Genomic DNA, 288358 nt, shown 5'->3' on the forward strand with positions numbered 1-288358 from the left:
GACTCAACTAATGTGGGTGGGGGCGATCCAGAGTAGACCTAAAGTTGGTGCAAGAAAGCTCTCCAAAATATAGGTTGCTACCCTTGTCTCCATTCCTGGAGTGTTGGTGTCTCAGTTTTCTTCCATTTCAACAGTATCGGGAGCTTGGCCATCTATGAGTGCCAAAGACGTAAGGGAAATCCACTTGCCACATCGTTCCCCGAATTCTGTCTGAACTACTTTTCGGAAAGGGGAGATTTTAGGACGTGTAAGCCAGAAATGTGAAGATGGCACCCAAATGTGAAGCAATGTATGGTCTATTTACTAGGGGTACTTGGAGGATGGGCACCCAGTAACATTGTATGTAGAGGGACAAAGGAAGTCTGACACAATCTAATAAAATTTTGGCTGAGCCTCCACTTCTTGCCCTCCACTAACTTCCTAAACAGCACCGACCTGTAATCCGTACCTTTATTTAGCCGATGATGTCTTTGATTTTCTTCTTTTTGAAGCGACATCCTGAATATGCATGTGTATCTCCATTTCATGTAATCCTAGAGAATGCTATTTATATCAAAGACTTCGCGTCGAAATTCTCCACCGATGTTAATAACTAGAAAGCGATATTTCAGACTCTGCAATTATCTTGACCAGCAAAAGCCCAATTAATATGGAGCGGCTCGAAACTAAAAAAACCCCCTAACAATGGTTGATTCTCGGAAACAACGTTATGGTAATTCCTTAATTAGTTGTGATTTCTTTGTGTCTTTTCTAGGCCAATACAGGCTAATCTTCCGAGAGAAGAAGTTAAACATGAAAGAGGTTATTTCATAAATGGAGCCGTAACATCTCCTAGTGTTTCATTTAATGGTTTAACAAAGAGCTTTTGTAGGAAGGAAATGTATGCACTGAACCAAAAAGATGGTGGGAATAATCAGCACCCCTCCCCCATATTTAGAGCAAAGAGTAACCGAAACCTGGCATCATACTGTACGTGCTGGGTTGGTTGCCAATTTACCAAGACGCAACGAGCTTGGGGGCGCAGAAATACTAACAGCTGGTGCTGCAGTCAGACATAGCTATGACCTCTAAGGTCCACCTGCTACCCAACGTCATGTATAGTCTTCAATCCCCATCATCAACGTCGTCAAGAATCTTCATATTGACTCAACGACTCAACTATAGTTTGGATATGCAATAGCGCTATAAATATATGTACAACTAGCTACCCCCAACTACCCTACTGCTGTTTCCCCGGTCCCTCCTAAGCGTGCCCTCTGCCCCCCCTTACCTCCCACCCCCACCCCTCCCCCCCTTTAGAGCCTACAGTCGCCTTGCACATTGCCAGCCCTGCGCCTACCACCACCCACCTTTGACACCAGTGATCCTCCCACCCCCCCATTTAACCTGTGGAATTCCTCACAACTCACCCTCGGCTCTCTGCTCCCAACCCCCCTCCCCATTCAACACTTGAACCCCCTCACCTCCCCCCACCCAACACACCAACTGTTGAACCCCCAACCCACCCTAAGGAACATGCCGTTGACAGAAGTCGGAGCACTCACCTTGTAGATGCTGGTGAGGTCTGCGTATGGTGACCGCAACATGAGCCGGCAGCAGCGGGGACTTTGGCAAGATGTGTATGTTGTGGTCCGCACAGTACGTGGGTAGGGGTGGCTCAGGGCTGGAGGCGTGTTCGCGCTGCTGCTGTATGTTATGCCGGCATGGAGGGAGTGTGTGGCCGGCCGGCATGTCAGCGCTGGGAAGACCATGTACGGGTGGCTGTGTGGTGGAGGTGCCACCATGTTGAGTGAAGTGTCTGTGCGTGCTGGCCGTGCCCACATATCGGCGTCAACCTATGGGGCTGCTGACCTGTCTCCCTATCCCGCCCACACACTGGCCTCCACCAATAGGAGCTGCATGTAACAACCTGCGTTGACGTCATGGCAGGGGCGTCGTGGAGCCAGAGACAACTTTTGAGGGTTGCGGTGGCGTTTTGGGGTGAGTGGCACACTTTTAAAGTAGCCTATGTCCTCTTCCTGGCCAATATGTAGGTGTGTGTGAAATTTCTAAGAAATCCAATCAGCCGTTCGGGTGTGATTGAGTAACAAACATCCAAACACACAAACTCACAAACGTTCACTTTATAATATTAATAGGATGTATCACCAGTCAACAAATGCGTATAAAGCATCAATGAGTTCCATGTCATGTCTAATGTGCCTATGAGAATAGACCCTTGGACCAGTTGTAGGACCCTCAGCCATCTCTGCCTCCAACCCGATCATTGGTCCAAGAGTCCAATTCCTAAGGCGACATTTGTATAGTTCTACTCCTGAGCCTAAACGACACCATCTCCATCGTCATCGGAAAATTTGATGTTTACTTTCTGAACATAAGCTGCACGATCTCCATTGTCATCTCAATGTTCTTTCCTTCCATTATCCACCTCTAGGTGTGAAGGACGACCGATCCTATTAGATATTGTAATAGGTTGTTTTCAATAAAACTGTCCTTTGAAGTGCCAAAAAAATACAAACAGGGCGTAGAATTGTCAACCCATTAAATCGGTTTGTGCCATCCCTGGAGCCCAGGATTTTGGTGCCAGGAATGTCACGGCCGCTTAATATTGCTAAAGAATTTACAAATTCTTGCAGCGGGTGAATGAGAATTGTCGTGCACATAATGCACGTGTATGGATGGGAGTGAATGCACGGATGACAATGTGCTGTACCGCTACTGGTGGAGTAAACAACATGGTTATACGAGGTGATCGCTTTACAGATCAAGGTCTTCAGATGCATATAAATGAGGATTGTATCTTGGTGAATGCACCGAACATGTCAATCAATATAATGAAAGATGTCGGAGGAGGAGAAAACAGATGGAGATATTGTCATATAGTTTGTGTATGAAAATCTGATCTGAAAATACAGAATGATTTCGGAAATCTTTTTGATACAAGTGTCTTTTAGTAATATGGACTCACTGCCATCAAAGATAATATCTGGAGGAACCCGACCAAGGCTGTTCTACCATAGTGTCCACCCATACCAAGTCCCTTGTGGTGGTGGCTTCATACCCAACTGGATCTTCTGGGGGTTAAACCTTAATGCTCCTCCTACATTGAGCTTTGACGTCTGCCATGTCTGTTTTTGGGTCCAGACAGAAAGGATGGAGAACTTTGCCCATTGTCGAGAACCGTTCCGACTTTGATGTAAAGGAGGCAGTGGCCGGCCAAGTGAATAGAGGAGGAGGGGTAATGTTATGTACTACATCAGATCTTCATCCCCTAAGGACAATCTATAAGGAGCATTGTTATAGTAATAGAGACATCCCTGGTCAGGACTTAAATTGGGCCGGAACGCACTGGAATTCAGTTCCAGCATAAATGCAAAATGTCTTTCAACGTTTCGGTATAAAAGTGTCTGAAGCAGAACATTAAAAACAGTTACTTACCTGTCCTAGCTCCGGAAGGTTTCAGACCTACTTGGTGAGATCCCAGACGTCACATGGCCTGGGGCTTGCGTCCTTATGCATCGCGATGCAAGCCCCTGATCACGTGACGTCCCATACATCATTGTAGATGGCTGACATCAGCGGGGAGTGGGCCAGTGCCAGGAAGATGTAAGTAACAGTGTTTTTCATGTTTGTATCCTCCTCTGGGTCTCCAATTATTATACTCTGAGGTCTTAAAAGACCCCAGAGTATAATAATTGTTAATAGGTTTCCACAATGGGACATAATACTGTCTGCAGGGGCCACTATGGGGTATAATACTGTGTGCAGGGGCCACTATGGGGTATAATACTGTGTGCAGGGGCCACTATGGGGTATAATACCGTGTGCAGGGGCCACTATAGGACATACTACTGTGTGCAGGGGCCACTATGGGGTATAATACTGTGTGCAGGGGCCACTATGGGACATAATACTGTGTGCAGGAGCCACTATGGGACATAATACTGTGTGCAGGGTCCACTATAGGACATAATACTGTGTGTAGGGGCCACTATGGGATATAATACTGTGTGCAGGGGCCACTATGGGACATAATACTGTGTGCAGGGGCCACTATGGTACATAATACTGTGTGCAGGGGCCACTATGGGACATAATACTGTGTGCAGGGGCCACTATGGGGTATAATACTGTGTGCAGGGGCCACTATGGTACATAATACTGTGTGCAGGGGCCACTATGGGACATAATACTGTGTGCAGGGGCCACTATGGGGTATAATACTGTGTGCAGGGGCCACTATGGGACATAATACTGTGTGCAGGGGCCACTATGGGACATAATACTGTGTGCAGGGGCCACTATGGGGGATAATACTGTGTGCAGGGGCCACTATGGGGTATAATACTGTGTTCAAGGGCCACTATGGGACATAATACTGTGTGCAAGGGCCACTATGGTGCATAATACTTTATGCAGGGGCCACTATGGGGCATAAAACTGTGTGCAGGGGCCACTTTGGGGATGCAGGAGGAAGGGGGGTCGTTGGTTGGTCTGTCAGGGTCTTGAGGAGGCCATTATTCCAGATTTGGCTTCAATCCCAGAGCACAGCTGCATCATCAGTAGCCATTCTCATCCCTTCTTTTCCCCCATGGGCAGTTGAAGATCAGCATACAGTGCGCAGGATATTTGGCGCAGCACTCAGTGACATCAGGGCCTCATGACACTGATCTACCACTGACCACTGCCCAGGATGCAAAGATGGGAGTGGTTACTGATGATGTGGCTGTGCTCTGGGATCGAAGACAACGCAACGCCAGCACTAAGAGGGGCATAGTTAGGTGGAATTTCCAGTGATATATGCCATTGTAGTTTTGTGATTTACTTTAAGGATTTGGGGTTTACTCTTATACACCTTAGTAGTGATGGATTAACCTCACGAGAGTCATTTCCTAAATATTCCCGAGGTTCACCAGCAAAGGTAAGTGGAATGTCAGGGCAAAGCGATCCTTATACTCAGGGGCCTCACAGAGGACACTGTATGGAATATTAAATGGTGCCATTAGGAAGTAAAACTTGTCCCACAGAAAACAAGCCCTCATATGGCTATATGAATCGGAAAATTACAAATTCTTGCCTTTGGAAGGAAGAACTTGAAAATTTACCCTATCAGGAAGTGGTTAAAATCTCAATGTTTCTCTTCTCCGTTCCTATTATGAGGCGAATGCAATCCATACAGTTATTATTCATTGTAATCATCAGAGCATTTACCCAATTACAAAACATTTTTTTTCTCAATTTTAATTATTTCTTACATCTTGTAATTAGATTTATTTTTAGGATTCGCTCCTCCATGCTCCGCTTGCTGGGGAGAAATTCTGAAGCAAAGCGCTAACAGTTGGCAAGTGAGAAACATACAGACTGCTCGTATAATAGACGATTATTACAAAATAATCCGAATATCCAGATACGGCTGGAAAAAAACTGGGGAAATAAGAAAAATTAGGCTCATAATAGTCGGGGATAATTACGTAATAAATATCAAATTTCTCATTTTAATTTAGAAATCACTGTATCTTCTAGTCGATAGGATATGGACGAGGCGGGGACGACGCTCATTACTCGTGAGATGGAAACATTTAGGGAATTTATTTAGGGAAAAAAAATTAATATGGAATTATAACATTTTTGTTACTTTTTAAAAAAAAAAATGATTTAAAAGGAACCAAATGTTACAATGTATCGAAATTATAAAATAATCCAGAGCGAAGAGTAAGGACAGGAAAAGAGGTAGACTGGTCAACAAGGGTCCAGGTCACCAATATTTGACCATGGCCACTTTCAGACACGCTATTTTTTGTCAATTTTGAAGATGACATTTTCTAATTTGGGTGTTTTTTGAGTCTTTTTTCAGGCATTATTTTATACAATTTTTAAAAAAATTTATTTAATATCCAAAAAATTTTAGAAAAAAAATGGAAAAGTGCATTTTTGTCTTTCCTATAGCTTTTGGATATGATTTGGGTGGACATGACCTTAGACCCAACCCCCGTCAAAAATGATCATTATATAGTTTTTAGGATTCAGAAATTTTTAGTCCAGATTTCCCAATGACTACTTGGACTCCAGTCCTGGCATTCGCTGATAATTTTTTGGTGAAATATTGAATCATGTGAATAGGTGCAGAATCGTCTTGATCAATGTTCTCTGTAGTAGAGGTTATCTGTAACTATCAGCCTTGACCTGATAACCTGGTGAGATAACCCGAAATTCTATATTACTAGAATTTCACTCCTCTCAAATACCCTCGTTGGCCACCTCTAGCCCGGATACGAGTTATGGTTGAGCATGGAGGCAAAAAGGTACAGTATGGTTTCCCGGACACAGATGTTACAGTTGACCTGCAGTCCTTCCAAACTCATAGGTTGCTGAAGCAGTTGACCCAGATGGTGCTATGAATGCTCAATTGGTGACTGGACAAGCCAAGGAAGTGTTACTATCTGGTGGAGACATTAAGTTTCCTTCTGCTAAGTGCCAGGAAATGGCCTTGGCAAAGACAAGGGGTGTAATGAAGGTGTGAGATGTGTCTAGATGGTGGACAAGGAAACTGTGGGATCTACTTGTACTTGTTCACAGATCAAACAATCCTCTCTACTGGTGGTCTGTCTGGGTCTAAAGACTATTTGCTTCCAATAGCTCCGAACAGGTAGGTCATTGTGATTGAAATGGTAGACAATTTGTCAAAATGGACATACTACTTCTCTCAATCCAGTGATGTGAGTCTATAGAGCACCCTGTACCATTTAAGGAGAACCTTATAGCCTCCAATTACCATGGTATCATTGAGTATGCCATGTCTCTTCAACACTTCAGATCCAACTCCCTTCGCATTTTTCTTTCACATCACAGATGGGACATGATGGGAAGTTTTGCCTCCGGCATGGTCAAATGGGAGTATAATGAGGGTACTGTCCCATACATGGATCTTGTCCAACAGATCCCTTCCAGAAGAGTCTCCTACATCATTGTCATATATTATGTGTTCTTTGTCACAAAGACATCCTTGAACGTTAAATTTGGATGTTCTTTTCAGCCTGCCTATCCTAGTCCTTCAACATTCGAGGAAGTCACAGACAACCACTTGTGGACTTCATGACCACTTGACCTCCCTATAGGTTAGCCTCCATATACCCAGCTTTGTCGGGTGCCGATGACAATCCTGCTACAGTTGCTCTTTACAATTGCATTACCTTTTTGTAGCATGCCCTGATCTAATTGATCTCAACAGGTGGTTATTGTCTTTACCGATGATGTAGAAGACTGCTCCACCATTGGCCCTGGTCCCACCGCTCAACGATGGAGGAAGAATTTTACACATAGAAGTGTCCATCATGTTCCAATATTTTTTGTAACCAATTTGGACATTCTTCTGATCCTTCAACTTTTGAGGATGTGACAGTCAACCACTTGTAGATGACATGACCACACGGCTTTCCCATCCACAAGAAACCTTCCTTCATCTGTAGTGGATTTGATCTCCTCCGCTTTTTTTTTTATATGAAATAATTTAGCTTAAATTTAAGAATCATGTAAAGCCGCCACAAATTTATCTCAGCCCATGGTTAATTGAATTCTCAACCCTATCTAATCTCCACAGGCTCATCATTAGGTAAACATTGAAATAATAAGGACATTAGCTGTACCTTCAAACAGGAAGCTTCCTTAATGATGAGGCAATAATCCGCGCGCTGCCCAAGGGCCAGAAATGCTTTGTAAACCAATTTGTTTTATATCATGTAATACTTGGTTGCAGATTAATTTTTGTAGGGTTTTTTTCTGTTCTTTTTTTTCTAAAATCTTTCTAAAAGTTTAAGCTTACAAAGTGGCATGACCGTAGAGAATTCGCAACACTGTGGCAATGGGCTTTACATCGAAATCATCTGTCCCTGGAGAGTTGGGAAACCAACATACACATTAGAGAGTGACCGGTCCCTTGGAAATTGGCAGGTTTGACCTTTATCAATAGTCAAGGAAGACTCAAGACTTGATGAGACAACCCCAAGGACAACCCCAAAGCGTCTACAATAAGAAGATCGTGGTAGTGGTAGAGCATGGAGATGCTTTGTTCTATAGGAATATCTAACAGATCTGACAGAAGTAATTCTGCTGTCAACCAGGAAGACGTCCGACATTTGAAGCTCAGGCGTATTGAATTATTTAGTAAGACGATGATACAAAGTATAAGAGCGAGCTCGACAGGAACGACATCACGATTCTGGAATGGCTTCGTCCAAAGATGGCCATAGACTTTAGATACAAAAGTTGTGACCAGAATGCTTCTTCCAATGGTTATCCCTACGGGCAATTCCATACACATGCGTGCTCAGGTGATCATTAGGGTTGAGCGATCGGGATCGGGAAAGATCAGATCCCGATTGACGATTGAGCAAATTTCAGGATTGGGATCGGCTGGAAAATGATCGAATATCAGATTTTGAAATCTCAAGATTGGCTCAACCCTACTGTATATATAATATACAATTAGGATTGAGCGATTGGGATTGGGAAAGATCGGAGCAAATTTCATGATTGCGATCGGGATCGGCTGGAAAATGATCGAAAATCGGATTTCGAAATCTCAAGATTGGCTCAACGCCACTGTATGTATAATAGACAATTAGGGTTGAGCGATCGGGATCAGGAAAGATTAGATCCTGATCGGTGATCGAGCAAATTTCATGATCGGGATTGGCTGGAAAATGATCAAAAATCGGATTTTGAAATCTCAAGATCGGCTCTACCCTACTGTATATATAATATACAATTAGGGTTGAGCAATTGGGAGTGGTAAAGATCGGATCCAGATCGGCAATCGAGCAAATTTCACGATCGGGATCGAGATCGGCTGGAAAATGATCGGATATTGGATTTTAAAATCGATCCTGAAATTCAAGATCGGCTCAACCCTACTCACCATATGTTCTGAATGAGGAGAGAGGAGAGAACCAGTCCATTCACTTGGAGTTACAAGGTAACCGCGTTCATATGATAGTTGGTAAACTTGTCTTTGCATTGAATTTTTTGTTGCCATATATATACAATTCTCCATAACAAATACAGTATACAGAAATCTGTCAGGGGGGCAGATACTTTCGCATACAATGACGAGGATCCCCCCAGGTTCCAGCAGACGTCACATACACCGTGGTTGCTCCTTTGATGCCGCTTGCATCATCCAATAACTGTATTGACTGTTCTAATATTTACACTGAGTGACGCACATCAAATAGATTTCTGGAAAGTCTTTGATCTCACCATTTCATGTTATCTTCTGCATTTTTAGAAGAAATAAATTATTAAAATGGTCTAAACGAGTAAGAAATTCTGCAGTGAGAAAAACTCTCGTCTGCTCAGACCCGGCCGATGTTCGCAGCTGTCTGTAACCAACATGAAAACACACATGGCTTCAACGACTGGATGTAAAAGCAAAGACGCTTTAGGGAAGACGCAAGGAATTCAGAGAGACTTCAGAAATGTACACAGCTTTAATGGAAAGCCTTTCCCAGAGCTTTGAGTTGTAAGAAATGAGGTTAAAAGAGTAAAGTCGGCAAATGTAATGACATATTTGGTTTTGTGGTTGTTAAACGAGAAGTTATTTCTTGTAGAAGTTTGAATACAATGTATCAAAGTGAATGTATGTCCTGCTACTTATATAGTGGTAATAGCGCCATACAGATCGGCATACAGAGCGACATATAGAGCGACATACAGAGTGCCATACAGAGCACCATACAGAGCACTATACAGAGCGCCATATAGAGTGCCATACAGAGTGGCATACAGAGCAGCATACAGAGCGCCATGCAGAGTGCCATATAGAGGGCCATATAGAGCGACATATAGAGCACCACATCGAGCGCCATACAGAGTGCCATATAGAGGGCCATACAGAGTGGCATACAGAGCAGCATACAGAGCGCCATGCAGAGTGCCATATAGAGGGCCATATAGAGCGACATATAGAGCACCACATCGAGCGCCATACAGAGTGCCATATAGAGGGCCATACAGAGTGACATACAGAGCAGCATGCAGAGTGCCATATACAGTAGATTGCCATACAAAGCGCCACATAGCTCGCCATACAGAGCACCATATAGAGCACCATATAGGATGCCACATAGAGTGCCATATAGCTTGCCATACAGAGCGCAATATAGAGCACTATACAGAGCACCATACAGAGCGGCATGCAGAGCAGCATACAGAGCGCCATATAGGATGCCACATAGAGTGCCATATAGCTCGCCATACAGAGCGCCATATAGAGCACTATACAGAGCACTATACAGAGCGCCATACAGAGCACCATACAGCACACCATATAGAGCGCCATATAGATCACCATACAGAGCGCCATATAGAGCACCATACAGCACACCATAAAGAGCGCCATACAGAGCACCATATAGGCTGCCATATAGAGTGCCATACAGAGAGCCTACAGAGCGCTATATAGAACGCCATATAGAGCGCCATACAGAGTTCCATATAGAGCGTCATACAGAGTGCCATTCAGAGCGCCATACAGACTGGCCTTACACTGTAGATGTCAACTATTTGATTCCAGTCTACATATGAATGGGATGATGGAAAAGGAAGATGGCAGACACCCTGGTGACATCTGCAGACAGTGGTTTCGAGGTTATTACCCCTTATCAGTGTGAGGCACCTTCTATTCCAGTAACCTACAAGTTTGATAAGACAAAAGAGTTTTTTCCCTCAAGGTAACATGGCCGATGATCTTCCACTCTTTGAAACCATTGCTCCCTGCTTATAGCCACTGACTCTGCAGGGAGCCTTGAAGTCCTGAGCTTGATGATGTCACCACTCGCAATCCAAGAACCATGTCGCTCACTTGCTGTACAAACTAGTGGCGGGTGTTGGTACTGCAGCCCTGCCCCTATTCTTGCCTACTCTATGGCTTATTGTAGCCTATCTGCCAACAATGGACATCTATTCCGACCATCGCAACAATCTAACCACCAACATTCTTACCTTGTTGCTTGGATTCAGGGTGAAGAATGGGGCAAAAATGAATGAAGATCTGAGTATCCTCCATCCATAGCAATACGCAGGGTACGGTTATCAGCCTATAAATGAATAAGAATATACCGAACAAGAAACATTTCACATGTAGAGATATGAACTGGGAACAAAACAGTATAAAGAAGGATTTATCCCCGAAGCAATCTGCAACGATTCTGCTAAATCCTCTCTCTTCACAGCTCATCATTGGCAGCCATTAGACTTCCACTGTGAAATTCATGAAAGATTAATTCTTAGTTTCTTCCATGGGCTTAAAAGTCAAGAACAAGTCTCAGAAAAAAATTATCAGATGTTAAAAAGTTTCTACAGAGGGCAAAAAGAAGCGCGAGATAAAAAAAGGACCTATGGCAAAATGAATGTCAAGCGCCTTGAACCAAAAAGCAAAAAGATTTCTTGTCTAAGAGACGGGCGATCGGCACATTAATATTAATGGGTTTTAAGTAGCTGAAGAGCCTGAAAATTCAAGATTTCCAACATTTCAAAGCAGTTTGTAGTGGTTGTTATACAGGTTATCCACAATGTAATTGTAATGACCTATCCTGATGAAAGGGCATTGATATAAGATTTGGTGGAGTCTCACACCAGGCACCCCAAGGGTCAAATTTTCTCTATGGTGTTCTCTATGGTGCGGTGGCCATGCTGTGCAAATGTTGCTCAACTCCCATTGAAATCGATACTAAGTTGCAATACCAAGAACAGCCACTATGCAATGTACTTGGTATGCCATGAAGAGGCCACAGTGCTTTGCTCTTCTTCTTGAGGGTTTTGGGATCTGGACCCTACCCATCCTATGGATGGGTTAACATCATCAGTGGTCCACCACCAGGACCAATGAGACAGTGTGCAATATGGTGCCCAGGTAGACATGACCAGTGGTGAGGTCTCCAGTAGCCAATGTGGTGTTTGTCTGGTCAGCCCTCTAAGAGCATCCACCCAGTCACTGCTGCCTTGTAGCCTACCAGACTGCACCAGGACTTTACTGCAGAGTTCTTTGCTGGGTTGATAGTTTTTGGTATCTGGACCCTACCCATCCTATGGTTGGCTCAACATCATCAGTGGTCCACCACCAGGACCAATGAGACAGTATGCAATATGACGCTCAGCTAGACATGACCAGTGGTGAGGTCTCCAGTAGCCGATGTGCTGCTTGCCCAGTCAGCCCTCTAAGAGCAGCCACCCGGTCACATTGCTGCCTTGCATGTAGCCTACCAGGCTGCACCAGGACTTTACTGCAGAGTTCTTTGCTGGGTTGGTAATATTTACAACACAGCAAACAATATATTACCGCAGCTGGACAGTAGAAGGTAGAAGTCAACCAGTTAGAAATTCTGCAGCCCCTGAGCTTCATGTAGCATGAGAGATGCAATGACTCAATCCTGTGTCACTGCTACATAGATCATTGATGGTGGCCAAGTTCCCAAACCATGATGATGCCTCAATGATAGCCGAGAAGCCTCTTCCGTCAATCTCACCCAGCCTTCAATCCAGGCTTTCAAGTAGCGAGCCACCACATCTCTCAAACAATCTCTATGAACTCCTCCTCCACCTCCTACTCCCTTGCCTTTAAATAATAAGCCCCATAGGTAGACCAGGCAACCATAATGGGTGGCACCATGGGAGTCCAACACGTTACTTCGGTATAACGCTCTTCGGGAGTCTTCGTTCCACCTCTAAGGAACCATTGCATGACCCGGCTTCCAGAAAGTGGCAATAGCCGCGTATTGACCTTGACCTGCACCAGCCAGAGTGTCACGTACTAACTAATACATTATATAATGCAAGTCATATGCAAATACAACCGGACCTGAGATACAATGTTGCTAAAGACAACTTGCAATAAGTCAACCTATGTCATGGTGTGCCAAAAAATACACCTACCTCACCCCGGAAAATGGTGCATGCTATGTGGAGCCGGCGATAGCTATCTGTTGCTCTAAGTATGAAATCCCCCATATAATGTGTCTTGGACAGATTTGTGTTTTATTATTGCGAATATACGGTATAACTTTTTCTATGGATGATTCTTATCCTATCAATAAAACAACAATAGCGATGATGTTTTATGAGGCTTTTTTGTTTTTTCATGTCTTTGTTGTCTCCATGTTGTCTTCGCTACATATTTCATCTTCGCTGTCAGAATCCGGCTCTTCCTCTTCTGTCCATCTTCCCGGTGAAATACTTCAAGGAAGATAAAACATTATGGTTCTTTTATGTCGAAAACAAGACAATGTTAGTCGGGTTGAGCGGCACGTAGGACTGTTCTAGAAAGACTGTCAAGAAAAATAGGCATTGTAGTGTTTTCTATACACAAACCTCCGAACCGAAAAATTCAAAGAACTATTTCCTTATTAGTGCGTATAAGGCAACAAAGAGATGGATACAATGTTACGCCAGCGGCGTTCTCATGCAAAGTAGTACAAAGGAAACATATACGAAACCGTTATCTCAGCGACTACCTACATACCGAAGTACGTATGGATGTCTATGGGTACCATAATATGGCTCTTTGTAACCATGAACTTGTAAGACTTCATAAAATGGTTGCAATCTGTCACCAGAACCAAAGATAGGTTAGGGTCACCTGAATCAAACCCCTTGTGAATCATGACCTCCATTGCTCTCCATTACCCTCCCGACCTTCCATCAGTATTTGGTGTGACCTTTGCTCTTTGGGGGAGGAGTCCTGGAAGTGATGATCCGGCCCCTGCAGAGCCCTGATCTCAACATCATCCAGTCTGGCTGGGATGACTCTGCTGCTTTGTATACAAACAAGCTCTTTGCAGCAATCAGGGTGCTGGCATTGCTCCAAAGATTGACCTGAAGCAAAGCAGACAGGTGAACCCAGGACCAGTCCCTAAAAGAGAAACAGCTACAGAACCTGACTACAAAGGAAATGATTTGTAGTCAGGGCCCACGAGTTAACCATAGAATTCTTTGCAACAAGAATGAACTTGTACTTTCACATCTGCATTCGGTATTCCGTTCAGGGAGTCCAATTGGGGAAAAAATGCATTAAAAAGCGGTCAGCGAAGAAACCACACGGACCCCATAGACTATAATGGGGTCCGTGTGTCTTCCGCAAATCATGCAGAAGAAAAAGTGGGGCTTGCATGAATTTTCTCTCCATATGGTTAATGAGAACACCATGTGGAAGCCACACGGACCCCATTATAGTCTATGGGGTCCATGTGGTTTCTTTGCTAACCACTTTTTAATGTGTTCACCAAGTGGGCCCCCCGAGTGGAATACCGAACACTGATGTGAACCAAGTAATTGAAACAAAGTAGACAGGTGAACCCAGGATCAGTCACTGAAAAGAATAGTCTTTGTGCTAAAGGGAAGCATCTAGAGAACCTGACTACGGAGGAGACGATTTGTAGTCAGGGCCCACTAGAATTCTTTGCAACAACTTTCACTACTTTAAGTCATTTACTTAGCTGCAGGTAATGGTTGACTTAGAATAGAAATGTCCTATCTCATTCCCACATCTCTAGACGAGAAGTGTCCTATACGCAAAGATATGAAATTATCGGCTAAATGTAAAGATGAATTGAATGTAAGAGTAAAGAAAATGAAAGAAAGTCCAGGGAAACCATTAGAATCCGGTGATTTATCATCTGGCCTATTTCACTCTGTGAAGGTGATTAATCCTATTAAGTGTACACAATGAGATTAAATTGCAGCATTACGCAGGCGATCGCGCTCCGAGGAGATTAAAAATTTCTTCTGTGCCAGGTCACACAGGTAATCATTTGTCATAAAGCAGGTGATTTCATAAATGAGACTTTTTCCCCCCCTATTAAAATATCACTATGTATTGTACTTAAAGTCATAGAACAGGAACTTCCATCCTAGATGGCCAAAATATGGGGTGACCCCCCCCCCTTAGTTAGAGGTTGGAGTTTGGGTCGTATAGGGAAGGCAGGAGCGGTGTATTACCCTCCCGACCTTCCATCAGTATTTGGTGTAACCTTTGCTCTTGGGGGGAGGAGTCCTGGAAGTGATGATCCGGCCCCTGCAGAGCCCAGCCTGTCTGGGATGACATGAAGAGCCAGACGGATTGGAGCAAGCAACATCTACAGAAGATCCATGCGTAGTTCTCCCTGTCTGCAAGTACTGAGAAGAACTGATGGAAGGCAGAGGGCAAAGGCCACCCCAAATATTGATGCGATTTACATTTCTCTTTCCCCTTCTATTTCTGCGTTTTCTTTCCACGACTGCCTACAATTTTTGCACCGTACTGTCTCCAAATATCTATTTTTGGCAGAACCCGACATCAAATCCATGGCATCAGGGAATAATCCGCTGCTCGGCAGGAACAATAGACAAGTAAAGAGAGCGAGGAAGACATCACATCCGGGCGTTTGTGTCGTTAATTGGATCCTTTGTGAGAAATGAATGAAAAACAATTAGAGACAAGTCATTAATAGAAACCTCCAGCCGAGCGACTTACGGATAAGCAGAGATGATGCCTGATGGAGTAATGCCTTGTATTATTGATGTTCCGGGCCACATGACCTCATTAGCCTGAGACAACAATGCCATTGTTACTATGGGGGCCCCGGAATACAATGTATCCGGCCATAGAATGGGACAACGTCCTGGAAAGGATACGGCAGGAGAATTCGTTGGAGGTAAGGAAAGGCGACACAGTTGGTCGTTTGCATTGAAGAAACGCAAAATATTCATCAGCAATTAAAAATGTATGCGCGTCATAGAGCGCCGGTAATTATTCATATCACAGAGAAGCGCGCTGAATGCCATATATGCCAACATGAAAAATGGAACGCACGAGGATCACTAAATAAGGTTTCCCTGCTTTACTGTAACAGGATGGATGGATCTGTAATGGGAATCGTCCTCAGGTCATAGTATTTTTGTGATATTACCTTTCCATCATTATTACATCAGACCCAACAGATGATGGCCAACATGGGGACCCTCGCAGATCAGCTGTACCGAGACAGCTGGGATTTTTTACATTACTGGAGCCATATAAACTGTAGGTACAGCATCGCTATCAATAGACTTCAATAGAGCAGCACGGCAGTACCAAAGCCCACTGCTATAGTTTGTCTCAGTTGAGCTGATCTGCAACGGTTCCAAGTGTGGAACTCAAAGATATAATATTGACAGCCTTTCCTAAAAACGCTTTCCAGAACTTTTACCTTTATGACCTATCTCAAGGATAGGACACTGGCTGAAGATTCATGAACCCCTGCAGATCAGCCTTTTGAAGCAACATTTCATGGTCTGATTGCAGACCAGTCCCATTCAAGTGAATGGGCTGAAATGCAATACTAGACACAGCCACAGTACAAATGCAAAGCACTGTGCTTGGTAAGTACTAAAGAGGCTTGCATGAGCATAGCAGCCTCTTCACACAGCTGGTTGGCCGGGTGCCTGGGGGTCTCACCCTTGCTGATCTTTAATTGATAACCTATCCTAAGGATAGGTCATCATTAGTTTTGCCTGGAGAACCCCATTAAGGACACCTGTTTGACTATGATCAGCCACTGTACGGAACCATGCCATCAAATGCTGCCAGCGTTGCTGACTACTGGATACAAAGTTACAGGAGGAACTCGGGATTGGGACAGACTCCAGGTTGGCCTGGTGCAGATATAGGGGCAATAGAACTTTCTGACCCCAAATGGAGTTTTAATACTGATGACCTATCCACAAGCAGGTCATCAGTTTTTGATGTGTGGGGGACCAACACCTAGCCCCCGCACAGATCAGCTGTTGCAGCAGCTTCCAAACCCTATAAGCTGGTGGAGTGGACACGGAGTGAGTCATAGGAATATTACAGACCACCACTATGCCGTGGACAAGGCTTAGGGATAGGTCATCAGTCGGGTCCGGAAAACCCCTTTAATATTGCTGTAGGTGAGATTTGCAGTCCTTTAAAGAGGTGACCAATCAGATTGTGAGCCTTACAAATACACGGATCGATTAAAGGATCAGACTACACGAAGCATTTGTCTGTAGTCTGTAACCAAGGAGACACATTGATCTTTACAGGGGCTGGAGATACAAAATGGTGATATTTTTAATCATTATTTTTTGCAAATTTTTTTTGTCTATTTTTTGTTTTCTGTGCCCTGTGATTGGAGAAATAACAATTGCCCCAACTGGTTGTACTTGATCTCACCTGTTCTACAGCTTTCTCCACACCGTATTCTCCCGGCACGTATAGCAGCCTGACATTACTTTCCCGCACAGTCTTTATAGTTTTTCATTTCCTGAGATGTTTGAGCAGCCAGCAAGGTGGACGGGCAAGATGTCATCATTACGGCTGAGCCGCTCTGACAAGCCATGCCACTCTTGTTTAATGTCTGAGGTGTCACAGAAGTCGCACAACCCAGCACAATCGCGGTCAATTAAACCAGGCTTCAATTCCCCCTGATTAATATTGAGGCGACACTTTTTCAGGCTCCGCCGCTGCAATATTCAGCGCTAGAATATCCTGTGAAGGTAAATGTGCAAGTGGAAACGAACTGTCAAAGAACACAAGTGGCAAAAATGTATCAATGTTTAGAACATAGAATATAGAAGTAACTGTGAAGATACAACAATGCTGAGTGTGGTGACCGGAGACAAAAGAAATATTACTATACAGAAGGCTTATTCAGAATATTCCCACCCATGGTATAGTTTATACAGGTTGGTCCAAAGGTATGGACACACTGGGCTGGTGCAAAGGTACAGAGACAGCGGGGTAGGGAAAGGTATGGACACACCAAGGTGGACTAAAGGTATGGATACACAAGGATATTCCAAAGTTATGGACATACCAGGGTGGTCAAAGATATGGACACACTAGGATGGTTCAAAGTATGCAGGCACCAGGGAGGTCCAAAGGTATGGAGAAACCAGGGTGGTGAAAGGTATGGGCACACCAGGGTGGTCCAAAGATATGGAGACACTAGGAGGTTCCAAAGGTATGGACACATCAGGGTGGTCCATTGGTATGGATTCATCATTGTGACCCAAAGGTATGGACACACCAAGATGGTTCAAAGGTATGGAGACACCAGGGTGGTGAAAGGTATGGACACATCAGGGTGGTCCAAAGATATGGAGGCCCCAGGGGGTTCCAAAGGTATGAATATATCAGAGAGGTCAAAGGTATGGAAAAACCAGGGTGGTCAAAGATATGAACAAATTAGGATGGTCCAGAGGTATAGAGGCACCATGGAGGTCCAAAGCTATGGAAAGGTGATCCAAGGGTATGGACACACCCAAGTAGTCCATAGGTATGGACACATCAGGGCAGTCCAAAGGTATGGAGACACCAGGATGGTCCAAAGGGAATGTGATCCTGTGTGTGCCATGTTGCTAGGGTTATGTATTTGAATGTATCAGATGCATACAGTCCTATGAAAAAGTTTGGGCACCCCTATTAATCTTAATCATTTTTAGTTCTAAATATTTTGGTGTTTGCAGCAGCCATTTCAGTTTGATATATCTAATAACTGATGGACACAGTAATATTTCAGGATTGAAATGAGGTTTATTGTACTAACAGAAAATGCGCAATATGCATTAAACCAAAATTTGACCGGTGCAAAAATATGGGCACCTCAACAGAAAAGTGACATTAATATTTAGTAGATCCTCCTTTTGCAAAGATAACAGCCTCTAGTCGCTTCCTGTAGCTTTTAATCAGTTCCTGGATCCTGGATGAAGGGATTTTGGACCATTTCTTTCTACAAAACAATTCAAGTTCAGTTAAGTTTGATGGTCGCCGAACATGGACAGCCCGCTCTCAAATGATCTGAAAACAAAGATTGTTCAACATAGTTGTTCAGCGGAAGGATACAAAATGTTGTCTCAGAGATTTAACCTGTCAGTTTCCACTGTGAGGAACATAGTAAGGAAATGGAAGACCACAGGGACAGTTCTTGTTAAGCCCAGAAGTGGCAGGCCAAGAAAAATATCAGAAAGGCAGAGAAGAAGAATGGTGAGAAGAGTCAAGGACAATCCACAGACCACCTCCAAAGAGCTGCAGCATCATCTTGCTGCAGATGGTGTCACTGTGCATCGGTCAACTATACAGCGCACTTTGCACAAGGAGAAGCTGTATGGGAGAGTGATGAGAAAGAAGCCGTTTCTGCACGTACGCCACAAACAGAGTCACCTGAGGTATGCAAAAGCACATTTGGAGAAGCCAACTTCATTTTGGAAACAAAGATTGAGTTGTTTGGTTATAAAAAAAAGGCGTAATGCATGGCGTCTAAAAAGAAACAGCATTCCAAGAAAAACACATGCTACCCACTGTAAAATTTGGTGGAGGTTCCATCATGCTTTGGGGCTGTGTGGCCAATGGAATCTTGTTAAAGTTGAGAGTCGCATGGATTCCACTCAGTATCAGCAGATTCTTGAGAATAATGTTCAAGAATCAGTGACGAAGTTGAAGTTACGCCAGGGATCGATATTTCAGCAAGACAATGATCCAAAACACCGCTCCAAATCCTCAGGCATTCATGCAGAGGAACAATTACAATGTTCTGGAATGGCCATCCCAGTCCCCAGACCTGAATATCATTGGACATCTGTGGGATGATCTGAAGCGGGCTGTCCATGCTCGGCGACCATCTAACTTAACTGAACTTGAATTGTTTGTCCAAAATACCTTTATCCAGGATCCAGGAACTGATTAAAAGCTACAGGAAGCGACTAGAGGCTGTTATCTTTGCAAAAGGAGGATCTACTAAATATTAATGTCACTTTTCTGTTGAGGTGCCCATACTTTTGCACCGGTCAAATTTCGGTTTAATGCATATTGCACATTTTCTGTTAGTACAATAAACCTCATTTCAATCCTGAAATATTACTGTGTCCATCAGTTATTAGATATATCAAACTGAAATGGCTGTTGCAAATACCAAAATATTTAGAACTAAAAATGATTAAGATTAATAGGGGTGCCCAAACTTTTTCATAGGACTGTATATCACATGCACTCTTTCCCATTGACTTGGTTCCAACATGGCAGCTTTCAAAATGACCACCCTCTTGGACATTGTCCTATGCAGATTTCCCTTCCCCTTAGCCACATACAGAAGGACCTTCCTAACTCCTATTTTCCATTTCTTGAGGTGTCTCCATACCTTTTGGACCACCCTGTATACTTTATGGGTGCAGTTAGTGTTTTTTTTTTTCTTTTGGTTGAGGACTATAACGTCCAGGTGATATCGGTGTGTATTGTCTAACCTATCAGGAGATCTGGACACCAACATGTAGAGAACCAATTAAAGGGGTTTTGCAGGCTTAAAAATGGACCAATCCTTAAGATAAGTCAGACCCCCAAGAAATATCAACGTTGTGGGGACATCTTGGAATATGTTGAGCCATAAAGAAGAAGGACAGATCTATAGACTTAAATGCTCTGCATCCCTGTTTTTAGAATTGGTGGGTTCTCAGTGGTCTTCTACCCCCTTTAAATATAAACTACTGATGTATTGCAAGCCATTCTTTAATCATACGTTAACCACAATAAGCTACAGTCCGCTCCATCTGTATACATATGTATTACAGTGTGTGCAGACTCCATTGCTATAATTCATGGCGTAGCTTTGATTGAATATAATGCCAGGCCGGGGTATTACTGACAAGCTTGGAAGGAAAACCGGGTTGCAGATGGTCCAAAGCTTCTTGATGAGAAGCAACATATAGTTACATAGTTACATAGTAGATGAGGTTGAATGAAGACATCAGTCCATCAAGTCCAACCTATAACCCTACAGTCCCTACAGTGTTAATCCAGGGGAAGGCAAAAAACCCATGAGGCTCATGCCAATTGCCAACGAGCTTTGCCCATTTCTCATGGATCATCCTCGGCACATAAAAAATGAGACATATCAGGTCTTCAATGGAAAATGGGAATCAAGTTTTAACTTTGTTGCAATTTGTCTCTTATGCAACAGTTTAGGGTTACTCCTATGACGGAGGCGCGGGGCTTGGGGGTTACAGATGTTCTCCCAATCACACAACTGACTTATGGTTACAATAATCTCACAATGTTGCCAGGTACTAGAGATGGGCAAAACTCACAAGATTTGTTGCCAAAATTTGCAAAATTAGATCTGGAGATGCAGGAAAAGTTGATTGTTATAGTTTGGAGTCTCTTAAGGCGCCATAGTCGGAGGTGAGGGAAGGCATGTAAAAAAAAAATCAAACACTTACCTGAACCTTGAGAGGATCCAGCAGCCTCCATAGTTGAGCTCATGGTGTCACTTCCAGGTCCCCTTATAATTCTAGAGCCCGTTTCGCTCGGGGCTGGTGGAATCTCGGCTTCTTTGTTATCCATGCAGCGACATCCTAAACAAGGCGTTCATGTGATCAGAGGTGTTAATGCAACTGGCATCACACTGTGGTGAGGAGCACAGCATGTCACAGCAAAACCCGTCAGTACATACAGTGCTGTGCAAAAGTTTTAGGCAGGTGTGGAAAACAATACCTGGAGGTAAGAATAGTTTCAGAAATAGAAGTGTTAATAGATTATTTTTTTAATGTAAGAAAATGAAGAGAATGTAGATCCCATCAATATTCGGTGTGACCTTTGCCCTTTGCCTTCCATCAGATCTCAGTACTTGCAGACAGTTTTTGGCAGAACTGGTCAGGGGGGTTCTCGTCGCCATCTTGGAGAACCAAGCCCAGATCTTCTTGCTCCAATCCGTCTCTCTCTTCATGTCATCCCAGACAGACTGGATGATGTTGAGATCAGGGGCTGGTCATCACCTCCATATCATGACCCCAATTCCCCCCCTACAGATAAACCACTAAAAGTTTCCTCTCTAACCCTTACAGACTGTGATATTTTCCGTTTTACAATTCGGCATAACAAATAGTTTTCATCAACTCGGAGAGTCTTCGAAGACAACTTTCACAGCTTCGGGACTACATTGAAAAACTACTAACTAAACATGGAAGTAAATTGGAGCCCAAGTGATTGGAAAAGCTTTGCAAAGTGTGATTTAGTGTGTTTACCTAGAACAAATCATTGCACGGACACCAGAGACAATAGAGGCGGAAAGAAGCCAACCTAAATGATACTAAAGGGAGGCGAGTAATAGGCGGCTGCCGGTGATTAAATGTGAGACTTCACCGTCTCCAGCACTCAGAATTAATATGATGAAGGAGTCGGCGTTCCAGCCTTCAATACTGTATCTATGGAGTCCTCGGATATAAAGCATTCTGCAAAATGAGCAAACACCTCGGGGTCGATCCTGCTGAAATAATGGCATCGGAAATCACAATACGTTCTTGTTTAGTCGTGTGTTATAAGTCTGTGCCGTCAGTTATTTATTAAAGGGGTCCTGCTAAGTTTTATACTTAGCACTCGAGATGGGAGAATTTAGTTTGTACAAGACAAATCCTCAATTGTTATATTTTTTTTTTTAAAACAATGTAACAATTTGGATTATTTCGGTCAAACCCCTCTCGCACCAAAGTGGCTAGTCCAATAATGATAGCGTTTTGAGCTCAGTGGGTCAAAATTTGCAACCCCTTGTTTTTTTTTTACCCCCTCCAGCATCTGATCCCCCTATTTTTGGCCCCACACAGTTTATGACACCTTTTATACCACCTTTTTAAAGCCCACCCACAGTACATGACCCCCTTTTTTCCCTCCAATAATTTTTACTTACCTGTCCACGCTCCAGTCATGGCCGCCCTCTGCTACCATCTCCAGGGACGATTTACGTAGCACCTGGTGTTCTTCTGCGCCTTGACTTAAGTGTAGCGCCACCTAGAGGAGGCAGTGGAGGACGGCCAGGACAGGAGATTGGACAAGCGAGTAAAAATGATGAGCAGCTGCCTATTCCAATAACACATTAAGAAAGACACAAAGAAGATGCCGCCCCCCCAGTTTATTCCATGAGGCGCCGCTTGTGGTCATCGCCATAGGTAGCCATATGGAAGGTGGAGGCTACTTGGTTTGGACAATGTGCTTGACCCAAAATGTCTTGGCGTGTCACCTTAGATGTTTGTATCATAGGTCCCCCATGACTGGGTTAGCCCATCTCTGCTTATCACCTATTCACAGGGTTGGATGGTGCAGTTCTGGGACCAGAACCCCCAACAATCACTAGAACTGGGGCTCTACGTCCCCTTGTCCTCACTGTCACTCTATACATCTCAATGGGACTACCAAAGAGAAGCCAATTGGAGAACTTGACTATCTTTGACAGCCCAGTAGAAATGAATGGGGTCTGCACAGGGTTGACCAGGATCCCATTCATACTGGGAGACACGGGGCCCCTCTTTGATACTACGAGGTCATAGCAGCCCTTGTATTATTTTTCCACTTATATTCTGTATGGATGAAGAGTCAGCCCTTAAGAAAGGCAAGGAAAGGTGGGGATGAGTTTTTTTAAAATTTTTTTACATTTTTCATTATCTCCCCAGAGAAACCCCAAAATCTTGAGTTTAGCTGAGCTGCAATTTTTGGTAAATTTGTAACAAACCTCATTCATAATGAACCGGTTCTCTCATTATTCTGGGTGTACTCATGACTAGGGTTGAGCAATCGAGATTGGGAAAGATCGGCTCCCGATCGGCGATCGAGCAAATTTCACGACTGCCATCGGGATCGGGATCAGCTGGAAAATGATCGAAGATTAGATTTTAAAAACGATACTGAAATCTCAAGATCAGCTCAACCCTACCTATGACTTATTGCATTTAGGGTTGAGCGGTCGGGATCGGGAAAGATTGGATCTCTATCGGCGATTGAATAAATTTCACGATCGGGATCGGCTGGAAAAGGATAGAAAATCGGATTTTAAAAATGATCCTGAAATCTTAAAATTGGCTCAACCCTACTCATGACCTCTCTTGCTAACTGCAATCCAAATCTGTAAGGTGTTGTTTTTCCTTCTGGCATGACCATACCACGACAGCAGATCTATGCGGAGGATCTACCCAGTGGGTCTAGCTGGATGGGATTTCACTCTTCCATATGGACACATGAATATTACAAATGACACACGGTCCTTGGCAGGATGGGTCCTCTAACATATTGGCCCCTCCATTATTGGTCACGTCTGGTGCCCACTTACCATTCTACAGGTGGTTTCCATCAGTATTCCCCGTGTTAATAACAATGGTCGCTTTGATACATCACATCTGAGGTTCCTCAGCATTTACAGCCCTGTACATCCAGACAAATACATTTACTAGACTCTCATCATTGCATTTTAATGGAACTGAAATCCAGTTAAAGCCCAAGAATCCTCTTCAGTAGTAAACAGAGATGGGGCATCCAAGGCTACGATAATGGAGGCACAATGTAAAATTAAGCCTCTAAGCCTTCACATCTGTTCTCCAATCTAATTTTAAATGTACAAAGAGAAGATAATTCATAATAGCGCTGCATCGGGGCATGATAATTCACGTATGTATTCCCATCTATATTCCAGGCAGGATCCATCCACTTTATGTTATTGCTTTGTAACAATTACTGTTATTTGATATCGGTGAAGAATGAACATGACGTGGCGGGGAGATTTGTGTATTTGCTCTGCGTAGACATCTTGGTTTATCTCCTCTGGAGGGAAGGGGCTTATATATTACTGCATTACATAGAACTTTTGGTGTCTAGTACGTTTAGACACAGATATAGTGGAGGTTAATGCAGGGACAAGAGCTGGGTGACAATTAAAGGGATACTCCGGCTGTTACTATTTATCAGTTATTTGTTGAGCGTGCTTGGTTAATCCCATCTCCCAAAGAAATGGTCAAACACTAGTGGGCATGCTTTGCCACTAGAGATGAGCGAGTAGTATTCGATGGAATACCTCACTGGCACAGGAATGCGTGTCATCGGCCGAACACCAAGGGGTTAAACGCTTCAAATATTCGAACCCCCCTTGGTGTTCTGCCGATGACACGCATTCCTATGCCAGTGAGGTATTCCATCGAATACTACTCGCTCATCTCTAGTGGCAAAGCATGCCCACTAGTGTTTGACCATTTCTTTGGGAGATGGGATTAACCAAGCACGCTTGTTGAGGGTTGAGCACCAGCTCTAGAGATCAGCAGGGTTACAATATTTGGGCCCATTCACTTTACGGCTTCATTCACATCTGGTGTCCATCCGACGCAGAATTAGTCTGAAATCCTGGACAAAAAGAAACCTGCACAACTTTTTTTTTATCTGGTTATAGCAGGGAAAAACAAGGGACACCTGGATAAGAAGCTTCTGCCAATTGGTTCGCGGGATCATCTACTGTATATGTGAGATGGTGCTTAGTACTGGTGAACACAAGATGGCGCATCAGGTTCTTGAGGAGCCTGAAGATGACATCTGGAATTGCTATAGTTACTTGTTTGATTGATTGCTACAGATCTTGACCTTGGCCTGGTTCTTGGATATTGCCCCTGTCTTTTCCTTGGATTAACCTTTTCTACAGCTGGCTATGACCCTCACCCTTGTTACTGGCCATGCCCAGGTTCTGATCTGATAGATTTTGACTAATCTTTTGGTGATGAATCTAGACTTTGCTCCAGACTGCAAATCCTTCTACTGCAAAGTTCATATCTCCTCAAAGAGGGTTGAGGGTGATGCATTATACCAGGGAAGACAACTGCTATAACAATCTGCAGATTTCTAGGACTCTATATCAACTGTGGATCACAACCCCCTTGAGGGCTTGTATAAAGAACGGTGAGGAATCATGAGTGATCATCAATATCTTGGCCATGGTTCTGCAGTCCTGGTATGGTCTTTGGTGAAGGGTCATCTAACCCAACCATTCATCAATGGCCTTCAGTGCTGGTGGGGAAGTGTCCACTGTATACATTGGGAGTATTTCGTCACTGCATCATATACTTCTATTTTTGGTCAGTCTTTGGATGGTATCCACTGGTTTTGTGTAAACTCTAAATTTTACCGGAACCCAGTAGTGGTGGGTCTCAATCAAAAGTCTTGCCCAAAACTGGGTCTTGCCTCCAGAAGGTTTGGGAACCATTACCCTAGAGCAGGGGTGCCCATTACGTCGATCGTGATCTACCGGTCAATCGCAATGGACATTTGGGTCGATCACGGGAGGCAGCCAGGGATCCCCGGTGTCTGCTTGTTCACAGCGAAGGCTGAAAGTCATCTCCAGACACTTGCAGGCGGGGCCGCCGCAGCCCTGACTGCGAACGAGTGCAAGGCCTTTGCACCCCGGCTGCTCCCTCCATCCCTAAGAGCGCGTCATCCCCCGGAACTGCTGCTGCCCGGCCTGCAAGTGTGCGAAGTGCTTGTTTACAGCGCAGGCTGAGAGTCATCTGGAGGTGACTCTCAGCCTGTGCTGCGAACAAGCAGACAACAGGGATCCCTGGGCAGCCGCCTTGCTTCCGTGTTGTGTTGTGCCTCCTGCTCTCACGCTCCACCACCCCGGCACTGCCCACCAGGCCCGCCTGGCCCCGCCCACAGGCCCCGCCCACAAGAAGTGGGTAGTAGATCTTTCGACTTGGTCATATAATAAAGTAGCTCACATGCTGACAAAGTGTGAGCACCCCTGCCATAGAGGATATAGTAACTATCTGAGTCTGCAAGTGGTCCCTAGATCACCAGTTGGTTAGAGATGGGCAAACCTCACAAGATTAGTTTCGATGACTATTTCTGTGTTTGTTTGCTTGGTTCATTTTGGAGAGGCGAGGAAAGTTGAGTATCAGTGTTTATCATGTTCTGCACCTCTCCTGGACCTCCAATATATCTTGGGTCGGAAGAGTATAATAGTTTGTTGTGGGTAAATACCCCCAAAGGTTCAGGTCCCCTCCACACATTGACAACATCGAGTCGTCATCTTGGTAAATACAATGTAACTAATTCTTCCACGTTGCTCTTTCAATAAATTTTGATAATGAATTATATTAGCGATTTCTGCGTTCTCCATAATGAAAAACATATGAAAATTTATAAGACACAGTCATTGTCGTCAGTAAATTGAATTGTCCTATATATTTTAATCATTTCGGGGGGGAAAAAAAAAGAAGCCGTTTCTCCCCTTAGGGCGTTAATATTTACATAATTGTAATTTATGGCTTAAAGTAGTCGCCCATGCAAAAGACAAACATCAAAGTATTTCAGTTCATTAAATCACTGATTTATCCGGGTTTCTGTCGAGCTGTGAGAATGTTAAATGTGCAATTCTGTTGGCAGGAATAAATTAGAGGAGATTTATAAAACAAGTTGGTTTTGTGTAGGATCGGGATTAGGCAGAACAGGCAGCTGCCATGGGAGTCCTCTGAAGGCTCGGGGCATCAATGGAAACATTGTATTCAGCATTAGAATCGGTCTCGGGAACACAACACCAACCTCGTTGGCAAGCATTGGAGATTTCTGCAGAGCATAATCTTGGATGGTCAAAGGTATATTGTAGAGATGAGGCCAATGGTTCGTAATGAGCCTGATTTGTATACACCAAGCTCGAAACGCATGATACTTCTGAGTGTCTTCAGACTCCAGAGTATAAGCAGAAGAGGCCGAGGGGAGGTGCGGAAATATAATAAACACTGATACCTTCCATCATCACTTTTGGGCTCCCTTCTGGTCCTCCTTAGTCATCTTCTGGTCCTCCTCAGTCATCTTCTGGCCTCCGACATCATGGCACTATAGAACAGGCGTCCTTATGTCTGCATGCTACACGTGACCTCTGAGACCCGATCACAGGCATCATCAGTCATCTGGGGCCCATGATGTCACTGTGGCCTCAGTGATTACGTGCTGCAAATTTGGGATACTAGACCACAAGCATGATCGATCTTCTAGTCCCCTGCTGGTCTCTACAGAGATGATGTCCTGACATGGACATGCAACCACAGTGGTACAGTCAGTCATAGGTCCACCATGTCTGGAGGACAGGCAGGGATCAATATGATGATTACGACCCTTTGTAAGAGTATAAGACCCTTTGGTTCCCAAACCTTCTGGAGGCAAGACCCAGTTTTGGGCAAGACTTTTGATTGAGACCCACCACTACTGGGTTCCTGTAAAATTTAGAACCCTGGAAATTTTACACAAAACCATATAATATAATTATATAATATATTATAATATCCTACTAGATGATTTTTCAAAGAGATGTTCTTTAGCTGGACGAACCCTTTAAGTAAATGTGTAACATATCCGGATCTCCACAGGGGATGGAGTTCTTTTCGCGCCACTTTTTGAGGACGTTTCTAAGCAATTGCTTAGACATCGTTGCACACTAGCTTGGGTGTTTTCTCATCTCATCAACCTATGTCTAGATAAGTTGCAGATACGGTTGAGCGATCGGTATCGTAAAAGATCGGATTCCGATCGGTGATCGAGTAAATTTCACGATCACGATCGGAATTCCGATCCGGATCTTTTTTCCAGTGGGATTGAGGTCAGAGGTTATCTCAAGATTGGCTTTTCCCATAGAGAAGCATTGACTAGGGTTGAGCGATCGGGATTGGAAAAGATCAGATTCCGATCGGCGATCGAGCAAATTTCACGACTGGAAAATGATCGGAAATTGGATTTTAAAATCGATCCTGAGATCTCAACCCTAGTTGCAGATCAATGGGGGTCCGATCACTGGGAACCCTACTGACCATGAGAAGGGGCTGTATGGAGTGGTGGTCGGACAGGTGTACCCCGGCTCCATTCCCTTCACCTGTAACCAAATTTGTATTTCGTCTATCTCCCAATAAAAAGAATAGAGTGGGGGAATGGGGAATAAAACAACCCCAATTTTATGATCGGTGGGGTTCTTAGCAGTTGAACCGTCACCGATCAGCTAGTTATGGATGGATTTTGGAAAAGATGCTTTTAAGAAATGGCATCTTATTCCTTATGGAGTGAAGGACTCCCTATTTCCTTTGGTGTTTCCCTTTAACTTGAGAGTTTCGAAGATTCTATAGGGCAAACAAGTGCCCCGACCGGGCGCTACTGTATCCACCTGCCAAACTCGGCTTCATACAGATAGAAGCAACTTTGTTTTTTTCTCTTTTTTTTTTTTCTCTCGGCCTATTGCAAAGATCCTGTTGCCATGGATTCAGCGAACCGAAGCTGTGAAGCAAATTGAATGATCCCGGATTTAAGTAACAGAATAATAGATGAACACTGTATTTAGGTGGAACACGGGGTTTAATGTTAATGATTATGTACAGCATGGAGATAGCAGATACTCATTTCCGAGGCGCTCAGTGAGTGATGGTCCGCACGTTCGCTTTCTAGGAAGGTGTTGCAGGAATGCAAATGTCTCCATAATTATGTTAATATGTCGGATTCGGGAACATCTTCGCTTTTTAACCAGGTTATTACGGATACAGATCCGGGCTTGCCAAAGATTCTTTAAGTGCTGAGCATTAGACATGTGAAATTGAAATACGGAGATGGCGCCGGGCGTCGGTGGAGGTGATAATTGCATTTCTTTATCTTTTCATTTACGTTATGTATGGAGGATACGCCGGGCTTTACAAACACGATTCATTCCTGCCGTCCGATGGTGCATTTTAAAGGGATAGCCCTTTTTTTTACAAAAATTTGACCGAAATTTGAAGATACCGAGAGGATTGTAGGGTTGTAGGTTGGACTTGATGGACTGATGTCTTCATCCAACCTCATCTACTATGTAACTATGTAACTATGTAAAGAACAAACGTTTGTGGACACATCATTCTGATTGGTGGGGTCATCATTGATCCTGAAAACAAGGACACCTTGGCCAAAATCCTATCGTGCAGGGAAAGTAATAGAAGGATCCACCATGCATGACTAATGCTTCATGTATTGGGGGTCCGAGCAGTTGGACAGCCATGAATTAGGAAGTGATGGTCCCTTTAAGAGGTGAATGTTGCAAATAGAAGACAACCTTCTATAGTTACATTGTTACATAGTAGTTGAGGTTGGATGAAGACATCAGTCCATGAAGTCCAACCTATAACCCTACAATCCCCTATAGGATTTTTATCTACCCTAACCCCCTACTCCATATGTCAAGCATTATATAACATGGTCAATGGATATACTATAAATACGATAGTGTCCCACCCCTCCTCCTCTCTTCGTTGCAAATATCTATACGAGTAGCTTGGAATAATACGCCGTGTAATGAGAAGACCTGGCTTTGGCCCACGAGGCGGGTCTAATGAGCATTCCCATAAGGACGGCCATTGTCTGCTCCAGTCTCCGTGGTTCTACTGTCGATTGGCCAGGGACGACGTGCACAAAGATGGAGAATACAAAATTCCTGTTGTTTCCAAGCAACAAGAAGTGTCTTTCTATACCCAATGCCATTATTCTGTTTGATTTTTTGACTAGACTCTAGAGATTTATTCTAGAATTTTATATCATGCCTTTTGCATTAAAAAGGATTTGACAGACCCAGAGGCCATGTCCTTAAGCTGAGCAGAAGAGAGACTTGCTGGATATTTTGGTGCCAAGTGTCTGAGATGGAAAGAAAGGGGAGTCGAATGAAACCTGAATAACTTATCAGGGTAAACATGTATATATCGGCGTAGTATATAGTGTTGGCATTACCTGGCGGGTGAACCTAGTCTTCCAATGGAATGAGAGAATCGGAGAATGATGGCCCAGAGGGGGTTATTGGCATACTCTGTTTTAAAGAGGTTTTATATGTTTTTTTTTTTTCTGGAAACAATGCTAATATTATCCTCTGGCTGTGTTCGGGATTGCAGTGCCATTGCAATGTAAGAAAGTTGCAATACCAGACTTGGTCCATGGACAGGAATAGAACTATTTTTGTGCTAAATTGCAATTTTATTGTCAACCTGTATTATGCAAAGATGCAATTCAGTGCTCTTGGAGCAGCCTTGTACCCTAGGATTGCTGCACATTGGAACCTATCAATCTGGGTGGCAATAAGCTCCTTACAGGATTCCAAGCTAAGGTGACCTCCGATGATTCCTAGTATTGATCCACCTTGACCTCTGATCACGTCCCCTGTCTGATCTACAACACACTTTGTACACCGTTGTTACTTGCGCTGCCTGCCCTGACCCTGGCTTCTCTAATCTCTGGACAAACTCCACCAGCCCTGAGCTTTGCATGTTTGATTTCTATTCTTGCCTGTTGTCCTTGTACCATGTCATCTGGTAGTCCTAACAGAGACTATTCCTGAGGCCAAGTGACCCAAGAATTCTCTACAACAACACCTAGAACCCTTTACAGGGATTAAAGACTGATTGATCTGGATGCCCATATGGCTTTGATCAGCAAAGAAACTGGAACAAATCTGATCAGAACTGGTGTGGACCCAATGGTAGGGTTGCAATGGATTTGGCTTTGGACCCGAAGCCAAATCCGTTGCAACCCTACCAACGGGTCCACACCAGTTCTGATCAAACTTGTTCCAATTTCTTTGCTGAACAAAGCCATATGTGCATCCAGATCAGCCTATTCTCCTCCTAGGATAATCTAGGAAAAGCAAAAGCTGACTAGTGATTTGTAAAGTAGTCGGAAAAGAATAAATAATACAAAAATCACGGAATGTACGTACATCAATAGAGGTCCTGTTACGTCCATAAGGTGCGCATGGTTACATTCAGTAGGCAGTAAATATTGTTGGTGTATAGTAAAGATGAGCAAACTGGTATGGGTCAAAACAGATTTGACCCAAATTTTCCAAAGTTTCAGGTTTGACCTAAACCTGAAATTTTGGAGGTCCATCACCTGCAAACTAAACTTCAAACCCTAGAATATCATAAGCTGGGGAAGTCTAAAAAATAACAAACGTTTATAGTTACCTTGCCTGGCCTCTCCTGGGCATCCTCTAGCCCAGGGGTAGGGAACGTGCGGCTCCCCAGCTGTTGCAAAACTACAACTCCCAGCATGCATATTTGCTCTGCTGTTCTTGGAACTCCCATGGAAGTGAATGGAGCATGTTGGGAGTTGTAGTTTCCCAGCAGCTGGAGAGTCCAAGGTTCCCTATCCCTGCTCTAGGTCCTTCAGACTGCTAGGTTCTGCCATGATGTTGTTGTGCCCATACGATTGGGTCTCAGCAGTGACCCGATGGTGCATGATGTCACCCAAGGACCAGAAGAAGACCCAGGGGGAACACCAGACACCATGAAGATGGCTAGACGAGGTGAAGGAAGGTGAGTTAAGGGTTAATTATCTTTCTCACTTCCCTTGGTCCTCCACCTGTGGAGGAGACCAGAGTATAATCATTTCACTTCCAGATTGTGATGAATTTATTCGATCCCGAAACAAATCTTGAGTGGGTCGGCCATCTTTAGTGGATAGTAAGCACTAGATTTAGGCTACATTGTGTCTATGTTAAAATGTAACTTTTTTAAAATTTTTAGTTTTTGAATTGTTTTTGAACTTTTTTTTTTTAAAGGTTACACCTTTATCATAGAATTTTACAGCACAGAAAGGTCTTTACACTTCTAATGGATAAAATAAGCCCACGACCCTCTTATCACCGGGTTCAAGGAACTATATTTTAAGCCAGGTTGAAATGATCAAGGAAACTCGGTATTCGAACACCTGATCCCCGGCAGTGGAATCTAATTTTCATTTTCTGTTCTGGCAGTACATAATATTTTCCTTTCAGCCTCTTTCAAGGTTAACAACACTGAATGTATGATGCTTTGTCTCTCTCTATTTTGTATATGACAATAATGTACTAGATGGCGATTCGTCTGAAATCCCTAGAAGCCGAGGCTTTCTATTCCGAATGATGAACATGGGGAGCAGGTGAGTCTTTTCTATCAGATTTTCCCCGGCTTCTTCACAATTCCTTTGTTCTTTCTTCAATGGACATGGTTGGCTCTCTCGCTCTTTTGAAAACGTTTCTGAATTTTTGGTACAAAGAGTCTTCTTGTACATGGAGCAACAATGTTTCGAAAGGAAAAAGATAAAATTAAATGTAAAATTTAAGCATTTATTGGAAAATTCTACTCAATTTAGAGAAGAGGAATTACGTTACGGTTTGGTGTCGGGATCCCTTGGTTGGGGGTTCGTAGGTCTCCCAATTCTTCCCTAGTGGCTCATGCTGGGGGAGAAAAGGATCAGGTTGTTGGATTTCCACATATCCGATTCTTTTGTTGCTAAGTAGTGGATGAACTTTACAAGATTTGTTAGATGAATATTCACGAGGTTCAGTCCTCTGGTTCATTTCGTGGTGGAAGAGCCATCATTATGCTCGGGGTCTCCATGGTATATTGGAGATCCAACAGAGGTAACAAACAATAACAAACTGTTATACTCACCTCTCCTGGGTATCCTTGGTGTCCTCCTCAGGCCTCTTCCTGCCTGTGGATGATGTCACCTGGGGTCACTGCTGTTGCCTGTGATTGGACCCCAGTGGTCATGTGGGGTAAGCCAACGTCTTGACACTTTAACCAAGCATTTTGATTGGGCCACAGGGTGCACAACATCATCCACAGGTAGGAAGAGGCCTGATAAGGACAACAAGGACTACCGGATGCTGGTGGTTCATGCCATCAGACAGAAACCCGAAGAGGATGCCAGGGAACCAATGGACACCCAGAAGAGATGAGACAATTTTAGTATAACAGTTTATTATTTTTACTCACCTCCCCAGGTCTCCATTTATTATACTCAGGGACCCAACCCACAACATAACCCACTAGCAGGAAGAGGACTGAAGAGGACACCAAGTACCTCCGGATGCCAGTGGTCCATGACCTCAGACAGAAACCTGAAGAGGATGACAAAGAACTGCTGGACACCCAGAAGAGATGAGACAAGTTGAGTATAACAGTTTATTATTTTTACTCACCTCCCCCGGTCTCCATTTATTATACTCAGGGACCAAAGCCACAACATAATCCACAGGCAGGAAGAGGCCTGAAGAGGACACCAAAGACCTCCAGATGGCAGTGGTCCATGACCTCGGACAGAAACCTGAAGAGGATGCCGTGGAACCGATGGACACCCAGAAGAGATAAGTTGAGTATAACAGTTTATTATTTTTACTCACCTCCCTAGGTCTCCATTTATTATACTTGGGGACCCAACCCACAACATAATCCACAGGCAGGAAGAGGCCTGAAGAGGACACCAAGGACCTCCGGATGCCACTGGTCCATGACCTCAGACAGAAACCTGAAGAGGATGACAAGGAACTGCTGGACACCCCGAAGAGACGAGACAAGTTGAGTTTAACAGTTTATTATTTTTACTCACCTCCCCAGGTCTCCATTTATTATACTCGGGGACCCAACCCACAACATAATCCACAGGCAGGAAGAGGCCTGAAGAGGACACCAAGAACCTCTGGATGCCAGTGGTCCATGACCTCAGACAGAAACCTGAAGAGGATGACAAGGAACCAATGGACACCCAGAAGAGATGAGACAAGTTGAGTATAACAGTTTATTATTTTTACTCACCTCCCCCGGTCTACATTTATTATACTCAGGGACCGAACCCACAACATGATCCATAGGCAGGAAGAGGACTGAAGAGGACACCAAGGACCTCCGGATGGCAGTGGTCCATGACCTCAGACAGAAACCTGAAGAGGATGCCGTGGAACCGATGGACACCCAGAAGAGATGAGATAAGTTGAGTATAACAGTTTATTATTTTTACTCACCTCCCCAGGTCTCCATTTATTATACTCAGGGACCGAACCCACAACATGATCCATAGGCAGGAAGAGGACTGAAGAGGACGCCAAGGACCTCCGGATGGCAGTGGTCCATGACCTCAGACAGAAACCTGAAGAGGATGCCGTGGAACCGATGGACACCCAGAAGAGATGAGATAAGTTGAGTATAACAGTTTATTATTTTTACTCACCTCCCCAGGTCTCCATTTATTATACTCAAGGACCCAACCCGAACTTCAGTTTGAATCTGGTTGTCACTCATTCCTATTCCTTATCCATTGACACGTATTTTCCACCCAACAAACAAATGTGCCTATGAATTGGAAAACATAAACTAAGCATCTCCTGAATTACTATAGCATATGCTCGGCAGGGGGCCCCTCGCAGTGAGATGGAGCAGTAGGCGACAACTTTACCCAAATCTTATTTGCAATTTCTAAATATTTTCGGTTACGCAAATAACACAAGAACGCGAGGCAAAGCTTTAAATCAATACGGGAATAATAATATGCAAAGATAACATCTCCGATACCCGTTGTGAAATATCCTCGAACATATAAATATTTTAAATAGCCCCATTTTTGTCGCAGGGGCGAGTCAGTTCACTCAGCTTGATTTCATTATAGATCATAATCCCACTGTTATTGTAGGATAAAGAAAAATGTACCGCGATGGCAGTCAAGCGAGAAGATGAATAATGAAAGCCAAAAAAGAGAAGTTCAACAAAGAAATGCGAAAAAAAGGAGCATTCTGGGGGAAAAAAAAGTCCCATATATCTCAAAAATGTGACGCTTTATGCTTTTCTTAAATGAAGTTTGATCTGCCAGAGGCTGCCGATGTGATACACATAAAATATTAACACGGCAAAGAGGATAAAGGAGATTGTGAGTCACAAAGTGACACATGTACAGGACCCGCCACCAATCACAGGCTGAGAGAAGGCTGCGGATCTAAGAGTGTTGACCATGGTTGGGCTGAGTTATTCAGTATCAGTCTTGACGTGAATCTCCACCTAGTATCACGATATCATCCTAATATCGAGATATACACCCACAGACAAAAAACAATAACAATGTAACAAGCTAAGAATTTGTTGTTGTCCTGGTGAAGCTTTCAATCAATGGAAATGGATACAATATTACAACTGTATTGAGCGAAGGCTCTAGAACCCTGATGGCAGCTGTAGACTGGATACAAGGTGAGAAATGGTTGGACATGGAGGTATACAGGTTGTGTATGGTATCCTACAGCACATTTGCCCATAGATGTTTGATTCTGAACACTCGTAGGTTGTCAGAGATGTCGTCCATGCTGGTCCCATAAATACTGGATTGGTGATATATTTGCATCCCTCTTTTATAGTGGTCCATTGGTTTATTTGATTGGTTTTGGTACAGCAACCAAAACCAAAAGTGTCATCTCCTGCAACCTCATAGCTATAAATGGAGGGCCAGTGATGCAAGTGCACAAGAAGGCTATGGGGGGACTTTCAATCCCATGTCCTTGTGATCACTGGCGGTCAGACTCCCAGCAATTTGTTGGAGATGTTTCTGGGAAAACCTTGTTGTGCATGGGGTGAGCATTATCCTGCTGAATAATTCTGATTGTCCGTCTTGTCATGAGGCACAACAAATATGGCCACAGGATGTCCTGAGCTGTTAGTGTCCCTCCTATCAGTACTAGGGGTGATCTGTATTGTAAAATATTAAACACTTGCAGCATAATATTTAATAGCACTAGAGTCACGTGGTGCCTCAGAGGTCTTCTAGTACTTGTGATGTCAGAGGAGGCTGCAAGAGAACTGAAAAAGATGGTTAACATGTATCATTGTCCATTTGCTAGGGGTCCGACCGCTGGGAACAGTGGTCAGAAGGGCAGGGGATTGAAAGTCCCCCCTTAGCATGCTTATGCACTTGCATGATCGGTACTCCAATTTTTCCTACAAGGCTGCAGGAGATTTTAGTAGACTCCGGTGATCTGACACTTTTAATTTGAGCTGCCAAAAAAACCTTGACCAATGGAAGGATGGAAGGCTACTGCCCCATTCAGAGTGTATAAACACCCTGTTCTCGATAAATGCCCCATTCTTGGATTCCCACCAATTTGCAATGTTCCATGTGTAAGGGATGAGTTGCTTTAATGAATATCTTATGGTATATGGGTTCTTTCGCTACTGGCCCAATGCCCCAATGATCCGTCAGTCGGATGTAGAACCGAGGACTTATATCTGTATCCGGTGAATTATCTCCGCGCCCCCAGCCCCGGCTGCATCTTGTTTACCTGTCTGGAAGATAAGTGGATGTAACTGATAAATGCGCAGTCTAAGCAGAACAGTCCTGTCTCTTAAAAGTCTTTAAGTAGATGCCCCGATAGTCTTGGTCTTCTCTTTATTTTGCGTGGAATGAATAATAGAGCTGACAAGAACTTCTTCATTGTATGAGTAATACATATGCAGAGATGCCAAAGGGATTTACTTCTGTGTCCCCAAATACAATTTATGACCTAATTTCCATTGTAGGAGACAGGTTAGAGTCAGAAAGAAGAAAAGAAACAGAGCCTTGCACTTACCCTAATCTAATCCAGCAACGTTTGTGTAGCAGTCTCCAAGACAAACACTTAGAATGTTCTGGATACACAATCCTTGGATACAACTGAGGAGGCTGGGTATATACTTGCAAGTTGTAGGCCTTGATCAAATGATTCCTTGGCATGTGTCCCCTTGTTATGATCCCTGGCGATCAGCAGGAATCTCTGGGGAAACCTTACAAAAAGTTTTCAGTATCTCTATAGCGCCACCACAGGGGAACAGAAGTATAACATAGTGTCCATTCTATTCAATCGGTCGTCTATGTAATGCAGGATTGGATATAAGCCAATGTAACCATCCACTCAATGAGGATCCCAAACAGGGGGCACCTTCTATTTACAGAGCTTTCACTAATGTGGACACCTTTAAACTTAGGGGTCCACAGTCCCCACAGTAGACTACGATTAAAGGGATTCTACCATTAAAACATGTTTTTTTCTAATGTCCACGTCGGAATAGCCTTAAGAAAGGTTATTCATCTCCTACCTTTTGATGTGGTCTCCGCCGCGCCGGTCATCCGAAATACCGGTTTCCCCCGATATGCTAATGAGTGTCCGGCAGCAATGAGGACGGGCCCCAGCGCTCAAACGCCGATGGAGGCGTCCCCACTGCTGCCGGAACTGGGCAATCCAGCCACGCCTTCTTCCTGATCTGCCTCCTCCCCTTCTGTGTCCTCTTCTTTCGTCGTCATAGGTGACGCATGCGCAGTCGGCTCTAGCAGCGAGACCCTGTTAGAGCTGACTGCTCATGCCGGCCAGCAGCCATATTTGCGAGGCCGCAATTGCGTGCATGCGCAGTATGCTCCGCAAAGTATTTGCTGAACAGAGTGTACTGCGCATGCTCAGTAAGGTCCGTACAGCCCTACGACACGCGAGTGAACTCATCCAGGCGTCGGAGGGCTATACGGACCTTACTGAGCATGCGCAGTACACTCTGTTTGGCAAATACTTCGCGGAGTGTACTGTGCATGCGCGCAATTGCGGCCTCGCAAATATGGCCGCCGGCCGGCATGCGCAGTCGGCTCTAACAGGGTCTCGCTGCCAGAGCCGACTGCGCATGCGTCACCCATGACGACGAAAGAAGAGGACACAGAATTCTATTTGGAATTCAGGCAGGCGTTAGGTCCCAATAAAACCCGCAGCCCAATATGTTCCATTTACCTAAGTTATAGGTAACTCTTCCCACATCATCTGAGATCATTATAAGGAGATACAATGGCCGCCGCTCGAGCTGAGCACAGGAGAGCAGACATTTTCTTGTGATTTTCTTCTGCGTTCCGAACACAGATTGTTTCATAAATGTGTCCATCTGTTCTCACTTAACAAGGACCTGAAGTAGCAAATGAGATTTTTAGCAGATCCATGAAGTGCTTTTGTGTTTATCCTCCCAAATATGTGTATTTTATGTTCAGCTTCGAGTCGACTCCCCCGACTCAGACTAAATCTGTTCAATAAAGCCGTGTTATTCACACAACAGAGCTGTTACATTCATTGGGTCTGCGCAGTCTTTCTGCTCGTTGTGTGGGGTATATGAGTCACGTATCCATTGCCGGCTTCATGGCAGATGGCCGAAATATCACTAACTATGATCAACAGGATAGAGAATGACAATGTGGTGTTATGGGCTGTTCCTCCAGCATGTCCTCCTCTCAGATACACAACCATGGCACTAGACGGTTTCTTTTGTGTAGCTCAACTTTGTAATAACTTATCAGGAACATTCAGATTCTTCAACGCAAATTTTCAGTTTTTTTGGACGAAAGTGAACACTTTGGATGAACTAAAATGGCCACTGCAACTTTCATTGTGGTTACATTATGCACCCGGGGTCACTGGTGACTGGAGTAAGCCAAGCCTTGCCACACCGAGCCTCGATTAAACAGGATGAACAGCCCCTTGCCGAGCTCTATGAATATTGTACAGGCTAAGAGGAAGAGGAACCAACTTACTAAAGATCGAATATTTATCCAACTCCTGAAACCCTCACCAATCTTGAGAACGGGGGGATGGGGTGTTGGAGCGGGATTTCTTGGGCACAACAGTTATAATGATTTTGAAGGACACACCCTAGGAAATAAACCATAATATCCTTCAGATTTGGATGTCTTCTGCTGGACCATTATTGTTTTAGAGCCCGGACTAGAGATGGGAAAACCTCTCAAGGTTCATTTTTGGTACAGGTGGTTCAGGACTAACATTCGTTTTGGGTTGAACAATTTTGGTACAGACTAGAGATGAGCGAACGGCGTTCGATTGAATTGATATTCAATCGAATATCAGACCATTCGAGGTGTTCGATTCCAATTGAACACCAGGTGGCAAACTCACTAAAAATTCGATTCCCCTCCCACCTTCCCTGGAGCGTTTTTTGCACCAATAACTGCGCAGGGGAGGTGGGACAGGAACTACGACAATGTAGGCAGTGAAAAAAAATCGGAATTGGCGGCTGGAAACAGATAACCTCCAATTTAGACGAATGGTGGATTTACCATTCGACTAATTTGGGACTGTGAACTATGTGACTGTGACACAGGGACAGATCTACAGGCAGGGTTAGCTAGGGATTACCTTTATTTATGTGTGATACTGTGTGCTGAGCTGTGTATCTAATCCTCTGATGTGTGATACTGTGTGCTGAGCTGTGTATCTAATCCTCTGTGTGCCGAGCTGTGTATCTAACCCTCTGATGTGTGATACTGTGTGCTGAGCTGTGTATCTAATTCTCTGATTTGTGATGTTGTATGCTGAGCTGTGTATCTAATCCTCTGATGTATGATACTGTGTGCTGAGCTGTGTATCTAATCCTCTGATGTGTGATACTGTGTGCTGAGCTGTGTATCTAATCCTCTGATGTGTGATACTGTGTGCTGAGCTGTGTATCTAATCCTCTGATGTGTGATACTGTGTGCTGAGCTGTGTATCTAATCTTCTGATGTGTGATACTGTGTGCTGAGCTGTGTATCTAATCCTCTGAAGCATAATACTGTGTGCTGAGTTGTGTATCTAATCCTTGATGTGTGCTGAACTGTGTATATAATAATCTGATGTGTGATACTGTGTGCTGAGCTGTGTATCTAATCCTCTGATGTGTGATAGTGTACACTGACCTGTGTATCTAATCCTCTGATGTGTGATATTGTGAGAGAGCTGTGTATCTAATCCTCTGATGTGTGATGGTGTACGCTGACCTGTGTATCTAATCCTCTGATGTGTGATATTGTGAGAGAGCTGTTTATCTAATCCTCTGATGTGTGATACTGTATACTGAGCTGTGTATCTAATCCTCTGATGTGTGTATCTCACTTTGGATATCAGTTTGGATATCAGTATTAGATACACCTGGAGTAATGCTGTGCATGTGGAGTGACCATGTGACTTAAAGGTTTGTATTGGCTAATGCAGGTCATTGTTTTGGGAATACTGTATCTCAGGAACCTTACATCCGAGAGAGTTGAGACCCGGTCTAAAAACTTTCCGGACACCAGAGGTATCTGTATGCCAAATTTGGTGAAGATCGGTCCAGTTGTTTGGTTGTGCATAAAGAACAGACAGACAGACTCACTTCTATATATACTGTATATATCAATCGAGGATGTATTTTTACATCTACTGATGACATTGGAGCTTTCCCGTCATCCAATCCTCACCCCGCTGAGCAGATCAAATCTGATTTTTCCAGAGAGGGGAGACGTTAAAAGCCGGCTCAGGAAGCCGGACAGCGGCGTCGCCTGTAAATAAAACCTCATTCTACAAAACGATAAGGGACGGGGGAAGCGAAAATCGGGGGGGAGACCATGAGCTTGAGAGCGGAGTCTGCCGGGCCCTTGTTTGATTGATGGCGCGAGGCTTCATTATACATTCACTGCTATATGTACAGATGTGGCCTTGTAAGCGTTCTGCCAATACTGTACATGCAACCTGCCGGGATCCTATAAATAGGCTTCGAGTTTAACCCATTCACCGAGGACAAGATACAGGAATCACTCGGCAGGCAGAGGAGGCACAAAATCTGGGCTTCTGTCCCTGAAATAATAACCGGCGGCGACGTCAGCAGATCGAGAAATCTCTGACTCAAATGGTTTATTTTATCCCAGATGTCATTCATGGCGTCAACCCCAGAATCGCATCTCTGCCGTCTAGACCGGTGTGACAGCTTTTAATGAGTAGGCTGCAAACTGATTGGTGGCACCGCCATCTAATTACGAGCGGTCCTGACACATGCGCCGCGCTCCTTTATTTGTAGTACAGCATATTGGAGAATAGTCGTTTTTGTCAATTTATTATTGGAAATACATTCGCTGCCTGTATAATGCTCGGCTGACGAGGGTGAGCGGAGGCCGGAGCCGACGCTACGTACAAAGTAACCCCTTAAGTGGGAGGCCAGGTTTGCAATTTTGTTTCCATCTTTTTAACTGTTGCGCTCATTACTTCAGTTACGTTGCTTAACGATCCATCCTTAACCCGACACCCCCACTGATCAGATGTCTAAAGAGACTGCAGCATTAGAGTCACCGAAAACCAAGCATGGCTCCATGTATTAGTGGTTGTGATTGGTATTGCAGCTCATCCCCGCTTACTTGAATGAGACTGAGCTGTAAACGGGCCATATCATCAATGAACGTGACATCATGTCATATGGATGTGGCGCTCAGATAGCTGATCTGCAGGGATAGGTCATCAATTGGAAAGTCTTCAACAATCCCTTTAATTTTTGCAGGGTGAGATGTATTTTTTAATGGAATTAAAGCAAACAACACCCCATTACATTTGCCACATGGGTAGATGTGTCTGTTTGGGGGTAACTGTATCAAGTATCTAAGTGTATAATAAGTACATGAAGTATCTAAATGTTACAGCGGGACACAATGTATATAACAATGTATATAAACATCTAATAAAGGGACATTAGAGCCAGTGCAGACACAGAGCACGTCCACATTGGGCCCCTCCTGGATCACCTCTGCTAGGTCCATATAGTGAGATTATCCAGTCCTTGTCACACACTGCACCCTGGTGGTGGTCGCGGGGATTACAATGTGGTCATTACTGACACTCACTGCTTGTGAATGGAAAACTTTCAATTAGAAAGAAGAGAAGAAATGTCACAGCCAATATGTCCAGTAACCGAAGGGATAGATAGGAGATAGATAGATAGATAGATAGATAGATAGATAGGAGATAGATAGATAGATAGATAGATAGATAGATGATAGATAGATAGATAGATAGATAGATAGATAGATAGATAGATAGGAGATAGATAGATAGATAGATAGATAGGAGATAGATAGATAGATAGATAGATAGATAGATAGATAGGAGATAGGTAGATAGATAGATAGATAGATAGATAGATAGATAGAAGATAGATAGATAGATGATAGATAGATAGATAGATAGATAGATAGATAGATAGATAGATAGATAGGAGATAGATAGATAGGAGATAGATAGATAGATAGATAGATAGATAGATAGGAGATAGATAGATAGATAGGAGATAAATAGATAGATAGATAGGAGATGGATAGATAGATAGATAGATAGATAGATAGATAGATAGATAGATAGATAGATAGGAGATAGATAGATAGGAGATAGATAGATAGATAGGAGATAGATAGATAGATAGGAGATGGATAGATAGATAGATAGATAGATAGATAGATAGATAGATAGATAGATAGATAGATAGGAGATAGATAGATAGATAGATAGATAGATAGGAGATAGATAGATAGATAGATAGATAGATAGGAGATAGATAGATAGATAGATAGATGATAGATAGATAGATAGGAGATAGATAGATAGATAGATAGATAGATAGATAGATAGATAGATAGATAGGAGATGGATAGATAGATAGATAGATAGATAGATAGGAGATAGATAGATAGATAGATAGATAGATAGATAGATAGGAGATAGATAGATAGATAGATAGATAGATAGATGATAGATAGATAGGAGATAGATAGATAGATAGATAGATAGATAGATAGATAGATAGGAGATAGATAGATAGATAGATAGGAGATAGATAGATAGATAGGAGATAGATAGATAGATAGATAGATAGATAGGAGATGGATAGATAGATAGATAGATAGATAGATAGATAGGAGATAGATAGATAGATAGATAGATAGATAGCTAGGAGATAGATAGATAGATAGATAGATAGGTAGATAGATAGATAGGAGATAGATAGATAGATAGATAGATAGATAGATGATAGATAGATAGATAGATAGATAGATAGGAGACAGATAGATAGATAGATAGATAGATAGATAGATAGATAAGAGATAGATAGATAGATAGATAGATAGATAGATAGATAGGAGATAGATAGATAGATAGATAGATAGATAGATAAGAGATAGATAGATAGATAGATAGATAGATAGATAGATAGATAGGAGATAGATAGATAGATAGATAGATAGGAGATAGATATATAGATAGATAGATAGATAGATAGATAGATAGATAGATAGATAGGAGATAGATAGATAGATAGATAGGAGATAGATAGATAGATAGATAGATAGATAGATAGATAGAAGATAGATAGATAGATAGATAGATAGATAGATAGGAGATAGATAGATAGATAGATAGATAGATAGATAGATAGATAGATAAGAGATAGATAGGAGATAGATAGATAGAAGTAGATAGATAGATAGATAGATAGATAGATAGATAGATAGATAGGAGATAGATAGATAGATAGATAGATAGATAGATAGATAGATAGGAGATAGATAGATAGATAGATAGATAGATAGATAGATACCCAGTTCATGGTGATTTTGGACATGTTAAGTATAAATTGTTCATATTTTAGTTTTTACTGCCATCTAGTGGTAGAAATTCAGAATACAATGAATACTATCTGGAGTATGAAAAAATTGAAATTCGGCAGAGGCGGTTCTATATACCACTAGAAAGCTGACAGTACGTTGAATTCAGCGCACTGTCGGCTTTCCTGTTCTGTGCCCCTGCTGAAGAGCTATTGGTGCTGTCACAACGCCCTTCCTAACAGCAGCGTCTATAGCACTGTACTGTGAGACTGGGGAGGAGCGCCCCCTCCCCTCCTGGTAGTGCTCTCACTGTACAGCGCTATAGGTGCTGCTGTGAGGAAGGGCATGCTGACTGACTGTCAGGAATGCCCTTCTGATGGTGAAGGGCTACGGTAGCGGCATCGATGACTCTTCAGCGGGGGCACAGAACAGGACAGTGCGCTGAATTCAATGCACTGTCAGCTTTCTAGTGGTATATAGAACCGCCTGTGCCCCAACTCATGAAAGGTCCTCTTTAATGTTACTGGAAGGGCAGGAAGCAGACTGGTATTAAGCTCGGAGGTCTTTCTGCTCTGGAACGTCTGTGCTACCAGTGCGGGCCCATGTGAGCAGAGCACAACCCCTCTGATAGCAGTGTAATGATGTCAGTACCCCTTCTCCTGCACAGGAACACGCCTTACCTGGGGCCACAGAGAAGACACCTGAGAATGAAGAGCAGATGCTGACAAAGAGCTCCAGGAAGGTGAGAAAAGCTGAATATTTGTTATTATCACCTTCTCCTATCCAGTGGCAAGGTTGGAACTACAAAATTGTTTGGGCTCCAATTTCTTGGGCCCCCTTCGATTGTCTCCTATTTCACCTCCTGCAAGATCAAGACCAGCATGAAATCAATGGAGTTGAAAAACACATTCATCTGTATGGGACTACAGATGAGTAGTGTTGGGAGTAGGACCAGAGCCTGTCCTTGCATCCGGGTCTTGGAGGTAGGCTGGAGCCCAGCAGTGGCCTGAAGCCTATTTAAGGAGGGCTCTGGCACCGGACTACCGCTGGCTATTCAGTTCTACCTTGTGTCTTGGTAGTAAGCGTATCTCCTGTATCTGACTGCCTGTGCTGTGACCCCTTGCCTTGACCTCTGACCTTGCCTTTTCCTCCTGATTATGTACTGTGCCTGTTTATGATCCCAGCTTGCCTCTAGACCCCTGATTCCTGAGCACTGTTTTGCACTGCTCCACCGTTCCTGTTACCGACTTGCCCGACTTGACTTGTTACTGACGTTCCTTTTGGATTTCCCTCTGTACTGCGTTGCCCTCTTGTTGACGACCCGGACTGTACAACTGCACTTTACTCTCTGCTGCCACCTGCTGGCCACCCGCCACAGCCTTCTGGATCCTTGGACCTGCACCGCTACCCAAAACATCTGCTGCTAAGAAATCTCGGTGTCTGGTTTGCTGTCGTTTGTGGTGCGCTGTGTGTTTGGCATTTCCTGCCCAGCAATGCCGCCAAATCCAACCCCGCCATCTGGATGAACACCACAGTGGTGTTGGAGTTGGTGCGGCCCAGGGGGTGTTGGACACACAGCGCTGTGTTAACCATTTAAATCAATGTATCTAGTGCTGGTTCTCACTTTGGCTCTGAACTGCATCTGCTATCCTAACAAGTAGATGTTGAGTACAGCAGCCCAAATTTTTTTTCCAAAAATCGTGGGATTGGCTGAATCCAAATTTTTGGGGTTCACCACCTACAAATGCAACAAAGTTGATAAATATATTCTGGGATCTTTTTAGGCCCGTGAGTATAATAACTGAGAGCGTGTAAAGATGCAAAACTTGGACTCTGCCATGGTATCCTACGGCATTCTGGTCTTCCCTCCAGGATATCCACCATGATTTCTGACCCTTATATTTGGGCCTCAGCAACATGTTAGCAAAACAAATGACACATTCTATGTACATAGAATGAGACGACTATAACAAGATTTTTTTCTGTAAAGATGTATTTTATTTAAAAATTAGAATGTGTAAGACATACAACTAGAAAACAATACACAAGACTTTGGTAGGAAATATATTTATGACAGATTTATCAAAAATTCCACAGCAAAACAACAAAAAAATAGAGAGAACTAAAAATCAACATTCTTATGAGGCGCATACAAGTTTTATTGATTCCAGCCCTACATCATTCTGATTATTAATGAGGCTTTTATTGACCAATTCTAAGAATCATTAGACTCACATAACAGCAATGGAGCAAAAAAAATAAAAAAACAAAATTGTCTTATGGAAAAACTAATTACACAAAAAAATCCCACGAGATAAATCTTAGAATAATATTTTGCCTATTAATATATTAATATTATTGACAAGGTAAATGAGTTGCCATTTTTTTTTTTTTATATAATACTATCTAAAGTAGATCGTCTTACCTATACAGAATTATACAAACGTATTCCATTCCTACGCAAATTTTGGAAAATTAAAAAACAAATAACAAATTTCTAATTTGATCAAAGTATCCAAATCTAAATTTGAAAATACATAAACCTACCGAGCGGCACATAGAGTAAAATTTTATCGTTTTATAAACACAAATAATGCCAGTTTACCCATTTTTTTTAAATACGTTCATTAAAACATCAAGTATGGACTTTAAGTAATAAACCAAGAGGGTTTTTTTAAAATATATATTTTTATAGGTTGTAATAAATAAAATCTATTTCCAATCAGAATTTTAGACCCTTTTGATTTTTCAAAAAAAAAAAAAAAAAAAGATGTGTTTAGCCATGTATAAAACTTTACTAAAATTTACTCCATGTATACTTATTGGGAAAAAAAATACATTTTTCCCAATATATTTACTGCTAAATTTATTTGAAAAATTCTAGATGAAAAATAAAATTTAGCAAAAAAAATTTTTTTTGAAAAAAAAAATCCAATATATTTACTGCTAAATTTATTGAAAAATTCTAGATGAAAAATATAATTCAGTAAAAAAAAATGTAATAATTATAATAAAATACATATAAAAAAATTAAAGAAAGAAAATATGACATAATACACAAGTGGAACAGTGAACTAAAAACATCATGTGGCCTTTTTGACTTTTTCCCCGATACAGTAACTTATAATTGTCTAATAAAAAATTTACTCGTAAAATATTTTTTAGATGTAATCGGATCAAATCTTTTTATCTGTTCAGCTGCTGCACACAAAGGGCCCGTGCACACGATGCAATGCGATGCTCATTCTGACACGTAAACACGTGTCAGAGTCAGCGCTTCAAAACAGAATCCCATTGGCTTCAATGGGTTCCGTTTAACGTGCGTAACCCATTGATTTCAATGTAAGACAGAACCCATTGAAGTCAATGGGATTCTGTTTTGAAGCGCTGACTCTGACACATGTTTACGTATCAGAATGAGCGCCGCGCTACATCGTGTGCATGGGCCCAAAAAGTTGTGAAAATTCATTCAATAAAATGAATGGAGTGGTATTAAAGATCTGCAGTTATCAAAGTAATAATATATCAAAATAATGGCCCAGTAGATCGCTATCTATTATTACTATGAATTTTTAATTTAATATGGGTTAATGGGTTAAATTTTTTGAATTTTTTTGACATTTTTTTTGTAAATTCTGAGAAAAAAAAAATTACCTTTTAATTTGTCTTTGTCATGGCCATAGTTACAGGACTAATTTTTGACAAAAAAATATTTATAGCAGGGCTCTTATTTTTTATTTTTGTAAATTGAGGCTGGATTGATTGAAAGGATTCCATGAGATTAAAGAGACACAGATATCGTCCTTCAAAAAGAGTGCTAATCTTGTTTCCGAACTGTTTTTGATATTGATAAGTCCCAATCCAATGAATATCAACAAGGCCATAGTTAGGAGTGGCCCGGCCATATTTTCGAAGCTTTTACAACCTCTTTAAAGGGCACTTGGATCTTAATAATTTTAGAAGGAAAAAATTGGTTTGGTAAGAAGATTGATGCACAAACCGCTCTGTGATATAAATACATAAATAACATAAATAGCTATTAACATACTTCTTACTTGTAACCATTCAAACTTCTGAAGGGATTATTAATATATTATTTAAGGCGTAGATACATGATTTAGTTAAAACTGGAGAAAAAAAATACAGAAGTACTCCAGCAAATTCATTTTGGAAACTCGATTCATGAATTAGAAATGTGGGCAAACAAATACCAAGCCGTGCGTGTCCTAGGTTGTCTGATATATTGGTCATTGCTAGTGCTAAAAAGGGATTGTCCAAATCCACAGAATAGGCCATCTGATTGGTGGGGAAGCAGGTCTGCGTCCATGGAAGTGAAAAGGAACAGTTTCCTGTTGCCACCACTACAGTATACATCTACATGCACTGTATACAGCTTCTGGTTCTATAAACTGTAGTGTCGGCACTACCTGGGAGAACTGCAGCAATGGTGCATACACTTCTATAGGAACAGAACTGCATCTGGCCATGTACCTTGTATACAGCTTCTGGTTCTATAAATTGTAGTTTTGGCACTACCTGGGAGAACTGCAACTCTGGTACATACACTTCTAAAGGAACAGAATTACATCTGGCCATGTACAGTATCTTGTATACAGCTTCTGCTTCTATAAACTGTAGCATTGGCAGTACCTGGAAGAACTGCAATTCTGCTACATTTGCTATTATATGAACAGAACTGTGTCTGGCCATATACCCTGTATACAGCTTCTAGTTCTATAAACTGTAGTCTTAGCACTACCAGGGAGAACTGCAGCTCTGCCACATTCACTTTTATAGGAACAGAACTGCCTCTGCCCATATTCCTTGTATACAGCTTCTGGCAGCCAAATCAGCTGATCAATGCAGGGTCCAAGTGTCGGACCCCCATCAATCTGATATTGATCATCTATCCACTGGGTAGTTCATCATTATCCATTACCTATGGGTGTCACACAACCCCTTTAATCTTTGCTATGAGACCCCATGACCTCAGCGTATAGCATTGTCTTAGATAAGGCTATATTACAACTCTTTTTACAGGAATGAAGAGCACACTGGGGTGCAGTGAAGAAAAAACCGGGGTGGCGCTCTCCTCCCCAGCTTTTTCTTCACTGCACCCCAGTGTACTCTTCAGCTCTGCACCACCGACTACCCACGGCCTCAGTTTGCCAGTCAGTTCACCAGGGGTGTTTGCGACTCTCATTTCAGACTAATACGTCTGGACTGTGGACTCCCCAGAATTGGGACGACGGTTATCTTCCCGTCTAACTGGTGTTGTCAATTGGGGATGTACCATCAGACAATATTTATCTACCTCAAAGCAAAAAAAATATGGATAGAGTCAGAAGACGCTTATCTACATTAGATGGCCAGTTGTTCAGCAGGTTTGACCAGTGTATATCAAATGTGTATGGTTGGCTTTAGCCACAGGGTAACAGAGTGCGCCCTCAAAGCCCAATAAAACTCACTAACCAATGTGCATGAACTTTATGGAATCGAGTTGAGCCTATAATAGTGAATTGCTCTTGGCCAGGTACATTGTATATTTTCATTGAAGGTCCATGAGATTGGTCAGTGGTTGCCTCTAAGATGAGCAGCAGAGGAACAAAACCAGCTATGAGTTGACTCGGTTACGTGATCCTTCATTTTGCTACGTTCAGTGATCTTACAGATACTAAAGTTATAATGTATAAAGTCTATCTATTACTAAATTGACAAGTGTGTACAAGTTACTGCAGGTGCCCCTTTTGGAAATGGCCTCCTTCATCTCTCTAATACTGAGAACCCTTCAGAAATTTCTCTATGTTGTACATGCATATATCCCATCATAGAATCCCTTTCTATAGACCACTTAATGTTCCTTTAAGAGTGAATGTGATATCATCATACAGCTTCTTCTGGCCTCCCAACATTGGAGTCCCCAACAAATATGGCATACACCTCCTACCATAGTGTTGAGGAACTAAGATATCATTTCTGACTTTTCTTCTGGATCCACAAATATACATTTATCATGATTTAAATTCATAGACTTGTCTCTATATTTGATCGTTATATGTAAGATTGTAACAACAGCCGGATTTTCACTTTGTTGCCAAAGTGTCCCATTAAAGAGGTTGTCTGTTTTGGACAATTCAATGTTATTTGAGAAGGACCTCCAATATTCAGACCCCATAGTATAATAATCCCCAGTAGGAGGACATAAGAGGCCAAAAGAGAACAGAAGATGCTCTGGAAGGAACACTGAACGTTGCAAGAGAGCCTGGACAGGCGAGGGAAGGTGTGTATGATGGTTTATGAATTTCCCGTCCTATTGGTCTCTGATTATTATATCCATTGACCAATGGACCCCACATATTGGCTAAAGGACCTCACATATTGACCAATGGACCTCCCATATTGACGAATGGACCCCACATATTGACCAATGGACCTCCCATATTGACGAATGGACACCCATATTGACCAATGGACCCCATATTGACCAATGGACCCCCATATTGACCAATGGACCCCATATTGACCAATGGACCCCCCATATTGACTCAGAATGCCCTAACCAGATATTTGGACATATGTTTTCTACACCAGACAACCCCTTTACCATACCTCATGAAGTTAAATGAAAAAGGTAGAATTTTTCTAAATTTTTTCAAAAATAACTACAGATTTGAGAGACAACTTTTTGTGTGTTCAGCTCTTCCAAATAAGATTTCAAAGGAAATTTTAACTCATCAGTAGTGTCAAAAATATTACAGCCTGGGGTAAATCATCTAGAATGACTTAAAAAACATGCGCAGAGTCGTCCTGGTGAACCTGTTGCGATACGGCAGACGTACAACCGGGTGTCTGGTACCGGCTGCCAATGCTTCTGTGCGGTCTAGCAATGAGAAAAACAACACGGGGTGGCGGTGACGGGTTGTCCTATTTGGTCATGTTTTCTCTTGCATGCATGTCATATTGTTAAGGTTAAAGTTCGTGATGCAACTAGGAAGATATATTGTCCGGAGTCGTATTCTCTCGCTAAACGACCAAGATGTAAGACATTATTTATTGATCTAACCGGATGATTCAGTTATTATTACATGTGAATAGTTAGAAAATATAGTTCTTGCACCTGCAAGAGTAGTAAGCAAAGTACATTGCAAAATGAAAAGCACTGTATATATTCTATGATAAAAAATCTAATAAAGATTGACTTTCCATGGACCCGGAGGAGTTTCCCGTGGGAGGTGTTTGCTAACATGGATGGACGTTACAAGCTCGGATCTCCTTCTTGTCTTTACAGCTGGTGAACTGAGAACTTTTGAACCTCTTCTTCACGGTCATGAACCGTTCCTGAATGCCACCGCCGCAGAATTTGGTGCATTCTGTCCATGACGTCCATGGCTTCATCTTGCAAACTGAAAATAAATGTAGCAGTATTACCATATAGATACTTTAAGGGATCGGAGGTGACCAGGTAGTAGATGGGATGTGGTGCCTACGGGAGCCCAAAAGTGCCAATGTCTATGGCACATTATATCAAGAGCACATGATAGAAGGGGCGACTACAGTTTATGAATTAGGGCAGGAACTTAATGTATAAGATTGTTTTCTGAAATAGAAATGTTTGTTCAATTAACAAAATGTAGCGAAGGAAGAAAAAGAAATATAAATAATAGTTTGTGCAGGAATGCAGTTTATGCGGGTAGGGGGTTGGGGAGGCCATGTCAAATGTTCGCCATTCCTAGTTATGCCACTGCCCACAATGACTATATTTGGGTCACTTCTATGAAACTTGGACGTACCTGGTAGCTGTTCACCATCAGCATCTTCATTCGTCCTCTCGCTTCTCCTCTTCTCTCTGGCTTCTTTCAGACGTCTCTTTTCAGCCCCATTATTTTTTTGGCACTTTCGCACTCTGCATTTCTTACGCTGTACTGTTTCCGGGCAGTGGCCACCTCCAAATTGTGGCTCCAAGGTGATCATTCTGGTTCGGATCATATGTCCTTTGCCGCAGGACTTGTTACATTCAGACCAGTGAGACCACTCGGTCAGTTCACAGTTGATGGCTGGAAAGAGAAATAGTGAAGTAAACCCACATGTTCTCTAAGAAAACCTCTTTAAAAAGGACCTATCACCCCGTCTGAAAACCCCAGTGACATCCATCATCTAATCGGCGCTGTTACCCTGAGCATTTTGGTGTTTTGTTTATCCAAATCCATTCAGCCATTCCAAAGATATAAGCCCTTTTAGTGCTGACGTAGATTAGTGTCAAGTGGGTGGTAACATTTCACAACATATAGCACACAGAGACCCCGCCCCAGAGGAACCACACTGTCCACTAATCTTGGTGCAGAACATATCCCTGGAAATAATCTAGATAACACTGTGCAGAATTAAAAAAACATGATTGTTTTCTTACGAATACAGCGCCACTTTGCCCTTCTGTACCATGCTGATGCAATACCATACACAACCTGTGAATAGTGGTGGCGCTGTTTTTGGAACAAACATATTTTTCTAATTCTTCCACTACAAGTCTTGAGCCCGACTCACTCTGCATGCTGGTGACATTGACTATTATTAGCCATTATCGGTGCTGATGACATTGACTATTGCATGGAACATATTTGCGGCACATGATCTCTACATACGGCATTCTGGCAGCATGCATTTTTCCACTTGTTTCAGCTCTTCGTTGCAGTCTCCGAGTTCAGCCGGTGACTTTAGCATCCTCTGACGTGTTCTGGTTCCTTTTCCGCAGGTCACACTGCAGTCACTCCACTCAGACCATGGTGACAGCATACATGGGATAGTATCTGCGGGGGTACAGGTACAAAGATGTAATATATGCCAGCTACATTTTGTTAGGACAGCTATTATTTAAGGAACACTCCATCATGTTATGTTCTAGGTTTGAGGAGGCGGAGCATAAAACTAGGCGAGAATTCCTGTGTCATGCCCCACCCCCGCAGGACCAGCACTAGATATAATATAGTATATTCTGTAATAATTTCCTGGCGTGTCCCTTAGTTTTCAGTTCTCTAAGGACTCCTGTTCTTCAGATCAGTGGGGGTCCCATCAGGCTACCAATGATTTGCATGTTATCCCCTGTCCTTTTGGATTTTGGTGGTCAACTCTCAAAAATTCTAGAGTGATTTTTTTTAGAACTGTCATTCTTATGTTATAAATTAACAACTGGGCGTGTGTTACCCAGTGGCACCCCAAAGGTAACACCCAGTTGTCAAGTTACTCACAATTTCCCGATAAAAATATCAAGGCGCAAGGCAGCGTTGCAAGAAATGATGCATGATGAGGAATACTAATACGGACGTGGCAGTAGTGGTGCCGGGTCCTCTTTAAGCTGAGCTGTAGGATTATTGTTTGTACGTATTTGTAGATTCCTAATGAACTAGTAGTACCGTACATCATCCTGTGCACCCGGGATAATGGGCCATCGCACAGTCTATTCATAAGCTGCTAATAATGATTGACTGTGGCTTGTAAAGGGCACTAGGCAAAGTTTTGTGATGGATCGTACCGAGATCACTGGACTGGTCAGAGCGAGGCTACAGAAGAACAGTCAATGGACTATGAATCATTAGAACCGATATTAAGACAGCCGACAGGGACCTGACGTCCATCGGGGCATCTCCCGGGCGACTTCACATGAACATGAGCGTATTTAATGGAGGCTTTGACTTGGCTCATTAGACCACAATAGTTCAGAAATGGATTTATCTTCTGTATTTTACTTTAATGCGTTTTTGCTGGAGCTTTTATCACTTAAAGGGATTTTCCAGGCAAACTGGACCGGGGTGGGGTAAGTAAGATAAAAAAAGAAGGGATACTCACCTGTCTGAAATCCATTGTTCCCTTCCAAACCTGAACTGGTTGGGCTAAAAATGAGGAGGATCAGGCCAATCCCTACCCTTAATAGTCACATGTTGGGTATGGGGAACGTCACTACTTACATGTCATATTACCCAACATGTGAACACAAAGGAACACTGGGGGTAGATGAGCCAATGGTCCCCGTCCTTATTTCCCAACCATACAGTTCTCCTACAAGGGAAGTCATGCACCAATAACAATGGGGATGGGACCAGTGATGGCTGACCCCAATCTCTCCCTTGCCTTCATAGTAGTTGCATAGATCTTCCTATCTATCTATCTATCTATCTATCTATCTATCTATCTATCTATCTATCCTATCTATTCCCTGCTAACCTGGAAAGTGTGAGGTTGTACTAGGAACCTTAGGGGGTCCATAAGGCATCTCTTCCCAATATGAAGAGACCAGTACTATAAACAATATATTATATTTAGGGTTTCTGCATCAAATTTTGCACTTGGGCTCATGTTGTACCTCTATGTGGAAAGTTCTTGGACTGTTCCATCCACTTTGACGAGATCTGATTTTTGGTAGAATCTTCACAGTATGGATTGAGTGTATTATATAACGGTGTATCACTTACGGCACTCGGGCATCATACACTTTTCCACTTCAGAGGTCTCGGCCTTGCACATGGACCCATCCGCTGGCGTCATCTTAATCATCCTGTGTCGCTTTTTCATCCCCATACCACAGGTGGCGCTGCATTCCTCCCATTCACCCCACTCCGTTACAATACAACTGCTCGGCTCTGTGCATTGAATGATAAAGAGCAAAAATTGTCAGTTTTATATCTAAGACACAACAAGGATTCCAAACAATTCTTTCAATATATTACATTTCGCTACAATCAAAACAATTTACTTGGTGACATTTTTCAGATCGGAGCAAAGCTCAATTGTAAAGCAACGTTGTCAATCTATTGCATTATTTATTCAGCACTGAGCCTACATATACTTCAGAGCTGCAATCATAATTCTTTTCTTCAGAGCTGAAATTTCCCAGCCATCCTTGCTAATTATCACCATAGCTCAGCTAAGCCATTAGGGGGCGTGTCTGTCATCAGATTGTTGACAGTTTCCAAAAGCAACCAGCAGAATTATGAATGCAGCTCTGGAGTACGATCCAGGGTGTAATGTAGGAGAAGGGATTAGCATGGCTTTCTTTGTGGACTATCTCTATACATTGGGGAGAAATTATCATGGGGGATTTTAAAAGAACCTTTTTTGGGGCAAATTTGAACCAAAATGATCAACTTTTGAATGAAAGACCGTATGGTAAGCTATAAGATTTGCAGAATGTTCAATTCTTTGCATAGAGCAACAATTTGTAGACATATGTGGAGTCTAAGGAGAATCAACCCCTCCAATCTGCAACCTTCCCCTCCACTCACTCTGATCCCTCCTTGTATCTATGGATCAACCTTGACTATCAACAAGGAGAGAACTGCAAATTAGCTAGAAGGGAGCCACCTAGAGGCAGGAACTTTAGGAAGGTTTTCCAAGCACAAATTTAATTAAAGTGCATTACATTTTGGTGCAGAATCACATAAGCCATGACATAAGACTAAGTTGTTTGAAAAGTTAGGGACCATTTAATAAATTCATCCCAATGTTTGACAAATTTGTAAATCTGTAACTTTACGCCACTTTCTGTGCGAGTTTGCTAAATTTTTGAAACTTTTGAAAAAGTTGCATTGGATATATTGGATGTACAGCAGGTAGACAAGATAACCCCACCAACTTTCCTTCAAGAATTTCAAATGTCGTGTCATAAAGTTTTGTTCAAATAAATTCAAAAAGTTGCGAATCCATATTTTTGTAACTTTTTGTTCCAGAATTCTGGAGGGCTTTGATCATTTCCACCATGTGTGTTGATGGGAAACATTTGTCTTGTATATAACCATAGAGGGGATAAATCTAGCGAGTTCTTAGAGTCTCTGCTAGTTTGTCATCTTAGACGCGTTGAGGATCAGTCGCATCTTTTTGAACTTTATATAGAGGAGAAGACGTCTTACCACATTCCTCATTGACTATACACTTCTCTGTTTCTTCTGTTGGAACTTTACACATAGATCCATCCTCTGGAAATTGCTTTACATATCGCTCTCTAGATCTCATTCCCATCCCGCAGGAGGCGCTACACGGGGACCACATGATCCACTCGGACATCATACATGTGGACGCATCTGAAAGAAAGAAAATCGACAATGAAGGCCTGATATACAGTTAGCTTCAGGCACAAAAATAACCTGAGGTGTCTGGACCCCTCTGCAAAATCTGTAACAAGGTCTCCAACTGATAGGCACCATTTATGGTCTCATCATATAGGATAAGTGGATCTTATGGGCCATTAAAGGGTTAAGCAGCCAAGTTTTTTTTTTTTTTTGGGGGGGGGGGTTGCAACAAAATCTTGTGGGTTGGGAATGCAAAGGATGAGCTGATACAAATGGAAACTTTTCTCATTGCTAGAAGCAAAGGGTCATGGTGCATGGAAGACGTCATCAATATATGGGGCCATGGTGGTCTTCCATGCCCTGTGCCTCTTGTTGAGATATGACACTGAGTTGGAAGTTCATTGAGAATGTTCACTTCTCTCAGGTCATTGGTGGGTCAAGTCAAAGATTTTAGTCTTTGAATTAAGTTAATGGAACTGTCATTGAGAGACATCACAATTTTCTTGGTGACTTCGATGGCACAGGAAGCGACCTCCATCAATGACATCTCCTCTGGAGGAGTCTCGAAATATATCAAGACTTGTCTTAAACAGGCTTTCTGGAATTAAAATATTGGTGGCCCGTCCTCAGGGTTGAGAGTCATTCTTAGATCAATAGGGGGACAACTCTGGGCACCATCACTGATATGGTTTGAAGATGCCATCGTTTCTAGACCCTCTACAAAAAAATGGACCTTCTGGAGAAACTTCAACCAATGATCCAATGATCAACTTAACCTTTCATAGTGTTTATTTGCCCCCCCCCCCACATTACCATCATCGCTGCATCCTGGTCCCATACAAGGTTCAAAGTCTTGTGTGTCTGGACAAGGAACGCTGAGATCCAGCTGCGCCTTCAGCATACGTTGTCTCATCCTTTTCCCTTTCTCACAGGTAGCAGAACTGCAAGCCGACCAAGGAGACCAGTTGGAATAGATGCAAGTCTCTGGGGTGTCATCTAAAAGACATGAAAGAATATTCAGGAAACATCTTGACCCCTTTCATATAATTGAAGGGGGTAGAAGATCTCCACTGGAGTCAACCTGCAAACAATCACCTAACCTGGTCCTGGCCACATCTGCTGTTTGCAATTTGCCATCTGTTGCCCCTGGAGCATTGCACTGTTTGTATACTTGATAACTAGCACAGTAAAGTGAAGAGCGCGCCGTGTCCTTCACCATGGGTGACCTGCTTGGACATTGGCCAGATACAATTCCCACCATATCTGAATTGTACCTACACCTTAGATTCTGTCACCGCCCCTGATTTATCTGTTGAAACTTTGCACTGTCACTCGAGCAGAAATGCGTTGAATATATTGTGGTAATTTAAGTCAGCAGCAGATAGTGAAGGAGAAATACTTTGTGAGGGCAGCACAAGGCGTCCTGATAAATCACTGAAAAATCCCCCAAAAAGCGAAAATCCATCAAGTGCCATTTCCTTGCCTTTTGTGTGCCCTGCTGAGCTTGATAAATGAACCCTGTAATCATACATCTTGCAGATCTTTCGAGAACCACTTGAGGGCAGTGACTGGCAAACACAGGGCTCATTTTTCCTCCCCTCTTTTGCGGTGGCAGCGAGGATGAGTGATGGTGAGGAAAAAAAGCGTCGGTATGATTTTAAGACAAACAAAGCATTCCTTTTTGCATAATCGCCATCAATTCTTGTCATGGGCTCGCTCCGGATCCAGGGCTCCTGGCAGGCTTGCTTTATTTTAACCATTAGAGAGATGGCAGTGCTGATGGGGGCTGCTTCGAGATTGGAGCATTTGTCTTGTGTGCAATTCGGGAAGACAGATTCAATGTTCTTAGCAAGAAGAATAATATATTACAAATAAAAGTGTGTAAAGTAACATTAAGAGGTTATTCCAGGGAAAGGCGCATGAAGAATGGGGGGTAATGGGTTCTCCGATTTCTAATACCTGAAACTTATACTCAAGATATAGGGCTGTTCACATAGCAATATACGTAAAGATGGGGGGACCTTGCAAAATTCGTTTTGCAAATATTTGCCAGTTGTGTTCCAGATTCCCAGGTCAGGAGACCTCCATTGGATTCCCTTGTGGTGTCCATTGTCTCCTGACCTCTCCTGTAAGGTTAGCGGCATGTACAAGTGTCATGGCAGTGACACGCCCCACATGAAAACCCGGAAGGGGACACTGGACACCACCAGGAAGCCCCAGAGAGGAGACTATTGTATTTCCACATGTCTCAAAGGTCTTTCTCTGATTATTATACCCCGAGGTCTGAATGCTACCCCAGAAATCTTGGGTTCGGCCAGACACAAGATTTTCCAAAAATTAGAGAGGTTCTCCAGGATATATGCTTGTTTTTTTTATCCTTGGTGCTCCGGTTTCTCCCAGCGCGGTCCGGTCCTGATAGAAGTCCCCACCGCACTATGACTGCACTATGACATCCCGTGTCCCATTCTTTAGGTCTCAATGGCCACATGCGGCGGAAACTTTCTCCAGAAGAGACCAATAAGGCAGCAGGACCGGACCTCACTGGGAGACAGAGGACCACATAGGAGTTTGCTTTTGGACATTTTTTTCACCTACCCTGGTCTAATATAAACATATAAAGAAAAAATACTTCGACCCCAATATGACATTTTTACCTTCTTCTTTTTCTTCCGTGACCAGATCGGCTACGATGTCATCGACGTTGTCTGGGACGATATTGCATTGCTCTCCCTGGAAGACATAAGACTAGAGGTGAGCAAACACTGTTCGATTGAATATCAGGGCTTTCGAGGTATGTGATTCCAATCGAATACCATGAGGCAAACGCACTAAAAATTCGTATCCCCTCCCACCTTCCCTGGCGCTTTTTTTGCACCAATAACTGCGCTGTGGAGGTGGGACAGGAACTACGACAACGGAGGCATCGAAAAAAAATCTGAAAAAGTAATTCGGTGGCGAAATCAGGTGACCTCCACTTTATACGAATGGTGGATTTAACATTTGGTTAATCAGAGAGGTGCTGAACCCTGCTGCACACTCAGCTCTGCGCTCTGCTGCATCACAGCAGAGCTGAATGTGCAGCAGGGTTCAACGCATCTCTGATGCCTTAGATCTGAGTGTGCAGCAGGGTTCAGTGGTTCTCCGGTGTAGCAGCGGTTCGCCTGAGGTTGTGGCTTGGTTCACAGGGGTATACTAGCTTTAAATAGCTGTCTCTACTGCTTGCATTTATCAGCCAATCTCCTGCTATCGCTTTTATTGTGGCCTTGCATCCACCCATAACAATTGTGTAGAAATACACACATTAGATACAATGTAGCTCTGTCCAAACAGACAGGACATTAGTCCAAATATGAAGTCAAGTCATCATGATATCCAGGAGTTGCTTAGGCATGCAGATGGAAGGACATGTGTGCACAGAGGAGTACATAGCATCCTTTTGCATCCTTTTTTAATAGACAATTGAAAAATTACATATTTTTTTTTTTTTTTTATTCTAGCAATGCAAAACTTTATACATACAGACAAGGACGGGCAGAAGGAAGGTTAGCAGGTGAGCACACTAATCCTTCAAGGGGCAGGACAGCTTGGAAAGGAAGAATGCAGGTAATGTGTACACACTGGGGACTTAGGGACCACCATTCTCATGACTTGTGAGGGTTCCCCAGTGATCAGACATTGCTATGGATCATATTGGTTACACGTTACATTTCAGGTTACTTACCTTTCTGGCAATTCTCTCAATAACGACTCGGGCGACTGGAATGATGGGACCTCCTTCAGGATCATAAAATGGGCTCTGCGGGTGGTCCAAACTGGTCAATGGCCGGATTTTATCTTGTGGTATTGTAGGTTTGTTAGGTGACTGAATATAAAGAGAACATGTAAAGAGATATTACTGAAGCGATCTTTACATAGACATGATTGACTGAATGCAGCCATTTCATTGTTGTAACATGCATTGCTGATATACAGATGTGTCCACCCTTAACCCTTGCCAATTTGGACTCAATATTTCCAGATACACATTCAACACATTCTAGCAAAACACTTGACAGGCTGCAATTCATCTCACAACCACTGGGTGGCCCCATACAGACACATATAGGACAGATATCTCCCAACAAAGGATCATGAAATTGTGTTTTTCTTTATCAAGATTGATCATCTTGTGCCGAACATCTCTGGATATACTGAAGCAAGAGAAAAGGTAAAGAAGGTCCTGTGTACTGCATGGAGTCAGAAGCATCTGGACCTGTGCACTGCATGGAGTCAGAAGCATCTGGACCTGTGCACTGCATGGAGTCAGAAGCATCCGGCCCTGTGCACTGCATGGAGTCAGAAGCATCCGGCCCTGTGCACTGCATGGAGAAAGAAGCATCTGTCCCTGTGCACTGTATGGAGTCAGAAGCATCTGTCCCTGTTCACTGCATGGAGTCAGAAGCATCCGGCCCTGTGCACTGCATGGAGTCAGAAGTATCTGGACCTGTACACTGCATAGAGTCAGAAGCATCTGTCCCTGTGCACTGCATGGAGTCAGAAGCATCTGTCCCTGTGCACTGTATGGAGTCAGAAGCATCCGGCCCTGTGCACTGCATGGAGTCAGAAGCATCCGGCCCTGTGCACTGCATGGAGTCAGAAGCATCCGGCCCTGTGCACTGCATGGAGTCAGAAGCATCTGTCCCTGTTCACTGCATGGAGTCAGAAGCATCTGTTCCTGTGCACTGTATGGAGTCAGAAGCATCCGGCCCTGTGCACTACATGGAGTCAGAAGCATCCGGCCCTGTGCACTGCATGGAGTCAGAAGCCTCCGGCCCTGTGCACTGCATGGAGAAAGAATCATCCGGCCCTGTGCACTGCATGGAGTCAGAAGCATCTGGCCCTGTGCACTGCATGGAGTGAGAAGCATCTGGCCCTGTGCACTGCATGGAGTCAGAAGCATCCGGCTCTGTGCACTGCATGGAGTCAGAAGCATCTGGCCCTGTGCACTGCATGAAGTCAGAAGCATCCGGCCCTGTGCACTGCATGGAGTCAGAAGCATCCGGCCCTGTGCACTGCAAGGAGTCAGAATCATCTGGACCTGTGCACTGCATGGAGTCAGAAGCATCTGGATCTGAGCACTGCATGGAGTCAGAAGCATCTGGACCTGAGCACTGCATGGAGTCAGAAGCATTTGGACCTGAGCACTGTACCTGTACCCAACCACTATACAGGATGCAAAACCAACTGCTTCTGGCTCAGTATAGGTATAGTATATAGCATGGGTGTCAGAAGTAGCCCTGAACATTTGATCCGTGCAGGGGCCTTCGTGGTCATGTATTTATAGCCTATCCTAAATATTGTCCATAAATGTGAAAAAATAACCCAACGCTCAGTATGTTTGTGAAGAACATGTAATGACAAGAATGTCTACTAGGTGGCAGTATCATCACATACGTCTCAAATACATCACCCCTGTAAAGAGGCTTCACAGTATACAGTATATACCTTACAGCGCTGCAGAAAAAAAAGTGAAATTACAGATCAGTACAAGACGTTAACCGACCATTTTCGGAACACCCATATCAAAATAAATCCTTAACAAGCGGCGCACAATTCCGTATTTTATATATAATTTTACAAAGCTGAGATTTACACGGGGATTATGGCAGTCATTTGCGGTGCTGGGAGTTGCACGTTGCAGGATTAGTATCCTCGGCTTAAGAGTTACTAGTTAAAAAATAATTCCTATTTCTGGGAGAGGAAAGACACGGAACGTCGAGCTCCATCTGCATCTTGGATCCTGAGAAAGTTCATTGCAGGCGAAGATTTCCTGCAGGACGGGATGGAGAGAGAATGATATTGTGCATTGATTTTAATTTGTAATCCCAGCTTTTACATAGAGCAGAAAATCAATGGTTTATTCTCAATTTATGTTCTGTTTTACGCAGTGTCCTCGGTTTGTACAAGTAAAATGAAACTTTAGCGACGGAGGAGGAGGAGGAGGAGGACACAGGAGAAAGAGGAGGAGGAGGAAGATGATATACTTTACAGCTGCAACATTGTATCAGGACGGGAATGGGTTTAAAGGGAATCTCCAGGGAGCCTGGAAATATTTATTTCATATGGGGATTTTCAGTAGAGACCCCTGTAGTTCTGGGTTGGTTCTGACCTTGGGTCAAATGGACCAACACCCGGCCCCCAAGACGCTCTACCTCCTCCTTACCATATTAACAGGTAGATACATTTGCAATAGGGAATGGAACACAGGAGAAGAGGGAGGAAGTGAAGAACTTGGGGTCAGGTGCTGGTTCTGATGATATGACCCAAAGTTGGAATCGGTCTGGAACCCCTTGGTTTGTCACCTAAAAGCCCTGGAAGAAGTAAGTACTCTCAGGCTCCAAGGAGAAATTATTCTTGCCTACAATCTTGGCATGTTCTGGAGGCTCCTGAAAAATTGGACGACTACCAGGACTCCTGGAAGAGGAGGCAAGAGTCCAGGAGAGCTAGTAGGCGTTGTTATATGATGTGGACAACTTATATGCCGCTTATATCCCGAAAAAAAGGGGCATGACTTGCCCTAGTCATAAAAGTTGATATGATACAGCACAAAAGGGAAAGTGTTGTAAGACACAAGGGTCGTAACCCGGTCAATAGGTCATGTGACATCACCCCAATACTGGTAGCAGAGTTACGCGGATCTCCGGAAATTTGTTTCTTTGAGATTTGCTGAATTTGGGGAGAATTTGCAATTTGCAGATCTCTAGCTTAGATAGTGAATGAGATTGTCTCAGAACCATCTATCATGTTAATAAGATTATATACTTTGTATCTGGCTAATAGATAAGTGTCCTGAACTGAGGTATCCCCATTAAAAAACCGCCACATAGAATATTATTTCTTGTTATTTTTCTTTCTATGTTACTAAGATGTCACTGCCCCAGGGGAACAGATCAGCGAGCTCGCCGCCGCCCCAGGGGAACAGATCAGCGAGCTCGCCGCCGCCCCAGGGGAACAGATCAGCGAGCTCGCCGCCGCCCCGGGGGAACAGATCAGCGAGCTCGCCGCCGCCCCGGGGGAACAGATCAGCGAGCTCGCCGCCGCCCCGGGGGAACAGATCAGCGAGCTGGCCGCCGCCGCCCCAGGGGAACAGATCAGCGAGCTCGCCGCCGCCCCGGGGGAACAGATCAGCGAGCTCGCCGCCGCCCCAGGGGAACAGATCAGCGAGCTCGCCGCCGCCCCGGGGGAACAGATCAGCTCTGGCTCCTTCAGGGTCATTATGTATAATAGAAATAAAAGCAATAATGTGTATATATATATATATATATATATATATATATATATATATATATATACAATCCTATATAGCGTTATTTTTACACTACTACATGTATGTATTTGGCCTAAAGGACACCCATGTGGCCCAGCAGCGTAATAATACAAGAATTGGGGACCTCAAAGCAAGAACTGAAGTGGGGCTCCAATCCAGCATAAGCAGCAAGTAACTTTCTGTCCTCAATAACAGAATACAGCTCTGGAGCACAAACTGCTGCAGTAACAGATTAAATATTAGAACCTGCAAGTTTCTTATTATATCTTGTATTTTCTAGTGAATCTTCTGTAATACTTGACAGTCATTAAATTCCATGTGTCTGTTCTTAAGCCTTTCAGCATTACAAGATTACGTTGTAGGCTAATGCTTCTATTAAGTCTTCTTACAAGAAGATATTGATTATGAAATTTTTCCCAATACATTACCTAACTAGCTGTGCTGTATCTGCTGATAATGTAAAATCTACTTTATCATCTATTAAAAGGGAATGCCTGGTTTTAGATACTTTTATTCACATATGCCCAGAATACCAGAAAATGACTAGCTATACCATAACCTATCTATCTGCAGGGCTGGGGTGATATGCTGGTACTGGTGACAGTAACTACCTATCTGCAGGGCTGGGGTGATATGCTGGTTCTGGTGACAGTAACCTATCTATCTGCAGGGCTGGGGTGATATGCTGGTTCTGGTGACAGTAACCTATCTATCTGCAGGACTGGGGTGATATGCTGGTTCTGGTGACAGTAACCTATCTATCTGCAAGGTGGTGGGGATATGCTGGTTCTGGTGACCCTATAACCTATCTATCTGCAGGGCTGGGGTGATATGCTGGTTCTGGTGGCAGTAACCTATCTATCTGCAGGGCTGGGGTGATATGCTGATCTGGTGACAGTAACCTATCTATCTGCAGGGCTGGGGTGATATGCTGGTTCTGGTGACACTAACCTATCTATCTGCAGGGCTGGGGTGATATGCTGGTTCTGGTGACACTAACCTATCTATCTGCAGGACTGGCATGATAGGCTGGTTCTGGTGACAGTAACCTATCTATCTGCAGGGCTGGGGTGATATGCTGATCTGGTGACAGTAACCTATCTATCTGCAGGGCTGGGGTGATATGCTGGTTCTGGTGACCCTATAACCTATCTATCTGCAGGGTGGTGGGGATATGCTGGTTCTGGTGACCCTATAACCTATCTGTCTGCAGGGCTGGGGTGATATGCTGATCTGGTGACAGTAACCTATCTATCTGCAGGGCTGGGGTGATATGCTGGTTCTGGTGACAGTAACCTATCTATCTGCAGGGCTGGGGTGATATGCTGGGTCTGGTGACAGTAACCTATCTATCTGCAGGGCTGGGGTGATATACTGGTTCTGGTGACAGTAACCTATCTATCTGCAGGGCTGGGGTGATATGCTGGGTCTGGTGACAGTAACCTATCTATCTGCAGGGCTGGGGTGATATGCTGGTACTGGTGACAGTAACCTATCTATCTGCAGGGCTGGGGTGATATGCTGGTTCCGGTGACAGTAACCTATCTATCTGCAGGACTGGGGTGATATGCTGGTTCTGGTGACAGTAACCTATCTATCTGCAGGGCTGGGGTGATATGCTGGGTCTGGTGACAGTAACCTATCTATCTGCAGGGCTGGGGTGATATGCTGGGTCTGGTGACAGTAACCTATCTATCTGCAGGGCTGGGGTGATATGCTGGTTCTGGTGACAGTAACCTATCTATCTGCAGGGCTGGGGTGATATGCTGGGTCTGGTGACAGTAACCTATCTATCTGCAGGGATGGGGTGATATGCTCTAAAAATTCCTCATTCTTTTTGGGCTCCAGTCCCCAGGGCAGTCCATATCAGAGCTTTGTACATGGAGTCTATGTGGTTGCAAAAAACGTCGCTACCTCTCCATACTGGGGACATAGAGACTCTATAGTGCACATGGGGGCTCCATCGTTGCCATATTATGGAAATATTTTTAATAACATGCCCCAAAAATTTCTGTATGATGGATATAGGAAGACCATACAGACTAAGTGGAAGTTCTCTTGGAGCCATAACATGGACGTCCATGAGCACGAGCCCTCGTTCCCTCCTGTTGTTCACATCTCCTGGGGTCTGGAAAGTTTCGGAAGTAGCCAAGTTTGGATCAATAAAATGAAGTCCAATTGTCCTGCCTTGGCCGACAAGGGAATGTCTCCGGCCCACCTGTGGCTCATAGTGTGAGATGATTGCCTTGGACCACTGAGAATAGACATTTTCTCCGCCGTCTCACAAGGCAGAGGATATGGCTGTATCTTGCTGATTCTCAGCTCTAAGGTCTTTACAGAGAGACAGAATTTGGAGTTATGTGCATTCGGAGACTCTCAGATCACATTACCGAAAAACAGAAAAGGCAAGACAGTTCTCGGATCAATATGTCTCTGAAATTCAAAGCAATTGCAGAAAGAAACTTGTATTCCTCGGCTCTAAACTAAAGGTCTATACATTATATGGGCTTCTCACTGTGGGGAGCCATAATTTAATCCTTAAAGGGACGGTCCAAATGGAAAAATTAGACGGTTCAACCATCTTATCTTGTTCTAACATAGTGAAAGAAGATGAGTTCAGCTTACTGATGCCTCAACTGGTACCCCTCCCCTATGGGTGCTCTTCTTATCCCTCACTAGTTGGACTCCAGCGTTCATACTCACCTTCTTTGGACCTCCTCGTGGTGACGTCATGCATCTGGAATCAATGCTAAGGCCTATGCTTGGTCATTGATCAGCCCATGTGACCAGGGTGGCCCAATCACAGGTCTCAGTGGTGACCCCTGGCCCATGACGTCACCAGGAGAGAGCCGGATTTCACGAGGAAGGCCAAAAGAGGTGATGATGAATGTTTTTGTCCTATTATACACTTCCACTAGGCCTTCTCCACCCATTATATCTCTATTGACCGCCGAGTATAATAATATACCGCAGTGCCAGTCATGGTGCCCATTTTAGCTTATCTGATTTGAATCCTCTATTGTTTGGTTCAGTTGGATATCGAACAATTTGGGTTATTCGGGTGAACCCACAAATCAGTTCTCCCATCTCATCTGCCAACAAATAGATTGTCCCGTTCTGGAGGACCTGTCCTGTCCTGCATTACATTGACAATCCATTGGTATGAATGGACGCTATGTAATACCTAATTTACCCTGTGGTGGCACTGTTGGGAATCTAAACACTTACTATCAGATTCTGCGAAGAATATGCAAATCTGTCTTCCATGATGTAATTACATCATGGAAGACAGATTTGCATATTCTTCGCAGAATCTGGTAGTAAGTTAGGTAGTATCAATTTAAAGGGATCTCGTAAGTCGTACTAACTACATCTCTTTAAAGGGATTGGCTAGTAGAATCTGGTAGTAAGTTAGGTAGTAATTAGGTAGTAATTAGGAAGTCAGGTGCCTCAGTGTTGCAAACCAATAGAGGGCGCTCACTGGAATGTGCAAGCCTGTCTTCCCTGATGTAATTAGGAAGACAGAATCTCAGGCCCAATAAAGGCTGCTCCCTTTAACATCATGCTCGACCTTCCAAGAGGCCTTTGTTTTGCAATGTTGCTGGGATTATTACCAGGTATAGTCTCTCAACTGAGGACGGCCGTGTCGATGTTATTGTAGCTCGTCAGCCCGGTGTAGAGAAGACTAACCTGGTAATTATTGGGACATATCACTGAGATTCTGTCATCCTAATTACATCAGGGAAGACAGGCTTGCACATTCCAGTGAGCGCCCTCTATTGGTTTGCAACTCTGTGGCACCTGACTTCCTAATTACATCATGGAAGACAGATTTGCATATTCTTCCCATTATACCAGATTCTGCCACAGAGTACAGATACATTGTAACCAGCTCATCATCGAGGGCATCTTCCAAAGGCTAGAGATTGTCCAAAGCCGCCAATCCCTTTAAAGAGATGTAGTTTGTACGACTTACGAGATCCCTTTAAATTGAAGCAATGCATCTCAGGCTTCTCCCAGTCGATGACAGATGTGAGACTAGACAACACAGATCCTTCATCTGATCCGTAACCTTTCACTAAAATAAACCTGGTTCTCATCTATAAAAGAAGGTACCTAATGGAGAAGGCTAACAAAAAGTTTGCGAGCGTTGTTTGCGGCGGATATTGTGTCACCTGCGATATTGTACACTTCTCATCTACGTCTTTAATGCTTTTCTGGAGATATCTGTGTACTGACCTCCGCTAATGTATTCTTTAGAAGCAATGCTCGACTTAATGTAGATGGAAATAAGCTGCGCGGATCTGGACCTTCTTCAATAATTCTCCTTTCATGTAACGTTCTAAATGGTAATGCTGCCGCAACGGCGAGATAAGTATTACGGCGAGATATCTAAACACTGTTTGACAACCTATTTACTAATGAATCAGAATTCTGTGTCAGTCTCCCATCTAAAAACCACTTGAGTTTAACCAAATACGCTGCAATAAAATCCATCTGTATCTGCTGGAGATGACCTAGATCTGTTACTCTGGTTACACTTTGAGTGATCGCTGTTGCTGTGATAATTGGAAAAGTATAGAATAAAAAAAAGCAACGTTTGTGCTATAAAAAAAACTACAACGTGTGGTATGTATTCAGGGGGACCGGAGGGCTGATTGATCAAGACTGGCATTTCGTACTCTGGTCTTAGCTAGAGATGGAGGAACCTCAAGAGATTCATTTTGATGGTTTGCCTTGGACTTGGTCTAGAAGGTCTATTATTATACTCTAGGGTCTCTTCTCTTCTTCTCATTGGGAGGACTAGGGGAGGTCAGTGTTGCCTTGCAGTACTAAGGTCCTGGGCTTGAGTCTGACCATGGGAAATAACTTCATGGAGTTTGTATGTTCTCCCCATGTTTGCATGGGTTTCGTCTGACGTGAAAAACATATACTGATCGGTAAACAGTCTTCCTGTAAAAGCAACTGGTCCTTGTGGGAGTTGGGGATGAGCGCCTGCACGTCAACCACTAACTCTCCGACTCCACAATGCCCCCTGTTCTTTGAGTCCTTTATTATGACTGGGTTTCAGTGGTTAAGTAGAGTCCACCAACAACATGGTGCTTGCTCCATGAGACCACGGACTCCCAACCTCAAGCCTAACTGTGAATAGGGCATGTAACATCACCGAAAAGAGGATGCCACAGACCACTGGATGCCCAGGAGAGGTGAGGCAAGGCGAGTAGAGTATAATTGTTTATCCTATTTGCTTCTCTTCTCATACATGTAGTGTCCTCCTGATAACCAGCCATGATGTCCTTATTGTGGGCAGGTTATCTTCTCATACATGTAGTGTCCACCTGATAACCAGCCATGATGTCCTTATTGTGGTTGGGTTATCTTCTCATACATGTAGTGTCCTCCTGATAACCAGCCATGATGTCCTTATTGTGGTGATGTTATCTTCTCATACATGTAGTGTCCTCCTGATAACCAGCCATGATGTCCTTATTGTGGTCAGGTTATCTTCTCATACATATAGTGTCCTCCTGATAACCAGCCATGATGTCCTTATTGTGGTCAGGTTATCTTCTCATACATGTAGTGTCCTCCTGATAACCAGCCATGATCTCCTTATTGTGGTCAGGTTATCTTCTCATACATGTAGTGTCCTCCTGATAACCAGCCATGATGTCCTTATTGTGGTCGGGTTATCTTCTCATACATGTAGTGTCCTCCTGATAACCAGCCATGATTTCCTTATTGTGGTCGGGTTATCTTCTCATACATGTAGTGTCCTCCTGATAACCAGTCATGATGTCCTTATTGTGGCCAGGTTATCTTCTCATACATGTAGTGTCCTCCTGATAACCAGCCATGATGTCCTTATTGTGGTCGGGTTATCTTCTCAAACATGTAGTGTCCTCTTAATAACCAACCATGATGTCCTTATTGTGGTCAGGTTATCTTCTCATACATGTATTGTCCCCTCCTGATAACCAGCCATGATGTCCTTATTGTGGTCGGGTTATCTTCTCATACATATAGTGTCCTCTTAATAACCAGTCATGATGTCCTTATTGTGGTCAGGTTATCTTCTCATACATGTAGTGTCCTCCTGATAACCAGCCATGATGTCCTTATTGAGGTCAGGTTATCTTCTCATACATGTAGTGTCCTCCTGATAACTTGTCCTCAATAAGAACATCATGGCTGGGTTTCTGTCAAGTCCTACAACCTAAAAAGTTCAAGCATTCATGGCCATCTCCATTGGCAAGTGAGTGAGACAAGACCCTGTCATTACTAAGATGGATAAGAGGAAATCTATAACTTTCTGCAACATTTTTGATTATTTATATCTGCAAAAATGTTCAACTTTCAGTTGTCTGCAGAATAAAATATGTTATGTTCATGGGAAACTCCATTAACTACAGAAGATATATCTAATTGAAGGTAACATCTCTTGGAAGATGAGATGAGTAATGGTCATGGCACAGACTGAGCCTAGTAAGCACTTAAAACATTGTAATAAAAAATACATTACACATTAATAAAAAGGAAGATGCCTGTAGAAAGATACGAGGCATCGAGGCTCCAAAACTCTTCTCTGGATTCTCCCTGTAAAACTTTACTGATAGATTTAGGACTGGTTAGTTCTATGGAGATTGGAAGCAAAGTTATACCAGAATGTTCTTCACAGAACCAAAAATGTTGAAGACACACAGCATGACAAGCTTCTTATAAATACCTCGTAAGTGACCCCACTGTCAGTGCCTGCATCCCATGGGATTAGATCCTGGACGACTCTTTGCACCCAGCCACATTCTTTGGTACAGAGATCCTCGGCAGAGAGTCCAACATTCCAGTCTGGGCTTGGACCCAACATGGCCAAGAAAGACATCAGATGTCGACTCCTGTCCACAGAGAATTCGGCAGATGGTGCGGCTCTCCTGTCCAACACAAAAACAAGACCAACAATAAATGTTCACGTCTTAGTAAGTTATAGAGTAAGAACGTATATGGAAAGTCTCTATTTATGTAAACAGATGTCAAGATGAAACTTCTGTTCTTAAAGGGATGCTATCATTAAAATCCCTTTTTTCTAACTAACACGTAGGAATAGCCTTAAGAAAGGCTATTCTTCTCCTACCTTTAGATGTCTTCTCCGCGCCGCCGTTCGGTAGATATTCCGTTTTCCGTCTTTATACAAATGAGTTCTCTCGCAGCACTGGGGGCGGGCCCCAGTGCTCAAACAGCACTGGGGGGTGTCCCCAATGCTGCAAGAGAACTCTCCAGTGCCGCCTCCATCTTCTTCAGGAACCGGCCTCTATGCACTGTCTTCTGGCCTGGCTTTCAATCTTCGATGCTTACCCAAGAGCTCGCGTAAATGGCCACAAAGAAATGGCCGCGTGCAAGTGCAGTCGACTCTGCCAGGGGAAGAGCCCATTGCGCATGCGTCAAAGATTGAAAGCCAGGCTGGAAGAAGAAGCGTAGAGGCCAGTTCCTGAAGAAGATGGAGGCAGCACTGGAGAGTTCTTTCACAGCATTGGGGACACCCCCAGTGCTGTTTGAGCGCTGGGGCCCACCGCCAGTGCTGTGAAAGAACTCATTTTCATAAAGATGGAAAACGGAATATCTACCAAACGGTGGCTCGGAGAAGACATCTAAAGGTAGGAGAAGAATAACCTTTCTTAAGGCTATTCCTACGTGTTAGTTAGAAAAAAAGGGATTCTAATAATAGGATCTCTTTAAACAGTATAAGTGCAGTGTGTAAGCGTTTCTATACACCTATTATAAAGATCAAGGAGTTGTCCGGGCTAAATTAAAATTTCATTGGGTACTAGGGCTGGGGTAAAGAAAATACTCACCTATCCCCTGTCCTCGGTAGGAGGAACCCCCTTATACTCACCTGTCCCTGGCCGATCTAGCATTCGTTAGGTCTTGTGCCGGTGGAAGATCCTGGACAATACATGACCATTGAGGCCAATCAGTGACCTCTGCGTCTTAAGAAAAGGAACCAATGGCATATGTGAGTGACATCACCAGTTGCTTTCCGGTGCCTACAGTGACCTCTAAGGTCTTTCACCGACATAAGCGTTGGACCAGACAATGGTGGAAGACTATAGGAATGTGAGTTTGTCCAGCCTCGTGCACAAGTATTGCAGCTCCCGGACAACCCCTTTAACATTTGCTATGGGGCACCTCTATGACATTTGCTTTTAGACTCAGCTGTACCCAACACATCTGACTCATAGGTCTAAGGAAAAGTACAACTCTTCTGAAATTGACAAGACCTAAGACGCCATAAATAACAAATCCATCTTGGCAATAAATCCCTAGATGCAATTTAGATCTAGCCACTATGTCGAAGTACAAAGTAATTAGGATGATGGGAATTTAGGTTGTAGACTGTCATTTTTCTTGTAGCGGAAGACAACGATAAAAAAAAAAAAAAAAAAAAAAGTGCAGAAAAAATGTCAAGGCGCGCGGCAAAACTTTAATTACACAGTGGGGAACAAATATTTATGAAGGCCAAGAAATAAATTAAAAAGATGCTCATTGGAGTGCGAGGAGTCTACGGCGCACTTATCTCACCAGACAAATCTAAAGGAGGTTAGAGTAGAACATTTTGTACTTGCAGAGGGTGCACAAAGGTAACCGTCGCTTCTTTACATCATCTGTCACCCTTCCAATGGAAAGTGGATGTTATTAAAGTCTCATTAGTGCTACAAAGTTGAAAGACTTTGGTGCAAGTCCAGAAGAGCTTTTAGATGTCAAGATGATGATCTCAAACAACCTGTATACACGACCCTGCAATAGTCTCCTAATAACCCCTGACAAAGGATATGTTAGATTTATGATCATGAGTCCGTCATATTCATGAGCACCGGTTTTCTACTCCATCTCTGGCTTCAGTAGTGTAAAGCATGGTTATCCTCATTGTGTTACGGTGTCAAAGCCCAGCGGGTTGAGGTATGGGTCTAGGTTTGCTTAGCTTGGAGAGTAGTGACCTTTAGACTGATCTGACATCTGATCTGAGGCTGCCTTAGGAGTCATTGTAGGTTCCATCAAGGATGTCCATCAGATCTACAGTAACGAATGGAGTAGTGGCCGAGCATGTCCTCCTGGGTGTTCCAATATCCAGACACATATAGAGTCAGAAGATTTTGACCAGTTAATATATTTGGTTCTTCCAAATTCTTCTATGATTTTGTAGCTCAAACGTCCCATTCTTCAAGAATCGTGAAGTTCGGCCACCATTTTGGTTTCAGTCTAAATTGGATATACTTTTATTATACTTTGGGGCTTCTTCATACCCCAGACGATAATCGGAGACCCATAAGAGATGCTTTAAAATCATAAACACAGACACTCAACTTTTCTCACCTCTCCAAGGTTCCGTTGAACTGTCCAATTCTCCAAGGTTCCGTTGAACTGTCCAATTCTCCAAGGTTCCCTTGCACTGTCCAATTCTCCAAGGTTCCGTTGCACCGTCCAATTCTCCAAGGTTCCGTTGCACTGTCCAATTCTCCAAGGTTCTGTTGCACCATCCAATTCTCCAAGGTTCCGTTGCACCGTCCAATTCTCCAAAGTTCCGTTGCACTGTCCATTTTCTACGGTGTTCCGTTGCACCGTCCAATTCTCCAAGGTTCCGTTGCACCGTCCAATTCTCCAAGGTTTCGTTGCACTGTCCAATTCTCCAAGGTTCCATTGCACCATCTAATTTTCCATCAATCTATTGCAGGCCTCTTTGGTCATCTTCTAGGCTCCTGGGGAGCCACTGAAGCTCAAAGAGACCTCAGAGTATAATAGTGAATCATGGGTGGCAAACCCCAAAAACTGGGATTAAACACAAGATTTTTGGGAAGAAACCTGTCTCATTACGAACTGGTTCACTCATCCCTAGCCACTGCCAGATTGACAACCTCTGTCGGAGGGGAGCGAGCGCCTATATAGAGAAACCGTTGTGACCTGAACATTCACCCAACATCTATCTAATGCGTTTGATCTGAATAGTGCCAAAAATGCCCCTTTTAATGCAAACTGTGCCCTTTTTTTGCAATCCAGAGAGACCTTTAAAAAATAGAATCAACTTTTTCCCATGTAAATTTTAGGGTTAATTTTTGCAAAAATTCTTCTTCCAAATGAACAAATGCCTCGGCCTCTCCCCCTGGAATCTACTCGCACGGGAAGGTCTGGCCATGCGGTGAATTCGTGCAGCCATTACAGTAGGCGGGGGGGCCGCGGCTCATCATTTGCAGCAGCAGATCAATAAAATTGTACTCTGCCTCTGTGATGAGAATATCTGGAGCCAATAAAGACGAGAGTCACTCCTGACAAATAATTACTTTTACAAAACATACAAAATTCTACTGTGCCCGGGCAATTAATCCCGTCTCTAATCTTCCTACTGACTTGTTAGCCACCGAGACCATAAACCTTGCCCAGAGGTAACATATTAAAAATGCATGCTAAGGTCTGAGCGGCCGACGTGTCCCACTTGGTTATAAACTATTTATTCCTAAATAGGTCTTCATTTTCAAAGGTTTGTTTCAATCCGTTCGTATCCTTTGGGCTTTGTCGCACATTACAAGGCAAAGTAATAGAATCAGTCATCGGAGTTAAAGGGGACACCACTACCTTCCATTTTTTAGGGTTTTTTTGGAGAGACGTTGGCTGCCAATAAAACTTGGGATCATCAGTGATTTTAGGGCCAATCCTAAGGGTGTTGTCTAAGGGGTCTTCATCCTTTCATCTCCATACAGGAATCTAGACTTCGCTGTAGGGAGACCTCTAGGTCACTAACTCCTAGAGTGCACCAAGGTCTCAGGCAACCATAGAGCGTGACTACTTCCCAAGGGCAGGTCTGGCAGGACAGATGTGGAGGTCAGGAACAAGCTGGGTCATCAACGGGTTACTGTTCTCGCTCAGCAGACCAGGAACAATGTAAGGAACACAAGCTGGGGTCATGCATGGTAAGTCAAGCAGTAGCCTGCACCTTTGCCAAAAGTGAGAGAACTAGGAACTTTAGCTCAGGTCAGGCGTGGCAAGTGAAGCAGATTCTCTTTAAGTAATAGGAAGACATTGAGGATCACTGGAAAGGGACCAGTGACATCACTTTACCGGTAACAGCTAAGACCCATGAGTGGTCACGCGAACGTCTCCTCTTCTGGCACCGTGAGGTCCATCACAGAAGTGAAAGGGACAAGACAACGGAGTGCCAAGGATAAGTGAGCTTTTGCTTTTTACACCCACCCTGGCCGCCCAAATCCTGGACAACCCCTTTAGGATCAAACAGCAGGCCATACTCTCTACAGACACTGACCAGTAGGGGCTGCTTGGAGATGCGAGATCAGAGGCAATCCTCTTGTAGAAGAGTGAAGAGGACACGGACATGCGAGAGACATGAGCTGTACCGGTCACAAGATGTCTTGTTACGGTATAAGTAACACGTAAGGGAGCAGTTGTCAGGATTATATCATTAGTCGGAGTCATCAGCATATGTTCTTCTCGCAGCGATGGAAACATGGCTGTGGCTTCATCAGAATTAATTAGAACATATTCATCTTTGTTATAAGTGCTGCTCCATCTGTCAGACACTTGATCTCTCTGAAAGACGGGGAGTATATTACAGGAGTAAATGCACTGGAGGCTTTCCTTGAAGTGCCCAATTAAAATCATGAATTTTGGGCAAAACATTAACAGCAGTAAATGGTTTGGGTCTCATTAAAATTTTTTACAAATTTTATGATGTTATCTCGTTATCGTTATTTTCCTCTGTCTAGCCGAGAGATAATGAGTGCATCTTCTCGATATCACGTTCTATTTAGATGTAACTTGTTACAAATTAAAAGGGAAACTCCATCTATTACGTTTGTATAAATAGGGCACTGGCCTTTTAACCCCTGCAAGGCCAGTTAACATAAACCTCTGGTTAAGGTCCGATCGTCTCCGACTTCCACCGATCAAGGGACTGGAATCTCTTGTTACCCCCATCTTAATGGAACAGCCATTACCCAACTGCACTGCTGTTCCATCCATCGCTTTGGCTATCAGTCCCGAGCAGATGACGGGAGCTTCAGTGCACCAGGTTGACAAGTGCTCCGTTGAGATGGAGATATAAGGGATGCGTAATGGCACCAATGGTGGAACACCCAACTTGGCACAGCCCTGTCACGGAGCTGAGGTATACATCTTCCTCCGGATGGTCTTTTGAATCAACACGGACGCAAGAGGTCAGGAGACAACAGCAATTTATTGTAATCCACAAAGTTAGTAGCCGGCGGCGGTCACATCAACCGTAATAACAATAAGTCCACAGAAGTCACAATCCAATGATAACTTTGGTTCCTTAGTCCTGTAACTAAATCCTGGCTCTCTGCAGAGCTGTGCACAGGCCGGCTAACACATACTAACTGCAGCTACAACTATATACTAAGACTGTTACACCTATATCTGTGGGTGGGAAGGGCTGAGTCACAGATCCTTCCCCCCTCACCTATACCAAGGAGAGCAGACTCCCTGTCTACTATGGACAATGCACCATCCAACATCTTCTTGGAGACACCGATCAGATTATCTCCACCCATTGTCCTCACTAGTTAGAGGTATTTGCATACAATGTGCTAACACACTAGACCCGAATCAGCCAACTACACATTGATGTATACAACAGTTTAGAGAATACATTCCACATGAAATATATATTACACATTGCCTATAGTATAGACTCTAACCATCCCGTGACAAGCCCCTTTAAGTAATTTGGAATTTATAGACTCTCATCTCTTGGTTGGTCATCAAACATGGCGGGTTGCAGCATGGGGCATTGCATTTAGCACAATAGGCTACTTAGTTTGTAATTTTTGATCTGCAAAAGGTGAGGTTCCAGCAAAGAGGGATCGTATCCTTAAATTTTATAAAGAGGGCACCCAGACCTATCTTTTCTTGAGGCACTGAAATGTCAACCTGGTATGAGCTGACATAGATTTCAGGGCAGGCGCAAGGCTTGGTGGAGCTAGAGTCCGAATTAGGAACCTTCTGCTAAATCAGGCACATCTTCTGCTGTTCTCCTATCCCTCACGGTGTGATGAACTTATGGTCAAGACTTATGGTCAAGACTCCATTCTAGTAAATATGGATGGTTTAAAGTTAGTCCTTTAAAAGAGTTGTCCAATGCCAATAAATTTTGTAAAAAATTTTTGTAAAAATTGTGCAAAATGAAAACTTCCCTGCCATTCCCGTACCACGACCTCCCTCCAGTCTCCGATCTTCTTCCACCAGTGAAGACATGTGGACCTGTGACTTATTCTAGAAGTTGTCGACACCACTGAGGTCACTGTTGTGGCCAGAGTTTGGCTGGCGTGGTCACCTATTGGGCTAACGTGCGGGAAAGAACACGATTTACGCTATCGTAGGCTGTTTTTCAAAAATTTTATGGGCTAAGTGAAGCTTCTCCTTTATGGTTGTGAGATGTTACTTGCACAGCTTTATGTAAGTTGCTTCGTCGTAACATTTGCCAGTTATGGATTTCCAGATGCAAAGTAATGAGTAAAGAAAACGATGAAGATGTTAAATTGCTGACAAGTTCCCTTTATGTATTTCTCGCGCCTCTCTTCTCTCTCTTGACTTTTTTTTTTTCTGCTGATCCAGGGGGTAAAAATCTTCAATTTTCGACAACATCAAAAGACAGTTTCAGCTCTGGATAAATCTCAGCTGTCTGTTACCTGATAAGGGCAACGGCAGAAGCCTTGGAACGCAGATCTGTTGCCATGGAAACAAATAAAAATGTCTACCTTTAATTTTATAAAACGCTCCTTTAAAAAAAAAAAAAAAAACATCCCAAAAAACAGGGAAACCTTTAAGCTGTTGGAGAAATACAAATAATGCAAAAAAAAAAAAAAAAAGTCCCATAAAGCTAAAATGCAGAGTAAAAGGGTAACGGAAACAAAAATAAACCTAAAAATAATAGAAAATTAATGAAGAAGCTGACGGCCATAACATAGTGATGCAGAGGCCGACACAATCCGATTGTCAGCACAGCTGCCAGTGACCATTGGCAGCCGACACTGAATACTGGACAGGGATTTGCTTGGATGCCAATGTAAATGAATTTTATTTTTTCTATGATAATTACCAATGTTATTACTCCTTTCGTTGCATTTACATGGAAATGTGTTCAAATGACATTATTGCACTGAATTTAAAGGGAGTCGCCAGAACCAGCATATCACCCCAGCCCTGCAGATAGATAGGTTAGTGTCGCAAGACCCAAGGTATCCAAAGAGATAGTTTGCACACCCTAACCTATCTACCTGCAGGGCTGGGGTGATATGCTGGGTCTGGTGACAGTAACCTATCTATCTGCAGGGCTGGGGTGATATGCTGGATCTGGTGACAGTAACCTATCTATCTGCAGGACTGGGTGATATGCTGGTTCTGGTGACAGTAACCTATCTATCTGCAGGACTGGGTGATATGCTGGTTCTGGTGACAGTAACCTGTCTATCTGCAGGGCTGGGGTGATATGCTGGATCTGGTGACAGTAACCTATCTATCTGCAGGGCTGGGGTGATATGCTGGTTCTGGTGACAGTAACCTATCTATCTGCAGGGTTGGGGTGATATGCTGGTTCTGGTGACAGTAACCTATCTATCTGCAGGGCTGGGGTGATATGCTGGCTCTGGTGACAGTAACCTATCTATCTGCAGGGCTGGGGTGATATGCTGGCTCTGGTGACAGTAACCTATCTATCTGCAGGGCTGGGGTGATATGCTGGCTCTGGTGACAGTAACCTATCTATCTGCAGGACTGGGTGATATGCTGGTTCTGGTGACAGTAACCTATCTATCTGCAGGACTGGGGTGATATGCTGGATCTGGTGACAGTAACCTATCTATCTGCAGGGCTGGGGTGATATGCTGGTTCTGGTGACACTAACCTATCTATCTGCAGGGCTGGGGTGATATGCTGGGTCTGGTGACAGTAACCTATCTATCTGCAGGGCTGGGGTGATATGCTGGTTCTGGTGACAGTAACCTATCTATCTGCAGGGCTGGGGTGATATGCTGGTTCTGGTGACAGTAACCTATCTATCTGCAGGGCTGGGGTGATATGCTGGTTCTGGTGACAGTAACCTATCTATCTGCAGGGCTGGGGTGATATGCTGGCTCTGGTGACAGTAACCTATCTATCTGCAGGACTGGGTGATATGCTGGTTCTGGTGACAGTAACCTATCTATCTGCAGGGCTGGGGTGATATGCTGGCTCTGGTGACAGTAACCTATCTATCTGCAGGGCTGGGGTGATATGCTGGCTCTGGTGACAGTAACCTATCTATCTGCAGGACTGGGTGATATGCTGGTTCTGGTGACAGTAACCTATCTATCTGCAGGACTGGGGTGATATGCTGGATCTGGTGACAGTAACCTATCTATCTGCAGGGCTGGGGTGATATGCTGGTTCTGGTGACACTAACCTATCTATCTGCAGGGCTGGGGTGATATGCTGGTTCTGGTGACAGTAACCTATCTATCTGCAGGACTGGGGTGATATGCTGGGTCTGGTGACAGTAACCTATCTATCTGCAGGGCTGGGGTGATATGCTGGGTCTGGTGACAGTAACCTATCTATCTGCAGGGCTGGGGTGATATGCTGGTTCTGGTGACAGTAACCTATCTATCTGCAGGGCTGGGGTGATATGCTGGTTCTGGTGACAGTAACCTATCTATCTGCAGGGCTGGGGTGATATGCTGGTTCTGGTGACAGTAACCTATCTATCTGCAGGGCTGGGGTGATATGCTGGTGCTGGTGACAGTAACCTATCTATCTGCAGGGCTGGGGTGATATGCTGGTGCTGGTGACAGTAACCTATCTATCTGCAGGGCTGGGGTGATATGCTGGTTCTGGTGACAGCAACCTATCTATCTGCAGGGCTGGGGTGATATGCTGGTTCTGGTGACAGTAACCTATCTATCTGCAGGGCTGGGGTGATGTGCTGGTTCTGGTGACAGTAACCTATCTATCTGCAGGGCTGGGGTGATGTGCTGGTTCTGGTGACAGTAACCTATCTATCTGCAGGGCTGGGGTGATATGCTGGTTCTGGTGACAGTAACCTATCTATCTGCAGGGCTGGGGTGATATGCTGGTTCTGGTGACAGTAACCTATCTATCTGCAGGGCTGGGGTGATGTGCTGGTTCTGGTGACAGTAACCTATCTATCTGCAGGGCTGGGGTGATATGCTGGGTCTGGTGACAGTAACCTATCTATCTGCAGGGCTGTGGTGATATGCTGGGTTTTGGTAAAAAAAAAAAAAAAACTCCCTTTAAATGTAACATATCATAAAGACAAGCCCACTGTCATGGTGCCAAAAGACCCTGTCAAGATGACATTTAAAGGAGTACTCTGAGGACATATATAAGTACAGTATATCTGTTGGATATATAATATATACATCAGGTTAGTGTTAGTGCAGCCTCTTCAATACTTATCAGCAGATCACCAGACATATGTAAAGTCGTTGTGTTTGGTATTGTATCCAATTGACTAGAATGGGCCAGAGCTGAGTTGCGTTCAGGCCATGTGAACTAGCCTATAATGAATGTATTTTACCTCTACAAAGACATCCACCCCCCCCCCACCCCCCATAAAACTTTCTCATTCCCCATTTTATGAGCCTGAAATTCTAATTTGTTCTTAAACTACAGACAACTTTTTGCAACCCAATATGGCTCCCCTCCCGCTGCGTTCCCATCCTCACATTTCACACGCATTTAATTAAATCTCAATATTCTGCGAATCACCACTGAGCCGATAAAGAAAGGTTGACGCCGGAAGAAAGTCTTTCCTCTCCAATCTCCGAGCGCCACCCGCGGCACCGCCAATGCCTAGATCAGACTCTATCTGCCAACAACACCCGTGGCATTACATCTTTTTGTTTTTGAGCGTTTCTTTCTCCTTCGCATGTTTTGATCTATAGAAAGGGAGATCTGTAAATCCCTTCTACGCTTCGTCGTCGCTCCCCTTCAAGCCGGGAGATGAATAGTCGCGGCCTAATTAATTGAGCAAAACAACAATTTGCAATCTAATTTGTCCTTTCATGATTAACACTTTTATCAATCGGTTCTGCGGATAGAAAAACATTAATTGAAGAGCCGGGCAGTGCGGTTTGCAGCGAGGTCATTTTGGCATCTTAATGAATCGTATGAGTGAAATGTTTTTAACCCAAATGAACGACCTTTGCACTTATTAATAATGTGTTTTTTGGAAAATGCAAAAAAAAAAAAGCCGAGAAAACGAATGAGCTTTTCGTTTCCTTCAACTTTCCATTTCGAAGGCAAATAAAGAAATCCAGAATGGGCGAGTTTTCCTTGGTTTCCGTTCAACACATTCCGTCGAGAGGTCAGAAATCAAAGGGAGAATTCTGGAGCGCCGCTCGACTGCGGAACTTTGAAGAATGGAATAAAAGTTTCCTTAGGAGACCACATCCTAACGAGGAGATTAGGAAGACGGCCAAGAAGACCACAGACATGGGCGAAGATTGCAGGAACGGGAAGCGAGAGACGGATCTCCTGAGGATATTTTGTAAAGGAATACCCGGAGACGTAGAGAATGTTACATCGGAGCCCTGGCGACCAAGAGGATGGTCGAAAGGAAATTAAATGTCAGATACTTTGTTGCAACTGGGTTGGGAATCATTATGGTGGGTGACTTAAAGGTGATGAGCAATGTAGTGTTTCCAAATGTCAGAGGGGTGAGGGATATGGGAAAAACCAAGAACCTTGGACCATATTGTTCCAAAGTTTTGTGCTCGAGTCCTAGATAATAAACATCGGTCATTTATCTTCCTTGGTAATGCTATATATCAACAATATAGAACATGGACAATGGAATCATTACATATATATATATATATATATATATATATATATATATATATCAGAAGACTTGAAGTCGGAAGGAAGTTTGTGAGAATATAAAACCATGAGGCCAAGTAGTTTTGCACAGGTCTTAAATTTGTAGGTGGAATCTGATATTGTAACGTCCACAACTGCCGGAGCTGCTTGTAATTCCCTCCCAAATTATAGAGGACTTTTCACCACCTCCATCAACTCCAACTCTTTGCATCCTTCAATAGGCTCCATTAATTCTGGCGCTGTTGTTTTTTTCTCTCTAGCCCCACCACTCGGTGCACAATATGTAAATTAGGCTCGGTACGGTCAGGTGGGTGGAGCAGATATCCTGGGACCACCCACCTGACAGCAGAAATGGTCCTTACACTAAGAGCACGGATCTGTCTATAATGGTAGGAGTAGAGAAAGATTCCAGAATCAGTGGAACGGGCGACTATTAGAGGATGCAAAGAGCTAGAGTTGGTGGAGATGTTACAAGGTCTGTGGATTGCCCAATTATTTCTTCCCCTTACACCTAAATTGGGTTTGACCAGATTTTTCAAGTGGATAGCCATAGTAAAATGCAACTTGCCTGAATGCCTCCACCCCCCAAGGTCATCTGTACTATGGGCCCACCTACAATTAGGTTTGACCAGATTTTCACTTATGTGGATTGGACATAGTTCTGCTGAAATTGGAATTGAACTCCTATCTTTGGAGATTGTCTCTTACAGGACTAGGAATTTATGACTCAATTGACAAGTGTTACATGGATGGTAACTTGAAGCTCATCGGCCTCAATGCAAAATCTGTACTAGGCAATTACAATGTATCATTTATAGTACCGGTTTCGTCATGTTGAAAGAGACACCTTATGGCCCCCTTAGGTTCCTAGACCTCCTCTAGTTACGCCTTTGCACGTTTTGACACCTTCCAATGGAACGCTCAGTTGATAATTCACTCACAAATAGAGGAACAGAAAGTTACGACAAAAGATTCACCAAAATTGTTATTTTAGTAAGGTCCCTAATATGTGATAGATATATATATATATATATATATACACTTACAAGTGACAGATAGGGTTTATTCTTCGCCCCATCGAGACAGAGCAGTTCATCATCCAAACTACAATATAGATAGGGCAATTTTCGACATTTCCAGGACTAAAAAACCTGGTGTGAATGTTAGCAGTAGATTTGTCAGCGCGAGCTGCCTCCGTGTTACTCAGTTTATCACCTTACCTCTGGGAAGCAGCAGGTATAACACTTGTCAGGATTGAAATTAGGAAGAGCTTAGAGTTCAGGAGAAACATCTGTCTTTTCACACTTACACATTCAAGGGTTGCCAGGCCGGCCACTGCGCTTTGGCTTTGATGACTGTTAACACTTCATCCCCCTGTAAGAGAAGAGAATCGCTGTCAGATACTTCTACAGCAGTTTTTGAAACATCAATTTATAATAGGGAGCAATTTTTTGGAAACAAATCTGGTTGGCCAGGTTTATCAACATTGGCAAGATCAATCGACATTCAGTTTTAGATACAAAGTATCAACTCATCAAGTCCTAGTTCTTTAGAGATACGAGAGGACTTCTTGGTAGCCCTACAGACTGTTGAAGGTTTTTGGCTAAAGTTTGAGGTTTTCGTTTATTTTAAAGAAGTTGAACTTGGAGCTTGGGTTTTACCCCGGCCACTCTCGCCAGTTTTATTGGCTAGAACATGCACATTGAAGGAATGCTATCCATGCATGGTCCAGTTTTCAAAATACATTCTTTGAAGATACCCTAAAAATTGCATTTGAGCACTCGTCACTTTTTTCATTGGGTTGGTTCTCCTTTCATTTTTTTTCTAATGGACTGTTTTCAAGGGAAAAAAGTGGACAAGGCATGACATCCTAGATGTGGCCACTAGAACAGTCAAGTCACTTCAGGGTTGGATTGACCCACCAAAGGGTTTTCCATGCTTGCCGACACGTGCTGGTAGTCATCTGGGAGAATGGGATGATGGATGTGGCAAAGCCCCATTCTCATTCTTGGGGGTATATGCTACACCCAATGTGCTGGACTCACCCCTTTTTGTGAACCAGCACATTACATGCCCACGTCACATAGACAGTGACAGAGAGTCCCATGGATTTTTGGGGCATTCTTCTAGACCCTGGAGATTTGGTAGATCTTCTGAGAGTTCAGGTGGTCACCTCTTATATCAAGATCTTCCTGAATGTTTCAGGAGAGTTGGCAACTATGGGTTTCTCCAATAGGGCCAAGATCTTATAGGATGATAGGGCTCGGAGACAATGTCTACAATGCCCAGTAGTGGGCAGCACAATTGGAAGTTGTCAGTAGGATGAGTCCCTGGATTCTTGGGTGAACCCTCAAAATCAAGTCATCTCATTGACCTAAGAAACCTCAGCAAGACCCTGATTCATTCCAAGTAACTAACACAAATCTTTTTTGCTACCACCGACTACTTTCCTATCAGCAAAAATGTTCTATCCAAAAGTTATCTGCTTCGGTAGTAATAAAAAAAAAAAAATGCTGGCACTGAGAACATGAGACATTTTCCCCATCATCGTGTACTGTATAGCACTGCGTTATGAGTTATACCGAATGTGTGGAAAGGTGAGGACCTTGCCTGGGGCGACAATTTAATAAGAAGTGCACCGCTACCTCTCGCCTTGCTTTTGACAGGCTCCATTAACAGTAATCAACAAAGCTTTGCAAGATAGTGCAGAAAAAAAAGTCGGGCACCGGAGGGAAGTTTGAAGTTGGAGATCAGGAGACGTTCCAGGCTGACCTCACGGTGTAGGTGATAATACGCTAGAAAAATGATAAGACATCGCCGAGCTAAGAGAGTGCATCATTTTATAGGAGGGTCAGCTGAGGCTGAAAAGTTACTTACTAAAGTTGTTTACTTCTAGACATGCTATCATTGGGATCTGGCCACAGGTGGCGCTAGAGGCACGGCTCTCGGTTTTTGGAAAGAGAGCTAATTTGCATACCTTTTACCCAGAGGAGCATTGCAACCTGTAAGACTCCGAGACTCTAAGGAGATACACATGGATATAGGTCTTAAAGGTGTGGTGGTGAAGGATTTGAAGAATAATAGAAGGATATGTAATAATACAAAAATATAATGCAAAAAATAAAATAAATGACACTCCTGTTAAATCGCCAGCTGCACCCGTGTTCCCCAGTGATGTCACCAACAAGACCCCTGCAACCGGTCTATGGCATCAGCAATGGTACCTGCATGTACGGCACGAGGAGGCCGACGATATATCAGGTGAGTAATGTTTTTGCCTGCCTATGGGTAGAGATTGTCGGCCAATGGTTTCCAAACGTTATGAAGGTGATCAATATCTTTAGCCTAGAATCTTCCATGTTGGTATCTACTTGTTCCGGTTTCGGATCTTGACTCTCTGTCGGTCTTACACATCGCTACAATGTTTCAATCATGTCTATGACCCTGTGACTATTTGGGCTTCTCCTTGTGTAGGGCAGTGATTACAAGGATACTCTGCACCCTGCACTGCATCCTATAAGTGCTACCGATGTCCTTCTCCGTCTTCCCGTGACCTTGGCTAAGCAGACAGTCCTCGGAGAAGCTAATTGCTGCTTTATTTCTTACAAGACTAAAGCAATTAAAGTCTAGTATCGTCCTCTTCAAGCCAGGAGATGTTAGGAGCCTCGTGTTTGCAGACAAATTTTGATCCTATGTGACCTGACATTCAAAATAAAATTGACGATTTTTTCTTATTCAACATGAAACATGTTCTATTGCTCCGGAGGAAGTTCTACAATTGGCCAAACACGTGTAGAATCTTCCATTTCATAAATACACCAAACTTCACCAAACCAACCCAGTAAAGTAGACTCTGAGAAAAATCTTTTTGATTATCACTATCAGGATTGTAAAATTTTCTAGATCGCCCATCAGGTTCTGATCTTTCCCAATCCCGATCGCTCAACCCTATTCATGATATATACATGGATAGGGTTGAGCCGATCTTGAGATAACCTCCGACTTCAATCCCGCCGGAAAAGATCAGGATCGGAATTCCGATTGTGATCGTGAAATTTACTCGATCGGCAATCGGGATCCGATCTTTCTCGATCCCTATTGCTCAACTGTATTTATGATATATACATGAATAGGGTTGAGCCGATCTTGAGATAACCTCTGACCTCGATCCCGCCGGAAAAGATTGGGATTGGAATTCTGATTGCGATCGTGAAATTTTCTCTTTTCAGATCCCGATCGCTCAACCCTATTACTATCTATATTACTATTTTGTGAACATGGCCCCTATGCAGATCTATGGAGTGGCCGACTAGCAGCGCCGCACCTCCCATGAGGCGACCTGAAGCGACCGCTTCAAGCGGCGCTATGCCAGGGCCCCGGGGAGGGCGGCATTTTTCCTCCTAAGCTAGTCCAGGACAAGCTGCCCTGGACTGGCTTAGCGCCATCGAGCGGCCTCCCCTCACGCTCAGGCAGAGAGCAGGTCCTCTCCTTGCCTGCTCTCTGCTTGCTAATGCCGCTCCACCACGCCCCCTTCGCTCCGCCCCACCCCCTTCGCCCTGCCCCCTCCTCCCGGGGGGGGGGGGGGGCTTTCTATCGTCCTCGCGCGGCGGAACAGGCAGGTTCACCCCTGCCGACAAGGAAGCAAACAAATCAAGCGTGTAGTCTGATCATTACCAAATATGAATCGTCTCTAGAACCCTTCCAGGACCTTTCATACAGTGTTGTCACAGTTTAGCAATCCATTAGTTCTAGGATATAACCGTAAGACGTAATTCACACCATAACTGGCGGATAGGATGGATAAGGTAGCAAGGCCCAGCCCTAGGGGTCAAACATCCTCTTCATCAAGATCTTCACTATGACAAAAACCAGGCATGAGAGCCTTTATATTCCTTACACCCCTTTAACAATACGACCACCGGAACGTGAAAATTCCGTGGATAGAATTTTTCACTTTGGTCGCTCCGGATACAATAATTGTAGCAAATTCAGCTTTTATTTTTCTTTATAATCACGCTGATATATTTTCTAGATTTTTTTAACAAATCAAAAAAAATTACAAACCGAGAAATGGAAATTGCTTCTACTTTATTACAATAGTAACAAATGACTTTTTTATAGCCCTGAATGTAATTAATAAGCCGTACATATTAATTGGAACCTACGAAATGTTTTAATTAATTGCGGTTTCTTCGAGATTAAAGGTCTCGCAGTTTATTTTGTCGGGAGAGAAAATTGTTACTTTCTGCGAGACATAAAATGTTATTGCTTATCATTGTCTAACAGATGTTTCCTTACAATGAGATCATTAATGTCCTCCGACGTCTCTTTCCGAAGCGTCACGTACATGGCGCGATAACGGGCAACGTTTGTATCCGGAAATAATTTTTGTTTCACGGGGCTAAAGATCTATGTAAAGTGTTGGTGAATCCGGTCCTTGAGATCACATGATGCTAATTGATTTTTTTTTTTTCATTGAGTGTATTTTTTTCGTTCCATCTTTAAAAGATATAGCACATTGTGTGGTCACTTGAGAGACTCGTAATCTTACCGTAAGAGATACATATTGCATTCTGATGCCTGAAACCAAAACATCTCCTAAATACAGGTAGTCCTCAACTTACGACGTTGATCCGTTCTTACGCGGCATCGTAAACCGATTTTTTTTTTTTTTTAATGTATATTGTGAGCCCCACACAGAGCTCACAATGTACATTTTTTCCCTCTCAGTATGTCTTTTTTTTTTTTTTTTTGAATGTAGGATGGAAATCCATGCAAACACAGGGAGAACATGCAAACTCCTTGCAGATGGTTTTTTTGCCCTTGGTGGGATTTGAACACCAGGACTCCACGCTGCAAGGCTGCAGTGCTAACCACTGAGCCACTGTGTGGCCCCTCCGTAAACCGAATTTCAACGTAAGGAGGTGGAGTCTAAGATCAGACCACATCAGTCTCCATTGTGGTCCGATTTTAGACTCCGCCTCCTCACAAACAAACCTCAGAACCAGCTGGCAGAACCAGCGTTGATTGGCCGAATGCTGTACACTGGCCAATCAACACTGGCCAATGCATTCCTATGAGAAAAAGTCACCTCCCGCATAAATGCAAGCTGCCAGCACTCCCGACTAGCAAGGACCTACTCGCTCATCTCTAGTCGTAACCCGAGGATCTAAAAAAGTTTTAATTTGCCACAAGTTTGAAGAAAAGGTGAAGAATAAATGTTTCCTAATGCTACTTTGTAAATGTTAAAGTGATGTATGGCATATAGCAATACCCACACACCTTGGCAGACAGTCAAACACCAATTAGCATAAAATACAGCTTACTATTCACAGCCACAAACACTCCAAGGCGCTAATACAACACAAGGGTGAATGTTATTACACTACATTTCCAGAATTCGGGAGCCAGATGGATATTTTAAAGGACAATGAGTGAAGGGGAGTGATAATTTATGCAACGGAGAAGTCTTAAAATTTAATGGCAAAGTGGACCAAACTAGTTATTTATGCATGGATAGATTGTAAATGTAGGAATTTGACTTTTTGTCGTGCTTTACGTTCCGTAATTTAATATACCGCAAGCCAAACAACCGTTCTGCTTATTTGCCCAAACGTTATCAGTTCAAGGTCACATCCACAGTTCCATAAACCACAAGCATATTGAGTGCATCGATGAAGACCTTGAAGACTATGGGTGTTGAGAAGACATCAAGGGTTTTCTGGGTTGTATAAAGCACTCCTATTCCATATAAAGGGGTTGTATCAAGTTTTCTATTGATAGGATAGGGAATAACGTCATGAGACCACAGAGAATGTGGGTCTGGTTCTCCCATCCAAGAGCTATAATCAAATATCTCCAGTGACCCCATAGGACTCAAATGGACCTACCCATTCTAGACCTACTATTCCATCAGCATGAGAAACTAAGACCATGGTCTCAGGATTGGTGGGGGCTAGAGATGAGCGAACACTAAAATGTTCGAGGTTCGAAATTCGATTCGAACAGCCGCTCACTGTTCGAGTGTTCGAATGGGTTTCGAACCCCATTATAGTCTATGGGGAACATATACTCGTTAAGGGGGAACCCCAAATTCGTGTCTGGAGGGTCACCAAGTCCACTATGACACCCCAGGAAATGATACCAACACCCTGGAATGACACTGGGACAGCAGGGGAAGCATGTCTGGGGGCATAAAAGTCACTTTATTTCATGGAAATCCCTGTCAGTTTGCGATTTTTGCAAGCTAACTTTTCCCCATAGAAATGCATTGGCCAGTGCTGATTGGCCAGAGTACGGAACTCGACCAATCAGCGCTGGCTCTGCTGGAGGAGGTGGAGTCTAAGATCGCTCCACACCAGTCTCCATTCAGGTCCGACCTTAGACTCCGCCTCCTCCGGCAGAGCCAGCGCTGATTGGCCGAAGGCTGGCCAATGCATTCCTATGCGAATGCAGAGACTTAGCAGTGCTGAGTCAGTTTTGCTCAACTACACATCTGATGCACACTCGGCACTGCTACATCAGATGTAGCAATCTGATGTAGCAGAGCCGAGGGTGCACTAGAACCCCTGTGCAAACTCAGTTCACGCTAATAGAATGCATTGGCCAGCGCTGATTGGCCAATGCATTCTATTAGCCCGATGAAGTAGAGCTGAATGTGTGTGCTAAGCACAGTACACACACATTCAGCTCTACTTCATCGGGCTAATAGAATGCATTGGCCAGCGCTGATTGGCCAGAGTACGGAATTCGGCCAATCAGCGCTGGCTCTGCTGGAGGAGGCGGAGTCTAAGGTCGGACCTGAATGGAGACTGGTGTGGAGCGATCTTAGACTCCGCCTCCTGCAGCAGAGCCAGCGCTGATTGGTCGAGTTCCGTACTCTGGCCAGTCAGCGCTGGCCAATGCATCCCTATGGGAAAAAGTTTATCTCACAAAAATCACAATTACACACCCGATAGAGCCCCAAAAAGTTATTTTTAATAACATTCCCCCCTAAATAAAGGTTATCCCTAGCTATCCCTGCCTGTACAGCTATCCCTGTCTCATAGTCACAAAGTTCACATTCTCATATGACCCGGATTTGAAATCCACTATTCGTCTAAAATGGAGGTCACCTGATTTCGGCAGCCAATGACTTTTTCCAATTTTTTTCAATGCCCCCGGTGTCGTAGTTCCTGTCCCACCTCCCCTGCGCTGTTATTGGTGCAAAAAAGGCGCCAGGGAAGGTGGGAGGGGAATCGAATTTTGGCGCACTTTACCACGCGGTGTTCGATTCGATTCGAACATGGCGAACACCCTGATATCCGATCGAACATGTGTTCGATAGAACACTGTTCGCTCATCTCTAGTGGGGGCCCCAATGGTTGGAATCCCACCATTCATTATGTTATTTCCTATCCTATAGATCATATACTGTATCTATAGGTGTTTCCTTCCTTACCTATCTTCTAGGCTGGACATTTCTAGGTATGTGGGTCACAAGATGACCAGCTTTTCAAAACAATGTGATTCTGGCAAGTAATATCAATCCTATCCTATGTTGCCCCCAGTGGTTGTGTAGTGAATTGCCAGCCAAGTGGTTTTTTAGCATATCACAGTCCTGTACATATTGTGGGTGTCTGCCTTAGACTTTTTTTTTCCTAATTTACTTTTGTTGATTTTCTGTTGTGGGTAAAACAATTCTATGAAATAATTACTGTCTGAATAAAAAGGATATTTTTATTCTGCCTAAAGATAAACCAGAATTTCTCCGCAGAACATTATCAGCTACTTCCTTCAGCTATCAGCATTCCCTGCGCTGCTTCCTATTCAACACCTCAAATACCGAATTTCAAAGTAATTTCTTCTTTACAGTTTTTCTTTTGTCTTTTATTTTTCTTATGTGAAGCAAACTATAAAAAACATCGAGTCAAAAACTGCGAAGAGTTTAGTAAATGTTAAAGAAATTTTTCTGTTGTTGTTTTAATAGAAGGGAAAAAAGAAGAAAAGAAAACATATTGAGGAGTAAAGAAGAAACAGTTGAAAGAGTGGGGGAAGAGAAGAACATGAAGACATGGGAATGAAGATGAAGGTATACAAGGAGAGGAAGAAAGGGAAAAGATGAAGCAGTAGGTAAAGAGAAGAGGAAGAAGAGTGGGTACAGAGAAGAGGAAGAAGAGTAGGTACAGAGAAGAGGAAGAAGAGTAGGTGAAGAGAAGAGGAAGAAGAAAAGGTACAGAGAAGAGGAAGTAGAGTAGGTAGAGAGAAGAGGAGGAAGAGGAGGTATAGAGAAGAGGAAGAAGAGTATGTACAGAGAAGAGGAAGAAGAGTAGGTGAAGAGAATAGGAAGAAGAGTAGGTGAAGAGAAGAGGAAGAAGAGTAGGTGAAGAGAAGAGGAAGAAGAGTAGATAAAGAGAAGAGGAAGAAGAGTAGATAAAAAGAAGAGGAAGAAGAGTAGATAAAGAGAAGAGGAAGAAGAGTAGGTGAAGAGAAGAGGAAGAAGAGTAGATAAAGAGAAGAGGAAGAAGAGTAGGTAGAGAGAAGAAGAAGTAGCGTGGGTACAGAAAAGAGGAAGAAGAGTAGGTGAAGAGAAGAGAAAGAAGAGTAGGTGAAGAGAAGAGGAAGAAGAGTAGATAAAGAGAAGAGGAAGAAGAGTAGGTAAAGAGAAGAGGAAGAAGAGTAGATAAAGAGAAGAGGAAGAAGAGTAGATAAAGAGAAGAGGAAGAAGAGTAGGTAAAGAGAAGAGGAAGAAAAGTAGGTAAAGAGAAGAGGAAGAAGAGTAGATAAAGAGAAGAGGAAGTAGAGTAGGTAGAGAGAAGAGGAAGTAGCGTGGGTACAGAAAAGAGGAAGAAGAGTAGGTGAAGAGAAGAGAAAGAAGAGTAGGTGAAGAGAAGAGGAAGAAGAGTAGGTAAAGAGAAGAGGAAGAAGAGTAGATAAAGAGAAGAGGAAGAAGAGTAGATAAAGAGAAGAGGAAGAAGAGTAGGTAAAGAGAAGAGGAAGAAAAGTAGGTAAAGAGAAGAGGAAGAAGAGTAGATAAAGAGAAGAGGAAGAAGAGTAGATAAAGAGAAGAGGAAGAAGAGTAGGTAAAGAGAAGAGGAAGAAGAGTAGATAAAGAGAAGAGGAAGAAGAGTAGATAAAGAGAAGAGGAAGTAGAGTAGATAAAGAGAAGAGGAAGTAGAGTAGGTAGAGAGAAGAAGTAGCGTGGGTACAGAAAAGAGGAAGAAGAGTAGGTGAAGAGAAGAGGAAGAAGAGTAGGTGAAGAGAAGAGGAAGAAGAGTAGGTGAAGAAAAAAGGAAGAAGAGTAGGTACAGAGAAGAGGAAGAAGAGTAGGTGAAGAGGAAGAAGAGTAGGTAAAGAGAAGAGGAAGAAAAATAGGTAAAGAGAAGAGGAAGAAGAGTAGATAAAGAGAAGAGGAAGTAGAGTAGGTAGAGAGAAGAGGAAGTAGTGTGGGTACAGAAAAGAGGAAGAAGAGTAGGTGAAGAGAAGAGAAAGAAGAGTAGGTGAAGAGAAGAGGAAGAAGAGTAGATAAAGAGAAGAGGAAGAAGAGTAGGTAAAGAGAAGAGGAAGAAGAGTAGATAAAGAGAAGAGGAAGAAGAGTAGATAAAGAGAAGAGGAAGTAGAGTAGGTAGAGAGAAGAAGAAGTAGCGTGGGTACAGAAAAGAGGAAGAAGAGTAGGTGAAGAGAAGAGGAAGAAGAGTAGGTGAAGAGAAGAGGAAGAAGAGTAGGTGAAGAAAAAAGGAAGAAGAGTAGGTACAGAGAAGAGGAAGAATAAGGAGCAAGATGAGTACAAAAGAATACAGCTGTTACGTCCGCACCCATTCAAACTTCTGTGCAATCCTCTGGCCACATTGTACGGCACAGGAGACATATCCTCTCATGATTACTTGCTCCTGGACTCTGATCATTTTGTATTGGCACTTTTAGGGTTAACTGTCATGTGCTTTGTGATTGACAGCCAATCAAGTCTGGGCCGGATTCTGAATTTCTTATAAACAAGTCATCAGCTCCCACATGTTTGCTGGCTATTGTGACTCTGTCCTTGCTTGCTGTTCTCTTGCTATTGTATTGAATTTACAGACTTCTGAGTTTTGGCTTCCCTTGTTACTACACTCTTGGATTTTGATTTGGTACTGTTTGTCTCTCTGGATTCACCAATTTTCCATATTAGGGGATTCGTGTTTCAGACCCTCTGGGGTGATTTGCAGAACGTGCATTCTCACATTGACTTACATTTTAAGAAGGAATTGCATTCCCCCTTGGAAAAATAATTCCATCACACTTAATTCCTCTCATGCCAAAATAACTGGAGCAATGGAAGAAGATTAAGGATAAGTCAAGGGAGAGTCCATAGTAAGTGCTTTGTATCTAAGAATAACAGGCTGTATATACATCTCTGGGCCATGTTACTCACACTTTATTACACTTTTATAAACAAACGGGATGTGACTACTTTACATGTAGACGTATATGTTACAAGTGATGACAGCTACACATTCCAATACCATCAAAACTAAAATACAGATGACCCCATGACCCCTGATTTTGATCCAAATGGTTAAATGGTTTCCTTTTTTTATTTTACTTTATTTTATATTTATTTTTAATATTTTTTGGCATTTTGTAACTACTGTAGAATTATAGGGCTTTCGGTTTACACTATTTCCGTAATTACGTCGACGGACCCTAAAATAGACTCCGTATTTTTGTCCACCATTGTCTGACATTTCTCTCGGCAAGAAAAATGCCCTTCTTAGGAGATTGTACCGGATGTTAATCCATTAGCTGTGGTTGGCAGAAACTTGGGGGTGTAGAGTAATGGCTTTTGATTGTCAGTTATTATTGGGATTTTTTTTTTGTATTGTAACTTTTTATACTTTGACGTCTTCCGGAAAAGGAAGAAAACAAACATTGTATCAATTGTTATTTATTTCTATGTTAAGATTTGGAATTCTTTGTATAGGGAAGCTGATGTATTTCCTTTAGCTGTAGTAGCTGCCAGTTGACGTTTCTAATTGATTTTAATGGGAAGCAAAAAGTTACTACCAAGTGACTTATCTCACATGGGAATGATGGATTGGGCATATTAAAAGCCAATGGTTATGGAAAAATGCAGGAACTATCTAAATCTCACACATCAATGGGAGATAGGACTAAGTCTACCCAAATATGTTGACCAGAGCCTGCCACAAAGACAGTTGGATTTTAGCTCAATTTGGGTCCAGGTTATTGCCCCAGAATATTTGTGTAAGAAGTGGATGCTTTACTGATATCAAACCAGAACCCGCAGCAATTATGTCAAGGCAGGTCAAAAAGGGGAGTAGAAGCAAACAGATAAATGAGTCCAAGCCAAGGTCAAATCCGAGAGTCAACAGTCAAAGCCAAAATCACTAATCAAGTGATATCCAGTGAAGAAGCTGAGGTCAGAAATACAGCAAACCACCAGAAACGATCAGGAGACAGAAGCCTCACTAGTAAGTAAAAACTAATAGCAGGCACCTGGGGAGTTCAGAACAGACTCTGGGAAGTAGATCTGCAGATTGAAGTTGTGTCCTTCCTTATCTGTCCTATTTTGGCCGGCAATGTCCAGATATGTGCATCACAAGCAAGATCATTTTAAAATGTTATAACAATCACCTATTTGTGCCTATGGGTGACCATCCTGTTGGGGGTAAATTGTAATTTCAGGTCTTTTGATAGCATAATGAGAATTCGAGCTGAATCTGCTTCATGAGAGGTTAACTAAACTAAACTAAACTTCTTTGTAGACACATATGTAGCTGTTGTCTGATGAGTGTCTGGTGGGCTTACATCTAGAGATGGGCGAACGTCGTGAGATTTATTTTGTGTATATTTAGATGGTTCATCTGCTCACTTCATTTTGAGCCATAAGTGTTGTATTTATACTCTGGAGTGTGAAGAATATAACGTGGAAGCTCGGAGGAGGAGGAAACATAATAAATGCTTATCCTCACCTTGCCTCACCTCTCCTGGTCTCCCTTGGGGACTTAGTGGTCAAGACAAGGTACAATTACGTGTCTATTATGTTTCTCTATTATGTTTGTCAAGTACTAGTGGTTCATGGGTGGCAAACCTCATAAGTTTTAAGTTCAGAATGAACTTGAAACTTTTGGAAAATTTGCAACAAATCCAATTCATTCTTGATTTGTTCGCTTATCTCAACTTACATCCTTAGCCATGTTATAAGGGCTGTATATATGAGACTTATAAGGTGCCTTCCAATAGGTGGTGGTAGAAGAACAAGTTTCCTTTGATTTTCTATGGCATAAAAGTACAATTCACACGAGGCTGTGCACCCAATATTCTGTACATACACTTGGACACACTGTTACCGACTTGAGCATCTTCGACCCTTCTTGGTCTTCTAAGTCTTCTGGAACCTACAGTATATTTCATAGCGCTAACCCTACTGTCTCTAAAGCTTTTTCCACAAAATACACAAAAAACTCTAGACTTCTCTGCATTATTGCAAAAAGTAAAACAATGGGGACTCTATTTTTCCACTACCATATGGATGTTTCACCAAGGTATCAGTCTAAATATCTAACACAAAGTATGTTGCTTTGGCACGCTGCCCGTAATGCATTTCAGAACAGATTAAGGCTGTTTCTAATATCACAGATTTTCCCAGATGACAAAATAAACAGAGCGGTATCTCTCCAAAGAGCCAAAAAAAACCTCAAGCAAGTATAAAATAAACATTACAAGACACACAAGGGATAAAATAAACCTTGGACTATGTGAATGGTTTCACGTGTCAGAGCACTAATTTGTGCGCGAAGACGATTGCGGTCTATCACTTTGCTGTGCTAAGCGAATACTTGTCGTAGTCCGGACTCATTATTATTGTAGCCAGAATGATTTTATTATTAATTTAGTATCTAAGACCTTCCGCTAGGAAAGAATCGATTTGTAAATTATATATAAAACACTGAAATAGTAAAAAACAAAACAAAAAGAAAAGGTCTAAGAAAAAGTTCTGACCATTGAATAAAGAAAAGTTTCACATACTGTTAGGGAAGAGCCAGACAGCAGTTCCCCAGTGCTGTAGATGAACCCTGGAGGAAGGGGCACAAGAGACAGTGAGCCCTGGTCTGAAACCCTCCACTGTCCCTTCCTGCTTGCCGGTCCCATCCTATGCAATAGATGGCAACTGGACAGCAAAAACCTTCCTAAATACGTGACACACAAAACGGGGACAAGACAAACAACAACAAGGGAGGTCAGGGGCCAGTAACAGTCGAGGGATGCAGTGTTAAAATCAATAACCAAATGAGTAGTCAATAGGGAAAGCCAGAGGTCAAGGATCAGGATACAAGAATAAACAGCAAAAGAAAAGCCAGCATGCACAAAGCAATAGCAAGCACCAATGTGAATGTGAGCCAAGAATAAATAGGGAGGAAGAACCCGCCCTGGAGTTGATAGGCGGATAGGCTGTCAATCCCAGGGAAGACTAAAATTAACTATTAGAGCAGAGGGAAATGAAGGTGAAGGCAGACGGGTGTGGTGGAAAATCAATTACCAAGGTGATGGAATAGAACAGTGTGCAACCAAAAATTCTAAGCAAGGAATCAAACTGCACATGCCTCCTGCACCGCAGCATGCAAACAGAGGGTGGCGCAGTTACCCGAACAGGCAGAGACGGTACACATGCTTTTTAGGTTTAGTGGTACTGGTGGGACGTGGTGTCGATTCCCATGTCACTCCTAAAAAATATAGGAGTTATGGGATCCTATGAGTGATGGACAAGCAGGTCGATGGAAGTGGGACCACAACAAGTTCTTGGGATTTGTGGGCCGTCAAGCTTCTGGATTTCTACGAAGCTGACTCTTATGACATGGCTGATTGATACATCATTATATATGTTCTAGGGTTGTATATTTTGTAAAAATTTCCCGGATTCCCCAGTGGTCTCTTCTTTCCCATTCCTCTCAACATGTAGACATGACCGCTTGGCAGTTTACTGTCTCTAGCGATGACCCACCTCGATCCATGAGTGGCAACAAGAGGAACCAAGAAAAGTGCACCCAACAGTCGTGAGAATGGGAGATATTTTTGGAAAATTTAAGCAATTCTACCCCTTTAAGAAATTCTAATTGACCTGTCGGACCATAAATTTAGTACAGCAGTGATTGCGAGGAATGAAAGGTTCTTCCGACATCCAGCGAAGACTTACTGAGATCTCATTAGTCGGTGTTTTTGTTGTGCATTTTAAATATGGGGTCACGGGGTGTTGAAGGAAAGGAAAGCATCTGTTAAGTGGAACATCACAAACTCTGCCGCCAAGTTTATTGTTTATTTTCAGTTCCAGCCTTCTGCTTGACACCCAGCTGTACGCGTCACCGGAGATATTTCATGAGTCCGGACACATTCCTGAATAATGCACCACATTTACCACATTACAAGTGCTTATTCCACAGCTCGATCTGATAGGTGGAAATGTTTATAAAACTGAAGATTTACAGGTCGATTTCTTGGCATTAGTCATCAATGTATAAATATGCACGGAGAGGTGCAAAATGACCTTGCGAACTAAAAGGGTTGGACCGGCTTAGAATGACATGACATACTTTATACTTGAAAAGTAGGACCAACTTCATATAAACTCTATTTGCCACAGTATGAGTTAAGAAGTAAAAGATCCGCGCTTACCCTCAGGATAGTTGAATAATCGCCTTTATTTAAAAATCACAAACAGGGATCTTCATCATCTCTTTTTGATTTTTATACTTTATACTTGGGATGTCCATAGACCAGAATCTAAAAGAAAGAAGCTGGTGTAGACTTCAGGTGTCAATTACACCCTAAATTGTAGGAGGCAGGGGCTCAAAGAGCACTCCAACTATGGCAAAGAGTTATTGGACCCATGACGCACAAAGCAATTGCCCATTTCTCACATGGGGTTTGCATTCAACTCAATGGATCTCCATTGCACAATCTCCGAGCAATGGAGATCTGCATGGAAGATACAGGAAAACCTCCCTTACCTTCCGTCTTGTCCAACATGATCGTAAGGCATCAAGTTGGATTGTGCAAAGACAGTGTATTGAGAGAAGCCAAAGAGCCAATGGACAAAACCAGACTTTGCCCATCTGGAGACACGTTGCAATGTCCTCGTTCCAGAAAATAACCAACAATGGACTTCAACTAGTTTCCCATCTAAGGCCATTTTCTGGAAGGTGATGCCTCCTGCCACCTTGCAAAATAAGGGGAAATTTGTTAGACACTCAATTCCGACCCTGCCCAAATGTCTCAAGCAGGGTAAATGAGCAAAAAGTCACAAACTTGGGTTTGTGCAAAACTTTGGAACTTTTCTACAAAAATCCAGAACAGATCCCCGATGTATCTAAAGAATAGGTATATATAAAAATACAGCACCCCATAATGTATTTTGGAGTATGGAGAGGCAGTTTTGGGAGTTTGGAGAGGAATCAGGGCGCTCCAGGAGTGTTTTTGTTTGCCGAGGACATACACAGGTTAATAGATAATGTAGGTAGCGAGTGCGATATTCTGAGCACACTTTTTGGCTCGCCAGATAGCAATCTTTCGTAGGCGCAGACAGGCACGCTGCCATATTGAGCTGTTTGTTATTTCAATGATTACATCTGCCATTATGGTGACAAAATTAATTCGCAGATGAAGCAATTTACCGCACAATATTTAATATATCTCTAAACAAACACATTAGATGAGGAGCAGTCAGCTAGTCATTCCCTACCCGCGGATTGATTGGGAGAGCTGCGTCCTGCCCAGCCATATAAAAGATGATAACCCCGGTCTGAGATATACACTCACCGGCCACTTTATTAGGTACACCTGTCCAACTGCTCGTTAACACTTAATTTCTAATCAGCCAATCACATGGCGGCAACTCAGTGCATTTAGGCATGTAGACATGGTCAAGACAATCTCCTGCAGTTCAAACCGAGCATCAGTATGGGGAAGAAAGGTGATTTGAGTGCCTTTGAACGTGGCATGGTTGTTGGTGCCAGAAGGGCTGGTCTGAGTATTTCAGAAACTGCTGATCTACTGGGATTTTCACGCACAACCATCTCTAGGGTTTACAGAGAATGGTCCGAAAAAGAAAAAACATCCAGTGAGCGGCAGTTCTGTGGGCGGAAATGCGTTGTTGATGCTAGAGGTCAGAGGAGAATGGCCAGACTGGTTCGATCTGATAGAAAGGCAACAGTGACTCAAATAGCCACCCGTTACAACCAAGGTAGCCAGAAGAGCATCTCTGAACGCCGCACAGTACGTCCAACTTTGAGGCTACAGATGGGCTACAGCAGCAGAAGACCACACCGGGTGCCACTCCTTTCAGCTAAGAACAGGAAACTGAGGCTACAATTTGCACAAGCTCATCGAAATTGGACAATTGAAGATTGGAAAAACGTTGCCTGGTCTGATGAGTCTCGATTTCTGCTGCAACATTCGGATGGTAGGGTCAGAATTTGGCGTCAACAACATGAAAGCATGGATCCATCCTGCCTTGTATCGGTAACGGTTCAGGCTGGTGGTGGTTGTATCATGGTGTGGGGAATATTTTCTTGGCACTCTTTGGGCCCCTTGGTACCAATTGAGCATCGTTGCAACACCAAAGCCTACCTGAGTATTGTTGCTGACCATGTCCATCCCTTTATGACCACAATGTACCCAACATCTGATGGCTACTTTCAGCAGGATAATGCAATGCCATGTCATAAAGCTGGAATCATCTCAGACTGGTTTCTTGAACATGACAATGAGTTCACTGTACTCCAATGGCCTCCACAGTCACCAGATCTCAATCCAATAGAGGAGCATCTTTGGGATGTGGTGGAACGGGAGATTCGCATTATGGATGTGCAGCCGACAAATCTGCGGCAACTGTGTGATGCCATCATGTCAATATGGACCAAAATCTCTGAGGAATGCTTCCAGCACCTTGTTGAATCTATGCCACAAAGAATTGAGGCAGTTCTGAAGGCAAAAGGGGGTCCAACCCGTTACTAGCATGGTGTACCTAATAAAGTGGCCAGTGAGTGTATTTCTATGTAACACACTGAGACATCAGAACGCTCTATAAACACAAAATATTACAGTCACTGTCAAAAAAAAAAGTCTTGTTGAAATCTTGTGTAACCCCTTCACCAGTGGTGTAACTACCGGGGTAGCAGCGGATATTCGGGGCCCGGTAACAGTCGCTACCGCTGCTGTTTGGGGTTTTTTGCTTTTTTTCTTAATAGGCCGTTACCAGCTGCGGTTACTCCAGCCAGTAACGGGGACTATTTACTTACTGATCCTGACAGGGCCGGGAACGGTAAGTGATGCCGCGGGCCCCACAAACACTATTATTATATAGTATAATGATCGGAGGCCCAGGAGAGTTAAGGGAACATAAAAAACAGTGTTACTTACCTCTCCGTGCCCCAGGCAGGCTTTGGGTCTACTTCTGTGATGTCCCTGAAGTCATATGACCGGGGCCTGCATCCCAGGTCATGTGGCGTCCCGGATGTCAATGAAGATGACCAACACCACCGAGGAGTGCAGCAGAGCCAGGGAGAGGTAAGTAACAGTGTTTTTTATGTTGGTATCCCTTCTTGGTCTCCGATTATTATACTCTGGGGTTTGAAAAGACCCCAAAGTATAATAATTGTTCTTGGGTGTTCACAGTGGGGCATAATACTGTGTGCAGGGGCCACTATGGGGGATAATACTGTGTGCAGGGGCCACTATGGGGGATAATACTGTGTGCAGGGGCCACTATGGGGGATAATACTGTGTGCAGGGGCCACTATGGGGCATAATACTGTGTGCAGGGGCCACTATGGGGCATAATACTGTGTGCAGGGGCCACTATGGGGCATAATACTGTGTGCAGGGGCCACTATGGGACATAATACTGTGTACTGGGGCCACTATGGGACATAATACTGTGTGGAGGGGCCACTATGGGGTATAATACTGTGTGCAGAGGCCACTATGGGGCATAATACTGTGTGCAGGGGCCACTATGGGGCATAATACTGTGTGCAGAGGCCACTATGGGACATAATACTGTGTGCAGGGGCCACTATGGGGTATAATACTGTGTGCAGGGGCCACTATGGGGGATAATACTGTGTGCAGGGGCCACTATGGGGGATAATACTGTGTGCAGGGGCCACTATGGGGCATAATACTGTGTGCAGGGGCCACTATGGGGCATAATACTGTGTGCAGGGGCCACTATGGGGCATAATACTGTGTGCAGGGGCCACTATGGGACATAATACTGTGTACTGGGGCCACTATGGGACATAATACTGTGTGGAGGGGCCACTATGGGGTATAATACTGTGTGCAGAGGCCACTATGGGGCATAATACTGTGTGCAGGGGCCACTATGGGGCATAATACTGTGTGCAGGGGCCACTATGGGGGATAATACTGTGTGCAGGGGCCACTATGGGACATAATACTGTGTGCAGGGGCCAATATGGGGGGATAATACTGTGTGCAGGGGCCAATATGGGGCATAATAGTGTGTGTAGGGGCCACTATGGGGAATAATACTGTGTGCAGGGGCCACTATGGGGCATAATAGTGTGTGTAGGGGCCACTATGGGGCACAATACTGTGTGCAGGGGCCACTATGGGGCATAATACTGTGTGCAGGGGCCACTATGGGGCATAATACTGTGTGCAAGGGCCACTATGGGGCATAATACTGTGTGCAGGGGCCACTATGGGACATAATACTGTGTACTGGGGCCACTATGGGACATAATACTATATGCAGGGGCCACTATGGGGCATAATACTGTGTGCAGGGGCCACTATGGGGCATAATACTGTATGCAGGGGCCACTATGGGGCATAATACTGTGTGCAGGGGCCACTATGGGGGATAATACTGTGTGCAGGGGCCACTATGGGGTATAATACTGTGTGCAGGGGCCACTATGGGGGATAATACTGTGTGCAGAGGCCACTATGGGACATAATACTGTGTGGAGGGGCCACTATGGGACATAATACTGTGTGCAGGGGCCACTATGGGGTATAATACTGTGTGCCGGGGCCACTGTGGGGTATAATACTGTGTGCAGGGGCCACTATGGGGGATAATACTGCGTGCAGGGGCCAATATGGGACATAATACTGTGTGTAGGGGCCACTATGGGGAATAATACTGTGTGCAGGGGCCACTATGGGGTATAATACTGTGTGCAGGGGCCACTATGGGGCATAATACTGTGTGCAGGGGCCACTATGGGGTATAATACTAGGGAGGGGAGGGGACATGTCAAAAGTTCCTAGTTATTTCACTGCCCTTCCCCCAACCAAAAGCCACAGTAATGTAGATGAAGTACGATGGAAAATGCTGTTCTGTAACGGACCTGGGAAACATAGTTACCAAACCTCAAGATATGCAAATGAGCTCTCCCCCAGAAGGAAGAAAACCGTCTCTCTAGTGTAATAACATATAAAAACTCTTTGAAGAAACATTCTACCATTCTCTCTTCGGCATTGCTTTGCTTTCCGTCAATTGCGTATTCCACAATAGTGTTATTGCTTCCTTCCATAGGGCTGCTCAGCAAACAATAGAGCGATGGCTGCGGAGGAAGGTTATTAATATGTTTATGCATTTTACAAACTAGGTTCCATAAAAACACTGCTGTCAGCTTTTTTTTTTATTTCATCCCAATTTCTCAAAGAAACTGAAAGTCACCAAATACTGCTGAAACCTCACAAATACTCTCAGCATAAAATCAACCAGATTAGGGAATATTATTCATCCCTGAATGTCATTGTGTACTCTCTGAAAAAAAAATAAAAAATTCTGAATATAATTTCATGCATCCGGTCGGGAACCCTGCGGTTATACAATGATGGAAAACAAGGGGAATATGGGATCATTATTTATTCATATGGAAAATTCCGAAGGCAAAAATTTGCAAATGTTTCAAAAAGTTGACGGAAAGTTTGCATTGTCAAGTTGTATTTGGGTTTCATCCTGTAAGTGGATTTTTTGTGTTGCCTTCACATGGATGTTTATGGATCTGTCTGTCTACTAAAGTGTCCAAAATGGTCGCTATTTTTATAGTCAGCGTTGAAGTAATGCACACAGTGTGGCTCATCTTTAAAGGGGTTGTGCCGTTATGGCCACTTTTTCCCAATGCACAGGACATGGAACGAGTGTCCAGTTATTGATTCATCCCAAACACTGGGTCCTCTGGTGATCAAGAGGATGGGGGACCAATAATCCTCCAACGCTTCCTCGTGAATGGAACACCAGTGCACTTGTGTGATCTACGCTCAAGTATCTGGGACTATAAATGTGATCCCTTATCCTCCTGATCACTGGGGTACCCAACAGTCCAGACCCCAGCAGTCAGACTCTTATTCCCTGTTGCCATAAGTGTCCACCACAACCCAAGTCCAACCCTTCTTTCTTTACTTTCTACACTAGCCTGAACCCCAGCCATTTAACAAACAACTTTTTAATGACCTGTAATGAAAATTGCTACATTTTTTCTTATATGAGTCCAAAAAGTTGCAACTTTTTGACAACAAAATTGTGCAAGGTTCAGTACATTTCCTCCAGAGTAAGTCTGAGACACTTCCCTTTGCTTTTGTATGGACCTGAAGAGAGCAGAAGAGGATCTTACAGCAAAGTCTACACGGAGTTGTCTTAGACTCTTCCTCCAACTTCTAGAAGGACCAGCCCAAAGTCGGGAAGAGTGTCTCAGACTAGGTTCTTTCATTCCTGATCTACAGCTCTTCACGAAGATAATAGTAGCGTTCACCACTTGGATCTTACACTTGTGTTGAATCTGATAGGCACTACCCAAATGGTTTTGTGAATTTTATGCACCTCCACCACCCCTCTGGGGACTTCTTTTCATGTCAATTCTACTTGAAGACCATGGCTTGAAGACTATGATTGTTCAATAATAAGGTCCTAAAGGTGAATAGTTCTTAGGATATTTCCTCTGGATCTGAGAACGTCGCCGTTGCATCCTATAGGTCAGCAATCGTTCACTTACCAAGTTGAGGATGATTCCATGACTTGCAACGTATAACATATGTAACACAATAGCGGAGATATTTTCGGCTGTCACCGTCCTCATCAGCCAACTGAATGGCTTAAATGCTATAATCCCCTCAAGGTTACTTAATATCCTTGCAAAGTACAATCATTTTATTAGCGTCCCATGGCAATAATAAAATGTAATCGGAAATGCTTAAGCCATAACATTTGTGACTTATGAAGAAACTTGGCGTCCTTTCTGAATTTGTGTTGTCAGATAATTTGCATCCATTATACTTTGCTACAGATGAATTTTTTTTTTTCAAAAATTCTATCAGCAAACCATTATTAACTAAAATAATTACCCGGTAGACAACAAATCTATCCATAGCCGGCGCTGACTGCTACGAACCAACGTTGGATAGTTTAATGACTTAGTTGTGTGAGACGAGGAATGCTGACGGGGTGAAATAAGTGATAATCTGTTATAGTTCATCACATCAAACTTGGCTCCGGGGTACTTTATGTATTATTAAAGTTTTTCAACTTTTTAATTGGTTTCATTAGTGACTGCGTAGCCGAGATTCTGTAATGGATGGAAGCGCTAACGCCTCTGAGCATTGCTTAGACTTTTTATTATTATGGTTAATACAATAATAAATGTATATAGCGCAGAACCGGTCCCAGAACTAATTTAGCTTTAGATTTTCATTGGCCAAACCCACTAATTTCCTGGGATCTGGGGTAACTATCTAATGCCTGTGGGAGCCTCACCAATTTTGGAAAGATTGGACACGTTGTAGTCCATTGTATCGGGTGGTGGCTTCACCTCTCTCCCCATGGAACCCTTATGGGCGCCTGTACAATTTCTGATCAGGACATTAGTAGAATGCAGAAAAAACTTGACCACAAAGCTAAAACTATAAGGAAGTAAGGCTAGAAAACGTAGCTCAACTAATCACATGTAACGTCAGATATACAAGGAACTAAACTACTGTAGAAGCAGAAAATAAGAAGGAACAGAGACAGGACCAAAAAAGGACAAAGTAAAAAATGGTACATAAAACTGAACCCTAATGGAAGAGTCAATATATTGAAGAGGACAATGCTGGAACTATTAGAAGGCTCAAAATTGTAAAGTGAAAGCTAGAATGTCAGGGGATATAGAAAGATATGAAGGTGCAGTGAAATTGTAAGGGCAGAGAGACAGAAATGCAAGATGGACCAAAAGAAACTCAAGGAAACTGAGCCAAGTCATGATTCAACCAATCCAAGAATCAGTAGTAGAAGTTAGCTATAACCGAGAAAACACAAGGCATAACAGACAAAATGTAGACATAGCCAAGGAGCAACATAGATATAACGAAGAGAAAACATAGACATAACCAAGGAGCAACATAGAAGTAACCAAGAGAAAATATAAAAACAAGCAAGTAGCAACATAGAAGTAACCAAGGAGCAACATAAATATAACGAAGAGAAAACATAGACATAACCAAGAGCAACATAGACATAACCAAGACAAAACATAGACATAACCAAGGAGCAACATAGACATAACCAAGACAAAACATAGACACTACCAAGGAGCAACGTAGACATCACCAAGGAGCAACATAGACATAACCAAGGAGCAACATAGATATAACGAAGAGAAAACATAGACATAACCAATATAAAATATAAACACAACCAAGGAGCAACATAGACATCACCAAGGAGCAACATAGACATAACCAAGAAGCATTATAGACATAACCAAGGAGCAACATAGATATCACCAAGAGAAAACATAAACACAACCAAGTAGCAACATAGAGATCATCAAGACAAAACATAGACATAACCAAGGAGCAACATAGACATCACCAAGACAAAACAAAGGCACAACCAAGGAGCAACATAGACATCACCAAGACAAAACAAAGGCACAACCAAGGAGCAACATAGACATTACCAAGACAAAACAAAGGCACAACCAAGGAGCAACATAGACATCACCAAGAGAAAACATAAACACAACCAAGTAGCAACATAGAGATCATCAAGACAAAACATAGACATAACCAAGGAGCAACATAGACATCACAAAGAGAAAACATAGACAGAACCAAGGAGCAACATAGACATCACAAAGACAAAACATAGGCACAACCAAGGAGCAACATAGACATCACCAAGACAAAACAAAGGCACAACCAAGGAGCAACATAGACATCACCAAGACAAAACAAAGGCACAACCAAGGAGCAACATAGACATCACCAAGACAAAACAAAGGCACAACCAAGGAGCAACATAGACATCACCAAGACAAAACAGACATCACCAAGAGAAAACATAGACAGAACCAAGAAGCAACATAGATGTAGCCAAGAGAAAAGATAAACATAGTGAAGAAGTAACAGAGACAAAAGCAAGAAAGAACATAGCTAAGACCTTGAGGGAACATGGCCACAGAATAAAATCATGATGGAACAGTCAGAATTTTGAGGGGATCAGAATCAAAACCATGAGTAGTTTTCCAGGACTAAAATATTGTTAAACTGTGCTTAGGGTAGGCCATCAATATCAGACCAGTAGGAGTCCGATACCTAAGACACTCATCAATCTGTTTTTTGAAGAGACTGCATCATTTGGACGAGCGCTGTGACCTCTTCACTACTTACCGAGCACACTGCCGTACCTTGTACAGTGGCCGTGCTTGGTATTGCTGCTCAGTCTTATTCACTTGAGCTGCAAACAGACAATGTAACCAATGGACAAGACCTTAGAAGTGGTGCTCATTGTACTTTGGCCTGCTGCTGATCTGCGGAGGTCCCACGTGTCAGACCTTGCACGGATCCAACACTGTTGACCTATCCTAAGGATAAATCTTTAATACTCCTAGAAAAGCCCTTTACAAATGAACATGGAAGCCATCATCTCTTCTCCATCTGTCACCGATACAATCTTCCACGGTCGGCAGGTTGAACATCCTTCAATGTCAGGGAGGACTGAAGCCATTACAAACTATTCTGTGCAAGTGACCAAAGAACAAAGTTGTGTTCACGGATTTCACGAAACGACTTCAATTCTATTCCCTGCCTTTTGCCTTCAGTGCAAAAATTTGCAAAAGCAGACAGCTCTAACAGATGGCGAGCAGGACCGAAATATCCCACCACTGTGATGCTAATAGTACGCAGCATCATTTGTATTCATTATTCCTAATGTGATAAGGCGAGTGTGGAAAACATGGTAATTTTTTTTTTTTTTTTCCGCTTGAAATTCTAGTGACAAAACTTTGAAAATATAAACAGAATATTAAGATCAATCCTTGTCTGTTCCGGCCATTTACACATTGTTATCTATAAACAAGGCAGCGGCCCTTGAGCATCGGCTCTCTTGCTGGGAGGCAAACACTCCCATGAAATCATAGAGGCGCAAAATCTAATGCCGAAAGACTCAAAAAGTTTATGAACGTCTCATTGAAACTGGATTTGCTATTGACACATAATAATAAGGCAGAATATTCACCACTGAAACAAAAAAGGCTACAAAAATTGCAGAATGGAACATCTCAAGGTTCAGAAGTAACGTCTTAAAATTTAGACAACTTTGAGTAACGTCTTGAAGTCAGACCCCCACCCATCAGAAACTTTGGGGATCCTGGGTGTGTCGCCCTCACAAATCAGATATTGGTGACCATAGCAGAGTTTACTGGACCCCTCATGGTATAAAGCCCTCTTTACTGTCTCTGCACAGTTTACTGCCCCCATTCCTGGCTCCTACATGTCATAACCACCCCCTTTACTGGCACCCACATGGTATAAAGCCCCCTTTACTGATGCTCACATGGTATAATGCACCATTCATCGTCCCACATACAGTATAATGTCCCCTTAACTAGACTCCACATGGCATAAAGCCCCCTTTATTGGTGGAAACCTGGTATAAAGACCCCCCCCCCTTACCCCTCACATAGTATAAAGCTCCCCCGAGACAGTATATTGCCTTCTTATTGGTCTTCATAGAATATATACAGTAAATGCCCCCTTTACTGCCCCCACACTGTATACTGCCCTTTTATTGTCCACTATGCAGAAAGTGCCTCCTTTATGGACCACTCTACAGTAACTACCCCCTTCACAGGCTCCCATACAGTAAGTGGCCCCATATTGACATTAGACCGAAAGGTAAAGAATATTTTGTATCCTTCCCATCTCCTTGGATCCATCCAAGGGTAGAGAAGAGTAAAGAATATTTTGTATCCTTCCCATCTCCTTGGATCCATCCAAGAGTAGAGAAGAGTAAAGAATATTTTGTATCCTTCCCATCTCCTTGGGATCCATCCAAGGGTAGAGAAAGGTAAAGAATATTTTGTATCCTTTCCATCTCCTTGGGATCCATCCAAGGGTAGAGAAAGGTAAAAAATATTTTGTATCCTTCCCATCTCTTTGGGATCCATCCAAGGGTAGAGAAAGGTCAAGAATATTTTGTATCCTTCCCATCTCCTTGGGATCCATCCAAGGGTAGAGAAAGGTAAAGAATATTTTGTATCCTTCCCATCTCTTTGGGATCCATCCAAGGGTAGAGAAAGGTAAAGAATATTTTGTATCCTTCCCATCTCCTTGGATCAATCGAAGGGTATAGAAAGGTAAAGAATATTTTGTATCCTTCCCATCTCCTTGGATCCATCCAAGGGTAGAGAAGAGTAAAGAATATTTTGTATCCTTCCCATCTCCTTGTATCCATCCAAGGGTAGAGAAAGGTAAAGAATATTTTGTATCCTTCCCATCTCCTTAGGATCCATCCAAGGGTAGAGAAAGGTAAAGAATATTTTGTATCCTTCCCATCTCTTTGGGATCCATCCAAGGGTAGAGAAAGGTAAAGAATATTTTGTATCCTTCCCATCTCTTTGGGATCCATCCAAGGGTAGAGAAAAGTAAAGAATATTTTGTATCCTTCCCATCTCCTTGGATCAATTGAAGGGTATAGAAAGGTAAAGAATATTTTGTATCCTTCCCATCTCCTTGTATCCATCCAAGGGTAGAGAAAGGTAAAGAATATTTTGTATCCTTCCCATCTCCTTAGGATCCATCCAAGGGTAGAGAAAGGTAAAGAATATTTTGTATCCTTCCCATCTCTTTGGGATCCATCCAAGGGTAGAGAAAGGTAAAGAATATTTTGTATCCTTCCCATCTCTTTGGGATCCATCCAAGGGTAGAGAAAAGTAAAGAATATTTTGTATCCTTCCCATCTCCTTGGATCAATTGAAGGGTATAGAAAGGTAAAGAATATTTTGTATCCTTCCCATCTCCTTGGATCAATCGAAGGGTATAGAAAGGTAAAGAATATTTTGTATCCTTCCCATCTCCTTAGGATCCATCCAAGGGTAGAGAAAAGTAAAGAATATTTTGTATCCTTCCCATCTCCTTGGATCAATCGAAGGGTATAGAAAGGTAAAGAATATTTTGTATCCTTCCCATCTCTTTGGGATCCATCCAAGGGTAGAGAAAAGTAAAGAATATTTTGTATCCTTCCCATCTCCTTGGATCAATCGAAGGGTATAGAAAGGTAAAGAATATTTTGTATCCTTCCCATCTCCTTAGGATCCATCCAAGGGTAGAGAAAGGTAAAGAATATTTTGTATCCTTCCCATCTCTTTGGGATCCATCCAAGGGTAGAGAAAAGTAAAGAATATTTTGTATCCTTCCCATCTCCTTGGATCAATCGAAGGGTATAGAAAGGTAAAGAATAGTTTGTATCCTTCCCATCTCCTTGGATCCATCCAAGGGTAGAGAAAGGTAAAGAATATTTTGTATCCTTCCCATCTCCTTAGGCTCCATCCAAGGGTAGAGAAAGGTAAAGAATATTTTGTATCCTTCCCATCTCCTTAGGCTCCATCCAAGGGTAGAGAAAGGTAAAGAATATTTTGTATCCTTCCCATCTCCTTGGATCCATCCAAGGGTAGAGAAAGGTAAAGAATATTTTGTATCCTTCCCATCTCCTTGGATCCATCCAAGGGTAGAGAAAGGTAAAGAATATTTTGTATCCTTCCCATCTCCTTGGATCCATCCAAGGGTAGAGAAAGGTAAAGAATATTTTATATCCTTCCCATCTCCTTAGGATCTATTCCTACTTGCTTATAACGTTAACACAACCTCTGTATGTGACACTCGCTTATAAAAATAGTAATACCAAGAACCACAAGACAATAACAAGTGGAAAAAAAATTACCATAATGAAAAGCGTAACTAACGACAACCAAATTATAATATAAATCAAGTCAGAACATTAGGTTGTGGACCTGAAGAGGCCATCTCAAGACCGTATGTGACGATAATGTGATACGTTGCTATTCCCAGTGGATATAATAGGAATGCACCACCCATGACCGCCAGAACCTCCGTGAACCCCTCTATTCATAAAATTCAGGTAGTCATCACATTCCACATACATATATACGGGTCATTATCTACAAATAGCACATTTCAAAACAATTTACAGAATTAATAAGGCAATCAGAAAATACTTAAGCAAATTAACCTTTCCATTCAGAACACATGTTTAAGCAAGTAGAACAGATAGGAAAACCTCATCTCTACCGGGAGATTATGCATCGGGCAGGCACGACTGGCGTTTCTTTTATATCTTGTTTTTTTTTTTTTTTTGCTTTTTCTTTCCCAGTACGATATTAGAACACAAAGCACATTCAGCGTCGTACAACATGACATGATCCACCTACACTAATAAAGCCTTAGCCAAGAAATTGTTCCATCCACCAGTGAGGTCTTGGCTCTATTTACACCAGACTTGGAAAGGTTGGACAGCCTAACAACCTAATGTCATGATAGCTAGAGGCTCGGTCCAGAAACGCAGGAAGATTTATAACCTGCAGATTATATTGTAAAATAGCAAAAAGTCATTTCTACAACTTGGGAAAGGCAACCTTCCCAGAATAAGAGCAAGCACGAATGTTTTTGTTTTCATTTGTTGGCTTTTGGTATTGGTGCATAAAATGTTTACCGAAGTGAATGGGTCTGCAGAGAGAACAAGCGAATACTGGAATATAAGAAGGGTAAATGACCATGTGAGAAGACCATCGAGCTGCCATGGGGACATGGAAAACAGACCCCTAGCCAAGTTGGCCATATACATTAGATATATAGCGATCAAACCTTTCAAAAATTTCAGAAAGGAGAGGTGACTGTCTCAACTCTCCCGTGATATCCAATGCACATGTCAGGGAGAGAAGGTCTGGCCTGTTAAATTTGTTCTGGGTGCACACCTGCACTTGGGTTCCGTCCCCGAATCTGCTTGAAAAATGGGGCAGAAACTGTGTGAACCCCATTATAGGGTGGACCCCATCAATTGGGTCCATGGGTAGATACTTTTTAAGCATTATTTGAGTCCCCAAGCGGATCCAAAGATGGAGACCTGAACACAGATGTGAAGCTAGCATAAGTCTGTCTAGTAGCAACTTCATGTATGGTAGGAACTTTCTCCTTTCTTCACATTTAGAACATGCGTACCCTTAGCCAAGCATGTTTATTCAGAGGTCGGGATAGGTATCTTTTGGCAAACCAAGAGATCACCCAAGATCTATCTAATTATTGGGCTGGTACTTCTCTCTCACTTGGCCACCCGCTATCTCTCCCATCCAAGCAAGAAGTAAAATTTTGTAAGTAAATTTCACAAAAACTGCCCCATTACAACGGGGCTACTACAGTAGTGAGAAATAATGTCTCCATCTTATTGAGCTCACGCAAGACAAGATTTTTGTCTTAAAGCTCATAAAATAGACAAATTGGGCTTTGTTTTCTTTGGTTATGTTTCATCCTCAAGGCAAATTTAGGTAAGTCCCGACTTTTGCCAAATCTATTACCATTTGGTAGCAGAATAACACATTCACGTCCTTAAAACACGGCTAAATACCAAACCATCTCATGTACTGTTACATCTCTGTTTTCCGTACTGCCTTATAGTCACATCTGATGTACTGACTTAATAGACATCAAGTATATTGATCAATATGAAAGATGACTCCTACTGTATATAAAGGCTGGCTTGAAGTCCACTTGGAGATGCTTCTAATAGTGGGTCATGAAACTAACTTAAAACTTAACCAAAAAGTTTCTTCCAGTGTTAGAATTGGAGTGTTAAGAAGTCCTAGAATTCCAACTATATACAGCAACAGATGCAAAACTGTCCCATCGATCCTACAAACACCAGCAGGTTCTCCAACAGTCAAAGAACTGAGCTTGTAAGTTTCGAGACGGCGTAGACTTTGAAAGTAGGTCATGGAGACTGATATATCGGAACCCGCTTTAGTAAAATCCTGCATATCCAGGACATCCTACGGATGCGCTCTAGCCTGGCATTCATCCTTCCCATAGAACTAGACACCTGACCGGCCATCATGAGCGGAGCACCTGTGTCAAGCAGATGGATTAGAGTAATTACCGCAGTGGCATATGTCATTACTGTGGACACATTGGGGACCGCGGTTGATCATGTCGCCTTAATGACTGAGCCTTAAGCCTTGAGATGTGTTCCAGAGAATAATAAAATGAGATGCCAATTTTCTTGGCCTGTGTTGTAAATCCAAAAATACCACCACAGGAACACCACAAAGATTCGACTTTTGTAATAGGTTGAATTTATTTCAAGAGTTTGATCTAGGATATATCTGATGGCTTTTGGTCCCTATGATGGCACCTCGACAATTATGAAAATGAGAGTATCTACATGGGTTTACAGTCATGCATGTGAGATGTCACTCCATATAGAGCCTATAGTGACAAAAATAGCAAAAATGGTGCACATCTCATCATAAAGACAACATCCTTCTATGTGCTTTACAGGGTCACTTTTTAATAACCAGAGCAAAAAGCCACAACCAAAGTGCATCTCTTGTCCTACCATGGGTGGCTCCAATAGTCCTGGGTTGGTGTCATAGCTGGCTACTCGTCTAAAAAGTGCAATCGGTGAACCCCACATGTAACGACCATATAATAATACCCCCTTTCCCCTCCAGTCTCAGGGTTGTATTCGCTAAAACAGTGGTCACCAAAGGACCGGCAATACCATTTTTGCATGGCCTGATGGAGCCGATGGTGGCTGCTGCAAGCAAAGAGGTGACCGCCTATATGAGGTTTGAGAATTGTCCAGCAGGCACTCAACTCGTCTTGGAACTCCCAAATAGGTGACTGGACACAGGTGCACACATAGTGGCGAGACAGAGGTTGTCCAAGATGGGAATGCACCTTTAATGGTAAAGACAAAGTATCCATTGATCTCAAAATCCCAGTCTAACCAATACCAATCGGACTGTGGCTTTGACAACATCCCCGCTATTCCTGGTAACTAGAGATGAGCGAGTAGGTATTCAATATAATACTCTGGTATTCAAAATACTTGTACTCGTTCGAATACTACTCGCTGTTCGCAGTAAAAATTCGATTCAGAACCAGCGTTGATTGGCCGAAAGCTATACAGTGCACAGCATTCGGCCAATCAACGCTGGTTCTGCCGGAGGCTCGTCTGTAAGGAGGTGGAGTCTAAGATCGGTCCACAGCAGTCTCCATTGTGGTTCAATCTTAGACTCCGCCTCCTCACAGACGAGCCTCCAGCAGAACCAGCGTTGATTGGCCGAATGCTATACACTGTATAGCATTTGGCCAATCAACGCTGGTCAATGCATTCCTATGAGAAAACGTCAGCTCCTGCATAATCGCAAGCTGCCAGCAATCCCGACTAGCAAGGACGAGTCTGCTGCAGAACCAGCATTGATTGGCCGAATGCTGTACACTGTATAGCATTTGGCCAATCAACGCTGGTTCTGAATCGAATCTTTACTGCGAACAGCGAGTAGTAGCTGAACGAGTACAAGTATTTTGAATACCGTAGTATTCTATCGAATATCTATTCGCTCATCTCTAGTTACTAGGAATAGCGGGGATGTATATTGCATTCGGCCAAGGGCCGCTTTATATTAGTGCTTGCCTTCCATCCAGAAGGAGTCCGCAGGAGGAACCCCCCCCCGAACAGAATATCAGAGCTACTGCAAGCGCTGTACAGTTAAAGCGCACAGACCCCATAGACTATGTATAATGGGGTCCATGTGCTTGTCATGCACTGCCTGCATGAATCATTTGTGCAGGCAGTGCGCTGCAAACACTCAGACCCATTATAGTCTATGGGGTCTGTGAGCTTTAACTGCACAGCGCTCCTCCTAAACACTCTCCTCCTGCTACTCGTGGACTTGGTGACTCTCCTGTTGGGGCTCCTTTACTCGAATAGTGGTTTCCCCTGAAACGAGCATTTTTTCCAATAGACTATAATGGGATTCGATATTCGATCGTGTAGTCGACTATTGAGGCTCTACTCGAAATGAATCTCGAATATTTCACTACTCGCTCCTCTCTACTGGTAACCCTTTGCAGCACGACCATCTATGTACAGTATCATCTTCTTATGTTCAGAAGGTTGTCTACTGTATGTGTAAGGACATAATCTCCATGACTGATCAGAAGAACCTATTAGTAGCATTGATTTTTTTATTCTTTTACAGAGATAAGGTTATTATAAGACGTCTTCATCACTAAGATCTCCTCCTCATAATCTTTCTATCCCCTTTCAGTGTTTACGAGATCTCTTGTAACTCTACTTGGTGTCACGTTTTTGCAGGCCCATTACAATAAAATTGAGGTATTTGTGTCGATAGCAGAGCCGGCTGAAATGACTTTCCATTCTGATGTTGGAGACTTTGATAGCGTACTTTGTGCCAGAACTCCATTTCTGAATGAGACGAAGCATGTTAATTAGAGTCTCTAAGAAGGGAAATTCACTTTTATCGCACCCTAAGAGTTGGCCATTTGAGTCAAATCACATGAGATTTACCGGGAAACTCAGCGCTGTAGAAGATTAAAGAACGCTTATCACCAACTTACAACTTGTAGATAGAAAAAATCAGGACTAATCCAATATAAGCAAAACGTTCTCATACACATAAGTGAAAAGTTGGACAATTTCGGTGGGACTGGTCGATGGTTTATGTATATGGGATCCCCGATGATGTCGGGGAAAGAGGGATCAGGTTTGTGCTTTACCTTAGCTTGAATCTGTTACTCATAAAACCGACTCAATAATAATAACAATGCAAACAAAACTCTTGACAGGCTGCAATTCACAACATAGCCACCAGGTGTCCCAACATAGATACATGTAGAATAGACATCTCATGACAGAGTATCTTTAGATCATGTGGAGATAGAGTAATGCGTGCACCAAGCAGATCTATGTCATAGTAGGTGTAATATGTATAGAGAGTCACCAATTAAGGGGACTGACCCAACGTTTGGTCGGATTTGATACCAGCAGCAGTGGTCAGATTAACCCCAGAGCGGGGAAGAAAATAGACCAACAGTATGACTAGCTAGGCATCCCTCGATTGGAGAGGGTTTACCCAAAGAGACACTGCAATAGAACTGACTGGTGGAATAAACGGATGCTTTATTGGAGATGGGTGACAACACAACGCTTCCACTAACTCCCTGGTCACTGGATGAAGCCCATTGGAGTGGGCGAAATGTGCGTTGGGTGTGTTCTTTGGTGGCATGGGTCCCTAGCTGAAGCCCATTGGAGTGGGTGAAACATGCATTGGGTGCGTTCTTTGGTGGCATGGGTCCCTGGATGAAGCCCAATGGAGTGGACGAAACGTGCATTGGGTGTGTTCTTTGGTGGCATGGGTCCCTGGATGAAGCCCATTGTAGTAGTTGAAACATGCATTGGGTGTGTTTTTTGGTGGCATGGGTCCCTGGATAAGGCCCATTGGAGTGGACGAAACGTGCATTGGGTGTGTTCTTTGGTGGCATGGGTCCCTGGATGAAGCCCATTGTAGTAGTTGAAACATGCATTGGGTGTGTTTTTTGGTGGCATGGGTCCCTGGATAAGGCCCATTGGAGTGGGTGAAACGTGTGTTGGGTGTGTTTTTTGGTGGCATGGGTCCCTGGATGAAGCCCATTGGAGTGGGTGAAACGTGTGTTGGGTGTGTTCTTTGGTGGCATGGGTCCCTGGATGAAGCCCAATGGATTTGGGCGAAACGTGCATTGGGTGTGTTCTTTGGTGGCATGAGTCCCTGGATGAAGCCCATTGTAGTGGGTGAAACGTGCATTGGGTGTTCTTTGGTGGCATGGGTCCCTGGATGATGCCCATTGGAGTGGGCGAAATGTGTGTTGGGTGTGTTCTTTGGTGGCATGGGTCCCTGGATGAAGCCCATTGTAGTGGGCAAAATGTGTGTTGGGTGTGTTCTTTGGTGGTGTGGATCCCTCTCTTTTTTAACTGTGTATCACTTGAGAAGCGTTGTGTTGTCACGTGTCTCCAATAAAGCATCCGTTTATTTCACCAGTCAGTTCTAGCTCTTTGGGTAAACCCTCTCCAATCGAGGGATACCTAGCTAATCATACTGTTGGTCTATCTTTAGATCATGTCTTGAAAAGCTGGTCATCCCAAAACACACATATCTGGATGTCAAGCCAAGGAAGGAGTCATCCATACCATCACCGTCTATAAATCTCTGGTGGTCCAGCCCTATAGAACTATAACTTTGTATATATATATTTCATTCTATTGTTAATCATAGAAATGACATAGACTGATATCTTCTTTTATTTTATGTCTGAATTATCCTTTGCGGTTCCACTGAATGAGTTAGAACATGGTCCGAAAAGACTTCGAAGCCTCGCGGAATGGATGAGTAGACAATGAAGACAATATCGTCAGACGTATAAAGAGATGAGTGAGACTTTGTGGAGAGACCTTTATGAGGCTTCTGTGCCTACAAAGCCGTATCCCCGATAGTCTTCCTTTGTTGATCATTAAGCTGCCAGCTTTAATGTGAAAAACATTTTTCAAGTGTCTGTTCCTGATTGTTCGCTCGCAGAGTGCCAGAGGGTTTTGTAGAAACATTTCTCGGGAATGTGGTGAAATGCTCACTGGCACTGAACAGTATCCGCCGCTTCCTAAGTGAATTAACAAATTAATCTCCATTAAACAAATGTCAGAGATGTTGAGTATTAGAGATTGTCATGATCTAGAACTCGCCCGTCAATGCTGTGTGAGCGCGGTAAACAATCCGGAAGCCCACAGCTCGAAATGAATGTCACGACTTGTGGACATCGGTCCATCAGAATCTGTAGCTTACACATTGTCCTTATCAGGCTTCTTATTAGCCGTGATCATCTCCTTATGGAAGGTTCTGAGACTCAATCCGGTAAAATTAAAGTAATAACGCAAAAGGACGCTGTATTAAAAATGTACAAATAAGAAATGAAGCCACAAAAAAATAAAAATTGATACAATTTTACTAAACGATCTACAATCTTTTCTTCTATTATTCGCTTACACGGTTTCTGAATGATCCTAAAACAGTCTTGAAGAAATCTTACAGGTAACAAAATTCTTAATCTCTTCTATTTTTGCTTGACCAATGGTTTGACTAAGTCAGTATATTGTTGGTTTCCTATTAAAGACAGAAATGGGGGGAGGCTCCTGCTGCAGCCAGTAGGGTTGAGCCAATCTTGAGATTTCTTGAGAATCCGATTTACGATCATTTTCCAACTGATCCTGATCGCGATTGTGAAATTTACTCACGATCTTTCCCAATCCCAATAGCTCAACCCTAAGTGTATATTATATGTACAGTGGGGTTGAGCCGATCTTGAGATTTCAAAATCTGATTTCCGATCATTTTCCAACCGATCCCGATCGTGAAACTTGCTCGATCACTCAACCCTAGTAGCCAGTTGTCTTACAACAAGATTAAAGATCGTGAGAAGACAGAACAGAGAACTTACAACTTATTTAAGATTTTTAGGACCAAAAGAGAGGAGGATAAGGATTGCTGAGATTTTGGACATTTTTCCTAAAAAAAATTCTATTATTATGTCTTTCCTTGGTCTTGAGATAACTTTGGATGATTCGCTGTACATAGAAAGTATATAACATGTATATTTAATTGTAGCGGACCTCTGGAAACAAAGAATAAAATATGTCGCCATAATATTGTTATCTCTTCTTAGTCTTCTGCTTCTGGTCCGCAGAGATTGGATTGTGTGCACTTCAATTACCAATGAAAGGCAGCATAAAGGACTAGCGTATGTGGCGCCTACATCTGCCTGTTTACATCCTGGTCGATAACCATCCCTTGATTCCGCTTCGTGTCCGCAGCCACACAATAGAGCTTCTCTGAGTTCCTCTTAGCAGCCCCATTCAGCCAGATGTTTTCTTTTATTTCGCTCGAGTGCTACATTCATGCGGTAGAAGGATGGCAGGCGAGCACCGGCGTCTGTTTATCATCAAGCAAAGGCTAATTGAATAGTTTTCCTGCTATCTGATTTTCAAGTAAATAAAACAAGCATTTATCGAGAAAGCCTAGAGGATCCCGCTGCCAAAAAGGGCATTTGTTCCATCAGAGACTCCAGCTTGTTTAAGTTCGTTGCTCTAATTCAATAGACATGGCGTTTCTCTCATTTATAACCTACCCGTAAAAAAAACACAAAAAAACACAAAAAGGACACAGAGTATTGCAAAAATGACCAATCTGGACTTGAGAATCTCAATAGGTCTCCGAGTATGTGAATAGTTGGCTACACTTAATGTAGAAACTATGAAGAAAAATCCTATCATGCCCCCTTTAATCTCATAGGCTACGCTCAAGTCAGTGCTGGAGACTTCGATGCAGTGGAAGACTTGCATGGAAGACTTTTCTTACTGAAAGTGGTGGACCCCATTATATTCAATAGGGTCCATCGTGGTCCACCTGTAACCACTGTTTTAGCAGTCTGGTTCTCCTTTGTTCGGAGAATCTGGCACAGATGGGAACGTAGTCTTACTCTCTTTTGATCCCAGCCATGTGGCTATAAGGAGTGCAGAGGTAGCAGGTGCTATCCGACCCCAAACCCTAAAGAAACTCCAAGGGTCAAAGAGAAATAGTAGACCCATTACAGGTCTTGCAGTGGGGCCAAGGAGTTTCAAATTAGGTTTCTGTTTGATCCTATCCTGTCTGATGTGCCAACCAAAGTACGGAAATAAATAAAGAATTCCAATATATGTATTTTAGGAATTCAGCCTCATATTGGATTTGTCTCCATCTGTAAGACAACTGGCTGTATCAGGAGTAGGGTTGAGCCGATTTCAGGGTCGATTTTAAAATCCGATCGTTTTCCAGCCGATACTGATCGTGAAATTTGCTCGATCGCCGATCGGGATCCGATCTTTCCTGATCGCTCGACCCTAGTCAATGCTTCTCTATGGGAGAAGTTACTTTTAGGGTTGAGCCAATCTTGAGATTTCAAAATCGGATTTCCAATCATTTACAGCCAATCCCAATCACGATTGTGAAATTTGTTTGATCGGGATCTGACCTTTTCCGATCACGATCGCTCAACCCTAATTAGGAGCTTTCCGCTACTGTAATAGAAAGTCCCCGATAATAGCTGAAGAAGAGGAGTAAGTCCAGAAGTTGCTTCATACTAGAATTGGGACAGAGGACGAGAGGTGGGAGTGAGGAGCATTCGCCACTTCCATATGTTTTGTAGACTATGTTTGCCGCCATTTTACTATGATTGGAAGATCTAACTAGTTATAATGTGCAACAAGCATCCCTATATTACATGATATTTGGCAAGCATATGCTACAAATTTGAGCTCCAAAAACTGCTTCTCAATGGCTAAAAAAGTATCAGAAATTTTTGAATCTCAACATGTTTTACTTTGTTTCCCCAACCGTAGACGCCAGAGTTGTAGGACACTTGAGACTTCTTGGTAATAAAGCCCCTTCCCCTCAATTTTTGATCTACCAGTGACAGATCCCACTGAACTGTTACCAGACTTTCGCGATTAGAACAAAGGATTCGGGAAACAAAATGGAATACTAACTTGCTACTTCGCAAAAGAGCCGCATTCATCTTGTCTGATAGAACGGGACGTGGGATCCACACGTGTCACCATTTACAGACATGAAAAGAAGACTCGAGCTATTTCGTTGGCAGATTAATACAGCGGACGTGAACTGTGATCTAAAAATACATGCAAATTGGGGAAATCAATTATGGGCGCTAAACTGTACGAAATCTAATTCCACCGTCTTTAACGTTGGGTTGTGAGTCGGCACTGAATAATAGTTAATTTAGTGGAACATTAGCAACTCAATAAGTCTGTTCTAGAATATATTATTTATAATTTTTTGGTATAATTTCAAAACTATAAAATACCATTAATAATTTACATGGCAACGAGCTTGGGTTTTGCATATGCAGCAATTTTACTAGAAAGACGGATTATACATTCAATGTTTGGCTTATGAACTTTATAGAATCAATCGCCGGGTTGTTGGACAACGAGGTTGGTCCCAAGGGGAAAGACATTTCAATAGACATCTCTGCCAAGGTTGTGTTAGCCTATCCTTATATAATAATGAGCCCAAAGGTTCACCAGAAGACAAGCCCATTGTGGAGGTCCCTTTGGGCCAATTACTTGACACTAGGGTCTATTTCTTTGGACCTTAGACCTTACTGTAATAAGTACTACAATTCAATTAAAAGTGGATGTGTCCATGTGATGTAAAGATGTAGGGTTGTCCTCAAAATCATGTCCTCCAATGGGGTCAAGGTACTGGCTTGAACTGGTCATTAGGATGGATACAGAATTTCCCAAAAAGCCTTATTTCTATAGGGGTTTTCCCTTGAGTCCACTGTTTCGAGGCACTTTCCGACCACATCTTGTGTCTATACCCAACCTTATAAATTATGTTTACTATTTTACTATTGATTATCATTAGGACCTAATGTCACTGCCTCTAGAATAAAAATGAAGTAGGTTTGCTTAAACATTTCCTATGACTTTGGATCTACAGTTTTATTGAATATCTACGTGTCTCCATAGTATCAGACTACAAAAAAGCCTTGTGTAGTCTGAACCTGAAACCTCTGTTTATATGGCCTTTTCTTCTTGCTAACTTACCTTCAGTAGGTTAGTGAGAAATATAATGGAAGTATCAGATACATACTATACATTGTATCATCTGTGGTCTATACCTATGTAGATGAATAGGGTTGCACTGACCTTGTGAACACAAAAGGTCCCTCCTCATATCTTATCCTTAGTTTGCCTAGTTATAACTATACAAGCCATTTTAATCTCATATTCTTGCCCTAGACTGAACACCTACCATTACTAAATTATTATTGAACATCTTGACATGGTACTGTAAGTCACAATAGTCAGCTTCCATCTACCTTGTATTCTCCCTTGTACTCTCCCTCGTACTCTACCATATACTCTCACTTGTACTCTCTCTCATAATTTCCCTTGTATTTTCCCTTGTACTGTCCTTTGTATTCTCCTCTGTACTCTCTCTTGTACTCCCCTTGTACTCTCCCTCATACTCCCCCTCGTACGCTCCCTCATACCTCCCCTTGTACTCCTCTTGTACTCTCCCTTATACTCTCCCTCATACTCCCCCTTCGTACTCTCCCTTGTACTCCCCTTGTACTCTCCCTCATACCTCCCCTTGTACTCTCCCTTGTACTTTCCCTTGTACTCTCCCTCATACTCCCCCTTGTACTCTCCCCTGTCCTGTCACTTGTATTCTTTCACCCCATGTTCTATTATGTTTTTACTACATTCTAAAGAAGTCTCGCAGCTCTTCGCTTGCTCCGGATACATATAAGATTACCCGTGTCAGTTTTCTGCCTCTTCAACAAGACACATGGCACTTAGTAACTACTTTACCAACCTTTTTGAGTAATTTTTACTGACAATTCATAAAAATGTAATAAGTGACATCAATTTCAGTGACACAATTTTATGTCACACCAACATTTCTCCGAAATGAAAATAGTAACCGCGTCTAGAAATGATGGAAAATAAACGAGAAAGGAAAAAACATCTGTTTGCAAGCCGTGCAAATATTCTTATAGCGTGAAGCAGCTCGCCGAGATAGTTCGGATGTGGTAAAAAAAAAGCCAAATAAAACATCAAAGGAAAAGATGTAAAAAGTGCTGAGGGATGGAAATCTGAACTATAGTGTGAACCTAGTGTTATATAATATGTATAGAAAGATATTCTATGTCCAAGGAGCCCTGTCATGTCCTCAACCTCCTTCTCAGTGTCCTGTGTCTGACTGTAAGACAACTAGCTGGAGCAGAAGACTCGCCCCATGGTGGACAACCAGCCAAAGATAAAGCGGATTAGCTGTTCGGTTTGGCACCCAATGAGATAGTAGTACAACACTTCCATGATGGCCTGGCCCAGCAACTGTTGCACAACCTGCCTTTGGAATTGGTTGGCCCTCGATAGAGACTTAAAGGAATTGGACCAAGCTAATAATGACCTATCCACTTGCTAACCCCAAGATCCCAAGAATGAGGTCCCTTTTTGTGTATGAATGGAGCCACAAGTTGCGCAGGCTCATTCCCACTCAATCCACCTCCATGGAAGTGTTGGAGATAGTCAAGTACAGATGCAGAAGCTCCTCCAAGTCAGCGTTTGATGATTCTTCCATTGCTTATCTACCCAAACTTTATCAGCTAAGCAGGAAAGATCTAAAGATCCAAAAGCGGAAAGTAAACTCTAAGAGATAACAGATGATTATAGCTTGTCACATTGTCTCCATTAGTACATCGCTAGGCGTGTTAGAGTTGTACTTATGTTGTCCACTTGACCTGAACATAAAGTAATGTCTCAATCTAGGTCATGACTCCATGAAAATTTGTCAAGAAAATACATGGCCTGAAATGGGTTTTCAGGCACAAAGTTTCCTCCAATGACTTACTTTGTCAGATTTGCTAAATTTTTACAAAATTGTTTTACACAATCGAAATACTGAAGGGTTCTAAACACTTTCCGAGGTCAGTATGTGGTGAAAGACCTGTAGTTACATAATGGGCACATGACTATGCACAATTCCTGTGGTAAGGGAATGGATAGATAGGATTCTGGAGACTACAAATATCTCCAAAGGAGTGAAGATTATGGAGAGCCCTCCTGAGACTGCTCCATTATCCTCCAGTATCAAGTGTGCACCTGCTAGTCTGGATGTGGTAGGAATGGGAAAAGTGTGCTGCCATTGTGTCTAACGCTGTGAGACAATGCTACTGCCAGTAGGAATGGAAGGGAAGGGGGACAATGCTGCTGCCAGTGGGAATGGATGGGAAGTGGGACAATGCTGATGCCAGTGGGAATGGAAGGGAAGTGGGACAATGCTACTGCCAGTGGGAATGGAAGGGAAGTGGGACAATGCTACTGCCAGTGGGAATGGAAGGGAAGTGGGACAATGCTACTGCCAGTGGGAATGGAAGGGAAGTGGGACAATGCTGATGCCAGTGGGAATGGAAGGGAAGTGGGACAATGCTGATGCCAGTGGGAATGGATGGGAAGGGGGACAATGCTACTGCCAGTGGGAATGGAAGGGTGGTGGGACAATGCTACTGCCAGTGGGAATGGAAGGGTGGTGGGACAACGCTGCTGCCAGTGGGAATGGATGGGAAGGGGGATAATGCTGCTGCCAGTAGGAATGGAAGGGAAGTGGGACAATGCTGCTGAGAGTGGGAATGTATGGGAAGGGGGACAATGCTGCTGCCAGTGGGAATGGATGGGAAGGGGGACAACGTTGCTTCCAGTGGGAATGGATGGGAAGGGGTCAATGCTGCTGCCAATGGGAATGGATGGGAAGGGGGACAATGCTGCTGCCAGTGGGAATGGATGGGAAGGGGGGCAACGTTGCTTCCAGTGGGAATGGATGGGAAGGGGGACAATGCTGCTGCCAGTAGGAATGAAAGGGAAGGGGGGCAATGCTGCTGCCAGAGATGGAGGAGTAGGATGTACGACAACACCACTGCCAGTGCAGGATGGGTGAAAAGGGGGATGATGCTGCAGCTAGTGTACTTGTACTGGGATGTGTTCCACTTTTAGAAAGGAGAGAGTGCTCAAAACAAAGCAATTATTCAGCCTTTTCCAGCAGCAGTTTTCCCTTCTGCAGATGCTCTTCCTATTTCACAGTTGTCCCTGAGCTAGTGGCCCACTATGGGTCTCACAGACAACACATGGCTTCTCCCTCACATAGAAGCAGCATGAAGGCCAATACAGGGAAGAACTGACCAGTACTAAAGTGAATAAAGCAGTCTGGGTAAGATAGAAAACTTACTATTGTCTGCACCATGTTTGAATATCTCTCTGATTCTCTCTCATTTTGCTTAACCTTCATTCTCCTCTCCCCTTTTCTATAAGCAACTGTATTTCAACAAACCATCTTGGGAGACCAAGACAGATTCAGAAGATTTTAAAGTGAGGATGGGAGAGGAAAAATAAAAGAGCCCGATAAGTAGAGATAGCAGCATTGCATCCAATAAGATATTCGATATAAGTAAGAACACTTTCAGAAATAGCGGCAGTATACACTATGGCAGAAGATTAACATTTTAACCAGTCTGGTTACTGGCGGCTTTATAAGGGTTTTTTCCTGTCTCAGAGTTTCCCCCGGTGCTCCCGCCGCCTTCAAAGAATCACTCGAAACGGTTCACTCGGTGCGTTTCTTCAAATCTTCTGAGCATGGACTTTCATGATACTTTGTAACAAATTTCTCTGAAAATTACCAGGTATTCAGACTCGACTACTTTACCGTTCTTTTGACTTCAAAGTAATCCTTAGGAAAGTGCCCACAGACCGCGGCGTACAAGACCGGATTGCAACAGATTGCAAGAGTAATTCCTTATAATGGAAACCATTTAAGACTTTCTCCTCCTGAGAATTTCATTTAAGACACCTCCAGGAGATCCATTAGATTTTCTATCTGCAGCTTGTCACACAGAGTAACAATTTCTATCATTAAAAGTAATGTGTCACCTCTTCTGTGTCGGAGTGCACTAGGAGCCACGGAGTGCCCACACGTGGGAAGATTTACCTCGTTCTCCATTAGTTACGCTAACTCTGTAACATTAAGTAGTTGTTTCATGTCTAAGACCGTGTGAGATTCACAATTACAATCTTACAAATGTGTCTTATTATACCACAACACCGTAGCGGTCAGATTCCGAACTTAAAGGGGACCGCTGACGTCTCCAGCTTCAATAACTAGTTGGATTCCCCATAAAATAACAATAGTGGAACGTCTTTTCTTTTAACCCTATGTTGTCCCGTTCCTCCTAAATTTTATAAATAAATTGATAACTGGGTAATACCAGTCTCCATTTCAAAGAGGTGTCTGGGATTGGTACATTGCCAGCCTATGAGGGACACAAATTCCCAAAAGGAAACACCCAGTTCTCAATGCATTCGTGTACTTGTAGGAAGAATAAGGGAGGAACGGTCAACGCAGAATCATGAGTAGAGATGGGTGAACATACTGGTACCGAGCCGATTCAACATGAATATTTCCAATTGTTTTATGAAACCGAACAAATGGGTATTATCTTGAGTGAAATAAAATGGCCACGTGTTGACCCTGGGCGCATCACATGACCAGTAAAGCACCAGACACTGCCCTTATAGGGACCTAAGGGACCCCAGGGTATAATGCAGTGGCCACTTTAGTTTGCCCAATGTTCGTGATTTGTTCGTTTTCTTGCATAGCCCACAACATGGAATATTTGGGTCTAACTCAGCTCGGTACAAGTTGGTTCGCCAATCTTGACCATACCGACAATAACCTCACAGTTCAGGTAGGATTTTTTTTTCTCCTGAAATGGGGCAATTGGCATGAGCCTCATGGTTTTTTTTTTGCCTTCCCTTGGATCAACACTGTAGGGGATTGTAGGGTTATAGGTTGGACTTGATGGACTGATGTCTTCATCCAACCCCATCTACTATGTAACTATGTGCAATAACTACTAACAAATTGACTGTCTGGCTATGGGTGCTTAGGCGGCCCCCCATTGGGCGCCAAATGGCAGTAGCAACAGTCCATCCCTGAGTGCAGTCCATTTTTTGATTATGCGAAAGGAGACTAAAACTGTGACTCTCGATAACCAAAAGGAGACTAGAGTTCCTGCTGGAGTTTCCCTTTAAATGTGACAAATGCCGATGCTAAGTAGCAGCCGTAAGAGTGGAATTGTTATTGAATTTTTATTACCGCGAATTTCTCTTCTGCTAATTGGCACCACTTGTAATCCTTGCCCCGCTAGTGAAATCTTCTGTATCTAATTTCCTGGGTCTTTTTATGAAGGTGTGATGCATATATTAATGCTTAATACTGCCTAGCCCAGGAAGCCGCGCACATTCCTCCAGCAGGCACACAACGTCTTACACATCAATGCTAAGTAAATACTCCGCCAATGAATTCAGAGCCATAATAAATGTCAAAATAGGAAAATAGGGAGGAAAAATGTCATTATCTGGAATCTGTCTACCGAAGGGAGTTTGTTCATTCTCCTTATTAACTCTTCAAGGGAACATCTAAGAACATGTGAATATAGTCATAAATGAATAGTGGTGGTGACTATAAGCAACTTTGTAATGTATCTTATCTAAAAAATCTGTTTCCTTTTCCATTTATTAGGTTGCTCATCTCCTCCTATCCATCTCCATTCTCAACCCATACACTGAGGTCTATGGAGAGGGGAGGAAGAAAATGAGTCAATTGACTTATTGCCTCATTCTGTGCTGTGGTAGAATTTTATCTGCAGAGTCAAAAAGTTCTCTCGATCACAGTGTAGCAGAGTTAGTCTTTCCTGTCCATAGACTTCTATGTAAAAGTAACTTAACCTGATAAATAAAGAAGGAAACTGATTTCTTTAACAAGATCTATTGCAATATTTTTTTATATTCACCTGTACTATTCATTTAAAATTGAAGTCTACTATAAGGCAGCATGTTATTGTTATTGACCTAGAAGAGTCACGGAAGGGAAAGAAATACCAGGTCCTCCTGACTTTTTGAGGCAAAACATATCACTGTAAGTTGGGTTCAGAACCTGATCGGCGATCGAGCAAATTTCATGATCGGGATCGGCTGGAAAATGATCGTAAATCAGATTTTGAAATCTCAAGATCGGCTCAACCCTAAAAGTGACTTTTCTCATAGAGAAGCATTGACTAGGGTTGAGCGATCAGGATCCGGAAAGATCGGATCCCGATCGGCGATCGAGCAAATTTCACGATCGGGATCAGGATTGACTGGAAAATGATCGGAAATCGGATTTTGAAATCTCAAGATTGGCTCCACCCTAAAAGTGACTTTTCCCTTAGAGAAACATTGACTAGGGTTGAGCGATCGGGAAAGATCGGCGATCAAGCAAATTTCATGATTGCGATCAGCTGGTAAATGATCAGATATCGGATTTTGAAATCTCAAGATCGGCTCAAATCTAAAAGTCACTTATCCCTTAGAGAAGCATTGACTAGGGTTGACCGATTGGGATCAGGAAAGATTGGATCCCGTTCGGTGATTGAGCAAATTTCATTGATCGGGATCGCCTGGAAAATGATCGGAAATTGGATTTTGAAATCTCAAGAGCAGCTCAACCCTAAAAGTGACTTTCACGGCTGAAAAATCAGAAATAAGATTTTAAAATCGATCCTGAAATCTCAAGATCGGCTCAGCCCTAGCTGTAAGGTTTCCTGCACACAACTACAAATCTTTCAGAATTTTTGGGCCATATTACAGCCCCAAATCCAGGTTCTTATGTCCCATAGATGTCTATACTGTTCTAAGTTTGGGTCATTTGACCTGCAGTCAGGATGGAATCAGAGACGTAACATGGTCTGGAGAATCCAAGAACATTCCGAACATGAACAGGAGAGCTAATCATTGCTACAGGGATCCATTTCTGCTCTACTGACCAGATAGTTTTTGATATTTTTTTTTTGGTGGTTCGAGAATACACATTACATCATATTAAACCTAAAAAGACCTAAAAAGTGAAATATTCTGTATAAAAATGCTCGTAAATGTTGCATCGCCTTTCAAATAGGTCACAACCCCCCGCGTCCTACGGTTAAAAGAAAGTTCTTGCCTGTACTGAAACATAAGACATAAATCAAAAAAGTTTCTGGGTTATTTTAGTTTCACAAAGATTCCTGGTCTCGGCATAAATCGGGTCCCTGCAGCGCCTTCTGGATAACAATGTCTCCTGGGTACAGCTACATTTATGCACTTTGGTAGTTTATGTGGCAATTATCCCTTCTCTGAGCATGTGGGAATAAAATAAAAATACATATCTAATAGCGGCAGGGAAATGGTGGTCGGAGCCTCGGAAGCCTCCGCGTGAGATTACTGTCATCCATGAAATGCGGCTTCTTCCTGGCTCAGAATAACCTCGATGAGCTGAGAGTGCTCTATTATAAGCTCAGCCCTGACGCTTTTTGCATTTTTTGCATGTTTCTTGCACAGAGTCATTTAGGGCTTGATGTCAGCAATCATCGCAACTCTGATGAAGTCTCCTCGATGCCAGAAGTGATTGTTAACTCTTATGTGATGTATACAAACCAGTCAACGAGAGCTGGCAAGAAGACAAGACGCTCTTCATAGATCGGATACTATCGGATACTATCGTTTTTGGAGGGGGAAGGAACCAAATTTGGTTGAATTTCTACGGAAGCAAGAGATAGGTATCAGAATACATTAGGCAGTGATACATATTTCGTCGGATGTTGGCTCACGGCTAATTCACTTGACAGCTAAACCTCTTGACCTTCTCAAACATGCATGTAAAGTGCACGGGTTCCCAGTAGGGATACTTGGAGTAAGCCGAAGCTTCTGACAACAGCTTGCCTTCCCTGGAAACAAAAGGATTGGACAGGTTCAAATCCAACTGCAAAATCCTTCTTTCCCCCATATCTGCCACGTTGGAAGAGACTGGAGTTGCCAATACACATTAGATAGTTGACTGGCCCAACAGATTAGCGATAGGTTCACACTAGCATTTGGGTTTCCGTCCTTCTGTTCCGCATCAAACCCTATCTGCTTAAAAATTGGTTACACACAATAACCCACAGACCCCATAACTCTAATGAGGTCTCCCGGGTTCCGACAATTTTATACAGAATTTTCTCTCCACCGATTAGGTGGATTCAGCAGTGGAGTCTCCTACAAAGACTCCAGTACTAGCGTGAACCTTCGTGTGTGAGCCTTAGTCAGGATTTTTGTAATGTGTATGGACACTTTTGTTACCTATATTTTTTGAAAATGAATAGTTCAGGTGAATATAAGAAATGTATCTGGTTAGAGAAACATACTTCTGTTATCAGCGCTTCCCCTGCCTGGCAAACTGCTCCATTCACTACTCAGCCCCATCTTTAGTAAAGATAGGCCAGAGCTTATACACAGATCAGGTTTAGGGTTGAGCCGATCTTGACTTTTCAGGATCGATTTTTAAAATCCGATTTCCGATCATTTTTCATTTGAACCCGATCTCAATCCCAATTCTGATCCCAATGCAAGTCAATGGGATTTTTTTATTAATCGGAGATTGGATTTTAAAAGCAATCCTATTCACTATACAGCATGGAATCTAACAATTGTTAGAATCCGCGCTGTGTAGTGAATCACTAAAGTAGCCAGAGGATTTTTTTTTAATCCACTGGATACTTAGTCCCCCCTGGTGTCCACTTACCTGCAGAGATGGCTGCTCCGGTGCCCGGTGCCTTCCTTCTTCTTTGCCTCGCTGCCGCTGCACGCTGCTCTTCTCCCTTCGCTGCCCCCTCCCTGCCAGGTTAGGAGAGTGTGGGCGGGTTAGGAGAGTGTGGGCAAGTACTGGGAGGGGAGACGTCACATCTCCCCGCCCTGTACCCGCCCACACTCTCCTAAGCCACAAGCCGCGCCTACCTAGCGCTTTAAACACTAACCTGGGAGGCGGGGGCAGCGAGGCGAAGAAGAAGGAGGGCACCGGAGCAGCCATCTCTAGAGGTAAGTAGCTGCTAGAGATGTTTAGTTTAGCCTCCCATTCGAATGAATGGAGGCAGCCGGCGCACAGGGGGTTAAGGCTGTGTGCCGGCTGCTTCCATTCATTCCTATGGAACTGCAGTGGAGCCTTCACACTGAGTATACAGCGTATACTCAGTGTGAAGGCTAAGCAAAGCATTGTGGGAAAAGATCACCGATCTCGATCCCACGTAAAAAGATCGTGTTCGGAATTCCGATTGCGATCGTGAAATTTTCTCGATCGCCGATCAGAATCCGATCTTTTCAGAACACGATCACTCAACCCTAGTAGGGACACTTTTGTTTCGTATATTGTTTTGAAAATGAATAGTTCAGGTGAATATAAGAAATGTATCTGGTTAGAGAAACATGCTTCTGTTATCAGCTCTTCCCCTGCCTGGTAAACTGCTCCATTCACTACTCAGCCCCATCTTTAGTAAAGATAGGCCAGAGCTTATACACAGATCAGGTTACATAGGAGTCTATGGAGAGGGAGAGAGGAGTCTACCTACCCGTGATCTGTCAGGTGAAATTGTTACAGGTGAATAGTTACCCCCAATTCTAGAAGAAGTTTGATATCTTCTAGTTGGACAATTCATCGACGAGAGTTGCGATACTATACCCTTATGGGATTCTTTGGTACCTCTGTATGAATCAGCATTCATATGGAGCTATAGAAGTTTTATATGATGGATGACGTATGAATCAGAAAGTCCAAAATCATGCCATGTCCCATTGGAGACTGTATGATACCATACTGTCCATTACTTCTTGGGAAGACTACTCCTTCATAGGGCCCTGTATGCTACTTTATATGGAGGCACAGCGAGTGTTAACTTTGTAGCCATCGCCGGAATTCTCTTGGTATATGTGAATCTGATACATTGTTTTATGGTTATGCTTTTACTTGTTTTAAGCACAGTTATAAAATCCCTACAGAGAAACCTACCGAAGACTCAGATACAATCCACCATGAACACAACCTCATCCGGAGATGCTCCCGTTATGTTGAATGATTATGAGTCAAGATACCAAAATTACATTTAATACTTGTCATACTAAAGTCTTCTCCTGGAAATCCTGATCGCCCAAGAGGCAGTTAAGTGTCATAGTAGTCCGGGGAAGGTCTGGATGAAGTGCACGGAGTAGAAGGCCTCAATGCTCGGAGCGGCTATAACCTCATGTAGTCTTACACAATATACACAGCTTGCACATTACGTCGGCATTTCAGCTATTTTAAGTTCCCTCTAATATGTTTTCGAGAGCGCTCCATATCCTCCGGAGTATCTGTGCTTCTGTTTCAAAGACTTTTACAAGATTTATCAAAGTAGAGCGAAAATAAGCAGACTTCTGACTATTATATTGTAACCTAAGGGCTTGCGGAATAAAGATACAAACATCCCGAGCACATCATTGGTCAGGGTTATTATGGATAATGGATGGGACTCTCCTGGACCGGCAGTACTGTGGAAAAGCAAAGATAAAACAGCAGAATAACACAAACCTCGCATCTCCTGTATCTGAGTTGATGCGCCAACGATTTTAAAGAATTTGTCCAGGGATAGAAAAACATGGCGGCTTCCTTCCAAAGACGCAAGACAAGTTGTGTTTGGTGTTGCGGCTCGGCTTTATTGGAGTGGACAGGGTTGAGCTGCAATACCATGCACAACCTGTGGACAGTTGTGGTGCTGTTTTTGGAAAAAAAAAAGCAGCTATATTTTACTTATTACGGACAACTTCTTGAATGATTGCTACTGCCAAGGGACTGGGGTTCTGTATGAATGTAAAACATGGGCAGGCTGAGCCTATCATGAGAGTTCACTTGGCTTATCAACTGAATTGACCTCTTGGAGTGGTCCTGATATAGGTTACAGCGGGCCTGGGGCTACAAGTCACTGGTGAGACGTTACAGAATGGTCAGGTCCAGTCCGAAGTCAGGGCTGGCCATTGGGCAGAAGTTCAGACCAAGCAGTGGCTTTGCAGGTCCAACACTACCTAGGGTCAGACCCTGAAGATCAGCAAAGCAGGGACCAAGAAGTTAGAGATATTATATAGGAAACCAGAACACAGCAGCAGAAAACCTAGTAGGAACTATGAGGCTAGGAACCTATGTTGCTCAGTCACAGCCCTGCATGCCAGGAATCCTTACATAAATAATGATTGCCAGGGAGTGGACTGGGATAATATGCTGCATTCCTTGTCCCTTTAAGAGCCAGAGAGGGTCCGCATGTACACCCTATAGACAGTGAGAAGAGAAGGGGATGAGGAAGAGTTCAGGCAGCAACAGGGAGGAGGAGGTGAAGACCAATGGGGCTGGAAGAAGAAGGGCAAAGACTCCGAAATTCTATTGGTACACTCCCAAACCACTAACAATAACCTCAACAGTCTCAAGAAAGGCAGAAATAATGTTGTTTTTGCAAAATCTAGAACATCAGATTCAATATAGTTCGGACGCTGTACTGGAGGAGGCTTAGGCTATCAATAGGCCGGGGCTTCCTAGGAATGGCCGGAAAGGCCCCCCGGTTGGGCAAGTTAACCCTCAAGTTGTTGGGAGGTAGCATGAAGAGTCAACAACTAGACAACGTGAACCGGGGTAAGCCGGAGGCGGAGTGTTCCAGAATAGAAGGCTAATAGACGTCCATTCCATGGCGGTCTTTGGAGCGAATCCTATGTCTGTAGAAGCCATGATTTTTTTTTTTTCTATTTATCATTCATAAATATGGATTAGTATGAACCAGGGGTCATGGGGCGCACCCTCACTGCCCATATTGGGGAACAATTTATTCCAATGTAACGCAACTCCAATGACTTCCAGTCGCATCAATAGGAGCTAAATAAATTGCTCTCCCTTTTATTGTCTTCTGTAATACACTGCAGTTTATGTGCTCTGATGTTTAATAGCTAAAGAAGAGCTCCGAGGTCTCCGAGTGCAGACGTTTCTACAGATAATGGGTCTATGTGAGATGAGAAGTCAAATGGTGACCTTCATCTCCGCTGAGATATAATCATTGCTAAGAACTGAAATATGCTTTTGCAGGGATAAGGATGTAGCAGTGAGTCCACTTCTGGTCTGCGAGGATGTTACGGCTTTGTGTATTCATCATCCTTGAGTCGGGTATAAATACAATCATAGCGGTCGCCATGGCTTTAGACTTCTGCCTCCCTACACTTGGACCCCCCACTGTTCACGACCCCCTATGTCATCTTATGATGGAGTGATGGTTGCGCATCCCAGGGGAATTGATGCAGAAAGTCAAGAGCGAAAGCCGCCATCTCAGTCACATAGAAACTGAATGGAGTGGCAACACAGGAGTATGGGACCTGTACAATCCAATGGAGAAGCCCATGCACAGTCATCTCTTGAGATAGGGGTCAGGGGAGTCTCAAGAGAGAAAGATCCACTGCCAAGACCCCTATCACTCACAAGAACAAGGCTCCCATCAAGTTTGTAGCTATAGGGCTGCAACGGTAGAAGTCAATGACGGGGCCCTGGACCCTGAGGAGACCCCAAAGTATCTTGAATGGCACTAGATAGGTAAGGCTCCATTACAAATTGTGAATTGAGGCTAGGGTTGAGCGATTGGGATCCCGATCAGTGATCGAGCTGGAAAATGATTGAAAATCAGATTTTAAAAACGATAAAGTAAGACATAGAGTCAGTGCCGCACCTCCCATGAGGCGACCTGAAGCGAGCGCTTCAGGCGGCACTATGCCAGGGCCTCAGGGAGGGAGGCATTTTTGCTAACTTATCACCGAGCTGTGGTTTGGGGAGGTCACTGGAGCAGCGCTGCTCCAGCAGCCTCCCCTCACGCTCAGGCAGAGAGCAGGCAGTCTCCGGGCCTACTCTCTGCCGGCGAACGGGGCTAAGCCCCTTCCCCTTCACTCGGCCACGCCCCGATCCACCGGACACGCCCCCTATCTGCCCGGCCACGCCCCCAATCCTCCGGCCACGCCCCCAATCTGACCCCTCCTCTGGCGGGGGGGGGGGGGCGGCTTTCTGCAGGTAGCCTCGGGCGGCGAAAGGAGCAGGCTCACCCCTGCATAAAGTAACTAGGGTTGAGCAATCGGGATCGGAAAAGATCGGATCCTGATCGGCGATCGAGAACATTTTGGGATCGGGATCGGCTGGAAAATGATTGAAAATCAGATTTTAAAAACGATCCTGGAAAATCAAGATCGGCTCAACCCTACTCCATAGACAAAAAGTAACTAGGGTTGAGCAATCGGGATCGGGAAAGGTCGGATCCTGAGAAAATTTCATGATCGGGATCGGCTGGAAAACGATCGAAAATCGGATTTTAAAAACGATCCTGAAATCTCAAGATTGGCTCAAATCTAACTGGGGCTGAGGACACAAAGGATGACCCCACCACTAAAACAATGGTTACCCCATAGACTATGATGGAGTGTTCTGAGAGTCCTTTAGGTGTCTGTTGTTTTTCTTCTGAAACTGGTGGAGAAAAAAGTCCTGGAGGTTTTTGCTGCAGAGTTTACTTCAAGTTTATTCAATGTCGTTGGCTTCAATGGGAGCTCGGCGGTAGTACCAGAGTTTCCAGCTCTGTGCACTATATAGTATGGACTTCGGAAACATTCCTGGACTCTTGTTAGTCCTATACAGATTAGATATCTCCTATCCTAAGGAACGGCCATAAATTATAACTTCCTGTTTGGTCAGTTTTCTGAACCAACTCTTAAGAGCACATTGAGGAATCTTCCCACTCCCAGGTCCTTGTCTTGGCTAAATCTGATCTCTCAACTACATAATTTTCAGGTGTTAGTAAAACGTAGAAAACCTCTGAGTGTTTGTGCACCTGGCAGTGACTTTATCATCGATACCGCCACAAATTCATTTAGTGGAAATCTAATCATTTGCCGTCTTTCTCTTCGCACGCTTTGGCACTTTGGCAGCTTGCACTTAAATTATAAAACCTGGGCAGGTGAGGAAATGGCACTCATCAAATTTGGAGAGTTTTGACATTTTCTAGAATAAACCTTTTTAAAAAATACACAGAGAAGTCATTGCTGAAAGGGCAATATCAATCAGGGACGGAATTTAAAGCAGTCGCTGAATACATCACGCTGTCGGGAAGGAGCGGGAGCGTGACTGACATTATTTATTTCATTAGATTTAGGGATAGGGTGGCTAATGGTTACATGTCGAAAAGTGGTTGGGGGGAAATCAAGAAATTGTTCTTAAAGAGGTCGACTCAAAATGGCTAGTTTTTGCCTTTTCACATTTAGTACTAAAGAGTAGCCGAATATGGTGCTTAGCAATCTCCGGCAAGGCACTTGTGCGATGTGAGACCTCCCACTAATCTTGGCACAACCCTTTTAAAATCGTTGTGGTTACACAGTAACAATTCATTTTAGTTACATGGTTACATATCTGTTACATAGTACACATTCAGGGAACTTATCAAGACTGGAATATCCGATGCCAGTCGTCCTCTATGTCAGGGTGGAGATACGACTAATTTATTAAATGCCTCATGTCCTGTCTTCTGTGCCAGGAACATAATCTATGCCAGCTAGCATCTACCGTAGATTTGAGCCATGATAGAAGACCATTTTTGACAAAAATTCAGATGAATCTGCCAAGTTGTGGGAAGTTGCGCTTTATCTTGTTAACCCACCTTGACCTGTCTACATCAAAAATCACTTTTCATCAAAAATGGTGATACCAGAAACTGGAGGAAGATCAATGATAAATTCCACCCCACAAACATATCTATAGGGGATGCACAGGTAGGTCGCTACTGACCCTGAACCCTGACACACAAAATATACCACTGTTCTAAATGACACGATGTAGGAAAGGGTTGGATTGCAAATTTTACCCTGGGGCCCAAGAGCGTCAAGGTAAACACAATGTGTCTGGAGAACACAATGTGAATTTTTGCACTGGGGTTAACAAACCTTTAGCTGTGCCCAAGTCCAGGCCATAATCCAATAGAAATACGTCAGGATCTGAAGTATCGTGTTCACACCAGATAGCCTTCCAACATACATGCCATGAATAATTCTATAACAGTCAATAAGCCAAGAGCCCTCCATGCCAAGGTGCAAGTTAAGTCAATTCCACAAATATTTGGTTTGGAAATCTTCACTACTTAAAGGGATTACCAAAATTCTGAAACCAAAGATTCCCAGGACTTTACTCCAGCAAAGATTTAGAAAGTCGGATTATTGGATCAAGAAAGGATATAAAGGTTTGTTATTTTACGGCCTATTTGTTGTCCTTAGATGTAGGACCTCGATAAAGATCTGACTACGTTTTAAACAAAATTTGACTACCAGTCCAGAACGTGGTCTCCTGTGTAGGTAGGGTGTCTGGATTTTGGTGGGTTACAGGAACTACCTAATCTTCTTCTATCTGGTAGTTGTCAGACCACTCCCCAGCAAACTATACCACCTTGTTCCTCAAAGAAAGAGATAGCTACTGAATGTAACACATTTCTGACTTATCCAAATGAAGGAGGAGTGCAGTGATATAGTTGATGAGTTTATGCACTAATAACAATGATTGTCTACATTGTCTGTGAGTGCTGTGTGCATAATCTCCAGTGTATCTTATGATTTCCAGCCTCACACTGCTCTCCTGTCTCCTGCTTATAAGAACTGACAGGGAGAAACCAATCACAAGCAGGAGGAAGGAAATACAGGTTGAAGCTTCATCGTGTAGGACACACTAATACTCTGCAGTGTGGGTAACAATGATTGTCTACATTGTCTGTGAGTGCTGTGTGCATAATCTCCAGTGTATCTTATGATTTCCAGCTTCACACTGCTCTCCTGTCTCCTGCTTATAAGAACTGACAGGGAGAAACCAATCACAAGCAGGAGGAAGGAAATACAGGCTGAAGCTTCATCACGTAGGACACTCGAATACTCTGCAGTGTGGGTAAAGGAACATAAGCTCTGTGTTATTGAGCAACCACTTACTGCCCTTAGGACTGCAGTGTTGAAAAACTTTGCCCCCTATTTTAAAAGGAATGTAAGCTGCATTAATTAAACCATGTCATAGGAATTAAGGAGGGAATTAAGATGTAAGGAACCCCATAAATTCTTCCATATATTCTGTAGTACATAGGTGGCACGACAGTCAAGTTAAGGATGACTTCTAGATCCTTGGCTAACAGCTGATGTCGAATACTGCTCACAATTGATAGACATTGAAATCACAGCCATCATCTACACGGACACAACTTTATTAATACAAGGTGTGTAACAAATCGGAAAAGATAAAAGTGTTAGCAAATACAATTTCCAACCACCAACCAAGAGACCAATTAGATGTGGTGAAGTGTTGGGAGATAGTAAATCATTCCCACTTAGAGCTCAGGACAGTGTTCTAAGTAAGTATTCCTTGAGGAGTTGGTACATTGGTTATGTGGTGGTTGTGTCTTGTACAGACATTATTAAAAAGCGGATCGTTTATCTTAGTGCTCTCATATTGAAATGAATGAAGATGAAGGTAATGAAGATAAATTGAAGAGCAAAGATTAAAGACTCTAGAGAAGAAAGGCTTTATAAATAAAGAGGTCTGGCTAAAAATACTTTCCTGTATGAACGTCAACGCTGGAGACCAATGAAATGAAATGCTCCAAGCCTTCAGAGGAATGCCACCCAAAAACTCCAACTGTAATTTGGTGCAACTCCAGTAGCACTTTAGTGTCAACATTGTAGCTTCCTAAAGGAATTGTCCATGTTGGACAATGTTTTTTTTACGAGGCTCAGCTAAAACCTTACTGATCAAGGGTTAATGTGGCATGGTGGGCTGGTCAGGAAACTTCTGCAGTAGCATGGCAGTATAGCTTCTTTAGTTGAAGAGTCTACAGTCAACAGGAAAACAATGTACACCCTCTCTAAAGTCTATGGTTGCAGGTATCAGGGCATAAAAAAGCCCCAGGTCCTTAGAAAAGTTTTAAAATTAGGTAAGTACAAACTCAGATGAGCAACAACACATGAATCAATTATACTGTATTTAACAAAACCAGGTCACAATGCAGTGGTAGTTTGTGATAAACTAAGTACACCCTGACTGCTTCCATAGGAATTAAGTGGCTAAGTGACAGCCAGATACTGCCCATCAAAATGCCATTGATTAATTGACCATCAGCAAGTATGACCACTCCTTTAAAGCAGACATTTTGGCAGTTTGCTGGTCTGGTATGTGTTAATACAATACCAAGGAGGAAAGATATCAGCAATGATCTTAGAGAAACAATTGCTGTCTATCAATATCAAGGAGGAAATATATCAACAATGATCTTAGAGAAACAATTGCTGTCCATCAATACCAAGGAGGAAAGATATCAGCAATGATCTTAGAGAAGCAATTGCTGTCTATCAATACCAAGGAGGGAAGATATAAGCGATGATCTTAGAGAAACAATTGCTGTCTATCAATACCAAGGAGGGAAGATATAAGCAATGATCTTAGAGAAGCAATTGCTGTCTATCAATATCAAGGAGGAAAGATGTCAACAATGATCTTAGAGAAACAATTGCTGTCTATCAATATCAAGGAGGAAAGATATCAACAGCGATCTTAGAGAAACAATTGCTGTTTATCAATACCAAGGAGGAAAGGCATCAGCAATGATCTTAGAGAAGCAATTGCTGTTTATCAATACCAAGGAGGAAAGGCATCAGCAATGATCTTAGAGAAACAATTGCTTTCTATCAATCTGGGAAAGGCTTGAAAAACAACTTGTCCATCATTTTGCTACAAGAAAGATTATTGAGGACAGGTAACAGGGGTAGACATCCCAGCAAATCCCCCCCATGCAATGCCCTGAAAAATCCAAGAGCTAAATCTAAGACTCTATCGGCACATTCAATGTTCCGGTCATGGAGCAGTTAAACGTTCCAGACCAGCGTGAAGTTACCGCATTATTTCTTATTCTTCTATTATTGTGTTCAAATTTAGCAATTTTTTTGTTTATCTGTTTTTCACTCCTGATGTTAATGACAAACCATAATCATGCAATCAGAGTTCCAGTAAATTGGTTCTCAAAGTTACATGCATAAAATACACTTGATTTGACATCTCAAATGATTTTCATTCAGACTGGTTGGATGTCAGCAGGTTCCTATCAGGGCTTTATAGGCTTCTGTATAGATTGGAAATATTATTTTAACTGCTAATGTGTCATATAGTCAGTAGAGCATTGCTTTGTGTTCTCTTGACTTATGCTGAGTGATTGCACCGCGCCGTGAGTAGCGGAATTAAAAGCCGTTGTTACATTTTTCACGTCACTGAATGGTCCTGATCATTGACAACTCTGTAACCGATCTCCTTAAAGTAATCCATCTTAAACTCCTTGTTTACCCAGCAACATCTGAATGGCTTGTGTTAATCTATATCTTAGTCTCACAGAACCATAATAGGGCGGCAGTAGAGTTTTTAGTGACTTATCTAAGGAGATCGCAGGGGAATGGTAAGAAAGATGGAGTGTAGAATGTTTGCAAGGATATGTCCAATGGACATTGTAGCTTTTATGGTCAAAGTGAGCTGCACCTTTGTGTGACCTAATGCATACTGTAGCTATGGCATACTAGACAATTAATGCCAATGGATATCCATGGCCTTGCCCCTTTTAGCAAAGTACCACGCCCTTTTGGAGCATGAGACACCTCCATTTTTGTGATATGGCCATGCAATGTACCAGTCATGCTGCACCCTTGAGTGAGCTAATGCATACTGTAGCTATGGCATACTAGCCAATTATTGCCAATGGATATCCATGACCTTGCCTCTTTTAGCAAAATCCCACACCCTTTTGGAGCATTTTTGTGATCTGGACATGCTCTGTACCGGTCATGCCCCTTTGCCCAAAAGATGTGGAAGCCTTCCACCAGGATAAGAAGGTTCGCCCACTATTTTTTGCAGGAGCCTCTGATCTGTTTAGAGAGAGTTGGCTACTTTGTTATTCAGTGGGGTAACTACAGTCTTGTGGGCCCGGGTGCAATCTTTTTTTCGGGGCCCCCTACCTCATCCCTACTGTGAATTCTTGATAGTGATGGTTAAGGAAGCTATGGCATTTAATCAATTGTAGTAAGTAGAGTTGAGCCGATCTTGAGATTTCTGGATCGATTTTAAAATCCGACTTCCGATCATTTTCCAGCTGATCCCGATCGTGAAATTTGCTCCGATCTTTTCCGATCCCGATCGCACAACCCTAGTCAATGCTTCTCTATGGGAAAAGTCACTTTTAGGGTTGAGACGATCTTGAGATTTCAAAATCCGATTTCCAATCATTTTCTAGCCAATCCCAATCGTGATTGTGAAATCTTTTCCGATCCCAATTGCTCAACCCTATCAGTAAGGTTCAGGTAATCTGTGGGTCTCCTTGGCTTATGGGCCAGATGGAAGCTGCAATCTCAATACTGATGCCTGTACTTATGGGTCCCTAAAGCTCCTGGGCCCTGGTGTGACTGCACCCCCTCAAGTTACACCCTGATATTATTCCAATGCCAGCCATTAGATACAACACGGCTAATAATGTGGCCGTGGAGCTGGTGGACAACATGTTGCTATAAGGCAGGGATAGGGAACCTTCGGCTCTCCAGCTGCTGTGATACTGCAACTCCCATCATGCTCCATTCACTTCCATGGCATTTCCAAGAACCTTAGAGCAAGTATGCATGCTGGGAGTTGTAGTTTTGCAACAGCTGGAGAGCCGTACATTCCCTACCCCTGCTATAAGGAATGGAGCGTAGGGTAGGGCGTAAGGTAGGGCCATGTATCTAATAGGTCATTGAGGTCTTTCTGCTACACTGGGGCTCAGGAGCTTCGCGTTTCGTCGCTGCCCCTTTCACTTAGAAACTCGGATGCCAATGCAAAAATACATCTCAGAAATGTACCGGGCTCAAACTGTGATTCAGTATTGTACATTTGAACTCATGATGCTACATTATATCATTAAATCAATACCCACACTTTCTACTATGCGGAATGAACCAAGAATTGTGAATTTCTAGGTCATCTCATGAGACGGAAAGAAAAAAAAAATCAATGCCTGGAATGTGCGCTCTCATTTAATATAAAGTCTGCAATTGCAATATGCACAAGCTTCCATTTATCCCATATGGCTGAATTTGCAAAGCAAGTAGCAAAGCGAGGGGTTTAGAGATGAGAGATGTAGCATTCATAAACGTCTGACCGGCATTCTTATCACCTGTCTATGCGCCCGCCAGGCTTCATTTTTTAAGTTTTACAGATTTCGCTCTCATTATCCATGGAGAATAGCCGTCTCAGCAGACTCGCCATAAGGTGTTATACGGCTACCCGCTTCGCATGACGCAATTATCATCAAAAAATTTCTCGCCACCATTTATTACTATGGATGGAGCGGATATTTCCTTCTATAATATCTGATGTTACTTATAATAGGTGGTAGCAATAAAATATACCATTCACGTGTCCGCCATTTTACATTCCATAATTGAAGTTGAAGTTTTTTAAAATAATAGGATGAGGAGGAGGGGGTTGACGTTATATGGCGTGATGCCATGGGGCATACAAATAACCAAGCCAAAGAGTGCCCGATTGTAAGCGCCAAACAGTATCAGTGTCGGACTCTGGTGGGTCCAGGTTCTTAATGGTCCAGCAGAAGACACCCACATTTTATGGGTATTATGGGCTATTTCTTGATAAACCAGAATTTTCTCTGGTTGGTGGTCCAACACTGAACAGTATGGTGGATAAACATCTTACGTTTTGATGTTCTTGGGTGTAGAAGACCAAAACACATGAGCAATAAAGCTATAGAAGCTTGGAGAACCCATGGAGACACAGTGTAGTTCCATACATGGGACTGGTTCACTCTCACACGTGACCTATACGCGGACAAACAGTGGCGAAGACACAGTAGGGCAGGCTGAATATCCTACCATCACTTTGGCATAACCCAACCTGGTGGCCACACCTAGTTGAGGTCCCGAATCCTAAACCACACTGTAGAGTCATGCCAAATGTATTCACTAAATCCTTCAACTGCAATTTTTTTTCTCGAACCTTTCAAGATTCGAATCTTCATTATTAGGATGTCTGACCCTCTAAGACACCCAAATGTGCTGACACCTTGGCCTGAAACGAATGGCGCGTGGCCCTTTTCTTTACGTACTTCATTCTGATGGACATCACGACAGTATGCTATACATCAAAGATGGCCTCTTGTAACCACTTATGTACAGACGGTATACACTGGTTACAACAGGCACACCTGCCACTATATGGGGCCTCCTTATGGCACTGTATTAAAGGGGTTGTGCAGGACGTGGCGTCTTTCTTCTTCTCGGGAAGTGACATCATGTCCCTCAGTCACACGGCCATACTGCAGCTCAGTCTTATTCATTACAATGGGATGTAGATGGGGCATGGCCATGTGACCTACAGACGTGATGTCACTTCCTGAACAGAAGAAAGCAGCCATGTTTTTGAAGTCCTACCCAACCCCTTTAAGGAGGTCTTCTTCCCCAGTAGCAATGCTGGCAGAGTTACATTCCTATTCCTAATATACTTCTAAAAGCTCATGCCATGGTTTATTTTATTATCGGAGAGCTATGGGGGTAAGGTATGCACCCTCACACTTTTTCGGGTATTGTACCTCATGTTACTTGTATAACAGGGCTTCACGTGATAGCAGTCATTCTTCCATACTGAATGACACTCTTGTAAGATCAGGAACAAGGGTGACACTCCATTCAGTCGCCACTTTGTTCCTGCACAATGCCCTTCAATGGTTGTTTTGCGCCCGGCACCTTCCATTATGGCAACCTTTTACAATTTCAATAAGAGGCAGGTCCGGCCGCTGCAACTTTGCTCAAGTGTGTTATTATTGTGCGGGCCCGAGCCCGTGTCACAATGGCGAGTGACTCAAATTGTAGGACTCATGGAGGCTGAAGGATAAAGAAAAGGAACGCTTTAATCCCGCCGTTGTCTTGCTTCGGACGTACGGCTTTATAGGACATGGCATACGACTTGTTGTCTAACAACGGGGGCCCTTTACATTCGATGAGACATTTTGCTTTACTAAAAGGAGGCAATTACCCCGGTAGCAATGCAGCTGGCTTCTCCGGCGTTCCTTACGGATTTAGATTCACTTAGAAGTCAGTCTATTATGACGAGCGACTCTATAGATAATCACTGCCTTCAGGTAGAACAAACATATGTACAGCGATGGGTAAGATGGAGAAAGCCGAGGGGGACGGAGCACAGCTGTATGTAGGAACAATCCCGGCAGCTTTTAGCGTCCATTATAGGAACAAAGTAGGTTAGAAGTCTGGCACTTAAAGGGAATGTCTCACCATATTTGCAGAGAGTGAAATCTAGCACATCTTTTATTGTAAAAATATTAAATTTATTGAATTTTTTTATTTTATTTTTTATTTAAATATCAGTCATGGTCATAGGTAGCAATAGACTGGAATCGACTCATTGAGGTCTATGGTAGAACCCATAGACAAGTAGATAAGATGGGACATCCTCTATTGTCAGTAGTGGATGCAATTTACCATACTCTATCCACAAGGGTAAAACCCAATGAAAAAATTAGCTTGAGTCTATGATTTTCCTTGTGGAATTTGTCTGCCTCACTCCGTCATCCATCTATGATGGCACTGGGTCAGTCAAGGGAGGAGCATAAAGTTCTTTGGAAACTATCTAAGAAGTTCTACGCAGAATTTTAGTTGGGTCACTGGTACCTTAAAGCCAAAAACCTTCAACATTGTTCAAAATGACAATAGATCACAGATTACTCTCTAAAGCACAATGAGAAGACCCGCCCACGAGGAGCACCCGCACAAATCAAGGCAATAAATCCTCACAATTCTATGATATTTTCCACAAGTAACCATTGACACTAAAGTTCTTACCTTTTGACGTATTTCTTCTTCCATTTTGACTGGGGAACCCAGCTCCGCCACTTGTTTCACCCCTTCGCTAGCATATCCGCCGTATTCCCACAGAACATATTCCTTAGAGTGTGAGCCTCCGATAATCGCTGACCAGTGATTGGCTCTTCCTGGAGAGAAGGATACAAGGACAATTGTTTTAATTTCATACTATATGGTGGCTAAAGAGCTGACCCAGTGGGGGTAATGGGTGCAAGACCCCACCTATCTGGAATTGGTCACCCATCTATGATGGAAGTAAGGCTATATCCGTCAGGATGGGTCAGTCAAGGGAGAAGCATAAAGGTCTTTGGAAACCATTGAAGAAGTTCTACACAGAGTTATAGTTGGGTCACTGGTATCTTAAAGATAAAAACCTTCAACATTGTTCAAAATTACAAGACAATAGATCACAGATAGCTCTCTAAAGTGCTATGATAAGACCCGCCCACGAGGAGCGTCTTGTCAATAACATAGATCATCAGTGTGTTTAGCCTGGAAAATCCATTGATAGAATTGCGCCTATATGGACACATTGGCGGAGCAACTAGAATTGACAGGATGTAGCAATGATTTAAGAAATTTTTTACAATTTATACCATTTTGTTGACTCACAAATTTACGCATCCTAAGACACTGTTATTTATTCTCCCCAAATGTTGCAGATCTGCTAAAAACAACCTCTAAAGGACCCACAAGCTTTGAGCCTGTTGCTCTTCTTCACAGCCAAATTATTAGCTTTTCTCTCTTAAAGGAAGCCAAGAAAACAAAAAAAAACATAAAAAAAAAATTTCTCCAGATTCTTTTTTTGCTTTCATCTCATCTGCAAAGACATTAATTTTCTTAACCTGGCACAACATAAGAGCAGCGGTTACAGCTGCTACCTCCGCCGCGCCACGCTCATCTCTCCCAATAATAAACTGTTCCAGGACTACAAGTGATTTAACACATAAATGACATTCTATGATCTACTTCATTACTTACACGAAAAAATGGGAATATTCGAGGGCTAGTCAGATAGGAAAATGCTATAGGCTAAATAGAAAAAAAGATAAAACTTCCTTTCTTGTCACTGTGAGTTAGAACCTTGGAAGTGACTTCGATTTCGGATATGCAAGGAGATTTTGGATATTCAGCTTTGTTAGCCTGTGTCATTGTAACAGATCCCCATCGGGGAGTAATAGCACAACGCAAAATGACCTAGGTCTTTATCAAGCAGGATGGAGTATAGCGGTGTCCTTCACCTTTCCTCCTGGTTGGACATATCCATATAAGTGCCATGAGATGATCAGCTTTTCAAGACGATACTGTTTTGTAACATTGTATCACAAAGTGCTAGCCTATACTGTATCTGTCCATACGTGGAAGGAATTGACTTCTACATCAAGGGTTTTGATACCAAGTCATCGTATATTTTAGTGACAAATTGTCCATAAATAAATTTGAGCTCGGTTAAAGGGATTTTCCAGAATAAGTGATCGGGGTGGTGTAAAATAAAAAAAAAAAAAGAACTGAAATTCTTCTATCTCCGGTCCTCCCGTCCAAATATTTTTTTTGCTTGGTGATAAAACTCGGAATAATAAATTGGCGAGGGGCTTCATCTATAAGACAGTGTTTGTTTACATTATATCGCATCTGAAGGAATGGAAATGCCAAAGTAAACGCGTCCTCTCGGCTCCGCGCTCGCCAAGTATTATCTTTAATTTCTTCCAAATATTTACACATTATAACCGTTATAATAAATCAGGTCAAGGCAACAGTAACAATTCCCTTACCAGACACGTCCAGTCTTATCACAAAGCCTTAAAGGGAATGTCCTGCATTCTAGGCAGACTACATTTTTAATTTACAGTTGGGGTGAATTAACCCATCATGCACCTTTGGGGTTGTGACGCTCCCATGTTTTACAGCTTGGGTATAAAAATATGCCAACCGTACCCCTTCTTGTAATGTGACTGGCATATAACATGTCCATAATGTTCCTCTGACTCCTCTTTCTCTCTGCTCTGCCCTCAGTCCTATGATGTGTTAGCACAGCATGACATGAGCAGCTAGAGCCAGTACCATGTCTACCTGCTGAGAGTACACCGTGATTGTAAGTCCCTCCATATTATTCTACATAAGCTAAGAGACTATAAGTAAGTCTTCTATGTCATCTCCTTCATGTATAACAGCAGCCTGTCTTATCATCAGCAGTGACTGTGGTAGGAGTTTCTGTCCCATCCCATGGAAAACTTGTGTGTGAAAGTTTATGAAACAGAACTTGATGAAACCTGTAATGGGTAGCATGTACAATTCCATAGACTGAAGAAGAAAGTCTGCTATTGGATATTTACACTGTTCTGAGCAGAGATCTTCTAGTTTCCCCATTTACTGGTGTCTGTAAGGTCAGTTCTTTAGAGGAGACTCTGCACCAAATGACATCATATGTGGCTGTTTATGTGAAAAGGGACCACACTGTCGATATGGAGTTCTTGGTATCATTGTAACGGTTATGGTGTAACATTGTCCGAAACAGCAAAAAAAAATTGACAAATTAACTTGACATATTTTTAAATAAAATTTTTGCATAAAACAAAATTGTGATTTTTTTTTACCCAAATATGTTTTGGACTATTTTCTCTATAATTAGTATCGACAATCTGGGCCCTTTTCACGTAAACAGCCACATATACCTGCAATTGTAGTAGAGTTGACTTGACTTTCTACAGTGCTACAGTGTCATACTTGTTACAGTCTCATACTTGCTACATACAATGTGATACTTGTTACACTGTGATACTTACTACATACAGTGTGATACTTGTTACAGTCTGATTCTTGTTACAGTATAATACTTGCTGCAGTGAGATACTGGCTACATACAGTATGATACTTGTTACAGTGCAGTACTTGATACAGTCTGTTACTTGTTAGTGTGATACTTGTTACAGTCTGATACTTGCTACATACAATGTGATACTTGCTGCAGTGTGATACTACATACAGTGTGATACTTGTTACAGTCTTATACTTGCTACAGTGTGATACTTGTTACACTGTGATACTTACTACATACAGTGTGTTACTTGTTACAGTCTGATACTTACTACATACAGTCTAATTCTTGTTACAGTGTAATACTTGCTACAGTGTGATACTACATACAGTGTGATACTTGTTACAGTCTGATACTTACTACATACAGTCTAATTCTTGTTACAGTGTAATACTTGCTACAGTGTGATACTACATACAGTGTGATACTTGTTACAGTCTGATACTTACTACATACAGTCTAATTCTTGTTACAGTGTAATACTTGCTGCAGTGAGATACTTGCTATATACAGTACAGTAAGATGCTTGTTAGAGTTTGATACTTGTTACACTGTGATACTTGCTACATACAGTGTAATACTTGTTACAGTGTAATACTTGCTATATACAGTACAGTAAGATACTTGTTAGAGTTTGATACTTGTTGCAGTGTGATACTTGTTACAGTGTGTTACTTGTTACAGTGTAATACTTGCTGCAGTGAGATACTTGCTACGTACAGTATGATACTTGTTACAGTGTGTTACTTCCTACATTGCAATAAAGGTCAATGGAAAGTCTTAGCCATGATTCTGTTAACCCTTCTGCCACTCTTTTGTTAATGCATTAAATGTGGTTTTGAACTTTAGTACCTTTGTTCTAGAAAGAGGTATATGAGGGGTTAAATTCAGACATGGGCTAAGGCTTCACGGCAATATTGACCTCAATTCTAGTAATGCAACCAAAGATCACCGTGTTGTCCTGCAACTCCTTCCCTTATGGCGTCACATTGCACCCCAATGGCTTTTGCAATAATTGCTTCTAAATATTCGGCATTGCTGCATCTAACAGTGGCCGCTGCAGGACACTCGGGGACACAAGACGACCACATTCACTTACATTAGTCTAGGAATTACAGGGCAATCTTGCTTTGTGCTACGGGAGTCAGGGCCAGTGTTGCCCTCGCCTTATTGATAGGAGACTATATAATATATACACATGTCATCCCAGTCCATTAGTACATGTATATATCAATATGAAGAATGCATTATAGTTACATTTATGTGATTTCATATTCCTTGAGTCAACGTGAAAGAAGGTTTTGTTCTGTTGCAGATTTGCTGTTCTGGTTCAGTTTCTAGAGCTCGGGGCAGGGCCATTTATCTAGGAGGCTGCATTGTGTATAATAGTATATATAATAAGGCTTACATGCCACAGGCGAGTATAATGAAAGGCGCACAGCACTCCGTCTATGTCTGTGGTGCATAATCGTTGCATAATATGTGAGTGTGTTACATATTGTAGCGCCGGTAATGAAGACCGATAAACACTGTTAGCAGTTGGACTGGGAAGCGCATTGTTCCTTAGTCTCCGATTAGAATCCCATTTAGCAGAACATATGTTCTATGTACACAATGGAAAAGACGGAGAGTACAAAGAGCACTCCAGGCACCCGGCGATTATCAGCCTCCGTACTGCAAGGTGGCGACGTGGAAGGCAGCAGAAACAAGCAGAAGGAAAGTTGCAATGATAAACAACATTTGCCGAGCACGTCCTCCCAGTTATTATTCAAAGCCCCTCAGCAAACGCCGCTTGTTTTGTTGGTCTCCTCTGCACCGGAATATGCACTTGTACAGACACAAAGGGTCCTGACCAGCCTGCAATGCTGAACATGAAGGCAAAACAATTACGTTCCTTCTGATTTACCCCAGTGTTTAGGAAGTCGTGGAAGCCGTTGTATCACAGATGGATACATATCTATATAGTGTTGCATTGCCTTATATACTGCACTGTGCAGGTGGGAAAAAATACTCGCTTTCAGGAACAGAAGGGTTAATAATTTATTTTCGTGTAAATATTGATGTAAATCTCATCAATATTCGGGGTGACCTTTGCCCTTTCCCTTCCATTAGTTCTTCTCGGTACTTGCACAACTTGGCAGGGAGGTTGTTCCCACCGCCATCTTGGAGAACTAAGCCCAGATCTTAGGCTTGGTCCAATCCATCTCTCTCTTCATGTCATCCCAGACAGACTGGATGATATTGAAATTAGGGCTTTGTGGTGTCATTACTTCGAGGATTCCTCCGCCAATGGGGTCACACCAAATATTCATGGAATTTACATTTTTTATTATGTTATTTTCTTCATATTAATACGTATATTTTTGAAAGTATTTGGACTGCCTAAATCTTTTGCACGGCACTGTATCGGTTCATGGAAAGGATGATACGGAGGTGCTGTTGATTCATTCCCAAAGGACAATCAGGCTCAAGTTCCTCGGAATCTATAAGAAATGATCCTCAGGAACCATCCTCCACCTGTACAGAACATGTGCATAGTAGACTTTATCTACACACATTATACATAAGGTCCACCAAGTTATAGAAAGAGATCCCGGTGACAAGTCACTAGCTACAAATTCACCTCGAAATAGGATTGTTTTCTGCTGCAGTTTTGAAGACCATTGGGTCTGGGTCCATCGGTGGAGACACATTTCAACCAAAAAAATTTAGAAAAAATTATCAAAAAGTCAAAGCGCTTGAGGTCACCCCAGAATGACACAGACATTGACATTTTATAACAAGTGTCAAGACCTAAGTGGTGCTTATATCAAGGTTAGGAATTCCAATCCCTATAAAAGTTCCCACCAAGTTGGGTTGTACCAAACATCCCACCATACAGTTCTCTTCTCATCTCTACTATGGCCTGTTCCAGCTTTGCACTACTGAAGTGTCGCATCATAGAGTAGAGAGATTGTTCTACACCATAGCATGTCCTCATAGCTACTGCTCTACAACCTTTCATGGGTCCCTTCCAATGCTACTGGGCATCAGCAATGAAAGGTGGAAAGGGAAGGGTGTTCTGGGGCAAAAGGTCAAAAATACCATAAGAAGGAGGAGGAGAAGAAGGAGGAGGAGAAGAAGAAGGAGAAGAAGAAGAAGGAGAAGGAGAAGAAGGAGAAGAAGGAGAAGCAGAAGGAGAAGAAGGAGAAGAAGGAGAAGGAGACGAAGGAGAAGGAGAAGCAGAAGGAGGAGGAGAAAGAGAAGAAGGAGAAGGAGAAGGAGGAGAAGGAGAAGCAGAAGGAGAAGGAGAAGCAGAAGGAGAAGAAGGAGAAGAAGGAGAAGGAGAAGAAGGAGAAGGAGAAGGAGGAGAAGGAGAAGCAGAAGGAGAAGGAGGAGGAGAAGGAGAAGAAGGAGAAGAAGGAGAAGGAGAAGAAGGAGAAGAAGGAGAAGGAGGAGAAGGAGAAGCAGAAGGAGAAGGAGAAGCAGAAGGAGAAGAAGGAGAAGAAGGAGAAGGAGAAGAAGGAGAAGGAGAAGGAGACGAAGGAGAAGGAGAAGCAGAAGGAGGAGGAGAAAGAGAGGAAGGAGAAGGAGAAGGAGAAGAAGGAGAAGAAGGAGAAGGAGAAGAAGGAGAAGAAGCAGGAGAAGAGGAAGAAGGAGAAGCAGAAGGAGAAGAAGGAGAAGGAGAAGAAGAAGAAGCAGAAGGAGAAGAAGGAGAAGGAGAAGAAGGAGAAGAGGAAGAAGGAGAAGCAGAAGGAGAAGAAGGAGAAGGAGAAGAAGAAGAAGTAGAAGCAGAAGGAGAAGAAGGAGAAGGAGAAGAAGGAGCAGAGGAAGAATTAGAAGGAGAAGCAGAAGGAGAAGAAGGAAAAGGAGAAACAGAAGTAGAAGAAGGAGAAGGAGAAGAAGCAGAAGGAGAAGGAGAAGCAGAAGGAGGAGAAGGAAAAGAAGGAGAAGAAGAAGGAGAAGGCAAAGGGGAAGGGAGAAGGAAGAAGGGAGAAGATTAATTCTCGTAACAGTTCAGGTGACAAATACCTTCCAAATAAGTGGTAAGTTATATCTCAAAATCTTAGATCCGCTAAAACAAAACAAAATCCACTTTCACAAAATTTCCGGAGCACTTGTATATGTTCCACAACTGGTAAGACTTAAGTGTAAAATAATAATGCAAAACCTCCACACCTTGAGTACTAGCTCATGCAAGGAAACTTTTCAATTTTCCAACAAGAACCATCAATAATAGCTAAGAAATGAGACCGAGGCCTTATTAAGACTGCACAACCCTCACGGAGACAGAAGGACCAGAACAACGGCCATCTCGGGGTTTATAAAGCACTGACTCAGGAGCAATGCTGTAAATCACAGACAGCCATAAGAGATCTGGCAGAGCTCCGGAGAACATTGCATCTGGATTTGAAGCCCACCTGAAGGAATTCAGAATCCACCTAATACAAACTTGGGCCAATAAATTCTTCCTTCGAAATACAAGTTTACAAATATTCCCTATTTGGAATAATATATAAAAATCTCCAGATTCCAGCACTGCCTGGTACGACCTGATGGTTTCTCAACCTTTAAGATTTATTATTAATTGTTCATTTCACAAACATATTATTTGTCTAAAAGGCTTCAAAGACTGAGCAGATCTCTAATATTCAACTATGGCTCGGACCCCCACTCGCATCCCGGTCCCCCGCCGTCCCCACAGCTTGTATTGTAGACTAAGACGCTGATTGTTAAAGCGTTTAATCAAAGAATTACTGACGCTTTACTTCTACAAGGAACACTGGCCCTAAAGAAATCACCAAGAAAATAGATACAAGGAGATGTAGTCCTCATTCAGCCAGATTCCCTATAGGATCCTTAAACGGTTGGGTACATGCAAATCCTTTGGGAACAATATATCACATCAATAAATCCTGTTTTATGTTAAACACATATCTAAAGAATTTTTGGTGAATTTTTTAAATGTTTTTAAATAGTTAAAAAAAAAATCTAAAAATCTTGCAGTTCTGACTCTAACAACTAAGCCAAATAATATGCTGCTACTTCCTGTTTTCCATAGGAGATTTCTTTGCTGCAGAAAAAAATGACCAATTTGTTAAATTAAATTTTGGTTAAACATATTCTTTTAAAGAAGTTTTTGTGTTTTTTTTTTTTTAATTAAAAAAAAATAAATTTCAGCAATTCTGACTCTGACCATTTGTCTAAATAACATGTTGTTCCTGTTTTTGTAGAATTCTTTGCAGCATGCACTTCATCTATCAGCACACTAGTAGATAAGACACAGTATCTACCAGTCACGGTAGGCGGTTTGACAGTTGATCTACTCTACACTTTGCCCCAGACCATTGTCTCTATGGTCCATGGTCCACCTCCAGGAAACAGGAAGTCACAGATTATTTTAGGCTTGGTGGCAAGAGTTGAAATTGCAAGAGCTATAGGATTTAAAAGAGAATGGAAAAAAAATGGAAAATTAAAAACATCTCCAAAAATTTGTTAAAAATGTGACTTAACAAAGGGAATTAAAGGGTCCTTTTGTAGTGACACCTTCCCTTTAAGGGTTTTTCGAGCCAAACATATTTAAATTAATAATAATAATAATAATAATAATAATAATAATAAGTATAGGTTAAAGTAATGATACAGATGTTTTTGAAACTTTAATCCATTCCCATGCCAGTTGTTGTTAAAGGGATCACATCTTTCAAAGACATTTTTTTTTTTGTATCTTAAGAAAGGCTATTCTTCTCCTACCTTTCGTTGTCTCTCCGCGCAGCCGCTCACTTGAAATTACAGTTTTTCTCGGTATGTAAATGAGTTCTCTCGCACTTCTTCTGGAACGAGGTCTTCACCATGTCTTCTTCCGGCGGTGTCTTCTAACTTCAAGCCAACTGCCGTTTTTCTTGTGGCCGCGAGCATGCGCATTCGGCTTGCCCTAGGCACGAGGCCTAGAAGTTAGAAGACACCGCTGGAAGAAGACGCAGTGAAGACCTCGTACCAGAAAATGGCAGCGGCACTGGAAAGTTCTCTTGCAGCATTGGGGCCGCCCCCAGTGCTGCGAGAGAACTCATTTACATACTGGTGAAAACCCGGATTTCTACGGTACGGTGGCGCGGTAAAGACATCTAAAGGTAGAGGAAGAATAGCCTTTCTTAAGGCTATTCCTACATGTTCGGTACAAAAAATTTGATCTTAATGATAGGATCCCTTTAATCCATATTCAGATTATTTAAAAAACATTGGATTGAATAATCCAACACATGTAACAATGTCCCAAATGAACAAAAAAAAAAAAAATCAATAAAAAAAAAAGATGGGAAGATAAGACTGGAGTTCCAATAAGAACACAAAGTTTACACCGTCTTTATTCTGACACCTCGCAACGGCGCGAATGTAAGATGATTAAATTGTGCTTTTTCTGTGCAATATTGTCTCTGACAGCTTAATGTACCGCCATCGTCCAAACCCCTTATCGTTCTTTTAAATAAATTTCTTCCATAAAAAACCTCTGTCAGCGTCTTCCCCGCCGTAGATTTCTTTCTCTATAAGCCGGTGTGTAATTGGCGAATTGAAAGAAAAGGCCAATAAAAAAAAAAGGTTGCGGAAAATGATTCTGTCATCCAATATTGAAGTCTATAGATAAGACATTTCATTAAAGAGTTTCCTTCGCCTTTCTAAGAATGGAAGGTCAAAACTGTTATAGGCAACAATGAATCATATTTTCCAGGGTAAGAAACAGTTGAAGTAATTACATGGATGGATATTTCAATGAGCAGCGCCCTTGGCTGACAGACGACCCATTGGGACCAGTTCTGTAGCTCGGAAGAATTTACTTTGCAAGAGTTTGTTTGTTCTAGAACGCAACGGAAAGCGATCAAACGGACTGGAGATATCGCCTGGGTTATTGTTATAAAAAGCAACTTAGATCAGACACATTTCCTTGACGACAATGCGTTTTATGGAACAGGATCCTACTGGCACCACTATCTGATCGAAGAACCAGGAGTAAGGATAAAGCCAAGCCATTGACTTGGATAAAGAACAAGATTAGGGTTGAGCCGAACTTGACTTTTCAGGATCGATTTTGAAATCCGATTTCTGATTATTTTTCATTCGAACCCAATCTCGATCCCAATTCCGATCCCAATGCAAGTCAAAGGGATTTTTTTACTAATCGGAGATTGGATTTTAAAAACAATCCTATTCACTATACAGCATGCAATCTAACAATTGAACGCTTTAATTGTCCACACTGTGTAGTGATTTTTTTTAATCCTCTGGCTACTTAGTCCCCCCTGGTGTCCACTTACCTGCAGAGATGACTGGTCCGGTGCCTAGTGTTCTTGTTCTTCTTCGCTTCGCTGCCCCCTGCCTCCGAGGTTAGGAGAGTGTGGGCGGGTACTGGAAGGAGAGACGTCACGTCTCCCCACCCTGTACCCGCCCAGCTCTTTAACACTAACCTGGGAGGCGGGGGCAGCGAGGCGAAGAAGAACGAGAACACCGGGCACCGGACCAGCCATCTCTGCAGGTAAGTAGCTACTAGAGATGTTAGCTAGTCTCCCATTAGAATGAATGGACGCAGCCGGCGTGCAGGGGGTTAAGGCTGTGTGCTGGCTGCTTCCATTCATTCCTATGGAACCGCAGTGGAGCCTTCACACTGAGTATACACTCCACTCAGAATGAGCGGAGCGTATACTCAGTGTGAAGGCTAACATTGTTAGCTTTTCCCCACAATGCTTGGCCAGTAGCAAAGCATTGTGGGAAATAATCACTGATCTCGATCCCACCTAAAAAGATCATGTTCAGAATTCCGATCGCGATCGTGAAATTTTCTCGAATGATCACTCAACCCTAAACAAGATTTAAAGAGGACCTTACACCTCCTCCACCAACTCCAGTTCTTTGCATCCTTTAATAGGTGCTGTACAAGAGTTTGTTTGCTCTTGAACACAATGAAAAGAGATCAAACGGATCCTCGAAAGTACTGGAGATATTGCCTGGATTATTTTTATAAAAATCAACTTAGATCAGACATTGACGTTGTTCCATTTTATGGAACAGGATCCTACTGGCACCTCTATCAACCATGTGTCTGATCGAAGAACCATTGGAGCTCCTTGGAACAATGATATAGCCTTGCCATTGACTTTGATCAAGAACAAAATTTAAAGAGGGCCTTTCACTTCCTCCACCAACTACACTTATTTGTATCCTTTATTAGGTTCTGTACAAGAGTTTGTTCTAGAATGCAACGGAAAGAGATCTAACGAATCTTCGAAAATTCTGGAGATATTGATGTGATGCCCATTATGGGTTCTAAAAATCAACTTTCCTTGCCATTGATTCAGATTATGGCATCGCTATCTACCATGTGTCTGATCGAAGAACCATTGGACCTCCCTGGAGTAAGGATATAGCCATGCCATTGACTTGGATAAAAAACAAGACCTAAAGAGGACCTTACACCTCCTCCACCAACTCCAGCTCTTTGCATCCTTTAGTAGATGCTGTACAAGAGTTTGTTTGTTCTAGAACACAACGGAAAGAGATCAAACAGATCTTCGAAAGTTCTGGAGATATTGGTGGACACCCAGATTCTAAAAATCTAAAAATTCAGTTTTAAAAATCAACTTAGATCTGATCAATTTCCTTGACGTTGATTCAGATTATGGAACAGGATCCTACTACAACCACTATCTACCATGTGTCTGGTCGAAGGACCATTGGACCTCCGAGGATCAAGGATATAGCCTTGCCTAGCTTGGATAAAGAGGGCCTTACACCACCTCCACCAACTCCACTACTTTGCATCCTTTAATACCATTGTAATTTTTGCTCAAGCCCTCACCATTCCCAAGCAATCCAGCAGTTAATTGAGTTGAGTGCCTGATGATCCAATTGGCCTCTCCAACTGTCAAGTGGGTGGTCTTAGGTAGGAGCAGGCAAGGGAGCGTAATTCACAAATATTTCCCACCTCTGATTGGACAGTGTTGAGAGTTCACAATCACTCCTTTGCCTGCTCCAGCCGGAGACCACCCACTTGACAGTTGGAGAGGCCAATTGGATCATCAGGCACTCAACTCAATTAACTGCTGGATTGCTTGAGAATGGAGGGGCTTGAGTAAAAATTACAAAATTACCACCCACCAGTGGCAGGGCCAAAATATTAGGCACTATAATGACATACAGGAATGGTGGGGGCTAAAGGAAAAATCCAAAGTCTGTGGAGTGGCGCCTATTGACAGATACAAAACGCTGGAATTGGTGAAGGCGGTGAAAGATTATCTTTCATTGTAAAATTTTTGGCCTCATCGTTAACCAGACATAAGTGAACTTACTTGGGTAGTCCTTCGGATGAGACTTCTCCGACCAGTTTCCGTAGAAAGTCAATCTATACTTAGCAGTCCCGCAAGCGCAACAGTCTGGGATTGTCTTTTCACTTCCACCATCGACTGTTGCATCTGGGAGAAAAAAAAAAATAAAATTTTGACTTGTAACAGTGAATATTAGGAAATATTTAAGTAATTGTATCAGCAGAGGTCGCACTGGGCCCTTGGTCTCGCTCAAGTAAAGCTTGGTCGGGTTGAGACATTTGGGCAGATTTATGTGCCAGAATTCTGGAGCAGTTTGTGCCAAAAAAAAACTTGGCATACATACCTAACATGTGGAAGCGCAACATTTTTTGTTGCAGATTTTGATGTTATTTTTGAGCCAAAGTCAGGAATGGATGGAGCAGAGGGTAGAAATGTAAGAACTTCCTAGATATTTCCCATTCCTTTTGTAGTCATTTTTGACCCAAAAGGACATGGACATTACCAGTCCATTGGCTGCAGTGGTCATGTGATCATATACAGCATTGATGGAAGGCAATAAATAAGGACCGACAGGGCGCACTGAAGCAGCAGAGTTGTGGCAATGGAAGATCGAAGAGGTGAGTACGGTTTTGCTTTTTGAAATGACATTCCCTTCTGTTGGCCAATTTTTTGTAAACCCGTGTGCAAGATGTAAGTGCTTAATATTCTCACCTTGCTCACACATCCTCTTTGTAAGTGATCCTTCATCTTGGAAGTAAATAATCTTCTTCTGTACAATGCTTGCCCTACAAGAAAAACAGAAGAAACATTGAATGGAGAAAAGGAAACCCCAAAATAAATGGGGGGGGGGGGGGTACATATTTATTACTGGTCCATTCACATAGCTTGTTACATTAGACTACTGATATCTTCTGATACTTAGAAGGTGAAGAAGGATCATATAAGTGGAAACCTTATGGCGATGATACCCTAAAGACATGGAACATTCAGTATTATAATGAATGTTCTATAGGGGTCACTGGCAGGACTATGTTGGGTTCTCCAATTTCAGTAGCTTTGTATAAAATTGAACCAAAATTTCTTTAAATCAAATTCATAGAAATACAATCGAGAAAATACTTTTCTCCAAGCATGATACGTCTCATACATTACATAGCTAATCGGCCTCCTTATGATTGGAAGTAGTCCACTATGTAATACCTCTAACAGAGAATGTTGTACACAAGGCATAAAAAGGCACCAATTTTCTGCACAAATCGTTTACTTGCGCGACCCTCATCCCAAGAAGGGGCCTGGCTAGTGCGCGCAAGCATCAGATTTAGTATAATTTCCGTCAGAAATCTTATATAATTGCTTTAGTAGATTTCCCTCCAGTCACATGGCTCAGTGAGGGGTGTGCCTCCTATATGCTGAAGGGATCTGCTAGCCAAACTACTGCGAACACTCCTTGTTTGGAGGAGAGTGCCCCTGGTGGGTCTGGAGGAGAGCGCACCTAGTGGGTTTGGAGGAGAATGCACATGATGTGTCTGGGTGACAGTGCACCTGGTGGGTCTAGAGGACAGTGCACATAGAGGGTCTGGAGGAGAATGCACCTGGTGGGTCTGGAGGAGAGTGCACCTGGTGGTCTTGAAGAGAGTTCACTACACTACGTGGGTCAGGAGGACAGTGCATCTTTTGTGTCTGGAGGACAGTGAACCTGGTGGGTCTGGAGGAAAGTGCCCCTGGTGTTTCTGGAGAACAGTGCACATGGTGGGTCTGGAGGAGAGTGCACCTGGTGGGTCTGGAGGAAAGTGCCCCTGGTGTTTCTGGAGAACAGTGCACATGGTGGGTCTGGAGGAGAGTGCACCTGGTGGGTCTAGATTACAGTGCACATAGAGTGTCTGGAGGAGCATGCCCCTGGTGAGTCTGGAGGAGAGTGCACCTGGTGGTCTTGAAGAGAGAGAGCACAACATGGGTCTGGAGGACAGTGCACATGGTGTTTCTGGAGAAGAGTGCACCTGGTGTTTCTGGAGGATAGTTCCCCTGGTGTTTCTAGAGGAGAGTGCCCCTGGTGTTTCTAGAGGAGAGTGCACCTGGAGTGACTGGAGGATAGTGCACCTGGTATGTCTGGAGGAGAGTGCACCTGGTGTGTCTGGAGGAGAGTGCACCTGGTGTGTCTGGAGGAGAGTGCACCTGGTGTGTCTGGAGGAGAGTGCACCTGGTGTGTCTGGAGGAGAGTGCACCTGGTGTGTCTGGAGGAGAGTGCTCCTGGGGTGTCTGGAGGAGAGTGCACCTGGTGTGTCTGGAGGAAAGTGCATTGGGTGTGCCTGCAGGAGAGTGCACCTGGTGTGTCTGGAGGAGAGTGCACCTGGTGTGTCTGGAGGAGAGTGCTCCTGCTGTGTGTCTGGAGGAGAGTGCATTGGGTGTGCCTGCAGGAGAGTGCACCTGGTGTGTCTGGAGGAGAGTGCACCTGGTGTGTCTGGAGGAGAGTGCTCCTGCTGTGTGGAGGAGAGTGCACCTAGAGTGACTGGAGGAGAGTGCACCTGGTGTGTCTGCAGGAGAGTGCCCCTGGTGTGTCTGGAGGAGAGTGCATTGGGTGTGTCTGCAGGAATAGCTGGTAAGGACATCTAAGTAACATCAAAGGGAGCTCGGTCTGCAGCAAGGAGACTGTACACGAGACAGACATCTATATAGTTTATCCTCATAAATCGTCACTGCTTTACCCAGAATGACTTTATATCCCACAAAAATACTCAGTGCCCAGCGCATAAAAACACTTTAATGTTTATGGGCCTTTACTTAACCTTTCAAATGTCTCCTAAATAATTTACCGCTCATTTTTTATGACAGAGAATTATTAATATGGCAATCAAATTCTAAATGGCGCATCCACTTCATCCAGAGACGGCCCTGGAAGTCGAGATTATTTATTAATAGACGTTTCAGAAAATGGGAGAAAATAACAGACTTTCATGTTTTACGGCAAACTCTGGCATGTCACCCTGAAACAACAATTAACCGGGCCACAATTGATGTCTTCATTTCCATATGTATGGGGCTAATGGAGAAAGCCATCATTTGGGATATTTGCTAGCAGATTGGAAACATTGAACTAGATTGGTGCAATTTGTAGGTGACATTGACATTCCAAAAATGAAAAGGAATACAAAATGACAATCGAAAAGTTACATTGTATCAAGAAATGATGCGGCAAGCCATAAAGGTTATTCTCCCCATCAGGATCATTTTTGGTTAAGAAGACAAGATATGGTCAAGGAAGACTTGGAGGTTAAATTCTATCGACACCCTTAGTTAATTCTCTTTATTTTAGTAATTTTGATACACCGCTTCTTTCATTTTTTTTATTTGCATGTATAACACCACATTGCAGGCTGCGGGATGCCATCCTATGCTAAATCCATCTCATAAGCTCTCTGATGTCTTGGTCTGTGGCTCTGTCTTTTTTCAGACCCCCGAGTATAATGATCGGAGGCCCAGGAAAGGTAAGAGAATAGATTTAGTGCAGAATGGCATCCTGCAGCATGCAATGTAGTCCAGTCCATGCAAGATGTGGAAGACAAATAGTAAAAAAGAAAGTTTTAAAACTTATATTTGGGCATTTATTTTTGTGGGTTTGTTATGTTTTGTGTTCCTTCACGCAATGAAGATTATAGAATATTAGATTATATTGTTCCCCCTATTGCTGTGATGTGTTTTACCTCCCGAGACACAAGGTCTTGGTTTTCCTTCCACTTTCTTACTATGACCCTTGGCTCTATTCCCCATCCTTTCAGTTGACTTCTTCCGGAGGGTGGCGTTCTGCACATGTTCTCATCATCTAATAGCATAAGCCTAATGACCCTTCTCTCTAGGGGCCCCGTAGACGTTGCATGGTCTGCCTATATTGCGTGTGCCCCCTCGCCTTCCCGCTTCATCAATCAAAGTCCAACCGCACTTCTAGTCTTGAGCTTTACATTTCCAGCCTTGTTACAGAAGAACATTCCAGGATTTTATGCTTTTGAAGCCAAGCTCCTTCTACTATTTTTTCTTAAGAACCAGCAGAGGCTGCGTTAGTAGAAAACAAAAAGTTGCATCTCAAAAACTTTTCAGAGTCTGGAAAAATAATGGTCTCCTGTGTTGAAGTAGACAGTCCAACACGGCGGTTAAGAAATTATGAGGGCGGGCCCCAGCCCTCATACGCCGATGGAGGCGTCCCCACTGCTGCCGGAACTGGGCAATCCAGCCACGCCTTCTTCCTGATCTGCCTCCTCCCCTTCCGTGTCCTCTTTTTTCGTCGTCATGGGTGACACATGCGCAGTCGGCTCTGGCAGTGAGACCCTGTTAAAGCTGACTGCGCATACCGGCCGGCGGCCATATTTGCGAGGCTGCAATTGCGCGCATGCGCAGTACGCTCCGCGAAGTATTTGCTGAACAGAGTGTACTGCGCATGCTCAGTAAGGTCCGTACAGCACTCCGACGCACGAGTGAACTCATCCAGGCGTCGGCTCTAACAGGGTCTCGCTGCCAGAGCCGACTGCGCATGCGTCACCCATGACGACGAAAGAAGAGGACACAGAAGGGAAGGAGGCAGATCAGGAAGAAGGCGTGGCTGGATTGCCCAGTTCCGGCAGCAGTGGGGACGCCTCCATCGGCGTATGAGCGCTGGGGCGCGCCCTCATTGTTGCTGGACACTCATTAGCATACCGGGAAAAACGGTATTTGGATGACCGGCGCGGCGGAGACCACATCAAAAGTTAGGAGACGAATAGCCTTTCTTAAGGCTATTCCGACGTGGTCATTAGAAAAAAATACATGTTTTAATGGTAGAATCCCTTTAAGGTACATGGGTTAAGTTTATGCAGCATACAATTACAGCTAATATATTTCAGGGTAATTGCAGCGTTATATAACCAAAATTGGCAGATGAAAGAGGCGACAACAGTTGCATGTAGTATTGAGATATGTGTTATGATGAAGGGCTTAGGGTGGGTTCCCACTATGTTAATTACGGTCCATTGCTCTTATCCATTAGAATATGAGCAATGGACTTAGAAGGTAATAAGCGACTGATTTAGATGGATTCATTCTAATGACAAGATCTTTCTTTCGTCATGCATTAGAGTGAATGGGAAGGCACACATTTGGAGCAGTCACTCTATCACCATTGCTCTCTGCCTAAGATGGATGAGAACAACGGACTATAATAATTGTATAAAAGTACCCATAGTAGAATTCTTATTTTGTTACATTTCGTATACTTAGTATATTTTATGTCAAGCATTGTGAATATACAAAGTGTTTTCTTTATTTCAAAGCCATGGCCATTTTGTTCCATATCTCGCTATAACTCGAAACGGGTGAGGAAGGAATGAAGGACACATCTGTATCAGTCAATGCAATGGATGAAGCACAAATGGAGCAGAATCAAAGATCTACTGATGTGCAAAATACTTTCATCCCTCTTACTTGTCCAGTGACCATAAACTCAGACGCGGTCTCATAAATCAACAGAAAACTTTGAAAAGTTATGCATGGAGGCAAAAGCAATCGGAAATAGAAAATTCAGAAGCCAGCGCACAATTTCACAAGCCATGCAGAAAAATGAGAGCTAAGGGGACGTGACACGAGAATTACCAGTTTGATATTTCGCTGGTGTGAGTGGTTCATGCCTTCTAGAACATTTCTATTGTTAGCCGGCCCAGGAGGAGCTCTGTTTCCCAATTTGAGCTGCCCTTTGCGTGGCTCCTCTCTCATATTTATTCTCTCTTAAAATTTCTCAACTGTGATCCCCGTCCAGGTGGCATTAGGTATCTCCTTTCGGAGGATGAAAGAGAACATTCCGTTTGATTTAAAGCCTTTCATCGGCGGAGAGCAAACCGTGGATAGAGGTTAGATGTCATTTGTGTAACCAGTGATATGAAACGATTTCGTTTTTTTGACTTTGGCAAAATATAGCAGTAAAATTTAAGGGAAAATAAAAACTCTCCTATTTTTTAGATGAAAAATAAATGACATAAATTTCTTTAAGGTGCGAAGACTGTCAAGAAGGAGAGAGAAATCGTTCGGTAAGGCGAACGCAAGTGATGCTCAAAACCTTTAGAAATGTCAAGAAAGTCAAATAAATCACAAATTTTTAAGTTATTTTAAATGATCGTATAAGAAGATTATTTGGATTGATTCCAATTTTTTTTTTTTTTTTTTTTTGACTGGTCAATTGAAATTATAAAAGGTTCTTAAAGGGATATTTCAAGGACTTGATTGGTATTGATAGCCTATCCTGTGAATAGGGCATGGATATCAGTTTGATGAGGGGCTACCTAACCCCCCCAATATGATATTGATGACCTGTCTTAGACCATACAACCAACTCATGTTTTGGCCAATTTGTGTCATTGATGTGTTACATGGATGACCAACTAGTAGACATCGTGTACTGCAATACTTCCTTCCCCAAAATGTCCGGTCAGACAAGACTTAGAGTATGAACACGTTCGTGCTCTTCTGTCAGAATAGAAGAATGGATTAAACAATAAAGATGCATCCGTTCTATGACAAACAACAATGTATCCCGAGGGATGAGAGATGGGGGAATCAGTTTGCAGCCGGGTTCAGCCCAAATATTCCAAATTGTTTTGTTTTATGAACTCAAACTAATCAAGATTCATCTCGGACTAACTAAAAAAGGAGCCCTGACAGTGTCATACACTATGTATTATAGAGATATATAGTCCTAGGAGCCCTGACAGTGTCATACACTATGTATTTTATATATATAGTCTTAGGAGCCCTGACAGTGTCATACACTATGTAATATATATATATATATATATATATATATATATATATATATATATATATATATATATATATATAGTCCTAGGAGCCCTGACAGTGTCATACACTATGTATTATAGATATATATAGTCCTAGGAGCCCTGACAGTGTCATACACTATGTATTATAGATATATATAGTCCTAGGAGCCCTGACAGTGTCATACACTATGTATTACAGATATATAGTCCTGGGAGCCCTGACAGTGTCATACACTATGTATTATAGATATATACAGTCCTAGGAGTCCTGACAGTGTCATAAACTATGTATTATAGATATATAGTCCTAGGAGCCCTGACAGTGTCATACACTATGTATTATAGATATATACAGTCCTAGGAGTCCTGACAGTGTCATAAACTATGTATTATATATATATATAGTCCTAGGAGTCCTGACAGTGTCATACACTATGTATTATAGATATATATAGTCCTAGGAGCCCTGACAGTGTCATACACTATGTATTATAGACATATATAGTCCTAGGAGCCCTGACAGTGTCATACACTATGTATTATAGATATATAGTCCTAGGAGCCCTGACAGTGTCATACACTATGTATTATAGATATATAGTCCTAGGAGCCCTGACAGTGTCATACACTATGTATTATAGATATATATAGTCTTAGGAGCCCTGACAGTGTCATACACTATGTATTATAGATATATATAGTCCTAGGAGCCCTGACAGTGTCATACACTATGTATTATAGATATATACAGTCCTAGGAGTCCTGACAGTGTCATAAACTATGTATTATATATATATATATATAGTCCTAGGAGTCCTGACAGTGTCATACACTATGTATTATAGATATATATAGTCCTAGGAGCCCTGACAGTGTCATACACTATGTATTACAGATATATAGTCCTGGGAGCCCTGACAGTGTCATACACTATGTATTATAGATATATACAGTCCTAGGAGTCCTGACAGTGTCATAAACTATGTATTATAGATATATAGTCCTAGGAGCCCTGACAGTGTCATACACTATGTATTATAGATATATACAGTCCTAGGAGTCCTGACAGTGTCATAAACTATGTATTATATATATATATAGTCCTAGGAGTCCTGACAGTGTCATACACTATGTATTATAGATATATATAGTCCTAGGAGCCCTGACAGTGTCATACACTATGTATTATAGACATATATAGTCCTAGGAGCCCTGACAGTGTCATACACTATGTATTATAGATATATAGTCCTAGGAGCCCTGACAGTGTCATACACTATGTATTATAGATATATAGTCCTAGGAGCCCTGACAGTGTCATACACTATGTATTATAGATATATATAGTCTTAGGAGCCCTGACAGTGTCATACACTATGTATTATAGATATATATAGTCCTAGGAGCCCTGACAGTGTCATACACTATGTATTATAGATATACAGTCCTATGAAAAAGTTTGGGCACCACTATTAATCTTAATAATTTTTAGTTCTAAATATTTTGGCATTTGCAGCAGCCATTTCAGTTTGATATATCTAATAACTGAACTAAACAGAACTAAAAATGATTAAGATTAATAGGGGTGCCCAAACTTTTTCATAGGACTGTATATAGTCCTAGGAGCCCTGACAGTGTCATACACTATGTATTATAGATATATATAGTCCTAGGAGCCCTGACAGTGTCATACACTATGTATTATAGATATATATAGTCCTAGGAGCCCTGACAGTGTCATACACTATGTATTATAGATATATATAGTCCTAGGAGCCCTGACAGTGTCATACACTATGTATTATAGATATATAGTCCTAGGAGCCCTGACAGTGTCATACACTATGTATTATAGATATATATAGTCCTAGGAGCCCTGACAGTGTCATACACTATGTATTATAGATATATATAGTCCTAGGAGCCCTGACAGTGTCATACACTATGTATTATAGATATATATAGTCCTAGTCCAGGACTTTTTCGGCCATGATTTTAGACAAAGCCTCCAGCACACAAGTGAACTTACTCTAATCCCGAGAAGCCCTAGTTGAATGGTAACTATATTGCAATAGTATCAATGTATTCCTGAAGTTCCAAGAACATTTATAAGGTTCCTATGAGAACATACTGGATATATGGGAAAGCATGAAGAGTAATGTATCCTATAGGAAAGCTTACTGTACATTTTCATCTCCCTTTTTCCGCCATCCACCAGCTCTAGGACCACATGGCGGGTTGTCCTCATCTGCCACATCCAGCACTCTATAAACCTGAAATGTATCCTAGAGTCATAAGCGAGATGTTGCTCGGATCTAATGGCTGTATGGTCTGATACATTCTTGTCATTTTATATGACTCTTTTTTATTTTATCTCTGCATCTTCAGAGAAGACAGAAAACGTAGGAGCCCCGGAGCACTCGCTGTTGTTTTGCAGTTTCCATTGAGGACTAACACTCTGGGATTTGCCTGAAATTGTGGATGTGGAGAAGTTATTAAATCTTTCGACTTGAAGTGAAAAGAAATCTCAATTTCATAATTAGATTGGAAGTCTAAATCAAACTGTTTGACAAGAGCTTTCCATTTTCTAGGGAGTCTTATTCACCGAGCTCGGGGTAACGCGATGAAACCTCTTCACATTCGCTGATTAAAAATAGGCACTCGGTACTCTAGTACCATCAATACGCCGCTATATACTGTAATGCGGAGGAGCCGCACTATATAGTCACTGACAAGTAACGTATGGGAGCTATTTGCTGGGGATGAAAGTTCATCCTGCCTTATATTCCTACTAGTGAAAGGCTAGTCCCTTTGGGTATCTCATGAGCTTTCCATACAGTAAGCATTGAAAGTCTTGTATGCTTTACAACACCTAATTTTAGACACCCTGGCAGGGGAATAGCTAAGGGAAGGATGAAAGACCATGTGCCGTGTTCTGGAAACCAGCGGGCCTAGCAATATGACAATCTCCCATGGTAAGGATATGACTAGGGCAGCAAACTGAATCTTTTGCCTGTGTTTGGCATCCTGCTCCTCGAGACTACTGGTCTCATCTTTGGTGGCTGAAAGTGGCCCTTCGACCCTCAAACTAAAATGTAACCATCCAGTATCTACTGTATGTGCAACATAGTTACAGGGTGCTCCATTTTCTCGTACCATAGATTGGATCATCTGGTCCTCCATCATACAGTGGCCATTGGCATCTTTAAGGATGAAGTCACCCCACCCAACCCCAGTCTTCTTCGTTCATAGACATTACTAGATGATCACTTTACATCGGGAAATGCAATTCAAAGTTGTTTCCCTTAATACTGGTCTCTTAGTGTGGGTGTTGGGTGTCAGTCATCGACCAATCTGATATTGATGACCTGAGTATCCTAATTGCAGGTCTTCAAAATTTTTGTAAAATTTTAGTTCAAGAAAACCCTTTAAGGAACTTGAAGACCATAGAGAAATACAACTAATGCAACAAACTTGCAACTTTTTTGTGCCACCATTTAATAAAAAGTAGATCCATCTTATAATACAAGGACCAGGGAAAGATCTGAGACTTTCTTTGCACAATATCTAGTAATGCTATTAATGCCATTATCTATGTTTTTGGGGTCATGAGTAAGTCGTTTTTCCATGACAGTAAAGAATATCTTGACCAGATTACACAACCTGTAGGTCGGATGATCCATCGCAGTGATGGCAAAGGATATCTATGGCTGTGGCCAGTGTGTGCACCAGTCCCTAAATAGATTACAAAGAACTCTACTATGACAGAGATGAAGGAGTTCTACGTCTAAGAAATGTTACTTGGAAGGTGCAACATGACAGGTCGGCATTAATCTCCTTTCACTTCATGTCATATGACATCTATGCAGCTAACCTATTGGTTGCCCTTGTGCATGAGAACATTTGGAAGAACATTTGAACCATTGTAGAATAGGTGATGCTCCTTAACGGGGTTATCCAATTTAGAAAAACTATTACATATGCGGTGCCCTATTAACATCTGTTCAGATCTCCATCCCTTGGCCAGACAGTGGTTACAAAGAATGTCTTCCACTCTGGAGGACCTGTCCTGTCCTGTATTACCTAGACAATCCACCGATGTGAATGGACACTGTGTAATGTTTCATTCCTCCTCTAGGGGTCACTGTAGGAATGTTTCACAGTCAGGTTCCACTACAGATGGTCCTGGTATGGGGGTCATTTTTGACAAACTTACAGTGTGGAGATACTTATAACATCTGGAAACTGCCTAAGTCCAATCACTCTGCTAAGCCCAGAGAGGAGTCAAGAGGGAGTCAGTGATGTCTGGTTGTTTGGAAGAATAAAGAGCAATAATTAAGGGAATAAAAAGGGGCGAAATACATGTTGTCACTGTCCTATAACCTATAGATCAATGTGAAGAGTAAAAGGAAGGCATGTGTCTGGTATGTTGTCAAATTCTGGGTGACAACAACAATGACAACCGCTGAGGGCATTGTAATGGTTGTCATTAGTGGTTGTCACCGAACATCTGGTACTGATGCAAATAATAAATAGGGAATTAAAACATTTCACATAAGGATGAACCACAGAATTAAAGGGCTATAGATGGGAAAAATGCTCCAAGTCCTGACCCCTACAGCCGGAACGTATGGAAAGAGCTGAGCAGTCCTGATCTACAGAGTTCCCGTAAATCCCAGAGGGGAGAATGGGAGCTAAGAAAATGGCATAGCATAGATAACCTATGCGGTGTCATTAGCTTCAGAGTCATGGAAACACTGCAGATAGATTTAGTGAATTGTTTCTCTAGCCCCCATTCTCCTCTATGGAATTTTCGGGAACATAGAGCCGTGCTGCCTGGCTTCTCATGGGTCACATCTGTCAGGATGAAGAACAGTTATTCCCACCTTGGCAGCCATCTTCTGAGATGGGGATGCTTAGCCTATTTGGGACACTGAACCACCAGTCCATAAGAACATGTTGGTGGTTCATCCTGACCCTATTAGCAACAATGCCTGCTGGCTCCTGTCGCTCCTCCGTGCTCCTTTTTGGCTTCCTCCTCATCTTCTTCTGCAACTTCTAGTGGTGCCCATAGTGAATGTGCAACAACTATCTCTGTCTCTTACAAAGTCACTAGGCAACAGTAAGTCAATCCATGCTGGTTCTCTCTTATAACCCCTTGGTGGCTGAGCAATAAGGTTCCTGTTATCTGACCTGATTTGACCTTTGGCTTGTTCCTGACTTCATACCTCTCTGCTGTTCCTGTGCTGTCTGTTACCCATGTCCAACCTTGGTCGGATTGTGTCCCTTGCACCCTTGCATCTGCTAGTACTTGACCATTCACTATACTGACTGCTGGGACGCGTCACCCTGGAGTCTCTACCAGTACTGGGACTACTTCATAAGATAGTGACCAGGCTCCCTCCACCAAAGTCCAGAGAAGACTGTACAGCTCATGGGATCCACAAACCACTGACCCAACTTAGTGTCCCAACTTTCCTTTAAAGGAAACCTATCAGGCAGGTCAGGATGACTAAACCGGTGGCATGATATAGAGGTTTGGGTGGTTTAGTGGCCCCAAATAGTCTGTTGGGTTCCCCTTAAGTCAGTTTATTGTCGCTATACTAAACCGTCCTTGCCTGTACACATCTGACTACATCCGTATAATGGGACCATTGACATTCCTTCCTGCATGGTGATCTCTCCATACCGCCAATTACGATATGTTGCCATGTGATAATGCAAACGCCTCCTTTTATATGTCCAACTTAAGTTCTTGGCAAGGAATAGAAGATACATTCTACTGTGATTCATCATTGTGTCCATTCTAAATGTCATCAACAATATCGTAAGACAAGTGGTTGATCCTGTGGGGGACGCGCGAGGAACATCATTGCCTTCATTAACCAGCTCTGTTTGTCGCCATTACCGGACTCATTTTCTTTCGAGCCGCTGCAACGTTTCATCTAAATGTCAATCTGGAGACATTGGAGCCTCTAAAGCAGAACCGCGGATGGCTGGGAACACGAGCTAAGGGGAATCTTTATTAATTAATGCTAAGCTTTCCTTCCCACCTGGTCTTTTCATCTCTTCCACTGTAGTCATCTCCGAAACAACAAGGACATATTCCTAGTCTGTGCTGCCAGCGTTACATAATGAACCCTGAAGCGGTGGCTGCACATTTCTTGCTTCTCGTCTGGCCAAAAAAATATGAATTTCGTTGGAGAAGTGGGCCAGCCAAAAAGGAATCGTGAGCAAGAAAATATTAAGTTTGTTGCTCTACCAGTTCTATGATGTATCCGTAATGTATCAAATTATTGGAATCGAGATGTCCTGGCAATAACGGTCGGAGTAAGAGATGACTTTAGAGGTGTGGGGACCAAGAGTTAAAGGGGTGGTCTGGGCTACAATAAAACCTCACTGGTGGACGGGAGTGGGATAAAATAAAAAAGAAATTATACTCACCTACCTCCAGTCCTATGTTGGGGTGGCATGCCACCAATTCCTTCTGATCCACAGAACTACTAGGGTTAAAAGTGTAACACTAAGTTCACATGGGGGTCGTTACGGCGGATTTTGGCACCGAGAGTGACACGGGGAGCCGCCTCACTCTCGGGTCAAAACCTGCCTGCGGCTTCCCCCTCCGAGTAGGCTCAAATGAATAGGCCGACCCCGGAGGTTGCTGCCACCAGGGGGAAGCCGTCTGAAGAAAGGGCAACCCGCTTCTTTTTTCCGTGCTGCTCACGGAGAAAAGTAGCCTGGCAGTCTACATAGACCACCATTGTGAGGACGTGGATTACGCGCCATAATCCGTCCCCTTAGTGCCCATGTGAACGAGGCCTAAAGGTCTCATTACTGGTCTCAGCCATGACTGACAACCTTCTAGATCAGCAAACGCCATATTTCATGAAACTCTTCTGCAACTCCTGATATTCTATCGGTGCTATCTTAAGCCTCGCTCATTCTGCCCATTTCTAAATGGCCGGCAGCGCTTTCCTAATCTAGCGGCGAGGATTTACAGGACGCTCAGGTGTGAGATGGCGACGGCTGAAATATTTCTCATCATTATAAATAAAACGCCTTTTACTTCCCGCGCTCAAAAACAATTTCTATAATCCCCTCATTACGTAGGCGAGGAGACGTTGCAGCGGGCGAGCGTGCGAGCGCCAATCATTCCAAGTATCATTAAGTCTTTAAATCAAATAATAGCAATATCACTCCCGAGGATTTGATCTATAAAAAGTCATATTTATGCACAAATTCTTAGGAAGTGGCGAACGGCTCGAAACGCAGGCACCTTATGTGGTCTCCGCCATATGCTCAAGTGTCTAAATGTGTGATAAATAAAGAATTCAGAGCCTGCGATGTTATTGACCTCGGACTGGGGATGGAGCGACGTGACACTGATAATTTGTTGCAGCGTGATGTCTTATTACAGAACGCAACAAAAGCCATTGAAAGAGAGGAACGTAAAGGTTGGTGCACGGAGTAGGGTTCGGTGTGGGAACAGCCAAGGCCACACCATGGACAAGATCTGAGACAAACGGACCATGCTACAACCATAGAATACAGCAGCTATGAACCAGAGGTATAATCTGGGGTCCCTCGGCCCCAATGCAAAATATATAATGGGGCCCCCACTTACCATGTGCTACCTATGTCACTAGTGTCTTCTTATATTGTCGAAGGGCCATTGGGACCCCTCAGTCTTCACGGCTCAGTAGTGATTGTTAACTCTGCGCCTCCTATATACTATGGACCTATGTACAGGGACCATTATGCCATCAATACCGATGGGTGCTCCAGTTTTATTAATGGTAGCATCATTTTGTCTATGGTTAAAGGATTTGTACAATTATAGACACTGATCCCCTATCCACTGCGACAAATCCAACTGCTGGGACCCCCAGCAATCAGAATAATGGGTGCCCAAAAGTGTCTCGTTGTGAATGTAGGGCCAGTGCATTTGTGTGCCCAGTGATCCATTCTCTTCTATGGGGTTGCCCTATTGAAGTCAATGGGGCACCAGTCACGAAAGCGTACTGGTGCTTCATTCATAGAGAAGCTTTGGGCCCACCATTTCCCCATTATAGTTTATGGAATCCTGACGGGTTCGGGAAAGATAGGGAAAGATTGGATCCCGATCGGCGATCGAGCAAATTTCACAATCGGGATCGGCTGGAAAATGATCGAAAATCGAATTTTGAAAGCTCAAGATCGGCTCAACCCCACTATATATATAATATACAATTAGGGTTGAGTGACTGGGATCGGGAAAGATTGGATCCCGATCGGCGATCGAGCAAATTTCACGATCGCGCTGGAAAATGATCGGAAATCGGATTTTAAAATCAATCCTGAAATCTCAAGATCGGCTCAGACCTAGTAACTGCTTTTTAAGTGTATTGGGTTTCCGTTTTTCGGGTTCCCAAGTGGCTCCGAAGAACAGAAACCCAAACACTAGTATGAACCCAGCGTTACATTGTAGCAGTACTGTAGATCTACATCAAAAGTACCAAGAACGAAGAAAATAAAGTCGGAGTCACCAAGAACACAAAAAAGCTACAAATTGCTGTAATAGATTCCCCCGAGCTTTGTATTATTCGAGGAAATGATGAGCAATTGAGAAAAACACAGGAGACGATGAACATCTTGAAGAACTTATGGAATTTTGTTTCCAAACAAAACTGCAGCCAAATCCCCTTCCCAGATGATTTCACTTTCCAGGACATTTGTGACTCTCTACAATTAGCTTTTGGGTTTGACATAAGTATTTTACATTGTTAGCAAGTTTGTGGGGATTATAGTCGTATCAGTAGAGACAGCAGCGCCATGATACCAACAAAGTCTCGTGCACCGGGGCGGATCTAGCACCATAGATAGTAGTGACTGCTATGGGGCCCCTGACATAAAAGGGCCCCCGCTGATTTATTTTGTCACTTATCCATCCCCACTCCGGGTGCTGAACAACATCAGTACATCATATCCTAAAAGTGACAGGCTGTAATATATGGCGCCTCCTGAAGGCCTAAGAGGAGGAGGCATTGGGCAGGAGTAACCCAGTAGGAACTGGCCTAAATTACCTCTGTGGGGGATAGTATATTCCAAGGGGACTGATAAAGGGATCCTTACTGTATAGAGGCCTATACATAGTGAATGGAGACCCATAAAGGGGCAATATACCATAAGGGAGTTGTTGAAGAGGACATTGAATCATGTAGGGGCCAGTAAATGGTGGGCTGTACCCAGGGGTGAACCTGCGGACGACAGAAAGCCGCCCCCCCCCCTTCCCGGAGGAGGGGGCGTGGCAAAGCGAAGGGGGTGGGTCAAAGTGAAGGGGGAGGGGCTTAGAAGCGTTCACTGGCAGGGAGAGGACCTGCACTCTGCCTGAGCATGAGGGGAGGCCGCTGGAGCAGTGCTGCGTCCACCAGGCCTCCCCAATCCACCACTCGGTGCTAAGCCAGTCCAGGACAGCTTGTCCTGGACTGGCTTAGGTAAGCAAAAATGCTGCCCTCCCTGGGGCCCTGGCATAGCGCCGCCTGAAGCGGTCGCTTCAGGTCGCCTCATGGGAGGTGCGCTGCTGGCTGTACCATGTGATGGCCAGTGAATTAGGAGTGGTGCCAATGGGGGGATGGTAAAGGGGGAGCTGTACCATATGGGAGCTAGTGAAGTGGGCATGGTACCATGTGGGGACCAGTAAAGTGGGTGTGGTGTCAATGGGGGGCCAGTAAAAGGGGCACTGTACCATATGGGGGCCAGTGAAATCGGTGCTGTACCATGTTCGGGCCAGTAAAGGGGAAGCTGTACCATATGAAAGCCAGTGAAGTGGGCATGGTACCATGTAGGGGCGAGCAAATGGTGGGATGTACCATGTCAGGGCCAGTGAAATAGGCACTGTACCATGTCAGGACCAGTAAAGGGGGCACTGTACCATATGGGGACCAGTGCACTGTATCATGTGGGGCAAAGAAAAGGGGGGTCTGTACTATGTAGCTGCCAGTGAAGTGGACGTGGTGCCATGTAGGGGCCAGTAAAGTGGGCGCTGTACCACATGGGTGTTGGGGCCTGGTCGACCCTAGTTACACACATGATTACAGCTCTGAGGAGCCGTATGGTCCATGGAAGCATCATAAGTCAGCACGTAGGGTAGAAGGAAGCCACTGGGACTCGATTTTTCTTCACATAATCTTGAAGGGTACTTTGGACCTCAGTTATAGTATGTATGTGTTGATGTTTTTCCGGGCCCAATACCATTATATAGGTTGTTTGTCATTTTTCTCCGGTGCTACCATTGAAATGAATGAGAGCACCATTCACCACCGGACATGCTCAGGCTGAATGTACGGTGGGATGGTTATGATGTTTTTGCGTCATGGGATAACCCCTTTAATATAGCCCCCACCCACCACTATAATACTGGGCATTTTGGTTCCTCTTCACCACCTATAGCTACGCCCCTGGTGCTATCCATAGACACAGATGCCCCATCCTATACAGACGTCTCCCAGGTGCCAGCTGTGGATTCTGTAGGATCATTTCATCTCTCCGCGGCGTTGCGATGTCGCTGTCGTGCACCTGTCTAATGACGTACAACAGTCTAATGAGTGATACTCCATACCATGAACTCATGGGCCTTAAACGTTTCCTAGCGCATGTTATAATTCCCACTGAAAAGTAATTTTATGGTAATTATATTTTCTTAGGATGATTCTGAAAAGATGCTAATTATTCTCCGTACCTGTGCTAATAATCTCTCTATCCATTAGGTGATTACATTCAGGATAATTACGGGGTGCGGCGACTTCTTTCTTCCCACTAAGAACCATTCCACAACAAGTATAGCATTCAGCTCCATGACACAATCATCCGATCAGTGTAATTTGTAGTGTTTCCACATCCATTGTGGGTCGTTACATTGTAGCCATCAAATATCTGAAAATTCTATTGGATAATTACATGGCGTAACTAAAGCTTTGTGCGGGGATCGACCTCGATTCCTCACTGGCTAACACAGAATTGCCTTGACAACAAATTAAAATATTCCTCGAAACATGTTGAAAAGTATTTTACAGGAGCTGTCTTATAAAGACAGGTACCTATTAGGGGGGAGGGGACGCCACTTAGGACTGACCCATCCCCATTATTCGGAATAGAGAGCCACTTTCCTTTACAGAGAACTTGTCACTTCTTCTGACATGTCTATTTTCGGAAATATTCCCACAAGAAATAACAATTCTGCTGCATCTTTTCTTAGAACTCTGTGCTATGCCGTTCCTCCTACAATGTAGACATCCTTGGACAGCTGGGTGTTATTATATGGGATGTGTCCATACATTGTCCAATCAGAGCTGAGTTTCAAGGCTTTGGTCACTAACCCCCCAACAAATGGCTTCCCTTTGGTGTTCATTGGTGGCTTCGGGGTTCCCGAACATTATCTGATGTGCAATAAAAATCCTACGCATGCGCTATGTGTTCAGGACCTGGCGCTTGCTTGTCACTCTTGGGACTCACCTCAGAGATCTATTGTGCATGCGCCACTGTCTGTTGTGTACTCAACAATGAAGTGGCAGCGCATAAGCTTTACATTACTGAGGTTAATGCCAAGATGGAAGATACATCTTTGACTTGGTACAACTACAACTTCTGCACCCCTAAGAGTAAGTTCCCACGGCGTAATTCCGCCTCAAAATCATCTCCAAATTCTGGTTGGAATGTGCCATCTATGGGAGACTGTGAAGGGACGTCTAGTTCTAGCGAGCAAACCTTAAACGGAGGATTTGGAGAGGAATGGCGTGAAAGTGGAAGACTGCCTCAAATCCCTCTCCAAGTTACTCTGTAGAACCTAGACTAAAAATCGTCATGAGGCCTTATAGGCTGTCTAATATTACTCAAATATCACCATAATTGATGGCATGAATGGTAAGCCTTGACTGGAGCAAAGAAGAACTTGTGTCCAACTTGCTTACTCACATACCGAAAATTTCCCCATGGATCCTGAGCAGTTCTCCTTTCATCCATGCCCATATCTCCTGCCAGTCTCCACTTCCTGGACCCTCTTTCCACCCAGTACATCCTGCGTAGGCAATCTCTGACCAAAGGGTGAGTCCACCTCAGCCAGAGATGGGACAAGGACCATTTCCTACGTGCCATCGGGACCCAAGAAGTAGAGACCACCAGAAGACTTGGAAAGCTTTGGATCAGGAGCAACGGGACCCAGTGAAGTTACTATTCCCTCTTTCCTATGACCATTATAAACCTTCAGCCCTCAACGAGCCCTTTAACCCTTCACTTTTGATGCCATGGATGCCAAACTTCCCCTCCAAAAAGTTTCATGTTACCATTTTGTGAAGTGAACATTTCGACTCCATTCAAATAAAAACTTTGTTTCAAAATCAGAGAGAAATTCTAATTCTAAATTCTATTTAGTCCCAGTTAGAAAACTTCTCTCTGGCCATCGGTAGACATGCAAATTGTCAACCACGTGGAAGAAATTACCGAGAATGCAGCCAAACGGCAACAACAAAGGACTTTTGATGTTGTCATTTGTCACTTTGATTTACGATTCTAAAAGAGGAGCAATCATGAATATTCTGATTATTTCTCTTCTCTGTTCTCGGCATATCTGACAATATCAGCGAAGTCGCATTAAACATCTGTTTGTGAAATAAAGCAGGCTCATGGAGACAGCTGCTCCAAACCGGGAAATGCCATCCAGCTGTCTGACTCGTACATTAGCAGTGGTTTGCATTTGCTTAAGGCAAGAGAGACGGGTGGAGAGACGGTGCCTGTGTAAGGTTTTATAGCGTGCATGTATAAACATGTACTATTAATTCTAGGGGCCCACACAAAACAAATGGTTGTGCTAACAAGTAAGTGCAAAATGAACAGAGGATGGATCTCAGCTGAACATCTGGAGACCAGGCACGGCGGCCATGATTAGTTTCATGTCAAATTGATGTAGAATCTATTGTCTTTAGGGAAACATGCAGTACATTAAAAAATTCTGTATTCTGAGGCTGTTGGTTCGGTTCCTGACCACTATGGTGATGAGCGGTGGTGCTCTATGTTGTTTACGTAACTCCCAATGGAAACAACAGAATTGATGTAGAACATTTAGCTACAGTGTTTCCATAATTGTGTGCATTGGTCATGGTCACAGTCATGGTCATGGTCACAGTCATGGACGTGGTCTCAGTCATGGACACAGTCATAGTCATGATCATGACCGCTGCCATGATCATGGTCACAGTCTTTACCACGGGCATGGTCATGGTCACAGTCATGGTCATGGCCCTGGACATTGTCACAGTCATGGTCACGGCCATGGTCATGGCCACATCTACGGTGTAATGGTGATGGGGAGGTCTACAGTGTGGATGATGGTGGTAGTGGTTCCCTCCAGGACACTCTCTGTAATATGTCTCCTGTCTGATGATGGTTGCCCTCAATGTGGACTCAGGAGACAATGAGCAATGGGGCAACAACTCACTAAAGTTGGGCAAATGACCAATAAACAACAATCTTCCATAAAATGGAGACACGAACTTGCCAACCATTGGGCTCGAGCTGAAGTTTGGTGATGGTTCTCCCTGGGGTCAGCCAGTGTCTCTCTAGTTTAGGCAGCATTCTCAAAAAGTTTGCTCGTTCCTCCTCCACAACAACACAAATACAGTCCTATGAAAAAGTTTGGGCACCCCTATTAATCTTAATCATTTTTAGTTCTAAATATTTTGGTATTTGCAACAGCCATTTCAGTTTGATATATCTAATAACTGATGGACACAGTAATATTTCAGGATTGAAATGAGGTTTATTGTACTAACAGAAAATGTGCAATATGCATTAAACCAAAATTTGACCGGTGCAAAAGTATGGGCACCTCAACAGAAAAGTGACATTAATATTTAGTAGATCCTCCTTTTGCCTCTAGTCGCTTCCTGTAGCTTTTAATCAGTTCCTGGATCCTGGATAAAGGTATTTTGGACAAACAATTCAAGTTCAGTTAAGTTAGATGGTCGCCGAGCATGGACAGCCCGCTTCAAATCATCCCACAGATGTTCAATGATATTCAGGTCTGGGGACTGGGATGGCCATTCCAGAACATTCTCATTGTTCCTCTACATGAATGCCTGAGTTGATTTGGAGCGGTGTTTTGGATCATTGTCTTGCTGAAATATCCATCCCCAGCGTAACTTCAACTTCGTCACTGATTCTTGAACATTATTCTCAAGAATCTGCTGATACTGAGTGGAATCCATGCGACTCTCAACTTTAACAAGATTCCCGATGCCGGCATTGGCCACACAGCCCCAAAGCATGATGGAACCTCCACCAAATTTTACAGTGGGTAGCATGTGTTTTTCTTGGAATGCTGTTTCTTTTTGGACGCCATGCATAACGCCTTTTTTTTATAACCAAACAACTCAATTTTTGTTTCCAAAATGAAGCTGGCTTCTCCAAATGTGCTTTTTCATACCTCAGGCAACTCTATTTGTGGCGTACGTGCAGAAACGGCTTCTTTCTCATCACTCTCCCATACAGCTTCTATTTGTGCAAAGTGCGCTGTATAGTTGACCGATGCACAGTGACACCATCTGCAGCAAGATGATGCTGCAGCTCTTTGGAGGTGGTCTGTGGATTGTCCTTGACTGTTCTCACTATTCTTCTTCTCTGCCTTTCTGATATTTTTCTTGGCCTGCCACTTCTGGGCTTAACAAGAACTGTCCCTGTGGTCTTCCATTTCCTTACTATGTTCCTCACAGTGGAAACTGACAGGTTAAATCTCTGAGACAACGTTTTGTATCCTTCCGCTGAACAACTATGTTGAACAATCTTTGTTTTCAGATCATTTGAGAGCGGGCTGTCCATGCTCGGCCACCATCAAACTTAACTGAACATGAATTGTTTTGTAGAAAGAAATGGTCCAAAATACCTTTATCCAGGATCCAGGAACTGATTAAAAGCTACAGGAAGCGACTAGAGGCTGTTATCTTTGCAAAAGGAGGATGTACTAAATATTAATGTCACTTTTCTGTTGAGGTGCCCATACTTTTGCACCGGTTAAATTTTGGTTTAATGCATATTGCGCATTTTCTGTTAGTACAATAAACCTCATTTCAATCCTGAAATATTACTGTGTCCATCAGTTATTAGATATATCAAACTGAAATGGCTGTTGCAAACACCAAAATATTTAGAACTAAAAATGATTAAGATTAATAGGGGTGCCCAAACTTTTTCATAGGACTGTACATGCCATTGTGCCTGACAGATCCCTAATGGGTGCTAGGCCTGGCCTAAGGCTCATAGGTCTCCGTCAAAGCTATGTCCCCATCCAAAAATTGTCCTAAAAAGTGAGAAGAGCTAAAGCTCATCTCCGTTGCAACCGCAAAATTTACCCCGGCCATGACTTGTATCGATGGGAACGAATAGTCTAATGAAATCTCTCCAGCTAACACACAAGTCTCGTTTAGCTAAGACGGGAGAAGAATAGACTGGTCCTCCTTAGAAGTCTAAAAAGATCTAAGTCAAGGGATGTACCATCTACTTATCTGGCGTCACATTGGTACAGTCCAGTTATGCTCGAGTATCCCTTCAATCTGCAGATCAGATACATAAGGTGGATTTTTCTCACCCTGCCTCACCTCTCCTGGTCATCCTCATGGTGGTCCCGGGAAGAGGACAGTTGGGGACTGCTGGAAGCCATTGGACACCACAAGGTAGCCCAGAAGAGGTAAGCTGAGTTTGTTATTATACTTCAGGGTCTAACCTCACACCTGAAATAAATCTCGTGAGGTTCACCCATCTCTAGGTCCATGGTCTATATCTCTCATGTTATTGGCCATGACTAGATTTCATCCTCAGCAGAGAAACAAAAAAAATTTCCAAAAATATTTGAGTAAATTCAAAAAAAATAACAAATTTCAATTTAACGTAGTTGAGCTGTTGCATATGATAGTCATACAGTTTATAGCTTAGTACTCACTTGAGTATGACACAGCCGGTACCGATAGGGGGCGCTGTCCAGAATACTTGTATCCGCGTTCTTCGCCTCGGAGTGCTTTCTGTGACGGCTACGGGGCAGTTGCTCATGAACTGTGTGTCTTCTTCATCTATTATCTGCAAATTAAAAGCCATAATTACATAGTGACAGGAGATTATTAGTGACTAATGGACTGCCGGGCACCTGTAACAATGTATCGGTGACAGCAGGAGCTAACCAGTACTGTCCGTATACATGCTGATGGCTATATTCTGCTGGCCTTAGGAAAATTCTAAGAAAGGCCGAAATTGTTGAATTTAACCCCGTGTAAATAAGTAGAATCAGATTGTACAGATGTATCCAGCATTCCCTTCCCCTAAATTTTGTTAAAGTTTTCGATTTCTCACTATACAAATTCAATACAATTTCATGACATGCTAGGAAAACCATCAACAGACTGTAATTCACATCCCAACCACCAGATGGCCACATAGGGACATGTATAGAATTAAGAAACTCCTGACAGAGTATCACAAAAATGATACTTTTTGCTGGTCACATTTTCGGAAAAAATTCTGCACAGTCATGGACTATTTTTGTATTCACTCTTTTTGGAATTTTTTGGGGACAGTCTCAAATGTTGACCGTGATGTTTTACCCATAAAATTTTGCAACCCTTAATCTTTAACATTTGATAGCAACTGCGTTGTCTTTCACGTTGGTTCCGTTTGCCGCTGCACGAACGTTGCGTCTCGGTCGCCCTTTTTGGCCGTTAACCGCACCTCATCAAAGCAGAAGAGGATTTTCAGAGGTTCCCTCATCGCCCGTCTCCTTTATGCTGCTTTTACAATGCAAATTCTGTATTTTTACGAAGGCTGTCAGCGTGTCACTTTCAAGAGTGACATTTTGATGATCCAATTCTGTGAATTTATCACTAGAATTTCCATTTTGGAAGACTATGCAAAATCTTGAACATATGGATCATAAGAAAGTGGAGTAGGCAGCTTTTCTCTTACGTTTCCCAGGCCGTAATTTATGTACATTGCAAACAATTAGCCTATAATTAGATATTTACTTGTATGCGGCAGATGTCTCCAGGAAGAAATCCATCCGAAGTCGCAATAATCAGAATTACACAATCGTTTGCTTAACTTAATAACTTCCATTTCTGCCTTATGCAATGTGTCTCATCTGAAAATTATTCATTGCCTTCTACTTGGATAGGGCTGACCCAAAGTGCAGTAAGAAATGACTCCGACTATTCTCTGAAGACCTAAAGCCTAAGAATCTTAAAGTGGACCTCCGATGATATAATATGTTTACATCAATGAATAGTGCAGGTGAATGTAAGAAACTTTGTAATAGATCTTAATAAAGAAACATGCTTTGTTCTCCTATTAGCAGGCTGAGTTAGGTCTAACATAGAAGTCTATGGAGAGGGGAGGGGAGGATAAGACATGCATGCAGCTATACTAAGTAGCTCCCTTGATTCTTCTATATCTAGTAAGATAATGCTCTATCACCATAGAGAATGAGGCAATAACTTAAGACTGGATACAGATACGAGTACTACTAGAGATACGAGTCTAAAGGAAGAGATGAAGGAGGAAAACAGCTCAATAAGTGGAGAAGGGAATAGATTTCTTTAAGTTTCTTATATTCACCTATACTATTCATTTATGAGAAGTTGTTTTAGAATTGAAGGTCCACTTTGGGTATCTGGCTTTTATTTAAAGGGGCACTCCATGCAAAGCTAATAGACTGGTTGTGCCTAGTGCAGGATACAAGGACACAATGTATCAGTTTCTTTAGATAAATTCCACCCTAGCCTTGCCCTTGGCCCCATCTCTCACCCAACTGGGTCTGTCCACTTCGGGGGTGGAGATTTCTATGCCATGTTCCCTTTTCTGTCCCAGTTCCTGGGACTGTTATTGAAAATTAGGGACTGTCCTGGCAAATTTGTAGTATGTATCACAGGTCAACCTCTCTTAAAGGATTTTCATTTTGGTGGCCAATCCTAAATTCATCATTATTAAAGTCCCACAAAGCATCCTCAATCCGGTTGTAATACCAAATACGGACTGTACCTAAGAGAGGCGCTGTTCTAAAGAAAAAAGCAGCCATGTATTCCTAATGTCACACATCACCTTTAATTCTAAGTAGTTAAAGGGATTGTCTAATGAAGACCATTCTCTCTAATGAAGTTGGCCCCGTATTCAGCGACTCGCCATCTGCCTGGCTTCTGAAACCCCCCTGTGAACTGTTTTTATGGAAAAGGAAGCGGCAGCCAGACTGACACTGCAGTATTACATGTCAGGGCTTTAGATGATGTATATAGGGCCAGGCCTGCCGAAGCGGGAACTGTAGGATGGTGCGAACCTATACATATAACAGATGCACCGAGAAGGGTTAAACCCCTGTTAGCATACTGAGTAATGGCGTCCTTGTACTGTGCAAGATGACGGGCTTTATATCTGCTCATGTTGCTTTAATAGGGGCAGGACATCGCAGTTGGTGTTCTGGAAATTTTGGGAATGGGATTGCACAATGATTCCTTATAGGCAGAACTAAGTTGTGTCCATAAGTTGCTCTTTAGGAAAGGTTGTACCTGCTTGGCGCCAGACGTCACCCCATCTACTGAAGGAAGGAGATGCTTCTCATATAAGGGCCATTCCCGCACTTTGTAGGGCAGGAGGTGGCTTACAGGAGCACAGGTCACAGGTCATTGTTGGTGGGACTCTTAGAAGAGGGGCTGACTAACCCCCATAGTGCCACACCTGTACCAAGGTTATACACAGTACTGCAGCACAACACCATACACTTCAATGGAGTTAAGGTGCAATACCAGACAAGCCATGGACAGGAGTTGCACTGAGAAGAAAGCAGCCATGTTTATCTAATACCATAAAACCTATTTAAGGCTGTGGTCACATCAGCGTTCATTGACCATACGGGGGCTCTCCGCTTCAAATATGCAGAGCAGAACTTTTCTCTCCAACGATTTCGGGCTGTAAACCTAGTGGACCCCATTATAGTCTCTGAAGTCCAGGGGTTTCCATAGGTAGCCCCTTTATAAGCGAATACATTTTTTGGAAAAACACTAATGCGAACCTCATAATAGGCAAAAGACTTACATGACAAAGTCAACTCTGCTGCGTCCAGGTGTTCAACATGCAGTGCACAAGGCAGGAACACTTGCATTTTGCTGAATTCATTTCCAAGCCTACGTTTCGATCATTTGGCAATATTATGATAAAGGGACGTGGGTCCAGATGCTGCAGACTAGCAATCCCCTACAATCCCCCCCCCCCCCCTCATTTACTGGTCCATTACATCTGCAGAAGGTGGAATGACACAGCGAAAAGCCCGACATCGTTCTCCAAATCATATGGTAATGTATGAGCCCCACGTTGGGCGCCGTGTGCACCGGCATCTTCATCATGGCGCTCCGTCTACTGATTGTATGAAAAATATCAAATGACATCGCAAATGAGCTCCTCATAAATATGTAGAGAGGCATTAGAATCAAATAGGCCATTACCGCCAGCCATTCCGCATGGAAGCCGAGTGCGCCGGGACTCGCCTTTAAGCAGGATTTTTTGATTTTTTTTTTTAAATTGTCTGTAATAGTGTGTATTACGCTCTGGCTTGTGTTCATATCCCAAGGAGGAGTCATTATGGCAAGCATTAAAACCACAGCGAACGGAGGGAGGGCGGCGAGGAGAAGGATTAGATCGCCTCCGGGTTTTATAAATCTTTAGTTATGGCTCTGAGAGGTGAAACTATAGAACGGTGGATTGTGCTCGGGATTTCTTCCAAAATGTGACAATCCGCGTCCCCCCTTTGATGATTTATAGAAGCACTAATATTTTATTAAGTTACCATAGCTGAGAATATCAATCATATAGTTTAAGAGCGCTCTCGTCTGTGCCTGCCGAGGACGGATTTTGGGACGAGGGCAGTTTTTTTATTTTCATAGTTTTTGCAATTTTTTTTTGTTATGACCAGTATGGGAAAGATGATTTCGGAGGGGCTTACGGATGCATCCACCCTTAGTTTGATTGGTGATGTCACTCACTCACATGGTGAGACATGATTGGACAACAGAGCGCCACGCATTGGAGAGTGTCACACCAGCCCGGGCCACCACTGAGCATGCTCCAAATCCTGGGCAAAGAACTCCAATTACTCGTTAAACAAATTCAATGTACAGCATGCTATTCACTTATCAGGCTGCAGTACCCTTCACAACCCCTAGATGGCCACAAATAGACATATATAGGATAGGTAGCATATTGCTTTGTGATAACATATCACAAAAAGCTGCTCATTTTCTTCTAGACATTTCCAGACCGTAGGCAAGGCAAGGATAGACACATATGTTTGCCCAATCATCTTTTTTTCAAATGTGAACACAAAATGGTGACATTTTTTGCAACAGGCTAGCAAAGCCCTTGGTAGGCTGCAACTCACAACACAACCATTGGGTGGCCACAGATAGACACACAACGTAGCACGTTCATGAGATTGTGTTATTTCGAAAAGCTGGTCATCCATAGACACATCGGGAAAGCTTCTAAGCTCCTTCTAAGAAATCCATAGACTTCTATAGACGTGTAATCTGAATTTTGTACTATTGGTTCTCCACCTTCCCATTGGATAGTATGTACTAGTTATAAGAAGATATTTCCATATTTTCATGGGTTTTTGTGTGGCTGAGGGTTTGTATGAATATTAAAAATAATAAAACATAACAGTATAATTCAGCGTAGCACTGAAGTCTCCTCCATCTGTATTGTGCTGCCAGTCACTTCATATGAATTGCTCTCGTGTTAGAGGTTCGTGTGTTCTGTTGGCTGAGTTTTCCATCCAGACTGGTTCAATCTGACAATCCATCTCTACATGTTGTTTACTTAGGATTACTTTTCTAATAATCATCGCTTGCCAAATTGATAAAATCCCCGAGAGAACGAAGAGGCAAAAACCAATAAGCAGAACGTTCCCACAATGCGGGAACCATTCAGAGGAACTTGTGATATTTTATAACTTTCCATGTATCGGTATGTTCAGCTATAAGATATGTCAATGACAAGGACTGGGGTACTGAATAGAGCGGTAGTCTGCTATGACCACTACTGGAAAATCCCTTTAAATAGTACAGATCATTAAAATACCGAAGACTTAAGGCCCCTGCTCAGAAATCTCCAAACCAATGTCTATTTAAAACCTGAAAATCTAGGCTTGACTATAGCTTAATGTGAGTGTTGAACTGAGCACAATGAACTAATCAGATGCTCTTCCGGCAGCTCCCTCCTCCCTCTCACAGCATGCACACTGAGAGATACTGCAGCTCCATCTCCCTCCTTAAAAAAAACATTCTATACAGTCTCAGAATGGGTTGAAAATTTTATTTTTTATTTCAATTCTTACTTTACTTCGTTCCCAATGGTCTCTACCCCCTGTCCCATTTCTACACAGAAGAAATGACCAATTGTTGACCCATTCTGAGACTTAATCCTGAATCCTCTCCATTGCTATAGAGATTATCTCATGAGAGTAACACATTGAGTTTCCCTTTAAAGGGGGGTTCTAGTTATTTCAGGTCCCCCATCTACAGGATAGGACATAACTTACATATTAGTGAGTGACCGACCCCTGGAACCCCCACCATTCAGGAGAATGAGGGTTCAGTTGCCCCAGTGCACGATATGGTAGGTCAAGTATATAGGTATCCTCTATAGGACACCTGGAGAGACTGTATAGCACCGAGCTACTATATACTGGCATTACATAAGAGTCAGTGGTGGCCCATGGAGCAATCTCTTCTTGAAAGCTATTTCTAGTCTCTGGATCCACCATGGACTACTTAGAACACAAAAGACCCTGATATACATTACAATGCTGACAAGTTCTCTCTAAGTAGTGATATTAACACCGAGACCATTCTAAGAAATAACCCTTAAGACAGGCATTTATTGTAGAAAACTGTATTAAGAAGGATGAGTGTGAACAGAGCGGATGTGAATCTGAGGCGTCTCCTCGGAATATGAAGAGAATAAGAAAATGATCATTTGAGCTGTCAGACTCCGTCCTAGCGCACAATCAATCTTACAAGAGATGAGCAAATCGACTTGACAAAGTTCATGTTTCTACAAATTTCACAGCTCCGTGACTGGTGAGTCAATCCGAAGCGGCCAAGATTTCTGGATGGAGTCGGCGAATACAATTGTCATTGTGAACAACAATCCGCTGTCGTGTCCCATTATTAGACTCCTCCTGAAGATTCTGCTAATCCTTTAAGATTCATTGGACGTCTTCTCATTCATCTGCACAGAAGGAACTGACTGAACCAGATACTTAAAGCATCATTTTAGATTCATGTTTAATCATATACGTCTTGTGTATTTTGTAATAGAAAATATTAGAAGTGATAAGTGATAGAGTGTCCATAGAAAATACTCAGAAAGATTTACTTTACAAACGCTCAAAATGAAGGTAAGTAAGAAAAATCTGTGTTAGTGTGAACGGTACCTGCTGAATACTGTTATATAGTGAGAGCGTCTCAGCTGCCTCCTTCTACTCATATCTATCTATCTATCTATCTCTCTCTCTCTCTCTATCTATCTATCTATCTCCTATCTATCTATCTATCTATCTATCTATCTATCTCCTATCTATCTATCTATCTATCTATCTATCTATCTATCTATCTCCTATCTATCTATCTATCTATCTATCTATCTATCTATCTATCTCCTATCCATCCATCTATCTATTCAGCTCTGCTAAACATGTATTATAGGAGATGCAACGCTCCCATATTACCCAGGTACTAGATGTCAGGGGGCATCACCAAGTCACTTTGCTCTGACCAGGGGATTTACAGCCAGGGCTAGGGTATTAAGCTGAATCTTTGCCCCTGGTGGAGGTAAAACTAGATACAACCCTGTGTCACTCAGCTCTGCTATACAGCCATTAAAACAGATAGAAACTTTATACAAAGAGATAGATAGATAGATAGATAGATAGATAGATAGATAGATAGATAGGAGATAGATAGATAGATAGATAGATAGATAGATAGATAGATAGATAGGAGATAGATAGATAGATAGATAGATAGAATAGATAGTTTCACCATGTAATAACAGCTTTATCCCAAATCTAATGGTGGTCTCACATAACAGATGACGTCAGTCCCTCCCCCGCCCTCCCCCGCTCCCCCTAATGTCATCAGGACCAGCTCACCCTCTAATGAATATGGAGACCCGGCGACTCCCCGAAACATTAGGTGTCAGGAGAAGGAAGAAGCTCTTGGCTCTTGGATGTAATATGGTGGATCATTTTGTCCTCACACTAGAGGTGTCTGGTTGCGACTTACTGCCATATCCCTACTTAGCACACGTACAGGCTCACCTATGGATGCATGTACATGGACAGTCCCGGGGAATAGCTGCTCATCCAGCAGTTATCTACATATTACAGCCAAGTTCAGACTGATGATGTAGAGCTGATATATTCCCACGTATGTCTGGTCTGCGGGGCCTGGTCACTATTTCATGTCCTCGATCGCCATCATTTCTATAAACCGCGAGGCCGCCATTCTGTTCCGGTTAATTGTTTAATGACATGAGCAGAGTTTTATTTCTGGATATACACAAGGGATTTCGGTGAATCTGGCGACGGCAGATTGTGAGAATATTAAATCCCTCCTAGGGGTCGTGCTAAGCATGCATTACCGCGTACTTCAGAGACCTCGCCGCAGCACCCAGGTCAGAGGTCACAGACATTGGGGAAACAGACAACATCTGGACACTGGACTCTCCCTGGAAATTTGGCTCCGCGGCAGCTGGGAAGTCATTTACAGCAAATTCAGGAACGTTACAGGCTAATTGCTGACTTAATGTTCTGCTCGTAACAATCCTGCTTAAAGGGACGGTACACTCCAAAGGCCTATACTATGTATCACGTTACCCCAGTACAGTATACATTGTCCTAGTTATACAAGTGAGGTTTCTATACTAACAAGTGCTATAGTTTACTGCAATCGGGATCGGAAAAGACTATCGAGCAAATTTCACCATCGGGTTCGGATGGAAAATGATCGGACATCGGATTTTAAAATCGATCCTGAAATCTCAAGATCGGCTCACCTCTATTTACTGCATGCTGTAAATGTACTCCATTAATATCAATGATAACGTGTAGATTCAGCGCAGACGAATGTATGTAACAATATTATCGCAACGATGATGTCATCGGTGCGGTCACCTGACGCGTTTTCAAAGGAATTCAGGCCATCCTTCAATTCCTATGAGGTTGCTTTTCGAATCCTGTTTTATTATATAGCAATCCAACAGCCTTTAGGAACTCTATGGAGAGGGGAGGGGAGGAGGAGGCTGCTGCCGCTTGTTATTTTGTTTATGTTTCATTCTACGTAGTGAGCAAACCTTATCTTGACGAGTCAGAAAACAGAGTCCGAGTATGGCAATTTCTATGTATTGTCCAGCAGCCTCCTCCCCCTCCCCTCTCCATAGACTAATGTGTAATAACTGGAGAAGGAAGCAGATTTCTTTAATAAGATGTATTATAAAGTTCCTTTTATTGGTCTTTACTATTCATTAACGACGTGTTGTTTTATCCCCGGAGGTCCCCTTTAAATCCAGTAACCCGAATGATATAATATATAGAAGTATTTTGGAGCTTTTACAGAATGAATTTCTTTAGAACGGGCCTGAAGTTTTGTCTCTTCAGAAATGTCAGAGAGCTTTGGTTGCCTTCGAGGACTATAAAGGCTATTTATATACATAAGGTGCCGGTTAAGTCTTGCTCATTCATGTCTGAACAGTTTCTCGTCTTTGGATGACCTGGGATGAAAGATGAAATTTGGCTCGAGCCGTTCTCTGCAAAAATCAGTCAAGCAAAATATTGTTCACTCTTAAAGCCTCGTGCACACGTTTGTATTAATGCTCAGCTTTTTACGGAGCCCTGGGGGTCCATGGGGGCTTCGCTTTAGCTCCATATGTCTGATTTCATATGTACAAAGGTATTGTCCCCTCGAAGCTTTGTAACACATGCCATGTAATGACGCTACGGTTCCCTGCATCGCAACGTCGCGGCTGTTTTTGACAGCATGTTCATGTCCTGGTGGTTGGGGGCCGCACACAACACTATTACGGGCCGCAGGGGTCTCCACTATCAGTCTAGTGCAGTGTTATTTAGTATCAAAGTTGCAGAAAAAGTGACAACTAAAATTGGAACAAAGTAACAATATAAACCAGGGCTGTAACATGAAGCTCCTGGGCCCTCAACTACCAGCAAACTGGGGTCATTCACTGGGACAGCAGCAGGTTTGGGCTTTTTTGGTGCCCAGATGTCACTTCTATCTCTACATTCTCTATATACAATACAGCAAATGTATATACTATAATACTAAAAATAGAAGGTTATATATAGAAATACATTCTTTTGAGTACCAACATATATGAACCTGAGCACGTAAATGTAGCAGTGGCATCAAGGTCCTGATGAATTACCATTAAAATGTATATGCAAATCAGTCCTACCGTGCACCCCATGCATCATAGCTTGTTCACGCCCTCCTCTCTTCTTTGACTTCCTCCAGCCCGGCAGTTCCGATTGAAATCTCACGCATGCGCAGTAGTGCTCCCTCCGGAGCGCTACTGCACACGCTCCAGCTCCATTTTCCTATAGAGAACATCAGCGACCATACTGCGCATGCGCAGCACCCTCACATAGTTTTCAGGGGAACTGAGCAGTTCTCTACACAAAAATGGCGCGGGAGGAAGCGCTACTGCGCATGTGCAAGATTTTGATCGAAACCACCGGGCTGGAGGCGGTGAATCACATGGGGGAGGAGGACAAAGAAGAGAGAAATGTGTGAACAAGCTATGACGCGTGGGGCGCACGGAACGCCCACCATGCACGGTAGGACTGATTTGCATATACATTTTAATGGTAATTCAGAAAAACGGGGGGGGGGGGGGGGTAAAAAACGATTAGCAGCACCTGAACAGCCTTTAACTAAAAAATGGAAAATCTAATGATAGAGTCCCTTTAATGCTTTTGTCTGTTCATGGTTGTCAGCCAATTATGAAGGAGTTGGAGTAGGAGTCAGAGTTGGCCTGGAGTCAGTGCTTTGACCTACCGACTCCCCAGCCCTGACTCTAAGTGCTTTCTCCGGATCTTCATATTACCTGGTACATGACCAGAGATGGTGGAGTTATATGAGATCTGCACCCAAATGGAAGCCATGATGTTGTCCAAGGGTTGAGCACCGATAAACAAGGGGATCCCAAGGTCGCTTCTCGGCCATATAAGAAGCCGCCAATATTACAATGGTACATGATGGAGGGGGATTTGTAAGCAATGTTGCACTGGATCCCAGGAGCTTCTCGCTACACCGCCGCGGCCGTCCACTATATTATAGACTTTTTGTTATAACTGCAGTCATCGTTCTCCAGAAAGTTTTCACAATTTGCAGGTTGAGATCATCTTGTGACAAGTTCTGAAATAAATGACAGTGTAAGTTCCAGCCTGTCGTTAAATCCCAGACGATGAAACATTGACCCCATCTCTTCAGAATGGTTTCTGTGTCCCAGAGGGTGAGATCATCTCTGGTGGAGATCGGCGCAGATGTGATGTCAGTTTCCTCACGTTCCATTTGATGACTATGGACATGGAGAACATTGTATCAAATTGGTCTTAATTTAATTGATTTGATAATTAAATCTTAAAGAGATTGTCTCGGGTTTCGTGCTTTCTCTTTACTGGTTCCAAGATGGCTGCTTAACTGTTCTTGTGCTTTAAAGGGGCTCTATCAGCAAAATTATGCTGTATGAGCCCCACGTATGCACGAATAGCCTATTCCCCGCCTTCATCTTCTTTTCTTCCGGACTGAAGAAGTTCACGAGCTTACTGCGCATGCGCAGTACACTCGCGTAGTTCTAAGGGGTACTTAGAACTACAACAAAAATGGCACCGGCGCATGCGCAGTAGCACTCCAGAGGGAGATTTACTGCGCATGCGCGGGATTTGAACACAACCCGCTGGAAGAACCGAAGATGAAGGTGTAGAAGAGCCAAGACAGGAGGACGTCGCTGGAAGAAGAAAGAAGAGGAAGGCATGACAGCGAGATGACGTCGGACCTTGGAGGACCGCCCAACGTGCATGATAAGGTATGATTTACAAATATGTTTTTATGGTTTTATTTTAAAATGGGGGGGGGGTTAAAATAACATATGCGGTGCCTGAAAAGCCTTTTTAAAGGTTATTCACGCATATGTGGGGCTCAGACAGCGCATGCCCGCGCTACAAGAAAATGGCCACTTTGACTGTAAGCGGCCATTTTCTTGTAGTGCGCACATGCGCAGTCGACTCTGCCCAGGCCCGATGCCTAGCAGAGTGAATTCATTGACGGATGACAACGCGGGGACGCCCGACCCTCACTCATGGACTTGGTAAGTTCCGTTTGATCGAACGTTGCCTACCCCTGAAACGAGCATTTTCCCCCATAGACTATAATAGGATTCGATATTCGATTCGAGTAGTCGAATATTGCGGGGCTACTCGAAACGAATATGGAATATCAAGTATTTAACTACTCGCTCCTCTGTATATACTACTTCAAAGAAATTTCCAATAACCCCTCCATTGGCTGAGCGGCACAATGTGGACTCTGTCCGAGTACAATGACAACCTCAGGATCTCATTACAGTAACATTATTCTTGTAGATACAATTTACAGAACTTTTACAAGTAGAACATTTTCCATACGACATGGGGAAAAAAACCACAATGTGACTTGTATAAGGTCACGGGAAAGCGTGCAAGGAATGTTAAGCAATTCCTAGAAATATTTAGAGGAAGAGCGAGAAGAGTGACCCCTAAGACACTCGATCATCCTATACACACAAGCTAAATGGGATATAGGAGGAATCGCGGACAAGCGTGAGAGCCGATAAGAAGAGGCCGCGCGCCGCACAGATGGGAAGATTGCAACGGACAAGATTCAATTATGGAGGAAAGGGCATCAAACTTCATTTACATAATCATCTGCCAGATAAATATTAATTTTATCGCTCCGGAACTGTTAGTAACCTGGAAATATTACATCTAATGAGAGCTCAAGATATATGCTAATGATCGACTTATCCTCCAGCTGTTCAGGGTACATAAAAGTCTATGATATATGGCGTGTCAAGTGCTTATAAATGATCGTACTGGAACCAGACGTTCAGGTGGAGCAACTTTACCACTGAATCAAAGTAACGTACAGATGTAGCAGAGCTGAGCTACATCGGTAGAGTTTACGAGACTTACTCATGGGTGACCTATCGTTAGGATCAGTTAGGTTGGGGTCCGACATCCTGGAGTCCAGGTTTTAGGCTCTTCCTAGGATCCACTTCCTCTTCACAGTCATGTGATGTCATGTTCACCCATCACATGGCCTGAATGGGATGGAGAACCAACTCCATCCACTGTACAAATGTATGGCGCTGTACTACAGAAGAAGCTTCACCGACCCAAACAGTGGATCATCCAGGACACAATCTATGGATAGGTCACCATTTATTTAACCTGGAAAACCCCTTTAAAGGGGTTCTCCAGTCTAGCAGGAAAAACCACCAAAGGGTGGAGGACCTCTTCTGATGTTGGTCTTGGCAGGACCAAAAGTGGTAAAGCTCCTTTGACCACTGTAGACCATCACTGTTCTCTGTGGTCACATGTGAGTGACTGGTGATGTATCGGTGGTGATGTCACCATTATTAGGAATGGAGATGGAATGGTGGGAGTAGATACCTTCATTTTTTCTTCCAAACCTTCCCCGGGCATCAGTGGGATTTCCTGTTCCCCTTTAAGATAGGCATAGACTTTCATTCAAACTTCCCATACACATGGTTTGGCCACGTCCATATGTGTTCTCAATGGAGAACATTAGACTTCATGTGACCATCCAACTGGTAATTGATGGCATTTGTTTGTACATGTGATTTGGGTCCAATATCTATAATTAGAGACCGCGCTCCATAGGAATGAATAGGAGTGGCCGGTGTGCGGCCAGCACCGGCTGCCGGCGCTTAACCACTTGCTGTTCGCCCATTCATTCCTATACGAGTAAGGTATTCGAAACTATGTTTCGAATACTGTTCGAATCAACTCTATCTAGAATAATATCACTCTTGGTTCTACCCAAATTAGAGTCTCAAGCCACCCAAATCCAATATGATGAGGTTTGCCAATCTCTCCTTGGGCTTGGTCTTGGCGCCCATGATGCTTGTGATCACCGGCAGACATTTGCCCCTTATCCCTTACCGCCCATTGGACTTCCTATAATAGAATCCTTTTAGTTTCAGAATTCTCTCTCTTTTTGCTACACAATACACAACCCCACGTCCCCCGGGTTCCCCCTGCGGTGTTTCAGTTTTACAATCCATCTGAAATAATGACTCTATTTTTCCTGCCGAGGTTCCCGCTTTACCATTAATCCTCCATTGTACGGCCGGATTAGTGTGACCTAATTGTATTGTTTTGAACTTTTGGTATTAAATTGTATTTTTTTGCACCTTTGTGCTTTCCTGTGATTTATCTAAACCATTAATCGATTTGTCTGTCGCCTCCTACCTCGGTATTCGCCGCTTTCTGCCAACTAAACAAACAGATTCTCTCCTCCAGTTCATTTGTTCAATCCATAAGGAGCCTATGAAAGGGCACATAGATGAAATGTGTTTCTACGCGTTTCCCACCGCCGTGCATGAAAAGCTTTATTTACAAAGCCGCGGTAACATTCCTGCTTGTGCCGGAGCCGAAGTCGCAACGGATGGGGGTTGGCGCCTACGGAGCCCTGGCAGGGTGGCGCATTTGTCTACATACAATCATGGCAGCGGATCATGGTATAATGCAATGTTTCCTATTGAGATGTAAATGTAGGATTAGTTTGATATTTTTGTTAGGTATTCCGATCCACTGTAATCTTTTGCAAATTTTGTTAAAGACTCCAATTTCTCACTATGCAAATTTAATACATTTTCGCAGCAGGCAGGCAAATCCATTGACAAGCTGCAATAAAACTCTCACTAGATGCTCAAGTCCCGCTGAGACATCCACCTTACCTTAGCTCAGATTTGGTTAAGACAATGGCCAAGGTTTAATGTATCGTGGCTAGAGATGGGCGAACCTCACTAGAGTCAAGAATATTCCGGAAGTTGTTGGTAAGTTTAGTTTTGGACCAATCAAGAACAGAAAGTTCTATTACTATACGCGGGGATATGAAGTCTCACCTTACCTCCGTTCTACTTGAAATGGTGTCCAGTGTTCTTTCAACCTCTTCTTGACGTCAGTCGTAAGTGGGGTTGAGCCGATCTTGAGATTTCAGGATCGATTTTAAAATCCGATTTCCGATCATTTTCCAGCCGATCACAATCGTGATTGTGAAATTTGCTCAATCGCCAATCGGGATCCAATCTTCCCCGATCCCGATCACTCAACCCCAATTGTATATTATATATACAGTATGGTTGAGCCGATTTTGAGAGTTCAAAATCCAATTTTCGATCATTTTCCAGCCAATCACGATCGTGAAATTTGCTCGATCGCCAATCAAGATTCGATCTTTCCCGATCCTGATCGCTCTACCCCAGTCCTAAGTCATCATGACGTTGATGCACCCATTCAAGGAAAAGGTCAAAAGGTACTGAGTAGAGATGAGCGAGTAGTGTTCAATCGAGTAGGTATTCGATCAAATACTATGGTATTCGAAATACTCGTACTCGATCGAGTACCACTCGCTATTTGAATGGAACAGTTCGATGCAGAACCAGCATTGATTGGCCGAATGCTATACAGTCGGCCATTCAACGCTGGTTCTTCTCCTATAGAAGTCTTCTCCGTGTAGCTTCCCCGCGGCGTCTTCCGGCTCTGAATTCACTCTGCCAGGCATCGGCCTGGGCAGAGCCGACTGCGCATGTCCGCTTGTAGTGCGAGCATGCGCAGTCGGCTCTGCCCAGGCCCGATACCTGGCAGAGTGAATTCAGAGCCGGAAGATGCCGCGGGGACGCAGCGAGGAGAAGACTGCACGGAGGATCCAGCCCGACCCTCCCTCGTGGACTTGGTAAGTATAATTTGATCAAATGTTGCCTACCCCTGAAACGAGCATTTTCCCCCCATAGAGTATAATAGGGTTCGATATTCGATTCGAGTAATCGAACATTGAGGGGCTACTCGAAACGAATATCGAATCTCGAACATTTTACTGTTCGCTCATCTCTAGTACTGAGATAGAAGACTGGACGTCATAGCGGTGCCTGGAGAGCTCAGAAAAGGTGATTACGAGTTATTTTTTTATTTCTTCGCACCTACCCTGGACCTCCAATTCTTATCCTCTGGGGACTGATCTACCAATTCCGAGGTTTGTCCATTGTTAAATTAGGCAGACACGATTTCCATACATTGTATCTATACAGCTCCGTTCCATTGACCAAATGGGTTGAACTGCAATACCACATACAGCCTGAGTACAGGTGTGGTGCTGTTTTTAGAAAATAAGATTTTATGTCTCCTGGACAGGTTTCTTACTTTCCTTTATGCGCCGTGATATTATAGCTCACTAGATTTACCTTTGCTCGAAATTTCCACTTCCGTACAAAAAATGTCACTGAAATGTGAAAAACCCCACGCATTCTACACCGCGCCATTCACGACCCTTCCATCTGTCGATTTACATAGTCTTTCCAAATTTCGGATGATCAGAAGGAGACAAAGTTTCCGTTTATGACTTTTTCTGCCTCTTCGCTCTCCGAGTGTTTTGTGAAAGCTTCAGACAACCACAAGACATGTTATTTTCCTTGTCTTCCCGGTAAGTTGCGCCGCCCCAGGCTTTTCCATTTAATACTATAGCTTTTACTTTCCCCATTACAGTTCTGTTTGAAGATAACTTAATCCTGCCAGAGAATTCTTGCAATATCTTCCCATCTCTAAAACAACACGCGAGGATGGTTTTGTGGTTTATTTGTGGTGAGACAGAGTTCCGGTCGGTAGAACGAAGAAGCCTTGACAATCCAGCACCGGCATGTTCTTAGCCGCAGCGGGGTCTGTGATGTCATACTGTAATGGAATTCCCGATAATGAAAAGATAAATCTGTCTCGATTTTCTGAAGATTCCGTTTACAGATAGTCAGGAATGTTCTAATATTGGTTTAACCCATAAGTGAACTTGTCACGGTGTATAGTCTGACTTTTCGTCTCGCCTCTTTCCATGTTTAAGAGTCCAGTGGGCGGTCCTAATTAGTAATTGACAGCAATATAGGGCAGGCTGGCAGTTCTTGAGTTTGACCACCTACTGGACTCTAAGGGTAAGTTCACACGGAGTAAAATGGAGTGTATTTTGGAGTGTAATGTTACACGTGTAAAAAATTTACACGCGTATTTTGGAGCGTTTTTTTACACGTGGCGTTTACGGAGCGTTTACGGAGAGTTTTTTTGAGCGTTTACGGAAGCGTGTTTTTTTACACGCGTAAACGCTCCAAAAAACGCTCCCTAAACGCCACGTGTAAAAAAACGCTCCAAAATACGCGTGTAAATTTTTTTACACGTGTAAAATTACACTCCAGAATACACTCCATTTTACTCCGTGTGAACTTACCCTTAAGCCCAGGATCAGATTTGCACCTTCCACGCTGGGTTTGTCTCTCCATTGGGGACTCTGTTGCAGAGACTGACGAAAATTGGTGCAGAAAAAAAGTCCTGCACGAAGGACTTTTTTCTCCACCGCTTCCAGTATCGAAATGGCCAACACCATTACAGTCAGTGGGGTCCACCGGGTTGCATGTATAACCGCTGTGGTAGCGGAATGACTCTGCAATTTGATGGAGAGCCCATCACTAGTGTGAACCTAGCATCAATGTTTCGAGAGGCGTAACAAAATGGGATACGATCTGTTCTGGAACGGCAAAGGGACAACCAAGGAAATCTAAGACCTAAACCCAAAACCTAAAAACTTCTCCTTTGGTATTTCCTTCTACTGAATTGATACCCAATCTAAAAATGTAAAGTGCGTCTTGTGTTGCCAAAGCTTCTGACTCACTGAAATCCGGACAAGCCCAGACTGTCAGAACGTAATCGTAACATCTGGAATTTCTTACCTGAAAGGACCCGGCGTGGTCGTCTTCCTTTTCCCCATCTTTACCTTCCTTCAGTGCAATGAGCGTAAATCCTCTAAAGTATGCGGGACTGGCGGCGGAGAGCGATACTGGAATAGAAGGAGAATACATTGAGGAATTAGCTATACGGAAAACTGTAGTAGACTAAAGCCCCGCGTAGCGTGCGGGAAAAAACGTGGAGGAAACGTATTTGACTTTTCACAGAACATATGCAGAGTTTTGCTCCATTATACCTATAGGAAAACCGCCAGAATTTCAGCAGGTATAATTGACATGTGGCAATTTACAAAACCGCAACAGTTTGGGAGATCGCAACATTTGCACTGCACATATTTTTCTGCAATGTGTGGATGTAATTTGCTATAGTCCATTCCACTTTGCAGAGTGCTGTGGTTTTTGCAATGGCAATATCTCAGGTTGCAATTCACATCACCACCACCGGGTGGCCACATAGAGTAAACCTACAGCATAAACTTCTCCAGACAGAGTATCACAAAATCACGTTTCTTTTTTTTAAAGCCGGTCATTTCATGCCATACATTTGGTGACTGGTGAGGAAAGACTCTATATACCCTCCGAATGTCTGTATCACTCTGGTATTGCTAAGGGTCTATCCCATGAATTGGGAACCTAAGATTAAGTTATTGCTCTAACTACACAAGTATTTAGCATTGACAAGTGGAATATTGAACCCTATGACGGTTGGGCATCTGCCATGGCCAGTAAAGTAGATAGGAAGCAAGGTAGTGCCTAAGGGCTGGGTAGTTGAGGGAGGCCATAGATCCGCAGACATGCCAGACGGACTTCTGTCTATCATATACTAACCATAGCACCAGATCTGAGAACAACGAGGCTTCCGACTATATACAGGGACAGAATTTTGCTTTGTCATACCATAGAAACACAGCGTGCTTCCTGGAACACGATATAGTAGGACTACATGCTTTATTAGCTTGATGGAAGTTGCCAAGACAGACTCAAGGACACATCGACTGATGCCATTCCCTTAGGCTACAGGTTTCTTTAGCCTTCACTTATCTCTATAATTTACCATTTAGTCCATGAAATCTGAAGTCTAATGAAATTGCAGAATTCTCTTTAACACTGTATCAATGCTTTATGGGATATACTCGTTCTATGTGGCTACATATCTATAGATTATTACCAGCAGATACAGTCACTTTACATTTGCTGTTCGGAGTCTACAGAAGTCGGGAGTCAATCAGTTTCTTTCTTATGTTTTATGCTGAAGGTTTAGGATACATTTTTGACAAAATTGCCAAATTCAACTGAACTGGGCAATGGGGTTGAGCCGATCTTGAGATTTCAGGATCGACTTTAAAATCCAATTTCTGATCATTTTCCAGTCGATCGCGATCGTGAAATTTGCTCGATCGCCGATAGGAGTCTGATCTTTTCGCTCAACCCTAGTCAATGCTTCTCTATGGGAAAAGTCACTTTTAGGTTTGAGCCGATCTTGAGATAACCTCTGACCTCGATCCCACTGGAAAAGATCTGGATAGGAATTCCAATCGCTATCGTGAAATTTACTCGATCACCGATCGGAATCTGATCGCTCAACCCTACTGGGCAACCATTTAATGTGTGTGAGGACGTCAAGACTCTCCAGCACATGTTGGGGGAGATAAATATCGGGCTGATGATCTTTAACATGCCCGATTCCTTGGTTCACGCCCAAGATTGGTCTCCATTTGGGAATTCTGTTTCCGAATCTGCTTGAAAAATACTGCGAGCATTTATAGTCTATGGCAGGGGTTCTCACACTTTTTCAGCATGTGAGCTACTTTATAACATGACCAAGTCCAAAGATCTACTACCCACTTCTTGTGGGCGGGGCCGGGATGGGCCTGTGGGCGGGGTGGGGAATGTATGTGGGTGGTGCCAGGCATGTGGGTGGGGCCGGGCAGAGCGTGAGAGCAGGAGATAGCGGCGTTCTGTGGCCGCCCAGGGATCCTGGCTGTCTGCTTGTTCACAGTGCAGGCTGAGAGTTATCTCTGGACACTGGCAGGCTGGGACTGTGGTAGCCCTGCCTGCCAGTGTCCGGAGATGACTCTCAGCCTACGCTGTGAACAAGCAGCACCCTGGCCCCCTCCATCCCTAAGAGCGGGGAGCGCGTCATCCCCCAGAGCTGCTGCCCGGTCGACTCTCAGCCTGCATTGTGAACAAGCAGCACCCCGGCTCCCTCCATCCCTAAGAGCGGGGAGCGCGTCATCCCCCAGAGCTGTTGCTGCTGCCCGGTCGACTCTCAGCCTGCACTGTGAACAAGCAGACACCGGGGATCCCTGGCTGCATCCCCCGATCAACTCATACGTCCATTGCGATCGACCGGTAGATTGCGACCAACGTATTGGGTACCCCTGCTCTATGGGGTCCGCAGGTTTCCAGGGGTAACTGCTTTTTAATTGGGTTTCCGTTTTTTGAGCCCCCAAAGGTAAGAAAGGACACGACACATGTGTAGGAGCGCAACGTCTAAATAATACCGTAGAGTTTATTACCACCATCAAATAAGGAGGACAATGTAACTCTATAGTTTATTCAGCCGTCTCCAAATAAGAGTCTACGAAAATCTCGTCCCGACATCGCGCCTGAAGCGCTCACGTCTGCCTAGGGATTGTATTTACCCCTGTGCTTAATAAAAAATCACTACAGCATACGATGCAAAACGAGCTCAGCAACTCTTGGTAATGGGCGATGGTTTGTCTACGCTAACATCATTTACGGTTCATCATACGACATCCTATGGAACCGTTACTACCACTTAAATACACATTAATTCCCGTTAAATGGTAACGGGTGATCTAACATCTTGGCTTCCACTGTGGATTATTTAATGTTATGTGTACACAAAGTATCATCAGATACATTTGGATACGAAGCTTCCAGATGGCGGGAAAAAAAAAACATCTACTAAACAAATGTCTTCTGTCCAAAAAACATGGAGCGCAGCCCGCGAGCTGATGAGCGGAACTAAAAATGCCAACCTCAGGAATGATTCCACATGATGAAGGTGTCGACTTACATTTGTGTAGGTTGTCGGTGATGATTTGTATTGAAGCTATGGTAAAGGGTCGAGTCACTGAGCTATGAAGATGATGGTGGAAGTCGGCGGACGTCGTCCCCTTCCATAGTCGTGTCCTAAGTAGTTCGTAAGCAGGAGTCCTCACTTGGGGCAAGACTTGACCATTATCCGTCTGCGTTATATGTGTATTATTGTGTATGTCATGGTTTGCTAATACTGTATAAGGTTGATCCAGGGTTTCATACTGACTGCCAGATTGGTGTCAGGAAGGAATTTTTTCCCCTGAAATGGGGCAATTGGCCGGAGCCTCATGAAGTTTTTTATCTTCCCCTGGATCAACACTGTAGGGATTGTAGGGTTATAGGTTGGACTTGATGGACTGATGTCTTCATCCAACCTCATCAACTATGTAACTACTGTATGTGACTACGTATAATGGTCTTAGGCTACTGTCACTTTAATTGCCACTTTTTGTTCCAACATGTTCCATGTTCTGGAGAAGTTTTGAAAATTTTTGGAAAATTTAATATGAATCTGGTTTGTTGCCCATCCCGTAAGTCAGTGAACTGTAGCGACTATCTTAAGAGCCCAGGTCTGTGTGAGCTTGGCGTGAATCCAAGAATCCTGCTGACCTACCGACTCTGGTGGAAGCCATTGCCTGCGTTTCAACAAGCTGGTGCCATGTTGCTGTGAGGTTGGTCTGTACCGGAAACCATCTTATGTAAAGTGCCTGGCGATACCAGGTCCTGCAAGTTTCTGATTCCTTGCTTGGCCACTACACCACCAAAGATGGACAGCCCTGGTCTATATTGACTAGTTGGAATACAAATGGGGAATCTTCTGTTCCATTGGCCACCACCACACCAACCATGATGCTGCAGATAAATTATTACCTGCATTGGTGGGCATGGCTTAGGACGTGAGCAGGAGCCCCTACAATGTCATGTATAAACTGGAAGACTATGGCAACATTGTAACCAATTGCTCTGATGCATCTAAAATAAATTCTATATCTCGTATACAGACCTCTGTGTCGCCATTGTACTAGACTACAAGCAATCCCGTAGTCAGGCTCCTTACTTTTGTCAGATCTATATTCAGCAGGTTGCAAAAAGTATGACAATACAATATATGGAACAGAATACGAGTAAACTATTGTGTTGCGATCCTCATCAGCTAGATGGACGGAGATATTTTTTACTCATCCGGCTCCCTTTCTAAAAATATTTGGGCTCTGATAGATCCATAGGCATCAAGCAGAGCCTGTTAAAACTGCCATGAAGGGGAACTTCTGAAGACATGGATAAGACAGCCTGCCTAAGCGGAGAATAAGAAGGTGTCTGCATCATTATCTCCTGATAACCTCAAAGCTACGTCTGCCCTTGGTTGATCTTGGTTGCCTAAAGCTGCTTCATATTTGGAGCGTAATCTGAGAATCACATGCTGTACACATACACTCCGAGGGTCCGCGTACATGGGAAGATTCTCTGCCGCTAACAAGCATGAGAGATAGGCAGAAAAGGATTGTAAGGGGGGTGAGCATTTATCAATGGGATCACTGTTAACCCTCTCCGCTCATACCCATTACATTATGTCAGCAGCAAATCCAATCATTTTTTGTAAAAATCCAGGCAATTTTGGTACGTTCCAGATCACCACCTGCCCTGAAGGAGCATTGTGGCCAATTTTTTGGGCAGTCTTGAAGGCATCCCTTTCCCCCAGACTACAAAGTTGATAAGTAGGAATCCCCTGGAAGGTGAGACCAATAATGGATCATTTTTGCAGCCATATAAAACATTTGATCTCCCGACAAACTAAAATTTGTTCAACCAATTATTGGTCCTTCAGGCTGAGGCCCCAAATTGGGGAAAAGCCGCTTTTTTGTTGCAGATTTTGCTTCAGTTTTAAGATAAAGCCAGACGTGGATTCAGTAGAACAAATTGTAATAGATCATCCACACCTGTCCCCAGGGCTCCAGTGTCTCCAAGCAGAGTCTGTTCCTGCTGCTCCGGTGTTTCCTTGTAGAGGGAGTTCCCACCGGTCTGGGACATCCCACGTCCTTTTCTTAGACCAGTGCGGCCAGTCACGTGCATCGGGAACTTCTGCTGGAAGGAAACACTGGAGCAAAAGTACCACTGGGCTGGGAGACACCGGAGTACCGGGGACAGGTGAGTATGTTTTTGTTTTGTTTTTCACCTCATATTAAAAAAGTGGCTATCATGGACAATCCCTTTAAGATGACTCTACAGATTAGCTTCTATTCCACCAGCCCAACCCAACAGCAAGCTTAATGGTTACAAATTGTAATGGGTAAGCCAAGGAACCTTGTGAATATTTCCAAAACGATCTCGGAAGGTTCACCTAAATCTAGGTGGATCTAAAGACGCTGCATAATTCCTCCTCGATCGGAGCTAATTTGCATACCTTTAATCCCAAGGAGCATTGCCTAGCCTATAAGAGTCCTTACATCAACTGGAAGTCTCCACAAGGAGAAACAGTATTCTCCTAGACCAATCTTTAAGAACATGTTTCAAGTAGAACTTTGCAACCGCTTGATAGAGTCACAGCTTGCAAGAAGTTTAAGTGGTCGCTATCGGGCCCCGGATCATGAATATCCCTCTGCCACATAACATACACCACTATATTAAATAGTGCAAAGTAGGTCGTGGCCCTATCACAGAATTTGCATTGGGGCCCGGAAGCTGCAAGTTACATCACTACAAGGATGGCAAATACCAAGACCTTCTTGGTGGATTGAGCTGTAACAAGCGCCATGATCGAGGGGTCCCTACTAGGGTTGAGCCGATTTCAGGATTTGCTCGATCGCCGATCGGAATCCGATCTTTCCCATTCGCTCAACCCAAGCCTCTACTTCCTACACCTTCCCTGTTCTTCATTCCATACATAAGACTTATTACAATCTCCCCTTGCAATAGGCAGAAATAAGCTGCGCAAACAATGAAAAGCAGAAAAACGTCCAACAATGACTCGAGTTCCCGCATTATAATGAACCTTAATTTATCTGTACGCCGGCTACATAAAGATGCCAAGTGTATCCAGGCAATATATAATTTACAGAGCTCTTTCATTCTCGACAGCACTCCGAGGGATAAGAACATGGAGTTCACAAAAAAGTATCACAAAGAGGCCGGCGCAGACCACAAACCTCCAATTATCCAGCACTCTCCAGCCGAACAATAACTTATTGCACAGCACAAAGCAATCTGTTGTTTAGATTGTTTTTCTTGCTGGGGGTCTTAGGGGTTAAACGCGGACGTTTCATCCTAGTCGCACGCATCAAATATTCTAGCTATGAGTAAATTAGTTTATTTCAGAAAGACTCCATCACGGATTCGGCGGATAGCATTGATCCTGCGGATAGCTAAACTGTGTTATCCTTCTAAGTTGTTGCAATGATTTTACTGATCTGATTTGTATCGCTTCAATTGAAGATGACAACAATGAGGAGACTTATTGCTACAATGAAGGTATCTCTGCCTGCAGTAAGGGGTTAAAGAGGACCTTTCACCAACTCCAGCTCTTTGCATCGTTCAATAGGCGCCGCTTTGCTGATTCCGGCGCAGTTGGAATTTTTTCTCTAGCCCCCACCATTCCTGAGTAATCCTTTCTTTTAGTTTCAGCCCCTAATATGCAAATAAAGATCTTTACTGTCAAGTGGGTGGTCCCAGATCTCCAACAGCCTAGGACCACCCACTTGACAGTAGAAAGCATATTACATGCTGAAGCATAAATGTTTGCTCAGGAATGGTGGGGACTTTGAAAAAAATTCCAATGGAATTAGTGGAGCTGCGCCTATGAAAGTGTGCTGGGCTGGAGGAGATCTGAGACCACCCACTTGACAGTAGAGAGCCTAATTAGCATATTGGGCACTGAAACTAAAAGAAATGATTACTCAGGATTGGTGGGGGCTAGAGAAAAAATTCCAACTGTGCCGGAATCAGCGCGGCGGCGTCTATTGAAGGATGTAAAGAGTTGGAGTTGGAGGAGGAATTGAAAGGTCCTCTTTAAGGGGGAAGCACTGTTTTTTTTATTTTTGCATTCTTACTTGTTACTTCCATTCCAAAAGCCATAACTTTTTTATTTCTCCACTCACAGTGTCCTTTTTTTTTTTTTTCAGGACACATTGCACTTCATGACGGTACAAACGGGGTCAGCATGGGTTAGAAATAGTCAAAAAAACCTGCTTTTTTATGGCTTTTGTTTTTACTGCATTGACCGCGCAGCAAAAATAACTCGTAACTTTTATTTATATCCTTTTAGGGAATATTGGACTTTTGATGACTTTTTATTCAATTTTTTCTTAGGAGGCGAAATCTTGAAAAAACATTGATTTAGATATTTTGATTTTCTTTATTGCCGTGGGTTAAATATTTTTCATTATGTTTTTCTAGTTTGGGAGTTTTCGGAAGGGCGGAGACCTCAAGTGTTTATGTTTATTACAGATTCTGACTGTGCGGGATCTGTGCCGGAAAAGATGAAAGGGAGTTGGGAAGGGAGGTGGCACAATAAGGGATGGACAATACTGCTCTGACTGTGGACAATACTGCAGGATCTCCTGATAAGATTCTCAATCTGACTGCTTTACCTTTAAGATTACTGTGTCAACCTGCATTGCTTCTGCAGTTTCAGAAGTTTCCTGGGTTAATCCAATTATCTGCTAAGGAGGCCTATATAAGACCCCTCCCTTCTGACACAGGCGCCAACTAATGGTTTTGCTTACCAGTTAAGCTCTGCATCTTATTTCTGTTCACTATTGCTTCAGTCTGACCCTTGGCTTTTTTTTGGAGACTCTATTGCCTGCTGATTCTGTCTTTGAGGTGCCCACTCAGATTTGACCCTTGGATTGCTTCAGGAAATCGCTTCTGTTTTCTGGTTTTGCCTCTGACATCCTCTCCTGGTTCTGACTTGTACCTGTACGACTGTTTTTGGTTTGCGGTGTATTTATTATGTGGACAGTTATCTGTTGGTGACAATTCAGACTTTCAGATTTAGCAAAGTCCATCTGACTTCGCGGCTGGCGCTGGTGAAGGCATCTTGGGGTCTGTCTTGGCCCGCACTACTGTACTTATTCTAATTACCAGTCTCCACTGCTCATTGTTATCAACCAGCTAATGATGTTGCTTTTGATAGACCTTGTATTAAAACCATAACACTAGAGATGAGCGAACACATCAGCCGTTCCGAACAGCACGCTCCCATAGAAATGAATGGAAGCACCTGGCACGGCGACCGGCCGCCGGCAAAGTGTACATGCCAGGTGCTTCCATTCATTTCTATGGGAGCATGCTGTTCGGAACGGCTGATCCGAACAGTGTTTGCTCATTTCTACATAACACCTCTGTTGTGTAACACCCGGGGGTTATGATACCCACTCAGACATATTTCAAGACCTGAGATTTGCTGTGCTCTTACACCATGTCTTAGGATACAGTCAGGTCCCATGAACCAAAAATGGAGAATTTCTTTTTTCTGGAGGACCCAACACATGGACATTGTGCAATACCACACTTCTCCTCTGGTAGTGCTGTTGGGAAACTGAATACTTGCCAATGTCCTTCTGCCCTGCTAACATCATGGCAACTGTTAGACTAGTCCAGAGGGATGTCAAATACAACGAAGGGGTTGAGGCATGAAGAGCTTGACTTCTTTTGTTTAGGCTTCCACTGCCTTGACTCGGAGGACCTAATTTCCATACTCAATAGAAGCTGACCCAGAACTCATGAGAAGCCCTATACGGTACTTATGTTTTGGGGGGGGGGTTTTGTGGGGGGAGGGTGAAAAGAAGTAACAGGTTCCCATTAAATTACAGTGTTACCTCTTTAAGGTACGGCAAGTAATTATACATTCATGGAGAACGTTGCGTGGTCCTCATTGTTCTAATCCCGTGATTCATCCCTAGAAGTATAAACAGCAATGTATCTGTAGGATTCGTTCTGGTTATGATGTGATCTGAAGAAATATAATGTATTCAGAAAGCTGAACACAGCATGGGGAAGATACAGTGAACTTCTTATCTACCGCTGCATGCGCAATAAAACAAAGAAGACTCATCAAAGCCGAGTCTAATGAAAATTGTAATCACTGCTTGGAAATTGAAATGCCTATCTTTATACATGTATCACCGGAATATTGTGCGAGCGAAAATCGTATAATGTGCAAACTATGAGCTATGAGGGTTTCAGGCAAAAAAAACATGGGCTCTGTAATGTACAGTCATCACAATACGCCGGCTATAATGTCTATGGTGGTATGGTTCATATTCTTAAAATTTGGATTTAAAGGGTCCTTCACCCCCTCCACCACCACCAACTCTGACTCTTTACACCCTGATTTAGGAATATATTCTCTAGCCCTCGCCATTCCTGAGCAATCACTGTTGTTAGTTTCAATACCCTACAAGGTGTCGGTGCAATATGGGCAACCCTAAGTCTCATCTTGTGGCCCTATCTGTGTAAGTGTCAATATAAGTCTGCAGAACCAGGAGGCGCAGGATGAACAGTGATCTATCCTTCTTCTATATAGGAGAGTACTACTCTGCATTGATCTGTAGGAAGGTACAAAAAAAGAACCAAAGGGGTTAAAAGACATTAAAAAAAGCAATTATCATCAATGTTCATTTCCATCTGCAATCTATGGGAATTCTCTCGATATAGTCATTTAATGGTGAGTGAATGGAGGAGGAATGGTGCGTCGCGCTCAGAACTTTTGGCAGGCGGGTTATGGAAGGAAATGAAATATGTGCAATAGTTAATGAGTTTAAAATGAACTGGAAGCGTACATTGGTTGCGCGCTTTGTGCTTTAGAGAGAGCAGACATTGCAGATGAGGAAGGGTCAATAATGTATCGGGACGAGGAGCGGCGTGCCAGGACCGCCAGAGTATCATCGGCTTCCTAAGAACAGAGACGTCTTGTACGGCCGTCTGTAGGATGCGTTCATGCACGGCGGGGTTACGGCTTCTTTAAGACCAACTTTAATCAAATTTTCACTTTTCGGCTATTATAACCTAATCTGCGTGACCATTAAAGGGGCTTATATCTGTGGAATAGCTGAACAGATTTGCATAAAGAAACCACTAATAAGGCTCAGGATATTTAAGGTCTTTCAGAATTGGTGACAGGTCCTCCTTAACGCCTAAAAATTCTTAAAACCTCAGTGTTCTGGCTTTTTCAGGCATGTAAATTGTGGATTGCAATGTTCCGTAAGGGCCGATGATAGATTTTTGGATGGTAAATTCCGCCATCTCTCCATATGTTTCTTATTTAGGCTTTGCAATATCTCATTTTCTTGCAGACTTTTTATGTGCACTCAGCTTATACAGAATATTAAGGCCAATACATCAAAGTCTAGCAGTGGATATTCTGTAATTTAGTCAGAGAGGTCATCGCCCATGGCAAAGAGAAAACATGGAGGGTTCCTCTACTTGGGTAACGGGGCCAACGACGTCTCCCTCTGTTTTAAAGGTCATGTAATATTTACTCCTCGCAGTGTTTTTCCTTATCCTACTTTAACCTTCCTCATAAAATCACATGATCACAGCGTGACTCGTATTTTTCTAGCATGGGTTGCTGTGCAAATATTATTACCATTGAGAGCTACAAAGTGACCTCAGAATCATCAACCAGCCCCGCTCATTCTTATGCCCTGTCTTATCCCATAATCTGCTCCCTATAGGGTTGGGCATCCATTGAATGACTATCCTGTAATACCACATTGCTCCTGTAGTGGCCGCCAGTTTTCCAGACTTTCAGTAGACTGATCCGCACCAATCAGCTGATCACTAAACATGTCTCATGTTAAAAAGGACCGTAGGCTAGGGTACATGGCAATTTTGGACAGGGTGGGGTTGCAACTCCTTCTCCAATGTAACCCCTAGTGTGCTGTGACAGCAACTTCAAGTTGAACATGAACTTTTTTGCACTAGGAGGCGAATGCAACTAACATTAGGAGTCACAGGGCACCCTGTGGACGGGAATCACAGCTGCAGTGGCCATGTAGCCCTAACCTAATAAATTTGGCTAATATTCAAGCATCCAATAAATCTACATGACAAAGCTTTGGTTGGGTTGACAGATCCCATAGAGACAATCCCCATCGCTCGGGGCCGTGTCATGAGCGCGCTCCTCCACATCCGTCTTATGGCACTTTGATTGTACAGTTGTCCTCTATTTGTCATGTGCGATGTATTTATCAATCCGTATACCCACATGGTGATTTTATCGGAATAAATCACTGTCTGAAAAGCATCAAGTGCTGGATAGTGATCTGAACGGCCGTCCTTCCACACAAAGAAACACGATGACAATCTAGATAGATTCATGACTAATACGCGGCAGACCTTGGACGAGGATATTAATGTTCGGCGCAGACACTTCCAGTCTTCTTCTTCCATCTATTATACAACATGATGCTTATATGGTTACTTTGTATCTAGTTGTCTCCATTGCTCAGCACTGCCTCTAGTGGCGAACTGACCACAACCGGACGGTAAACCGTGGGCCTTGCTAAGTGTGGGCAGGGGACCTTATTACCACGGAATAGCTGTACACTAGATTGTCCTTTGAAGGATTGACTATCACGTAATGTCTGAATTATATCGCTGGCGTGGATTGTTATTCCTCGCCATGCTGTTGCACAAAAGCTAAATGGATTTTTAAGAGAGCGCTGAAACTCCCGGCCTAATGCGAGGAGCCATTTTGGGGATTGATCAAAAAGATTTATGAAACGTATTTGTGTAGAGAAGGGAGGACGCTACTTTGTGGAGTTCTGATCAGCAGTTTGGCTGCCAGCCCCATTATAAAGCATTGGCTGTGAGGCGCATGCGCTGAGCCCTGCACGAGATGTATTTAAAGGGAACCTCTGAGGGGGATGGGGAGCATAAAATCCTTAAGGATTGGGAATGTAGCGTCCCTTGTTGTAATGCTGTCTGTGCCTTTAAAAAACCCTTTATACTCACTTATATCAGACTCATATCTGGTGTTGCCGCTGCCCGAGGTCTGGCGCATGCGCAGTGACGGCGAAGTGAACTTTCCTTAATGTCATCAAACCACTGCGCAGGCAATGGCAGTATACAGTTCATAAAGGATTAGTATATATACCCTACAATAACTTTCTAGGAGTATTCACATCTCACATAGCCGCATGTGGAGGAGATTTATACAGCTCTTACATGCTGTGACTAAAACCCGCAGTGCCAAGTGACCTATGGTGGTAGCCGCATCTGTCCTGTGGATATGCCATATAAATGTGTTTATATGGCATATCCGCAGGACAGATGCGGCTACCACCATAGGTCACTTGGCACTGCGGGTTTTAGTCACAGCATGTAAGAGCTGTATAAATCTCCTCCACATGCGGCTACTGAGATCACAGCAGGTTGGCTAACCCTGCGCGCACCCTCCCTGTGTGTCCGCAGCGCGCGGCGCAGCCTTAGGCGACCATCACATCTGCCTGGTTATTTCCATTTTGCTGTTTCATTTTAGGAACATCGAAAAATCTTTGGAACTCCCCGATTCATCCTAGGATGGTCCTATTGACTATAATGGGGCCCATTCAGGCCTCCCTATGATGTCCAGGGGGTCCATATAATTTGTGAATTGACGTCTGACATTCCCACCACTTGGTGTTTACAGCACAGTGTACAGAGCCAGAGGCAGAGAGCTCCATACACTGTATACAGGACATACCGCACTATAGCAGCTCCATACACTGTATACAGGACATACCGCACTATAGCAGCTCCATACACTGTATACAGGTCATACCGCACTATAGAAACTCCATACACTGTATACAGGACATACCGCACTATAGTAACCCCATACACTGTATACTGACCATACTGCTTTATAGCAGCTCCATACACTGTGTACTGGCCATACTGCCCTATAGTAGCTCCATACACTGTATACTGACCATACTGCACTATAGTAGCTCCATACACTGTGTACTGACCATACCGCACTATAGAAACTCCATACACTGTATACAGGACATACCGCACTATAGTAACCCCATACACTGTATACTGACCATACTGCTTTATAGCAGCTCCATACACTGTGTACTGGCCATACTGCCCTATAGTAGCTCCATACACTGTATACTGACCATACTGCACTATAGTAGCTCCATACACTGTGTACTGACCATACCGCACTATAGAAACTCCATACACTGTATACAGGACATACCGCACTATAGTAACCCCATACACTGTATACTGACCATACTGCTTTATAGCAGCTCCATAAACTGTGTACTGGCCATACTGCCCTATAGTAGCTCCATACACTGTATACTGACCATACTGCACTATAGCAACTCCATACACTGTATACTGACCATACCGCACTATAGAAACTCCATACACTGTATACAGGACATACCGCACTATAGTAACCCCATACACTGTATACTGACCATACTGCTTTATAGCAGCTCCATACACTGTGTACTGGCCATACTGCCCTATAGTAGCTCCATACACTGTATACTGACCATACTGCACTATAGCAACTCCATACACTGTATACTGACCATACTACTTTATAGCAGCTCCATACACTGTGTACTGGCCGTATAGCAGTTCTAACCACAATCCTCCAGGACTACACAGGGCAAAGGTCACATCAAATATTGGTGGATTTACATTTCTCCTTTCTTCATTCACTTCTTTGGGGTCTCCCATTGGACAGACCATTTTTTTGTTCTTCTGCTCTTGCAACAAACCAGAAGATCGGAGACAAGGGTGTAGGACGAAACCTGAGTTGTCAGTTTGAGATCTATTGTTTAAAGGAACTTCTGAGCACCTGCTGACCATGGATCTCCTGACGTTTAGTGGATTCCTCCTTCACTTATCAGGCATGGACCACCTAAAAGAAGCGCCCTGCTATTTCACCTACTGGCTATGGACCTCCTGAAGGAAGTATCTTGCTCCTTCACCTACCAGTAATGGACCACCTAAAGAAAGTGTCTTCTTCTTCCACTTACCAACTATAGACCACCAGAAGGAAGCTACTAGCCCCTTCCCCTACCAGCGATGGATCATCTACTCATTTCTTATATAAACTTATATGGAGGTTTTGGTTACATTTTTTGGTTAACAATATATATTGTTATATATGTGTGTTCTGTAGCCAGTGTCGTCTGTATATTGTGCTACAACACACCGGATACAATGTAGCAAGAATCCTTTTATTATGTGTACAAGGCCCAATGGCCCGAACTAACCAAGAAGGGCTGTGTAAATACGGACAAGAAAATAGGATCGGATCTATTGTATCCCGAGATGTTTCCTGAGAAAGTCCTACAGTTCACTCCATTGTGGCCATTTAAAGGGAAGAAAAGACTTTATGGCGGACTTATCACCTAGTGTGCATCTGCAGGGGGCGATTGTAGGGGAATTCTGTCTCAGACGATCTTATGAGACAACTGATCTAAACTACCAGCCGTACAACAATCCCTATGCACCCTAATGTTACAGCCTGGACAACAGGGGAACCAGGAAAAGGGAGAAACCCCCTGGACCCCAACTATGAAGTATTAACCTTCACACTGCTCAAGACCACCATGACACTTAAAATTAACCCCTTCTCTTACCTAAACCACCAGCCGTACAACAATCCCTGCGCACCCTAATGTTACAGCCTGGACATCAGGGGAACCAGGAAAAGGGAGAAAACCCACTGGACCCCAACTACGAAGTATTAACCTTCACACTGCTCAAGACCACCATGACACTTAAAATTAACCCCTTTTCTGCCCTATTCCAGTATGGATTTTAAAATTAACCCCTTCTCTTACCTAAACCACCAGCCGTACAACAATCCCTGCACACCCTAATGTTACTGCCTGGACAACAGGGGAACCAGGAAATGGGAGAAACCCCCTGGACCCCAACTTTGAAGTATTAACCTTCACACTGCTCAAGACCACATGACACTTCAAATTAACCCCTTTTCTACCCTAGTCTAGTATGGATTTTAAAATTAACCCCTTCTCTTACCTAAACCACCAGTGCTGCAGTCTCTTTAACCACCTTATTTGTGAGGGTCCCGGGTGTCAGACCCCACAGATCTTGTATTGATGAGCGATCCTTAGGATGAAGTGCTTTATAGAATATGTACCCTCTTGTACCAGCAGCATGGGCCGATACGTGTAATCTAACAGTACAGCGAGCTGCGGCCATAAAGACACGTTATTTAGGATTAAGTCGGTCCTTATATTACAGTGCACTAATGGATCGCACATTGTACTGCAAGGCGCAGGCCTAGGTTATGGTTATGGCTTTGTTTGTGAAGTTCTCGCTTCATTTACTATTACAGTTTCCTGCGCTGAATGGATTAACTGATAAGAGAAAATGTTTTCTGGCTAATTCACCACCGAAAACCGCAATAGAAAATCAATGGGGTCGCTGATGTACAATATACATGGTCCAGGGTGGGAGAGGTCACTGATGGGGGTCTACACATCAACTTCAGTATCCAGCGGCTTTACATCTAAAGTCCCAATTGATTTAATATGGTCTGTATTTGTAGCGCTGCAGTGTATGTGGAGCAATTCATTAACCCTTTATTGGCTTATCTTCATGGTCACCTTATCAGCTGGGGTGCGACATCTGTGTCAGGGAACGATATCTGCAGCGTTTTAGTTTGGGCGGAGATGTGAATAGATGAATGCATTCACGTCTATGGGGGATACTGATCCGTTCCGTTCCGATACCATGGAGCAGAATAAGACCTGCTCTACAATCATCCGTGTTACTGGAATGGATCAGAATCCTCCATAGACGTCACAAGTCATGGAATCTACAATCCATGATCAACTCAGCCCCTAACTCGGATGTACACTTGGTCATGTTCATGGGCACTGAAGATTTCACCTAAACTAGAGACCCATCAATTTGCACCCATTTATGGTAAAAAAATGGCCAATTCTTGTTCACCTTCCTGACTACCTATCCTTTGGAGAAGAGACATGGAGGCACTCTGACTTTACCAGATTTCCTTCCATGTTTGCTAATGGTGACAGTAACCCATCTATCTGCAGGGCTGGGGGGATATGCTGGTTCTGGTGACAGTAACCTATCTATCTGCAGGGATGGGGTGATATACTGGTTCTGGTGACAGTAACCTATCTATCTGCAGGGCTGGGGTGATATACTGGGTCTGGTGACAGTAACCTATCTATCTGCAGGGCTGGGGTGATATGCTGGTTCTGGTGACAGTAACCTATCTATCTGCAGGGCTGGGGTGATATGCTGGGTCTGGTGACAGTAACCTATCTATCTGCAGGGCTGGGGTGATATGCTGGTTCTGGTGACAGTAACCTATCTATCTGCAGGGCTGGGGTGATATGCTGGTTCTGGTGGCAGTAACCTATCTATCTGCAGGGCTGGGGTGATATGCTGGTTCTGGTGACAGTAACCTATCTATCTGCAGGGCTGGGGTGATATGCTGGGTCTGGTGACAGTAACCTATCTATCTGCAGGGCTGGGGTGATATGCTGGTTCTGGTGACAGTAACCTATCTATCTACAGGACTGGGTGATATGCTCGGTCTGGTGACAGTAACCTATCTATCTGCAGGGTTGGGGTGATATGCTGGGTCTGGTGACAGTAACCTATCTATCTGCAGGGCTGTGGTGATATGCTGGGTCTGGTGACAGTAACCTATCTATCTGCAGGGCTGGGGTGATATGCTGGGTCTGGTGACAGTAACCTATCTATCTGCAGTGCTGGGGTGATATGCTGGTTCTGGTGACACTAACCTATCTATTTGCAGGGCTGGGGTGATATGCTGGTTCTGGTGACACTAACCTATCTATCTGCAGGGCTGGGGTGATATGCTGGTTCTGGTGACAGTAACCTATCTATCTGCAGAGCTGGGGTGATATGCTGGTTCTGGTGACAGTAATCTATCTATCTGCAGGGCTGGGGTGATATGCTGGTTCTGGTGACAGTAACCTATCTATCTGCAGGGCTGGGATTTGGTGATACCTAAGTCTTTCTTTCCCATAAAGTTTACTTAGTTTTCCATAAGAATCTCGTTTTTCGTCTTTTCCTTTAAGAACTCATTATACCTCCTTATTGTTCGCGGAGCTCCGGTACGTGTAATGTAATATATCTGCGGCAGCCTCTAGGGGCGCTAATACTGAATGATGCTTTTGCCTCCGGCCTCCAGCAGTCTTTGGACCTGCGATTAATATCAAGTTTTCCGTATAAAAAAATATATTGAAGAAATTCATCACTGTTACGTCCGTCTCTGGAGTCGCTCTTCTACTGCGCGGATTCTTCCCGGCGCCTTCGCCCTAAACTCACCCAGAACAAAGTTCTAATTCTACTCATTGCTGCCATTTCCACCCAATCTGCAGATCACCGGACACAGTAACGCAGCAGCAGCTCTGCACAGTCTGTCACAAAGTGTCCAAGTCACAATGGGGCAAATTGCCAAATGTAAATGGGAAATCCCAGTGTGTCCGAGCGACACCCGGCAGGAAAACCTGCAGCGAACATCGACTCAACGCCTGAACATTAACAGGTTATTAACAGCCTCGGCTACAGCTCTGTCTGATATCCAGGATAAAACCGCCAGCGTTTAACAGATCGTAATCGCACATTTAAAGGAGCCATAAAGCGTAAAGTTTGCAGCTTATAAAAGTGCAGTTTATGGGAGAATCCCTCCTGTAGAGTAGGGGCAGGCAGAGTAGGCGGCTGCCTAGGGAGCCATACGGTCATATTACATTATATTGCTTAGTTTTTTACACCTGGGGCAAATATTTTGTTTGCTGCCCAAATACTGTAACCTAACACCCTGGTCAAGGGTGGGCACCTAGTAGACGTTCCCCATGGCACCCCGCACACATCCCGCTCCCTATATGTGCCCCAGTGTATCCTCTGCCCACCGTCACTGTGTCTGGTTGGTTGTTACATTCTATTTGATACAATCTTACATACATATACATATTATATGAATCGATATAGCAGAGCCAAACATGCTATTGACAGCTGATTCAGATCCAGTGTCTGTGCCCGTCCTATAGTTTAGGGGATGATGGGTGTATTCTGAAATCCAGGGGGCGCCACTCAAGCGACCAATCAAATTGAATCGGATGGTTCTATGGATGAAACTCCACAAAATTGTGGCGCCCCCTAGTTCTCATTGTGAAGACTTTATTTCACCCAGGTCTCGACTGTCCCAATAACACTCTATGAGAGCTTACCTCGCTCCTGCATCTATGTACAGTGTTGTGCAAAAGATTTAGGCAGGGGTGAGAAAAATGCTGCACAGTAAGAATGCCTTCAGAAGTTGAAGGGTTAATAGTTTATTTTGTCAACTCACAAAATGTAAAGTGAATAAAGAAAAGAGAAATGTAAATCCCATTAATATTTGGGGTGACCTTTGCCCCTTGGAGGAGGAGTCCTGGAAGTGATGAGCCGGCCCCCACAGATATCCCTGATATCATCATCCAGTCTGTCTGGGGTGACATGAAGAGACAGACGGATTGGAGCAAGAAGATCTGGGTTTAGTTGTCCAAGATGGCGACGGGAACAAACTCACTGCCGGGTTCTGCCCAAAACTGTCTGCAAGTACCGAGAAGAACTGGTGGAGGGGAAAGGGCAAAGGTCGCCCCGAATATTGATGAGATTTACAATCATTCACTTCATTCTGGATAAAAACAAACTATTAACCCTTCCATTGCTGAAACCATTCGGACTGTACAGCATTTTTTGCTACACTTGCCTAAAACTTCTGCACAGCACTGTATGTAATGGTTTCTTAAGATTCTCTGAACTGGAGATGTGTGAGATAAAGGAGAGATGGTCCTGACTTCAGGGTGAGGTGAGACAGACAACCCCTTTAATATAAGCTTTGGCCAAACCCTAATCTTAAAGGGGTCCTTCCACCTCCTCCACCTCTTTGTATCCTTCAATAGGGGCCAATCCACTGATTACAGCTCAGTTGGATTTTTCTCTAGAATCTTCTGTACTGTCAGGTGGGCGGTCCTGGGCTGGAGCAGACTATCTGGGACCGCCCACCTGACAGTAGAGAGCCTAATCAGCATATTGGGTGCTAAAATTAATGGTAATGATTGCTCAGGAATGGCGGGGGCTAGAGAAAGAATCCAACTGTGCCGGAATCAGTGGAGGGGCAACGATTGTAAAGTATAAATTTTCAGGGTGGCTGATAACAGAGAATAATAGACTGAATGTAACGATACAGCAACAAGAGTGGAGGGCCCCTTAAAATAGAGGTCAAATCCCCCAAATGTGTCCTATAGGCGTAACCATAGGTCAGTAGAGAGAACCGGACCGACGTCCTAGAGCTGCATAGTACATAGGGGACATCGTCACATATGGTCCCCAGACTGGAGAGGATCGGAGTTGTCAGTCATCGGAGTTGCGAGCATTTGGCAGTTGTCAGCGGAGAAGAATCAGCTACGGAAATGTCATAATTAATAATCAGGGCTGGAGAGACCGCACATGACACCTCGTGGTTAGGATATTGGGGATTTGGTGGCCTCGAGGCACGGCCCTATAGACTTCACTCATCTACACGTCTTAAGGGAGCCAAGTCATTTACATGGGTAGGATCGGTCTAAGAAGTGGAGACATGAAGCGGAATCATAGGAAGGAATGTAACAGGCAGAAAGGAGCGGCTGATAACAGGGAGCAACAGAGGGAGTCAAGGAGGGATGTCAAGAGTCTGACATTATAAATTCACCCAGAATATCTCCTATCTATCTATCTATCTATCTATCTATCTATCTATCTATCTCATATCTATCTATCTATCTATCTATCTATCTATCATCTATCTATCTATCTATCTATCTATCTAATATCTATCTCCTATCTATCTATCTATCTATCTATCTATCTATCTATCTCCTATCTATCTATCTATCTATCTATCTATCTATCTATCTATCATCTATCTATCTGTCTATCTATCTATCTCCTATCTATCTATCTATCTATCTATCTATCTATCTATCTATCATCTATCTATCTGTCTATCTATCTATCTATCTATCTATCTAATATCTATCTCCTATCTATCTATCTATCTATCTATCTCCTATCTCTCTATCTATCTATCTATCTATCTATCTATCTATCTAGCTATCTATCTCCTATCTATCTATCTATCTATCTATCTATCTATCTATCTCCTATCTATCTATCTATCTATCTCCTATCTATCTATCTATCTATCTATCTATCTATCTATCTCCTATCTATCTATCTATCTATCTATCTATCTATCTATCTATCTATCTCTCCTATCTATCTATCTATCTATCTATCTCCTATCTATCTATCTATCTATCTATCTATCTATCTATCTCCTATCTATCTATCTATCTATCTCCTATCTATCTATCTATCTATCTACGATCTATCTATCTATCTATCTATCTATCTATCTATCTATCTCCTATCTATCTATCTATCTATCTATCTATCTCCTATCTATCTATCTATCTATCTATCTATCTATCTATCTCCTATCTATCTATCTATCTCCTATCTATCTATCTATCTATCTATCTATCTATCTCCTATCTATCTATCTATCTATCTATCTATCTATCATCTATCTATCTATCTATCTATCTATCTATCTATCTATCTCCTATCCATCCATCTATCTATCTATCTCCTATCTATCTATCTATCTATCTCCTATCTATCTATCAATCTATCTATCTATCTATCTATCTATCTATCTATCTATCTATCATCTATCTATCTGTCTGTCTATCTATCTATCTATCTATCTATCTAATATCTATCTCCTATCTATCTATCTATCTCCTATCTATCTATCTATCTATCTATCTATCTATCTATCTATCTATCTCCTATCTATCTATCTATCTATCTATCTATCTATCTATCTCCTATCTATCTATCTATCTATCTATCTATCTCCTATCTATCTATCTATCTATCTATCTCCTATCTATCTATCTATCTATCTATCTCCTATCTATCTATCTATCTATCTATCTATCTATCTATCTATCTATCTATCTATATCTCCTATCTATCTATCTATCTATCTATCTATCTATCCATCTATCTATCTCCTATCTATCTATCTATCTATCTATCTATCTCCTATCTATCTATCTATCTATCTATCTATCTATCTATCTATCTCCTATCTATCTATCTATCTATCTATCTATCTATCTATCTATCTCCTATCTATCTATCTATCTATCTATCTATCTCCTATCTATCTATCTATCTATCTATCTATCTATCTCCTATCTATCTATCTATCTATCTATCTATCTATCTATCTATCTCTTTGTATAAAGTTTCTATCTGTTTTAATGGCCGTATAGCAGAGCTGAGTGACACAGGGTTGTATCTAGTTTTACCTCCACCAGGGGCAAAGATTCAGCTTAATACCCTAGCCCTGGCTGTAAATCCCCTGGTCAGAGCAAAGTGACTTGGTGATGCCCCCTGACATCTAGTACCTGGGTAATATGGGAGCGTTGCATCTCCTATAATACATGTTTAGCAGAGCTGAGTAGTATGGGGTGGCAGCTGGGTTTTCCTTTACCAGGGGCAGATTGAGTTTACTGCCCTACTCCTGTACCTAAATACCCTGGTCAGACTGAAGTGACTTATTGATGTCCCCTAGCATCTAGTACCAGCATATCTAGGAACAATGCTCATACTGTAATACAAGCATAGCAGAGCTGAGTTGTATGGGGTGGTATCTAAGCGTTCCTTCACCATGAGCAAAGATTCAGTTTATTACCCTTGTCCTGTATCTAAATCCCTTGGTCAGAGTGAAGTGACTTGTTAGTTCCTCCTGGCACCTACTACCTGTGGCATCTCGGACAAATTGCCCCTCCTTTAATACAAGCATAGCAGAGCTGAGTGGTATGGGGTCGTAGCTAACCATTGCTTCTCCTGGGCAAGGATTCAGTTTCTTGCCCTAGTCCTGTATCTCAATTCCCTGGTCATTGCAATGTGACTTGTTGATGCCCCCTGACATCCAGTACCCAGCAAATCTATAATACCTATGTAGCAGAGCTGAGTGACACAAGGTCATAGTTAGGCTTTCCTTCACCTGGGTAAGGGTTCAGCTATATATACCCCAGCCAGATCAAAGGGTCTTCTTGATGCCCCTGACATTTAGTGCCCTGGGAGTCTGGCATATAATATACCTTTTTCTCTGGATTCAGATGTAGCAGGGAAGATTTTGTCATTTGGCTTCTTCATGATAACATTGCATTGCATGTTTGCTGAATAGGTTAATGCATAAAATGTATCAAATGAACAAACTCAGCTCTGCTACATCTTCATGCATTGTGGAAGGACAGTGAAGTCTATTCTATACCATTGTGTCAATTCTTTGTAATGTATCTTTTTTGTCTCTACAAATTGTACAGCTCTGCGGAATATGTTGGCGTTATAGAAATAAAATGTATTATTATTATTATTATTATTATTATTATTATTATATTCGGCGCTTCTATGTCATCCCAGGAAGAGCCGAGCTCCTAAGACGCCGCGCCGTGCGGGGTCCCCCCACCTTGTCACTTACCCCGGTAAGTATTCCCCGGCTTGTAGTATTCCGGGTCTCCCTCCACTCTCAGGGAGAATTCATTGTATCCTTCTTTTCTCGTGCCTCCTTGCGCTCTTAAAATCCGGCTACAATATCCTTCAGATTTCACTGCTTTGTCTACAGTTTCATCCATAAATCCATAAACCGCCAGGACACAAGTCACCGCCACATAATGCAAGAAGAAAGATTGCAGAGACAGTCCCATGTCAGGAAACCCAAAAAAATCTTCAAGGATCAGAGGGGTCCAGGGAGCTGCAAGTGGGAAGAAGGAGGAATGAGGCTCCTGAGCAGATCCTGGGCAGATCCTGGGCTGATCCTGGGCTGATCCTGGGCTGGAGCCTCCCTGGATGTGATTAGCAGAGCTGTAATGTTTACTTAGCCCAGCAGAATTCACAGGGTTTGGTGAAATAGCAGAGCGCAGGGGACGCTGCTGTCTCCTAGACATCCAGCAAAGATCTGCCTGAGATGGCTGGGAATTAATCATGCACATTCCTTCCACAGCCTATAGTGACTGTATGGATTTAGGGAAATCTTCCCTTTTCTGTCGCCAGTTTTTGGGGTAGCGCAGATTACATAGCAACCTCTTACTGGGGAAGGATTCCGAAAGTCAATGTATAATCCTGAGATTTGGGGGGGGGAAGCCTGAGCTGGGATCAATAGGAGTAAGATGGGAACTTTACATAGGGCAGAAAGTTTGTTCACACACTAGAGCGTAGCAACAGTGCAGGAATGTATGGTCAGGGGTACAGATGTAGCAGAGCTGGAACAGTTTCTTCAGTGATGTGACTATGGACAGTTGTATGGAGGACAATAGGGGAAATGCTGCTTATATGATGTGACCGTGGAGAGTTCTAAGCAAAATCAAAGGGAAGGATCTGCACAGACAGACTCAGCTCTGCTACATCTGTAAAGGAATCATAGTCTGAGCCATCTGTAAGCCAAAGGAAGACAAGATTCTGATGCGTTTGTTATAAGTCCCAAATGTAAAGCACCATGGAATTAATGGTGCTATATAAATAAACAATAATAATAATAATAATAATAATAATAAGTCAGGTTTGAGGCTCATTCTTCCTGGGGGAGAGACAGACGATGGACAATCTGACGTGACTCTGATTTCATTGCCAGGTCCATTGTCTGGGTATAGTTTTTTTTTTTTTTTTCTACTCAGACATCAGAAAGGTAATCCATGATAATGATGATGATGATGATGATGATGATGGGACCTCAGACTACTGCCATACATTGCCCACCAAATACCACTATAGTGTGCAGTGCACATAACAGCCCCAGGCAGCAGCCTTGTCCTGTACCACCCCTCCCCCACTTGGATGAGCATCATCCCTTTTTCCGCTCTTACTGACAGCGGCATTGTCCCCATTTCGACCCTTCCCTACTTGCAGCAGCCTTGTTCTCCATCCTCCTCCTCCCCCACTGATGGCAGTATTGTCCCCCTTCCCTCACCCACAGACAGCAGCAAATCCCCCTCTCCTCCTCCACTGGCAGCAGCATATCCCCCCTTTTCCTAGCCTCCTCCACTGGCAGCAGCATATCCCCCCTTCCCTAGCCTCCTCCACTGGCAGCAGCATATCCCCCTTTCCCTACCCTCCTCCACTGGCAGCAGCATATCCCCCCCTTCCCTACCCTCCTCCACTGGCAGCAGCATATCCCCCTTTCCCTACCCTCCTCCACTGGCAGCAGCATATCCCACCCTTCCCTACCCTCCTCCACTGGCAGCAGCATATCCCCCTTTCCCTACCCTCCTCCACTGGCAGCAGCATATCCCCCCTTCCCTAGTCTCCTCCACTGGCAGCAGCATATCCTCCTTCTCTCCCCTTCTCCACTGGCAGCAGCATATCCCCCCTTCCCTACCCTCCTCCACTGGCAGCAGCATATCCCCCCTTCCCTAGCCTCCTCCACTGGCAGCAGCATATCCCCCTTTCCCTACCCTCCTCCACTGGCAGCAGCATATCCCCCCCTTCCCTACCCTCCTCCACTGGCAGCAGCATATCCCCCCTTTCCCTAGCCTCCTCCACTGGCAGCAGCATATCCCCCTTCCCTAGCCTCCTCCACTGGCAGCAGCATATCCCCCTTTCCCTACCCTCCTCCACTGGCAGCAGCATATCCCCCCTTCCCTACCCTCCTCCACTGGCAGCAGCATATCCCCCTTTCCCTACCCTCCTCCACTGGCAGCAGCATATCCCCCCTTCCCTACCCTCCTCCACTGGCAGCAGCATATCCCCCCTTCCCTAGCCTCCTACCCTGACAGCAGAATATCCCCCCTTCCCTACCCTCCTCCACTGGCAGCAGTGGAACTTAGTCTCATTCCAGCACTGGGGGAGATGTTGCTCTGATCTGCTATTAATTTGCCTGATGTTTCCGCCCCCAAAATCAGCTTATCAGTTTTTGGGGTGTCTACAGTTTGATATATCCTACCCAAAATATATCAGATGACCAAAGATGATCCATGTCCAATCGTACCACATGGAAGAGTGACTCAGTAGCTGCTCTGACACCGACCAGATGCACTTATTAGGGACCCTAAAGACTAGGTCCCTGTGTCACGACGCCCCCCCCCCCCCCCCCGGCCTTACACATTGGGCCATGGCTGCCAAGACTGCTCCATAATTATAGTATTTCAAGGCCAAAGCTACGCAAATTTCAAAAAGAAAGATGAGTCTCTAGCGCCACTTATTGGAAAACCAATCCTATAAGTCAATGACTGACCCCGCGGTGCTGGATATGAGGGTCCGATACAAAGAATCTGCATTGTTACCCAACACGAGAGCCTCGACTTTGGAAATTGGTCATGGAAAGGGCTTGAACCTGCGGGCAGTGCTATATATCTGGGGATCATTGATCCCTACGGTCCATCTGGGATGATGAAGAGCAGAAGGTTCCCCCCACCAACATGCCCTTAGAGGCGAGCACTGATACTCTGGGGTATATTTGATGGTTTATCTCCATGTATAGAGTTAAATCCATTGGCGTGACCCCCGCTGCAGCTTCTGCTCCCCCTTCATTGCATGTTTTTAATTTCTGCCCACAAGGTCGTAGGACGAGGCCGATAATAAACTCGCATGAAGTGTAATTGAAACATCCTCGTGTGTTACAGCAACGGAAGTGACAAGCATGGAGGAGCCGGGAATCCATTCTGCGGATAAATAGCGGCAATCATCTGCTGCAGGACAGGCCGTATTACTGCGCCGCCGCCGTACCGGACCAATACCAATAATTGAATTAGAACTCTGATTTAGGCAGCGCAGGGCAAAGCGTCTCCTTTGATAGCACCAATTTACACCCATCCCCCCCCCATACTTGTACCCCCTGTACTATGGGTGTGAGATCAAATTATATTGTATTTAATGGTTCTATCTATCTATCTATCTATCTATCTATCTATCTATCTATCTATCTGTCTCCTATCTATCTATCTATCTATCTATCTATCTGTCTCCTATCTCTATCTATCTATCTCCTATCTATCTATCTCCTATCTATCTATCTATCTATCTATCTATCTATCTATCTATCTCCTATCTATCTATCTCCTATCTATCTATCTATCTATCTATCTATCTATCTATCTATCTATCTCCTATCTATCTATCTCCTATCTATCTATCTATCTATCTATCTATCTATCTATCTATCTCCTATCTATCTATCTATCTATCTATCTATCTTCTATCTATCTCCTATCTATCTATCTATCTCCTATCTATCTATCTATCTATCTATCTATCTATCTCCTATCTATCTATCTCCTATCTATCTATCTATCTATCTATCTATCTATCTATCTATCTCCTATCTATCTATCTATCTATCTATCTATCTATCTATCTCCTATCTATCTATCTATCTATCTATCTATCTATCTATCTATCTATCTCCTATCTATCTATCTATCTATCTATCTATCTATCTGTCTCATCTATCTATCTATCTATCTATCTATCTATCTATCTATCTATCTCCTATCTATCTATCTATCTATCTATCTATCTCCTATCTATCTATCTATCTATCTATCTCCTATCTATCTATCTATCTATCTATCTATCTATCTCCGATCTATCTATCTATCTATCTGTCTCCTATCTCTATCTATCTATCTATCTCCTATCTATCTATCTCCTATCTATCTATCTATCTATCTATCTATCTCCTATCTATCTCCTATCTATCTATCTATCTATCTATCTATCTATCTTCTATCTATCTATCTATCTATCTATCTATCTATCTCCTATCTATCTATCTATCTATCTATCTATCTGTCTCATCTATCTATCTATCTATCTATCTCCTATCTATCTATCTATCTATCTATCTATCTATCTATCTATCTATCTATCTCCTATCTATCTATCTGTCTCCTATCTCTATCTATCTATCTATCTATCTATCTATCTATCTATCTATCTATCTATCTATCTCCTATCTATCTATCTATCTATCTATCTCCTATCTATCTATCTATATATCTCCTATCTATCTATCTATCTATCTATCTATCTATCTATCTCCTATCTATCTATCTATCTATCTATCTATCTATCTATCTATCTCCTATCTATCTATCTATCTATCTATCTATCTATCTATCTATCTCCTATCTATATCTATCTATCTATCTATCTATCTATCTATCTATCTATCTATCTATCTCCTATCTATCTATCTATCTATCTATCTCCTATCTATCTATCTATCTATCTATCTATCTATCTATCTATATATCTCCTATCTATCTATCTATCTATCTATCTATCTATCTATCTCCTATCTATCTATCTGTCTCCTATCTCTATCTATCTATCTCCTATCTATCTATCTATCTATCTATCTATCTATCTATCTATCTATCTATCTCCTATCTATCTATCTATATATCTCCTATCTATCTATCTATCTATCTATCTCCTATCTATCTATCTATCTATCTATCTATCTATCTATCTCCTATCTATCTATCTATCTATCTATCTATCTATCTATCTATCTATCTCCTATCTATATCTATCTATCTATCTATCTATCTATCTATCTATCTATCTATCTATCTATCTATCTATCTATCTATCTCCTATCTATCTATCTATCTATCTATCTCCTATCTCCTATCTATCTATCTATCTATCTATCTATCTCCTATCTATCTATCTATCTATCTATCTATCTATCTATCTCCTATCTATCTATCTATCTATCTATCTATCTATCTATCTATCTATCTATCTATCTCCTATCTATCTATCTGTCTCCTATCTCTATCTATCTATCTATCTATCTATCTATCTATCTATCTATCTCCTATCTATCTATCTATCTATCTATCTATCTATCTCCTATCTATCTATCTATCTATCTATCTCCTATCTATCTATCTATCTATCTATCTCCTATCTATCTATCTATCTATCTATCTATCTATCTGTCTCCTATCTCTATCTATCTATCTCCTATCTATCTATCTCCTATCTATCTATCTATCTATCTATCTATCTATCTATCTATCTATCTATCTATCTATCTATCTATCTATCTATCTATCTGTCTCCTCTATCTATCTAGCTATCTATCTATCTATCTATCTATCTATCTATCTATCTATCTCCTATCTATCTATCTATCTCCTATCTATCTATCTATCTATCTATCTATCTATCTATCTATCTATCTATCTATCTGTCTCATCTATCTATCTATCTATCTATCTATCTATCTATCTATCTATCTATCTCCTATCTATCTATCTATCTATCTATCTCCTATCTATCTATCTATCTATCTCCTATCTATCTATCTATCTATCTATCTCCTATCTATCTATCTATCTATCTATCTATCTATCTATCTATCTATCTATCTATCTATCTATCTATCTGTCTCCTATCTCTATCTATCTATCTCCTATCTATCTATCTATCTATCTATCTATCTATCTATCTATCTATCTATCTCCTATCTATCTATCTATCTATCTATCTATCTATCTATCTATCTATCTATCTATCTATCTATATCTCCTATCTATCTCCTATCTATCTATCTATCTATCTATCTATCTATCTATCTATCTATCTATCTATCTATCTCCTATCTATCTATCTCCTATCTCCTATCTATCTATCTATCTATCTATCTATCTATCTATCTATCTATCTATCTATCATCTATCTATCTATCTATCTATCTAACTATCTCATATCTTTCTATATTCTGTATCTCTACTACTTTATGTACATAATGTTGAGGCGCCTTGACTGTCCCTGAGGCTTCTTGTGTTGCAGAGTTGCCCCATCCCGCACTTTCTCCTTAGGGCAGGTTCATACTGTACAGTTTTTCTAAGTCAAGTATGAAGATTATGGTATCAGAGATATAAGGCCATGGCTAAGGATAGGATAGCTGTATACTCTCTGTATACCCTCTGTATAGCCTCAGTATACTCTCTATATACCCTCTGTATACTCTTTGTATACTCTCTGTATACCTTCTGTATATTCTCTGTGTAGCCTGTGTATACTCTCTATATACCTTCTGTATACTCTCTGTATAGCTTCTATATACTCTCTGTATATTCTAATGTAGTTACATTCAGTCTGTAATTACATTGGGACATTATTACTCATCGCTGACCAGTGGGGGAGGGGGGTATTGGTGAGAAAGCTCTCACAGGCGCACCCCTAATACTACAGTCTGGGGGGGGTATTAATGTACATTGTATTTATCCTTCCTATATACAGCATAGAATTCCCACACCATCTTTGTTACTTTGTTACTTTATTTTGGCCACAACGTTCACATTCCTTTGAGTGTTAATTATTTTATTCAATGGACAGTGCGGGGGAGGGGGTGGGAGAAAAAGTGCAGACACAGCATTACATATTAGCCAAATGTAATATACACTGAAGTGATGAGGAATTAGAGCCCCTCCCCCCCCCATTACAGTCACTTTCTAGTAGTATTAACTACTAATGTATCTACTGACGTGTTATATGTTTACTATATATACTCATTGGGCACCATTGTGAAGGGCTCAGGGGGAGGGGGTGGGGTCCAGCATCAGAGCCAGGCAATGCCCCTTGGGGAAAAAACATATTCCTCCACTAAGTGGCGCTATAGAGGCAGCTGTCATATGAGTTCAAGGTATTATACTTTTATGTATGGGTCACTGTATGGCACTGTTATGTGGTATGGTATGACAATGATACATAGGTAGGGTATGGCAGTGTAATGAGTTCAATGTATTACACTTTTATGTGTTCCCTGTATGTTACGTGGTTTGGTCTAGCACCGCTATGTAGGTACAGTATGGCAGTGTTATATGGTATGGTCTAGCACCGCTATAAAGGTACAGTATAGCACTGTTATGTGGTATGGTATGGCAATGATACGTAGGTACAGTATGGCAGTGTAATTAGTTCAATGTATTACACTTTTATGAGTTCCCTGTATGTTACATGGTATGGTCCAGCACCACTATGTACTGTAGGTACAGTATGGCAGTGTTACATGGTATGGTCTAGCACCGCTATGTAGGTACAGTATGGCAGTGTTACATGGTATGGTCTAGCACCGCTATGTAGGTACAGTATGGCAGTGTTACATGGTATGGTCTAGCACCGCTATGTAGGTACAGTATGGCAGTGTTACAAATGTAGCAAACTGTATAATATACTTTATGTAGCCTTCACTTGAATGATGATACAATAAAAGTCAATTTGAGGTTCGCTACATTGGTATCTGAGCAGTTTACGCCATTGTTATCTGACACGGCACGGGGGGCATCATTATTGGCACCGCATCAAAGCCCGGCACATCTTATTCTGGCTCTAATTGTTGTAGCTTTCGAGCAGAAAACCCGAACTCCATTGAACACTATGGGAGAGGGAGCGCGAACCTGATACAAACCGTCTCCGCGAAGGATATTGATTTCTATTCTCTTATGACATCAATATTTAAAACAAACTTCAGAATTTCGTATCTTTGACAAAACAGCAGAATCTGCAACTTCTTCTCATGGCGCGGCGTAGCTCGGTTCCTTTGCGGCGACTGCTCGCCAGGAAATGTTCTCTAATAATCGCAGACATTTGGTTACAATTCCTCGTTGTTCTTAGTTTGTGTGTAGGAAGATGTCTCGAACTCCTTATTCCCTTGCGATGCTTTAAACTTGAACGCTCGAGCTCCTCGGAAGGCCGCGGTTTAAATCCGAATACCAGAAAGATTAATTTAAAAGTTAATTGATTCTCCAGTTCCACTTAACTCTTTCCTACCTCCTCCTCCTACCCCGGCTCATCGACTCCATGTGCCATGGTTGGGCGTTTCGACTCGCTCATCTCCCCCCGACGTTGTCGCTTTCTCAGCTGCCCAGAGATGTGAAATCGCAAATTTGTTCTACAGTCGTTTTAGAGACGGCGCTGTCATAATGAATGGTCATCCTTTGGGTTTTCTATTTGTTCTGCCAATTACAATGTGTTTGCCTAAAGCAGTCGGCGCGATTTATCAGCGGGAGGAGTAGATTTGGTGATGAACGTGGTCATGCCTAGCAGATGGAACTGATGCAGAAACGTAGCGGGAATAATCACGTTTTGGGTTGCTGAGAAGATGGCCTTCATGACCAGTGAGGTTGGTAAAGGGCCTACACCTACTAAGCCAGATCCTCATTGAGGGAGGCCGGGTGGCTTGGAGTAAGGGTCCTGGTGGCTAGAAACTTGAACAAATCTTGTAGCTCTCCTTCTCGGTTGGGCGAGCGCTAAGAGTACCTGGCACTGGTTGAGTTTCCCACAGGGTACGTCCTAGTTTTTTAAGCTTCCCTGAGCCTGATGGAGATTGAAGTGCCCATGATGGTGCCCATGAGAATAGGAGGGATCCAAGCTATAATACAGGATTGAGTCTTGAGAGGTCAATGTTACCGATTCTTTGCGCCATATCACACATGTTCCTCTCGCTGTCTTGTTAACTACAATGAAGAAAATTATGGCAGAGATGGTTTAGAGTTTGGAGGTGGAGGTGACAATGTCCAGGTTCCCTGGAGGGAGGAGTCCTCGAAGAATATCGGGTCATCAGGAGGAGGTTCGGGAGAAGATTCTACAATGTTGCAAAGTGTTACTCCCTTTATTGCCTCCACATCTCCTACTGTGAGGACAACCATGGCACGAATTGGATATGGATGAGGAAATAGAGAAGAGTGCAACTAGAGGATCCATGCAAACCCCTTGCCGAGGCAAAAGTCGCCCGCATTGGACTCCACAAACCAGATGAGGTGGCAAATTTGCAAGGACAGGAGCAAGACTTCTGAGCTGAGCACTGGTGATGTTCTGAAAAAGATGAGCAGTACTTAGACAGGAATGGGTGCCATGTTATTAGGCCAAGATGGTGGGCCATGTTGGGATGCCTGGAGTAAGCTCTTTATTAAGTTTCACAAAGATCCACCACCCAGACCATCAAGAAAGACTAGTCAAAAGATTTTCAGCTCAATATCCAAACCATAAAATTTCCAGAGATCTACTGTAAGGAACACGAGTCCATTAAAATGGGAGACAACCACCTGTCAGTAAATTCTTCACATATTTTCTACTCAGTTCATGGTACCAGATGTTAACAATGACTCCAAGCACCAACTTCAATAAGAAGTCAAGGGTGAGAGAGTCCGCTCTTCTGTATCCATAGGGCACGTCATGAAGCAGTTTGGCCAGGCGCTATTGCTACAACCATCTGTTCTCAGTTGAGGAGGAGGCCTGCCCGAGGTTGTGGTGGTCATGTAAACAGATAGAACAAATGACATATGGCTTGTATCTCCATAACTGGAATGTGCTACTTCTAGGATCTCCTGTTTTGAAGCCTTAATGCTGACACTATGTATGTAAAAACAGAAGATTTTGTGTGTTCTGTACATTCCACATCTCACAAGGGCTCATAAGACCACAGGATAGACGTCAAATGAATGAGAAGTCCTGTTTCGTAAGAGCCAACTGTAGGTGATGCAGTGAACTTAATCCGGGTGACAGTAACCTATCTATCTGCAGGGCTGGGTGATATGCTGGTTCTGGTGACAGTAACCTATCTATCTGCAGGGCTGGGGTGATATGCAGGGTCTGGTGACAGTAACCTATCTATCTGCAGGGCTGGGGTGATGTGCTGGTTCTGGTGACAGTAACCTATCTATCTGCAGGGCTGGGGTGATATGCTGGTTCTGGTGACAGTAACCTATCTATCTGCAGGGCTGGGGTGATATGCTGGTTCTGGTGACAGTAACCTATCTATCTGCAGAGCTGGGGTGATATGCTGGTTCTGGTGACAGTAACCTATCTATCTGCAGGGCTGGGGTGATATGCTGGTTCTGGTGACAGTAACCTATCTATCTGCAGGGCTGGGGTGATATGCTGGTACTGGTGACAGTAACCTATCTATCTGCAGGGCTGGGGTGATATGCTGGATCTGGTGACAGTAACCTATCTATCTGCAGGGCTGGGTGATATGCTGGGTCTGGTGACAGTAACCTATCTATCTGCAGGGCTGGGGTGATATGCTGGTTCTGGTGACAGTAACCTATCTATCTGCAGGGCTGGGGTGATATGCTGGTTCTGGTGACAGTAACCTATCTATCTGCAGAGCTGGGGTGATATGCTGGTTCTGGTGACAGTAACCTATCTATCTGCAGGGCTGGGGTGATATGCTGGGTCTGGTGACAGTAACCTATCTATCTGCAGAGCTGGGGTGATATGCTGGGTCTGGTGACAGTAACCTATCTATCTGCAGGGCTGGGGTGATATGCTGGGTCTGGTGACAGTAACCTATCTATCTGCAGGGCTGGGGTGATATGCTGGTTCTGGTGACAGTAACCTATCTATCTGCAGGGCTGGGGTGATATGCTGGTTCTGGTGACAGTAACTTATCTATCTGCAGAGCTGGGGTGATATGCTGGTTCTGGTGACAGTAACCTATCTATCTGCAGGGCTGGGGTGATATGCTGGGTCTGGTGACAGTAACCTATCTATCTGCAGGGCTGGGGTGATATGCTGGTTCTGGTGATAGTAACCTATCTATCTGCAGGGCTGGAGTGATATGCTGGGTCTGCTGACAGTAACCTATCTATCTGCAGGGCTGGGGTGATATGCTGGTTCTGGTGATAGTAACCTATCTATCTGCAGGGCTGGAGTGATATGCTGGGTCTGCTGACAGTAACCTATCTATCTGCAGGGCTGGGGTGATACGCTGGTTCTGGTGACAGTAACCTATCTATCTGCAGGACTGGGGTGATATGCTGGTTCTGGTGACAGTAACTTATCTATCTGCAGGGCTGGGTGATATGCTGGTTCTGGTGACAGTAACCTATCTATCTGCAGGGCTGGGGTGATATGCTGGGTCTGGTGACAGTAACCTATCTATCTGCAGGGCTGGGGTGATATGCTGGTTCTGGTGACAGTAACCTATCTATCTGCAGGGCTGGGGTGATGTGCTGGTTCTGGTGACAGTAACCTATCTATCTGCAGGGCTGGGGCGATATGCTGGTTCTGGTGACAGTAACCTATCTATCTGTAGGGCTGGGGTGATATGCTGGTTCTGGTGACAGTAACCTATCTATCTGCAGGGCTGGGGTGATATGCTGGTTCTGGTGACAGTAACCTATCTATCTGCAGGGCTGGGGTGATATGCTGGTTCTGGTGACAGTAACCTATCTATCTGCAGGGCTGGGTGATATGCTGGGTCTGGTGACAGTAACCTATCTATCTGCAGGACATCTGTCTTTCCTTTTCTGTGTATGGACATCTTAAGACATCCTTATTTTTCCATTCTCCACGGTCCTTGTCATGTCCCGATGATCTGTAATTTCTCTGTGGACGCTTAGCCCTGTGTACACACCATAATATTGTCAGGTTCTCGGCGTCCATCAAACTGTTTGAACAACAAACATCCAATAAGACCTAAAGTAAAGAGACCGAAATCCATTTAACTCTTACAAGTCTTTTCTATCCCTCTTACAGATCACAGAGCAAAATCTACAGTAAGCGGAGCCCCAATATCAAAATATGTAATGGGGCCTCCATATATTATGTGATATCTATAAAAGTATCCTCTTATGTTGCAGACTGGCCCATTGAGGCTCCTGGGCCCGGTGGCAGTAGCGACCTCTGAATCCCCCATAGCTACACTGATTCCAAGCATCACTAGCTGAGGAAGGGCAAAAGTGTAGGACACAACCTGCTTTATGGCCTATGGCATATTTTGGGGGGCAAAAGGGGCATTTTCCAGAGCAGTTGGAATTTTTTCTCTAGCCCCCACCACTCCTGAGTAATCATTGTTCTTAGCTTCAGTACAATTATTCTCTCTACTGTCAGGTGGGCGGTCCCTGTCTTTCTGCTCCAGTCTAGGACCGCCCATCTTATAATTGAGAGCATAATTGTGCTGAAACTTATAGCAATGATTGCTCTGGAATGGTGGGGGCTAGAGAAAAGATTCCAACTGTGCCAGAATCAGAGGAATGATGACTATCCAAAGATGCAAAGAGCTGGAGTTGGTGGAAGAGGTGAAAGGTCCCCTTTAAGATAGAGTAGGTTTACGTTAAATTTTACATTACAGTGTTTTCCGGCTGTAACTGTCCATATAAGACCCATAAATGATAAGTTATTTAAAAAACATGTTTTGGAAGGATTTATTTGCATTTTTACAAGTATAAACTGTCCTGGATCTGTCCAACTAAGTTTCAAAAGTTGTTCTTGACATTCCCGTGACAGTGAAGCAACGTTGTGTAACTACAGGCGGAGAGCCGAGATCTTGCGAGCAATTTGCATAGCGATGAGAGTGGAGGCTTCCCTGCTGGATTGAAAATTGTTGAAAGTCAATGTTCTACTCAGATTGGAATATTATATTAAATCATAATAAGGCAATGGCTCAAGACGGAGAAATTCTGTGGGAAGTGAAGATGTCCATACAGATGGGGAAGAAAGGAAAGAAAAAGGATAGATAGATAGATAGATAGATAGATAGATAGATAGATAGATAGATAGATAGATGATAGATAGATAGATAGATAGATAGATAGATAGATAGATAGATAGATAGATGATAGATAGATAGATAGATAGATAGATAGATAGATAGGAGATAGATAGATAGATAGATAGATAGATAGATAGATAGATAGGAGATAGATAGATAGATAGATAGATAGGAGATAGATAGATAGATAGATAGATAGATAGATAGGAGATAGATAGATAGATAGATAGATAGATAGGAGATAGATAGATAGATAGATAGATAGATAGATAGATAGATAGATAGGAGATAGATAGATAGATAGATAGGAGATAGATAGATAGATAGATAGATAGATAGATAGATAGATAGATAGATAGGAGATAGATAGATAGGAGATAGATAGATAGATAGATAGATAGATAGATAGATAGATAGATAGGAGATAGATAGATAGATAGATAGATAGATAGATAGATAGATAGTCATGTCCTAATCATATCCGTCTGAAACATGTGCATGGTTTGTTACAATGTATCAGAAGATCCTCAGGTCTCGGTATGAGAACATTATGGTGGACATATTGATAGATATCTGATTATACTCTGTATATATATTGTGTCACTTCTATTATATTATAGCTTCTGTCTTTTTGTTTCCTTTTTGTTCATTTATTTCGATTACTTATCATTTTCTTCTTATTGACTTCCCAGTTGTACATCCCTATGGTATAGGTCAGCGCTATATAAGAAGGATGGCAGTAACATAGGCTTGGCCTAGGAGATTGAAGCTAAACCTCAGAGAGATCCCCAAGTCTTGAGCCTTAAGTGAGATGGAGCCGCTCGGGGTTACTCGCCTCCCTCTTGGGTTCCAGTCGTCAGATTGAGAAGACAAAAAACTGTAAACAAATGAATCCCTTGGAGTAATATCGGCCTCGCTCCTGCCAGGAGGTCGCCTCTGACAAGCTGAGCAGCCAGCAATGAAAAGGTCAGTGGCTCGGAGAGAAGAGACATTTCTAGGCTTCCAGAGGAAGGGGAGATCCGCCATCTGACTGTATGCGGCTTACAGGGCAGCGGCCATTGCTCCTCGGCCCCTCCAAATAGGCAGGGTTAATATTCCACAATGTCTTAAATCCTTGGAGTAGGAAGGAAGGAAGTAATTGCTGATCCTTGGAGCAGAACAAGAAGTGATTAGAAAGATAAGGTTTAATTAAATGGCTTATTGAAGAAGGAAATAAGAAAGGGGCCTATAAGACGGTATTATAGTGTGTCACTTATATCACCATCATCTACTGCACAGAACAACATCACTGTATCCGGATACTGCACAGAGAGGAGACGCATCTGCACAGGAATTGTAAGAGAAGAACCTTGTGCTCCAGAGCTGCTCTTCATTCAGAGGCAAAGATAGATAGACAAAGACATAGATAGATAGATAGATAGATAGATAGATAGATAGATAGATAGATAGATAGATAGATAGATAGATAGGAGATAGATAGATAGATAGGAGATAGACAAAGACATAGATAGATAGGAGGTAGATAGATAGATAGATAGATAGATAGATAGATAGATAGATAGGAGATAGATAGATAGATAGATAGATAGATAGGAGATAGATAGATAGATAGATAGATAGATAGATAGATAGATAGATAGATAGGAGATAGATAGGAGATAGATAGATAGATAGGAGATAGATAGGAGATAGATAGATAGATAGATAGATAGATAGATAGATAGATAGATAGATAGATAGATAGGAGATAGATAGGAGATAGATAGATAGATAGATAGATAGATAGAAGATAGATAGATAGATAGATAGATAGATAGATAGATAGATAGATAGATAGACAGACAGACAGACAGACAGACAGACAGACAGATAGATAGATAGATAGATAGATAGATAGATAGGAGATAGATAGATAGATAGATAGATAGATACAGTAGATAGCTACGAGATAAGTAGAGGGGCAACACGGTGGCTCAGTGGTTAGCACTGCAGCCTTGCAGTGCTGGAGTCCTGGGTTCGAATCCCGCCAGGAACAACATCTGCAAGGAGTTTGTATATTCTCCCCATGTTTGCATGGATTTCCTCCCATACTACAAAAACATACTGATAGGGGAAAAAAAGTACATTGTGATCCCTATTTGGGGCATAAAGAGAAAAGAGAAAAAAAAAAACCTGAGATAGAAGAGATACAATGAACATTCTTGTATAATTTGATACATTCTAGTAATGATGTGCTCTAATCCCCGTCTTCCTCACCACTAGGTGGCAGAGCGTTTCCTTCGTCCCCGAGGCTTCTCCCATTTTCCCATCTGACGCATTTTGGAAATAAATTTCCAGTCTCTAAAGGGCAAAAGGAAAAAAAAAAATGAAATTCTTGGAAGGAAGTGAAAGTTATTTCTGAAGATGAACAGATGTTTTCCTTACAATGCCAGACTCCATCGCCTGCAGATCTCGCCGTATCTCTCCGCGCTGTCCTAGTTATGTCTTACTATGTTAGATAAGATAATGATGCTATACACAATGTATATAAGGTATTACCAGGATGTTTAGGGGCTGATATAAGTGTGGGTGTCTTATTATTGCAATGCTATACCAACATCCTTACATATTCCAACGCTTGCATTCCGTTAGATTCTATAATGAACTGAATATCAGATTGGTGAAGATCTGACACAAAGCAGCCCATCCCCCCCACCACCATTCAGCTGTTCTCAGCATCTAATACACACAGAATGGAACAGGAAGCAGACAGTGCCGTTCTCTGTGCAGTGGCCAACCTGAGCCACTGCAGCTTTGGTCCCATTCAAATGAATAGGAGCTTATCTGTAGTACCTGTTCTGGCCACTACACAGAGAACAGTGCTGTCTGCTTCCTGCTTCATCCCCAAGTAACAAACCAGGCCATTTATCATCTGGGCTGGGTATGCTACAACTATATATAATATATACTAGCATTTCCCGTGACTTCGTCCACGGCATCCCCCCACCGGCGCACTCCCTCCCGTCAACAGCCCGGACCCCACCATCGTGCTGTGCAGTATATACAGGTGTGGTCCGGCAACCCCCAAGCACCCTTGTGCATGCGTGTGACCAATGTCCTGGGGTCCCTCATAGTACTGTGGATCCCTGGACCCATTCCTCACTCTTTGGCCACTCCCGCATGCCACCCATTTTCCCACCCCGACCCAGGACTCCCTGCTCCCCACCCCAAATGGTCACCACTTTGGCCCCCCCTCTTACCCGCTGCCCCCCACTCATGCCACCCATCCCCCTCCGCCCCAAACTGCCCTGCCGTGCGCACCCCCATCCCAAGGGCCTCTGCCTCTACAGCATGGCCGGACGGTCCGGAGCTTGCAGCGGGAGGCATGTGCTACAGCATTTACAGCGTCCTCAGCGCCGCCCGCACAATGCCGCGGGCCTATCGGAAAGCGACTGAAGCAGAGCGGATGACATCATCTCGGCTTCATTAGCCTTGCGGAACGGCGAATTCGGGGCTTGCGTTAGCGTTGTGTGGGCATTTAGCGGCTTAATATGTAGCCTATGTATCTTTCCAGGTTTCAAGGTTTGCATGTTGCAAATCTGAGCCGAATCCCTGCAGCCGTTTTTGCGTGATTCAGGAACAAACATCCAAACCCACAAACTCACATTTATATTAGTAGGATAGATATAACTTACAGATTGGTGGGGCCCAATTTGGGGCTTTGGGGCCACATCTCTTATAGATACATATTCAGGAGCGACCCCCCCCCCCCCCCATATAGTATCAGACCATATGCAATTGATTTCCACCTTGATTTCAAGGATTTCAAGGAAGCTTCTGTTCGATGTCTCCCCGGTATCTCTCCAGTAATCACGCGTGTGCACCGTATGAGGATCATTGCAGGCTCTTATCATTTATCATAAGTGCCTGGAGTGCGGCCGTGATTACAAGATCTGGGCTCGACAGAATGGATATTACCATCAAATCATCAGCGTAACAGCGAATCAATACACGGAGCCGCCGCGGCTCACGCCACCAGATGAGGACGTGCATATTTTAATCAATGGCCGTCTACCGTACAATGCAATTGCCGATCTGATTAAAGTAATTTCACTTTATACAGTTGGGAGAATCCTAAGTGGCCTTATTTTCCGTATTTCCCACTCGCCGTCGCTATTCCGTGGTGGTTGTACAGTTTAATAGAGTGGAAACAATGTATAGCGCGTACGATGGGACCGAGTCCTCGAGGAATAACCCCGCCCCCCGGCAATGCTTCCTCCGCCGTTAAATAACTTTGTGAATATTATTGAGATGATTTTTATTAGGTCTCTAAAGCGCATTGAGCGGACGTCTTATTATAGCGGAGTCCATAAAGCCGCCATTATAGGTCGCCATATTGTCACTCATCATCATACTGGCCACTACGGTTTGTTTTACCAGCAGAGTCAAAGCGGGGCTTTCAAATATGCATGGCTATGACTTAAAGGGAGTGTGTCACCAGAACCAGCCCTGCAGATAGATAGGTTACTGACACCAGAACCAGCATATCACCCCAGCCCTGCAGATAGATAGGTTACTGTCACCAGAACCAGCATATCACCCCAGCCCTGCAGATAGATAGGTTACTGTCACCAGACCCAGCATATCACCCCAGCCCTGCAGATAGATAGGTTACTGTCACCAGAACCAGCATATCACCCCAGCCCTGCAGATAGATAGGTTAGTGTCACCAGAACCAGCATATCACCCCAGCCCTGCAAATAGATAGGTTACTGTCACCAGAACCAGCATATCACCCCAGCCCTGCAGATAGATAGGTTACTGTCACCAGAACCAGCATATCACCCTGGCCCTGCAGATAGATAGGTTACTGTCACCAGAACCAGCATATCACCCCAGCCCTGCAGATAGATAGGTTACTGTCACCAGAACCAGCATATCACCCCAGCCCTGCAGATAGATAGGTTACTGTCACCAGAACCAGCATATCACCCCAGCCCTGCAGATAGATAGGTTACTGTCACCAGAAGCAGCATATCACCCCAGCCCTGCAAATAGATAGGTTACTGTCACCAGAACTAGCATATCACCCCAGCCCTGCAGATAGATAGGTTACTGTCACCAGAACCAGCATATCACCCCAGCCCTGCAGATAGATAGGTTACTGTCACCAGCACCAGCATATCACCCCAGTCCTGCAGATAGATAGGTTACTGTCACCAGAACCAGCATATCACCCTGGCCCTGCAGATAGATAGGTTACTGTCACCAGAACCAGCATATCACCCCAGCCCTGCAGATAGATAGGTTACTGTCACCAGAACCAGCATATCACCCCAGCCCTGCAGATAGATAGGTTACTGTCACCAGACCCAGTATATCACCCCAGCCCTGCAGATAGATAGGTTACTGTCACCAGAACCAGCACATCACCCCAGCCCTGCAGATAGATAGGTTACTGTCACCAGAACCAGCATATCACCCCAGTCCTGCAGATAGATAGGTTACTGTCACCAGAACCAGCATATCAGCCCAGCCCTGCAGATAGATAGGTTACTGTCACCAGAACCAGCATATCACCCCAGCCCTGCAGATAGATAGGTTACTGTCACCAGAACCAGCATATCACCCCAGCCCTGCAGATAGATAGGTTACTGTCACCAGAACCAGCATATCACCCCAGCCCTGCAGATAGATAGGTTACTGTCACCAGAACCAGCATATCACCCCAGCCCTGCAGATAGATAGGTTACTGTCACCAGACCCAGTATATCACCCCAGCCCTGCAGATAGATAGGTTACTGTCACCAGACCCAGTATATCACCCCAGCCCTGCAGATAGATAGGTTACTGTCACCAGAACCAGCATATCACCCCAGCCCTGCAGATGGATAGGTTAGTGTATATGGGAGTATTTTCTTGTAATGTTAGTTCACACCTCAACTTGTCCTCCATGTCTATCTAAATCTATTCAGCCATTCCAAAGATATGTGCTTTCAGTGTTAATGCAAAATAGAGTATATTAGCCACGTAGGCGGAAACACTACATGACATACAGCACCCAGAGAAACCAAAGAGTTACCACCTGCTTGGCTAATAGATTCTCATCTGCATCAACACTAAAACACCAATATGTTCACAGTGCCGATCCGTCAATGTTATTGGCCTTTAAGACCTCTTTAAGGGTCCAGAGCCCATATTGAGGGGAATCCTTGCACAGGTTGTCACCGCCCATGAGGAACAGAGATCAGATTGGGCTGATCTAGGACTTCCTCTCCCATGAGCCGCCTCTATGATACATATTCTTCCAAATATTATCATTCTCAGCCAAAAACTCATTGACATTCACATATATTTCTGCGGTTTACCCAATCTTTTTGGTGAACTTCTCTATTCTGTAATATTTTCTATAGGTTATAATGTATATAGGACTGTATATATTTGTAGCTTTTGCCTATCAGTATTTTTTTTACCTGTTTTTGTATTCCGGGAATCCATCCACTCTTCTACTTTTGTCTTGTCCAGAGATTAGAATCAGACTTATGCGACTTCAATAGCCTGTTTTTTTCGTATGCATTTAGGGGCGACGTGACACACAAGTGACAGATGGCTCTTTACGTCTACACGGAAAATCCTTTAAAGTCAAGAGGTCAGTAAAATGTGTTTCCAACATGCTATTTACTAGCGTCATTGTCAATGATAACAAAATCAATGGCGCAATTAATTCACAATCCACTTGTCTCTAGAAGCGGCCGCTCGCTCGCACCTTCATCTTCCGAGAGAGAAGACTCCGCTCGTGGCCTCCTCCACCGACCCTCATATTAAATAACCTGCAGCAAGGCCTTGCATAGAGATCAGTGGTTTTCTATATTTTTATGTTGTGTTACAATTTGCTTCATATTTTTGTAGCTTCATCTTTGTCCTAACAAATGGCCGAAGGAAAATCGTTATTATTATCAGCGGTTCTCGGAAGAACTCGGCTCCTTCTTCTTGTCAGCTGAATTACCTCGGTGTTACTTAAAATGTCTCCTGTTTAAACACGGCACATCCATTGTTATCGCAACCCGCCACTTGTGTGAATTGTTTGCTGAGATTTTTCCCTTTGTGTTTTCGTTTGTATTTCGAGCATATAACATAAAGTCCAATGTTCAGCTATTGATTATAAAGCAGCGGTGTAGTTGGGGACTGGGGAGGGGTATGTGCTTTGTGTGCTTGGAGGGGAGGGGTATGTATGTGCTCCTCATGCTTGGAGAGGAGGGGTATGTGCTCTGCATGCTTGGAGGGGAGGGGTATGTGCTCCTCGTGTTTGGAGGAAAGGGGTATGTGCTCTGCATGCTTGGAGGAGAGGGGTATGTGCTCCTCGTGCTTGGAGGGGAGAGGGGTATGTACTCTGTGTGCTTGGAGGGGAGGGGTATGTGCTCCTCGTGCTTGGAGGGGAGGGGTATGTGCTCCTCGTGCTTGGAGGAGAGGGGTATGTGCTTTGCGTGCTTGGAGGGGAGGGGTATGTTCTCTGCATGATTGGAGGGGAGGGGTATGTGCTCCTCATGCTTGGAGGGGAGGGGTATGTACTCTGTGTGCTTGGAGGGGAGGGGTATGTTCTCTGCATGATTGGAGGGGAGGGGTATGTGCTCCTCATGCTTGTAGGGGAGGGGTATGTACTCTGTGTGCTTGGAGGGGAGGGGTATGTTCTCTGCGTGCTTGGAGGGGAGGGGTATGTGCTCCTCGTGCTTGGAGGAGAGGGGTATGTGCTTTGCGTGCTTGGAGGAGAGGGGTATGTGCTCCTCGTGCTTGGAGGGGAGGGGTATGTGCTCCTCGTGCTTGGAGGAGAGGGGTATGTGCTTTGCGTGCTTGGAGGAGAGGGGTATGTGCTCTGCATGCTTGGAGGAGAGGGGTATGTGCTTTGCGTGCTTGGAGGGGAGGGGTATGTGCTCCTCATGCTTGGAGGGGAGGGGTATGTACTCTGTGTGCTTGGAGGGGAGGGGTATGTTCTCTGCGTGCTTGGAGGGGAGGGGTATGTGCTCCTCGTGCTTGGAGGAGAGGGGTATGTGCTTTGCGTGCTTGGAGGAGAGGGGTATGTGCTCTGCATGCTTGGAGGAGAGGGGTATGTGCTTTGCGTGCTTGGAGGGGAGGGGTATGTTCTCTGCATGATTGGAGGGGAGGGGTATGTGCTCCTCATGCTTGGAGGGGATGGGTATGTGCTCCTCGTTCTTGGAGGGGAATGTGCTCTGCGTGCTGGGAGGGGAGGGGTATGTTCTCTGCATGCTTGGAGGAGAGGGGTATGTGCTCCTCATGCTTGGAGGGGAATGTGCTCTGTGTGCTTGGAGGGGAGGGGTATGTTCTCTGCGTGCTTGGAGGAGAGGGATATGTGCTCTGCATACTTGGAGGGGAGGGGTATGTGCTCCTCATGCTTGGAGGGGTATGTACTCTGTGTGCTTGAAGGGAAGCGGTATGTGCTCCTCGTGCTTGGAGGGGAGGGGTATGTGCTCCTCATGCTTGGAGGGGATGGGTATGTGCTCCTCGTTCTTGGAGGGGAATGTGCTCTGCGTGCTGGGAGGGGAGGGGTATGTTCTCTGCATGCTTGGAGGAGAGGGGTATGTGCTCCTCATGCTTGGAGGGGAATGTGCTCTGCATGCTTGGAGGGGAGGGGTATGTGCTCCTCATGCTTGGAGGGGTATGTACTCTGTGTGCTTGAAGGGAAGTGGTATGTGCTCCTCGTGCTTGGAGGGGAGGGGTATGTTCTCTGCGTGCTTGGAGGGGATGGGTATGTGCTCCTCGTTCTTGGAGGGGAATGTGCTCTGCGTGCTGGGAGGGGAGGGGTATGTTCTCTGCATGCTTGGAGGAGAGGGGTATGTGCTCCTCATGCTTGGAGGGGAATGTGCTCTGCATGCTTGGAGGGGATGGGTATGTGCTCCTCGTGCTTGGAGGAGAGGGGTATGTGCTCCTCATGCTTGGAGGGGTATGTACTCTGTGTGCTTGAAGGGAAGCGGTATGTGCTCTGCGTGCATTTTGGGGAGGGGTATGTGCTCTGTGTGCTTGGATGTGAGGGGTATTTTCTCTGTGTGCTTGTATGTTAGGGGTATGTGCTCTGTGTGCTTGGAGGGTTGGGAGTCAACAGACTGGTAACAGTTTGGTGTCCTACCTAGTGAATTGGAAAAGTAGCAAAATTTGCAGACGACAAACAAAAGTAAAAATATAGGGAATAGTTATCGGGGTTTCCAAGGACTGTTTAATTGATGACACATCCTTAGTATAGGTCATTATTCCAAAACCTGTGGGGGTCCAACCGCTGTGGATTAGCTGTCACATTTATCCGTCGCATGGCTTCATCGCAGCACAAATGAATGAGCTGAGCTGTGACTGCTGAACCAATATATGGCATTATGGTTGGTAAGTACTGAAGAGGCTACAACACGGACCAGACATTGCAGCCAGCTGATCAGCAGGGGGGCTCGGTGTGGGTCCTCTGCTAAACTGTAATTGTTGACATGAGATATGGGGTAGGTTTATGATTTCTTCATATGTCTTGTGTCCTCCTTCATGATGAGTCGCCTCCTTATATATCAAGCTTACTCTCTGCAGGTCCATATGTCTGTACTGAGATTTACACAAGTTCATAGCAACAGGTGTAAGAGACCAAGTTGAATGTTTTTGATTTTTTTTTACACCTCCCCTGGACCACTAACTATTCTCTGTAGACCCCAGACTATAATCATTTCAATTATGGTTCCATCCCATAGCGTCCCATAGGGACCTGAGTCACCTGGGATGAATCTTGGAGGGTCCGACCATCTCTCATCTTGGTTTTCAAAAATAATAGTAATAATATGACCAATGATTGTATTGGATGAACATCCTGATGGCCAAACCATTCTACAAGGATTGAATTCCTTCAAACACTTGACATTGTACATTATTCTGCCTTTATTCATCTCTATAGCGGTTACTGGTTTTATTCAATATAGAATGATTTCTAAATTCCGAGCCATAGAAATTCCGGATGAAAGCGACATAGACATCTGAGGCCGGTCGCCTTTATAGAACATCCTATGTACATCCATGCTAATAGAATTTGTGCTGCCTATTGGGAACAATAAGGTTTTATCTCTCCATGACATCTAGACTTGTCGTAGTCTTTCTCGATAATAGAAAATATACCGCACAATGCCGCCACCATTAATTAAATGCCGACACATAATATGTCTTCTAGCTGTCACTCCGGCGTCTTTATCTCTGGAGGAGGAGAAGTCCTTCTCAATCCATCGAGTTCTGAATATAAAAATGACAATCCTTCGCTTTAGTCTGTAGTCTGTGGGTATAACATGGGATTGTAGATACACTGTCTACCAATACGTATTTGGACACCCAGTAAAGTTCGGTGGAGGTGGAGTTGTGGTCTGGGGGTGTTTCTTCTGGTATGGACCTTTGGTCCCAGTGCACGGTAAACTCAATGCTGATGCCTATTGCACCATTTTAGATAACAGCGTGCTTCCTACATTATGGCAGTTCTATGGGTTACTTCCAGAATGACAACGTAGCGAGGTCTACCATGGCTTGGAACAGGTTAACCGACTGGACTGACCTGCCCAGAGCCCAGACTTTAACCCTATCGAGCACCTCTGGATTGCCGAACTAAGGGGTGCAGCAGCCGACTAGAATCGGTGAAAGAACTTACCTGTCTTCTCCAAGACGAATGGAATAAAATACCACTAGGACTTGGGGAAAGCCCTGGAGGATTGAGGCTGTAATTTCCGCTCGGACCACAGGGGGCAAATACTTATTGGTAGACAGTAGAGATGAGCGAGTGCTATTCAAATCTCCCGTTTCGAATAGCACGCACCCATAGGAATGAATGGACGCAGCTGGCACGCAGGGGGTCCGGCAAAGTTTCGAATAGTACTCGCTCATCTCTAGTAGACAGTGTATGAGGCATAACTGGAAGGTCTTGGGAACCTATGGAAATTTGGCTCAACCCTAGAAGTGACTTTTCCCATAGAGAAGCATTGACTAGGGTTGAGCGATCGGGATTGGGAAAGATCAGATCCCGATTGCTCAATCCTAGTCAATGCTTCTCTATGGGAAAAGTCACTTTTTGGGGTTGAGCCGATCTTGAGATTTCAAAATCCGATTTCCGATCATTTTCCAGCCGATCGCGATCGTGAAATTTGCTCGATCGCTGGTCGGGAGCCGATCTTTTCCAATCCCGATCACTCAACCCTACACACCAACCATATGGCCCTTGACACATCAAGGATTTACTGATACCTATGCAGGACTGTAATCATATCCCACCGAACTAGGCATGACCCAAATCCAGTGTCCAACCATTGGGTAAATGGTCCAAATGCTGAGACCCCCGACAATCCTGAGTTCTGCTTGTAGTGAACGTTCTTGGAATCCGGGGGTCTCAGCCTTCATCATAGGATAGAGGATACATTATTGCCATAGCTTACGTTACATCCCATCGTTCTGCTGTTTTTGGCTTCCGGTCAAATTCCTTTTTTTTCTTTATTATAATTTTTTGTGCGACCTTTGCCCTCCCCCGCCCCGGGCAGAGGATATTACTAGCACAGAACGCTGGAAGTTCTTGTTATCACACAAATGCTTAGTGTGGGATTTGTCGACTTCCATTAAAATACCTCCTGCTTAAGCATTTTCTTAGGGCACATCTGCTTGTTGACTGGTAAGAATTTACTGCATATGTCGCTCATTGTAACTCATCTTTTGACTCTCTACCCAACGTTAATTAAAATTCATTGGATTCTTTCTAGACCTTCGGAGTTGGCCGGTATTCCTAGATCCCGGGCTTAATAGGAATGCATATTAAAGAGTTTGCAATCACCTTGTTATAATTAAATTTGCCGGTCCTGCGGCTGTTGTACAGTCTTCTAATTCCTAATCTTTCACACTAATTATGGCCTGTCATAAATGCTTTGGGACGTGTCGCTGTGCCGGGGTTTACGGCGGCGTCTCCCTGGCCATGGGTCAGGGACGGGTTTATGGTAAAGTGACCTCTATTTCTGTCTTAACAGCCCCGGTCATTGGGAATCTTTATAGTCTTCAGCCCTTCTCAATGTCACGTTCCGTCTTCTGTCATCCATGTCAATCGCGTCATATTTCTTCCTTGGGAAGCCGCTTGACCCCGCGCGGAGGCTATAAATAATCTCCGGTTTGGTCTTGTTGCGATGCGGAAGAAGTTAATTGAGCTACAATGTGTTTTGGTTATTATAATATAGATAATAGATACACAGCTAGGGAAAGAATGACCGGTCGTTTTGTGTCCGCAGCTCCCATGCAGGTCTATGGGTCTCCATAGTAGTAAATTACAATGTATCTTGTCATCAATTCTATGTTCAGTAAGAGATAAGACTGAAGTGGATGACATGAGGAGTGGCAGTATTTCTGGTTAGAATATTATATTCTGCAGTTTTAGCAGTTTTCCCCTCTGTCTTCAGTCTGTCTTCAGTTGATGGATAAAGATGGAAGAAATAGGAGATCCTGTTCCAAACTTGGTCTAACTCACTCAGAAGCAGTATGGAGGACATTATGGAAAAGTACTGAACAGTACTGAGTTAAATAAAGCTCTTGGGGTAGGTATTAGTATTTTATTATCCCATTGTTCCTCATCCCTCCTCTATCTTCCCTCTCCATAGACTTCTATTGTACACTATAATTTGATGCTTCAGCAAGCTCCAGTCTGTCTTGGAGATTCAGACGGATTCAGCAAAGATTTCAGAATGAGTATTAGTTCGGGCCATCTTTATGCCCAATCAGTGTGCCCCGAAACTCGGTGTATATAGTACAGCCACGTGGACTACAGAATAAGACTTTGGTCTCCCAAGACAAGGGCAAGGTAAGATGGAGGGTAAATAACATACAATGATAGTACAGGAGGGCCCCTACGTATTACAGCTCTGTATAACTCATATCTGTAATGGAACCATGCCTATACTCTATGATTTATGAATTACGTTCGGTTCGGGTGTCCGACTATTCCAGATCCATCTAAAACCATCAGATGAAAAAATCCTGCAAGTCCAACCTTTACGACACACGACTTCAGTTTAACATAACGGACATCCAACAGATACATGACGGACCCCAATACAGTGAATGGGCTCCATGGTCTCTCCATAGACTTCTATTGTGCACTGTAATTTGACACCTCCGCAAGCTGCAGTCTGTCTTGGAGATTCAGACGGATTCGCAAAGATTTCAATCCAGTCCATTTTTCCATTCTTCCGGTCCTGGTATGACTCCAGTGCAGAGGTGAGCCGAGCTTTACATCACAAAATTGATTTTTTTTTTTGTGCTATTCTTTTGCATCATTATTATTCCTCCATTATTACAATATAAACTCAAACTATCAATAGAAAAAATAATTAAAAATAATGAGAAAGACAAACACAAGGAAGTTTCTGCAAGTGCATCGACTCCATATCGGACAGCCCGCAGTTGTATACTCATCAATTAATAAATTCTTGTTTTCTATGAATTTAGATGAGCTCCTTCTCATTGTTTTCCTCCGGTAATGATTTTTTTTTTGTTCTTTATGAATCATTCTCATCCCCAGTCAAATAATTGCAACATAATACAGTAATAGAATAAGAGCATCCCATGTCATTACACTCGCAATACCTTACTTCATCTTCCCCGTCTTACAAGATTGCTTCCTTTTAATAGAGTAATTGAAATGTCCTTCATAAATCTGCACAATTACAGGGCGCAAGAGATCGAATCTAAGAAATGGGAACGCCATGTCAGGTGCTTCAGATGGTGTTGACAGGTGCTACATGGTACATACGCTATAGCTGTGTTCCAATAATATAAGACATCAGTAATGTCTCCGGGTTGTCTGACATAGACAAGCCAAAGGAATTAGGAATAAACCAAGGGTCGTAAGGTTAAAAATGACAAACACGGACCTTCAAACGTTCCTCCTTCTTATAATAAGGTAAGTTCCAATGTATCTGAAACATTGTCTCTTTTTCCTTCTCCAGGGACATAGATGGCGCTGTCTCTAGCTGGAAGGTCTTGTAGATCTTCCTTTATGTCTTTGTTTTCATCATAGACCAGTGAAGGGACCAAATGTGTTCAATATTCATAAAACAAAGTACAAATGGGCCGGAATCTTGGAACATTGGCAAGCGTGGCTGCTTGATCCTCCATCTAGAGGGGTGACCACCTTTACCTTAGCTCACATTTGGTTAAAAACATCAATTTGTCAAGAAATTGGGCCAATGCAACATCACAGTACGATAACAAAACCCTTGACAAGCTGCAATTCCCATGACAACCACTAGAAGGACACCAGATACACATAGGATAGACATTTGGGGACAGAATGTTGCAATATTGTGTTTTTGAAAAGCTGATCATCTCGTGACACGTATATATGGACATGTCCAGGTATGAGGAATCCTAAGAAAGGACATATATATACCGATTCCAGCACAGTTGGAATTATCTCTCTAGCCCCAACTGTTCCTGAGCAAATGCAGCTAGTTTTGTTGTCGCCTGATGTGCTATTTAGCTCTGTATTGTCAGGTGGGCGGTGTCAGACAAGGGGGGCATGATTCAGAACTCCAATCAGAAGGAGCCAGTGTCAGCGCTCAGAATTACACCCCCTTGTCTGCTCCTGCCTGACCCCGCCCACCTGACAGTACAGAGTCTAAATAGTATATCAGGCACCAAAACTAAAAGCATTGATTGCTCAGGAATGGTGGGAGCTAGAGAAAAAATTCCAACTGTGCCAGAATCAGTGGATCGACGACTGTTATGTAAGGTGGTGAAAGGTCCTCTTTAGCATGTGGATTGCACCAAGCACTGACTACTGTTGTCCCCGGTCATATACAACCATGTTATCACTGTCACCATCATCGGACATATACATATCATATATATTTTTATACCCATGTGACGCCAATAATAGAAGGCAAAGCACCCCCTTATAGGGCCACCAGGTGAAGTTCTGTAGATGGGATTTCTAGTCTATCCCTGCACCGGTTTCTAGCGCAGCTGGTTATTTATATGTCTCTTCCTATAGTGCGCCCTGTTCCTATCCGCTTAGCTATCTATAGGCGATCTGACATTCTCTGCTGTCTACCAGCATGTCAATAAGCAGAGCAGATCTCAGGGCTGTCTTGGGATTTCCTCAGGTTACTGTAATGCAGAAACTGGGATTAATGTAAGAGCGAAAGCTTCAGGGAAGACAAACTATGTAAAAGTTTCGTTCTAGCCGCGGTGTAGATGTAATTACCTCTCTGCCAGGCCTGTCAAACACCGACTTACTCTGCTTCATCCACGCTGACTTGGAGAGGTAGAAAAATAGGATGTCAGCAGGGAGTTGAGTAAGGTGAAGTCAGCATGGACGTGTCAGCAGAAGCCGCACCTTACTAACCCCAATGTACAAGAAGAAGAGGGCGAAGAGTAAAGATGGCGGATTTGTAGCGGTCACCTCCGTACCCTGATATATAAGGTCTGCCATATAAGAAGATATCAGTATCATAAACGCACATGATGGGGCGCCCTTACAGATTTTAGCAGGTGCACATTAAATGTCCTCTCTTAAAGGTCAATCCATGGGGTCACTCATGTCTCAAATAGCACCCGCCATTACCTAGAGCCCCATCAAATGATGCGGACCTGGTTACCTGGTAGACTCCTCCAACATTGGGTACATGTTTTATGATCCTATGGCCTAATAGGGTGTTTAGGATAATTGTGTTATTATCCTAAAGAGCTTTTCTTCCCCAATTGTGTCCTTATACCATCGCACATGTCTATTCTAGCATTGACGTGTTAGCAATTATTCTATAATGGTCGGGATACTTGAAGGCTCTCACCCTTAATGTATATCTCGCGCTTCCATTTCCAAGTACAGTAGGGGCATTGATACAGTGTCCGCGCACTATAAGGAGAACACGTGGCACCTATTACAATGTCTGTTATAAAAGTGGGAGCGCTTTTTTATTTGGAGGTGAAAATGGAGACATTACGAGGACACGGCATCCATATCTAACAACGGCTTCCCTATACTCCGCCATGGCATATGAGACTAGTCTGCGGTGATATAAGAGTAGTCATTTACTTACAGTATAGATGGCCAAGGGGTTATGTTATGAAAAGTATCCATAACCAAACCCAAAACTATACGATACCAGGATCCATATCGCCCTGCCAGCCCATTATTACATGTGTTACTTTGTTACTATGTTGCTACATTGTTGCGATTCTGCGTATAAGATTAGAGCAACGTCCTTCCCGGCTCTGACTCTTATCAAACATTTGCAGATCCCCTTACAAAGCCACTGGGGGCGCTATGTAAATAATCACAGACGGAAAACGTAATATATGCAGCGAAGACATTCCAAAAAAAAAATAATAATGAAGACTTTAATATGCGCTAATGGAAGCCGCATTCTGTACGTTTGCGATTCTTAATTGCTTTCTAATTTGGTTGACGATTTATTCTCAATTACTGAACTACTTTAGTAAATCCAGCTCTTAATATAGACATTTAGACGGCGGCGGCGGCGGCGGGACCAAACAAAAAGGGACGGCTCGAAGAATCTAAGATTTTCTGCCGTAACAAATTCATTGCCGATTTGTCAGTGGTTTGGGTTTGGTTTTTTTTACAGCTGGTCGACACGAGGACTTGTTTTTTGTAAGATAAGCTGTTGTTTTCCTGGTAATGATCCATCACATGTTCACTGTATATGGAAGAGATACTAAATAGATCTAGAATGTCTATCAATATGTGTTCCAGTGGATTTGTTGGGTTATTTTTTTAGAATTTACAATGTTTTTCTAGCTTTTTAGACTTTTTATGAGGACTCCCCTGACTGCCAACGGTTCGCAACGTCCGTTGCTCTCTTGGTGACGTCATGCACTAGGGGGCACCAGTGAGGCCTCTGATTGGGCCTCAGCAGTCATGACGGTCGGAGGCCCAAGAGAGGTAATGGAAGGTGAATATGAGTGTATATTATATTTTTTTCACTCCCCTGCACCCCCAGAGTCTAATACGGTGGCCATTTTAATTCACCAAGTCGAATCTCAAGTTGTTCATTTCTGTAGAAAACAAAAATTTGGAAAATTCAGGTCACACTCAGCACAGTATGAGTTGATTTGTCGATCTCTAGCCGATATTCTCATCGTATTTAGTGTCGATCCAGCAGTCAGTAGCATAGATGGATTTTCTTTCCCGGCCATATAATAATACCGCCACTTTGATAAAAAATTCTCAAATTTGGTAAAGAATTCTAATTTCACTACGTCAATTTGATATCACAACTGGGGTTGAGCGATCAAGATCAAGAAAGATTGGATCCGGATTGGGATCGGCTGGAAAATGATCGAAAATCGGATTTAAAAAACGATCCTGAAATCTCAAGATCGGCTCAATCCTAGTGTACATACCTTACATTACTAGGGTTGACTGGTCGGGATCGGGAACGATCGGATACCGATCAGTGATTGAGCAAATTTCACGATCAGGATCGGCCAGAAAATGATTGAAAATCGGATTTTAAAAACGATTCTGAAGTCTCAAGATCGGCTCAACCCTAATCAGGACAATTGGCAATTCACAAAACAACTGGGTAACCAAACATCGACTCATATGGGATATTGTTTTGTGATATAATATCACATGGATCATGCTGGGAGGGTTTTTTTTAGGTGGGGGGGTTTAACGTAGATTGTGAGCCCCACATAGAGCTCACAATGTTCATTTTTCCCTGTCAATATGACTTTGGAACATGGGATGGAAATCCATGCAAACACGGGGAGAACATACAAACTTCTTGCAGATGGTTTTTGCCCTTGGCGGGATTTGAACACCAGGACTCCAGTGCTGCAAGGCTGCAGTGCTAACCACTGAGCCACCATGTCCTCTAGGGCAACTTCTCCTTCTGATCGTCAGCCATGTCCATCTGAATAGCATTTACATTACCCTTTCCATCTCTATCTGGATCCCGATCACTTGTTCACAACATGTCTGTGCACACGAGCCTCCCATCATTCCCATTGCCTGTCATTGCCCCATACATGATAATCAAATCCCTCCTTGACTATATGCTGCTGCTATTTTTCTTTTTGGTAAGAAATGGTTAATTTTCTCCTTCCTGACAGTGGAAGGCTGTGTATCCTAACACTTCTCTCTCCAGCGCACCAGAGGTCATAAATTTACAATGCAAAGAAGTTTATCCAACCCTAATATATTGGACCCCTGACTTCTACTTCTTCTGACCCCCATGCAACCCAATAAATAGTATTTATAGCCTCCCCCACCCAAAAAAAAAAGAGAAATTGAAATGAAGACTTGATGAAAGTCGGAGCTTCTAGAAGACAAATGTCTTAATTTGAATTTGATGAATTTACCTGGAACCTTCTCAAGGTATTGACGTTTTTTTCTTGGCCCATTTTCTCCCCGTCTGTATAATAAGGCTCGGTAACACTATAAGTCTTGATTTCTAGGGCAGCCATTTGTCAATATCTGATTTAAAAGTCCCTTTTGTGTAGCCGCTTCCCAAGTCCCCGTCTAGTCTCCGCACCGCATGTAAAGTTTGGTCAATGTGAAAGTAGATGAGGATAAATGATTATTAGCTGTCCTAATCTTCTGTTTCTAAATCGCCAAATACCCTTGAAATCGATATTTCTAAGTCAAGGTCAGCTGTCGTTTGCATGTATCCGGCGGTAAGCACCGTGACAATAATATTGTCAGTCTAGCGGGATTCTTCCATCGTGATCAGCCAAATCCTGGCTAAGCTTCTTCCTTATCTCCTACACAATTAAAAGTTAATGGGAGATACTAAGAATATAATTAAAAAACCATTTGGAAGGTAAAAACCTTTTAAGAAAAGCTTTAAAAACTGGTCTCCTGAATGAGAAAATTGCCGCGATGTAACATCTAACATTTAGAGGAATTAACCTTTCTGCTTCGCGTAGAGCGCCCATCGCCTTACCCCAGAAATTAGGTTTAATAAATGGAAAACGTCAACAAAAACCTTGTCGTGGGTGTCGTACTAGACCAGAGACTCTTCATAGAAGAAACAAAGAGGGTCAGATCAAGTCTAGTGGGCGGCGGAAGTGGGAACCCAATCTTTATGCAAGATGGTGAAACTTGTATGATGGTTGTGTATGGTGAAGAGCTCACCATGTTGACTTGAGGATGGTGGCTTCAATGGTTTCAAGCAAAGAGGCAGATCCAAGGTGGACCCATTCATAAATCCTAGAGATGGGGCAAGAGGACCAATCATGGAAAATGTCAACAAAAACCTTGTCCTGGGTGCCATACTATATTATAGACTCTTCATTGTAGAACCAAAGAGGGTCAGATCAAGTCTAGTGGGCGGCGTAAGTGGGAACCCAATCTTTATGCAAGATGGGGCAACTCGTATGATGGTTGTGCATGGTGGAGAGCTCACCATGTTGACTTGAGGATGAGGGCTTCTAAGAATCAATGGTTAGGCAAGTGATGGGACCCAAGGAGAACATGTCCAAGGAGGTCCCCACATGACCAGCAGAGAGACATATGGTCAGTTTTTGCATATACAGCTGTGAAGAAAGAACTGCAGTGAGAGCATAGACACAGGTCCAAGGTGGACCCATTCAGAATTTCTGGAGATGGGCAAGAGGACCAAGCATGGAAAACGTCAACAAAAATCTAGTCCTAGGTGTCATATTAGATCATAGACTCTTAATAGTAGAACCAAAGAGGGTCAGATCAAGACAAGTGGGCAGTGTAAATGGGAACCCACTCTTTATGCAAGATGGGGCAACTCGTATGATGGTTGTGTATGGTGGAGAGCTCACCATGTTGACTTGAGGATGAGGGCTTCTAAGCATCAATGGTTAGGCAAGTGATGGGACCCAAGGAGAACATGTCCAAGGAGTTCCCAGATAACCAGCAGAGAGACATAGGGAGAATTCTTGCATATACAGCTGTGAAGAAAAAATTGCAGTGCAAGCAAAGAGGCAGATCCAAGGTGGACCCATTCAGAAATCCTAGAGATGGTGCAAGAGGACCAAGCATGCAACATTTCAATAAAAACCTTGTCCTAGGTGCCATACTATATCATAGACTCTTCATAGTAGAACCAAAGTGGGTCAGACCAAACCAAGATCTAATGGCTGGTGTAAATGGGAAGCCACTCTTTATTCAAGATGGGACAACTGGTATGATGGTTGTGTATGGTGGAGAGTTCACATTGTCGACCTGAGGATGGTGGCTTCAATGGTTTTGTGGTTAAGCAAGTGATGGGACCCAAGGAGAACGTGTCCAAGGAGGTCCCCACATGACCAGCAGAGAGACATATGGTCAGTTTTTGCACATACAGCTGTGAAGAAAGAACTGCAGTGAGAGCATAGACACAGGTCCAAGGTGGACCCATTCAGAATTTCCGTAGATGGGGCAAGAGGACCAAGCATGGAAAACGTCAACAAAAATCTAGTCCTAGGTGTCATATTAGATCATAGACTCTTAATAGTAGAACCAAAGAGGGTCAGATCAAGACAAGTGGGCGGTGTAAATGGGAACCCAATCTTTATGCAAGATGGGGCAACTCATATGATGGTTGTGTATGGTGGAGAGCTCACCATGTTGACTTGAGCATGGGGGCTTCTAAGAATCAATGGTTAGGCAAGTGATGGGTTCCACGGAGAACATGTCCAAGGAGTTCCCAGATAACCAGCAGAGAGACATAGGGAGAATTCTTGCATATCCAGCTGTGAAGAAAAAATTGCAGTGCAAGCAAAGAGGCAGATCCAAGGTGGACCCATTCAGAAATCTTAGAGATGGGGCAAGAGGAGCAAGCGTGGAAAATGTCAACAAAAACCCTGTCCTGGGTGCCATACTATATCATAGACTCCTCATAGTAGAACTAAAGAGGGTCTAATCAAATCTAGTGGGCGGTGTAAATGGAAACCCACGCTTTACTCAAGATGGGGCAACTGTTATAATGGTTATGTTTGGTGGAGAGCTTGAAGATGGTGGCGTCAAAGGCTCAATGGTTAGGCAAGTGATGGGACCAAAGGAGAACATGCCGAAGGAGGTCCCCACATGACCAGCAGAGAGACTTATGGACAGTCAGAGTTGTACAGTGGAAAAATAGAGGAAACTGAGTCAGAGTTGTGGTTTGGCCCACGGACTCCACAGCCCTGGTTTGAGCGGGTCTCAGTGCTAGGGTGCACAGCGCCATCCATTCTGTAGTGGCTGTGCCTAGTACTGCACTTAACTCACCTGAATAGGAGCGCACACTACAGCTACTACACAATATACGGCATGGTGCCAGGTAAAGACCGAAGGGTCAACATAGCTTAACGCCATGGCCCCTTTAAGTAACTCATTGTAGAAAATGGAAAAACTGACACTATATACAGAACGAAAATGTATTGGAACCTCTGACACATGTGAACACCGCCTGAAGGAAATGAATGCAGCCCTGTCCATTCTTGTAATATTCCATACCATGCTCTGCACACAATGACAATTGTAGTTTCTAACCAGTGTTCTTGTAGCTGAATCCTGCAGGATATGTGCAGTCATACATTAACACAATTATCCGCGCGGTTTCCCTGTGTTCCATGCTTTGCCAACATAATTCCCATGGACAAGACGCAGCTGGCCGGGCACCATGTCTCCAGGATTGAGCTGCCTGTCTAATTATCCTGCTGCGTGTACTAATTAAAGGTGAGATCCAGACGGGTGTCGGAGCAGACCGCGCACATTCTCATTTATGCAACGTAATCTGCTTTTTTGGTAGCTCGGGGCGAATCTCTATTGTTTGTATTGTTTTGCAATCATGTCGATTTAATAGCTGTTGTTTCTATTTGTGTTAGGCCCACGCGATTACGGCTTACGGATTGTGTCGGAGCACAAACCTTACCTGGACTCCCCTCCCAACTGCTGAGGATGTCCTCCATCATTGTATGTCATGCCATCACGTATATGGCAACATAAATAATATTTGGAATTATGCAAAAGTTTTATTTCTATTTCCAGAACTTAAGAAGTTTCCAAGGCCATTGAAATGACGAAACCTAAAAGAAAAAGTTAGCTAGGAACCATTTCCTATCTTTTTGCATTTGGTCTTTGGCCAACCTTCGCCAGGTGCTTCGTCTTTTTCAGCCGCTCTTTTCACTTTGGATGCAATAAGCGAAAGTGGAGCCCGCACGGTGAGGATATGCAAAGTATTATTCCAATATATTTCAATGCTCCTTTCGCTGCTAATATGAGAAACGTCCTTTTACATTATTCAGATCCACTTACATGGACCCTGCTTAATAACAGAGTTCGGGCAACAGAGTGACACAGTTAGCAAGCAAAGCACATTGGCAGGAGCCTACGGGGAAAAATGGGTTTCACAGAAAGCGTGAATTATAAACAAGCTGGTTTTACCCATCGACCTCCTTTAATATCTGTTTGAAGCTGCAGATCCTGGTTTAGTAATTGTAATATATTGTACAGTGCCATGGCTGCGAGCTATGCTGTTTTTGCTTTTCCTCAGTAGAAAAGCGTCTCCGTGGGGAGCGAGTTGGTCTACACGGACATGAAAATTCATAAAGGTTCCCCTTTCCCGTTCCATGCATCTGATGACAGTATGAAAGCGGAGACAAATGATCTGGATGGCGGATATGACATTGAGTTTCGACCTCTGCTTATTCTTTAAAGGTCAGGTAAAACAAATCTGGATCTCTGTTAATATAAGTTACATAAACGGCATATTCACGTTCTGATGCGGCTGATATGTAGAGGAAGATGTCAACTCTTTTGGAACTGCGTCCTTCATTATGTCTCTTTCCTCTAGGATAGGCAACACAGTAGGGAGCGGTTCCTATTGTCATCCCCATCGCTCTTCATCAATGCCCGGCTTGGGGCAGAAGGAGGACAACTGTGACAACATGGTGGTCTACTATGGAAAATATCGAAGCCAGGGTACAGATGCCATAGGAGCTATTGGCAACCAGAAATGTATTGGTGGATATGGATCCTACTCTGCACAACATTCCCCTAAAATAGGCAACATAGTTCATGTCCACCCCAATGTCCTTCATTAATGCCTGGGGATATGAGAAGCTGGACAACTCTTCCAACATAGCGGTCTACTATGGACAATACTGAAACCATTCACCTACAGATATTGCAGATTTATTGGGTTGACTATGCAGTATACATAGAGAAAGGTGTCAACTCTTGGAAGTGGATCCTACTCTACACAACATTCCCCTAAAATAGGCAACATAATTCATATCCACCCCAACGTCCTTCATTAATGCCTGGGGACATGAGAAGGTGGACAAGGCTTCCAACATAGGGGTCTACTATGGACAACACTGAAACCATTCACCTGCAGATATTGCAGATTTATTAGGTTGGCCATGCAATATACATAGGGAAAGGTGTCAACTCTTTTGGAAGTGGATCCTACACCACCCAACATTCCCCTAAAATAGGCAACATAGTAGCGACTAGCTTGTGTCCACCCCAACGTCCTTCATTAATGCCTGGGGACATGAGAAGGTGGACAACTCTACCAAGATGATGGCCAACTATGGAATGATCGTGAGCTTGGGTCAAAACCCATCTTAATGGATAAACTTACACTATGTACTATATCTGTACCGCTATAATCATAGGCAAAATGGTGCACTCGGCCTATGGAAGTGGAACCAATTGAGCTAGACAGTTCTGCTTCTCGGATGCTGTCCCACTTTTCGGGAGTGCTAGGTCATGATTTCAACTCTATCCACTTCCTTAGGACACAGATAAAGTTGGATGCAATGGAAGAGCATGGAGTTATCAGCGTCATGTTCCACCATTTACGCAACGACTAATGTCGCCTGGGACATGGAGGCGCAATGAACACCAAGGTGGAGACATCACAACAGGTGGAGTCTGGAAGCAGCTAGATAAGGTAAGTCTAACTCTAACTCTATTCTCATTGACTGAGCCGACACGAGACATGATGTGGGATTCCTTGAGTGGACACTATATTACCAATATGTTGCCCCCCCAGAGCCCTGTGTTCTACCCTATACAAGAGTAGGGAGCATACAAGTATTAGGAATACCATAACACAAGTGTCACGAGTTGTAAATGCTAATCCGATTCTCCGTCCCTTTAAATTTCTGCACACATTTCCTAACAAAGTTCCCGCTGAACAGATTCTAGCGTGTAGTCAGCAAAATGTGCAGTAGATATATTGCCATCTCTGCAGTGTTTGGGGAAAGTGTTCTCTACTGCGTATCCACCACCTGTTTGCCTGTGGCTTTTAATCTTTTAATATATTTTCAGATGGCGGTCTCCAGCTGGCATCAACATTATGAACTTAAAAAATGGAACATTGAGAGGTTTCTGCTATTATGTAAAAGTGCGGCTGAAACCTTCGCTCCGCCAACTTACACAACCCTCTTCAGTTTACCTAGGAAAATAAAGCAGCGTGGCAGCTCGTGACGTGCGCCGCTCCTGCCATTAAACGCTCGGCGAGATCCTCCCATCCATTTTTTATTGTTTATCATAATTGCTGCTCCTGAAGTCGTGATTTTAAGTGCTGGTAATGATGTCCTGTTATTACGGCTGCTGCATCGCTTCACACGCCCCGGATAATCTCTTAAACTTGGTTGCTTAGGTAACTGTCCTTATGACTTTAAAGCGTTGCATGCCGTACTTAGAATATAGGATGCGTTTGCAAAGCGGCAGAAGCTTCCTGGAGCGCGCGGAAGCCGAGTAAATATTTGTTTGTAGCGATGGCGTTTTCTTGCGTCTTAGGGTTGTAGATGGGGCTGAGGCTGGGGAACCCCTTTTGCATTCAGGGGTTATGTGGCAACTCTACTTGGAGGTTCCTGAAAACTGGGTTGACCTCCTGGAATCCCAGAAGTGTGGCCAAATGTCCTGGGCACAATAGAATGCTGCCGGGATCTCTACCATATAATATGCAATATGGACACGATATGCTACATTCCAAACACATTAACAAGCCAATGTCATAAAGGGGCACGGTACACTCGAAAAGAAGGGAGTGCAATAGGGGCACGGCCTCTCCTGCTTCTCCAGGACATCGACCCTAAAGTGTGAGCAAATAGGACTCAGGGCCAACTCTATCAGGTCCATCCAATATGCATAGATAGTAGGGTTGAGCGATAGGGATTGGAAAAGATCGGATTCCGATTCCGATCTTTTCCCACGTGATTGAGGTCGGAGGTTATTTCATACTACTGGCCAATCATTGTGGGGAAAGCTAACAATGATTGGCCAGTAGCCAAGCATTGTTGGAAATAACCTCCGACCTCGATCCCGCGGGAAAAGATCGAATCGGAATCCGATCTCGATCGCTCAACCCTAGTAGATAGTCATTCCTGGTTCATCGTTGCAAGTGTTGCCTGTTCCTGACCGCACGTGCAGTCAGCTAAGAGGTCATTCCTATAGGAAGATATACAATGTGTAATTGTATGACCATATTGTGAGCATGTATGTACTGTATGCACATGTGTGTATGTTGTGAGCATTCATGTAGGAAGTGAGCATGCATATGTTTAGTCAAGTCATATTGTACGTATGTTATTATGCATATAGAGTATGTCTAAGGAGGCTCTGTATACTGTATAGGGGCATGAGAGATAGATTGTATACAGTGCTACAAATTGCTGCACAGTAAGAATGTCGTGTACAAGAGAAGACTGTCATGGAACTCATAGTTATGCCCCTGTTTGTTAGGCACAGGTCAGACAGGGTAGCCCATTTTGGATAAAGTTTTTGCACACTGTTTAAGATGAAACATTCCCCAGAAAGGGACACACAGACTGACCATAGGAAGTATCATCTTAAAGCTCATCTCCTGCCTCAGTGAATATCCTTAAGAATTTCACCTCCAGCATATGGAAGATGTAGTCTGCAATTCCCTATTCTTCATCAGTACACTGTCTCATTCCTGAATCTACCGTCAAGGGCACTGCAACCAACATCAGGCTCAGGGAGACTTACCATTAGGACACTCCCCAGAGGAAACCTTGCAGGATCCCTCTGCACTGCACCAGCCTTGGAGGAGTACTATAGGAGTGAACACAGCAACTACTACTCCCAGCCTCCTGGCCTCCCCCCACTAGACTGCTGTAGTATCATTGGCTTACACCTTACCATATAGCGGTATGAGTGCATCTGTAAATAGGTAATATCTGTAAGAGAGGAAAGCAATCCTAGAAACAGTAGTCTATTCCATGTATTCCTACCTACAGGAAGCTCTGGCAGCATCAAAACAACTGTGCGGCACAGCGCTGTACAAGATCATGTAAATGTATTGAATTATTGATTTCTCTTGTTTATGTAAATGAAAAATAATTCCTTCGGTGTCACCTGGCGAGGATTCTGCACCTATTACTACTTTCTGTAGCCCGGAAAACTACTATAATCCTAGCCAATAAAATATTCTTTTATCCGCCGCTCTAATGAAACCTGCCAAGAGTAAAAAATAAAAAATTGTTGTAATTTCAAAATCACCTAACTATGAATTCCGGATTAGAACTGGGAAGTTCCCGAAATTCGGTGATAATAACGAAAACGGCGCTGCCTAGAAGGTTATCGGGGGGGTGAATGTCGGGAAAGTGAACGTCGGGAAGTTTTTAGAATTTTAAATGATTGTTTTTCACAAGGTAGGATGAGATAGATACATCCTATAACTCCGAGCAGAATAACACGAGGGAAGATACATCTAAAGTACAAGACTTCACTTTTCGGAAGGATTTTTCAGAATTCGAGACAAGGAAAATGATGGCACCGTCTTAGAGGTAAGACCTGGCAGCTATTTTACAGCTGTCAAGAGTGTTCAAATAGAAAACAGATTGCATCCTTTGGGCCTTCAAAATCTTGTAGCTGAATAGCTCATCTCAGAAGGGAATGTCAAGGTTTGTTGAGACCTACTTAGTCATATTTGGAGGAGTCTTAGCTATGACTATCTGCTTTCCACTGAATGTTCGCTCTTTAACACCAAATCCATTTTCTTTTTCAAGTTATTTTTATGATTATATTTTTAGAACGTCTGACGCTCCATATTTCTGATATAAAGCTCAGAATAGCCACAGCGATAAACAGTAACATTGTAGCGGCCTGAAGACACGGCTATAGGAAGCTTAAAGGGATAGTCTCATCAGCTCAGCCTCTCTGGTCTACGAACACGTGAGTTACAGAAACAGAGTAGCACAGCTCCATCTGACTTTGTAGTCCCCTGGACATGGATATACTTTGAGCCACGGTTTCCCATTTTGGTCATGACTTCTGGACATGGGAATGCAGCATCCCGTTGGAAGGAAGATCAGGAGTTGTGCACACTGTGGCAAGAATGTCTACCAGATTCTCCGAGGCTGGTGCAGCGCTGAGAATATCTGTAGGTTGTCGGGTGCCCTGGGCATGTCCTAGTAGTAGAGCCTTTCTGAGCCTGATGGTGGTTGGAGTGCCCATGAGGCCAGATGCAAAAATGAGACATGGGAGACGGGACTGCAAAATGTTTTTACTCAAGAACAGAGTATGACCAAACAGCTTCTTCAAGCTACTCAAGGCACAGTTCTAAGGAGCTTCCACTAAGTTTGTAGATAGAACTTCCTCCCTCAATGGAGCAGTCTGCTCCTTTAACAGTGTGTTGACCCACTAAATCCGTAAGTTTCTGCAATGCCCTGGCTGTAGGGTGCCAATCCAAAGATAGATGTCCAGGCCAACCTGAGGGTAGCAGACAGGGTCATAGCCATGAGGTCCATATGCTTTCCCTAACTTTTCTTGCACAAAAATGAATAGGAACAAGGACAGCACACATGGAGCTGCAGTGTGTACACATGGCCAGGGATCCTTCTCAATCGTTGAAGGATCCACCTTATTTTCGAGCCTTTATAATTGATGACCTATCCCTTAAAGATCAGTAGGGGTATACCATGTGACCAGTGAACGTGACTTCATACATAGTATAGTGGCCCCCTGGAAAAACCCAGAGACTATGACGAGTTTGTTTGAGTACTGTGCGGTCTACGAAGAACACAACAAACAAGGGACCTTACAGTTTGTTTGCAAAACGTTCAAAGGACTTGGTTGTTTTTGTCTGGAACCCAAGCCTTTCTCCTTGTTGTCCGGCCCTCTATTTCCATTACACATCAGCCTAATTGTCCTAGGCAAGTTAATTTTTTAGCCTGCTTCATAAAAGGTTCCTCATTAAAAAACTGAAACCTGCCTAAGTGAAAGGTTAAAGAGACCACAAGTAGAGAATTCAGAGATACATTGCAAATGTCCGGGAAAAAAACAGTTTGCAACCTCTAATGAGCTCATACAGACTCCTAATTGGGCGAAATGTCAAATTACCAGCAGCACCTTCCTGAAATATCTCCCACTATGCAATTCATTTAGATAATGGAAACCAGAACATGTCCTTCTACATACCCAAGGTTCTACGGTGCAGCTTCTCGTTGCGACCGGAGGATAATATTGCAATTAACGGATATAGGGTTTTGTCAAGAATATCCAGGAATATCTCGAGGAACAGAGCAATAGTGGCAGCCTTACTGCTCATCAATACAGATCCGGAGTCTAGAACAATATACTAAGATATAGGTATTAATTAGATTAATTAGCAAGGTATGCTAAACTGAACTTATATCACCAACGTTTGGTTTCATTGTTGCAACCATGACCTTAACAAACTGAGCATATCCTAAGACATGTAGCAAGACGTGCAGCCTTGAACAACAAAATACCTGATTTCGTGATACTATGTCACGAGATGTTTATACTGTGTTTGTCAATGTGTGGCCACCCAGTGGTTGAGATGTGAACTGCAGCTTGTCAAAGGTTTTACTTGCATGTTGAAGTTTTATACCAAATTTATTTTGGGAGAACTTGAAGTTCTAAACCAAACTAAGGTATCAGTACGTAAAAGGTTAAATCTCCCAACTTGAGATTTCACATAGAGATATTTATTTCAAGAAAGACATCCAGGTTAGAGATGAGCGAACACTAAAATGTTCGAGGTTCGAAATTCGATTCGAACAGCCGCTCAATGTTCGTGTGTTCGAACGGGTTTCGAACCCCATTATAGTCTATGGGGAACAGATACTCGTTAAGGGGGAAACCCAAATCCGTGTCTGGAGGGTCACCAAGTCCACTATGACACCCCAGGAAATGATGCCAACACCTCTGGAATGACACTGGGACAGCAGGGGAAGCATGTCTGGGGGCATCTAACACACCAAAGACCCTCTATTACCCCAACATCACAGCCTAACAACTACACACTTTACACACTCAATACCACCTCTCTGACAGTAGGAAAACACCTTGAAACATGTGTATTTGGCACTTGCAGTGAGGAGAGCTTGTCACCAGCAGTGAATTTGGCCCTTGTAGTAAGTTGAGGTTGGCACCAACATTTGTTTTGAAAATCAGGGTGGATTGAGCCTCTAACCAGCAGAGTTTGGGCAAATTCATGGTGGAGGGAGCCTCTAAATACCCCAGTTTGGGCAAATTCATGGTGGAGGGAGCCTCTAAAAACCCCAGTTTGGGCAAATTCATGGTGGAGGGAGCCTCTAAAAACCCCAGTTTGGACCAATTCATGGTGGAGGGAGCCTCTAACCAGCCCAGTGTGGGCAAATTCATGGTGGAGGGAGCCTCTAAAAAACCCAGTTTGGACCAATTCATGGTGGAGGGAGCCTCTAACCAGCCCAGTTTGGGCAAATTCATGGTGGAGGGAGCCTCTAAAAAACCCAGTTTGGACCAATTCATGGTGAAGGGAGCCTCTAACCAGCCCAGTTTGGGCAAATTCATGGTGGAGGGAGCCTCTAAACAGCCCAGTTTGGGCAAATTCATGGTGGAGGGAGCCTCTAAAGAGCCCAGTTTGGGCAAATTCATGGTGGAGGGAGCCTCTAACCAGCCCAGTTTGGACCAATTAATGGTGGAGGGAGCCTCTAACCAGCCCAGTTTGGACCAATTAATGGTGGAGGGAGCCTCTAACCAGCCCAGTTTGGGCAAATTCATGGTGGAGGGAGCCTCTAAACAGCCCAGTTTGGACCAATTCATGGTGGAGGGAGCCTCTAAAAAACCCAGTTTGGACCAATTCATGGTGGAGGGAGCCTCTAAACAGCCCAGTTTGGGCAAATTCATGGTGGAGGGAGCCTCTAACCAGCCCAGTTTGGACCAATTCATGGTGGAGGGAGCCTCTAACCAGCCCAGTTTGGGCAAATTCATGGTGGAGGGAGCTTCTAACCAGCCCAGTTTGGACCAATTAATGGTGGAGGGAGCCTCTAAACAGCCAAGTTTTGGGAAATTCATGGTGGAGGGAGCCTCTAACCAGCCCAGTTTGGACCAATTCATGGTGGAGGGAGCCTCTAAACAGCCCAGTTTGGGCAAATTCATGGTGGAGGGAGCCTCTAAAAAACCCAGTTTGGACCAATTCATGGTGGAGGGAGCCTCTAACCAGCCCAGTTTGGACCAATTAATGGTGGAGGGAGCCTCTAAACAGCCAAGTTTGGACCAATTCATGGTGGAGGGAGCCTCTAAAAACCCCAGTTTGGACCAATTCATGGTGGAGGGAGCCTCTAACCAGCCCAGTTTGGGCAAATTCATGGTGGAGGGAGCCTCTAACCAGCCCAGTTTGGACCAATTAATGGTGGAGGGAGCCTCTAAACAGCCAAGTTTGGACCAATTCATGGTGGAGGGAGCCTCTAACCAGCCCAGTTTGGACCAATTCATGGTGGAGGGAGCCTCTAACCAGCCCAGTTTGGGCAAATTCATGGTGGAGGGAGCCTCTAAACAGCCCAGTTTGGACCAATTCATGGTGGAGGGAGCCTCTAAAAAACCCAGTTTGGACCAATTAATGGTGGAGGGAGCCTCTAAACAGCCAAGTTTGGACCAATTCATGGTGGAGGGAGCCTCTAAACAGCCCAGTTTGGGCACATTCATGGTGGAGGGAGCCTCTAACCAGCCCAGTTTGGACCAATTAATGGTGGAGGGAGCCGCTAAACAGCCCAGTTTGGACCAATTCATGGTGGAGGGAGCCTCTAAAAACCCCAGTTTGGACCAATTCATGGTGGAGGGAGCCTCTAACCAGCCCAGTGTGGGCAAATTCATGGTGGAGGGAGCCTCTAAAAAACCCAGTTTGGACCAATTCATGGTGGAGGGAGCCTCTAACCAGCCCAGTTTGGGCAAATTCATGGTGGAGGGAGCCTCTAAAAAACCCAGTTTGGACCAATTCATGGTGGAGGGAGCCGCTAAACAGCCCAGTTTGGACCAATTCATGGTGGAGGGAGCCTCTAAAAACCCCAGTTTGGACCAATTCATGGTGGAGGGAGCCTCTAAAAAAACCAGTTTGGACCAATTCATGGTGGAGGGAGCCTCTAAAAAAACCAGTTTGGACCAATTCATGGTGGAGGGAGCCTCTAAACAGCCAAGTTTGGACCAATTAATGGTGGAGGGAGCCTCTAACCAGCCCAGTTTGGACCAATTCATGGTGGAGGGAGCCTCTAACCAGCCCAGTTTGGACCAATTAATGGTGGAGGGAGCCTCTAAACAGCCAAGTTTGGACCAATTCATGGTGGAGGGAGCCTCTAAACAGCCCAGTTTGGGCACATTCATGGTGGAGGGAGCCTCTAACCAGCCCAGTTTGGACCAATTAATGGTGGAGGGAGCCTCTAAACAGCCAAGTTTGGACCAATTCATGGTGGAGGGAGCCTCTAAAAACCCCAGTTTGGACCAATTCATGGTGGAGGGAGCCTCTAACCAGCCCAGTTTGGGCAAATTCATGGTGGAGGGAGCCTCTAACCAGCCCAGTTTGGACCAATTAATGGTGGAGGGAGCCTCTAAACAGCCAAGTTTGGACCAATTCATGGTGGAGGGAGCCTCTAACCAGCAGAGTTGGTGGAAATCAGGGTGGAGGGAGCCTCTAACCAGCAGAGTTGGGGGAAGTCAGGGTGGAGGGAGCCTAGTATTAGCAGAATTGTGCAACGCTTATGGTGGATGAGTATGAGGATGCGGAGGAATTGGAGAGGTCGAGTACAGACATGGAGTTTCATGTTGGGGTGCTTTACACAGGTGGGCACAAAAATGACGGCTCTACCCAGTGGTGGTTCATTTTTATCAAAGTGAGCCGGTCGGCACTCTCAGCTGACAGACGGGTGCGCTTGTCAGTGATGATGCCACCGGCTGCACTGAACACCCTCTCAGATAGAACGCTGGCGGCAGGACAGGACAGCACCTCCAAGGCATATAGGGCAAGTTCAAGCCACAGGTCCAACTTCGACACCCAATACGTGTAGGGCGCAGAGGGGTCGGAGAGGACAGGGCTGTGGTCGGAAAGGTATTCCCGCAACATGCGCCTATACTTCTCACGCCTGGTGACACTAGGACCCTCCGTGGCGGCACTTTGGCGAGGGGGTGCCATCAAGGTGTCCCAGACCTTAGACAGTGTGCCCCTCGTTTGTGTGGACCGGTGAGAACTTGGTTGCCTACTGGAGGAACTGCCCTCCCTGCCGCCAACGTCACATGCTGGAAACATCTCCATCATATTCTGCACCAATTGCCTGTGGCAAGCATTGATGCGATTGGCCCTCCCCTCTACCGGAATAAAAGACGAGATGTTGTTTTTATACCGGGGGTCAAGGATAGCAAAGATCCAGTACTGGTTGTCCTCCATGATTTTGACAATACGCTTGTCGGTTGTAAAGCACCCCAACATGAACTCAGCCATGTCTGCCACAGTGTTAGTTGGCATGACTCCTCTGGCCCCACCGGAAAGTTCAATCTCCATTTCCTCCTCATCCTCCATGTCTACCCATCCGCGCTGCAACAATGGGACGATTCGAAGTTGCCCGGAAGCCTCCTGTATCACCATCACATCATTGGACAACTCTTCTTCCTCCTCCTCCTCCTCCTCCTCCTCCTCCTCCTCCATTAAACGCAGTGAAGCGGACAGATGTGTGGACCTACTCTCCAGCTGTGACGGATCGGATGCTATCCCTAACTCCTCTGTGTGATCTGAGTTATCCCTGATGTCAATCAGGGATTCTCTCAGAACACACAAGAGCGGGATTGTAAGGCTCACCATCGCATCCTCAGAGCTCACCCTCCTTGTGGACTCCTCAAAGACCCGTAGGATGTCACAAAGGTCTCTCATCCATGGCCACTCATGGATGTGAAACTGAGGCAGCTGACTTTGTGGCACCCTAGGGTTTTGTAGCTGGTATTCCATCAAAGGTCTCTGCTGCTCAACCACTCTATTCAACATCTGAAACGTTGAGTTCCAGCGTGTGGGGACGTCGCACAAAAGCCGGTGTTGTGGCACATGCAGGCGTTGCTGGAGAGATTTTAAGCTAGCAGCGGCTACTGTCGACTTGCGAAAGTGGGCGCACATGCGCCGCACTTTCACCAGTAGCTCTGGAACATTGGGGTAGCTCTTTAGGAAACGTTGCACCACTAGGTTGAAGACGTGGGCCAGGCATGGAACATGTTGGAGTCCGGCAAGCTCCAGAGCTGCTACCAGGTTCCGGCCGTTATCACAAACGACCATGCCTGGGCCCAGGTGCAGCGGCTCAAACCATATTGCCGTCTCATCGAGGAGGGCATCCCTCACCTCGGAGGCAGTGTGCTGTCTGTCCCCCAAGCTGATCAGCTTCAGCACAGCCTGCTGACGTCTACCAACGCCAGTGCTGCAACGTTTCCAACTCGTAGCTGGGGTCAATCTAACAGCGGAGGAGGAGGCGGTGGCGGAGGAGGAGGCGGTGGCGGAGGAGGAGGCGGTAGAGGAGGAGGAGGAGGGGGGTGTTCTTCTCGTGTCCCTGCCAGGAATGTTAGGCGGGGAGACGAGGTACACCGGGCCAGTTTGGGAAGCAGTCCCAGCCTCAACTACATTCACCCAGTGTGCCGTCAGTGAAATGTAGCGTCCCTGTCCGCATGCACTTGTCCACGCGTCGGTGGTCAAGTGGACCTTTGTGCAAAGCGCGGAACTAAGGGCCCGCCTGATGTTGAGTGACACGTGCTGGTGCAAGGCGGGGACGGCACACCGGGAGAAGTAGTGACAGCTAGGGACGGCATAGCGAGGTGCCGCAGTTGCCATCAGGTCCAGGAAGGCGGGAGTTTCAACAAGCCGGAACGCCAACATCTCCTGGGCCAGCAGTTTAGCGATGTTGGCGTTCAAGGCTTGCGCGTGTGGGTGGTTAGCAGTGTATTTCTGCCGCCGCTCCAATGTCTGAGAGATGGTGGGTTGTTGTAAAGAAACGCCTGATGGTGCCTTTGATGGTGCAGGAGAAGGAGATAAGACAGGACCAGGGGAGGATGAGGTAGAAGTCAACAAAGTGGCGGAGGCAGATGAAGTGGTGTCCTGGCTCGTCCTCTGGAGTGCATCGCCAGCACAGTCAGCAGTGGCAGTGGCAGAGGCAGAGGCAGTGGCAGAGGCAGTGGCAGTGGCGTGAACGGCAGGCGGCCTTTGTCCTGCCGTTGCTGCCTGCCACTGATTCCAGTGCTTGGATTCCAAATGACGGCGCATTGAAGTGGTGGACAGGTTGCTCTTCTCAGAGCCCCTAATCAATTTCGAGAGGCAAATTGTGCAGACAACACTATATCTGTCCTCGGCGCATTCCTTGAAAAAACTCCACACCTTCGAGAAACGTGCCCTCGAGGTGGGAGTTTTTCGGGGCTGGGTACGAACTGGAACATCTTGGGAGATTCCGGGTGTGGCCTGGCTTCGCCTAAGCTGCTGACCTCTGCCTCTGCCTCTAGCTACCCTTTTTGGTGCTGCACCTGCCTCAACATCCACACTACTTTCCCCGCTTGACATCCCCCCTGTCCAGGTCGGGTCAGTGTCCTCATCATCCACCACTTCCTCTTCCAACTCCTGTCTCATCTCCTCCTCCCGCACAATGCGCCGGTCAACTGGATGCCCTGACGGCAACTGCGTCACATCATCGTCGATGAGGGTGGGTTGCTGGTCATCCACCACCAAATCGAACGGAGATGGAGGAGACTCTAGTGTTTGAGCATCTGGACACAGATGCTCCTCTGTTAGGTTCGTGGAATCGTGACGTGGAGAGGCAGGTTGAGGGACAATGAAAGGAGCGGAGAACAGCTCTGGGGAGCAGGGACAGTTTGGGTTATTGTTCTGTAAAGCTTCAGAATTTTGGGAGGAAGGAAGACAAGACTGTTGGGTAATAGGAGGAGAGGAGGCAGAGTCTGACTGGCTGCTGGACAATGTGCTGTAAGCGTTCTCTGACAGCCATTGCAAGACCTGTTCCTGGTTCTCGGGCCTACTAAGGTTTGTACCCTGCAGTTTAGTTAATGTGGCAAGCAACCCTGGCACTGTGGAATGCTTGCTGCCCCACAGGAGTAGGCACGGGACGCCCTGTGGCTTCACTGCTACCTTGCTCCCCAGAACCATTCCCCCGACCTCGCCCACGGCCTCGTCCACGTCCCTTTCCGGGAGCCTTGCGCATTTTGAATTCCTAGTTAGAAATTGGCACTGTATACCAGTAGTAAAAATTGTGGGTGCACGTAACCCCAATATATTCTTTGAATTCCCAGTCAGACACTGGCACTATATGGCAGTAGCAAGAAATGAGGGTATTTGTATTCCCAATATATTCTTTGAATTCCCAGTCAGACAATGGCACTGTATACCAGTAGTAAAAATTGTGGGTGCACGTAACCACAATATATTCTTTGAATTCCCAGTCAGACACTGGCACTATATGGCAGTAGCAAGAAATGAGGGTATTTGTATTCCCAATATATTCTTTGAATTCCCAGTCAGACAATGGCACTGTATACCAGTAGTAAAAATTGTGGGTGCACGTAACCCCAATATATTCTTTGAATTCCCAGTCAGACACTGGCACTATATACCAGTAGCAAGAAATGAGGGTATTTATAACCCCAATATATTATTTGAATTACCAGTCAGAAACTGGCACTATATGGCAGTAGCAAAAATAGTGGGTGTATATAGCCCCAATTCTATTGCTAGGGGACTTGCAGGGTATTTCTGGGGTGAAGGTGGGGGGGCACACCGTTGGAACGGGTATCGGGGGTATATAGGGTATACGGGAATACACTGACAGTGTATTCCATTCAGGATCCTGGGAAAGCTGGGTTGCGGCGATTGAGCCCGTCAGTGCCACGTTACACTGACAAGCTTCTCCCTGGAATTTAGCTCTTATAAGAGCTGTTGGTTGTCTTCTCCTTCCTATCCTAGCCTGTCCCTGCCTACCCAGAATCTAAGCCCTAGCTAGCTGGACGGAAACCTCCGTCCTCGGTGAATTGCAAGCTCAGAATGACGCGAACCTGGGCGGCGCTGTTCTTTTAAATTAGAGGTCACATGTTTTCGGCAGCCAATGGGTTTTGCCTACTTTTCTCAACGTCACCGGTGTCGTAGTTCCTGTCCCACCTACCCTGCGCTGTTATTGGAGCAAAAAAGGCGCCAGGGAAGGTGGGAGGGGAATCGAGTAATGGCGCACTTTACCACGCGGTGTTCGATTCGATTCGAACATGCCGAACAGCCTAATATCCGATCGAACATGAGTTCGATAGAACACTGTTCGCTCATCTCTAATCCAGGTCTCTTTATAATGGAAGATAGATTCCCAAAATGGCTCATAGGGTACAAGTAGCCATGTAACGACACTCAATGTGTCAGACCCCCACCAATCACATATTGACCCCACCAATCACGCATTGACCCCAACGATCACATACTGAACCCCACTGCTAACATTTTGATCCCCACTGATCACATATTAACCCCCACTGATAGATATTGACTCCATTGATCGCATTCTGACCCCCACCATTTACATATTGACCCCCCACCGATCACATATTGATTCCCAGCAATCACATATTGACTCCCAACGATCACATATTGACCCCCACTGATCACATATTGACCCCCACCAGTCACATATTGACCCCCACAGATCAAATATTGACCTCCACTGATCACATATTGACACCTACCAATCACATATTGACCCCACAGATCAGATATTGACCCCCACCGATTACATATTGACCCCCACAGATCAGATATTGACCCCCACCAATTACATATTGACCCCCACAGATCAGATATTGACCCCCACGAATTACGTACTGACCCCCACATATCAGATATTGACCCCCACCGATTACATATTGACTACCACAGATCACATATTGACCTCTACCAATCACATATTGATACCCGCCAATCACATATTGACACCCAGCAATCACATATTGACCCTCACCGATCACATATTGTCCCTCACTGATCACATACTTAAGACCTATCCTAAAAATAGTCACTCACTATATAAGTCCCAGAAAACTAATTCCATAATAACTTGCATCTGTCTGTGAGTGCATTTTATTTTGCTAATTTTTTGGAAATCCTACCCCAGCCTTACGGTATTTCTCTTACTTTTCAATGTCATCTTTTAACGTAACTTTTAGAAGTTTTCAGGTACATTGTAACATTACTCACATCCTAGCGCCCCGGCAGACATAATATTTAGTAGTAAAGTGCTGGGCAGTGTTTAAAGGAGCAGTCGCGGGTCAATTATCCGGTCTTTACTTACACTAATAGGACATCTGACATGACGGGGGCACAAGGTAAATGGCATCATTCTGCATTTAGGAGGATTATTCATCTTTCCTTGCCATTCTCTTTGGATCACATGAATTATTCAGGTACGAAATAGATGGGATTAAGGCAATGTCATGTTATGTTATTGCCAGGAAAGGGACAAAAACAATATAAAGCATTTTCAGAATGACTTCAATATGTTTCCACATGACGGTGATTGAAATGCAATAAATGGAGAGGTTCTCGGGCGCGGAGCCTTCGGGGACAGCGACAGCATTAAGAAATAACCATAAAAGCCTTTCTGGATCAAATATGGAGATGTGTACAGGATCCCGGCACCGGCCACGGACAGGCCGAGTGAGTGACACTGATTATGTTACTATAATGGAGTCTGTCAGGGTGGGATAGATTAGAAGAAAGTGAACAGGCGGTCTTGAAGATGAAGATGATGTATGGAAGGCAGGAAAATGGAAAAAGGGTCAAGTGGAAGGATCTGAGCAACTTACGACCTTGACAAGGGCAAGACAGTCATGGCCAGATGGTAGAGCATCTCCAAACAGCACATGTTCCCAGTATGATGTGGTTAGGACCTGCCAAAAGTGGTACAAGGAGGGACAAATGGTGAACACCCAATAGGAGTATGGCCACCCAATTGGTTCATCAATGGGTGTTGGGCGTGGTGGATAGCTTTTCTGCTCCAGTTCCATTGAAGAGTTACTGTAGCAGAGGTCAGAAGATGAACAGGAATTCAGGTTGAAATCCACCAAGGACTGATTTTCATTTTCCACTGTGGCCCCAGATGATTGGGCTACTGTCTCGTGCTGTGGGTTCTGCAGATGAATCCTCAGCAAGATTGAGCAGGATGCTTCATTTTCTAGCTTCATGCTCTGATCTCTGCCTTGCATAGAAAACAATAGGAAGAAGTCTCAGCGCAGAATCCGGCTCTGATTTCAAGGCGCCAAGCGAACACTACACTAACACTTATTATGGTCCCTACTTTTCAGATCCTTGTATACACTACGCTCAATGAGTGTTGTGTATTAAGCTATGGAAGCCGCCAGCTTCCATCTGACAATAAGAGGCAGAATCTGGCTCTGATTTCAAATCAGCACCAAATTCTGCCATGTGAAGCTTACACTTATTATAGTGCCTACTTTCCAAGTCCCTGTATACACAACGCTCATTGAATGCTGTGTATTAAGCTATGGAAGCCGCCATCTTCTGGCTTCCATCTGGTCATGTGATATTCTAAGGAACTACAAGATCTAGTGGATCCAGATCAACTCTGAAGTGTATTCTAGGAATCTGTATTCCTCCTGTGAATGGGGACAATGTATCCACTGCATTGGAAATCGCCACAAAAAATTAATTGTCAAATTTCCTGCAATGGAGAGGGACGAAATCTATCACCGAAACGAACTCAAAAAATTCTTCTAGCCTTCCAAACTTCATGTTCCAAAAAATCCAAAAATGTACCAGGGAAAAGTCAAGGTCATGACGTGGATACAATGATTCTTATTGAAAACCTATGTTTTTCTCATCTGAACAGATCCATCAACAGCAACTTGTTGACAGGTTCCAACCACCGACAAGAGATATTCTCTCGACTCCATAAAAATAAACTGAAAAATAACAGAAAACTGCAAAATCCGAGGTTTATTACAAGGTTACCCCAGTCTCTGTTTGCTGACTGCTGGATACAGGTAACCTTAACCGAAGGTGAAATGTCGCTTTAAATACATTATATCGAAAAATCCAAGGGTTGCGATTGCAGGGTCTGTTTTCATAAGCTGTGGGAAACTTTTATCCCGGTTATTTCAAGGCTGAAAAGCATAAATATTACACCCTAGAGATCCATCGAGAACTTACAAATGAAAGGCTATGTAAGCACAAATGTTCTTACGCTGCCGAAATTCACAGCAAATGAATCATTACACACACAAAGCTCGCTGGAAACGCTGGCTGGAAACTCATTTCATGTTCCCTGTCTTCTTCTTCTCAGATGGTTTTGTCTATAAACAAAACAAGGCTAAAAACAACATGTACGGTATACGGTGTACAACGCGGTGCATGTCGCTAGAAGACGCCATTCCATGGAGGTTTGCCCTATGTGACTCCACTAGAGATGGCCGAACCTCACAAGATTTGTTTCCCGATTCTTGCCACGGTTTTCTGCCCCTTTTCATTTTTGACCCCAACTACAAGTGAAATTATTGTATTCAGGGTCTCCTAAGACCCCAAAGTATAATAAGTGGAGGACTATAAACACTTATACTCACCTGTCCTGGGCTCTCATGCAGCGTCCAGCTGTCCTTCAGTCTGCTCCCATCCTACATGATGTCATGGGCCCCATGGGACAACTGGGGTTGTAATTGGGTCACATGTGACAAGCCAACATCAATAGTGTAATGTCATACAAGAGGCAAGGAGAGGGCCCCAAGGAAGAAGAAGATGCCACAAGGAAGCCCAGAAAAGGTGATGAGAAGTGAGCATGAGGGTTTATTATATCATTGCACCTCTCCTGGGCCATTATTTCCCTCTGTAGACACCCCAGAGTAAAATAAGTGGAGGTCCAAGGGAGGTGCGGTAGAATTCTAAACATTGATACTCACCTTCCTTCACCTTTCCTGGGCTCCCAAGACATCTGGCACTTCATTATGGTCTTCTTCAGTCATCGTTCTGCCTTTACCTCCTACTGGGTGGCGTCATGAGCCCTGGGGGACCCGTTGCAGTCTGTGATTGTGATTGCACCCCATGTGATCGAGATGCCCAATCAATTTAAGTCTCACGACATCATCCAGGAGGCCAGAAGGTGGGTGCGGTGGAGCACCTGACGCGAGAAGGGAGCCCAGGAGAGGTGAGTATTTATTATACTACTGCCCCTCCCCTGGACCTCAACCTATTATACCCTGGAGTCTGAAGAGATCCTGGAGTATAATAGTGATTCATCAGTGGCAACCCCCAAATTTTTGGAAATTTTGTGACAATTCTGGCTTTCTAGGAACTGGTTCGCTCATCTTCAGGGTTGTAGCGCTCAATCATGTCTATGAACGACCCCACCGATGTGATATTGATGACCTATCCCACCCCTTTAACCAATGCTACATCACTTCTTCCTGCAGATTCCTGCAAACCATTGGTGACACAACGTATGATTTAGTGATGTCTATTATGTGTCGCACACTGTACGCCTGCACTTGTACCCTGGAGTATAAGGCATTAGCCATGCTTGAAATAAAGCGGAATGGCATTTGGATAACAGAGTCATTCCATAACTTTGAGCGATCGTCTGCGGTAAAGGTTAAGTGTGCGCGGAGCCATCAGCGCCATTTCTATAGCACGTATTATGCATACAAGGTCATTTATAGGCTCATACATCATGCGACTACTGATTCAGAAAGCCTTAGAACATACGGATTGCCTGTCACCTAAAATAAATGATAATTACATCAGATTAAAATAAGGCTGTTGCCATGGTTGTAATATCCAAATGAATACATATAGCGTGGCTGCGGATATGCTCCAGATACACTATATGGAAAGCAGCATGCAAAACGGAACCCATACAATCATGGAAGGCTTCTCCAATTTTTTCCACCAGGGCATCACCAATAAGTTCCTGGTGTTAGTAAAGATTGTCTATTCTGTTTTGGATCTCCAATGGTGATGGGTTGAGTCTTCGCAGTCGGTATTTTTGGAATTTTATTCTATTTGTAAATTTTATTGAACTTTTTAATTAGAATGTCATAAAAGATACAAATTGCAACAGTTGTAACTTTTTTACATCACGAAACTTGGGCAAATCGCATGATCAATGGCTTTCCTAGTATGAGGGTGTTTGGAGAACTTTTACAATTGATGACCTGTCTTTAGGATGGGTCATGAATATTAGATTGGTGGGGTCCATCTCTAGTCATTCCCATTGGTCACCAGTTCGGAGGAGTCGTAAAGCTCCAACAAGCTTTGGGGTGTCTTCCTTGTGGAACATTCTCAATATCTTATTGTCTGTTACCGCCCCAGAGCTGATCCGTAGGGGTGGCAAAGATGGTTCCCATTGATCTAACATTGACGGTCTAAGGATCTTCCAACAAAGTAGATTAGATATGTTCAGACGCCAACTATACACCCAAAAAAATATCATGAGAATTTTTGGTGTCGAATCAGAAGAAGAAATCTGAGGTTGAACCTGTAAAGTTTGCAGATCTCCCTTCCATGGATCAACAGTTCTATCCAATGGGTCAAGTCTACCCCCCATTGAGGTCTCTCGTAGCCGAGGCTGGGACCCAACACCTCTTTTTGGTGCACAAAAAAACCTCCGTCACTGACTCTTATTCAAGTCAACTTCAGTATGAACAGAGTCTTAGTCTTATATCAAGGTACATGAAATATGAAAACAATTCCGTAAAATCTATCCAAAACGTATTTTTTATTTCGTAACGCAACACAATACTCCTCCATTGTTTCATCTTTCAGCGCAATACATCCAGCACTTCTTTTGTTCTGCCTCACAAGCGAGACAAGCCCCTGCTATAATTGACTTATTATTTCCCCAAGTGAAGGCGTTCTAGTCAGCCATAAAGTCCCGGCCATGACAAATAGCCCGGTAGTATAATAGGCCTGATCACTATCCAGAGATGGAGTGTATGTCATCCCCCTGGATTATCTTTGTGGGTTTATTATCTAATAGCATGTTGTTTTTTGCTGTATGGCCTTAAGCACATGGTGTCTAGAGCGCGTCTGGATAATTGTACCCAGAGAATATATTCAGAATTCAGAAACCAATACATCATAGCTCGAGGGAGCCATTCACTCTTAGACAGTCAAGTAGCACCAATATGTCAAAGAAGAACTCCGACCATTATACAATTTGGACTGATGAAACCCCCTGTTGAGTATCAGTTACAGAAATACTGTCAATGGTCTTAAATTTGCTGGGACTATCCAGAAATTTTTAGAACTGTTACAGTTTTAGGAAATAATTTTGGTAAAATTAGACATTTCCTCTTTCTTTCCAGTTTGGGGGTATACCTGGTGGCAAGACTTAAAGGGGATATTTTGCCACCTACATCCTTTCGTAGGCTCCTCTCCACTGATTCCAACACAGTTGGATTTTTTCCTCTAGCCCCCTCTGTTCCTGAGCAATCAGTTCTTTTAGTTTGAGCACCCGGTTAGACTCCCTACTGTCAGGTGGGTGGTGCTGGATAGAGAAGGCATCCTGAGACCTCCCCCTTCACAGTAGGGATCGTGATTAGCATATTGACTGTGAAACTAACAGAAGAGATTGCTCGGGAACGGTGGGGGCTAGAGAAAAAATTCCAACTGTGTCGGAATCAGCAGAGAGACGTCTATAACAGGATGCAAAGAGTTGGAGTTGGTGGAGGTGGTGGAAGGTCCTGTTTAAATGCAAAGCACTGTATAGCACCATAATTTGCGTAAAAGTACTAAATTTCGATCAATAGCAGATCAAAAAGTCTTGTAAGGTAGGTATTTGCATCTTTTTCCCATTCTGTTGGTTTTGTTTCTTAGGCACCAGCTCATGGGCTCAGTGAGGTATTTTGCGCCTCATGCCTCAGTAGAGACATTCTTCTTGGTGAATAGATAAGCTCCATTACAGACAAGCTAAATCCAGCAAATTCAGAGTTAACGGTAAGAGCCATCCACATTACAATATCAGTTTAGAAATGAGAAGCCGCTGGGTCTATGAATCATACAACAATGCTTCTCCGACATCTGGAAGCCTCATTTACCATAAAGCATATTTATGTAATCTGTTCAGATGGCTTTTTCCTGGATTTAATTTGGACTTGGCTTGATATGAAGCAGATCATAAATGTGAAGTAATGGAGGCTTTCAATTTTGGTCCTGAAGGGTGTTTTACACGGCTTTTTGATTACATTGGCCACGGAAATGCGTTTTCAGTGTTAAAACTCATCAAACAGAAGCTTTATGTAGTGTACCGAACAGCTTGAAGATGCTCCAAAGAAGCCCAATGCAGAAATGTTATGTGAAGCCACGCCTCTAATTCCGTCACGTCCATGTCTCCTTTGATCTCGCCATCACCCATTTGTGTTCCAAATTAGTCATAGTGCCCTTATTTATGTTACCCACAGTGAAATGACTCCCTAATTTGCAACACACAGTATAAATGTTCTTCTTACACAATATAATACCCCCTTAATGACTCCCAAAACTTAAAGCCACCTTAGTGCCACGTCATGTCATAATGCCTAGTAGTTCCCCCACATAATATAATGGCAAAGGTATAACGTGACCATAGTGTCCCATACAATATTTAGTACCACAATCTCTGCGATACTCCTTATTGTCCCACATGCTACAATCCCTCAGTGTCCCCACTCAGTAATACTGCTCCTTTAGTGCCCCATACTGTACAATGTCTCATTAGTGCCCTCATATTGGATAATGACACATAGTATTATGCCCCCTTAGTGGCCCACTGTAAAAGAAAAGGAACCAAGGTGTCACCTGTGATGTCTCTGGGGAACATCCCGTGTCCTTTCCTTGACCCACTGGGGCCACTCATTGGCTTCAGTGGTCACGTTCCATGTGGCAGGTGAATACGTTTGGTTTTTTAATCTTTCCTGGCCTCCTGCCTCAAAAGTAACATATCCTGAACAACCCCTTTAAGTCCCACACTGTACAGCGTCCCCTTAGTGCCCCTACAAAGCACAATGCCCCTTAAAGGCCCACGCAGTATAATGCTTTCTTAGTATATTGTTTCTCTTGTGCCCCACGCTGCACAGTGCCCCCTTATGGCCTCCACATAGCATAATTCCACTTAGTGCCCCCACACATTATATTGGGGGCATTATACTGCCCCTTTAGTGTCCTATACTGTACAATGTCCCATAGTTCCCCACACTCTTTTGCTATAATGCTCCTTTGGTGCCCCACACTATACAATGCCTCTTAGTATCCCCACACTTTACAATGCACACTAAGCTGTCCCCAAAAAATATTTAATATGAAATTCCTTGGTGGATACTGCCAGATGGAAGCCGAACAGGATTGAATTTGCGTGCCTAGTGTGCAATTCTGCAGCAAACTCTGCACAGTCTCCACGTAGCGCGCTCAGATTTTTGTGCAATTTGCAACAACAAGATACATTAGAAGGTGCCCAAATTCTACTGCCCCAAAACAGACTGTTTTGTGTTTAGCGCTCCTTTATTGGCCGCATTTAACCCCGCACTGTGAATGTCTATTACTCTCAATGTATCCGGCAGGTCAGCGGCTAAAAGCACATTCACTAACTAAATAATGTAGACTTTTACGAGTTGCAATTACCGCCGGTGCGAAAAGAGTCGTTTGTCTTAGATTTTAAAAGCTTTAATATCGACTTTAATCAAAAATATATTTCTACATAATGTGGATTCCTGATTACGACTTGTCTCGGCTAAACTAATAGAGTTCAGGTTTTATGGAGCCCTAACAATATTTAATTCTGTATTTTATCAGTTTTGTTCCCTCTGTGAGAGCGAAGGGACCGAAACGCAGCTACGAGTCTATGGAAGAAGGATTACGAGCGTGAGATATTCGCAACTAATTCTGGAGGGTCCAGGCCCGAGGGGGCGAGACTGGCAACCAGCTTGTTGACTGTTTCCTAACACAAGGATCAGAGTATAAACCAGCAGATAGATCTTTTGTGATAGAATATTCCATCTCATGTCACACTGTAGAGCGGCCATCCAACATATGTGCTATAGAGATGGGCGAACCCAAGGTTTGTTTAGTTTGAGGTTCAGGTCTCAGATTTGTTTCATGTCAAACAAGTTCGATTGGAATTGGAAGAGAAATTATCATAATGTGGGATCTCTTCTGTATAATAGGTGGAGGTCCAAGGGAGGTGCGAGAAAATTAAAAACATTCATACTCATCTTCTACTCTCACCTCTTACGAGTCTCTTCGTAGCGTCCAGCGCTCTCTCTCGGTCTTCTCAGTGACGTCATACATCCGGGGTCACCACTCTGGCCTGTGATTGGGCCTCATGGACATGATATCATGACACTTGGTGTGGCCATGTGACCACATTCTTCAGCCATGCCCCCTGCTGGAGCATGACGTCACCAGAAGAGCATTGGACACCATGGGGAGGCCCAAAAGAGGTGAGGGAAGGTGAGTGTGAATGTTTTTTAATTTTTTCACCTCCCTTGGGTCTCCAGGTAGGGTCTAAAGAAACCCAAGACCATAACAATTTAAGTCAATGAATTTCGTGGCTACAATTTTAGTTAAAAATCAAACAATTTGCAATATTCAGATCGAAACCAAGTCAGAATAGAACAATTCGCCCATCTCTAGAGAACAATTGGACAATACACAATGGTAATTGTAACCGTTCATGACCCTCGGGGTGGGATGACCTCTGAGCTTTGTCCCCTCCATCCCACGGACCTCATTCCAACCTCATGGCCGGACTTCATTGTGGTTACCCCACCTCCCTTGGGTCTCCACCTATTATACTTTAGGGTCTAAAGGAACCCAAGACCATAACAACTTAAGTCAATGAATTTCGTGGCTACAATATTAGTTAAAAATCGAACAATTTGCAATATTCAGGTCGAAACCGAGTCAGAACAGAGCGATTCGCCCATCTCTAGAGAACCATTGGACAATACACAATGGTAATTGTAACCGTTCATGACCCTCGGGGTGGTATGACCTCTGAGCTTCGTGCCCTCCATCCCACGGACCTCATTCCAACCTCGTGGCCGGATTTCATCATAGTTACCCCACCGGTGTGAAGGATTTTTCTCTGACATTGTTTCCTCTGTGCTGCTGTACACTAAACTATAGGAATATTTTTTCCCATTTGATGTCGTGTTTATCTTACGTTCCATATTTCCCAAGTTCTCTTCATCTCCGGAGAAGAAGCTCGGAGTTTGCTGATTAAGGTGAAATTGAAAGCTTGAGAAATCGCTCTCTTCCGGCGGCGAGAACAACTGCCTATTCTTTTATGTTACTTTGCATTTTCGTCATTCGATGTGCTATAAAAGTGAGAGTTTTTGACAATATGTTTTTGTTTACCCTATCACTTCCTAATACCGCTTGACTGCAACGTACCACAATATAGGTTCCTTCTCACACCTGCCATTTAGCCTTGTTGCTCATTTTATCGAGTGTTTCTCTCTTCCGATTTGTAGGTTGACTCCATTTCTACCAGAAAGGAGCGAATATTTTAGAATCTAGTTAGAGAGATTATATGGAATTAGAAAGAAATACTTTTCTACCAGACACAGCGCCACTCTTGTATGAAGGCTGGGTCGGGTACTACAGTTAAAAAAGGTTATACTGTTACTTAATATCTGATAGTAGGTCTGGTCTATAGCAAGAGGGACAAACTGTCTGGACAAAAATATAAGCTAACCTGATATGACCTCGATATGAATCAATTCATCATCATTCAGAACTCCCAAAAATCACAACCTTAAGATGTCCTACTATGTCCCCGTCCATGAAATTCCCAGATCAATGTAGAATGGGTGGTCTGGGGAGATTAGATTCACTTACCTGGTCCAGCAGAGTCTTGATGATGGACCTCACCCCGACCCTGAGGTTGTGTGATTGGAAGCAGCGCTCTGACCCTTGGGCCACTCCACCTGATCCCTGTGCTATGGGGCCGGCTAACTATGCCCCTATAGGTATGGAAAGTAAGTGTGTAAACTGAGTCAGGGTTCCTGGTTAGTCTGACCTTAAAATGGCTCAAAGACAATGTACATGTTACGAGATGGGAATAATCCCTGCTCATCTGGAAGACCTTGTGTGCAAGAAGAGACCATGAAGGTAACATTATATGGACCTTGTTTATTATCCACTGGTCAGACAGGGAAACACATGTTGGATCTACAGTCAGGGCATTGAAGACATCTTGTGGATTTCAAGAAATAAATTAGACTGTACTGAGGAAGACCCAACAGGGGTAACATAGATGTCAAGTAACTTCCTGAGACTCGGCTCCAGTCTCTGCAGATTCTCCTGAGTCTCATTCACTCACCCACTATGGAGGGCACTCCAACCACCATTACACTAGCATGTGCCTCTGGGGTCCATTACAACGACCATCAGACATCTTAAAGGTTCCCTTAGTACGGCACCATCCTTGGAGGATCTCATAAAGGTCCCTGACACTGTGACCCCAACCACATGACCTTTTTCCCAATGGGCTGCTAATAGGATTATCTGTATGCTACAATTGACTTAGAATTGGAAAACCTGTTACATATTAAGGTATTTAATCTCTTTAACCTGCTCTTGCACCAATTGTACATTTCTGGTGCCCTGACTGTATGGGCTCGGCTTGCACTAACATTAGCGGTGTCAGCTTTGGTCCTGGGACCGGTGCTAACATGACCCCATGGAATGGCTTCTTGTATGGCCCTAAACATGTGTCATTTATGAGACTCTTCTCTCTGCTGCTTCACTAAGGAGTTTTTCTTCACCGCAGCTTTGTGAGTGTCGAGGACAGATCGTGAATCATTCATGACTTTAGAAATTGATTTACTGTAGCGAACCTGAACGTCCTATCTCCGTCATCGAGGCAGAAGACAGAGTCAGTGTTTACAGCTGACATAGCGTGCAATAAGGGCTTCATGTTAAAAATCTGTTACTTCAGCAAAATCAGATCACATGAAAATCCCGAAATGCTTACGGACTAGTCAGAAACGCTAATCGGAATGGTGGAAAGAAAGAACATTCATACAAGCACAAGCAATGATATTTGGTGGCTCCACAAGCCCTCCACCCTACAGGTACACCCATGGGGAACATTAGAGAAGGGTTAACCTCTGAAGATTCATTTTGAGTTCAAGTAGTTTGACCCAAAGATTCATTTTGGGTCGGATAAGTTGTCACAAACCAGAAGTCAAAGTATCTCTTCGGACCCCTACGTATAATAGGTGGAGGCCTATACTGTTCCCTCATCTCTCCTGGGCATCCTGGCAGGGTTCGGCGCTTCCTCCAGTTCCTCTTCTGGACCTTTCCAGCATCATGGGTGACATCATGTTCTCTAGGGTCACCACTGCAAAATCTAGGATTCAGATCTATACATGACTAGTATGGAGTGTCTGGCACAAGAAGGGTCAGAAGAATAGACATCGGCGGACAGTCCATCAGGGCCGGCACATGCAAGGCCAATCATGATAAATTCCCTTTAAAGGGATCCTATCATTCAAACGCATTTTTTTATGACTAACATGTCGGAATAGCCTTAAGAAACCCCCTGAAATTCCATTTTTTGTCGGTATGCAAATGAGTTCTCTCGCTGCATTGGGGGCGGCCCCAGCGCTCAAACAGCACTGGGGGCTTCCCCAATGCTGCGAGAGAACTTTCTCCAGGGTCGCCTCCATTTTCGTCAGCAAGGGCCTCTTCATCTTCTTCTTCCGGCGCGCAGTGGGTAAAAATTCAATGCATGCGCAAGTCAGCTCTGCCAGCGGGCCTCGGGCAGAGCCGACTTCACATGCGGGCGGCCGTTTTTTTGTGGTTCCTGTAGTTCTATGGAGTTCTTACTGCGCCTGCTCACGTAAGCGGCCACAAAAAAATGGCCCCCCCGCATGTGAAGTCGGCTCTGCCAGCGGCCCTCTGGCTTGCGCATGTGTTGAATTTTGACCCACCGTGTGCCGGAAGAAGAAGATGAAGAGGCCGTAACAGACGAAGATGGAGGCGGTGCTGGAGAGAGTTCTCTTGAAGCATTGGGGACGCACCCAGTGCTGCGAGAGAACTTATTTGTATACCGACAAAAAACGGGATTTCAGGCAAACGGCGGCGCAGAGAAGACATCTAAAGGTAGGAGAAGAATAGGCTTTCTTAAGTGTTAGTCATTAAACAATTCATTTGAATGATAGGATCCCTTTAATGTTTCTATTTTTTCCCACAGGACATTCTAATTCAGTCTCAAGCAAATTATCGACACATTAGAATCGAAATATTGCATGTGGTCTTGCCCCCCGCCGCGAGGAGGCCACTTATGTACAAGCTAGCCTTTACCGAATGCAATAAATATGTTGTTTACTTGGAAAAGAATTGGGGCGTTTGCCGCCTCATGCAAATCCAATGAAAAGCACAGCATGGAAAATGAGCACATTCGAGAACTTTAAGAACCAGCTGAATCGAGTGCCAGCGAAATCGTACCAAGAGTGGCCACTTAGACAGCGAAAACAAAAAACCTCACTCTACAAACAAACAGCGGCGGGGGCTTCGCAATACGTAAGGCCATGCTGTGAATTTTTCCATATTAGGAGAGCTGTTTGCTTAAATGTCATCGCTTACGGGATGAAAGGTACAAAGTGAAGGGTGAATACTGGGACGGAGCTGTGTGTGACTTAGTGTTCTTAGTAGTGAGGGGATGACTCGCTCTAATATCCACCTAGAAGAATAACAGACCTTAATGGAAAGCTGGCACAAGTCCTGGTCGCGGCCCGTAAAACCCTACAGAACAGCTGATAAAGAGCAGAAGCCGCCCGGGAAATAAAACTGGTGTGTGACATGTGTATAAACCATACGGTGCAATGCCATACATCTCGGAATCCTAAATAGGAAATACTAAAAGAGAAACTTAGAAACATAGTAAAAAGGAAACATATTACTATAAATGTATCTCAATGATACAATGTATCGACTCAAATCAAATCAAGCAAGCTTTATTGGCACGTCCAAATAGATATTTGGCATTGCCAAAGCTAGTAAAGTGGGAGGAGTTGGATTTGGGTGGGTGAGTGGTGGGTAGAGGTGGGGTGGGGCGGGTGGTTTGGGGTATAACAGTCCGTGGAGTCTTATCTTCCTCTTAGTTGGTGGCCGCTATATGGGGAGGTGGGGTGGGGGGGTTGGTTTGGGGTATAACAGTCCGTGGAGTCTCATCTTCCTCTTAGTTGGTGACCGCTATATGGGGAGGTGGGGTGGATGGTTTGGGTATAACAGTCCATGGAGTCTCACCCTTCCTCTTAGTTGGTGACTGCTATATGGGGAGGTGGGGTGGGGTGGGTGTATTGGGGTATAACAGTCCGTGGAGTCTCATCTTCCTCTTATTTGGTGACAGCTGGACACGTATTGGGCAGCGATCTCCACAGTGGCCTCTTCTTCTCCCAGTAGGATGAAGAGTTTCCTCTTATCGTCTACAGATATGAAGTCTGGGATGTGGGCAAAGAGTCTTTGGTAATAGACGGCCCTCACAGCTGAGTATTCGATGACACCATGGACCATTGGATAATTGGGTAATAGGAAGATATTTTGGAGAACCCACAAAGTGACCCTAAATAACCAACCTGTACCCCAGGCTATAAGAATTAGTTACCATGTTACTTTGTTACCTTCCAGTCTTGGTTTTATAGGGATGACAATAACATCATTTATACCCCTAACCTTCCGCTCTTCCGTCCTCCCTCCATATGACTTGTTACTGATTTCTATATTTTCCGCTTCCTGGTTTTGCCCCACATTCAGGTTTTTCCGGCTTCTTCTTGAGAATTTTGCTAAATTTAATTCATTGTGCACAGATACAAGACCGTCACATCCTCCTTCCGTAGACTCAACACAATAGGACTTGGCAATCTACAACGATTTCTGATATTTTTGCAGCTAAAACACAGTCAATGTATTTAACTTCTAATTGTATCTTTTATGATAAATTTTCAATAGATTTTGCCTAAACAGGTAGGAACCAAGACCAGTAACCAGTAGGGTTGAGCCGATCTTGAGATTTCAGGATCTTTTTTAAAATCCGATTTTCCTATCCTTTTTATAGCCAATCCTGATCGTGAACTTTGCTCAATCACCGATCGGGATCCGATCTTTCCTGATCCTGATTGCTCAACTCTAGTAAAGGATTGACAGTGACAATGGGACACAAATGGAGTCCTATGAGATAAAGGCATGCAAAATGGTCCACGTGGTTGATAATCTAGCACCACCTATAGGAAGGGTACTGCCCTATAGAATAAGCCGGAATTTAAGGAAATTTTGTAACATGATTTCCATCCATTTTTGTAAAAGACATCCATCCGTTGGTTGACCCATTGATCTGGGTCCAAGGGGAAATTGTGTCTCCGTGTAGAGACAACCCTATAGGGATAGCAAGACAAAGACCAAGCATGACCCCCTGGGAAGCTTTGTAATAGGGATGGCAAGTTAATCCTTTACCCTACTCCCCAATATTCACTGTGGTCAAGTCATAATCGAAAGACATTACCATAGTCAAGAAAATTTGGGCAAACAGAGTCCTAAACACAAGAGGACCAAAGATCGAAGAGCTAATGTTGCAGCAATGATAACAATAGGGATAAACCATCACCAGAGCCGAACTATTGTTGACCTGATTTGCAAATAATCCTCATATAGGATCGTCCATAGCCCGAGACACCAAAAAAAGTCTAAACTCTTAATAGATTCTAATAACATTTCCCCAATTATTCTTCATCCAGGCAGAGCTGTAAAAAATGGAACAACAAGACAGAAAACGAAACATTGTAACCAGTTGTACATTTCTTCTGCAGTGCCCCCTAAAGAGAACCTGTAGAATTACATCCTGACCGCTCAAATCATTGACTAATCCCACCCATGTGCAAGGGTTAAGACCACCACAGTGAGCCGCACCTTGTTAGTACCAAGATGGGGTCTGTATATCATATCTGTATATATATACCCTCCATACTACTTATATCAAGGCCGTTTATAACACCCCATCCCATTTGCTAATATTCAGGGTTATTTTTTCGATGTCACTCGTGTACACGGATGATAAGTGTAGACTGGCACCTTGGCTATCGGTCTTCCTGGTGTTTTATCTCTCTGTTTTTAGAGCGTTAATAATTTATGTAGAATACATGGAAGCAAAAGATAATGAAACAATAAATATGGGAAATAAAAAATGAATTATCTGGGTGAAATAATAAGGCTTAATACACACGTCGTATATCAAGAGTCGCCATTTCATTACTGTTACCAATTACTTTCTGGGCTCGGGTGTTTAAAAGCTATCAAAGGTTATACAATGTATCAAAGCAGAAAAGTGCATGTGTAAGTCACGCTGTTAGATCACACGCACGCGCCTGTGCACATGTAGCCTATGCATGGTTAAATGACACGTATGGTGCATGAATAGCACCGTGTGCATTGTGATGCAGAGATGGCGCCCCGTTCACTTGTAATTTAATACCTTTTGGTATATAATTCCGTGTTGCGGTGCAATCATTTGCCCTGCGGCGTCCCCATCTCTCTCCCCTCTCACCGGCCCTTAGTCCTTGGTGCTTAGTATCTGCGTGTTGTGTTTTAGGAGAATCATTGCTTATTGCAGTGCACCCCGTGTGCGGGGCCGGGGCGCTCACCAGCGTCGCTCCTGTAATTAATGCAGATCTCAGCAGAGCAGGCAAAGTCTGTGCTTAAATGAGAATCCCATTAACATCTGGGGTTGTTACAAAACTTGAAAAGATGACAGAACTGGGGCATGTGCTTACCAACAGCAGCTAATAATGGATGTGGGGGCTGTTACATAATGCGCCGCCGCCGCGCTCGGCCCGCGCTCGCATGCACATTTCAAAGGCATTTCCCAAGTCTAATTGTTCTGTCTCTCTGTTTCAGGGCCGAACACGTCATTTACATGTAGCATGTAAAGCAGCTCGTGCAATTTTATGCCGTCAATTGTGCATTAACTCTTGGTGAGCCGCTGCATGATTCCCGTAGGGTGAGCAGACAATAGCGCTGAGATTCTTCAAATTGCAACAATGTTTGGCGTGACCTTTGTCCTTTGCCTTCCACCAGTTCTTCAAGGGGAAAGGTCGGAAAGTCACATCTGTAGCAGACACTTGTAAGGTTACAGCCTGTGATGTATTCATGAGCTGCATTCACTATTCTGTTGCATTTACAGCTGAAATCTTCCAATATTTTAGGCTTACTCGCTTTGGTGATTTGGAAAAATGAAAGCCCGCCATACATATTAGACTAGGTTCACACTCGTATCCTGCTCTGTGTTGTTTGTATCTGCCATGGAACCCAAACGATGGAGTCAGTTGGGATCCGTACACATTATATGGTCAGCCAGTCTGCCATGTGGCTAGTATTAATCTAATAGTCAGATGTAGAAGCTCAGGTATTAGAAGCATGGCATCCAGCAGAATCATGAATACAGCTCTGGGCTACAGTATAAAATGTTAGGCCTGGTTCACAGCTGCGTTGCACGGTTCATGTGGACACCACATGGAAAACACATGGACCCCGTTTTAGTCTATGGGGTCCATGTGGTTTCTTTGCTAACCATGTTTTAAGGCATTCACCAAGTGGACTCCCCAAATGGAATACCAGATGCAGATGTGACGCGAGCCTTACTCAGATAAGCAATGTCATGTAATTAGAAAGTTATACAACTTTCTTAGTAGATTTTATCAATATAAAACCCAAAATGTTTAAAGGAAAGATCCTACATAATTGAGCACAATGTAGTTTTACCTTCTTGCGAGTTCCTTGGGTCTTATCAACTTTGGTCGACATCGTGACCCTTGTTAACTCCGCCGCCTGGTCGCTCCGTTCTATCTTAAGCCTTGTCATTTGCTCATAATTACATCTCATTGCAGGGTTTTAGCCCACACTTCAGTAATTCTGCTCACAATTAGATCCGCGGGAGCTTCTGTAACATAGAACTTCATCAATCTGACATATTCACTGACCCGACCCGATGGGAAGGGAGAAATACATGGATTTATTCTAAAAACCTTCAGAACTTTGGCTCTGCACCTTCCACCTTCCACCTCCTGTAAGGATTTTACATGAATACCTGTGTTGTAAATCTTCCTGCTGTCAACACAAAGATGCCCCACTGCTGGCAGGATCCACCTGAAGATCAACTGGATGTGTGCAGCAATGTCTGTACACCCCCACTCTTATAGCGCCCCGGGCACCTCCCACTTGCTCAGAATTTACTTGTCAGAATTTATATTAGAATATTGCACCATATAGCAGTGTTACCGAGAAATATTGCACCATATAGCATTATTACTGAGAAATATTGCACTATATAGCGGTATTACTGAGAAATGTTGCACCATATTGCGGTATTACTGAGAAATATTGCACCATATACCAGTATTACCAAGAAATATTGCACCATATAGCAGTATTACTGAGAAATATTGCACCATGTAGCAGTGTTACCGAGAAATATTGCACCATATAGCAGTATTACTCTAGAAATATTGCACCATATAGCAGTATTACTGAGAAATATTGCACCATATTGCGGTATTACTGAGAAATGTTGCACCATATACCAGTATTACCAAGAAATATTGCACCATATAGCAATATTACTGAGAAATATTGCACCATGTAGCAGTGTTACCGAGAAATATTGCACCATATAGCAGTATTACTCTAGAAATATTGCACTATATAGCAGTATTACTGAGAAATATTGCACCATATAGCAGTATTACTGAGAAATATTGCACCATATAGCGGTATTACCAAGAAATATTGCACCATATAGCAGTATTACTAAGAAATATTGCACCTTACAGCAGTATTACTCTAGAAATATTGCACCATATAGTAGTATTACTGAGAAATATTGCACCATATAGCAGTATTACCAAGAAATATTGCACCATAGAGCAGTATTACTCTAGAAATATTGCACCATAAAGCAGTATTACTCTAGAAATATTGCACCATATAGCAGTATTACTGAGAAATATTGCACAATATAGCAGTATTAATCTAGAAACTTTGAGTCCAGCTAAAAAAAAACAGTTTCTCCGCGGACAGGCAGAAGGCGCACACAAACGGTCACCTTGGATGACCCCTGTCCAGTTTTGCCAGTGTTGAAGAAGGAAACCCAGCAGAATGCACAAACTGGACACCGGGCTCAAGTGTCAACCAACCCATAGCAGTATTACTCTAGAAATATTGCACCAAATAGCAGTATTAGCAAGAAATGTTGCACCATACAGCAGTATTACCAAGAAATATTGCACCATATAGCAGTATTACTCTGGAAATATTGCACCAAATAGCAGTATTACCAAGAAATGTTGCACCATATAGCAGTATTACCAAGAAATATTGCACCATATAGCAGTATTACTCTGGAAATATTGCACCAAATAGCAGTATTACCAAGAAATGTTGCACCATATAGCAGTATTACCAAGAAATATTGCACCATATAGCAGTATTACTCTGGAAATATTGCACCAAATAGCAGTATTACCAAGAAATGTTGCACCATATAGCAGTATTACCAAGAAATGTTGCACCATATAGCAGCATTACTCTAAAAATGTCGCACCATATAGCAGTATTATTCTAGAAATGTTGCACCATATAGCAGTATTATTCTAGAAATGTTGCACCATATAGCTGTATGCGTTTCCACATTAGGACAACACAGTACACAATATGGAGCGTGTACAGGTCTATAACATGGGGCCATTATACAGGATAAAGTCTTGCCAACAGATGGATAACATGAAGCTCCTGAGCCCAAAATCTGTAATGGGGCCCCTACCTGCTTTGTTCCCTGTAGAATGGTGGTATATTTTATATGTCATAGAGACCTTTGGTGTCTTGGGTCCAGTAGTGACCGCGACCTCTGCATCCCCCATAGCTATAGCCATGCATGTCCATAAAATCTTAGGGGGAGGGGGGGTGAAGGGCCACTAATGCAAATGCTAATATGTGGCGGCACTAGAACCATTCCCAACACTCCCGGCTTCTTCTCTGCCATGTACATGTGTTTCAATGTAACAAAGATTAAAGGGCTCATCATCTGACGGCCTGACCCTTGGTCGCACACCGCGTGTAGGTCGTATCCACTCGTGTCGGCCATGTCTGACAGGTCGTATGTTAATTACAGGGTCTAATAAAGCCGCGAGCGCCACAATGTCAGCGATTCTACTGATATTACCGCCATGTAACCACTGATAATATCAGCGCGCGTTCTCATCTTCTCCGCAGACTTCAGACTATGGCTGCCAATGAGCGCTGACCTTTCTCGGTGTCACTTCATTCACTTGTCAGTGACATTTTCTTTCTATAGCATGTAATGTCTCTTTCGCCCAGGGGCCGAGGAAGTGTTTTGCATAAAGGTACAAAGTCATTTCATATGCTAAGTAAGATTTACCGAATATTTCTCCTATTTTGACAGCGACCATTGGGAGCGCGGATTCGGGTATGAAGCTTTATAGCGGTGGCGTTGAACATCTGCTGTGAAGCAGAACCATTAGATGTAATATAACCATTGAGAATTATTTATTACGGCTCCGGCTTCGCCGCTTGCCATTTTCTTTCATAATATCCTATTTTAGGAGTCGGGAATTACAATGTCGAAAATCTTAGGCAGCTCATAAGTAGAGGAAGGAATAAAAAAAAAACGTATTTTCTCTGTGATTATTAATGACAGACTTCGGCGTAATAACGGTGGCTGGTTAGAGCCGCGCGCGCAATATTAAAGGAGATATGCAAAAATATTCGGGTCCAGGTCATACCTAATGGTAAGGGTGAAAGGAACCAATATAATGGATATATAGATGTACAATTTAAAGGGGTACAAGGGACGGTTTAAAGGGGAACTGCCGCAAGGAAAATGGCTGACAGCGTGTTATAGAGCAGGAGGAGCCGAGAACATCGATGTATAATAATGTGGGGAAAGATTCAGTATAACTTGTCCTGTAGCCATTGAAGTCTCTGCTCCTGCAAGGAGGCGGTCCTATTAGTGAAAGTTAGAAAGGGCAGGATGTCAATCACACTAGCTCCGCCTCCTGCACTTCTCTACATAGAAAGAGTAGAGATTCCAGTGGATAAAAGACAGGTTATACTGAATCTTTTCCCACCAAGTTATATATCAATCCGCTCAGCTCCTCCCGCTCTATAACAGGCTGCTGGCAGGTAAGACTTTAGTTTTCATGTTACAGGTTCCCTTTAAATTTTTATGCTTTGGGCCCCGGAGTATAATCGATTGAAGCCCAAGGAACAGGGGTGAACCTACCTTTGTGGCCGCCCGAGGAGGAGGAGGGGGCGGAGCAGAGCGGAGGGGGCAGAGCGGAG

General features: G+C 43.5%; 1 protein-coding gene across 1 annotated transcript; it reads right to left on the reverse strand.

Moving 5' to 3' along the window:
• Nucleotides 1–49164: 49164 nt before the first annotated feature.
• On the reverse strand, nucleotides 49165–218187 carry SPON1 (spondin 1). Its single transcript, XM_075280902.1, has 16 exons — nucleotides 217737–218187; nucleotides 195086–195192; nucleotides 177930–178063; nucleotides 155883–155956; nucleotides 155196–155318; nucleotides 143043–143191; nucleotides 82581–82645; nucleotides 70104–70305; nucleotides 59792–59932; nucleotides 58725–58800; nucleotides 56884–57066; nucleotides 55912–56082; nucleotides 54478–54645; nucleotides 52654–52818; nucleotides 51805–52068; nucleotides 49165–51417 (listed from the first exon to the last, which is right to left on the reverse strand). Exons 1-16 carry the CDS (start codon nucleotides 217960–217962, stop codon nucleotides 51254–51256), a joined length of 2412 nt encoding a protein of 803 aa, XP_075137003.1. The 5' UTR covers nucleotides 217963–218187; the 3' UTR covers nucleotides 49165–51253.
• Between the last annotated feature and the right edge of the window lie 70171 nt (nucleotides 218188–288358).

The sequence above is a fragment of the Leptodactylus fuscus genome, chromosome 7 (assembly GCF_031893055.1).
Source record: "Leptodactylus fuscus isolate aLepFus1 chromosome 7, aLepFus1.hap2, whole genome shotgun sequence".
NCBI lineage: Eukaryota > Metazoa > Chordata > Amphibia > Anura > Leptodactylidae > Leptodactylus > Leptodactylus fuscus.

What these genes read in the sequence shown, in the direction of transcription:
- SPON1 (XM_075280902.1), bottom strand. Translation starts at nt 217,962, where the DNA reads ATGGGACTGTCTCTGCAATCTTTCTTCTTGCATTATGTGGCGGTGACT. An exon ending in AAGAAGAAATACGTCAAAAG is followed by an intron (nt 82,646 to 143,042) that starts GTAAGAACTTTA and finishes CTTCTCTTACAG; the next exon opens with GGGGATGAAGTGTTAACAGT. An exon ending in ACAGTGGGGTCACTTACGAG is followed by an intron (nt 59,933 to 70,103) that starts GTATTTATAAGA and finishes CTTTATATTCAG; the next exon opens with TCACCTAACAAACCTACAAT.